Source organism: Phalacrocorax aristotelis, chromosome 8 (genome assembly GCF_949628215.1).
Source record: "Phalacrocorax aristotelis chromosome 8, bGulAri2.1, whole genome shotgun sequence".
Lineage (NCBI taxonomy): Eukaryota > Metazoa > Chordata > Aves > Suliformes > Phalacrocoracidae > Phalacrocorax > Phalacrocorax aristotelis.
The window spans coordinates 46,613,794-46,831,882 of NC_134283.1; the positions used below are offsets into that span (position 1 = coordinate 46,613,794).

Consider the following 218,089-nt stretch of genomic DNA (forward strand, 5'->3'; position numbering starts at 1 on the left):
TAAGGCAAGTTTTAAGAATCTGGTTTGTCTTGGCTTTGTTTTCTCACTTAAGATGTTGCCTTTCAGTTAGGTTGTGTCCACTTCCCAGCTATTAACTGAGGACTTGGATTCATATCACAACTGTATTTAAGTGGCCTTTTCATTCCTGCAGGTCCAGATCACTGTGGAATCAAATACTATTACTGTTATGCATCCAGGAGACCTACCTAAATTGCAACTGCAAGTAACTTCTGGGGAGGACAGAGGGTGGAAAGAATTTATATGTGCAAAGTTAGAGAATGAGTATCTGTTTCTGTGTGCATGTGCAGAAGCACAAATATTTAGTCAATACTACATAGCTACTATACCTAGGTATGAAATATTAGATGGGTGAAGAAATAATTGCAGCCTTGCAGGGCAGGTGGCAAGAACTCAGCTTACTTACTGAGAAGCCTGTGGTGTAGACAGCAGATGCAAAGGGTGTGTCAGATTATGAGGAAAAAAAATAGGCTGTGAGAAGAATTCTCTGTGGTTATCATCAACAGTTGGTCCTCCACAGGCCCTGCTAGTGAGTAAAGTGGGTAGTCAGTGCTAGCAGTTGTAGTGACTGGGATAAGAGAGGAATGCAGCTAGCGGGATTCTACTGGCATTGCTTGGCTTGTTGTTTTGGGTAGTACTGAGGTCTCAAGCTGATGGGCTGTGGTCTCCAGCTGGAACTTAATAACAGAAGTAATGGACTGAGTCGCTGGTTTTGATTGAGTTGCAATCCTTTCTGACTTTGAAATTCAGCCTAGGTTTTGGTTCTTTTTTCTCTCTTCCCCGCCTTCCCCACCCCCACCCCCACCCCCGGTACAGTGTTCCTTTGGGACTCTCACGTAGGTGGAGGATTTCTCTTTTGTCCCCTTGCTGTCAGTTTTTCCTGCCAATGCTATGAATGTCAAACCTGCCAGCCTTCCACCTCCGTGGATGTCCTTATGAAGGAGGTAGATTTGCTGCTGCTTCTGTTTCAGCCAGCTCAGAGTTGACATTCCCAACCCCAGCAGTCAGAAGCTGAAATGTTTATGCAGTAAATAGAAGGTGTTTGTCTGTATTTCTGGGCATATGCAAAAAATATTATGTGGTTATTTTGCTCTCTGTATATGTCTGTGACATTTTGTATCCCCACTTTTCCCAGAGGACAAGTGTGTATTCACGTATTTGTTGTACACTCAAAATATGGTTCAAGAGCACTTGACCTATGCAGAGTGATTACAGGAGCAGTTAATGAGTTGCACAGGTTTGGACCTTGAGTTTGCCTGTTTGTTAGAACACTGGAAACTATTGAATTTCAACCTCTTCTCCTCTTGGGCTAGCAGCCTCAGGTATAAAGTACCACTGAATTTGTGAGTTGAAGGTAATTGGTTAGAGATGATTGGCAAACAGCTGAGTCTGCTAGCACAGGAATGGAAGTAATCCTTTTGGATCTTAGAGATTATTATCAGGTCAGGATCATTCGTCCCTGTTTATGATGTTGACTCACTAGACCTGTCATGATTTAATAATGTGGATAACCATGAGACTTTGGAACCGTTCTGTGCATTCACTAGGAAATCTGTGCAATTTTCATCAGCCTGACTTCCCATGGAATGAGAGTAAAATTTCCTGTCCTGAGCTGGCATGATTTTCTTTCTACCAGTTGGAGGAGGGTTGCTTTGTGTTCTTCCCAGCATATAGAAACCATTAGAATTGTTTCTAAATCATAAATGTCATTTGGCTACATAAGACAGGGCTCAAAATGAAAACAAGCATACAAAGCAATGAAGTGTCTTCAGTGTGATGTCTTTGTGCTTCTGCCTTTTATTTGACATGTGAAACCGGGCCTCACGTTCTTTCTAATGGACCATGCTACACGTGTTGATCAGCGAAACGCTGAGCTTCATTTTAGAGCCTCTTAGTCTACCGGCTCCAAGCAGTAGTATCGGGTACAACAGTATATCCATGGTGTTCTGGTTTTAGCCTTAAAAATGCATATTAGTTGTTATCTTTTGTATACTTGTGCCCAGCCATTTGGCTGCTTTTTATCTAATCTGTTTTGGTTTGCTTGTGTGTACTTTATAAAAAGCTTTTCTTGGACAGTGTTAAGTGGGTAAAGACCCTTTTGAAATGGGTATATATGAAGAAAAGGATCAGAGATTCTACAAAAGAAATGAAGAATTATTTCAGGGAATCTCTGTTTAAACCCTCCAGACGGCTTTTGCATGTGTTTGTATATTAGTGAATTACAGGTAAAGGAAGGTTCCAATTCCTTAGCACCAAATAAGTATTGTCACTCTAAACTCCAAGGAAGCTGGAACAGTGAAACCTGGGCTAACTATGGACAGATAACCACAGCTTTTTAGTTAAAACTTTTGTTTCTTAATCAGAATAAATTCTTCCGCACACAACCTAAATAACTGTGATTATACATATCAGAACAGTTTTCCTGATAGACGGTACAGAAACAATGTGGTTCCGGTAGGAATACAAACATGCTGTTGCTATGGAGCTTCTGCCATCATCATAGTAAAAGACACTGCCAATGCTGCCATACTCAGCTTGTGGGAAAGGCAGTCATAACCTTAACTGATTTTTACAGAACTCAATTATATATTCTAGCAATGAAATAGGAGAAACAGTCCTACCAAAGTAATCTGGATTCTTTTCAGAAAGTGAGATAACTCATGTGCCAGGATTTATGGTAAATTTCCATGCAACAAGAAAGCAAAAGCCAGAAGCAGGGAAAGAAGACCGTATCAATCAGTATGTAGGTGCAACAAAGTCAGTGACCAAGAGGAACATACATCAGTTGGACGAAGTTACTGTACACAGATGTACACATCTGTGGTAGAAGAAAACACCCGTCCTGAAGAAGCAACTCGAAGGAAAATGTTAAACACAAACAATTAGAACTATGAAGTCTGGGAATCCTGGCCTGTTTAGAACTACTCAAAGAAGAAATTGAATACGTTGTTTAGTTTAAGTTAGTAATTTAATCCTAATTTGACACTATCATCGCTATAGTGCATGCATCTCAACCATGCCTCTCAGTTGGATTTGTGGACATAGAAGATGGTATTTTACTAAACTTTACATACCTAAACCTTTAAATGCTGTCTCATAAAATACACCCTGATTTGAATTCTGTGCATTTTGCGTGAGTCCTTTTTTGTGCAGAAGTGTTCAGTAATGAACATAGACTCCTTAAAAGTTGAATGACCTCTGCACATGTGAGGTTATGCAAATGAAAAATGCGTACAGTGATCTTTTCTTGCTACCTAATATATATCAAATATTGATCCAGCGATTTCTTACTGTTCAGTACATCTTGTTTTCTAGTGTTCTTTCCAGGTGATTTAAAGACATTGTGTCTTCTTGAAAGACAGTCCTTTCAAGTTGCTTCTTAACTTTTTCTTTTTTTGTTTAATTCATTTATTGCCTTTACTTTCATTTAACCCTCTAATGATGTCATCCTGTACCCCTGAAATCAAAAGGAACTTAGCTGTTAGATATTGTAGATTCCTTTTGGTTTTCATATCTATGTTCAACAGCTTTTACAATGCATTTTAGCTTGCATTATTTGTGGATTTAATATATGACTTACTAATGAGACTGAAGTGTATTGGGTTTTAAAGTATTCTCCTGGGTTCCTTTTCAACAACACTTCCGTTATCTTTGTAGGTCTTTCTCAACATAATTGTTATCTCAGAAAATTAAAAATCTGGATATATAATTAAATGCAGTAAAAGTTCTTAATAAAATTGCTCTGTTCCTTTCCTTCTGAAATTGCCTGTGAGGGAGCTTAAAGTATATAATTTCATGTCGTATATAATATGCATACAGTGCGCTTATCCCAGCATTCCCAGAAATAATTTTCTTTCATGTAGCGGGTGCTTAGTTTGTGACTAAAGCTTTAAAGTCAATCCTGTGTCTTCCTCAGTGTCTGCGAGGGCGCTACTGGCCTCTCATGCAGTAAATTCTGCCAAGTTGTTGTTGTTTGCCTATATTGAATGCAGAGGGCTTTGATTCCCCCGCTCTAGTTACTTTCATAACTATGTTTAAAATATGTTAACAAAGAAATAGCTTGTGTGGGAAGAATGTTTGTAAGGTCCTTGGCTGCTGCTTACCAGTGGATCCCATGATTGTTTTTTGTCTTTGCCCCCGTTCTATTTTACTCTGAATCAAAGGATGACTTATAGCAGAATTGCTTACAGGACCCAGGTTGGTACATTCCTCCTGTCTGTAGGCCTGGGGGGACAGTTGCTGGATTTTGAGAAGTATGAGGAGGCATTCATTTTCTTGAAATGAATCTTTTCCATTGAATACCATTTAATTTGTGGTGAGGCTAGTCTCTAAACTCTGCAGTGTTGTGAAAACCAAAATTAGTCTGTGGTTTTATACTTGTTCTGAGACTTCCAGTTCTTTCACATGTCTTTTGCCAGTTACTAGCCCTGTTCTAAACACAGCTCTTTCCTTGATCTGTTTGATGAAACTATGACAAGCAAGGAACAAACCTCATCAAACTGGCCCTAGAGAGATCTTAATTGCATGCTCCGTTAGTCTGAGTGTTACTCACTATGCACCTTAAAATATGGCATTATTTTTTTTCGAACTGCAGAAAAAAAAAAAAATTAAACATGGGAGATTCTTTTCATGCTGCTTTTGAAAATGCAGCTTCCTCTTTCCAGTGAGCTGCCTAGTACATTGTGCTGTGAAATTTCCATCCTTCCCGTCGTTATTGCACACAAAGCAATTATTTTCAGTTTAGCTTGACAGGCTGGTAAAAGGAAGCCATTTGAGAAGTGAGGAGGGCTGAAGTTTCGTAGAAATTCCAAGCAGCTCTGCACTGAATCATCAGTCCCAAGAGCACGGAGACATTCCATAGAAATGTCACACAGACCTTCTGGCATATTAATCAGGAGGCAGCAGTGAGCTCTCAGGTTGATTTTAGAGTTCTTCCTCAGCTTGGGATAAAAACTCTTAGCATGCAGTAATAGAACAGTTCAAGCAAGCCCAAGATCAAGATAAGGATACAGTCCAGACTTGGGCTATTTTAGTCATGAGGCGGAGGGGAACCTTGCCTCTAGTGACATGTTCGTATTGTGTTTTAGTTGTATTGCAATCACACTTCTTTCCTCAGCTTTTACAAGCTGGACTTAATAAAACCTGTAAGTCTACCACTATTCTAAGTACTGTAAGGCTTTTTTTATCAGGAGGTGGTGATTTTTTAACTTACTGTATACATAATCATTGGTTTACCTTTTCATATTCTAAAGTAATTTTTGCCTTCAAATTTTCTTTGAAGTAAGACTTGTGCTTTATTTTGGAATTTTAGACACAGATCAACCTTGAGAAATAACCAAAAGGTAAATAATAGACATTCAGGAACAATAACCTGGTGAGAGGTCAGGCAGGAGATTAACTAGGTGAAATATCTGTAACATTTATTTTTCAAAGAACTTAAAATATTATTGAATGCAGTGGAAAAAAAAACAGCAACAAACAACCACCAAAAAAAACCCCAACCTCCTGTTCACGTACCATTGAAGCTGAGTATCTAAAAATGAAAGTCAGGAAATGCAAACGGAAGATTAACAGAGCGAGTGCAATATAGCCCCATTGTATTTCCTCCTGTTCTACTACCTAAAAAGTACAAGAGGAGGTATTGTTAAACTCTTACATAACATGAAAATTAATTCCTTGGGCTTACTCTGGGAATAAGAAAAAAGTGATTTTAGCTCCTTTCATTGTAACAACCTAAAGTTTCTCTCTCATACATGGAAGTTTTTAACGCTATAGTTGTTAACTTGTGGAATTCCTTGCTGCAACACATCTAAAATTAAGGGGGTAACCAGATTTCAATTAAAATATCAGATTTGTTTTATTTATAGCATACATGATAATTCAAAGTAAAATATTATGGTAAATGGTAAAGCAAAAAAAATCCCAGGACCCAACAACTACTGTTCTTCCCTCCCCCACCCAGCTGCAAGAATTGTAGAAACAACGTTACTCAGACTAGAGCACAGGCCAGGCCCAGTGTGCACTTTGTGCTCTGCAGATGCATAACTGCATATTTATACTCTAGAAATACATAACCCAACATTTTCCCCAAAGCACTTATCATAGAAGGATTTAGGTTGGAAGGGACCTTTAAAGATCCTCAAGTCCAAACCCCCCACCTCTGCCATAGACAGGGACATCTTTCACTAGACCAGGTTGCTCAAAGCCTTATCCCACCTGACCTTCCAACACTTGCAGGGTTGGGGCATCCACAACTTCTCTGGGCAACCTGTTCCAGTGTCTCACCAGCCTCATTGTAAAAAAAATTATTTCTCTCGTCCAATCTAAACCTACCCTCTCAGTTTAGAACCGTTGCTCCTTGTCCTGTCATTACAGGCCCTGGTAAAAGGTCTCTCTCTGTCTTTCTCACAATCCCCCTTTATATATATAGAAAGGCCACAATAAGGTCTCCCTGAAGCCTTCTCTTCTCCTGGCTGAACAAGCCCAACTGCCTCAGCCTTTCTTCATAGGAGAGGTGTTCCAGCCCTTTCATCATTTTCATGACCCTCCTCTGGACCCTGTCCATCAGGGCCATGCCTGTCTTGTGATGGGCACCCCAGGGCTGGACGCAGGACTCCAGGTGGGGTGGGGTAGGGTAGAGGGGGAGAATCACCTCCCTTGACCTGCTGACCACGCTTCTGTTTATGTAGCCCAGGATATGGTACGGCTTTCTGGGCTGCAAGTGCACATTACTGGCTCATATCTAAATTTTCACCTACCAGTGTCCCCAAGTCCTTTTCCACTGGGCTGCTCTCAATGCCTTCATCCCTCCATCTGTATTGATCTTAGGGATTGTCCCAACCCAGGTGTGGGACCTGGCCTTGTTGAACTTCATGAGGGTCATGTGGGCCCACTCCTTAGGCCTGCCACGGTCCCGCTAGGTGGCATCCCTTCCCTCTAGCATATCAGCTGCTAGAGACACCTCAGCTTGGTCCCATCCGCTGAGGGTGCACTCAATCCCACTGTCTACATTTATTAATAAAGATTCTGGAGAGTACTGGTCCCAGTAAGGACCCTTGAGGGGTACCGCTTGTTACTGATTTCCACTTGGACATAGAGCCGTTGACTAACTCTTTGGATGCAGCCATCCAGCCAGTTCTTTATCCATTGAATAGTCCATCCATCAAATCCTTATCCCTCCACTTCAGAGACAAGGATGTTATGTGGGACTGTGTCAAAGGTATCAAGCAGGAGCAAGTGCAGTAAAATTGTGAGGTCGCCACCATTATGAGCAGAATGACTGTTTTCTGAAGACTTTTGCAGAGAGCCGAGTAATGTTTTCTACCCATTTGCCACCCAGGAACCAGAAATAACACAGTGTTAACCGAGGTGAATGGGAGATCTGAGGGCAGATATTTAAGATGGTTTTGATATGGTTTAGATACAGCTACAGTGTAATAGGCCATGAACTATTCTGGCCTCAGAGGACGCCAACTTGCTAATCAAAAGCATGAGAAAGACTTCTTCTGTAGCAGATTATTCCATAATGAAAGAGTGCCTTGAATCTTCCTTTCGCCAGCATTGCGATTGCTGTGGACAAGGACAGAATTATCCTGGCCTTATTTAAAAAAAAAAAAAAGCCCAAATCTAACTTCAGTCAAAAATTAAACTCTGTACTTACTGCTTGCTATCCAAGCTGCATAGCTACAATTTCATTGTTGCTTTGATGTCTGGATCTCTGGATTGTCTAGTTTTGGCCTCGTCCTTTAATTGTGGGAGAAACTGAAGCTGAGCCAAAGGAACAATGTACATTAATAGAAGAGACCTCCTAGTTACCTTTTTTTCAAGGTAACTTGCCATGTAGGACTTGGAAAGAAGTGCAAAGCTGCTCTGTTTTTATTTGTGTATGGCTTACTAGAAAACAAACTCTGATGTCAAATGTAAGCTTGAACAAGACTCAATGGTAAGAGAAAGAAGAATTTATTTTTCCCCATCTGTCTTCCTGCACACTAAGAAAATTACCCTTTTTGTTAGGAATTAGGTCTTGTAATTTATTTTATTTTTCATACAGCATAACTGTTCAAATCTAATTTCCTTTTTACAGTGACACCAAGTGTAGGCTCTAGCTCTTTGAACATAAATAAATATAATGATCTCTTTTTACTAAGAAAATAAGTCTGTTTATTTGGTGTTTTGAGTGTGTGTCAACACTAAATTAATTTGGAACTCTCAGGGCAAATCAATCCATTGGCCTATACTATGATTTGTGTATGTAATATGAAACTTTAACTGCAAGATCATATCAGTCTAATAAAGCACTGGGTAATATAATAAATCCTCTACACTACTGAGAAGTATAGACATGAACTCTTTCTGTACATCTTAAAAACTTAGCAGTAGGCAACAATAGGCACATCATTATATATTGGAGACAGATGTTGCATCTGTTCTTCTCCGAAGGTTACCGAAGCGGTTAGCAGATTAATTTAAAAGTCCTGTGCTATCCAAGAGTAATATGCTGCTATCTGAAGAGACAAGAAAGCTTATATGAACGCTTATATGTTAATCCCTTAGAATTCCTTTCATTCAACCATACTGAATGTAAAGTCAAGCATATCTGATTAGCAAGAAACAGCTTTTGGAATATTTAGCAAGTTATTTTTTTAAAAAGTAAAATATCTGGAGAATTTAGAATACGCTAGAATCAGAAGGGCACTGATAGCCTCTGGAAACTAGCAATAACATTTAGGACTGCTGCAGGTTCAAATCTAACTCAAAGCAGCTGTGCTTGAACGTAGTTACCCAGTTTTTGAACCTGAGAAGTGAGCTAGAGCTAACTGACCAAGTGTTTACATTGCCAAGTGCAAATACACTAAGACAGGTATATTTTAAAGATGTGCAAGAAAAACTGGAAAAATAAATGTCAGTTAAATGTCACATATAAATATCACTTATAATTAAATATATTAAATCATTGCTAAAGGTATTTTTAAATCTTTCTGAAAGACAGGAAACCATTATTTTGCCCATGACTTTGTGGCATTGTTTTTGTTAATTGTATTCTTGTGCTCCATTATTCTCTTTTGTATAGATCAGCTGCATCTTCACGAGGCAAAACTTTGCCAAACTGAAAATAACAGCAGTATAGAAAGACCTGAAAGGGCAAGGCAGGGGCCTGACTGCTTCCCTGTAGCAGGGGAGGAGAAATGTGCTGCATTTCCAGTTTCAGTCGCTGAGTATCAATGCACTTCTATATCCTCTAAGTCCTGTAGTTTAAATATTTTTCTCAATAAGAAAGCTGAAATGGAAGCTGTTGATCTTTAGCTGGGTGGGTTTTGTTTTGGTTTGTGGTGGGGTTTTTTTTGCATTCACAGTTCATTCTGTGAAAGGATGGATGGAGTAAGCTTTTCGGTCTAACAAAAGTAGGAAAATACTGGTACATATATTCTGAAACAGTCATTGTATCCTATTCTTATTTATAAAGGAAATCTGAGGACCTACTCCAAACTTGACAGGCTTAATTGTATTACTGGTATTAGCTCTAACAAAACTATTGTAAGAAACCAGAGCTGACCTGTTCTGGACTTCCTTCTCTAAGGGGCTGCACCATTCCCTGCCTTAGCAGAAACTTCTATTCCAAAACAAATAATTCCCCATGCAAAAATTCGCCCCTCATTCCCCATCTCCAATACATTAAACTCTGATTAAATTGCCCTTCAGGAAAGCCACAAAAGCAGAAACAGAGATAGTGTGCTTCACAGACTGGAAAAATGTGATTTTTCTCACTTCAGTGGCTTTTGTGGAGTTGTGCAGTGGAGAAAACGTGTTTACAAGCAGAGGAAAATTAGTAGCACTCTTCTTGCTGCTTTTGGGAGATCCTGAATTATTTTGGGTCCTTTCCCCACTGTAGGTCCCAAAGATTCTTTCTGAAACTCACGCAAAATTCTGAGAAGAGTAGATGTTTGATTCTTCAGATAAAGAGGATGAGTATGAGACTAAGAAATGCCTGCCAAAATAACATCTCATTTGCTAAAGTTAGGGGAAAAACCAAGATAATTAATAACATTGAGACTTAGGTTTTAGCTGCTAGATTAGTGGCTGAGGAATCATTGGTTCTCCTGTCCCTTTTCAGACGTTGCTTCCTTTGGTGCAGCATTTTCACTCACAACATTGCAAATATAGAGAGAAACAAGCTGCGGGGCAGGGGGAGGAGCAGGGTGGAAGCTGTCTGCAGTGATACAGAGAAAATGTCGAATAGCATTGGTAGAACTGCTACATTACACCTTGCTACACCAAAACATTTCCAAGCAAAGGCAAATTATTGTCCTGTGTGTCTGGGTAGAAGCTGCTAAAAGGCTGCAGAGAAGTAAAAAATGAAAGCCTACAGAGGCGAAACAGGACGAGGCAGGTTGAAGCATAAAGATTGTTTATAAAAGATCTGAAGGGCAGAAGGAACTTCACTGATAACATTATCTGACCTACCAGATAAATACAGGTAAATAGAGCACCTGAATAGTGCCTGGATTTGAACTGGTGCATACCTTTTTGAGAAGCAGTAAATTTTGTCATCTTAAGGGCAGCAAAGAAAGGAAAATGAACGTAGAAACGAGGGGGTTCGGCAATACCTAATTTACATACAAGAACTGTAACTGCTTGTGGGAAACAAGCCCAGCAGAATGCTGTGTATAATATGTAGCAGCAGTAAGAATTTCTTGTTAGCATTTCAGCTTTGAAGATAGTGGTTTGAAATTTCTGTCATAATGGAACAGGATTGTCTTTTTCGCTTCTTCTTAAGGCCCTTATATAAAAATGATTGATTAAATTACCCTTTGATCTGAAATACACAAAATTTACATTTCCTGTTGTTCCTGTGGCAAACTTTAAGCCCTTCCCAAAACAACTCAGGACACAACTGCAGAATTACCTCAGATATCTGGTCTAGCCAACCCAGGTTGATATCTCCAGTGGTACTAAGTGATTCATAGGTAGATGATGGCAAGGAACGTTAGCTGTCTTGACCTGGTTAATGGTGTTTCTGTTTACTAGTTACCAAGCTTTAATTTGGATTATGCTATGAAGGAGCAGTGATGGTGGGAGGGGGAAGAGTCTCTCTTTAAAATAAATCCAGGTTGAAACAAGTTGTTAAACAGATGTAGTGCTCGATGTGTTCTGCATCTGCTGAATGTATGCCTCTGTGGTATTTCATGACAGCTCCATGGGTTCGGTACTGTGCAAAAATGTATTTCCTTTTTGTTTTGTGGCATTCCTACTCTTATATTCTAAGACATTATATATTTAGCCCTCTTTTTTTTCTTTATAGTTGTGTTGCATCTTAACTGTTCCTTTTGTAAAAGCAAGATTTTTGACATTTTTGAGATTTTTTTTTAGATTTTTCCTGTACTTTATTGAGCTTTGCTTTTGCAAAAACTGACAGATCAGGTCTCCTTAACCCATCTGATTTTTGGCTATGCTTTTCCAATAGTGGGTGCTGATAATATATAATAAACAAAGCAAGCACAGAGTGATTTTTCTTTCTCCTGCCCCCATTGTCCAATAGACCAGAAAGTGATTCCTGAGACAGAGGCTGCTTCTCAACTTTACGTTTAATAGCCACCAGTAGATCTATCCTTCATTAGTCTGTGTAGTCCATTTTGTAATTGCTCATACTTATGGCCTGTGCAGCATCATCCAGTATTGAGTTCCATTGTGTATTACTACAGAAAAGTGCTTTTGCTTGTTTGTTCTAGACTTGCTGCCTCATTGCTTCATTGTGTTCACCCTCTCATTCTAAGCTTACATCAAATTTTATTTACTAGCTTCACCTTTTTTCAAGGTTCTTTTTGAAGTCTAAGTAGCCCAAACTGAGTGAAGAAAGACAGAAGAGGTTGTATAATGAATTTGTCTTATTTTCATTATGGTTTCTGTCAGCACTGTTTTAGAGTAAAACAACTGGTATTCTTACTGCAGCTGAACATAAAGCAGGTGTTTTCACTGAAGTGTTTCTTCATTCCAGGCTTTTAGACTCACAGCACCTGGTGGTCTTTACTGATGGGAGGAGAAAGAGGAAGGAAGTACAAGTGAGTTGGTGTTTTTACAGTGGGAGAAGAGGAACATAGAGGAGGTCTAGCTTTGCTATGGGTGGGAAGTAGGTGCTTGCCTACTAATTTCTCTTTTCCCTGGAAGTCTGCGTTTGGCTAACTCTTATCTCTGACAGCATTTGGCTCCCTAGCTGCCTGAAGAGTCTCATTCTGGGAAATTGCAGCCTGGGATTGAAGAGTGGTTAATCACAGGTGGTGTTCTCAGTCCCGGTGGTGAGTAGCAATGTAACACAACATGAAATTTCTAAATCCAGCTAGAAGGAAAAATTATTTCCCTTAAAAATACTGATGTCCTTGTACTCCAGTATGGTCTTTCACTGGCCTATGGCATTTCTTTGTCCTCCTAAGTATTTGTCTAATGTGACTTAAGTTGTAACTAAGTCAGCTCAAAATGTTACTTCTGCTTTTCCCCTGCCTACCTTTACCAGTCAGAGAAAAGAGTGCTGCTTAGCTTTGTCCATGAATCCAAAACTATCCTGCAGTAAGGATATGCAGCTTTTGCAGCAACTGGGATTACAGCTTGAGACCAATCAGTTTCTTCTCATAGACTGTCAATGTTTGAGATGTAACAGAGCAACACAGCATAACTTCTGGGATCTAATCCAAAGACTGTATGATCGGTCTATGATAACATCCCTGCCATCTTTCCTGCAATAATGTTCCTTGAACAGTCCACATCTGTGGGAGGGACTGTATCTCAGTAGTGCAACCTAGAGATGGAGAGGGACAATTGACTGAAGGATACCGGCTGACATAAGAAATTGCCATTTCCTGGCTCACACACAAAATATGTAAGACTCCGAACAAAAATCCCCTGTGTACAGGACGCTAAATGTCAGCTCAAGCAGCATCTCTGGTGTTTAATGAGATCCAGTTCCTCAGATAGTAGTGAGATCCTTTGCTGACATGATGATGTAGTTGTCATGGTTACAAAAGGACCAGATGCTAAATACAAAGTACCAGACAGATGAAAACAGAGAAAATCAATGTCCAAGCAGAAAAGATGGAGAGTAGTTAAGATGATTTGGAGGTCAGGGAGAAATAAAGGGAATGGGGACAGCAACTAGGGAATTGAGCAGGAAATAAAAGCAAGAGGAAAGAAAGTTCAAAGGTAGATATCTAGAGATGGGAGATCCAAGAGTAGACCCTGTGGGAACTTAACATGCTTATGTTTGTAATTAATTAAAAACCTTCAAAGAAAAGTCTGGAAACAATATTCCCTAGCAGAAGTCCCCTTTGGCTTATTGTCTTTGAAGCTTTGCACATTATATCCTAGGTCAGAATGAACCGTGGAAGAGGAAGGTATGTTCATCTGCTGAAGAATGGATAGTGACTTTCTCCCCCCAGATAATCCAGCTAGCTGCATAGGTAAAAAAATAGAGATTAGTATATGGCGCGGGAAAGGGGATTTTCATAGATCACTCCCAACTGCGTGCCATCTCCTGTTGTTGTCATTTTGGCCAAGCTCCATTTGAAATCACTGTTTTCCAAGATGTAGCCTCTATGTGCTGTGCCCTAATTTTGAGGAGGTAAAGATTTAGATGGCCTTTTTTTGTTCAGTTGGTGAAAGCTAATTCAACCTTTTGTTCTGACAATAAGTAAAGAAAAGAGTACCTGAGACAATAAAGTGAGACTGATAGCCTGATGTAAATTAATATTGTAGTGATTCCCTGAGCAAGTGGGTTGGAATCTTCAATTAATTCCTGCAGCAGGATGGGAAAACAGGTTTCCATGGATACTGAGCCAGAAGGAGCACTGACACTTACAGGAAATGCAAGCTTAGTTTTGTTACAGCTTGCTTCCTAAGGAGGGTTCTCTCGCACTTTCTCTCTCTCCCCCTTCTCTCGCCTCCTCCAGCCCTCTCTATTCTGTATTTTTAAAGGAAAAGAGGCACACGGGCATTTGAAGAATGGGTGGAGAAAAAAACACTGTCCCCTTACCTAGAAAATTGTGTACAAGAAATGAAAGGGATTTGCACAATTTTAAGCTACAATTAGGAATAAAACAAAGCACACTAAAACTAGGGGAGGAAAAAGGCTGTAGCCTACTGAGCTTCTGACAATCGCTGAGGATGCCAGCAAGGCCTCTGGAAGCACAGATTTATAAGCAAGGATGTAGTAAGAGTAGAGTACCTATTCTAGTGCAGGGCTGAAGGTGGTTTCAACATAGCTGTTGTTCACCCAGCTGATTGCAGCAATGTGTGTATTAGCACTCATGAAGGCAAACTGGGAAAAAAAGTGTTATATCAGCCAATTAAAAATATAATACAGAAAAGCCAAATTATAATTCTTACTTAGAAGTTAATTGCCAGACATAGTGACAGGTGGTGGACTCTCATTAAAAACACGTGAGAGGAAGAAAGGTGTTTGGCAATTATGTGCATTTTTAAATCTCTCTTGATTCAAAGTAGAATCTAGCACTGTGTTTTTAATAGAAATCTGGGAAGACTCACCACCTTATTTACTCCAGGTACCAGTCCATCAAATACAGGATGAACACTGATAACATCCACAAAGAAAGGCAGTATAACTGGGCACATTTCTGAACAATATAGTCTTCAATACTTGATCTGTGACCTGTTGCTCCTACTCAAGAAATCTGTAAAATGTGTATTCATATCGATTTTCATTTAAACTCCACTTTAACCTCTCATACTGACTTATTTAAAATGGTCTTTATACATCCTGACCAGCTCCATAGGCAAACACGGAAACATAAAGACCACATTTGCTTTAGCAAGAGGCAAAAAATTAAGGAAAAAATGCTATTTTCAGGAATTGAGAGCAACTATTCTCTAAGTGACAGAGGTGCACATTAGTAAATGCATCCAGGAACTCTAAATGGATTAAGAAATCATTCCTCCTCTTCACTTTTTAGATATTACAAATAAAACCATAGTACTGCTGTATGGTTAAGACAATTATTAGCTGGGTCGTGCCTTGGCACAGCTCCATGACTTTCCACACCTCTGAGTTAGCTTGCTCCTCAGAGTGTTCCTGTGGGTCCAAGCACAGTTCGGGTGAGTCAAGCAGCCCAGGGACTGGTCTCTGTAACAGTCTGGACAAATCCATCTTGTTTTGTTTTAGAGGGAGAACAGAGGGCGGAGGTGGAAGAAGCATGTACGCATACCAAATGCCATGCCACTCACTCTCCAGAGAGAAGAGGGGCCTTGGCCTACTTTATTTGCCAGGGTGACTGGGGCCATTGCGGTAACTGCATGGTGTTCTGCAGTTTTCTGCTGCCTTTTGCCACCACAGACTGAGTAGGTTGGATATCTGCCTGTGAATTGTTCATGTGCTTTGGCTATGTTTAGTCAATTAAATATATATGTAGTGATATACTGTGGTCTATGTACATGTGTGCATGATTATACCTACAACACTCGAGCCTGTGCTAGCCTGAGATAGGAAGCTGACTAATGGAAAAGATACGACACCTGTGCACAAGTACAAGAGACCATTTTCAAACCGAAGTGTGTGTGGGAGGGTACTGTGTCTGTGGCTGGGGGGTGTTGCTGTTATGAAGTGGAAGCCAATTAATTGTCTCTGCAGAAGGAGGTAGAATCTCCCTTCAGTACTATGATTTGGTTATCAGCCAATGTCACCCAAGAAGAAACTCCCACCTCCTGAATTATTGCTACAGGCTGGAGAGAATATGAGATAGATTGCTGTAATAACACAATCATTTTTTCAAGCTACTTCCTATCCAGCACTGTGGGGGGGGGGAGATGGGGCAGGGACAGGACACAATGACACACACCAAACAAACCCATGGGGTTTGAGAATTATAAGACAAATCATCAGAACAATAAGCCACTATCCTTGCTACAACACCCTGAGCATGCAGCAGCAGATTGGTTTTGTTCTGTTAGTGAATGATCATAGCAAGTGGGAGAGTATTCTGCGTAGATATTCCAGGTTAAGCAGAAAAGCATGATACTTAAGAGCGTATAGGTAATTCCATTATGAACTCCTAGTGTTTTGGTGTCAAACTCCCAATCCTTTTGCTGTCAGGCTGGTTTGCCTCTGTATTCTTGTGATATCTTGTAAATAAACACAACTTGTAGCACTGTGTGTGCTACAGAAAGTAGGAAATGTAATTTAAAACTGCATCGTCAAATCACTAAATTTCACAGCTGGAGTACTGAAGCCCATGGAAGAACAAGATTAGGCATGCTTTTCTTTTGTTGTCCCTTTCACTTCAGGCTACAAATTCTTATTGCCCATGTGCTGCCAGTTCGCTGAGACACTTGCTTTAGTGCAGAAGAGAGAAACAGTCCACAGATAGCACTTAGTTAAAACCACCAAGTGAAGTAGGGTCTTACGTTAATTAAGTCCTTTCTAAGCAATGTAAGTAGTGAGGTCTTCTCTCTCACAGCTTTGTGTCTTAGCTGAATCACAGGACTTCAATATTTGCATGACAGATAGTAACTGTCGTCATGCAAGTCCCCTTTGCCTTTCTGTTATGTTATTTAAAAATAAAGGCTGCAAACTTGCCTTGTACAGGCTATAGTTTAGATTATACTTCAGTTTAATATGAATTGATATATTATTAGCCCATACCCTGAAGAAATCAGAATGCAAAAAACCCAGTATGACTAATATCTAAAAGCGCACACATCCAAGGACCCTGCTGTATTAGGATCCCACTTTCTAAATGTGGCAACACAAGGCAGGATTTTTGAAAAGAACATTTAATTAGGTAGGCTTATAACAGTGCTTGGCTACATAACAATGCAGCTGAGATACAATTAAGCTCATCTGCCTTTGGACAGAGGCAATCTAGGTGTATAACCTGAACTGTTCATCAGGGCCTTGCTCACAGTGACAGATAGGTTCCACTGGGGGCAATTCAGCCCCCTGGTAATAGCGGGTACCTGCACCTAGCAGCATTTCAAACTATTTCTTACTCAGCTATTCATAAAGTTGCTAAAAGTTCAGTTATAACCAGCTGGCAAAATAATTACATCTTCACCTTTGCTGCTTACAGCCGAATTTAGGAATAAGTAAGGCCATGTTTTCTTGTTTGTCTAATCATTTAGTGAAATGTTCATGCCTTTTTTTTTCATGCCAACCCATTTTTAATAGGTGCTTAGACTATTATGTTTTGATTACAGCCTTAATATGAAGGATCACCATTTTTCCCATCTACCTAATAAAGAGGTTTGTAAAGCTGTTTGACTGTAGCTCTTTCCTGGAGGGTGGCCATAGCCTACTGCTTGCTTTTAGTCATTTTAGGTCTTTATTGAGCTTGTTAGCTTTATGTTAAGTCAGATAAAAGCAATGTCTTTTGCAAATAACTCCTGGAAAGGACCTGTAAGTTGCATTGGCTATGTATCTCAAAGAGGGGGTGGGGGAAAGAAATACAGCCATTGTGAGGTGAAGTTGCAAATTTAAAATACTTATTCACTTCAAACATTCTGCTGTGGTCTACTGCACTTGCTCCAAAAGCTGACTGTTCAAAAGGACTTGTAAAAATCATCCTCATTATTTCATTTATTTGTAGTAGACTAGTATCAAGAAGCCATTGAACGCAAAAGGCTTTCTGCATATCTTAAGATATTCAGCTATTGAATGTAACTATTAATGTGAAGGAACTGACTTGAGAGGGAAACGATAAAGGTGATTCTTAGGATGACCAGGCTCCTACCCTACACGTTTATCACAGCCTGTTACTACCCAACACTTCATTTTGTTGGTGTTCATCAGTACAACAGTAACAGCAACGATGTAACCATAAGGTGGTTTTCAGTGCCTCAAAGGTGGTTTCTGCTCTGAGAAACACGCAACTAAGAAATTACCAGCAGCGTCTAGTGACCATTGTGGCATTTTATTAATGATACTACTAAGAAGTCTGGAGAGAAAATACCCTAGATTTTATTTTAAGTAACTTAAAACATCTTGAGAGAAAATAAGTTCTTTGTGCCTGAAGTTTCATAAAAGCTCATATAGTTGTGTTTCATTTATCCAAATCATAATACAAGTTCTACTTGTTTAACTGTAAAATCTTTTAAGTTCCTCCACCATGACCACTGAAAAATAAGATTTTTTGTAAACTTCTAATATTTTATGGATTTGGAACTTAGTATGAGTTAATTAAATGAACTTGAATGAAAGAGTGGGTTTCCCAAGTTTAAAAATCTTCCAATTTACAAATTAAAAGTGCAACTTAACTTAATGATGCAGTGCTGATCTGTCAAAGCAGCAAGTTTTGAGGCCGAATAAATCACCCAACTGAATGAAATACCTCATGTCATTTTTTAAAATAACTCGCTTAGGAGAAATTGTCTAAACTTTACCGTGTTTGGTACTAGTGGCAGCTGCACTACTGGGGAAGGCCATGTTTAAAATAGGCATCAGTTGACTAGCCAATGCCATCGTTATGGAAACAAATGTATTTCTTTATTCTTTAAGTAGGGGACTAGAAAAAAAAAAATCAGAAGGTGGGCTTAATTCTGTATGCAGAATTAATGAGCTTGTGGTGGGATTGTGTGTTGAGTTTTAGGCTCCAAACTTCAAAATAGGTGCTGAAAAATTGGAAAGGACATGGAGAAAAGCTGTGAGGTTGATTCACAGACAAGATAACCTGCTGTATTTTAAGCTGCTTATGTAGGTATAGCTAAGGAATGGTCTGTAAGGCACCTCTAAGGTACTTCTAAAGGAAAGAGGACTTTGGGAACAGATGGTTTATTACTCCAGCAAAAGATGTAATGATACTGATTAGTTGAAAGCTGACTCTAGAACTATTTAGACTACTGAAGCACTGAAAAGTTTTAATATTGAGACTGTTTGTTGAGAGAAGAGTTGTATTCTCCAGCATTAGAAGTCTTGGAGTCAGGAATCGCTATTCTTCTGAAATATATGCTGTTGTTTGAATGGCCTTTGTGGGCTTCACAGCTGACCTTGCTTGGTGATATTCTTTGCCTTTCGTTATGAGGAGCAGAAAGGGGAGGGGTGTGTAGTGTCAGAAGAGATGACAATAGAGTGATCCTTCTGACCTTTAGTGGCGTGACCCAGAACTTAACTTTACGTGATTGAGCTTACTTCTTTATCATTTAAGATGCTCTGACTCAGCCAGATAAGCAGAGACACACAACCGTTTTCTCTGGGACTTCCCACACTTTTCTAAATATTTTTAAAGCACTATTAATAGCTATGAGTATCAGGAGATTAATTATTTTGTTGCCCCTCTTCTAATCTGGAAAACCACTCGGACTTCTACTCTGGGCCATAAACCTACTCATCATTGAGGTTTAGTGAAATATCTCCCTAAACATGCACATTCACTTATAATTGCCTAGTATGAGGAGGATCTTGTTCAAATCCCACTTGCCCAAAAAATAAAAGAGGAAAAAAAAAAAAAAAGATAAATAAACCTGCAAAAAGAGGCGAGATCCTAAAACAGGTAACTTGACAGTGGAAGCAACTGCAACAGGCCTGGCTGTAATTTATAGACTGGGAAACATTCAGGATACAGTGCAGCAGAGTTACCAGGCACTGCTCCAACAGTAGGTGTTGCAGGATCTCTCAGTACCAGTACGTTGCTTGAGGGTGTGCTGAGGATGTGTGTTCGTTGCCGAACTGGACAGCATGTGTCTCTAAGTCACTGTAACTTTGCAAATCTATATCTGTGCAGTCACACACTTTCAGGGACTGCTGTATGCATCAGTGAGCACAACCCCATGGATTAGTAAGTGAAAAAGGGAAACAGATTGTCAGTACTGTCATTGTGAAGCCACAGTATAGTCTAGTGCTGTAGCAAAACAGGGCTGTCAGAAGTTCCAGCTATCTTCTGTATACACTTGTGTGTGTGGTGATGTGTGGTTTGGTGCTGCTGAAGGCTGAGATGCCACTGCTAGCTCCTCACTCTTTCATACTTTGAAGCGCACTCTTCCTTTGATGGCCACCTCCTGCTCTGGTCAGCTATGATTGGGTGTTCCAGCAGGCATCTCCTCTACTCATTTTGTTGACACACGCATCTCCTCACATCCCCTTATCCCTACACAAAGCTTTTCTTTCAGCTAAGAGTTCTTCACTTAATCTTTTGTTGCCTCCCCAGAAGGTGTTTCTACACTTCAGTAACTGTTTCTTTCCAAGCAGCATTTCGGGCCTGGATGCTACCACAGAGTTGTCCAGAATACCATGTTTGGGAACCCCAGGGCCGCAGCTATCCAAGAAAGTGCTTGCAGCCCTTCTGTTCCAGTGCATCTGTATCTGACTTCATATATGGCAGCCCAAGAAGGAAAGAACTATTAGATTCCTGTTGGAAACAAGGGTTGAAATTACTTGTAAGAGGACCAAACAAGATGACAAATAAGAAAAATGGCTAACAAAAGCCTTGTTTCTACAGTGATCGATTGTGATGCTCTTTATCTTATGTTCTCTCTGTTGGGCTGAGCATGCTAAGCCTTTATATCCTTCTAACTTACAGAAAATGTGACAGAAATATTTCCTGTGCTGTACTGGCTGAGATACAAGAAGCAGCCACAATACTTATTTTTGGTAGTGAAATGACAAAATAGAAAAAAAAATTGTTGCAAAGAGCAAATTCTGTAAGAAAAAAAAATTGCAATAATCTCAACTGCATTTACAGATATAGCTGAATGGGTGTTCTTTTGTACATGCAGGTGCCTTACTTAGCCTGTAAAGTCAGCACTAGCGTTCTGTGTGTAGCAAGGAGAAGCAGATGTTCAGAAGTTGCAGTTCAGATGTAATCTTAGGGAGATTTATGTACTTATTCTGAGCCTTGTAGAAAGGCAGAGAAGCACTGTGGTGTACACTTGTTGACTCTGTGGACAAGTAGGAGCACATTCAGATCCAGCATCACTGGGCACAGGTTCTATTTTAATCATATGAGCATCATACATACTCTCTGCGTGGCAAGTTTCCTTGTAAGAATAGTCAATATTTACAGAATCACACATTGCTTAGGTTGGAAGGGACCATTTGAGATCATCTAGTCCAACTTCCCTGCCGTGCATAAGCAGGGTCAGCCACAGCAGGTTGCCCAGGACCACATCCAGCTAGGCTTTGGGAAGACTCCACAAACTCTCTGGGCAACCAGTTCGTGTTTGACCACCCTCACACTAAAAGCAGTGTTTTCGTGTGTTCAAGTTGAACTTTCTGGTTTTTAATTTGTGCCCATTGCCTCTTGTCCTGTCAGTGGGCACTGCTGAGAAGAGTCTGCCTTCCTCTTCCTCATTCCCTCTCATCAGGTATTTATACACATTGACAGGATCTCCTCCCCGCACTTCCCCAAGCCTTCTCTTCTCTAGGCTGAACAGTCCCAGCTCGCCCAGCCTCTCTTCATGTGACAGATGCTCCAGTCCCTTAATCATCTTTGTGGCCCTTCTCTGGACTCACTCCAGTAAGTCCACATCCTTCTCATACTGGGGAGCCCGGAACTGGAGACAGTACTCCAGGTGTAGCCTCTACCAGTGCAGAGGGGAAGGAGCGCTTCCTTGACCTGCTGACAACACTCTTCCTAACGCAGCCCAGGATGCCGCTGCCCTTTGCAGCGAGGACGCATTCTTGGCTCATAGTCACCTCCTTGGCCACTAGGAGCCCAAGGTCCTTCCAGGCAAAGCTACTTTCCAGCTGGCTGACCCCCAGCATGTACTGCTGCAGGGTGTTATTCCTCCTGAGGTGCAGGACTTTACGTTTTCCCTTGCTGAACATCATGACATTCCTCTTGGTCCAACTCTCCAGCCTGTCCAGGTCCCTCTGAATAGCAGCACAACCATCTGGCGTATCAGCCATTCCTCCCAGTTTCGCATTGTCTGTAAACTTGCTGAGAGCGCAGTCTAAGCTATTAATGAAGAGGTTACCTTACTGAAGTAAAGGTAAACAACATCAACTGCTCTCCCCTCATCCATCAAGCTAGTTACCTAATTATAAAAGGCTAGCAGGTTGGTTAAGCATGATTTTCCCGTCATAAATCCACCACAGACTACTCTCAACCTTCTGCTCCTTCATGTGTTTGAAAATGCTTTACAAGAGGATTTTCCCCATCACTTTCTCAGGGTTTGAGGTGAAGTTGACTTGCCTGTAGTTCCCCAGCTCTTCCTTCTTGCCCTTCTTGAAGATAGAATTGACATTTGCTCTCTTCCATTCTTCAGAAAACTCTCCTGATTGCCGTCACCTAAACAAGAATGGCCTTACAGTGACATCAGCCAGCTCCCTCAGTACCCACAGGTGCAGCCCATCAGGCCCTATCGTCTTATGTACGTCCAGTTTAAGTGCTCTCTAACCTGATGCTTATCCACCACAGGTAAGTCTTCCTTGTTCCAGACTTTCCCTCTACTCTCAAGGTTCCAACAAATAGCTCAGAGCAAATAGTTCCCTATTCAGATTAGGTTTTTAATAAACAAAGCCTGGTTTAGAAAAAAAATATGAGAGAAGCTCCTTGTGCCAGTGATTGTGGCCAACATCAGTGTGAATGAGTTTACACTGCTGCCAGAAACCCTTGGCTGTCTTTGTTCTCCAGAAGAATCCTGGACAGGCCTCTTGCGCTTTGCTTTGCTGTACAGGTATTCACCCTTTTCTTACAGAAAATGCCTCTGGAAGGCTGCCAAGCAGTCCTCCTTTATTTTTCACTTGCATATACATGTTGCCAGAAGCAATGGGAAGCCACCAAGAACAGACACAGAGGGGCAGAGGACTTCCAGCTCATTGTCAAAGTACTTAAGGCAGCAGAATGGCTTTTTCTGGAGCATATTTTTTGTCTTAACATATTTACAACCTGTCTGTCTCACTCTACTCCACAGAAAATGAGGTGAGGCAGTTTGGGCTGAACAGCGGCCCCCTGATCATAGCACAGGAGCATGCACATGGCTTCTAGGAATCACCACTTTCCCAAGCATTGGCAGATGGCTTGTTACACAGTCCATACCTCCTGCCCCACTAGGCAGACCATCTGCAATGGGAGGACTTTCAAAATGGTACAGTATTTATATTTGGAGTACAAACTTTTTGTGGAGTCTTAGAAACATGGTAGGCATGATTCCTATTGTTTTTTCTTCCGTGACAAGAGGGAACCTTTACTTCCTCTTGCTGTCCCAACCCATACCTGGTTCTCCCCTGTGTTGTATCCCTTGATTCTGTCCCTTTTGCTAAAGTCGCTGATTTGCTAAGTCACAGGGATACTGCATTCCACCCACATCCCTCATTCCTCTGTCTGTTGGAAGTATGCACTCTCAGCACTAGTCGAACTCAACTCTGTGGTTTTACAATCCATAGCTAGCTCATTTGCAGGAAATGCTCTACTAAGCAGTGAATCTAGACTATGTATCTACATAAAAGTGTGAAATGTGCTGTTAGAGTCCAGATGTCTTAGCAGGCTGAGTCTGACCAATAGTTACGTATCTTCAGTTACATATATTCTGTTACATATCTTGAGACACTGCCAGATCTTCAGTTGCTTAGGATTTTTATTTCTGGGCTCTACAGCGTCATCTGAGGGAGAGCCCTATATCCTGGCTGTTACCAACACTTATGCCTTGATCAGTACTTCATCTGCCAGCCTGCAGCAAGGTGAAGATGCTATGAGTAAGTGTAAAATTTAGAAAAAGAAAAGAGGACCTCCTATGTAAACACAGGAGTGTGGCGCAGTGTATCCAAGCTATTTTGAAAAGGGAGAATTAGCATTCACCAAGGGTTTACAGGGCCTGTAGATAGTTTGGACCCTTGCCTACAAGCATCTGCCATCATGGCATGTATTTCAGGAGCACAGGAGGCGCTCTGAAGAGCCACTCAGTATCTCCTGCCAAACAAACTTGAGCCACAGTAGCAAGGTGGAGTTGCACTGCTGAATTCAAAAGGGGTCACTGGGGCACATAGAGGCAAACATGACATGTATGGACAGAGATGCTGTATCAGGTTTGAGTTAACCGAGGCAGTATCAGCTTGAGCTCTGCCACATGCATCAGGCCACAGTTCAAAGTACACAGGCATCGTATGAAAAATTAATTGCCAATGAAGTAGAGAGCTGTGTGATGTTAAGCACCTGGGTGCAAAGAAGGTGCAACATGGCTGTGCAGGTATCTGCTGTCTTGATAGCTTGGAGATAGCAGTGTTGTCACAGGAATAGTTTGTCTAAAGGGGTATGTGGCAGCTCCACAATGCTGAATATGTTTTTGCCAAAAAAAGTTTTTGGGGATAATAGACAATAAAATTTTGTGTTGTGCGCAACACGAAAAGGTCAGTCTATGTAATTTCATGGTCTTTTCTAGTACTGTGGTACAAACATAGAACAAAATTGCTCTTTCACAACTCTTTTTTTTCTGTCACTAGCACCAGCCCAGCTTCCCCTGCACAAGGCCTACATCAGAGGCTACAGGTTCATCTGGGCAGTAGTTGTTAATGACAAAGTGCTGGGGTACGGTAACCTAGACAACCCATCGAACTGAGCTAATCCAGAATAGCTCAGATTCAAGTAGGACTTCCTGTCTATTGGTCTCCCTGAAAATCAGTCTCCTTTGTCATTAAAGCTATGAGGTGTTTAAGTGTCACATGCCTTGATATTAGCTATCCTCGCTGATATCTTGATGCAGACAACAAATCTTGAGAGAAGGCACAATGCTCTTGCTTATTTTCTTGATCCCTTCCTTCCAAAGAACATATCCAGTCGTTTTTTACATCCCTTAAACTGCATTCAGTTAATCTTTATAGTGCAGTTCATATCAGTGTATAAAGTTTACATTTCTTTTGTAACTCCTGGATAAAGATTGCTAGCTTCTGGCTCGCAAGGGTCTGATTACAGAATCATAACAGTCTGTCCAATCTGGCTTTGAAATCAGTGTTGGTGGTTGGGTTTTTTTTTTTTTATTTTTCCACACTAAGTCAAACTACATAGGCAGGATTTGTTCAGAAAGTAACTGTAATGTCTTGGAAAGTAAGTTGTTTATAGTCCTCCTGAGTAATAACCCCCCCATGGTCTTTTATTTCATGTGAATAGCGATTCCACATATATGTTCATCCAGGGTGCTATGGTACAGATGTTGATGGTCTTGCTAGGCCTCAGTCATCTTTGGCAAGACAATATCTGCTTATAATTTATATTTCCTTTTTTTTTTTTTTCTCCAAAAAAACCTGAAATGTTAGTCTAATGTCAGAAGCTTTCCTTAGCTTTAGTGCACTGAGTCTGAGTAGCATCTTAACCCTTCATCTCTAAAGACACATACATATACAGTAGATGGCATCAGTGATATTTGTCCTGAAGAAGAATGTGAACACGTGAAATTATTACCGCTGATGGAGGAAAATGAGTGCTTGTGTCACAGTAGCAGTGAGATCCCAGCACTGGTAGAGGCATCTGTCGTCTTTGTTCACTGATGACACCTGTTGAACGCTCACAACTGTTACCTGCTTTGCCTTTCTTCCACTACTTACCTCTGCCTTTCTAATATTTCTTGTCTAATAATTCTGCAAGGACAATAGAGAACAGCCTTATATATGGTTAATTGTCTTATCCTGATACCGTAGGAGACCTAATACCATTTGTCACAGGGCTAACAATGGATCCAGGTAAGCACTGTCTCTTAGCAACCACAGCCCAATTATCTAAACTGGAGATGAGAGTTCATCAGAGCAGAGGTGCTCTTAGGCACCAGGGGAAATGTTTGAATACTTCAAGCAGTGCTTCAAGTAGTGTATAGCAACTTTTTTCTGTGATGACACAACCTTTACAGGCTTTTGAAGTCTAAAGTCATGCATCCCAAATGAACTATTTTTAAAGGATTTGTTTAAATCATAGCATGAAAGCCTGAGGCAAAAACCCTCGGCTGCTTTTTATTTCTGAGGAAAATCGGTGACATCACCTTTCTGCTCATCTACAATGTCTGAGATCAAGAAAAAGACAAGCAAGCAACCTGATTCTTACACAACCCATGCTCTATTTAATCTTTGTAGACCACGCCCAGCTCCTGCAGTAATCCCAGGGAAGAGTTCCCTCTCGCGGTTAGACAGTACCGCTGCAGACGGCGTGTGTAACGCCTTTCGGGCCTTTTACAGAAGGAAGGGAGTCACGTACCGGAATGGGTAAGAATTTTGCAGCAAACACCAGGACGTCCATCTCAGACATCAGCGCGAAGCCATGCATTCAAAAAGTGCTGATAGAAATCTGTTTCTCGCTCCTCATAGGACTGAAAAGGCCGCTTTAAATTTAAGTATTTCTTCTCTTTGAATTATAAGTGCATTTATATTTGTTCCCTCTGTGCCTCCATCTACAAGCAATAGACTTATATTGTAATGAACGTAACTGCACAGAAAGAAAAATTAATGATAAGTAAGTTTAAAATATCTGCAGAATGCCCTACAGTACAATACATAAAAATGTCACAGCTTTTTAAATCAGATGACTTGGTGCTGGGGGGTGAGAGGGAAGAAACAACTCTACAGCATTTCTTTAAAAATCTGGAATACCCCCTCTTTTTTTTAACTCTTCAGCCTTATAGAATAATACAGTATAATGGAGAATGATAAAATTAGAGAATAATAAACCTTTTTAAAAAGATATCTCTGTAAACTTGTTTTACAGTCTGAAATATTAAAAACGGTACCCAGGGGAAATACAGTAGGGAACAGAATGAGGTAATTGGAGGTTTGGGATAAAGACAATCGAAGGCATGTGTATTTGAACAACTAGCGAGAGACCTAGAGAAATTATGATTGCTGCTGTTGTTACTACATATCCAGGCAAAGCCACCATCTCTGAAAGAAAATTACTGGATTTTGCCAAAAAGTCAATAGGCATTCCAGACACAGGGAAACTCTGTTTGTGGATAAAGTGAAATGTCCATCTAATTTAAAAAAATTGATATTAGAACACTAGGCAAATTACAAATACAGGAAAGTCGGTTAACTTTTCTTGCATTCAGAGCTGAACTCAGTTATATCCGGTGCCAACAGTAACAGCGGCTACTTTTAGTCACAGTATAGGTTGGCAAGACCTGGAAGTAAGCTGCAGTCATGAAAGCAGCAGTTGAACTGAGAGACGAAGCTGCAACTGTGTGGAAGTATATTTTGTAAAGGCATTATGATGTTTTTACTAGCACAATAACACAACAAATCAGTTTGAATGAAAAAACAGTTAAAAAAATTAAACACTGAAAATTACACTAGAGCTGAATATAAAATAGTTTGTATCAGCTTCTACTAAGACAGCAAGCAAAACAAAACTCAGGATTCATCTCAGCTAATTTTTAACCATCAAAAAGATTACATATGGATGCAGAAAAAAATATGCAGAATCTTTCTGTAGCTATCTGTGAGACACGTCTGCAGAGAGGGATGCAGCTCATTCAGGGCAGGTATATAAATGAGGTAGGATTAATTGGCTTCTGCAGGTCCTGCCTTGCCCCACTGACAATAGTGAGAACCTCAAATATTGCCTTATTCATGATGTCTAAATATCAGCCAAACTCAGACCATGTGATGCCCGCACACACTTTCTCTTCACCTTCTAGTAGAATAAACAGGCTGCTTCCCCCCCCACACACACCTTCAGTCAGGCGTAAGATGAACCAATGTTGACATTCTTTAATAACAGAGCTGACTAAAGAACAGCTATCTACTGAACTCTAATTTTCTTCCTAATTTCAGTTCTGTATACTACTTTTAATGGAAATGTTTGCCCTGTATCTTAAGAATGCTAAACTGATGAGTACCACTCATTCAGGAAGAGCAATGTAGATAAAAGAGCTGGATCTCAACGTGTTCAGCCTATCAGAGAAAATAAGTGCTACCAGTTACTTGTTGTAGCATGACTGGTGGCTGATGTGAATGATCTTGAACGTCTGTGGATTAGTGTGGTACCCAGTAAAGACTCGGGCAAGGTAACAACAGTGTGCAAGGTCTACTAAGGCAACTGTCAAACAAACAAAAAGGAATAAATTGTTCTTTAATCTCATACCTGTAGTGAATGGAATTTTGTGTAAGCATGGACAGGTACAGCTCTGATCTGAACACGGGGCTGTGCAGTCATGTAGGCGCTGCGCATCATACTGCAACGGGCATTTTGCCTGAGGTGGTGCCTGTAGACAGAAAGGTCAGAGCTCATTTGATCTCTCTGCTAAAGCTGCATCTGGAGTTATCATTGAGCCCAATTCAGGAAGTCTCATGCTGCCAGTACTTAAAACTACTAAAATTTAAAGGTGTCACTGTTTGTTTGTTTCTTTGTTTTTAAGATAAAAGACAATGTACTCCACAGGTGAATGGCCTTGTTGTGCCGAGGGGAGACAAGAACTTCACCTGCAGGAGCTGGACTTCCATGGTTACTTAGGGATCGTGACCAGATTACAGTTAGTATGAGCAAGCAGAAATCAGACTTATTCAGCAACATGACTGGTGCCTCAAAAACCAGGAATTATTTCCTGGCACTGAAGAAAATAGTTTGTAGAATTTAAGAGGAAGGCAAAGTTTAGACACAGAAAAGTGAATGCAAATTGAAAGTTATCTCAAAAAAAGGTGACCAGATAGCAAAAAGTAATGATATAAAAGGACTACTGTGGCTAAAACCTCATCCTATTTAAGAAAATAAATAAAATCACTATTAAAAATAACAATAAAAAGAGAAAAGCAGTTAAATGTGTTGGCCGGCTTTCAATTATTTTTTATGTTAGAAGAAAAAAAAAATTACAACTAGACAAACAAACTCTGTGGCTGGAGAGTAACTTAGGAAGACACATTTAAATGCACCAATACAAAAGACATTCTAATCATGGTATGGGTCCATCACTAGCTGAAGCTAATAAATTATTAATACAATGCAGAAAAGGCATAAAAGCCCAATGAATATGTTTGCTGTGAATTTGCAAAGAAGCAGGTTGAAGTTGTTTCTGAAAGCATGATGTAGTGCTTTCTAGACTATTAGGAGGTGAGAAAGATGATAGAAAACATCTATTATGAATAGGTAGTTTTAAACAAACTGTCATAAGTAACTTGCATGCAAGAATCTTAAAACGATTGGCTACTGCATATGCTGATATGATACATATTAGAGCAAAAGAGAGAAAACGTGCTTGAACAAATAGGCAGGAAAAAAATGAGCCTTGCAATAACTTTTATTATTAACTGGGGAATTTTAATCTGTCAGATTGGCTGATAGCACTGCCATAGCAGTATTCATGTAACTATATTAGCAATAATTTCTTGTTTAAGTGCAGAAATGAAATGTTGCTGAAAAAAGTTATCTAAGAATCAGAAAATAGAAGAGAACACTAGTACTCATTCCATCAAATAATAATAATAAAAAGATAAATCTACTAGTGTAGATTTTTTGTACTGTTCTGTAAACTTGAAGCAGAGACTGGCGTTTTCTGGTGAGATGGGTGGTTTATTCATGAAGCTTAATACCCCGTTCTCTCTTCTCTTTCTCTCACCCCATAGCATTCTTCACTTATCACTGGACACTTCACTGTCCTTGGAATACAAGGAACTTAAATGTATTAAGAGACAATAAGTACATTTGATGACGATGGACTTCCAGGGAGACTCAGAGTTTCACACGTATTTATTAATTAGACAATCATAACTGAAATTATTAAACTTTCAAATAAAATTGCGACTGATCCAGTGGCAGTGTCTTACATTACACTTCTGTGCTTTCACTAGGAGCAGTAAGTGAAGTGTTACAAATTTGTTATCATATTTCCTTTTTGCAAAGATACTATTTTAAAATACTGATCTATAGTAGCAAATTCTTTGGACATTCAAATTATGCTACATAGAAAACAAAACACAGATGTTACCTTATTCTAATAACTTGAGGCTCCACTTCACTACCAAAGCTTTCATTCACAGCTTCCAGTCTGACCACAACATCCCTCAGGCCAACAAATGGCTGGCTGAACTGAACAGATCTTGGATTTTCAGCAGTTAACAGTCTAACTCTTTTAATATAGTTCCTACAGACCTAATGTTGAATTCAGAAAAGGAAAATTAAACACAGAACATGAGTTCAGAAAACTAGCAAGTGTTGCCTGTCCCAGTGCATGAATGACAACAGGTGATTTCCTAGCTCAGTGTCCAGGTTGTAACTCATCTGTGTACATTGGTGCCTCCCCAGCACTTCACAGAAGCCAGGAAGCCTCACCAGAATGGCGGAGGATGTGTTGCCAAACAGTCTTTATTACTCTATATGCAGCGCAAGTTAGTTGCAACTGCAACTCGAAGTCTATTGCTTTCTCTTATATGAATTGTTAAATTAGAATTATGTTGATAAAAATTAAGGTAATGGAAAAGAAAGCAAGCAATAGATTTTTCTGTCTCCTTGTGATTTCAGATTTTGGAGGGGAAAAAAAGCATTTTTTCTGAATTATTTATGTACTTCAGTTAAAAAGAAATATTGGTACTAACGTATGCAGGGTGTATGAGTGAAATTCTCTGGGAATCAGGCACTAGTTGAAATAAAGTTCCTTCTGGCCTTGAAAGAGAAGGGAAAAGAGGAAAAGGAGGGTGGAATGGCATCTGCCATGTCAGTAAGATGCTCAGGAGCCAAAAGGAACTACGGTGTTTGTAGAAAAAGTCTGGTTCTGCTACTTTGCCCTTTCTAACAGGCCTCTGAACTTTGACAGGCTGGTGAAAATCAGGAACTAGCTGTAATCATAATGTATGGGACTTTCTCAAAACCTGCAGCAGATATTTGAATTTGTTAAAAAACGAAAAGCATCGAATTGCATTTTCAAAATACAGCTTTGGCCTAGTGCACTGACATTTGAAAAGCAGTATGATTTCTCTCCATAAATACCAAAGAACAGACGTATATTAGCTGCCATTGACTAACAAAGGCTGCACATACGCTGGAGCTTTCTACATTTTTCCTGGAGTCATTGTGTGGGTGCAACCCGTAACTGATTTTAGGGTGGAAATGGAGCGGTGCAGGAGGCGCTGCACAGTGCTACCGACAAGACACGGCCCTAAATATAGCAAGTCAGTTAAAACAATACACATGACAGAGGCTTAAATCTATAAAAGTGGGCAGACCAAGCCCTGCTGTTGCTCGCAACTCGAATACGAAACACAAAGGCGGCTGAGCGTAGTACTGTCATTTATACAGCTGCCTTCCCACGGCAGAAGAGGACTGCCCAGCACCCGAGGATTTCTGCGGATTAAGGCCAGCTCTGAAGCCGACTGCGAGGCGCGGAAGCTGCGGGCAGGGCTGCGTGCCTCTGCCCAGACGCGGGCAGTGGCCTGAGCGAACGGCTGCGAGCGGGGCCGGCCAGAAGACCGCGCCGTAAACAGGAACGAAGGCGCCCGTTGTTCCCTTCCACCGCTGCGGCGCGGGGAGCGCCGTCCGCGGCAGAGCACGGAGGCGCGGGCCGCCGCCACTCCGTCAAGCTCCGCGCCGCAGCCGAGTAGGGGCGGCCGTGCGCCGCGGGGCTCCGGGCCCGGCTCAAGCAGATCAGGCCCGCCGGTACACGTGGCCGCAGAGGCCCCGGCGGAGCCCCGGCACGGCCCACGCAGGGCGCCCCCGCCAGCGTCGCGCAGTCGTACGTCACGGCGGCCCCGGGCCGCGGCGGGGCCTACGGCTCCTGCTCCCGGCACCGCCCACGGAGCCCCGCGCACTGCGGGGGAAGCCCTCGCCGCGGCGGCCGCGCACGCGCACTGCGGCCGCACTGCGTCGCCGGTGCTGTCTGGCCCGGCGCCAGGGGAGCCCCGCGCCGCGGCGCGCCGGCAGTGGGGCCGTCCGGGCGGGGCGGGGCGGTGGCTGCGTCGAGCGCCTATTTATAGCGCGGGAGGCTCCCCCCTGGCCCGGGAGGTGCTCTCCCGCGGCTCCGGGCTGTGCGTGCTCCCTCGGCCGGCCGGGGCTCCCGGCCCTTCCGCGCACAGCCCTCGGTTCTGTGCGGAGCCGATGCTGAGAGCATCCCGCATCTGTGGGGAGGGTAGGCAGGCAGGAGGTGCGGCTGCGTCAAGGGACAGTCCTAAGGGCGCGGGAGCAGAGCCCCGGGGCACTGCCACTTTCCGGCGTGCCGAGGTCAATGGCGGCGCGGCCGTGCGGTACCCGCGGCTCTGGTTTAGCAGTGCCCCGTTCTCCGCTGCGTGAGGGAGGCGCGCAGGGCCTGGGTCTGACCCGGTCTGGCGCTGCGGGCAGCGGTCCTCTGCTCTCGGCGGGAGCGGGCGGAGCAGGGCGCTCCCGGCAGACCTCCGGAGTCCCAGAGATTCCCCTGTTCCGGGAGGAGGCAGCCCCCGCCCGGGGCGCGCTGCCAGCGCCCAGAAAACAACTGCGCAGCGAGGCCGCCGAGCGCGCGGCGCCGCTGACCGCGAGCCGCCGGCGCGCGGCCCCTCCTCGGAGGCAGGGGGATGCGAGTAGCGCAAGCCAAGCAAACGTGTGTGTAAAGTGGGAGCTCTGCCCGCGAGACCGCGGCGGCAGCGTTGGGGGGGGGGGGGTCTGCCGGGCCCTCCGCGACCCCCGTGTCGCCTGCACGGGCAGCAGCCTCGCGCTCCCCTGGCCAAGGGCCTCCGCGCGCTCCCGCAGCCCGGGGGCGGGCGCGCGGCCCGGCGGCAACCTGGCTCCCGCGCCCGGGCTCCCCGCGCCCCCCCAACCCGGGGCCGGAATCGCCATATAAGGAGCGGGAAGCCTCCGCCGGAACCGAGACTTATAAGGTTGTTTCCTAATATGGAATGTGCGGCGGGGGCTTCCGGCGGGCTGACCGGGGCGGGCGGGGGCTGGGGACCCCGCGTCCCGCGGCCGGCGACGCTGCGGCAGCGCTGCCCATGGCGGGGGGCAGGCCCGCAACGGGCGCGGGGCTCCCAGCCCGGGGCGGGCGGGGACCCCGCGGCCCGGCTTTCCTCGGTGCCAGGCGCTGACGCCAGGCGGGGTCCTCCAGTCCGCATCCATATTAGGGCTTCCTGCTTTCCATATATGGCCATGTACGTCAGGGCCGGGGCGGGCCGCCGCCGGTGGGACCCGATATATAGAGGCGGCTCCGAGGCGGGCGGGGAGCCGAGCGCTACCAGCGGGCAGAGCCGGGGGGAGCCCCGGGCGGGCGGGCGGGGAGCCGAGCACTTTCAGCGGGCAGCGCCGGGGCGGCCGCGGCGCAGGGCACGCAGCAGGCGACGGCCGCCTCGCCGCAGCCGGCCCGTCCGCCGGGCCCGCGGCGGCGGCGCCACCACCCGTCAGAGCCCGAGCCCGGCGCCCTCATGGCCGCGGCCAAGGCAGAGATGCAGCTCCTGCCCCCGCTGCAGATCTCCGATCCCTTCGGCACCTTCCCGCACTCGCCCCCCGCCATGGACACTCACTATCCTAAGCTGGAGGAGATGATGCTGCTCAGCGGCGGGGGCCCGCAGTTCCTTGCCCCACCCGGGGCGCCCGAAAGCGCGGGCTTCGGCGCCGCCGGGGAGCCCGGGGAGCAGCACTTCGAGCACCTCGCGGCAGGTAAGCGCGCTGGCGTCCCCCGCCCGGGCGGGCGGGGAGTCCCGGTCCGCCGCGGGGGCAGCGGCGCTTGCGGGGCTCCGCGCTGCAGCGGCGCCCCTGTCCCGGCGGCTGCGCGGGGGATTCTCCTGTGTGCGTCAGCGGCTCCGGGCTAGCTGCTGTTGGAGACCTGCCAGCGGCGCTGCGATATGTTACGCTCAATTATTAATTAACCAGAAGCAAGGATCTGGGGCTGCGCTGTGTGGGGATGGCTCGCGAAGCACTGGCAGCAGCTGCAGTGACTGCTGTAGTAATCGCTCTTCCTCTCTTTCCAGACACTTTTCCTGAGATCTCCCTGAACAACGAGAAAACCCTGCCAGAAACTAGCTATCCCAACCAAACAACGCGACTGCCACCGATAACCTACACGGGGCGCTTCTCCCTAGAGCCAGCCCCCAACAGTAGCAACACCTTATGGCCAGAGCCCCTCTTCAGCCTGGTCAGTGGGTTGGTGGGCATGGCTAATGCACCTCCCACCTCTACGCCTTCGTCATCATCACCATCCTCCTCCTCGCAGAGCCCCCCCCTGAGCTGTTCTGTCCAAGCCAGTGAGAACAGTCCAATTTATTCAGCTGCACCAACTTTTCCCAACTCCAGCTCTGATATTTTCCCTGAACCGCAGAGCCAGTCCTTTCCCAACCCCTCCGGAGCCCCCATCCAGTATCCACCTCCAGCTTATCCTACTGCTAAGACCAACTTTCAGGTGCCAATGATCCCGGATTACCTGTTCCCTCAGCAACAGGGTGAGCTCAGTCTTGTTCCAGCTGATCAAAAGCCCTTCCCAGCTCTTGAGACCAGAGCACAGCAGCCTTCCCTCACGCCGCTGTCCACTATTAAGGCGTTTGCTACTCAGACTGGCTCCCAAGAGTTGAAGACCCTCAACACTAACTATCAGTCCCAGCTGATCAAGCCCAGCAGGATGAGGAAATACCCAAACCGTCCCAGCAAGACCCCTCCTCATGAGCGACCCTATGCCTGCCCAGTGGAGTCCTGTGACCGGCGGTTTTCACGGTCCGACGAGCTAACGCGGCACATCCGCATCCACACAGGACAGAAACCTTTCCAGTGTCGCATTTGCATGCGGAACTTCAGCAGGAGCGACCACTTGACTACACACATCCGTACACACACAGGAGAGAAGCCATTTGCCTGTGACATTTGTGGCAGAAAGTTTGCCAGAAGTGATGAGAGGAAGAGACACACTAAAATCCACCTTAGGCAGAAGGATAAGAAAGTGGAAAAGGCAGCTCCAGTCTCAACTGCTTCCCCAATTCCTGCATACTCATCCTCTGTGACTACATCTTACCCTTCCTCCATTGCCACCACTTATCCCTCGCCAGTGCGCACAGTGTACTCCTCCCCTGCTCCCTCTTCCTACCCCTCCCCTGCACACACCACATTCCCATCTCCTTCTATAGCAACGACTTACCCCTCTGGCAGTGCCACTTTTCAGACGCAAGTGGCCACCTCCTTCTCATCGCCAGGGGTCACCAACAATTTCAGCTCACAGGTGACCTCAGCACTTTCAGACATGACATCAGCCTTTTCTCCAAGGACAATTGAGATTTGCTGAGATTACCTTCTGGAACAGGAGAATTCACCTTTTCCATTGGTACTAGCAGACATGGAGTCTCCAATTACTCCCCTGACACCATATGTTGCAAGGCTATTTAACTTTTCTTTAAACTTCAGCTGCCTGAAACAACTGCCGTTTAAGTTTTCCACCTCTGTTGAATGACTTAATTTGCATGGACTGTGGATATAAGTTCAGTATAATTTTCCCCGTAAACAATAGTCTTTTAATAGGAAGAAAGGACTTTTGATTAAGTATGTAGCTGATGTAAATTGTACATGTGCCATGGTTTTGCTTTCCTTTAGGTACTATTGATGTGAAAAACCTTTGCATACCCATATTGTATTATTTGGCGTTTGCAGGGCCATATTTTGTAAATGTTAATTCTATTTCAGTGACAATGCTGTAATGAGTTTCAAACTTCTTTGGGAACAGCACTTACTGTGTTTGAGCATGTTAGAGTGATGCTATGTAAATATCACCTGATGAGACACTCACATGTGGCAGAAGTTTTGTTTTTAAAGTTAAAAGTCTTGGTGCCTTTTTTGTGAAGCCTTGCTGACATCATTCGTTTGTGTGAATGGATGCTTTGCATCTTGCCTTAAAGTGAAAAGGATGTTACTCAAAGAATGTAAGGGAGAGCAGGGAATGGGTGGGGCGGGGAGCACAAGAAAGCCCTGGGGGACAGAATGTAAGCAAAAAAAACCCCCCACACCTCTCAAAGTCTATTTTTGTTACAAAAATGTAAATTTATATATGTGTGTGTATATATTCAGGAGTTGGAATGTTGTAGTTACCTACTGAGTAGGCAGCAATTTTTGTATGTTATGAACATGCTGTTCATTATTTTGTGGTTTATTTTTACTTTGTAATTGTGTTAAAATGAAAGTGGCTGTCAGGCTTCTAAACACATCGAATGCGCTTTCCTGCCAATGGGATATTTGGTGTACAATACCCTTCAGAAAAAAATAAATAAAATATCAAATTGTGTGGACTTCCACATTTCCTTAAGTTGCTACATAGGAAGATGGGAACCCTGACTCCTTGAGTGGCTGAGAAGTAACAAGTGCTGCTCGTCTCCTGGAGAAATACCTGCTTAAAGGAAGGAGGGAAGACCAACCATGCCTAAGGCCAGTTGCTCGCAAAAGCATGGATGCAGCATGCACATCCTTGCATTAGGTGTATCACTTGCTCTCTTGAAGTAACGATGATTCCTATTTTCTGCCTTCTCCAGAAGCAGGTGAGCTCATCTTAGGAAGAAAAACAATTCTCTCAGTGCTGGAAATGAGGTTTGAAAATTAGAATCTCAACCATGTGTTTAGAGTTAGACAGAAATCTTACTGCATGGCAAGATAATAGAGCAGTTTCTAGGCTGGAAATACAACAAGCTCAGTCCAAATGGCTGGTTGAGGGAAGGTAGCCCTGCTCAGCTGAGGGCTGGCATAAGTTTCTCCTTGACACAACATAGGGCATATAAGTGTGTGGGCCTGACAGCCTTTAGTACAGATGTTTCAGCATTTATAGGAGGAAAGCAATTCCTTACATGGTGGTTTGAAATACATCTTAGTGGGTATGTAAACTCTCTACAGCGTGAATTCAGAGGAGTTTGCATCTGTGAAAACCGGTGGTGCAGGAACAGAGGAGAGTTCTGGTGTCAGTCCTTTCAGGTGGGCTTTCTACAAATCAGTAATGTTTAGGGTTGTGACGAGCTGGGATGCAGATATAGGCCTTGATGAATGCACCTGGCACAGTGTAAACTGGCAAGCAGTCTCTGTTGGATGCAGGATGCCCTACTTACTGCTTGCCAAAATTGACTGGGTAGGAAGGGCAACCTGCTGAAGCCCCCGGGCAAGTTCTTGGGAATGCAGCCCACCCTGGCAAATGACAGCAATTCTGGAAGATACCTAAGAGCTGGGTAAATCCCAGCCTGTTGTCTCTCAGGCAGGACTGGCCTCAGTGGGTTGGGACAAGCTGTGGGGAAGGCCCTGTGCTGCTTTTTCTCTGTGCTGGTTTGTGCCTGCAGTGCCAGGTGTGGTCTGCAAGCTGCTAACAGTGACTTTACAGCTGGGCCTGCTGGGCCTTTTCAGAGACAAGCACTTGCTCTTTTCAACCTGAGGGGCTCCAGCCTCCAGCCAAGGCAGATTGACGTGAGCAAGCTGAATATGTGTGGCTTCACACTGTCTGAGCTTGTAACCCGTGTCAGAAGGCACACAAATCCATGTATGGGAGATGAGACAACGAAGAAGGGCCTTCAAATGTGATGCTTCAAAGAAGGAAGCAAATAACGTTATGTAAAGATAATCACAAATTATTTTCCCACCTCAGGTTCCCAAAGTCAACAGCACAATAAGAGCTGGAGTCAGCCCAAGCCCATTCTGATCTGTGGGCACTGCTCTGTTCACTGATCAAAAGTTAAAGTATGCTATTAAGGGCATTATCCAAATGCCTCTTAAACGGTGAGAGTCATGGGGCACTGACCTCCTCTCTGGGAAGCCCATTTTATTTGACCACCTTCTTGGTTAAAGAAGTATTTCCTAATGTCAAGTCCGAACATCCCTGATGCAGCTTTGACCCATTCCTGCATATCCTGTCCTGTCATTGGATACCAGGGAGAACGGATCATCATCCCCCCCTCCTTTACACTTCCCCTCCTCAGGAAGCCATAGCTGTTGCTGTCTTTTCAAGCTAGTCCCTGCTAACTCCTGGTCTAGCCTTCTGGCATTGTGATTGTGCTAAACATTGCCCAAATGGGCTCTCAAGCAATGCCTGATGAGCCTGAGGGTTCTCCAGAGCACTTTGTACAGCAATGAGCAGTGATGGTAATTGCCACATGTAAAGAGGCAGCAAAGACAGGTGCTCTTTGGTGCATCGTGTGCGAAGTGGACTGAGCCAGGTGGTGTTGCAGGGCTATACAGGAATGAAGATCAATGCACCCTTTCTAGCAGCAGGACATGTCTCTGAGGTCTGGCTAGCCACCTCTGCACACAAGACTGGCCTGTGGGTGCCAAGGCAGCAGTGCAAGGGAGATGATGGGATCTGCAAGGCCTCTCTAGGTCAAAGAAATGCTGGTCCTGCTTGTCCCATGTTTTTTCCCTTTGTGATGGTAGATCCTTTCAACTTGTGAAGGCCTCCAGAAGTCCACCCTAACCCTCTCAGTCACCTCCTTAGGTATTCTCTCAAGGGTGCTGCCGTCTCCCTTTAGATGGTCAAACTCTGGCCTCCCACAACTGTGGGCATTGGTCACAGGCACGCCACAGGTAGCAGTGTCCAACTGCAGGGCTGTTCAGAGGCACTGAACCAGATGTATAGGGTTACCATTGGCCCCATGTTAACCCTGACTCAAAAAGCAGTATAGCGGAGTAGTACAAGCTAGCAGTCTTCTGAGGGAAGGGTTCAGTATCTGTGCACTGTATCTTGCTTGTAATGGCCTGTAAGCTGGCAAATGACACTTCTTGTCCAGCTGGGAAGTCACTTGTCTGAATTGCATCTCATTGCAGGAAGCTCCCCAGTACCATGGAGCCTCTGGTTTGGGGGAAAAAACAAAATATTGTACCTGTTGGCATATGCCAGCCAGGGTCACTTTCATGCAGATACCCTTTGGTGTAACCTCCTAGAAAGTACTTATAATTTAAGCTTTGGCATTTGGTCTACATTGCAGCGGCTCAAGCTCTGCATTTGTCATCCCTGTTTATAACACTAAGGAAAGAAACTGCATGGGATGTTTTGCTCCTCCTCTTTCCGTGGCCTTCATCCCATAAAATGAAAGTGTATTTCAGGGTTGAGAAAGCATTGACTGTACATTTTCTGCAAGATCTTTTTGTTCACTGTTGGTCTGAAGAAGACAAAATTTCTGATTCTTTGAAATTTGCTCCTAGTCTAATTGGGAGGGTAAGTCAGTCTCAGGGAGGCTGTTCCCAGGGAATCAGCGGGTGTTGCCACGGGCTGGGGAAACCCCTCGCCTTCCGAGCAGTTAAAGGCCCGAAGCCGAGCAGGAAGTGCAGCCGGTGGGGGGGGGGGGGCGGGGGAGAGGAGAAGGAGAGGAGAGAGCGAGAGCGAGAGTGGGAAGGAAGGGTAGGTCTCTCGCTTTTCCAATCACTGGCAGAAAAATCCATTTGCCTGAATTAAACCTCAGCTGTTTGTGATTTAAAGCCTAGCTTCGGACATGACCACTAGCAACAGGAAAGGCCGTGCGTCACCGCTGGCGGGAGCCCAACTGGTCTCGGGGCGGGGGGGCACCGCGGAGACACGCCGCCGCGGCTCGGAGAGCGCCCGCGGGGCCGCGCGGCACCGCGCCAACGCCGGGAGCGCGCCGGCGGGCGGGGCCCCGTCACGCGGCCGCGGGGCGGCCAAGGCCGAACGGAAACTCCGCTCCCGCGGTGGCCGGAACCGTGCTGACCAAATTTGGAGTTTCCTCCGCGCCTTTTATGGCACTTCCGCGGCCCAAAAAAGTCGTTTCCTGCGCACGCCTTCCTGAGGCAGCGCCGCGGAGCTGCTGGGAGCCCGGTGCAGGGCTGCACCACCCCGCCCCCCCCCCGCTCTCTCTGGAGTGCCCTGGCGGGCCCCTCACTAGCCACGGGCGGGCCCGGTTGGCGCCTCCGGCCAAGGGAAGCCTCCGCGCCTCCGGCACCCGCTCGAAGCGTGGCCCCGGGCCGCCGCGGCTGGGCACTGCCGTCTGAGTGCCCGCGCCCCAGGGGCTGTTGGGGGGGCACGCAGGCCGCCAGCGTTTCCTCGCTGCTGGTTGACGGGGCGATTTCTTTCCTAGGGACTGAGTCGCTCCGTCTACGCGCCTGCGAAATAGGTAGGATGGAGTTTAATCTGGGGAATGCTGATCAGGCCAGTGCCCTCGTCCTCTGTAGAGCCTTTCTCTAAGCTGCTGTTCACGTGGGAAGGTGGGGACGCTCCTTGCCTTGGTGGCTGTTTTGTGCTTTAATTACGGTAGAAAACTGATTCTTTGTTTTTCTTTCCCTTTAGAAGTAAGGAGATAAAAATTAGCTCGAACACACTCAGAGCCTGGTATCCCCTGTGGTGTGCTGTGTGTCCTGCTGTATTCTGGAAATGCTATCGGAGAATCCTTATGAAACTGGTGAAATGCAACCGTTAAAGCTATTACTCTTGCAACTCTGAATTGCTGTTACCAAGTGGGTCATGGGCACTGGCTGACTGAAGAGATGAGACTTAACAGGGAGAATAGAGAGCTGTAGGCAGACTTTGGAGTGAAGAGGTATGTGATCATGGGTCCTTCTTTCCTCTGGGGCTTTCACTGGTACATGTCTGGACCACAGGAACTGATTTTGTGTGTCTGAGCAAGACCTCAAGTAACCCCAAGAACAATAACTGGTGGCTGGGGACAGAAGGTGATCTTAGCTGCAGTAGGTGCCCTTAGAAGAGTTGTCCCCAACCTCATGCTCACCCTTGTCGAGTCTGAGTAAAGCTGGGTGGCGTGTTTGAAGGCTGGCTCATGAAGAATGTCTTTGACCCCTTCTAAAGTAAGCTGCTAACTAGGGCTAGGGTATTTGTTGACCTTTTTGGTATAAGTGGCTGTTCTCTTCAAAATTTTTCTGTTTGTGAAAAACATTCCATGTTTTTACCTGTGTACATTACCTGAACGTAGCCCTAAGAAGTACTAGTAGACCTAAAAGGAATGTTACATGTTTTAAAGTGCATTGAGACTCTAGGATGAAATATGAGCGATAGCTAAAGAACAAGAACTTTTAAAATAGTTCAGTTGTTCAGCTATAGTCAGAGTGACTTTGTTCTTAAAAATCCAACCTTGACTGATAGACTTTAATGATTTATGGTCTTGACTCGATTAATAAAACTCCTCCTAAATAACAGGCTGATGCTTATACATAGTGTCTAGCACTTTGCGGGCTTCAATTTCCAATTATTCTTTGGCACTGCCATAATGAAAATTACAGATGGTTAGCCAGCAGTATTTTCAACATGTGCATTTCAATTCCTTACCTATGAAAAGCATTATTAAAGCATGCTGCTTGAACTTTTTTAAAATTAGCATATAGGCTTTTTTTTTGGTGGGCTTTTCATGCTACTTTTTTGTATCTGTAAACACAAATGGTAATACACAATGACACTACCAGTAAAAATGTCAATAGCTAAAAGTTCTGCTATCCAGTGTCCTCTGTAAGTTTGACCTGAGTAACATGACCTGACTTCTGTTATCCCAACTACTGTGATAGTGGGCTTACCCAGTAAAACTATTGATCACGGATAGACTTGTGAACATCAGAGTTGGAGGAGCAGGGAGACAGAAGTTTGATCTGACCTTTAAAATGTGGCAAATGGCTTCAGCCTCTTGCAAAGATGCAGTTAAAACTTTTAAGTAGACTGAGCATTGCTTGTTACCTGACGGTGGCTATTCTTCAATCTGACAAGTTTCCAGTCCTGGAAAATGAACACTCTGGAGTAAATGAGTTTAAGTTTTACCACTTTTAATACCTTTGACAATGTTTGTTTTTGAAATATCTGAAAGAACACTGGAGCATAAGGAAATGAAGGGACTGACTTGATGAGTAAATCTTAATGCAAATTTCCTAGAACAAAATGTTAACAGTAGTTCTTAGAATACTGTCTAAAAGGTTTCTTCCTGACTAGCTGGAGAACTGGGCTTGGAAATATCTTTACATACAGTTGGAAATTGAACACAAAGCTGAAGGGAATGTACAGCAGCATCATTTTGATCTGGAGATACTTGTGATTGAAGGTCTTGGCCATGAATCTTCTGTTTGTGTAAATAAGCTTGAGAATGACAAGAAACTCCAGATGGATTCAAATGATCTGGAAAGCAGCTGCGAGGCATTGAATTTAATGGAGAAGCTGTCTCCACATAGCTCGTGTTTTTCCTCAAGGAGGGCCTTTTGTGGATAAAACCAGGCAGTCTGAGGTGGTGTAACTGTGGTTGTAATATGTCAGAGATCGCTGGGGTCATAAAGTGAACACGTGATGATTTTTCTTAGAAAACATGCCTACGGTAAAATACAGTAGTTAATAAACAAGGAAGCATTAATGATGTTTATTAAAGGAACGGTCATACTTAACCAAAAGAAGTTCAATCTCTGGTCCGTTGTCTGAGGTAGCCCTGGAATATTCGTGTGGTGATTTCACCCATGGCTGATACATTTCATATGTTAGAGCCTGTGTCTTTGCATGTTTCATCTAACTTTGTCCAAGTGATGTTTATTAAGCTATAGAAAGTTTTAGCATTTACAGTCTGACAGAAATGTGAATTCCAGGTGCTGCATGAAGAGAGTGAGTGGTGTGTGTTTAAACTTGCCACTTCATAACTTCATTTGACACCTCTTAAGACTTCTGTAATAGAAGGTGGTAAATAACTTCCACAATAGCTTTGGAAATCTGTCTTGCCTTTCCCAGTTTGTTCTTTTTCTGCTTGAAAAAGCAGAGTCTGTTTTATACAGGAGATGATTTGTATCTCATATCATCCTTTTATGTACCTTTTGTCTTACCCTCTCTTGTTTTGAGAGGTAGAGGCCTGCACCGTGTACCCTAATCAAGATGGAGGAATTATGTGGATTGATTGTGATGTAAATTTCCGTCCGTCCGTCCCCCCCCCGCCCTGTGTTTTCTCTTCTTTTCCAAGAATTTCCAAACCTTCTATCTGGCTTTTGAGCAATGAGCTTTTAAACCTGTTAATTATCAAGGTCTTCTTTTGGTCATAACAGTTTTTTGAGACCATCATACAATGTATAATGTTCAAACTTTGAACCCCCATCCCCTGTGCCTGTTTGGTTTTGGGTTTCGTTTTGTTTCTTTTTTTTTTTTTTGCATTATCCACACTGAAATTCAACTACAGCTTTGCTCTCTGTTCCCACAATATTGTTAGCCCCTGTAGCAACTCTGTAGGGGCTTTTTTTAAATTTTAACTACGCAGAGGACATTGTTAGAAATCTCTGTTGCCTCACTATTCACCTGCCCATTTTTAATCCTCTGTAAGTATGGTTTCCTAGGGCTAAGCAGAGATCTCTGCACGAGTCTGCTGGCAGTTTTTGCCTGACTATGAACTGGTCATTTATTCCAGTTCTCTCAGCCTTTTAATGAGTTACTTCTATGGGGGAGAGCTGCTCCTGCGCTCCTATGCAACATATACTAAGAGCCTTTGGCTCTTAACTGAACAGTTCCAGAAACTGAACAGTTTCTGGAAATCTAAATACAGTACATCGGGTGAAGTTCTCATGTCCACATGCTCATTCATTATTCCAAATAATTCTGAAGGATTTGTCAGGCATGAATTTCCTTCACAAAAACTGTGCTGATTTTTTTAATCTACATTTACTATTTACTCATGTACCCACTAATTCTAGCTAGCTTCTAATAGCATGCTTGGAATGGACATAGGGATTTATAAGCCTGAAGTTTTCTGAAACCTTTATAAAAAATCATGTTATATATGGTAGCATCCAGGCCCTGGTACCAAGGTAGAACAGCACAGCTATTATGCTTGTTATTTCATCCTCAAGTCGAGTATTTGAAGGGATACCGTATGGTGTAATGACTTGTTGTTATGCATTTTGATGGTTTAATCCCTTCTGTAATCTATCCTACAGACTCTTCAGTTTAAAATATTCTGTAATGCAACTCCTGTAAAGGAAATTTTTGGTGCGGGAACTTTTCCAAGTTTGTCTGAAACAAAATGGGTACAAAAATCACTTTTGGTGCCCTCCTTATGTTTTGACCATCAGATGGGCTTATGAACTCTCAGATAGTCTCAGTCCCCAATACGGCTGAGAAAGGAGCCATTGGTTCTCCTGTCTTAAAGTTATTTTCCCCAAGCCATATTTCTGACCTGCCATACTGTGTTTTAAAATGCCAGTTTGTGACCATGTCTATTTTCTGCATTTCAGCATAACTTCCACTTTTTGAGGGAATATTTATTTTGGATTGTTTCTTAGCCTTTCCTAACAGGCAACAAAGCACAATTGCTGATACCATGTATTTAAACAGTTTTCCTGTCACTAGAAAATACTTTTACTTTTCTAGCTGCACTGCTACTTTCTCTTTATTTAAAAATGAAGTTTGTTAACTTCCTTTTTGAAGCTATGCCCCACTGTAGCAGATATCTGGATTTAATTGCTCTTGCAAGGACATTGGACTGTTGTGTTTTGATGAATGCTGTTCTATGACTTACTTAGGAAAATACAAAGGTTTGTGCATATCACCTCAAACCATGTGTTTTTTTAACACTTGTTGGCTTTTCCGTGATTCTTCGGTTAAACTCTCCCATGCTGTTTTTGGTTTTTTTTTTTTTCTAAATGTCAGCATCCTGACTGCATGTGGCTTATGATGAAGGGCATGGCTCCTTTATTGGGTCTTTCTGTTTTTAAAGATTCCCACAGTTCCTAGTGATTCTGAATCCCCCTTCCTCACTTCATTTTTCTAGCCATGCGTGGTCACTCTGCATTTCTGGTCCTGCGTTTGGTACTGAGAGCATTAAAAAAAAAAAAAAACAAAACCCAAAGAGAAACTGTCAGGGAAGCCTCAGCCAAAATGTGAAATTGAAGACTAAGGCCTCTCTGACAGTTTGGTGGGGCTTTCTGTTGTTGGTTGGTTGGTTTTTGTAACAGACTAAGCTTTCCTTCTAGAAACTCGCCCCTTTTTATCCACCTGTTTGTATCTACACAAATAGAGACCCGTATAGCTTTCCCAGCATTTCCAAAAAGCCTGTCCAAACTCACCCTCAGTTCCTCTTTTCTGCACTTGGCTGACAAGTCATAATCTTAGGTAGTCATATGGCTGATAATCACACTACATGTCACTACAGCCTACCTCTGTCTCCCTATGATAGCATCCCTGCTCTCAGGTGGTATCCTCAGCAACGAAGGATCTGCCCCAGAATTGTTCCCTGTCCACTTGCACTTTCTTACCTCAAGACTTTCTTCCTTTTTCACAGTACAGGTGTTTCCAGCTTAAGTTGCTGTCACCGAAGGTGTTATTGAGCAGTCTCCTGGTGCTCCTTGGCCTCCAGGTCCAGACTTTTTCCATGAGGATCCTGCACTGCCTGTGTCCTGTGCCACTGGGGCTGGTAATTGAACAACCATTGCCGTAATGGATTTGGAATCCATTTGCTTGATGTGGTGGTGGTGATACTGGGAGTTGTAATAACCATTTATTTCCCCATTGCACGGGTGTCTGTCGTGCATCAAATAATTTAGATGGTCAAGCTGTGATAACAGAATTTTGTCAGCACAGCTAAGGTTTTGCCAATAGTCATCAAAGAAGGTGGATGGTTTTATAAAATTATATATATATAAAAATAATTTTAAAATATTTTTTTAACAGAAATCAGCTCCAGAAGAGAACAGAACTGGCTCTACCTGAAATGAGTACAGTAAGATAGAAGATATATTCAAAACTGAATGCTTCGTCCAATCAGCTAGCTACACATTTTGCCATTTTGTTTCTTGATCTACCAGAGGATGTTCTTTTGCCTAAACAGAATTTGACAGCATATAAATGCAGCTAGGTTCCATTAGACATATCAAACCACACGGTATTCTTGCAAGTTGGGTTTTATAAGCTCTTTTGTCTGAAGGAGACAAATGCTCAGAAGCAGGGAACGTGCTTCCTTTTCTGAAGCAGGAATGCTAGACAGAAAGAAAGGTGTTCCATGGGGTTTTTCTTAGGGCTACATTTTATGCCTTTTCTAGTAGGGGCTGATGCAATTCTAAGAGAGGAGAAGGAAAGTTGCTCTACCTGACTGCAGTGACTGGCAGGAGAGGAAGTGACAGGGGTTTTGCAGTTTTCCTTGAGGACAGTGGTAGCGTACGATTGCTTTTGAGGGCAGGCATAGCCAAGTGGTAGTAGATGAAAGAATTATGCTCAAAGTTCTTTTGTGCAGGCTTTAGAGAGTTCTAATAATGTCTCAACTTTAGAGAGAGCAGCATGTGTCATGCTCCTGTAACCCAGCAGTTTGGCTTTCTCAGAGATGGTGCTAATAGGTGTAGAGACTAGTGTCTGTATGCTGCCACCGTTACGTTTAGAAACAAAACCAACTTGGATGTTCTCACTAGGAAGTACCTGTGTTAAAGATGCTTAAGTGACATTGTAACTAGGTCTAGTCTTGAGTATGAAAACAATCATGTCAAGTTATGCAGTTTGGGTTCCTCTGCTTTCCTTTAGGAATCTGAGACTAAGGCTCCTGGTTGTTTTTTGGGTTTGTTTGAGGTTTTTTTTGTCATCCCCTCTTCCCCTGACCCTGGGTGCCTGGAGACAAGTGTTGGAATGCATATCTTTGGAGTGTAACGTAAAAGAGCACGACTTAAATCTAGAAGTTTATTACTTCTATTTCTTGACACTGCTTTTCATGGTTCATTCCTGCTGTCAGTTGGCAACAGCCAGAAGAGCCAAGAATGCTCTGTGAGGCACTGTGCAAACTCCATGCTTCTAGATTCTTGTTTTAAGGAGTACTAGCCAAGCTGCTTCCAGTATCTGGGAAAGGCACAAAGCAACACTAAAAAACCTTCACTGTGCATTGGAGTCTGTGATACCCATCTATCTCTAATGGGGCTAGGTAGGACAAAAAGGGCTTTTATTGTCCCTTCATCTGCACACTTGTGTGCACCAGCTGGGTGCATCTGAGAGTCAAAATTGCTCAGTGCCTTTTGGAACACACTTGGCATTATATAGGTCTTTTCAACACCTGAAAGAAGTCCAGTGGAAGAAACTTGGATTGGAAAGGCTATCTTTAAACAAGAGTCTGCCTTCTGGCAGCAGTGAGGATATGTGAACAGACCTGGCTATCTCTATGTATTTGAAAGCATAATGAAAAATTGGCTGCTGAATTCCCATATGGTTTCTGAAAGGTGACAATCTAAGCCTTAGCTAGGTTTCTAAGTGCAGTGTGAAGGACAAAACTGGAAAAAAGAGTGTGCGAGTTAAACAAAACTGTGATTGCAGGTGGTCCCTCTGCAGTGGAGGCATTTCCCCCCCCCCCTTTTAAATTGCTCCAGATATGAAGTGCTGTATGATCTTACCACATTTGCTACAACTTCCTGTGATGTGTTGCCAGATGTTCTAGCTGTCCTGTAATGAAAGCTTACCCTGAATGATGGAATCCATTTTGGGGTAAAGGAAGACAAGCCTGCACAGGGTTTATGCACCACCTAAACTGTTACAAAGTAAAATAGGGCTGCTGTTATTGTAGGGTATGAATTTAATCTGTAGCACTTAAGAATTTACCTGGATTTCTCTGAATTCCTTCTGCTAGATGATTTAAACATTTGTAATGGACGAACTAATAACTGGTTCTATTTCAGGCAGAACTGCTGAGTGGTGAACTGTATACATATGTGCTTACTGCACATGGACAATGCTAAATATTAGTCCAGTTTCTGTAAAGAAAAATTGTATTCAGAGTCTTGATTTTTAGGTGAAAGCTGTGAATTTTAATCCTAGAAAATGGAAAAGGGAATGAAAACTTCAGATTTTTCTTTAATTTCTTCATTTTGTGCAGGGTACTAGATCTCAGTGCATTAAGCATGTTCTTATCATGCAGTGGAGAAAACATGAGGGCATTCATAGAAGCTTTTCTCGATGTTGAACTGCATATATACATAACGATAGCTCTGCATATAATGATAAAGATTTGCTACCAGGTGAAAATTAGTAGGAAGACCAGGATTTTTTTAATCATATTTTAATTTGATATGACAGGTTATCTATGTGTTTTTAAAGTTTGAGTTTTCAGCAATTTATAGCAAAATGATCTAGTAATTCAAAATGTGGTATTGCTGTTTGTCTTCCCCAAGCCAGCCATGGTGCTTTAGAGCCCTGTCATAAGACTTCCAAACCGAGGAGCTAATATTGCTGACAGTGGTGCTACAACAAGTCCTCCTGTAGTAGCAGGGCGCAAAGTTAGAGAAAGGGGTGGGGGGAAGGTTAAAAATAAACTGTTTTACTCTATTTTGCAGGTAGTGTCTGTGAAGGGAACAGCTCTTGAAGAGGTAACAGCTCTGTATAGAGCCCTGGTTCTGTGCTTAGAAGCTTTGGTAGTGCTATGGTGTATGGAAGCCCTAACTGTGACACAGAACACCACTGTACAAGGTGTTGTATGGAAACATTATTTTTAAAAAAGGTTGGGTACAGGCAGTAAACTTTCATCCTCCTGTTTTCACTGACAAATCTGTAGCATGGCTGGGGAAGGAGGAAAACAATTTGTGTTTTTTCGAATGCCAAAGAACTTTGGTGATGCCTGTTGACATTTGGAAGTAGTTCAAAACAATGAATTATCACTTGTGAGCACCTTTTCCAAACAAATAAATGATGTTAGCATCATCATTTGGTGGCTGTTTACTGTTTGGTCTGCTGTCAGTTACAATCATAAAATCATAGAATAGTTTGGGTTGGGAGGGACCTTTAGAGGCCATCTCGTCCAACACCCCTGCAGTGAGCAGGGACATCTTCAACTAGATCAGGTTGCTCAGAGCCCCATCCAACCTGACCTGGGATGTTTCTAGGGATGGGGCATCCACAACCTCTCTGGGCAGCCTGTGCCAGTGTTTCACTGCACTCAATGTAAAAAATGTCTTTGTTATATCTAGTCTGAATCTGCCCTCTTTTAGTTTAAAACCATTACCCCTTGTCCTGTTGCGACAGGCCCTACTAACAAGTTCGTCCCCATCTTTCTTATAAGCCCCCTTTAAGTACTGAAAGGCTGCAGTAAGGTCTCCCTGGAGCCGCCTTTTCTCCAGGCTGAACAACCCCAGCTGCCTCAGCCTTTCTTCATAGGAGAGGTGTTCCAGCCCTCAGATCATTTTTGCGGCCTCCCCTGGACCCTCTCCAATAGGTCCATGTCTTTCTGGTGCTTCCCAGGTTGAATTATTCTATGCATTTCTCAATCAGCTTCATTCTTCAAAGCATAATTAGCATATGAATTTTTAATAATGTATTCTTTTTAGGAAGTAGTTCAAAACAATGAATTAACACTTGTGAGCACCTTTTCCAAACAAATAAAACACGAAATGAATGTATGGTGCCTGGTGGCAGGTCTGTCCCTAAATTGCTGCTTTTGGGGCACGTGGAATTTTTTTCTGCATGCTTAGTGATGGAGCATGTGTGCACACAACAGTTAACAACAACAAGTTAACAGCCACCCTGACAAACACAGCAGTTTTGAATGTCCTGATGTATGTGTACAGAAATAACTTCTACTGAGCCACATAATGCTGCTATAGGAGTCCAGAGAAAGGTGAGGCGGTAAACTTCTAATGCTGGCACAATTTGGCATGATGAGGACACTTTTTGTTCTAAGTGCTCAGTTGGGATGGCCATCACTTTTGGTTAACATGTTACATGTAGTATCTATATAAAACCATTGCCTCACTAGAACAGTCTCAATGGCACTGAGGTGCAAGATTTCAGCAGTCCTTTTATGCAGCAGGGTGTCCTGCGATGTGCTCTGCATGTGTGCTTTCTCATAATGAGTTGGCCATGTAACACTGGGCTGTCATTTCTTCTAAGCAGAAGAAAAAAATCTGACCTTGCTTACCAGGGCAGGGAACCAGTGTAGGGATCAATGACTCTGAGGGAGAGAGAAGGTGCCAGGAAGTTGGTAAGAGTGCTGGCCAAAATCAGAACACAAAGATGTATGCAGGTGTATGTGCTGGAGGTGGCTGAAGGTAAGGGAGTGGAGCACTGGGTAGGCCATCAGGGAATCAGGGTGAGAACAAGACCCCTGTGCAGCTAAGGATGAGGAGTGTAGACAGATTTGGTGGAAAGGGGAGCCTATGACCTTGCAGCAGGTGTTGACTGTGCCTCAGTACTGAATTCGTGAGGTAGCTTTGGATCTGTAAATGGATTCTACTTATGTGCTTTAAACTATGTTTAAAAACAGAAGGTTCAGTATTTTTCACTTACAGTTTGTTTGTGAAGGCTTCTCACTCAGGAGTGGTGGCTTATTACTTTATTTTGTGGGGCTCATTATTTACCAGTCAGGGTTTGCAGTTTACTCATTTACTGATCTGGGCGCAGGTTTTAAAATCTAACCTCACCTGTAAACTTCAAATCCCCATTGACCAGTGAGTTCCAAGGTTTGATACAGTGGAAGTGCGACCTCTTCAGTTAGACTGCTGGAATGGCAGGTGACTAAGCTGTGAAAGTTTCTTGCAGGGCTCTAGCCTTAGGGGTGGGGCAGAAGCAGACATGTGAGAGCAGACTTTTCCTCTCAAACAAAAGATCTGAATCCCATTCCTGAAGGAAAAAGCAGAGGGAGGCTGGCAGCTTCTCAGTGACTTGCTATTTTAAGGGCAGCAGCAGGAGTCAGCGCTTTCCCACTGGATTAATGAATGCTGGTCTGGTAATGACTCTTAAGGTCTTACAAGAGAAGAGGGCGTGTATTAACATTGAGCCCCACTGTAGACTTGCTGCCAGGTGGCTTTTCTTATGTGCATTAAATAATAAACAATTGCATTTTTCTTTGGACTCTTGGCTGTGGTTCCTGCAGTCCCTTTAGACTTGATGGGAACTGTCTTCTGACACTTTCTAAGAGAAGGAGGTATCCATTGCGTCTGAAGGGGTGGGAGCTGATGCCTAGGTCTCTTGGACCTGTTTGAGGTCCCTGGGGATTCCTAGAGAGCCCCAGTGCCATTCACACGGTTGTGGGGGATTTTCTTTGCATTGCCATGACTGCTCAGGGCTCCTGGTGGTATTTCCCATCACTGTGGGGTAACCAGGGACCCTCCAGGCCTGTAGACCCTGTGAGGTCTGTAGGCTGTCCTTGTGTTGTGGCAACCTGAGATGACCCCAGTGTGCCTGGAGCTCTAAGGCCTATGTGTGTGGCACTGAGAGAGGTGGGTTTCTATGGGGACAGGGTTGCGTCTGCTCTCAGCTTCCTATCAGCCATGTAGATCCTTGCAGCATGCTTTATTTCCCTTTTGGTGTTCTCTAGAGCCTCCGAAGCCCTCAATCTGCATTTTGGGTTGCCCCCAAGGCCACTGTGTGCTTTTCTATGTGCCCTTGGGCCATAGGTTTGTCTTGCAGTATGCCACAAAGCTTTCCATTCAGCTTTCTCCCATCTCAGGAGTTTTCCAGGTGCTTTTTGGTGTGCCCCAGAGAGCCTAGCACACCTCAGCTACCTAGGTAGCCCCAGCTGGCCCCAGTGGGCCTAATGGCAGTGGCTCTGATTCCCATGGGCTACAGCTGCAGGTGACATGGCAGGTGGGAGGTGTTGTGGCTGAGGGTGGAAGGCTATGCTGCTCACGGAGGGTCTGCTGGAGGGGCCTGTGGAGCCTCCTCTGCTGAGCATCACTGACCAGAACTGAGACTGTGGCTGGAGTTGTGGAGAAGGTCAGTGGGGAATGGCGGAGGTCTGTGCGTAGGGCTGCAGGCCCTGCACATGCCCGGGCATCCCACCAGGGTGATGCTCGAGGACAGGAGAGATGCATCTGGTTGGTGGGTGGCTCGGAGCTGCGGTGGGGGAAGGTGGCGCACTGGGGCCATGCGGATGCTGCTCCCAGGCATGCAGGGCTGCCCAGGCAGAGGGTGTCGAGGGGCTGTAGTAGTGCTGCAGAGCAATTCGTGTCAGATTGTGGACGTGCCGTGGTGGGTGAATCCCTGGAGAAAGGTAGCCCTAGGGTGGTGTCCAGATAGGGTTAAAGCTCCCAGAACGCTGTGGCCCCCTGCTGGGAAGCGAAGTCTTCTGTCACTCAACTTCCAGGCAGACATATCCGCAGGGCGTGCTGGGACCCGTAGTCTTCTGGCACTGAGTCGCCATAAGGCCCTCTTGTTTTGCCAGGCTTCATGGGAGTTGTGTTTTTCCGTCCCTGGGCTGCTGGCTAGTTGTGCCTTGCAACGTGGCAGGAGTTGTAGTTTTCTGCTAGCAGAGTGCAGGTGGGCTCTCTTGTACTTTCCAGCAAGGGAAGTGGGAAAAATCCCTGGCCAGTATAAGCATCACTTCGCACCACTTAGCGCCTACGTAGCAACAATGAAAACATCAGTGTACCATCCGCACCATTCTCACACTAAATCCAAAACACACCACACTAGCTACACTGAAGAAAACTAACTCCCTCCCAGCCAAAACCATGACAAGTGGAAATGGCAATACCAGCTCTTTTACTACATCTATTGCATCAGCAACGTGACTGGGTAGGGAATTAAACTTCATTTTTCTGGGATGTAGTAGAAAAAGATAGATGTCCTACTAAGTGTGGTAGGAAAGCAGCTTATTAAATGCAGTAACAGTATTACTACCCAAAATTATGTGCTTTACTTTCCTATTAAAAAAAAAAACAAACAAACCACAAAAAAAAACCCCAAAACGAATGCTGTGGGGTTACACTTAATTTCTAGCAAGACCACCCATGCTACCTAATTTTGACTAGAGCTACATTCAGGATAGGACTGAATGACAAAGCAGAATTATATCCCATAAGAACCCCTTCTCAAAAATATCTCTGGTTGCAAAATCAAATTATTTACTGTGAATCACAGATGGTTCAAAGTCACCTCGGCAGCCTCTCCAACTGAATCCCCTTAACAGAGCTAGCTGAGTCCCAATGGACAGAAAGCATGAAAAAAACCATGGAAATACAGGAAATATATTGGAAGCTGAATGAACCAGCCAAATTAAACACCTAAGTAGCTAAAACAAAAATAAATTGCAAAGCACAACAAAAACCACACAGAGAGTTTTGCAGGTAAAAATAGATGAAGGCTTTTGCACCTTTCCCGGTCACCTGCAGAGTACTGTGTTGTCCCTAGAACCTTTACAGCTGTGGCAGGCCACTCATGGATTACAGCATCAGGATGTCAGTTATCTTGTGGGCCTGTAGCAGAGCCTGGAGACTGTGGGAAGCTGGAAGACAGGAGGTGCCCTCAGAATGCAGGACACAGCTCAGAAGGGCAGCTCCCGAGGAGTGGCAGAGTCAGGGGCTCCAGGCCTACCAGTACAGGGCAGGAACTGTTGGGAAGGGCTGGGGTTCCTTCCGTGACCATTCAGGAGAAGAGAAGGGGTTTCTAAAGTTTTCAGACCGCAGGATGGTTGGGAAAGGGAGGGGGCTCCTCAGTCTTTCTCAGAGGGGTTTTTGCCCTTGGATTTGGGTGTCGGTGAGGCCTATTCTGTTTTGGTCTCTCGGCAGCCAGCGTGAGGTCATGATAAAGTCATGAGAGTCGTGGCGTAAACTGTCCAGCCTCCGCACTGCAATGTGCAGGGCTGAGTGTCAGATGAGTCTCATCTCAGGATGCATGAGGTATGTTAAAGTACATTAAAATGTATGCTCCGGAACTCTGAGGCCTCCGCTCTTTTGTGCCTTTTGTGTGCTTCATTCCTTGACTTAATTTTTGCATCCATCTCTTCATGGTCCATCTGGGTTTCACAGTCGTTGTCACTTAAAGGCATTGACTAGTCAGTTGTTTCCAGTGCAGGCTTGTGTCGCTGTCTTCCCTGGAACTTGTTGGAGAAGGGGATGTGTGTTCTTTGTGCTCGTGACAATCTCCAGCCAGGTGTCTGTCTCTTATTGCAGTCCCAGGTGCACATGCTTTTTCTGCGATTCCCTTTTTGCCTTTTCCCTTAAGTCTCCAGTGAGGTTTACGCTAGTATCGGTGATGGCAGTTATATTCTCTTGTTCATCTATTGTGTGTTTAGCTCCAGTTTCTGTAGTCATAAGGTGTCCATTTTAGATGTCTTGAGTCGCTGTGATACGTGGTCATGGTTTTTCCATCGGCCGAGGTCCGCTGTAATTGTCTAAGGGGCTTTGTTAGTGATTTGGATGCAAGGTAATGAAGTAGAGTCCTTATGAGTTGTGTTTGATTTTCATTGAGGGGTCAGGGAGGGGCTGGGACATGCAAAACATGGTCCCAGGCAGGGGAGGTGTCTATGATGTGGGAGGCCGTGAGAGAGATCACAGAAACTGGACAAGCATTAGAACCAGGTGCTCAGGTTGGACCGACCTGGCAGAACCATCCCACTATCTGAAGTAATGCATGCTCCTGTACTGAGATTTTAATAGTTCCCCCCGCATCACCTTTGGCTTTTCCTCATCAGGCTTGTATTTTGGCAAGAAGCATCTCTCATCAAGCGTTTGGGTCTGAGGGGTGTCCATGACACTATGATGTGCCTGTCTCCATGAGCTTTTGTGACCATCAGGTGATATTCACCATCCATCTGTACTCAGGTCTCCTGTAACTACTCTGCAGTTTTGGCTTAAGACTTTATAATGCAGCGTTAGCTAAGAGTAGTATTCTGTATGCAAGCAGGTTCCGGCAGGCCAGTCTCACGTCCTGTTTATGTTGGCACTCCTGTTTGAGCTGGCTGTCTACCAAGGTGTTCTCCATGCTGCAGTTCATGAAGTCATTTAGGGAGTTATTTATCCATAAAGGAACAGTCTGTCGTTACACCAGCCAAGGTCATTTGCTACCCGTACCTCTTTTGGAGTTTGCTGGCCTGACTTTTTGAGCTCTGTTGGTCTCTGCCTGTATTTGAGTCGTCTGGCAGTAACTAATTTTTGTGTGTCAGTGGGTAGTTTGACTTATTCTTACAGTTCAAGTAAATAGGTCTAGGCTAAGCAGGACAGTCAAGTGAGGCATGACAGCAAAGGTGAGCGGATGGCATTGTGGGCTCTGATGGCTCATTTGGGTTTTTTGCTTTTGGGGTCTCTGTTGCCCAGTTAACTCAGACAAAGGGAGTTGTTAGTCTGTTTTGCATGGTGGGCTCTCTCTTTTAGGAGGAGTATTATTATAACATCTGTGCCTCTCCACATTTTCCCGAGGTGGGCCTGGCAGTGAAGGTTATGGTTCCTGTGACATCAGAGGTGGACTGAGTATACAAGCAGGCACTCGATGCATCTGCTGACCCCAGAGCTGCGGCAAGGGAGGTGAGCAGAGCCATGTTAGCCTGCTGGGGGAAAGAGCGAGTCTGGGATGTGGCTATTGGGATGGGGGGAAGGACAGGTGTGTACTTAAGGGTACTACTTTTTTTTTTTCTATTTTGTGAACTTGCTGATGTAGCTGACTTAGCATGGCGTATCAGAGTGTGACGCACAGATCGACAAGGGTAGTGGAGCGAAGAAGTCAGAATGGGGACAGTTTACTGTTTGTTAGGGTATTTGTCAGTATCTGGTTGACTTAGCTTTTATTTTGTTGCTGCGGGTGCACAGCAGGGAGTTGACACTGAAGGAAGATGGCGAGTGGAGCACCTGAAGAAGGTCGGTCGGCACCCAACAATGGAGGGAACAGTTAACATTGTGTTCTGAAGGTGCAAAACAACTCAGGAAATCACATGCATAGCAGGGTGTCCATCCCCGAGTGTTGGGGCAAGGTGCAACACCAGATGGTAGCGGTGGTTATTTTTGAGCCATCAAGTTGTTTGTGAGCAGGTGACCGCTTTGATGCACAATGGTCACTTTGTCTCTGGTTTTCTAGGTGCCACAGGTGATGCTGGCCACTACATCTAGTGTTAGACTGGGGGCGAGCGAGCGGAACATCACTTGTTCTGTATTGCTTTTGCTGCCCCCTTGTCAAATGATAACTGTTTTTTGGAGATAGATAATCCAATAGTGTGCATTAATATCCGTGCAAGTTAAATTAATGCAAAAGAAAAATCAAACACTTGTATAGCATCTTTACTGGATATGTACAAACATGCACACCTTTTTAGCGTAAAGTGAACTACTGAGATTTGTTCTTTATATGTTATTTTACTCTTGAAAGTTTGACACTTCACTTTCAGTTTTATTGCGGAAGCAAGATGTGCAGCAGCAGCACTGCAAAGGCTGTAGCTGTAGTAGTAGATCTATAAGTGTAGATTCTGATTACAGTGCAACTTTGCCCTGCAGCCTCACGGGGTTATCTCCCCGCAGCAGCGCTGTAAGGAAGGGATGAGACATTTTCCAACACCAGCAAGAGTGTTTACTCTTATGCAAAGAATCAGTTCAAAATCATATTAATTAGTCCTAATACAGATTTTAACTGCTGAAATCAGGCTAGCTTTTAAAGGATGTGTTGTATTTTGAGACGACCCACTTACCTAGAATCCACCTATGGCTCAACTACTACACTATCCTTTATTCTGACTGAATTCCTCCATTTTCTTCTGTACTATTTTTTTAATATGCTGAAATATAGTTTGGGATTTTTGTGTTTTAGATGTCTTGTTGTTAGTGTCACTGTGGGGCCAATGATGCAGTGGAGAAGCAGGTGAGTGGGGGAGTCACAGGGGGGTTCCCCCCCAAAATGGGAGGTCACAGCCTAAAAATGCATGAAAATTCATGAGGGGGTTAAAAAATATTACAGACTGTAAATAGGGGTGTAAGGCATAGAAATAGAGAAAAATCTCTTTACATATATAAAAAATAATATTAATTTAGAAATAAAAGGACTTCAAAATAAAACCTATATCTACTATATCATGTAAAGCATTTTAGAATATGAAAGAAATCTCAATAGAGATAGGTAGGGTTTTAAAAAACAAAAAGAACTTGTATAGATATAAATTAAAAAATTAAAGGAGTTTAAAATTTAAAAAAGATTATATATATGAAGGAATTTAAAATAGAAAAAAGTCAGATGAGATAAAGCTATCTACACTTACTGTGTTCCATAGTAAGTCTAAGCAGATATTATGTACGAGTGTAAATATACCTAATATCTGCTTAGACATATAAGTGTAAATAGGTAATATATAAAAAACATATGTATTCCCTATATATGTGTGTGTAAGCAGATACATAATTGTAAATCTCTCTGCTATATACAGTTTTTAAAATGCAAAGGAACCCAATTTATAGAAAGGATTGAAAAACTCTCACACCCCCAAGCTCTACTGAGGATAGAAAAGCACTTTCAAAAGCTGCCCCTTCCCCCTTCTTTTCCCATCCTGATTTGGGTCCTGTTTCCCCCACATGGGGACTCCAGAGTGGAAGCAGCTGCCACAGCAGAAAAATACCCCAACCCCACTGATTCTGGGTCTGGGGGGGGGGGAGGGGGAGATTTGGGAGGAAGAAAAGAATTTGGAGCTCTTAGGAAAGGTAAATCCACCTGGATTTGTGGAGCTGGAAATAAATAAAAAAAAACCCACCCAACCCAACCCAAAACTCCAAACTCCTTATCAAACAACAAAAAACCCAACAAAAACCCACCAACCATTTTCCGGCACAAAACCAACACCAAAAATCACCAGTTTTTATGTGGTGGAAAAACACCAAAACACCCCAGAATTGACTACTTTGGAAAAGCAAAAACCCCCAATTTTTATATTGTGGAAAAGCACAACAGATAAACAAACAAGCAAAACCCCTCAAACCAACAAACCCCAACGTGGGCAAAATGTGGCATGAAGCACTAGGGGTTAGCTGGAGTGGATTACCTTAAGTGGGTCAGTTACCCAGAGTGGATCATCTGCTGCAGATTATCCCAGGTGGGATATCTGCTATAGATGATCCTGGGTGCACCCCCTGGTGTCAGTCGTGCCCAGGCACATCTGCCCAAACATGCCCCCTGTCCACCATGTCTGTATCCTCCCCACCGTCCCTCTGTGCGTGTCTATGCCCTCTGAAATCCTTTCCATCAAAATATCTCCCTGCATGAGGTTTTCTCTTGTGAGTTTTTTCCTGGTGACATGCCCCCACTTCCCCTGCTCTCCCGTTTTGTGCTCGCTGAAGCCTTGTGCATGTGCAGGATGAGCAGAGCAGTGTCCTGATAGTGCAGAGGCGAGGCGAGGTGCTGACAACCCAGCAAAGCCCAAGGATCAGCAGTGTAAAACTCCTTTGCAGGTCAGCCACTGGCACCTGGTCTGCGTGGCTGCCCTGTGTCCTGACACACAGATGCCTCTGTCACCCCAAGCAGCCTGCCTTGAGGAGGCCAACTAGGTTGCCTTGTGTGTTCTTTCCTGCCATTAGCGACAGGCCCCGCCACCTGGTGATGGTTCCGGGGGGTGGTGCCAGCTCCCCTCTCTTAGTGACAGGCCCTGCCGCCTGTTGATGGCCTGTGGGGGCATTGCAGGTGCCCCCTGGCCTCACCCCCTTAGCGACAGGCCCCTGTGACAGTTCTGGTGGGTGGGTCTGGTGCCCCTCTGGCCGCACCTCTCAGCAACAGGCCCCGCTCCCAGTGACAGCTCAAGATGGGCAGTGCTGGTGCCATCTTGCCCCTCCCACCTCAGCGACAGGCCCTGCCCGTGGTGATAACCTTAGGGGGGCAGTGCTGACTCCCTCCCCTTAGCGATGGGCCTGCCCCATGGTGATGGCCTAGGGAGGGTGGTGCTGTGCCTCATGCCCCCCACCGATTAGTGACAGGCCCCGCCCCCTGGCGATGGCTCGGCGGGGCGGTGCTGGCATAACCCCCTAATCACAGGCCCCGGCCCTGGTCATGGCCTGGGGGGTGTTGCTGGCATACCTTTGGCCACACCTCCCTTAGCAACAGGCCCCTCCTCCTGTCGATGAACTGGGGGGCGGTGCCACATGCCACTGTCCCACCCATTAGCAACAAGCCCTCCCCCCTGCTGATGGCCTGCAGAGGTGTTGCTGGTGCCACCTACCCCACCCACCGTAGCAACAGGCCCCGCCCTTGGAGATGACTCAGGGAGGGTGGTGCGATGTCCCACACCCAGCCCTTAGTGACAGACCCCACCCCATGGTGAAGCCCTGGGGAGGGCGGTGCTTGTACCTCTAATCCTCCCCTTAGTGATAGGCCCCACCCCTGCCAACAGACCCGCGGAGGCAGTGCTGGCTCCCTTTGGCCCCCCCAGTGACAAGCACTGTCCCCTCGTGACAGGCTCGGGGGGCAGTGTCGGACCGCCTTGGCCCCACCCTTAGCGACAGGCTCCTCCACTGCAAAGCCCCAGGTAGGCAGTGCCAGCGCCACCCCTTAGAGACAGTACCCGCCCCCTGGCGACATTTCCAGGGGGTGTTGCTGGTGCCCCTCTGGCCACAGCTCTCCTAGCAACAGGCCCCGCCCCCGGCGACGGTTCCAGGGGGAGGTGCCGGTGCCCCTCTGGCCACACCTCTGGCCCCTGCACCAGATGGCAGAGCTGGTATTCCAAACCCCCTCCCTTAGCACTGGTCTCTCCCATTACTGACAGGCCGTGAGACCTGGCAATGACCCCGGAGGGAGCGGTGCCATGCGCTGCTGGTCGTGTGTCATTTCCCCCCCACCCCACCCGCGGTTAGCAACCGGACTTGCCCCCTGGAGTCGACCTGGGGAAGGCAAGGATGTACCTCATGCTAACACCGGAGCGACAGGCCACGCCCCCTGGCAACAGCCCAAGCCTTTGTTTCTTCGCTTGGGGTGCTTGGTTTGGGTGTTTTCTCTCCCCACTCCCTTCCATGCCGTGGCCTTCACGTAGCTCTCGTACAACTCCCGGCAACTCTTCCGGCCACCTTCACCCCTCGGGGGGCTCGGCCCGCCCCTTTCGCGGGGCGCTGTGGGAAGGGCGGGGGCCGAGCCGGGGGGTGTGGAAGAGCCGCAGCCTGGGCTCGGGCAGCTCTTGCTGCCCCTGGGCTTCTCTGGCGTCGGTGCTGCCGTGTTCCCTCGGGCGGTCGCAGCTTTGGGGCTGTCTCAGCTCCCCGGGCAGGCGTGCTCTGGCGTTTAGAGAAGCGGAGGCGTTGCCTGAGGTAAGGATTTCAGAGCTTGGCACTCTTTGGCAGCATCTGTACTTGAAAGTTCCCTTGTGTCCTGCTTTTCTTTTATTCTCATGGGATGTTGTTTTGGGCGCTTAGGAGGTGGTAAGACAGTTTAATGGTATGGTGTTCTGTTTAGGGTTTGATTTTTTTGCTGGTTTTTTTTTTTTCCTTGTAAGTGCATTTTATTGTGTTGGAACTCCTGTTGTTACTGAAGCTGGAACCTTGGGGTTTTTCACTAGTTGCGCTGTTTACTGTTTCAGGTGTTGACTTGGCCTCTCAACAGGCCTGCTGGTGAGATGCTATGGTAGGGGCTAGGGTGAGTATGTTGCTTGCGTCTGGGTATGGATCTTTAGTGTTTCTCAGGAGAGTAGGTGGGATGTCAGGCACAGTGTCTCTCAGGGTAGAGAGCAGCTCCTGGCTTTTGTTTATTGCCCACAGGTTTTGGTGTTGTCCCTAGAACCTTTGCAGCTGCGGGAGGCCCCTCGCAGGTGATGAGTATCAGGGCGTCCCTTATTTTGTGGGCCTGTAGCGCAGCCTGGTGCCTATGAGAAGATGGAAGAGAGGAGTTGCTCGCAGAAGGCAGGGCAGACCTTGGAAGAACAGTAACAGAGCCAGGGGCTGCAGGCCTGCCAGTACAGGGCAGGAGCTGTCGGAAAGGGCTGGGGTTCCTTCCCTGACCGCTCAGGAGAAGAGAAGAGGTTTCTAAAGTTTTCAGACCACAGGATGGTTGGGAAAGAGAGGTGGGTTCTGCAGTCTTTCTCAGAGAGGTTTTTTGCCCTTGGATTTGGGTGTCAGTGAGGCCTATTCTGTTTTGGTCTCTCAGCAGCCAGCGTGAGGTCGTGAGGGTGTTGTGGGTTGTGGTGGAGGAGGACGGTTGGTCATTTTGTTTTAGTGTTTTTTGGGGTATCTGTGTTGCAGAATGCACACATGTGACTAGTTAATGCTCTGTTTTGAAGGTGCGAAGGGACTCCCACAACTACATGCAAAGCACGATGTCTGCCCTGGGCTTGTCAGGCAAGGTGAGCGATGAACAGCAAACCATAGCAGCAGTTATTTTCGAGGTGTGGAATTGTTTGTGAGCAGGCGACTGCTTCTAGGCGCAATGGTCACTTTGTCTGTCTGGTTCTTTAGGCACCATAGGTGGCGGTGGCCATGACATCCAGCTGTAAGAGTGGCAGCAAGTGGATGTTCACGGTGCTCCCAAGGAGGGTGTCATTGCGGAAGAGGCCAGTGTTCAGTGGTGTGACACCGACTGATGGCGCTCCATGTTTGGAGATGATGAAGAGTATCCGTGTGACCGCAGCCCCATCCTACGTAGCCTGTGTGGCCTTTTTAAAGGATGGCTTTTGAGCCCCTGGATTTTGAAAGGGAAGTCGAGGGGCCGATGCGGTCTTTGTGCAGGTGGCTGGTTGGCTGGGGGGAAGTGCAGGTGGGGCAGGCAGGGACTGTAAAAACAGCGTAACAGAGTGATCAGAGATCTACCCGAGAGAGCTTATAGGGTCCTTTCTACAAATCATGAGTGTCTGCTGGGCAGGGTGGTCTCAGGCTTAGACTGTGCTACCGTGTGGTTTTGTAGTTTGTCTTCTGCGTCCCTTACCGTACCTTACTCAGGTCTCGATGTCTCTATTGTTTGACCTGTCTGTCAGGTACACTGGTAGCAATATTGAGGGTCTCGTGAGCCTTGGCTCATCAGCGTAACGCTAACTGAGAGCTTCCTTGCCTGCATTATTTGTCTAATGCACAGATCTGTCTTGTGTGTCTATAATATTAGAACTTTATAGATGGTCATCTTTTTGTGGTGGTGATTAAGGCAGCCTCAGCATTGCTGCAGAAGAGCAGTCTGATTACCCGGAGCCCGTTTCTGGGATGTGTTCCCTGCGTCTTCATGTTCTTAGGTCCTTAAGCCTGGCTTGTTGTGCATCCATCTGTCTTCCCAGTTTTGGACTTGCTGTTTACTCACAGGCGATTATGTGCAACTTCTCTGTGGATGCTGTAGATTCTTCATCGCGGCCCCATTGATCTTCTCACCTGATGGCATCTCCAGCGGTCAGTCTTCTTGGGGACAGTTTTTTTAGGTCTCTGGGTTACAAGGTTTGTAGTTTGTTTGCAGTGTTGGGCTGTGCACATCTGTGTCGGAGGTGCTCCAGGTGGGGGTGGTAGCAATGCTAGAGTGCGGGTAAGAAATAGCAATAAGAGCGTATGGCTAATGTTAATATGCATAGACTGTTTCGGCAAAGCCCGTATAACCCTTCTTGGACCGAGTAGCCATTGGTGGTGGGTGAGGGCAGTGATTTCCGGAGCGTTTTGTGGGTGCCGAGGGGATGACCGTAGCTGTCTGGGAGAGGCAGCTAGAGTGCTAGCTGAGCAGAGTGCATCTCACAGCTGTTCTAGCTTGTATGTGCATAGGGCTTAACATTTGATTTAATGTATTTCCTTTAACGGCAGGCTGTAGCTGGGCTCTAGATGGTACCCCTACATGGAAGCAAGACCTGTGGAATGGTTAAGCTGTTGCTGTGCCTCCAGGTGACTTGTTCAGTAACACTATTTTTCCAGGTGCAGATGGATGAGCTGTGCAGGGCAACGGAGGAGAGCCTAGGGGAGCGCTGTAAGAAGGTGAGTCTGCATGTGGTACTGGAGGGAAGAAGTGACTGATGGCTATATGACTCCAGTATGGGTTTTAGGGTTTTTTTTTGATTTGAGGGTAGTAAGTGATGAGCCGAGCGTGATCTGCACCCTGGAGGTGAGTCAGGCAAGGTGTGCAGTGATTGGTGGGCTGGAGTAGGGGTTGTTTCTCAGGTGTGGCATTGTTGGTAATGTTATAAGCAACCCATGTTATTTGGGTCTTATAGCTGGTATGCAAGCCTGAAGTCAGCAAGCTGAACTGACGGGGGGCTGGGTGGGCGAGGTGTTGAGGGAAAGGAGTGTGAGATGGGGATGGGTGTGGGTAACTTGAGACTTCTGGAATACGTCAGCGTGTGCCTTTTTGCTTCGGTTTTTGCAGGTGCCGCACCAGACTTGCAGGGGTGGTGCCGCACCAGACTTGCAGGGGTGGTGCCGCACGGTGATGAGAGATTGGAGGATGTGAGGCAGTTGTGGTCCAGCCTGTTGTTTAATAGCAAGGTGTGACAGGGCAACTCAGTTGAAGCATTTCTCTTTGGTTTTGCAGATTCTGTCCCGCTGCCTTTGGAACTGGATGAGTGTTTGTAGTGAGCTGTGTCGCAGAGAGGAGGCGTGTGGAGGTGATAATTTCTTGCATGCGCAATGGTCATTCTGTGTCTCTTGGTATCCTACGTAGGCGCCCCAAGCAACGACAAGAATGGTGGCCGATTCTGGAATTGTTGTGGAGTACGGCGAGGAACGCTGTGGTGTGTGTGAGGTGGGGAATGTTGCGGGAAGTGTCTGCAATGTGATGCTGACTGACAGTTCTCTTCAGCGTTGTTTTAGGTTGTGTGCGTGTTTTTTTTTCCTGGATGATGAAGAGGCACCTGGGAACTGCAGGGTTTATTTGTTGGACTGACTGTGCTTATTTTTGTTGAGGATGGATTGAGACTTCTGGCCCTCTGAAAGCTAAGTTGAGGCAGGGGTGCTGGGGGAGGGTTTGGGGGGGGGGAGGGAGGGGACAAGGTTGGCCATGGCAGGAAGGGGTTTTAAAGATAGCCTAGGGAAGAGGGCTGTCCAGGAACTAGTCCCCTTTGGGCAGGTAAAGGGAGCGGGTTCCTCTTGAGCGTAAGGCTAGTTTGTGTCAGGAAGGGCGGTTCCAGACTGTGTGTGTTGTTGTGTAGTTTGTGTGTTCTGTCTTGTGTGTCTTAGACCTTTCTCAGGTCACGATGTTCTCTTTGCTCTCAAGGAGCACAGCATGCGCCTCCAGCACAATCCCTCGGCCTGGAACAGCTGTACTCGTTGCACAGTGCCCACTGGCTTCCTCTTTTTCTGCATTAGAAGCTTAAAGTGTGGATTGCTCTGATGTCTCAGATGTTTCCCGATAGTCGTCTTGTGCAGTGTTGTTCCTGGCTGTGTGAGCAGCTGTGCTCTGTAGCTGTCCATTTTCAGGGAGCAGGAATCCTTACGTTCTTAGGTCTTGAAGCTGGGCTTCTTGTGCATCCATCTCCTCTATTTGGAGAGGAATTTTTTGTTACGGGCTGTGACACTCTGCAATTTTTCTGGGGTTGCCTTAGGGTCTCCTTGCATCACCATCAGGGTCCTGCAGGTGGTCTTGCTGGACGGGGTTTTCATCTGGGTGTCGTTGTTCTTGTTGAGATTTTTCTGTTGTAGTTGAGGTGCATTGTTTGCAGTGTTCTGTGTAGTGTTGACCTCTGTGTGTTTGGTTTGGAGCCACCCTGCCCGGGGGTGTAGAGTCAGGGGTAAGTGCCATAGTGATGAGAGTGTATGGCTGAATTGTTGATATGCCTAGGTTCTTGAGGCAAAGTGTGTGCAGTCATTTTGGATCGAGTAGGTGTACGCAGTGGGAGAGGACAGTCATTTCCGTAGTATTTTGGGGGTTTGAGGGGATGATCAGAGCCGTCTGGGAGAGGCAGGTAGAGTGCTAGCTGAGCAGAGTGCATCTCAAAGCTGTTCAAGCTGGTATGTGTGTAGGGCTTAATGTTTCATTGTACTTCTTTTAATGGAGAGCCCTAGTTGGGCTCTAGATGGTATTTGTAAATGGGAAGAAGACCTGTGGAATTTGTTACGCTGTCTATGTGTCTACATTTAGGTGACTTGTTTGATCGTACTGTTTTTGCAGATGCCGCAGGATGAGCTGTGTGGGCTGTCAGAGCAGAGCCGAGTAGAGCACTGTAAAAAGGTGAGTTGTTGTGTGTTGTGTATATAGAGGGAAGATGTGACTGATGGCTCTGTCTCCATTATCGTATTTTTATTTGAGGGTGCCATGTGATGAGCCAAGCATGATCTGGGCACCAGAAGAGAGTCAGGCAAGGTGAGCGGTGATGGGTGGGCTGAAGCAGTGGCTCTTTCTGAGGTATTGCGCTGCTGGTGAAGTTATGAGCAACCCATGCTTGGGTCTTGCAGGTGGTGGGCAAGGCTTAACATGGCAGTCGGAGCTGATGGAGGCCAGGCAGGTGAGCTGTCGGGGTAAAGTTATGTGAGATGGGGATCAGTGCGGATATTCTGAGAGTTCTGCGGTATCTCAGCAGGTGCCTTTTCGCTTGGGTTTTTGTAGGTGCTCTGCAGAGGCTTCAGAGGGGAGATGTGGCATGCCTCAGAGGTCTGAGAAGGTGAGGCAGTTGTGGGCCAGGCGGTTGTTTATAACAAGGTTGTATATGACAATTCCGTTGAAGCGTTTCTCTTTGGTTTTGCAGGTTGTGTGCAGGTTGCTTTTGGAATTGCATTAGCGTTTGTGGTGAGCTGGGTCATGGAGAGAAGGATGGTGCTGGCAATTTCTCAGAAGTGCAATGGTAGTTTTCTGGTTTTTGGTATCCTTGTGCCACAAGTGATGATGGCTGCAGTGTGTGATGCTGGAATCTGTGCAGAGCAGGTGAGCAGAGCCCTTGTCCTTTTTGATGAGGGAGGTTTTGTGGAAGAGGTCTGTGTTGACCCAAGTGGTACTTATTCCTGCACTGTGTTTTTTTGCAGATGCTTAAGAGGAACCTGGGAACTGCAGGAATATCCTGGTTAGCTGTTTTTTATTGTGAAAGGATTCAGAACCTGAGCTGTTTGAAAAGCACCACAGTGTGTAACTGTGACTTTGGTTAGAAAGAGATTTTGAAAAATTGAGATATTTTTTATTCAAGGAAGTTGCATTCTATGAACTTACCATCAGAGTGGAGCTTTGGAGATGATGTCTTTGGCAGTAGAATTGATCACCACAAGACTTAAATTTTTTTTTTTGTTCAAGTTAAAAAGTAAAGTTCCTTGCAGAGACCCAAGCACAGCATATATTCCAAATGATGGCATTGGTAGTGTTTGGGTTCTCAGTTGTAACAGTCGTGATACCATAAAATGGTGGTCCTCTGCATGCTTCATACAATCAAATGCATTGGCGTATCTGCCAGTCCTTTTTGTTACCCTTATGTATTGCAACACTGGGGATTTGATCCCCCGCTCCCCCAAATAAAACCATATGGGGGATCCTTAACTCACTGATTCTTCTATCATAAATGCAACTTTTAAAAAAGCTAACATTGTATGATTTACAAACTGACTTGCGTTGTTTAAACTGTAACTGCCAAGTAGATGTAGTGTATGATTTATTAGGTGTATTTAGGAGTTCGTTATTTCTTGTAAATCTTTTGACAGGAGAGGCAACTGAATGTTTTGGGGTTTTTCCCACTGATATTTTGAGAGAGTGGTCTTTATTTTATTTCTATCTCGCTTTTGATGTGCATTTCCCTGGCAGTTCAGCAGCATCTCTTGGGCAGGGCAGCTGGGCGGCTGTCCCCCCCGACTCCATAACATGCAAAAACCCCCTAGTCAGATCACTACTGTGTATTTTGGAGATAGATAATCTAATTGTGTGCATGAAGAGCTGTGCAAGTTACATTAACGCAGAAGGAAAATTGAATGATTTTATAGCCTAGACATTCGTATTGGATGTGCATAAACACACACACACCTTTTCAGCGTAAAGTGAAATACTGAGATTTATTCTTAAATTTTTATTTTACTCTTTGAAGTTTTCTTTAATTTTACTCTTTAAAGGCTTCATTGATCAAGCAAGAAAGACGTGCAGTGGCAGGGCGAGGGCTGTAGCTGTTGTAGTGGATCTGTAAGCAGAGGTTCTGGTTACGGTACAACTTTGCCCCACAGCCTCACGGGGTTATCTCCCCGCAGCGGTGCCTTAAGGAAGGGATGAGATGTTTTCCAACACCAGCCAGAGCATTCAGTGTTACACGAAGAATCTGTTCAAAATGGTATTGGTTAGTCTTAATACTGTTTTCAAGTGTTCCAATCACTCTAGCTTTTAAAGGATGTGTTGTGTTTTGACATGACCCGTTTACGTAGAATCTTGCTGTGGCTCAGTTTACTTCCTATCCCTTATGCTGACTGAGTTCCTCCATTTTCTTCTGTGCTATTTTTTTAATATGCTGAAATATAGTTTGGGATTTCTGTTTTTCAGAAGTCTTCTAAGTGTCTCGTGATGCTCAAGGGATGCCGCCCGGCCCAGGTTTGCCTGCCGGTCGTTAAGCGCGGTGAAGGTAAGGGGCCATCCCTCTGCCTGGAGGCTCCTGGCTCTGACTCCAGCGGGTGACCCGCAGGTGCGGCCGCGAGGGCTGCCTGGTGGGGAGAATCGGGGCCCCCAGGGACCGGGGCTGTTTGTCGCCCCGGGGATCCCGTCCCAGAGCGGGAACAGAGTGGGAGCATGGCCGAGCAGAGCCTGAGAGAGATGTGACACTGTCCTCTGGCACGCTCCCGCTCCGCCGTGGGGCGGCCGCCAGCCTGCGGACAGGGGTTGGGGGGGCTGCAGCTGTCTGGGGGCTGCTCCACCTTTTAGTTTTTAGCAGAGCTCCCCTTTTTTTGGGGGGTGGGGTGGGAGGGGTGGGGGTGTGCGTACCTTTCTAAATGACACTATTAAAGCAATGAGCTGCAGGTTGAAGCAGATTCTCTTGTTTAGTGCCCTCCTTTGGGGTGAATAAAACTGGGGGAGTCCTGGGGGGGTGTGATGATGTCATCTGGGGCACCCTGTTGTCACTGGGGGAGCTGATAATGCATCAGAGCAGCGGGTGAGTGTGTGTGGGTCATCTAGGGGTTCCCCCCCAAAAAGGGGGGTTGCAGCCCCAAAATGCCTGAAAATTCAGGGGGCTATTATGAAAAATATTTTAAGAAGTAAACATGGGTGTGAGGCACTGAATTAGAGAAAACCTCTTATTTTATATATATTGAAATATAATATTACTTTATAGATGTATAAAGGGATTTTAAAATAAGAACTTATCTCTCCTATATTATGTAATGATTTTCAGGATAGAAAGAATTCTACATTGAGGTACAGAATTTAAAATACAAAAGTAACTCGACTGTCTACATATATCTAAAATAAAAAATAAATGAGTTTAAAATGAAGAAAAAGGATAGATGAAGGAATTCAAAATAGAAGGAAGTCTGACTAGAGCGAGCATCTACACTTAGTCTGTGTTACATAGTCTAAGTAGATGTGTAATCTAAATAGAGGTTATATAGAGTGAAATAAATACGTCTAGATATAATTGTAAGTAGATGTTTAAATAGAGAAGTTGAAAAAGATGAAAGTGTCAAAAAAGTATAAGTAAGCAGATAGCTAGTCTAAATAGGTGTTCTATATATGTATTGATATGTAAGTCTAAACAGGTATGTGTAAATAGATATTCTGTTTAAGTGTAAATAGTCTAAATAGATGTAAGTGTAAATATAATACCTAAGTCTAAACGTATCTAAATATATGTAAAATATATATGTATTCCATAAGCATATGTATGTGTAAGTAGACACATTAGTGTAAATGTCTATGCTATATAAGGTTTTTAACATGCAAAGAAACCCGATTTATACACAGGATTTATAAATTGGACAACCCCCCCTCAACTCCCCCCATCAACTGAAGTTACAAATGTGCTTTCAAATGATCCCTCTCTCGCCTTCTCCTTTTCCTATCCCAGTGTGGGGCTGATTCCCCCAAATAGGGACTTTCCCCTATGGGGCCGCATATGCGGAGTGGGAGCTGCTGCCAGGGTACAAAAGAACCCCAAACCTTTTGAGTCTGGGTCTGCAGTGGTGGGGGGTGGGGGAACCAAAACAGAAAAAACTAAACAAAAACCCAAACAGTTTTGGGGGAAAGAAAACTGGAAGAGTCAACTCCAGGTGGATTTGTGCAGCTGGAAAGCAAGAAAATGGCTGGGGGGTATGAAAGGGGGAAGGGGCTTTTAAGATGCAAAACCAGAAGTTAACTGTTCTATCTCTGAATGCTTATCCAGCTGAAAGTTAATTGTTGCAGAACGCTTGTCTAGCTGCTGTGTAAAATAATTAGCAAGGAGGCCTGGAATCCACTTGCGAAGGACAAATTCCTGATAAGGATAGAAAATTGTCTAAAGAACCAGCTAAAACAGTAGTTTGGACAAGTGTCAAGAGAAGTGAGTCTGCGCAAAACCAAAAGGTTACTCGCGGTGATGAAGAGGAGCCAGCAGCCTTCATCTTTACTACCCCCGATCACCACCACGAGGAGGCACTGTGCAAGCTCAGTTGGGAAAGATTTATGGAAACTACTTTTTTGGCTAATTTTAATATGACGTGGGGAAAGGTCATTCATATCTATAGGCGTATTGGGAAATTGTATGTATATGTAATGCTTTACTATATAAATGGAAGACAAACTATCACACAGGCGCGCATGACTTTGGTGGGACTACCCCCCGTGCTGCCCAGCGCTGAATAAACATACCTACTTCACAATCTTACAGATTGTGGAGTCCGCTTTCCGCACATCAGGTAGGGGGCCTGGGGAGTGACAAAACAAACACGCACCACCAAAAATACTACAAAAAAAACTCCAAATGAAGAAACCCATGGACCAGCCACTCTCATCCACAAAACATAAACTGTAAATCACCAATTTTTGTGGTTCAAAAATGCAAAACCCCCCACTTTTTCCAAAATATTGTATAAACAACCCCGATTTTTTTATTATGGAAAACAAAAAAAGGACCCCAAACCCAAAAAACAAATCCCCAAGAAACCCAGCAAAATGGAAAACCAACACAACCGAAAGACAACAAAAAACCCCAAAACCCCAAAGCAATAATTGACCAACCCAACCCTATAAAAAAAAAACCACCATGAAAATCCTAATTTGGGGATTACTAGGTGTGAAACACCTGCAGTTTGAAGGGTGTTACTGAGGCTTGTCTGGAATGTATTTTCTGCAGTGGGTCAGTTATCTGGAGCAAATCATCTGCTGCAGGTTATCCCAGGTGAGTTGCCTGTTGTGGATTATCCTGGGGGACCCCTTGGTGTCAGTCATCCCCGTGCATGTTCCCTGTGGCGTGTCTGCCCAGACATTTCCCTGTCCATCAGTGTCTGTTTCCTCCCCCACCCTCCCTCTGTGTGTGTCTGTGCCCTCCCTTCCACTGAAATGGGCCTCCTGCATAAGGTTTTTCTCCTGTGTGGTTTTTTTCTTGGTGATGTGCCCTCACCCTGGCATCCTGTTCTGTGCTCGCTGAAGCCTTGTGCTTATGCAGGATGAGCAGAGCAGGGTCCTGTCAGTGCAGAGGCAAGGCGCTGACAAGCCAACGAAGCCCAAGGCTCAGCAGTGCACAACTCCTTTGCAGGTCAGCCACTGGCATCTGGTCTGCCTGGCTGCCCTGTGCCCTGACGCACAGCTGCCCCTGTCACCCCAGGCAGCCTGCCTTCAGAAGGGCAGCTGTGTTCCCTTGATTTATTTTCTTCTTTAACTGTCCAGCACCTGTTGACTTGCTGCTCTCCCTGTCACAACCCTGATGCCACATGCCTACAGCAACTGATGGGGGTTACTCCGGGCGGGTGGGGAAGGGGACCTTGTTCCCCAGGGTGTTTGTGCTGCTTGTCCTCCCTAGGGTGTGGGGCGGGGGTGAGTGGGGCAGGGGTGTGGACAGCAACAAACGTCTTAACTTGTACTGACTCCCCCTTCTTCCCCCAGCTGCGTGTGCTGAGCATGATGTCAAATGGTATGGAATATCCCTTTGGTCAGTTAGCTGGGAAAGCTTTCCCTGCCTACTTGCTGGTGGGGCACTGAGAGAACCAGAAGAGGCCCTGACTGTGGAAGCAGTGCTCGGCAAGAACCAAAACATCTCTACATTATTAACGGTGTTTTGAGCATAAATCCAAAACGTATCCCTTCCTAGCTACTGTGGAGAAAATGAGCACTATCCCAGCCAACACCAGCTCCGTGCGGCTGCGGCAACGGCGGCCGAGGTGGCCTTGGGGCAGGGGGAGCGTTGGGGACCCTGAGCCACGAATGGCTCCTGGGACTTGTTACATGCGCGCCTGCACAAACACCTGCCCTCTCCTTTGCCCTCAGGGCTGCGTTTGCGCTCCCTTTGCGTGGGGCAATAGGGCTGTGATGGAGCCCAGGGGAGGAGGTGGTGCACTGTTGGGGTGAGGGGAGGGGGCCCCCCGTTGCTGCTGCGCCTCAGCTGTGGGCGGGGTCTGGATGGAGGAGCCCCAGGTGCGGGCAGTGGGGCTGACGGTGCCGGCTCCTCCCTGGAAAAGGGGCGGTGCCCTGCTCCGGGGGGCCAGTGTGAGCCGAGGGCGGAGCGGAGCGGAGCTGTGGCCGAGCGTCAGCGGGCTGCGACTGTAGCGAGGGAGGAGGTGAGCGGGGGCTGGGTGGTGGAGCGCTGCGTCGCGGGTAAAGCCCCGAGAAGGGCTGGGCGGACCCAAGCCGTGGGTCTGTGCTGGGTCAGAGCCAGGCGGCGGGGGCTGCCGGGAGCCGGGCGGTGCGGCTGCGCCCGGCGGGGGCTGCCAGCAGCTGGGTGGTGGCGAGAGTGAGGTTGTGCTGAGGGCTCGGTAGGGGTTCCGGGTGCGTGGACAGGGAGAACGGTGCCCCGCAGAGTTCGACAGCGGGAAGGCTGCTTCTCACGGCATGCTGGGAGCAGTAGTCGTGGGGTAACGGGCTGCCGGCCTGCGATGTTGTTCCCCAGAGCTTACCGGGAGGCGTAGTGTTCCGGCACTCGGTGGTCGGCTGGCCACGCTGTGCGTGTGACACTGCATGTTGGGAGCTGTAGTTCTTTGCAGACTCGGGTTCCAGAAGCCGTGTTTATTTCGGGCGCGTGTGTGTGGTGCAGTTTTTGCTATTGGTTCAGCCCCCGCGGCGGGGCACGAGGTGTGTTTTTATTGCTGGGTTCGTGTGGATTTCTGGGGGCTTGCAGGTGTGGCCATTCCTTCATAATTGGTGAGTTACTCAAGAGCTGATAGAAGGGAAGAGGGAAAGGAGGAGCAGTCGTTCTACCTCTGCCCAGGACACTGATGGTGGCCGCCTCCCCAGCTCACCGGAGCTCCCGCTCAGCCTCCCCTGGCCCCCCCTTGCCCCGTGCGCCTGCCCCCAGCCCCGGCACCTCCCCTGAAGCGTGCTGCGTAGCCCTTGGCCGCCCCCAGGCCCTGTCGTGAAGGCAGCGAGCCGGCCCTCAAGCGCACTGGATTCCCCCTCGGCGCAGGGGCCCTTAGCAGTAGCGCGGGGAAGGGGCGGTGTGTCCAGAAGCCCCTGCGCAAGGAGAGGCTTTGGTCAGGGTCGATCGACGGTAATGACGGTCGCTGTTTCTTCTTTCCCTCTCCCAGAGACCGTGCTGAGGACGTGGTTGTCTGTCCTTCCCCCGGGGATGCCGTTGACTGCGGCCGGCTCAGGCTTGTGTGGCTTCTCTCTGCCCGGCTTTGCCATCCTCGCAGCGCTGGGGCGAAAAGGGACACACGGAGCCCTTCCCGGCTGTGGACAGGAGCTGCCTCGGCTGAAGCTGGAGACGCCAACGAAAGGTAAAGCAGAAGAAACTGAAGGCGCTCTGGCTGCCAGCTGCCTTCCTGCTGCAGGCAAGAGAGAGCCTGTCCCTGCAGGTGAGGGAGGAAGGATCCCCCTTCATAGCCCGCAGCGGGCCAGGCCACCAACGTGTACCGCAGGGTCCGTACGCGTAACCCGGAGTTGGGTACGGGCGTGTAGTGCACGAGTGAGCTAGGCTACGTGCCTAGGAAGCCTCATCTCGTAAGAGCGGTAAGACACCCATGTATTCTCTTTAGGTGGAAGACAGCCAAGTGACTGGTGTTGCAGAAGAGGAAGGGGGGGAGGAGAGAAGGGAAGAGAAGCATTTGAACCGCTAAATTCTCCTAGTGGCACTGAGAGCGAGAGTCGCAGTGAGTCCTGGGCCATCAGGCTCTCCCTTCCCTTTTCCTGGCTCCCTCTTGTTCCAATGCTGTTAAGTTTTTTTTTGTACTCCCCTGTACCTCTTTTCTCTTGACTCTTCTGTTGTGCTATGTTGTCTTCTCTCCCTTTATTCCTCTTGTTCTATCATTCCCTTTTCTTTTTCTCTCTGTGTTTTTGTCTTGCTTCCTCTTCCTCCGTTTTTTTTCATCCTTCATCTCTGTTTCACCCAGGGCTGTTTTTTTGTTTTCTATCTCTGTCATGAACTGATTCCATCTTTTTTCCCCACAATTTCTCTGGCCTGTTTCCTGGTGTCGTTTACGTCTCTATGTCTGTGTGTGCTGCTCCCTGTTGCGGCCTTCCTATATCTACTTTTCCCTCCTTCCTTTTCTGTTTTTCTCTATCACGTTGTCTTGGTCGCTGTTGCTGTTTTTTGGTTTTTTGTTTTTTTTTTTTTCATTCTGTATCTCACTGTTCTTGTCCTTAGTCCTGTTTATCTTGTACTCCCTGTATTCCTTTGCACTGGTCTGTCTCCCTATTATTTATTGTTTCATCTCTTTGAACATATTTATTCCCAAGGTTTTCCTGTGATGGGAGCGGCAGAGCAGGGAGCAGAGCGTTGGGGCATCCGTGGAGGGAGCATCGGGCACCCTCCTGTGTTTGCAGGGTGACCCTGAGGAAGCGTTATCTGTGGGTCAATTGCGTGACTATATTTTGTGGGTGTGCTAATCTCTTTCAGAGTATGTCTGAGGGTAAGGATATCGTTGTGTTCACTGTAAATGTTGTTCCATTTGGTGGATTTGTCAGAGATGCAAGTTTAGTGTGGGGGGAAGCCAGCTCTCTGACTGCATTGAGGATAAGGTGGGCTATACGTGTTTGTAGGTCGTATCTTACCTGCGAGATGTTTTGAAGTAGTTGTATCTGGTTTTCTTAGCGACTCACAAAGGGGTTTGGGGCTCCCCGGTGGCGGGTGCTTTGGCCAAAAGAAAAAGCAGGGTCGTAGTGAAGCGTTCCATTTACAGGGCTGGCCTCGGCCATCTCCTGCACAAACTTCTGTTACGTAGCGATCGGGATTCGATCTCCTGAAGGAGGAGAGGATGATGGAGCTTGTTATAAGAGCATAACAATTTTGTCTTGCCCCTGCATCGCCTTTGGCTTTTCCTCGTTGAGCTTGTATTTTGGCGAGAAGCGTCTCTCGTTAGGCATTTGGGTCTGAGGGGTGTCCATAAGGCTACCTGGTGGCCATCCCCCTGAGATTTTGTGACCATCAAGTGATGTTCAGCATCCATCTTATGCCCGTCTCCTGTAACTACTCTGCAGTTTTCGCTTAAGGCTTGATAGCGCAGCGTTAGCTGATGGCGGCATTTCCCCCGCTGGCCCCTCCACGCCAACGACGTTTCCCCTGCCGGCCGCTGTCCGTTCCCTGTAACTGTGACTCTTGTCCTGGCTTCGGCAAAGTCTCTGACACCTTTGTGCTCCACAGCAGTCTGTTTTCTGTCTCGAGTATGTTTCTTTTCGGTATCGGATACCCCAAAGCTGTGTACCGTTGGCTCATGTCTCTTCTTGAGCTTCTGCGAGAAGAGAGAGCCTTCATCTGTGTTTATCGATGCGTCTCCTGGGGTGTTTTTTTGTTGTCCTTTGCAATTTAGTTTTGTCCCAGCTGCTTCATACGGTTCCTGATACGCTTGTGTATTTCCAGGTTTCTTTTCATGTTTTTTGTCCTTTGAGACTGATGAAGTTCCATTAAGGGACTGAGCGAGAGAGAGCGTTGAGGTGACTCTGAATGGTTGATGATTTTATAGTAAATGATTTACTTTGCAACCAGAGATATTTTTGAGAAGGGGTTCTTAAAATATTTGAATCTGCTGGGACATTCAGTCTTACCCAGAATGTAGTTCTCAGAGATGTTCGGTAGCGTGGGCGGTCTTGCTAGAAATTAAGAATCACCCCATAGCATTTTGAGTTTATTGTAACTGGGAAGTAAAGCCCGTAGTTTTTGATAATAATACTGTTATTGCATTTAATGAGCTGCTTTCCTATGTAGTTTAATATGACATCTATCTTTGTCTCTCTGTGTGCCAGAAAAATGAAGTTTAAATCTCTACGTGGTCACGTTGCTGATGCAAAAGATGTAGTTGTAGCAGAAGAGCTGGTATCGTCATATCCAGGAAGGCTTTCTGTGTGTGTTCGGCACTTGGCATGCTGTAAAGGTCAGGCAGTTGAGAAAACTCCCTGCTCTTCCTATTTGGGCCACCTTTACACCCTGTGTGGGCTTGGCCTGCCCCTTTCCAGGGGTTTGTGGGAAGGGTGGGGCAGGACCAGGGGTAGATGAGCCCCAGCCTTTTTTCAGGAGGCTCGTTGTGTAACCTGGGCTTCTCTGGTACTGTTCCTTGAGTTGGTTGCAGCTTTTCAGCTGTATAAGCTCTTTGGTAGGTGTGTTTTGACATTTAGGGAGGGGGAGGTTTCTGGTTAAGGTAAGAGATTAAGGAGCAGTCAGGGTTGAGCAGCATATGTATTAGAAAGGACACTTGTGTGCAGCTTTTTTTTCCTCGGGTCACTAACTTTGTGTTGGGTGTTCAGGAGTAGCAAGGTGGTTTAATAGTGTGTTTTGATTGTTTGATCGTTGTTGTTTTTGGTTGTTTCTGTTTGTTTTATTATCCAGGACTTTACTGAAGGTAGAAGTGTACAACGGTGTACAACATCTGTGTGCCTCCCTGTATTTTCCTGGAAGTGGGCCCTGGATTGAAGGTGACGGTTCCGGAGCCATCGAAGACGGACTGAGTATACGCGCAGGCGCCTGACGCATCCACTGACCCAGGAGGCACGTAGCGGGAGGTGAGGGGACTCCTGTTAGGGGAAAGGATGTGTCTGGAATATGGCTGTTGGGGTACGGGGAAGAAGAGGGCAGGGTGTTACTGTTTGTCGTTTTTTTGAAGTCTCTGTTGCTGGCTCAGCATGGCAGATGAGAGTGAAAAGTATGGATCGGCAAGGTTTGCGGAGCAGAGAAGGGAGAATGGGGAAGGTTTGTTGTTAGTTAAGGTTTTGTCAGCATCCTATTGATCTTGTTTTCTTGTTCCTGCAGATGCACAGTAGGGAGCTGGATGCGGAAGAGAGGAGGCGAACAGAGCATCATGAGAAGGTAGGTCAGTACGTGATGACAGAGGGGTCGTGCCAGTGTGAGCAGCTATGTGACTAGTTAATGCTCCGTTTTGAAGGTGTAAAGCAACTCACAAAATCATAAGTGAAGCAGGATGTCGGCCTCGAGCTTGTCGGGCAATGTGAGCGATGAACAGCAAACCATAGCGGTAGTAATTTTTGAGGTGTGGAGTTGTTTGAGCGGGCAACGGCTTCCAGGCACAACAGTCACCTTGTCTCTCTGGTTCTCTAGGCGCCATAAGTGGAGGTGGCCACCGCATCCAGGCTTACTAGAGTGGAGCCAGTGGAAGTTCACGGCGCTTCCGAGGAGGGTGTAGTTGCAGAAGAAGTCAGCATTGAGTGTTGTGACGCTGACTGATGGAGCTCTGTGTTCGGAGATGATGAAGAGGATCTGTGTGATTACAGCAGCATACTAGGTAGCCTGTGTGTTATTTTCTAAAGGCCTCTTTCTGAGCATCTGCCACGCAGAGCGGCTCCAGCTTGTGTCTGTGTTGTGTGGATTTTGTAAACCGTCATCATCCTGTACCACACTTAGGTCTCGATGTCTCTATCGTTGTCTGTGCTCAGCACGTGCACAGGTAGCAATATTGAGGGTTTCATGAGCCTCGGCTTGTCGGCGTAATGGTAACTGAGAGTTTCCTTTCTCAAATTTTAAGTCTAATGTGCGGATCTGTCTTGTGTATCTCAAATATTAGAACCTCACAGATGGTCATCTTTTTGCGGCGGTGATTTAGGCAGCCTCAGTACTGCTGCTGAAGAGCAGTCTGCTTACCCAGAGCCCTTTTCTGGGACCTGTTCCCTCCACCTTAACGTTCCGAGGTCTTTAAGAGTGGCTTGTCGCTCGTGCATCGTCCTAGTTGTGGGCGTATGGCTTTATCACAGGTGATGGTGCGTGACTTCTCTGCAGGTACTCTAGCTTCTTCCTTGCTGCCGTATAGATCTTCTCGCCTGGTGGCATCTCTGGGCAGGAAGTCCTTCGTCTTGGTGAGAATTTTCTTAGGTCTCTCGATCACGTCGCTTGTAGTATTTGTGAGCAGTGTCAGTCCGTGCACGTTGATGCCTGTGTCAGAGCTGCTCTGCCTGGGGGTGTAGCAATGGTAGAGCGGAGGAAAGAATAACAATAAGAATATATGGTTAATGTTAATATGCATAGACTGTTTTGGGAACGCTCATGCAACCTTCGTCGGAGCAAGTGGCCGTTGGCAGCGGACAAGGACGGTAATTTCCGGGGCGTTTTGTGGGTGCCGAGGGCATGACCGTAGCTGTCTGGGAGAGGCAGCTAGAGTGCTAGCTGAGCAGAGCGCACCTCACAGCTGTTCAAGGTTGTATGTGCATGGGGCTTAAAGTTTGATTGAAGGTATTTCCTTTAATGGCATGCAGTAGTTGGGCTCTAGATGGTATTCCTACGTGGAAGCAAGACCTGTGGAATGGTTAAGCCGTTGCTGTGCCTCCAGGTGACTTGTTCTGTCATGCTGTTCTTGCAGAGGATGAAGATGGAGCTGTGCAGGGTGATAGAGCAGAGCTGAGTAGAGCACAACTAAGGTGGCGGGTCCGTGTGCAGGATTAAAGAGAAGATGTGACTGAAGGCTATTTGAGGAGCATTTCAGGCGAGCTGGGTCACAGCGAGGAGGCACATGGGGCTGGTGATTTCTTCCAAGGAGAGCGGTGATTTTGTGTCTTCTGGTATCTCTAGGGGCTGCAAGTGATGATGACCGTCTTAGTCTGGAAGGGGCACGGAGCAGGTGAGGGGAGTGCCAGGTGGCATCTGTGATGATGGATGTTGCAGAAAAGGTCTGTGTTGACTGATGCGATGCTAACTGGTAAGACTGTTCTCTGTGGGTTGTGTGTTGGTTTGGGGTTTTTTTCAGGTAATGAATAGGCATCTGTCAACTGCAGGATGGATCTAGTGGGCTGGTGGTGCTCTTCCTTGTTGAGGATGGATTGAGCTTCTAGCTCTCTGAAAACTAAGTTGAAGCAGTGGTTGTGGAGGAGGGGTCAGGGGAGTAGAGGGCGCAAGCTTGGTTGTTGCAGGAAGCGGTTAACCTTTGGGGAGGTTAAAAGGTAGGATTCGTCTTCAGCGTGATGCTAGGTTGTGGAGGGCTGGGCAGTTCAGGCTGTGTGTGGTGCTGTGTAGTTTGTGTGGTCTGTGTTCCGTGTCTTAGACCTTCCTAAGGTTTTTATGTTCTTTTTGCTCCCGGGAGCAGCAAGACTCGTGCCTCAGGAACTATCTTTAGGGCCTGGCTAGGCTCTAATTGTTGGCCCTGCGCCCATCGGGCACTTCTTTCTTTGCCTTATGAGTTTCAAGCGTGGATCTTTTTGGAGCCTCAGAAGTTTCTGGGCGGTCATCTTGTGCAGTGTCATTCCAAGGTGCACGAGGATATCTGCTTATGAGCTGTCCATTTTCAGGGAGCGGTCGGGGGAGGGTGGGGACACGGTCGGCCGTGGGAGGAAGGGGTTTTAAAGGTGGCGTAGTGGCGAGGGCTGCCCAGGAAGCGGTCGCCATTGGGCAGGTAAGGGGAGCGGGTTCCTCTTCAGCGTGATGCTAGCTTGCGCTGGGCAGGGCGGTTCTGGGCTGCGGGTGTTGTCGTGTAGTTTGTGCGGTGCGTGTTCGGCATCTTGGACCTTCGTCCTGTCTCGATGGTCTCCTTGCTCTCTCGGAGCGAGGCCCGTGCTTCGGGCGCCGTCCCTAGGGCCTGGCAAGGCTCTAAGGGGGGACGCGGCACCCATCGGGCGCTTTCTTTTTTTTGGCGTCCCATGTTTAAAGCATGGATCGTTCTGTTGTCGCGGGAGTCTCTGCGCAGTCGTCTTGTGCATCGTTGTTCCTTGCTGCGCGAGCAGCTCTGCTCTGTAGCTGTCCGTTTTCGGGGAGCGGTAGCTCTTGCCTGCATCGTTACGTTCTTAGGTCTTGAAGCCGGGCTTCTTGCGTGTCCATCTCGTCACGGTTGAGCGGATGTTCTTGTTGCGGGCCGTGACGGCCTGCTATTTTTCTGGAGTAGCCTCAGGGCCTCCTCACGGCGACATGAGGGTCCCATGGGTGTCTCTTCTGTCCGGCTGTTGTCGTTCTTGCCGAGAGATTTTTCTCGTCTTGGAGTTGCGTCGTTTGTAGCGTTCTGCATAGCGTGGGTGTGTGCTGTGGGCGTTTGGCTAGGATCCACGCTGGCCTGGGGTGTAGAGGTAGCGGTGGGGGGGGGCTAGTGGCGATAGCTTGCGGTTCGTCTGTTGCTGTGCCCAGGCTCTTGTGGGAAAGGTCGGATCGAGTGGCCGTAGCCAGCGGGCGAGGACAGTCACTTCCATAGCGTTTTGTGGGCTTGGAGGGGATGACGGGAGCTGTCCGGGAGAAGGGCGCTAGGGTTCTATCTGGGCGGATTGCCTCCGAAGGGCGTTCGAGGTTTCGTACATGCATAGGGCTGAACGTGTGATTTCCCGTCTTGCTTTCAAGAACAGGGTGTAATGGGGCTCCAGATGGGATCGCCACGTGGGAACAAGACCTGTGGAATGGTAAAGCTCTATTGTGGTGCATCCAGGTGACTGGCTCGATGTTGTTTTTTAGATGCCAGGGGAGGAGTCGTGCAGGGCGACAGAGGAGAGCCGACGACTGCTCTGCAAGCCGGTGAGTTGGTGCATGGTGTATCTAGAGGGAAGATGCGAGTGATGGCTCTATGATTCTGTTGTGTTTTAATTATTCAGCTGCGATTTCGTTTTGGTGTGTCTTTGGTTTTTTTTTTTCCTTCAATTTGAAGCCTGTAAAGCAAGGAGCAATGGGCGCTTTGGGCACCGGAGGCGAGTCGGGCAAGGCGAGTGGCGATCGGTGGGCTGAAGCAGCGGTTCTTTTTGACACGGAGCGTCGCTGGTGAAGGTAAAAGGAGCTCATGTTGTTTGGGTGTTATGGGCAGCGGGCGAGCCCACCACAGCAACTGGAAGTGACGGAGGCCGGGCGGGCGAGCCGTCGAGGTGGAGGAGCGCGCGGTGGCGGTCGGTCCGTGTCGGCCACGTTTTCGGGCGGTATTTCGGCAGGTGCCTTTTAGGTTGCTTTTTTTCCAGGCGTTCCACGGAGGCTTGGAGCAGCGCTGTTGCGTGCCTGTGGGAGGTCTGAGAGGGTGAGGCAGCGGTCGGCATCTAAGGTCGGAGGTTGCTGCAGTCCATCGTTAAGCCTGTAAGTTTTGCAGGCAGTGTCTGGGCAGTCTTTGGAATGGCGTCACGAGTGTTTGAAGCGAGCCAGGTAGCGACGGAGAAGTCCACGGGGCTGGTGGTTTATCACGAGTGTTAATGGTAGCTTGGTGTGTTTCGGTATATCGGGGGCCAGAAGCGATGACGGGTGCGGCGCGTGATGCCAGCATCGGTGCAGAGCAGGTGAGCCGATGGACGTTGCCCTTTTGAGGAGGGTGACGTTCTGGAAGAGATGTGCATTGACCCGCGCGATACTTACGGCTGGCGCTGTGTTTTTCCTTTTTTCAGAAGCTGGAGAGGCACCTGGGACCTGCAGGATCGATCCAGTGGGCCGCCTGTTTTCCTTTTACAGGCCGGATTGAGACTTCTAGCCCTATGGAAGCTAAGTCGAGGCAGGGGTGCCGGAGGAGGGGTCGGGGGAGGGTGGGGACGCAGTCGGCCGTGGGAGGAAGGGGTTTTAAAGGTGGTGTAGCGGCGAGGGCTGCCCAGGAAGCGGTCGCCTTTGGGCAGGTAAGGGGAGCGGGTTCCTCTTCAGCGTGATGCTAGCTTGCGCCGGGCAGGTGCAAACTCCCAGCTTCTCCCCTGAAAGTATAACCATATGGGTGATATCTTACCTCTATGATTTTTCTATTATCAATGATACTTAAAAAAAAAAACAACCCTAAAATTGTATGATTTATTGACTTGTTTTGTTTAAACTCTAAGTGCCAAATAGCTATAGCTTCAGATTTATTAGGCGTATTTAAGCAGGTAGGTATTTGTTGGAAATGTTTATTAAGAGAGGCAACTGCATGTTCTGGCTTTTTTCACTTGGTATTTTGAGGGAGTGTTACAAACCACTTAATTTCCCCTTTGTTTTCAAGGGCACTTCTCAATGGCAGTTAAGCAGTAAGTCTCTAAGGCAGTGCAGCTGGCTACATGTCCCTCCTAATTCCATAACACACAAAACCCTCCCAGTCAAATTTTTACTGTGTATTTTGGAGATAGAGTATTGACACCATTACATTAACAAACGTGGAAGAGTAACGCAGAAGGAAAATGGAACGCTTTTATAGCATAAGTATTTTTACTGGATTTGTAGGAACACACTCACACCTTCTTAGCATCAAGTGAATTATTGAGATTTGTTCTTTGTGTTTTATTTTACTCTCTTAGGTTTGATACTTTTGGCTTCACTGAGTAAGTGCAATGTGCAGCAGCAACCGTGGAAGAGCTGTAGCGGTGAATTGGTAACCATAGATTATTGTTAAGCTATAGCATTGCCCTGCAGTCCCATAGGGTTATCTCCCTGCAGCAGTGCTGTACGGAAGGGATGAGACTTTTTCCGACACCGGCAAGAATGTTTAGTCTGATACCATTTTGATCAAATTTTTAATATAAATAGCTGTTAATAGTGTTTTTAAGTGTTCTTCTCACTCAAACTTTAAAGGATGTGTTGTGTTTCAAGCTGTTCCATTTACTTAGAAACCTTCTTTGACTGAACTGATACACTATGCCTTAGGCTGAGAACAGTTTGTATTTTCATCTGCTGTAATTTTTTTAATATGCTGAAATACAGTTACAGGTTTTTTTGTTCTTCCAACATTTTGATGACAGCATCTTGGTATGTTCAGTAAATACCTCCCCACCTATGCTTGGTTCCTGTTACTTGGGGCACGCTAATGTCACTTTGTGTGGGGGCAGTGATGCAGCAGAGGAGCAGGTGAAGGGTTTTAGATGATGGTCTGTGTAGGGCCACCGTGGAAAAATTACAAGCTGCACACAGCTGTGAGAACACAACCTCAAAGAAGGGAATAGGGACAATTGTTATTGAACAATGTCATTGCAATCCCAGAACTGCTGTTAGCTGGCAGAGCACATACCCGGCAAGCCTTTTTGCGTGTGGTAACGCCTAGGCGGTACTTCTTGAATCAGCTGAGGGTATAAAAAGCGGCGGCTCAAAGCAGAGAGAGAGGGGAGACAGAGGACGCTCTGTGAACCACCGGGGCCATCATGAAGGGGCCGCGCCTACCTCCCTTCTCTGCGAGGACCCCCGTCACGGTCACCATACTGCTTGGCGGTGTCTCAGCCATAGTCGGGTTGGTAAGACTCTGACGAGGGGAAAACAACATGCTAGTAACTGCTTATGCGAGGCTATAACCTGCTACATAAATTGGCAACAAGGATGGAATTCCTGCAGTACAGATGACCCAGGGAGCGGAGAGGGCTCCATCAGCAGAGCTAGAGCTGCACCGAGAGTAAGGTGTCCTCCCTACGGGGGGGGGCAAGGAGCCCTCAGCCTTTGGAGTTTGGAGTCTCCGTGATAGAGATTGTGTCTCCTTTGTGTTGGTGTTGTCATGCTTTTGTTACTGCTCAGCGGTGTTGGCGTGGCCATAAGCTCAGTCCAGCTGATCTATCTTTTGGTTATAGTTCTGTATTCTGGTGCGTGCAGTGTCACAGGTTGATGCTGTTGGAAAAATTGATACATCCAGTTTGGTCTTGTTGCCGTGTTAGGTGCCGTGACATTGGTGGATGTGACTGGACGAGGTCCCCTTTGTCTCAGCACCGCGACTCCCCAGAATCCGTTCACAATGTGCTCGGTGGGAGCACCCCTCACGGATAAGTGAGTTCAATGATACAGGTAACCACGTGCTGCCTGGAGTGCTGCGCAAAGGTGTACCCGTAGAACAGTGGGACAGCTGGCTGCCACATCTGGGTAAATGACCCGCATTACCCCCACAAGAACTTCAAAAATTGGGAACATTGAACACAGACTATTGAAATGGGTACAATTATAGTAGTCGAAAGAATGATAAGGTTTGGTGGTGAGTAAATGCTATATTGCATTGGTATTGCAACCATACCCAATGGGGCAGTTCTAGGGGAACAGACATTAGTACCACCTATAATACATACGTGACTCTACCACCTGGACTCGTTTTGATATGTGGGGTCCATGTAGGGCCAGGACTCCCCAAAGCCATAAAGAGTGGGCCTTGCACCCTAAGATGACCAACGTTTTTCACAGCCAACATTCCCGTAGTGGTACGGTCGCAATAAAATTGGTCACATTGCTGAGCCACCCCCGACATCTGTGCATTTTCTCCCAAGTGTAAGGAGACGGTGGAAATCTGGGACTTGGCAACAACCATCGCTGTATCTTTTTTGGCTCTGGGTGGTGCCAGCACGCAAGCCATGACACCACTAAGCTGTTTTGGATGCTGGTTAACAAAATTTAGTAATGATACCGGTAGAGGTCTTTCTGATTTGTTACTTCATGTAGATAGTATATGCCACGCTACACTTAAAAATCACGCCGCTATTGACTTTTTACTGTAAGCTCATGGAGATGCATGTGAAGACTCTTACGATTCACGGTGCATGAACCTGAGTGACCAAAGTTCATCTGTGCACAATTGCAAGAGAGACACTGATATAAACCAGCAATTAGCGGAAGCAACCCGTTTGCTGTATGGACCTAGGGGCAGGTTTGGTTAAAATAGTTATTATCAATCTTGTGCCTAGGTGGCATTTGTTTGCTATGCCTGGTTTGCTGTATATGACGTCTAGTCGGTATCATTTGTACTATTGTCGATACAGCTTTACATGGCACAATGGTACGGGTTGTGGAATACCACCGTATTCCAACTACAGAATACGCAGTGGCACGTGTGAGGGATTTTAGGTGGCTGTCCATGTAGGGCTGCTGTGGAAAAATTACAAGCTGAACTCAGCTGTGAGAACACAACCGTGAAGAAGGGAACCTGGAGGATTGTTATTGAACAATATGTTGTTGCAATCCCAGAACTGCAGTTAGCTGGCAGGCCACATACCCGGCAGGCCTCAGTGCATGCGCCAGCCACGCATGCAGCAACGCCTAGTCAGTACTTTTCCATTGAATCTGCTGCAGGTGTAAAAAGCAGCAGCTCAAAGCAGAGAGAGAGGGGAGACAGAGCACGCTCTGTGAACCACGGGACGCCCTGAAGATGCTACGATGACCGCACTCACAGTCACCCTCCCGCTTAGCCATGTCTCGGGTGTAGCAGGGTTGGTAAGACTCTCTAGAGGGGAAAACAATACACTAGTAACTGCTAATGCAAGGCTATAACAGGGCAATAAATACTGCTGTTCTTTTTAAGTATCACGTGTTGGGTGTATTTTGTGCATAGGAATCCTGCTAATCTGTTACAGATGGGGCTGTAATGGGGGGGTGCCTCCCCTAAGAGTCACGGTGGGATTATTAAATCTTATAAACTATAAGTCTGGGTGTGTGGTATTAAGATAGAGGAATGGTGTTTTTTTTCTATTTTGAATTCCTTCCTCTAGATAGAGTTTAAAAAGCACAAAAATTTATTTTATGTCTATACATTGTTTATATTTTAAGAACCTGTACCTGTTTCTACTCAGAATATAAAAATTTCAAGTTCTTTATACTATACAGTAGGTAAAAGGTTTATTTTAAAGGTGGGGTTTTTTTTTTTACTTATAAGTTAATAGTGGTTTTCAAAATACATAAAAAGAAGTTGGACCGGATCAAGCTATCTGAATTTAGTGTGTGTTCTATAACAAGCCTACCACAGGGTCACAGGTTGGAAGGTTCTCGGGGATCATCTAGTCCAGGCCTTGTGGTAGATGTTCTATGTAATCTAAATAAAGATAATAAATTAAGTGTAAACAGATGAAGATATCTACTTATATCTAAGTCTAAATAGAGAAGTGTAAAAAGATGGGTGTCAAAATAGTTAAGTTTAAACGGATAGTTAATCTGAATAGAAGTTCTGATAGAAGTGTTAATCGGTATGTCTAAATAGATGTGAAATTTTCTATGGACGTATATAGCTATAGTCACAATAGATAGTGTAAATAGATATTAAGTTATAAAACATCTATATATATAAGTAGATACCTAAGTGAAAATACCTCCACTGTATAGGGTTTTTATAGCAATAAGAAAACCACTATTTGCAGCAAGGTTTCTCAAGCTCAACCCCTCCTTTCATATCTACCAAAGTTGTAAAAGCGCTTTCTAAAGCTGCCCCTTATCCCTTTTCCTCTCCCAAGCCAGGGCCCATTTTCCCAATTGGTGACTTGCTCCCACAGGGCTGTGGTTGCAGAGCAGGAGCTGCTGCCACAGCACTAATACACCCCCAAAACCCCGATTCTGGTCCACCTACGTCTCTAGCACCCCAAAAGTTGTTGCTGTTTTGCCAGTTCTGCCCTGTACGCTTCACCCTCTTCCTCTCTTGTTCCCGTGTCCCTTGTTCTGGCTCTTTTCTCTTCCTCACTATTTGTTTTTTTCCTCACCGCCTCAATTTCTGATGTGTGTGGAGGAATGAGGCTTTGCTGCTTCCTGTGCGTTCCCGGATGTGTTTGCAGCCCCTGGGCTTCGGGGTGAGTGGCTACAGTTGGGTCCAAGGGAGATGATGATGTGCTGTGGAGTGCAGCCAGTGAGGCTGAGGACACAGGGCTGGCTGAGGAGAGGGCTGCCTGGACACTCCTGCCTGCAGGAGCTGGCTGAGGAGTGAAAGGAAGGGGGTTCCACAGGCAGCTGCCTGCAGCAGGTAACAGCCTGTTGTTGAGCCAGAAAGGATCCGCCCCAGACAGAGAACAACACCAGCAGAAGGTATCGGGATATCGGTACCTCTGTTAGCTGTATGCGTCAGCCCCCATGCGTCCAGGAAACATCACTGGAGAGGAGCGTCGGGGCACCCGCCGCCTGCTCCTGGCGGGGCACGGTTTGGGCAGCCAGCGCTGCAGAAGAGGAAGGGGCAGAGGTAGACAGAGAAACCTCAGGGCTGTGAAGGTGTCCTGCCCACAACAGGAGCTGCAGTGAGTCATATGGCTCCTCCCATGCATCTGGGACCATACCCGCTATGCTCTTCCCAGTCTCTGCCTGCCTCCTTGCCTGTCCCTGCCTCTGTCTCCTTCTCGGGCTGCCCAGCTCACCAAAGCTTTTTGGCCTTCTGCCAACATCTCCCTGCACCCCATCGCCTTCAACACTTCCTTTTTATGCCCGTCCTTTTCTGGCTCCACACCCGCTATTATTTCTTTTTTCCCATGCTGCCTTCTTCCCCAATAGTTGTGAAAATTGCATTTCTAGGTCTGCCTCTATCCAGCAAGCTATCTCCATTTTCAGCAAGTCCCCCTGCTCTGCACCGGGTTGCTCTTCCTACATCCTTTCTCTGCAGCCATCTTTCTATCTCCCTCTTTTGATATTTACCTTCTTACCCACGTGGCCAGAATGCTGTTGATTTTTACATTTGGTCTATTTGTCTACTTTTATCCAGTTCCGCACCCACGTTTGTTTCTTCCTGCCTGTCCTCAGCCAAATCACTTTTTCAATTTTGTTTCTACGCCTTCATCGATTTAGGTAGAGGACCCTATTTCTTATTTTTTCTCATCTGTCCCTTACCCCATCAGTTCAAATTCTCTTTCTAGGTCTAGTTTTACAAAGCTGCCAATCCCTCTTTTTAAGGGTTATGTTGGTCGCATACCCTGTTGCTTTCCAAATATTTTATCAGTGTCCTGTTTGTATTTTTCCATACAATCAATCAGGTTTGAAGAGACCTCTGAGCTCATGGAGTCCAATCGTCAACCCAATGCTACCACGCCTCCTAAAGTGCCACATCTAGACGTCTTTTGAATGCCTCCAGAGAGGGTGACAGCACCACCTCTCTGGGCAGCCTGTTCCAATGCTTGACAACTCTCTTGGTAAAGAAGTTTTTTCCTATTATCCTACCTGAACATCCCCGACGCAACTTGATGCCATTTCCTCTCATCCAATCCCTAGCTCACTGGGAGAAGGAACTTACACCCAGTTCACTCCAACCTCCTTTGAGCCTCCTCCAGAATAAAAAAAGGTGAGGGCCCACTTTGGCCTCTTCAAAGACCTGCTAGGAGGAATCCCATGGGCTAGGGCGCTGGAAGGCAGGAGGGTCCAAAAGAGCCGGACAGTATTCAAAGACCACTTTCTCCGAGCTCAAGATAGGTTCGTCCCCAGGAGGGAGAAGTCAGGCAGAAGAGCTGGGATGCCCGCATGGATAAGCAAAGAGCTTCTAGAGAAACTCAAATGGAAGGACGTGGTTCACAGTATGTGAAAAAAGGGACCGGTCACTTGGGAGGAATATAGGAATGTTGTCGGGGTATGCAGAGATGCAGTAAGGAAGGCCAAGGCCTGCTTGGAGTTCAATCTGGCAATGCACATCCAAGATCATGAGAAGGGCTTTTTAAAATATATCAGCAGTGCAAGGAAGACTGGGGATACAGTGGGCCCGCTGCTGAACAAGGAAGGGGCCCCGGTAACGCAAGATGCAGAGAAGGCGGAGTTAACGAATGCCTTCTTTGCCTCAGTCTTTACTGCTAAGGGTGGCCATCAGGCATCCCCGCCCCCAGAGGAGAGAGGATAAATCAGGAGAAAGGAAGAGTCACCGTCAGTTGAGAAGGATTGGGTCAGAGATCTCCTATGCAAACTGGATCATCACAAATTCACAGGCCCCCATGGGATGCACCTGCAAGTGCCGAGGGAGCTGGTGGCTGTTCTTGCCGAGTCGCTCTCCATCTTTGAAAGGTCGCGGAGGACAGGAGAGGTGCCCAAGGCCTGAAGGAAAGCAAATGTCCCTGCAATCTTCAAAAAGGGCAAGGAGGACCACCTGGGGAACTATAGGCCAGTCAGCCTCACCACCGTCGCCGGAAAGGTGATGGAGCAGTTCATCCTGGAGGTCATTTAGAGGCATGTAGAGTACAAGAAGGTTATCAGAAGTAGTCAATGTGCATTCACCAAGGGGAGATCATGCCTGGCCAACATGATGGCCTTCTATACTGGCTGGGTTGACAAAGGGAAAGCAGTGACTGTTGTCTATCTTGATTTCAGTAAGGCATTTGACACTGTCTCCCATAGCATCCTCATAGACAGGATAAGGAAGCGTGGGCTGGATGAGCGGACAGCGAAGTGGATAAAGAACTGGCTCAACAACAGAACTGAGAGGGTCGTGATCAACAGAGCAGGGTCTGGTTGGAGGCCTGTAACTAGAGGTGTTCCCCAGGGGTCGGTGCTGTGTTCAGTGCTGCTCAACATATTCATCAGTGACCTGGACGATGGGATAGAGTGTATCCTCAGCAAGTTCATTGATGGTACCAGGCTGGGAGGAGTGGCTGATACACCAGAAGGCCGTGGTGCCATCCAGTGAGACCTGGACAGGCTGCAGAGCTGGGCCAAGGGAAACCTGATCAAATTCAACAAGAGCAAGTGCGAGGTCCCGCACCTGGGGAGGAACAACCGCAAGCACCAGTACAGGCTGGGGGCTGAACTACCGGAAAGTGGCTCTGTTGAGAAGCACCTGGGAGTGCCGGTGGACAACAAGGTGACCACGAGCCGGCAACGTGCCCTTGTGGCCAAGCAGGGCAACGCTATCCTGGGATGCATTAAAAGGAGCACGGCCAGCAGATCGAGAGCGGTTATCCTCCCCCTCTACTCAGCCCTAATGAGAACGTATTGGGATTACTGTGTCCAGTTTTGGGCCCCCCCAGTTTAAGAAGGATCTGGATCTGCCTAAGCAAGTCTAGTAGAGAGCTACCAAGGTGAGCAGGGGACTGGACCGTCTCCCTTGTGAGGAAAGGCTGAGTGACCTGGGTTCGTTCAGCCTGGAGAAGACTGAGGGGGGATTTCATCAATGCCTGTAAATATCTAGAGGGTGGGTGTCAGGACAATGGGGCCAGGCTCTTTTCAATAGTGCCCAATGACAGGACAGGGGGCAGTGGGCACAAGTTGGAACACAGGAACTTCCACTTAAATATGAGGAAAAAAACCTCTTTGCTGTGAGGGTGATAGAGCAGCAGAACAGGCTGCCCAGGGAGGTTGTCGAGTCTCCTTCCCCGGAGACAGTCAAAACCCACCTGGATGCATTCCCATGCCCCTGCTCTAGCCGGGGGGGGTGTGGGGGGGTGGACAAGATGATCTCCAGAGGTCCCTTCCAACCCATATCATTCTGTTAAAAAAAAAAACAAAAATCAAAAACACTCCAGCTTTGCTGCCTTTCTCTGGACATGATCCAACCACTCAACATCTCTTTTGTACTGAGGGGCCTGAAAGGGAACATGATACTGGTGTGGCCTCGCTTGTGCCAAGTATGGGGGTGCGATCCCTTCCCTACTCCTGCTGGCCACGCTATTCCTGATACAGGTCAGTATGCCATCGGCTTTCTCGGTGACCCAGGCACACCGCCTGCTCACGTTCAGCCGTCTATCTTCCCCAGGCCGGTAGCATCACGTGGGGTCGTTGTGACCCGAGCACAGGACCCAGCCCTTGACCTTGTTAAGTCTCATAGAGTTGACGTCAGGCCATGGGTCCAGCCTGTCCAGATCCCTCTGCAGAGCCTTCCTACCCTCAAGCAGATCAACAGTCCCATCCAACTTGGTGTCATCTGCAAACTTACTGAAGGTACACTGTCTCCTCGTTCAGATCATTGATAAAGATATGGAACAAGACTGGTCCCAAAACTGTCCCCTGGGGAACAGTGCTTATGACCAGCCACAAATTGGATTTAACTCCTGTCACCGCAACTCTTTGGGCTCGGCCATCCAGCCAGTTTTGTAGCCGGCAAAGCGTACACCTGTCCAAGCTAGGAACCGCCAGCGTCTCCAGGAGAATACTGTGGGAGACGGCGTCAAAGGCTTTACTGAAGTACAGGTAGATAAAATCCACAGTTTTTCCCTTATGCACTAGGTCAGTCACCCGGTCGCAGAAGGAGACTGCATCGGTCAGGCAGAACCTGACTTACAGGAACCTGTGGTATCCAGCCCTGATCCCTTGGTCATCCCACACATGCCTGGTGAGCACACTGAAGGTGAACCATTGTTACCCTGGCAAGAAACAGCCTGACTACTAGAGACTGAGGTCAAGAAGGCATCAAGTACATCACCTTTTCCTCAGTAGCAGCAGCGTTCCCCCCGCAATAGAGGACGGGGTTTCTCCTTGGTTCTCTTTCTGCTGTTAGCATATTTGTAAAAGCATGTTTTATCTCTAACAACAGTGGCGAGTTGAGTTCTAGCTGGGTTTTTGCCTTCCTGGTTTGCTCTGATTGGCCTAAGAAGCTCTGTGTTCTGTTCTTGACTTGCCTACCTGTTCTGAAAAAGCTGTAAACTCTCCTTCACCCCTGCCCCCGCCCCGAGCCACACCAAAAGCTTCCTGTTCAGCCAGGCCTGTCATCTTGCCTGCCTGTTTCTTGTACTGCACACGGGGACAACCTCATCCTGCACCTTCCAGATTTCCTTCCTGAAGGATGTCCCACCTTCCAGGACTCCTTAGCCCCTCAGGACTTCCTCCCAAGGAACTCTTTCAACCAGCGTCCTGAAGAGTCCAAAGCCTGCCCTCCGCAAGTCCACGGTAAAGATTTTGCTGGCCCCCTTCCTTAATTTGGAAAGCCTTGGGAAGTCCATCACATTTCAGTCGCTAAGTGCAAGAGGGCTTCCAACCTCCGCATCTCCCACCGGTCCTTCTCTGTAACCAGGTCAGTTGAGGCATCTCCCCTGGTAGGCTCATTTACTAGCTGCATCAGGAAGTTACCTTCCAAGCGCTCCACAAATCTCCTAGACAGTTTCCTCTCTGCTGCTTTTTTTCCCAGCAGACATCTGGTAAGTGCAAATCCCCTGTGGGAATAACGGGTAGCGATAGCGAGAGTTCTACCAGCTGCCTGTAGAATTCTTCATCTACCTCTTCATTGCAGTTGGGTGGCCTACCACAGACCCCCAGCTGGATATCTGCCTCGTTGGCCTTTCTCCTCATCCTTACCTATAAGCCATCAACTTCATCCTCCGAATCACTGAGCTCTCTACAACCAAAACACTACCTAACATACAGACCACCCCCCCCACCTCCTTCCTTGCCTAACCCTTCGTAAGAGATTATATCCATCCATCGCAGCACTTGAATTGTACGAGGCATCTCACCACATCTGGAGGGAAACCGTACGGTGAAAAAGAGTATTAAACAGTGCTAAAGTCACTTGGTTCATTAAGCATAGAGAAAGGGAGATCTCATCTCAGTATACAGCTTCCTCACAATGGGTGGAGGAGGCAGAGGCGCCGATCATTTTTCTCCCAGTGACCAACGATAGGACCCAAGGGAACGGCAGGAAGATGGGCCAGGGGAGGTTTAGGTTGGACATTAGGAAAAGGTCCTTCACCCAGAGGGCAACAGAACACCGGAACACGCTCCCCCAGGGAGGGAGTCACAGCCCCAAGCCCGATGATATTCAAGAAACACTAGGACAACGCCCTCAAAGACACGGTGTGATTTTGGGATTGTCCTGTGCAGGGAAAGGAGTTGGACTCTAAGCCTCGTGGGTCCCTTTTGACCCAGGATGTTCTATGATTCCATGATGTCTGCGACGGCAACGAAGTCACAGCTATCCCACTGCACAACAGCTTCTATCTCCTGCCCTACGGCATCTGTGCCGCATGCATCGGCGCAGACACGCTCAAGCTGGGATATCGATTTCACCCGAGCTTGGCATGCCACCCTAGGCTTCTCTTTAGCGAGCCTGGCTATATCCCTTCCCCTTCAAATCTCCCTTAAAGCCCTCTCCATGAACCCCACAAACTCACAAGGAAGAACCCTTTCCCCTTTTGAGATAGCTGAACTCCTTATTCAATCACTCGTAATTTTTTTTCCCCTCGTTATCCTAACCACTGATGCTTTTATCGTGTTCTTTTTGTCGACTATTATCACCTTTACTGGGCTAATAGTAATCCTTAATAGTTTCCTTAACACCACCGCTTTTTAGATTTTATGTCTGTGTTTTAATTCCCCATTACTATTTTTTAGTTATTATTGTCTCTTAATCCCTTGGCTTTTAAAGTTTGCCACTTTTGTCTCGTACACCAGTGTTACTTCTCAACTTTTTTCTTTTTCATAGCCGTCTTGCTTTTTACATTTCCTTTTCATGTCTGTTTCAGATTGCTGGCCTTATTTCATAACATTGCCTTTATTTCCTCATACTCGCCGCCACCTAAGCGTTCTTTCTACCGCAACTTCAATTCCCTTTGTTGTTTTTGTGAAATTATTTTTTATCTCTTTAGCACCCTCGCTTTTACCATTTTCTTTCTACCTCCCTTATAGGTTGCTGTCGCTACGTTGTATTTTTTCCTTTTATTTCTCTATAATCCCTCCCTTTTTAAAATGTTATTTCCAAGGTAATTTTTAAAAAACATTCAAAGGAATGAAAGTTATTTCCTCTATTTCACTAACTACCTTGCTTTTCCACTTTCTTCTAATTTCCTTTTTACCCCATCTTTCCTATTTTTAACACTTTTTCCTCTCGTTTCCTTCATCCCATTTGCCTCTAAAATTTTGTTTACTCTAATTTTATTTGCCATCTTTATGTTTTAGAGTTATTTCTTGGCTTTAGTAGCAGTACCTTTGCTTTTCTAATAGTCCTCTATTTTACCATCCCTATTATTAATACTGTGCTCTCGTTTTTCCTAATACCTGTCGGTTTTTTTAGATTTCTTCCTTTAGCCCATTTGCTGTGTTTATTTTGCTGTGTTTTCTTTCAAGCACATGTATGTCTTCCTCTAACACCATCGCTTTACAGATTTTCTTTCTCCATCTGTTTGCTGTCCCTATGTGTTAATTTTTACCTTCATATCCATAATCCCCCTTGTTTTTGAAACTTTGTCAGTTTTTACTCCTTTTGCTGTCTTTTTGATTTTTTTGTTCTCTTCCCTTAGCGTCACAGCTTTTAAAATTTCCTTTCTCTTTTAGATTGCTGTCCCTATTTATTTTTGCCCTTCCTTTTCTTAGTATCTCATGGTTTATGTCTACTTTTATTCCCTTTGCTGTTTCTTAGAATTTTTTCTTGCCCTTCATTACTACCGCTGCATTTAAATTTTCTTTCTGCTCCCGTTTCAGTATGCTGTCCCTGTCTTCTCGTTTCACCCTTCAGTTTTCTAGCATCCCTCAGTTTTCAAATTTGTTTCTACGTCTCCGATTTAGCTGGCATTTGGTATTTATGTTTTCCCTATTCCTTTATTGGCTAGCCATTTTAAAATTTTCTGCCTAATTTTATCCATTGGCTGCATTAACATTTTAATTATTTCTCATCTTTCCTTAGCATCACAGCTTTTAAAATTTATTCTTTTATGTCATTGGCCTTTTACTTCACAGTCTTACACGTTCCCCGACAGCACATTTTTGTCGCCATCGCACCTCTCTGGAGACATCTCTTCCTGAAAAAGAGCATTCTTTTTCTTTTCTGCGCCAGATAGGATGCCTCCCGAGACCTTCCTTGTGCTCTGCAGCATTGTGGTACTATTTCGTCTCCTTCTTAATCCCTTATCCCCCCGAGCCTTTCACGACCCCTCTGCTCCCAGTCGGCGTGTATCCCGAGAGCCCCTTTCCGTCCCACAACCCTGTTTTAGCTCAGTAGTGGATTTTGGTCTTCCCTTGTTATCTGTGAACCCAGTCGTCAGGCTTGCTTGTGCCTCAGAACGCTCTTAGCATACTGTCTGCTCACTACGGTACCTCCATCCAGTCCCCGGCGTCCCGAGGAGATCTGTAACCTGGTGACACCCCTCCAGAATTTAATATTGTGTCCCTGAGCATTCTTTTGTCTCTGCGCCTCATTCAGGACCTCTCTCAGGGTGCCGCAACACCTGTCTCTCCCTTTGAGGTCGCAATCTGCGCACTTTTACCTTTACCGTGGAACTCGCACCCCTCTCTCACCATCTGAAGATGTCCTGAGTCTGTAGATGCTGCACACAGCAGTCATTCTGTCCTTCTGTTTGTGCCTCTATTTGCTCCCTGGCTTTCTGGCATTGCGTTTACTGAGCTCAGATCCCCTTTGGATTTTATTGTCACATCCCCAAATATTTTTCTGTCTCTCTGCATTCCTCGGGACATCTTTTATCCTAGTCACAGTCCTTTCTGACACTTTCCTCAGGCTCCACATCCACCTTGTAGCGCCTTTGTCACAGAGCGCTCATTTGTTCCTCTATGCTATGTAGGAATCTTCTGTTCAGTCCTTGGCCGCCTGAGACCATCTGTACTCTGCTCAGATGATCTCCCAAGTTCCTTCTTCTTGTCCAAAGCTGGTTTTCATCTGCTACCCCACCCCCACCCCCTACCCCCATCCTCAGGGTCACAACATAACTCAGGAGCCCAATCGGAATGAGAAAGCAAGTGCCACGAGATTAACAATTACGCAATACCAGCAACTTATTTGTGCAGCTTCTTATCTCCCTTACCTTCTTTACCGTTACATCAGAGCGTCCCATACCTTTGTTACGCAGCACTCCTTTCTCTCCTTCTCTGCCATCTCTGTTTGGTACTTTTGTCACTCAGTTGTCTGTAGTTTGCCTACATGCCCTCCTGAGATTCCAAGGGCCAGGCTGTGTCTCCAAGCATTCGTTTAGTAGCCTGCCTCTTTTTAATTCCTCTAGTCTCTATAAGTGTCATCTGAGCCATTTCTTGTACTCCATGGCACTCTTGTAGCGCTTTAGGTCCCTTTGTGGGGATTTTTGCTGGTGCTTTTCACAGCGCTCTTATCTTACTCTTTGCCATTTAGGATACCTTCGTTCAGCCCCCAGCCCCCTAATAGCATCTGTACTGTGCTGAAATACTTTTGGATCTCCTAATTTTTATCTCCAAGGCTTCTTTGGTGTCTCAGGCTCCCTCGGGCTTTCTCTGCTCCTTTTGCTGAGTTCCCGTGAGACATCCCCTATGGCCCAGGACTCTGTTCTAGCTCAGAAGGGCACTTTGCACCCCTCTTTACCCTTCAGCTCTCTTCCTGAGTTGGTATCTGTTACCCCGATCAATTTTTTTTCTCAACTCTGTGCCTTTCCCCCTCCCCCGAGGATATCTGTTAGTTTGTTCAAGACCCTTTTGAGCTTCTTGCATTCTCACCACTGCTTTAGCTTCTTTGGTCCCTTAGATACCATTCCTATCTGTGCTATCCCTGAGACAAAGGCTCTCGTTCAGTCAGAACCTTGCCTAAAGCCATCTTTGCACTCTGCCGTAATTACTCTGTCTTATAGTATGTTTCTATTTGGTATCTGGTACCCCAAAAAAGTCTATAGTTGGCTCAGATCTTGAGATTCCTGGAGAGTTGATAGCATTGATCTATTGATATCAACACATGTCTCAATGAGTTTTAGTTGCACTTCCCCATTTATTCTTAATTTAGCTACTTAGATATTATATATAGTTATATATTATATATACTGCTTATATATTAATTAAGATGCTTCTTATAACATCTGAGACAATTACTGTATTTCCCTTTCTATTTTTTTGTCCTTTGAGACTGGTATCAGTCTCTTAAGGAAATGAGGTTGAGAGTGTCAAAGTTACTTCAAATTAGTAATAAATTACAATAAATAATTTAATTTGAACCAGAGATTTAAATCTGCTTTGTCATTCAGTGCTATCTAGGCTATAGCTCTGCTAGTACATAGGTAGTACGCGTGCTTTTGCTAGAAAGAAACCATAACTCTAGGGTGGGCTTTTTTTCCCTTCTTTTAGAGCAAAGTAAAACACACAATTATCAGTCATAACAATGTTGTTGTATTCAAGGAGCTGCTCTTCTAAGAAAAACCAGCACGACATGTTTTTTTCCTATGTACATCCTAGCAAAATGAAGTTCAGTTTCCTACCTGGTCACATTGCTGATACAATATACATAGTTAGAGAAAAAGAAATAGTACTGCAATTGCAGTAAACCCTACTATCTTTATCTTCTTCCATGCCATAAACATAAAGCACTTGAGAAAACTCCCTGCCATTCCTTTAGCTGCCTTTATACTCTGCAGTGGTTCACCCCTCCCCTTTCCCAGGTGATTGTGGGAAGGATGGTGGGCGGGGGCCGGGGTATAAGAGCCACAGCCCCTAGGCAGAGAGCTCACTTCTCTCCTGGGCTTCTCTGATATTACTTTACTTAATTGTAATTTTTAAGATGTATAATTTTTTTTTGATAGGTGTGTTTTGCTATTTAAAGAAATGTAGGTGTTTTTCAGAGGTAAGGATTTTAAAACTTGGTAAGGTTTGGTGGCATTTAAATTTGAAATATCATTAGTGTCTAAACTTACTATTTTTTTTGGTCATCTAATAGTGTATTGGAGCGGTAAGATGGCTTAATAATGTGTTGTTGTGGGTCTTTTTGCCTTTTTTCTTAATTGTAAGCTTATTTATTTTACTGTTGGAGTTTCTTATTTTATCAAAGAATAAATCTTGGGGTTATAATCATAAGCTTTCTTGTATAATCTAGAAGGTGTTGACATTAACTCTTAATGGTATTAGTAATAAGATGATGTAGTGGGGTTAGGGTGAACATTCTGTATGCGTTTATATATGGGAATTGATACATGCTGTTTCTTTGTGCAAAGAGTAATACAAGTATATAGTTAATATCCATAGACTTTTGTAAAATCCTGTGTAGCCTTTTGTAGAGCCAATAGCTAAAGGCAATGTGAACGGACAGTAACTTCTATAGTATTTTGTAGATATTAAGGGGGTGACTGTAGCTGGCAGCTAGAGTGCTAGCCAAGATTACACCTTAAAGGTCCTCAGGTTTGTCCATGCATAGGGTTTAATAGTCGATTTACTGTATTTGTTCTAATGGCAGGCAGTAGTTGAGCTCTAGATGGTGTTCCTACATGAGAACGAGACCCAGGGATTGGTTAAGCTATTGCGGTGCATTCAGGTGACTTCTACCATGTTCTATTTTCCACGTGCAGAGGTGGAGTTGTGCAGAGTGACAGAAGAAAACAAGGGAAATGCTATAAGAAGGTAGGCCAGTATGTGGTATATAGAGGGTAGATGTAACTGATAGCTGAATGACTCTCTGGTTTTTTAAGAGGGTTTGAAGGCAGTAAAGAATAAGCCAAGTGCGATCTGGACATGGGAGGGGAGTCGGGGAAGGTGAGAGGCGATTGGTGCACTGAAGTAGGGGCTCTTTTTGAGGTGTTGTATTGATGGTGAAGTTAAAAGTGACCCGAGTTACTTGTACGTTGCAGGTGGTGGGTGAGCCTCAAGGTGACAGGTGGAACTACAAAGCCCGGGCAGGCAAGCTGTAAAAGAAAATGAGTGTGAGAATGGGACTCAGTGTGGGTAGGTTGCTGTTCTGGCCAGTATTTCAGCATGTAATTTCTTCCTTAGGTCCTTACATGCACTCCATGTAGGCTTCGTGAGGGAGATAGATATGCTGTGGTGAGGAGACATTGGAGAGGGTGAGGCAGTTGAAGGCCGGATGTTTAATAGCAAAGCCTTATCTGGCAACTCAATTGAAGCATTTGTCTCTGGTTGTTGGTTGTGTGCAGGCTGCCTTTGGGACTGGATGTCTTTCAGGTGGGCTGGGTCACAGAGAGGAGGGGCGTGGAGCCGGTGACCTTTCTTGGAACCGCAACGGTAACTTTGTGTATCCTGTGGTATCTCTAGGGGCCGCAAGGGATGGCATTTGTCCAGGTCCGGAATGGGCACGGAGCAGCTGGGTGCGTGTGAGGTGGATGATGTTGCGGGGTAGGTCCTTTGAAAGTGATGGGATGCTGACAGCACTGCTGCGTGTGGATTTTTGTTGTTTTTGTTTAGATGATGAAAAGGCACCTGGCACCTGGAGGACCAATGCAGTGGGCTGAATGTGCGCTTGTCCTTCAGAAGGATGGATGGACCGAGACTCTCGCCCCCCTGAAAGCTAAGTTGAGGCAACGGTGCTGGGGAAGGGGTCGGGGGAGGGAGGGGTTTGAAAGATGGCACGGTGGAGCAGGCTGTCTGGGAAGCGGTCCCCTTTGAGCAGGGAAAAGGAGCGGGTTACTAGTCAGCATGACAGGAACATGCGCCGGGCAGGGCGGTTCCAGGCAGTGTGTGTTATTGTGCAGTGTGTGTTTAGTGTTGGGTGTCTGCGACCTTCCTCGGGTCTTGGTTGTTCTCTTTGTTCCGTAGGAGCCAGGCAGGTGCCTCAGCAGCGTTCCCAGGGCCCGGTGAGGCCCTAATCGTGGGCTTGGCGCCCATTGGGCGCTTCTCTTTTGGCGTCGCAAGCTTCAGGCGTCGATCGTTCTGGCGTCTCGGACGGTCGTCTTGCGCGGCGTCGTTCCCGGCTGCGTGAGCAGCGCCGCTCTGTCGCTGTGAGTTTTTTGGGACTGGCATTTCTTCCTCGTATCCTTAAGCGGTTAGGTCTTGAAGCCGGGCTGGTTGCGCATCTGTTGTCTCGGTTGTGAGAGGAAGCGCTTGTCACGGGCCATGAAGCTGTTGTCATTTTCTGGTGTTGCCGTAGGGCCTGCCGATGTCACTGTCTGGGTCCCGCAGGTGGTCTTGCCGGACGGGGGTTTCTGTCTGGGTGTCGTCGTTCTCTCCGAGAGCTCCCTCTCATCTTTTGGGGCGCTTTGCTTGTAGCGTTCTGTGTAGCATTGTTCTGTGTTTGTCTTGGAGCCGCCCTGCCCGGGGGTGTAGGGTCTGGGCTAGGTGGCCTGGTGCTGGGAGCCTATGGTTCAGGTGTAGATGCCCCCAGGCTCTTGGGCGGGGGGGAGGTTTTGCAGCCATCCTAGTTCGAGTGGCTGTTGTCGGTGGGTGAGGGAAGTAATTCCTGTTGGGTTTTGTGGGCCCCCAGGGAACAACCGTAGGTGTCTCAGAGAGGGAGCTAGTGTTCTAGCTGAGCAGATAGCATGTCAAGGGTGTTCTGGCTTGTCTGTGCACTGGGCTTGATGTTTCATTTATTGTGCTCAGCTTTAAGAGCAGCCCTAGGTGGGCTATCAAAGGGTGTTCCTACACAGAACAAGACCTGTGTTGTGGTTCAGCTGTAGCTGTGCATGCAGGTGACGTGTTTGGTATTGGTTTGGCAGATGCCAAGGGAGGAGTCGTGCAGGGGGATGGAGGATGGCGCTGTAAGCAGGTCAGTTGGTGTGTAATGTATCCAGAGGGAAGATGTGGCGGTTGGCTCTACGAGCCCATTACGGTATTTTTTCTTTGAGGGTGCATGCGAGGAGCCGAGCGGGATCTGGGCACCGGAGAGGAATTCCACAGGGTGAGCGGTGACGGGTGGGCTGAAGTGTAGCAATATGTCCTGAGGTGTCGCCTTGCAGGCGGTCGAGAGCAACATGTGTTTGGGTTGTGCAGGTGGTGGGTGAGCCTCAAGATGGCAACGGGATCTGATGGAGTCCAGGCAGGTGAGCTGTCGAGGACCAGGTGTGTGTCTGAGAAGGGGGGGTTTGTGTGGGTATCCTGAGACTCCCGCAGCACCTGAGCGGGTCCTTTTTTGCTTGGGTTCTTGCAGGTGCCGCACGCAGGCTTCAGAGGGGAGACGCCGCATGCCGACGAGAGGTCCGAGAGGTGAGGGGCTTGAAGGCCAGGCTGTTGTCTGAGAGCAAGGCATCGTATGGCCACTCAGTTGAAGCGTTTGTCTTTGGGTTTGCAGGCTGTGCCCTGGCTGCCTTTGGGACTGGATTCACGTTTGAGGTGAGCTGGGTCGCAGGGAGGAGGGGCGTGGGGCTGGTGGTGTTTGCTCTTCCTTTTTTGGAAGAGTGATGGTAACTTTGTGTATCCTGTGGTATCTCTAGGGGCCGCAAGGGATGGCATTCGTCCATGTCCGGAATGGGCATGGAGCAGCCGGGTGCACGTGAGGTGGATGATGTTGCAGGGTAGGTCCTTTGAAAGTGATGGGATGCTGACAGCACTGCTGCGTGTGGATTTTTGTTGTTTTTGTTTAGATGATGAAAAGGCACCTGGCACCTGGAGGACCAATGCAGTGGGCTGACTGTGCGCTTGCCCTTCAGGAGGATGGGTGGACTGAGACTCTCGGCCCCTTGAAAGCTAAGTTGAGGCAACGGTGCTGGGGAAGGGGTTGGGGGAGCGAGGGGGGCACGGTTGGCTGTGGCAGGAAGGGGGTTTTAAAGAGAGCGTAGGGGAGAGGTTTGTCTAGGGAGCGGTTCCCTTTGAGCAGGGGAATGGAGCGGGTTCCTCTCAAATATGATGGCAGTGTGCCCTGGGCAGGGCGGTTCCAGGCTGTGCGTGTCGTTGTGTAGCGCGTCTGTGTGTTTGGTGTTGGGTGTCTGTGACCTTCCTCGGGTCTCGGTTGTTCTTTGTTCCGTAGGATCGAGGCGTGTGCCTCGGCAGCGTTACTAGGGCCCGGCGAGGCCCTAATCATGGAATCGGCGCCCATCGGGCGCTTCTCTTTTGGTGTCACAAGCTTCCAGCGTGGATCGTTTTGGCGTCTCGGGTGGTTGTGGCCGGTGGTCTTGTGCCACGTCGTTCCCGGCCGCGTGAGTGGCTCTGCTCGCTAGCTGTCGCTTTTAGGGACTGGCACGTCTTCCTTGCGTCTTCAGGGGCTGAGGTCTTGATGGCGGGCTGCTTGTGCATCCATCTTCTCAGTTTTGAGAGGAAGCGCTTGTCCTGGCCCACGAAGGTCTCATCGTTTTCTGGTGTGGCGCTATGAGCCCGCTAGGGTTCTGCGCGTGCTCTTACCGGATGGAGGTTTTCTGTATGTGCGCCGTTGCTCTCACCGAGCGACTTGGCTTGTTTTTTGAGGCGTGTTGTTGTTGGCGTTCTGTGTAGGGTTCGTCTGTGGTTGTGGTGTCTTGGCTTGGAGCTGCCCTGCCCAGGGGTGTAGAGTCAGGGCAAGGTGGCACAGGAGCATTTGAGGTGAGCTGGGTTGCAGAGAAGAGGGGTGTGAAGCTGGTGATTTTTTTTTAGGAATTGCAATGGCAACTCTATGTGCTTTTATCTCTAGGGGCCGCAAAGGATGGTGACTGTCCAAGTCCAGCACGGGTAAGGAGCAGGTGAGTGGAGAAGCCAGGTGCATGTGAGGTGGGGGATGTTGCGGGGTAGGTCCTTGTGCAGCGATGTGATGGTGACAACGCTATTGAGTGTGGATTGTTGTGGGGTTTTTTTTAGGTGAAGGAATGTATGTTCCTCCCTCTGGTAACCATCATCTTTGGGTGACTGCACGCTACTAAATTTCCTCCGACACTTGTACGGTTGAATGCACGTACTGTTGTATTGGTGTATGTATATGCCTGCACAGATTCCTCCGTCTCTTGTTTGGTGGAACATATCTATGTAGTTTCTATTGTGCAGTTCTTTATTGTTGTGTATCTGTATAGCTGTCCTGTGTGACTCGTGTGGCTGAGTGTGTGTACCTAGGCAGTTACCTCCGCTGTCTTGTACGGTTGCACATATGTAGTGCTTGTTGTACCCTGTTTGCCTGTTGTAGTTGAGTGAATGTCTATAGTTAATCTACCACTGCGGCGTGGTGGAAGTATCCGCCCGTGTACATCATTGCTGCGTGTGATCGATTAGAGCTGGTGTGGTATAGTTGGATGTACATGCACACATCCTTGCGTAGTGAGGTTGAGTGAATGCAGAAGTCAATGTTGGCTGCCTGTGTTCTTTGGGTGAATGTAGTCTGAAACGAACCAGGGACACAATTAGTTACATGTATTTTGTAGAAACTGTCTTTGATAGGGTTGTGCAGTGTGGGGTGTTCACGGTGTTTTGAGGGTTGGGTTTGGTGATGGTAACTAACAGCAAGCTTTTTCCACAGGATTAAAACCAAAAATTAGAATAAAAAAACCCCAGCTGGGGGATTTTTTTTTTTTCTCCCCCGGCTGGGGTTTTTTTCCCCCGGTCCCGGCCGCTCTGCGAGGCGACGTTCATCGCCAATGTTTGGGTGGAGGTCAGGCTCTGGGACGGGGTTTTTGCAGGCAGGGCAATCTTTTGAGGCGCCTGGGAGCGGAGTTCCCAGGGAGCGCCGGAGGAGCAGGGTGACAGGTGGTGGACCGGCTCGGTGGAGAGGAAGGGGTGCTGGACCCGGTGGGTGGATGAGCGAGCAGTCTGTTGGGCACCTTTGAGAGGTTGTCGGGTTGAATGTGTGTGTCAGTAGAGGTCTGATGTTTGGTGGTGTGGGGTGTTGTTGGAGATGTTCTTGTGGGGCTGAGATGCAGTCTTTGAAGAGGCTGTGAGATGGGGGATTTCAGAATCTGGGTTTTGCCTTCCATGGCTGGTGCTGGTTTCCTGAAGTGTTTGTAGGCATTCTGCAGCCAGTGTGTCAGGCAATGTGTAATAGGCATGTTTGGGTGGCTGTCCCGCTAGGCATAGCGTTTTGTGTGCTGTCTGGGTATATGGCATTGAAGGGTTGATGTTGGGATGTATGATATGGTAGGTCTGGCTCGGTGTTGATGAAATTGCGTATGGTGGGTGTTGGGTATGGGGAGTTGGAGTAGGTGGCCATTGTTTAGGCGGGGCAGCTTGAGAATGATGTGGGTTTATGGTCATTGTGTATGCCTAGGGTGTAGGGAAGTACCTTTGGTGGCGTTAGCAAATGTTATAAGGATGCTGGTTTGTCTGTTGTCATAGGGGTGTCGAAGTCTAAGGTCTGCAGAGATGCGAGGAGGCATGTTGTCAGACGATCGGTAGTATGCATCACAGAGGCAGTGTGGATTGGAAGAGGAAAAGGTATATTAGCAGAGCAGTAAGTGGACTACATAATGAGAGTGAGCTTTGTGACTAAGGTAACAGGGTCTGAGGCTTGGGTGGTAAGCGCTTGCTAGGAGCCTAAAGGAGTTACAGTTCTAGTACAATTAGAGGACTAGTGAGTAAGAGGTGACCCAATTGGTAGGGATGGGAAGTGTTGGACCTAGGGAGGTAATGTTATCCTTGCAGGAGAAGTGAATTATGGCAATGAGAGGAGACAGGTACTGCTCGGTAGATGAATGAACGGTGGAAATGGATTTATCCAGGGAGGAAAAGGGGTTTAAGCGTAGGAGATGTTGTCTAGTACGGTGATTGTATTAGGCCCGTGCAGTTATTTGCTGTTACTAAGTGCTACCACTTGGCCTCAGAGCAAGGACGAGATTGAAGTGTGGATGTGGAGATGTGTACAAGCGTGTAGAGGTGTTGCTGTGGAGCTAGGTAAGGAATGACTCGATGCATAAGGGTAATGATGAAGCTGGTATTGGAGGGAGAGGAGTGAGGCAGGCTGAGTAAATGTAGTTGTGTGAGGAGGAAAAGAAATGTTGCAGTAGTAGGTATTGTAAGTTGTGGAAACACATACGTTGTTTACATGCAGTGAGGGGGGTTAGGTGTGGGGAGGCAGGGCACTTTGAAGTTTTCCCATGCTAATGATACGGTAACAATGTGGTGTAGTAACAGAAATGAAGGCTGTTAGGATTTGTGTGTATCATGCCTCTCTTACATCTGTTGCCTCTGATCCACAGCAAAGCGATGCCCCAGGCAGCAGCACGTATTGGCGCGGACCGCAGTTTCACCCACCTGTTTTACTGCACTGGTCCTTTCCCACGGCCGATGCCACAGATGTGGCGCGGCCCACCCCCAAACCTCTTTACGAGGGTTCCCTGGGCTCTGCAAATAGCCTGCTGGACGTGTTGCTGATTCAGGCACGGGCAAAGTCTGCTTCTTTGCTGGCCTCGGGCCAGGGCAGCCCCGTACTCGAGGGAAACGGAGAATATCTCCAGCGAGATCTCACCGGGAGGCTGGGACCTCGTCAGCAGGGGAGAAAGCCAAGTGACTGACGCTGAAAGTGAGCTCTTTGCTAGGCTGTAGATCGTAAAGGTTAAAAAGGCAGGTTTGTTTTCTTTTTTAAAATGCCCTATTTTGAGTCTGCCACATTTGATCCAGATTTTTAAAATTGCAGGGTATATCTCCTACAAGCCTCATGCAAAGGGAAGTGAGTACTTCTGGCTGTCAGGGCAAGGGGGTCCCTAAGGAGCCCAGGTGCTCACGCCAGCTGGCATCTGGCATAGCACAGGGCGGGAGCTTTGGCAGTAGTATGTGAGCTGAGAATGAGAGTCAGGCAGCACTGCACGCTTCTTCTGTGAGCCGCTGAGTCTCGCGCGCTGTACCTTCCACGAATAAAAGGCCAGAAGAGTCAGCATTTCTGCTAGTTCCAGCCTCATCCGTACCCTCGTCGGTGTAACTGTAAGCAAGCATCCCGTAGCGACTGGGAGCGTGGCAGCTGGGCTTCCTGTGCTGCCTTAGGTTGTGCCCTTGGAAAGGCCTTTCTCTGAGCCCCGGGGTGGGTGGGCTGAGGTGCTGTTCAACACTGAATAGGCACGAAGGCCTGTAAACAAAATGTATTTATATTGCACCCATACCTGGCAGTCAACCGCCGCTTTATTTAAGTATTCTGCACCTCCTGCCCACACTTTTAAACTTAGCCGATATTGCTGCGGTTTTCACTGACAGGGCAGGGGACTGCCACGCTGCAGGGGGAGTTTCTGGGTGTCTCCCACGGACACAGACATCCTCAGCTGGGTAGGGACAGGGTGAGAGCTGGAACAACTCTGCTGACATGTAAGGGCCAACCCAGGGCAAGGCTCCTGGGTCTGGGGGCTGAAAGGCAAGCTGCGCTGGGTGGTTGGTGTGGGAGTTGTGGAGCAAGTAGGGGAAAAAAAAAAAAACCGAGAAAAAACCATCCAAATGTTTCACAGCAGGTAGAAAGCAAACTGAATGCTGTAAAGCCGAAAGCCGGCTATGGTACCGCAGCAGTAATGGGCCAGAGCGTGCAAGTGCCTTTGGCAGGATCGGTAACGGCCGGGGCACGGCCGAACGGCCAGCCCACCTTCCGCACAAGGAAAACACCATTCCCCTAGAACGCCACGCAGATCCAGGACGGGTAAGGCGGAGGCCGAGCCCAGGCGCCCTCATTGCCAAGGACCACCTTGGCCTTGCAGCATCTCACGCTTCGGGGTGTTTTGCAGGCCGTGGCTAAGCTCAGGCCCCCTGCTCGTAGCTGCCCCCGGCGCCGGTCGGGCCGCAGCCCCCAGCGCGGTGCGGCGCAGGGCAGTGACCCAGCAGGGCCGTCCCACGGGCCCCAGCCCCCCCACCGCCTGCGGCCAGGGCCCCGCGGCCACCGGCCCCTTCCTCCTCTGCTCGCTCCCGTCGCGGACGGCTCGGCATGTGTCACGAGCGGCAGCCCCGTTCAGCAGCTCTCGGAGGGCGCGCGGCTCTGCCCGGCCGTGACCGGGGCCCGCAGGGGTTTCCCGCTCGCTCGCTCGCCCCGATAAGGAGCTGGCCCCGAGCCGGCGCCCTCGCGAGCTGAGCGCGGCCCGGCCAGCAGGGGGCGCTGGCGCTCACCGGCTGGGCGCGGGGGCGGTCCTTCCGGCCGCCCTTTAAGGGCCGCCCCGCGGGGCTTGGGCTTCCGGTGGCGCGGCGCGGCGGAGGGGGGGCGGGAGCGGTGCGTGTGGAGGCCGAAGCGCCGATGCGTGGGGCGGCCGGGTCGTGAGGCGTCCCTTTGCGGTACTGGGGCCCCTCTGCGGCCCGGCGTGGGAAGCCCGCGGCCGGCGGAGCCTGCTCGGCGCTGGGCGGGGAGCGCCGCGGTTGTCCGGCAGCCATCCCCTGCGGTGGCCGCCAGCTCCTCGGGACGCCTGGAGGCCTGGCGGTGCCCGAGCCTCGCCTGCGGCAGCCGCCTGGGAGAGCAGCGCAGCCGTGGCCAGGGGCCGGAGAGCGCTGGTGGGTGAGTTTGGGCAGCGGGGGGGGGCTCCGTGCGGGGCGGGCCCGGAGCCGGGTCCGGGCCGTGGAGCTTCGTGCCCCGCAGAGAAGCCCCGGTCGGGCATCATTCGCTTCCCCACAATGCAGGTCTGTCCCTGGTTATTTTCTGTGTACAGTGTTTCAGGCCATCTGAAACCCTTTGGCCGGGTATGTTTGGTGGGGGGAGATGGCAGGTCTGGAGCCTGAAAGATCTCGGGTGGGGGGCGGGGGAGGTATTTCTTGCCTTAAAACTCTGAGCCCACCTCGTGTGTCATGTCGTGTTATCATGTCGTGAGTCTCGTGACTGTGGCAAATGGCTCAGTCGGGCGTTTTCTGATAACTAACTTCTGAACGTGTGCGTGTGTAGGCACGGGGAGACTTGTGCAGGGTGACAGAGCGCCGTGTGCTTCTGTGCTAATGTCTACCTGTTCTGGACCTCCAGTGTTGGAAAGCCTTTGTTTAGTGCCTAGCTGTGCCTACATAACAAATGTTTTAGCTGCTGATGTGTTATACCTCTGCTGTGAACTTCTTCCTGGGTGGCTTGATTGTTTCTGGTTGTCCGTGTAAATCTAGGCAGATATTTTCTGCCCGGTGGTGAAGCCTACCGCTTTGGATAACAAAGGGCAGGAGAGCAATAAAGAAAAAGGTGATCCGTCTGCTGCAGCTCCTTGGAAACAATTTGTTCCTTATTTTCTGCCCTTGGGCAGGCGTTGTGCTTTCCAGATAATGCAGCCTCTCCTGTGCCTGTCCACGCCGTGCATTTTTGTCCTGCCCTTGCTTGAAAAGGCTCTCCTTGCCTTCCTCCTCTCTGCTGCAGTTGGCTTAATCTCTCACTGCTGCTGGAAGAGGGATAAAGGGAGTGTTGTCGATTGGTTTGTTAAAAGCTTTTTCGCGGGCTGTAACGCGTGGGAAAGGGGGGCCGGGGGGGGCAACTCAGTACGGGGAGGGGGAGGATCAGGCTGCGGGGAAAATGGGAAACCAACATCACCTTCTCCTCCTACGGCGTCAGCCCCCTACCCAGCGCAGCCCGGCCGCACGGCTCCCCGGGGATGCCCCTGCCCGCGGGTGTACCGTGTGTGCACCCCCCGCGTGGGGCGGGGGACGACGACACACACCCCCCCACACCGTCGGCGTCACTGGGGCAGCCCCTGCCCCAGGGCTCCGCGCTCGTACCCGGCTCTCCCCTTTCCGGCACGGCACGGGGCTGGACGCACCGAGGAGACCCCGGGGTGGCTTCTCGCGGCTGGGCGAGAACAGGGCCTGGCCCCGAGCAGCAGAGCGGGCACCGCCGGTAGCTCGGAGGAGCGGGGCCGGCTGGGCTCGAGGCGTCAGAGCGAAAAGGGACGAGAACCGGCCCGGAGCGAGCGTCCGGCGGGAGGAAGGACGAGCTCGGGGGCGGGTGGGGGGGTGGCGGACGGTCCGGTGGCCGGGTTCGGAGCCGCGTGGCCGGGCGCGCTGTGGGACGGATGTTTTCAGCTGTGGGGTCTCCCGGTCCGCGGAGCCGCCGGAGGGGGGCGGGGGACGGGCAGCAGCGGCCCTGGGCCGAGCGCTGTCGTGGGTCGGTGATTGGGTTTTGGGGTCGATCCCGTGCCCGGCCCCGGGGAGCAGGGGCAGCCCCACCTGGCTCTCGGCTGCTCCTCGTCGGGGTCGGGCGGCGGCGGCGACCCCGGTGGGGGCTCCTGCGGTGCCGGGCGGGTCCCCCCTTGCCCGCCAGGCAGGCAAGGACCCCGGCTGCTGCCGCCGCGGTTTGCTGGAGGCGGTCTAGGCCCGGCCCCCTGTGGGGTTGGGGTGCTAGCCCGGCGATGCCGGGGAAACGAGGCCTGCGAGAGCAGGAAGAAAGCGCTGCCGGGCCGGCGCTGGGCTGCCCCGCCGGGGTGCGGGGCCGGGCCCTCGCAGTTCAGTTCCCAAGGCCTCCCGACAGTGCCCGTGTGGGCCGTGGGGGTGCAGGGCTGCGGGGTGGCTGCGCTCTCCGCGCCCCTGAGGGTTGCCCGTGGGGACTGCGGAGGGGGCCGGGATGCAGCCAGGGTCAGCTGGTTTGGTCCCTGAATGGGGAGAGCACAGCTCTTCTGTTCCTGGGCCTTGAGACCAGGCTCCTGTGGCTGACGCCGGGGCCCTGAAACAGATCGAGTCGTGCGTTTTGAGGGCCTGACCGAGGGGACTAAGTCGTGTGGTTTTGGGCTGAGGAGCAGAGGTCAAGTGCTGCATTTTTGGGACTTGAGAACAGGCTCAGCAGCTGGGCTTTTTGGCTCAGAAACGGTCGCAAAGTGAGCTGGTTTGGGGGCCAAAAGCAGAAGCCGGTTTGGCTGTTTGTGCAGGCTGGGGGGTGGGGATGGGGTGGGGGCATTGGGGGCTGCAGGGGAAAGCAGGGTTGGGTAGGGTACGAGGACCCTCCCCGGAGGTGGGGGTCTGGTCACATTGGACCCCGAAGTTCGGGAGGCCGGCATGCACCAGAGCGAACTTGCCACCTGAGGCGGGTCTCTGGAGGAAGGGTGCTTTTTGGGTCCAGCGCAGCGCACCCTGTTTGGGTCCAGCTCTTCTTTCTGTGCTGCTTAGGATAGTTATTAACCAATTAATTCATCATACAAACTAAGTCACAACAGCTCTATCGGCTCCATCGTGGTTCGGAGCTCTGAATCAGTTTCATTTGGTGTCTTAACACGTTTTTTCCCCAAGGAGAGGCTACGTTTCAAAGTGAATTAGTTTTCTCACAAGTGTGTCAGTCGATAAAATTGAGTTACGATTATTAAAACCACAAAGGTGACAGGAGTCTCACAGATCTGTTCTATTTCTGAAAATGTATTCATCCCAGGCAAATGTCATCGGGATACAGATCGTCTGCACTTCATGCTCTGACAAGACAAGATGCTGAGACAGGGATGAGCTCCAAAAGGACTACTGAAAAGGAAAAAAAAAAAAAACACGCACTCCACGAAGTCATGGGGTTTTTTTGTTTGCATTTGGGGGGGCGGGGTGGTTTTAACAAAAGAGTGCAGTGTTGGCTGGCAGCAGCCTGCAGAGTGTTTTTGCTGCCTGATCTCTCCTTTTCTTCTCTTCCGCTCCTCTTTCGGGGCTGTAATTGTTATTTGGATAGTTTTAGAAGAGCAGTTAAGTTCCTCGCCTGTGTCTCAATGTGCTGGTAATACCAGGAAGGTGAATGCTTGAACCGGTCGGGTGGGTGGGAATAACTTGGCTGCAGGTAGAAATTCTGAGGGAAGACCAGCTGAAACCAGGAAGCAAATAGCAAGTTCCCCACAAATGTGTGGGTGTCAAACACACACAAGTTTTATTGCCGAATGTTTTTGGCAGTATGTTCCAAATGGCTATTTTTGGTAAACATAAATTTTCAGGAGATTCAGGGTTGTGTGTGGCAAAACATGTCCCTCTGTTTTTGTGTCCTGCCGCATAAACGGCCGGCGGCAGGGCTCTTGTTCCCTGCTCTCGATATTGCCACAGCAGGGCTGCAATATTGAGACCTAAGGGATGGGTTTAGGAATGGAAGGAGAGAGAATGCCTGTGTTCTGTAAGGGCTATGAATGCTGACCCTTTGTCCCCGTCTGCTGCTTTTCCTGTGCGGGTGATGAAGCCGTTTTACTTTTCTCTGTTGTTCCTGGTCTAAATAGCTGCGAAGCTGTCGCCGCTGTGGGTGTGCAATTTGTGTTGCTGTGTTTCTGTGGAGTTCTAGCTACGGCTCGCTTCTAGTGTGGCCAAGCGTCAAGGTATGGCTTTCAGTTTAAAGCTTCAGAAGCGCTGCGCGCTGAAATGAGTGTAGGTGAAACTGCTGTTGCGCCTGCAGCTGTGCTCGCAGGGATGCTGGGTGGCTCCGCATCAAACCGGCGAGGTGCGCGTGGACCTCCGTCGGGCTGCGCCCTGGGTGCGCGAGCGTGCCGTGTTTTTGCTGTTCCGGCTTGTATGTGCGAGAGCTTAACGTTTGATTTAATGCATTTCCTTTAACGGCAGGCTGTAGTTGGGCAGTAGATGGCATTCCTACGTGGGCGCAAGAGCTGTGGAATGGTTAAGCAGTTGCTGTGCCTCCGGGTGACTTGTTCAGTAACACTGTTTTTCCAGGTGCAGATGGATGAGTCGTGCAGGCCCACGGAGGAGAGCCCAGGGGAGTGCTGTAAGAAGGTGAGTCTGTGTGTAGTACTGGAGGGAAGATGTGACTGATGGCTATAGGGCTCCATTATGGGTTTTACTCTTTTTTTTTTTTTTTGTGATCTGAGGGCGCTAAGCGATGAGCCGAGCGTGATCTGGGCCCTGGAGGTGAGTCAGGCAAGGTGACCGGTGCTTGGTGGGCTGGAGTAGGTGTTCTTTTTCAGGTTATTCAGGGTTTTTTCTCCTTCTCTTCACTTTCCCATCCCAATTTGGGGCCAATTCCCTCAAATGGGGACTTCCCTCTGCGGGGCTGCATATGCAGCCTTGGAGCTGCTCCCTGGGCACAAAAATACCCCAAACGCCCTGACTCTGGGTCTGCAATGGGGGGGTGAAAAAACCCAGACAATCTGGTAGAAAGAAAACAACTTGGGGCTTCTGGGAAAGCCAACTTCAGCTGGATTTGTGCAGCTGGAAAGGAAAAAAAAGGGTAGTGGTGGTGAAGGAACGACAACCTAAAAGCACCCACCAACCATTCTCGTGCACAAAACCAAAAGTGAAAATGACCATTTAGGGCAAAAGCACAAAAAATCCCCACAGAACTCAGTATTTTGGAAAAGCAACCCCAATTATTACATTATGGAAAGCAGGCGGGGAAAAAAAAGAAAAGCAAAACAAAACCCTATCGCAACCCTGATGCCACATGCCTACAAGCAATTCCTGGGGCTTATTCTGTAAGGGTGGGGAACCCAGCCTTGTTCCCCAGGTTTGTTGTGCTGCTTCTCCTCCCTCGGGCATGGGGGGGGGGGGCGCAGTGGCATGGACAGTAGCAAGCACCAGATTTTTTTAAGCAGTCGAGAGGAAAGGACTGAAATGCTCGAGGCACTTGGCTGTTTGGTGCAGAAGCAATGAACGGTGCTGCTGAGGCTGCGAGGGGGAAGGGTGCAGAGGAGTAGAAGCTCTGTGCATGCAGCCGAGTTACAGTCTCCGGATGGTATTAATGGAGAGAGTAATTCAGATAATGCTGCTGCCCAGTGACCAGAATTGGGTACTGAGCCGGGGAGCTGCGCACGCGCGGTGGCATCCCTGTGATCCACATTGCTCTCTCCACAGGCTAACAGCCCTGCGATGCTGCAGTGCTCGTTGCTGCTTCCCGGTAAGGAAAGGCCTCGTCCGCTCCTGCTGCAGCGTGGTGGTGTGTCGGACACGATTCCCTGTGTCGGGTGAGGCCTAGGGCCGCCAGTGAGGTGAGCGAGCACCTTTGGTGGGTGCAGGGGTGTCTCCTTGTGTGCCTGCACTACTGGGGCTGGTGGGATGGGAAGCTTCAAACCACCTGCCGAGGCAGGCTTCAGGTATGCTAAAGGCGAGTGGGTGAGGGCAGCCCCAGGAGTTACCTGGGAGCTGATAGAAGGGAAGAGGGGGAGGAGGATGATGACCTTTTCCCCCTGACCAGGGCGCAGAAGATGGCCAACTCCCCAGCTCACCAGAGCTCCCCCTCAGCCTCCCCTGGCCCCCCTTGCGCCGTGTGCCTGCCCCCAGCTCCAGCACGAGTGAGCTAGGCTTCGTGCCTAGGAAGCCTCATCTCGTAAGAGCTGTAAGACACCCTTGTATTCTCTTTAGGTGGAGGACGGCCTCGAGTCTGGAGCTGCAGAAGAGGCAGGGAGGAGAGGAGGGGAAAGAAGCATCTGAACGGCTAAATCGTGCCAGCAGCGCTGAGAGTGAGAGTTGCAGTGAGTCCTGGGCCACTGGGGCCCTGTTGCCTCTCTTGTGCATCCTGGGCCCTCCCTGTCTCTCCCCTGGCCCCCTCTCTTTCCTTACCTGCTGCAAAATTATTATTTTTTTTTTTTGCGCCCCCCACCCCCCCGCCCCTTCTTTTTCCATCTCGCTCTGAGTGGCTCCCTGCCTCCCCGTCTTTTCAGTCCTCCCTCTCTCTGTCCTGTAGCCTGTGGCTACTTGTTCTTTCTCCACCTCTGTCTGCCTGCACTGGATTCCTCCTCAGTGCAGGGGCCCTTAGCAGTAGCACGGGGAAGGGGCGGTGTGTCCAGAAGCCCCTGCGCAAGGAGAGGCTTTGGTCAGGGTCGATCTGCGGTAATAATGGTTGCTGTTTCCTCTTTCCCTCTCCCAGAGGCTGTGCTCAGGATGGGGTTGTCTGTCCTTCCTGTTCATCTCTTCCTCTCTCTATTCCTTTGCACTGGTCCCTCTCCCTATTGTTTATTGTTTTGCTTCTCTGAAGCTTTTTTTTATTCCAGGCGTTTTCCCATGACAGGATCGGCAAAGAAGGGAGCGGAGCGTCGGGGTATCCGTGGAGGGAGCATCGGGCGTCCTCCTGTCTTTGCAGGGCTGAATCTGAGGAATTATGGTATGTGGGTCGATAGCATGAATATATATATTTTCTGGGTGCACAAATCCTTTTCAGAGTGTCAGAGGGTAAGGGTTTTGTTCTGTTCAGTGTAAACATTGTTCTGTTTGGTGTATTTGTCGAAGACGAGAGTTTAGTGGGGGAGGAAGTCAGCTCTCTGGATGGTTTGAGGTGGGCTATACGTGTTTGTTGGTCATCTCTCACCTGCCAGATGTTTGGAACTAGTTGTATCTGGTTTTCCTAGGGAGTCACAAAGGGGTTTGGGGCTCCCCGGTGGTGGGTGCTGTGGCCAAAAGAAAAAGCAGGGTCACAGAGTGCTTCATTTACGGGGCTGGCCTCGGCCATCTCCTGCACAAACTTCTGTTATGTAGCGATCGGGATTCAATTTCCTGAAGAAGGAGAGGATGATGGAGCTCGTTATAAGAGCATAATCATTTTCTCTTCCTTTGGCAGTACGGGCACCCAAGGGCCAGCCTGCTTTTGAGGAACAGCATGAGGATGTCGGTGTCGATGCTCAGCAGTGGAAGGAAGCTTCTTTTGGAGGCCAAGAAGATGAAGTGGAGTGCTTATTTGTTGTGTTTGATTTTCATTGTGGGGATGGGGAGCGGTGGGACATGGAAAATGCGGTCCCGGGCAGGGGAGGTGTCTATGACGTGGGAGGCCGTGAGAGAGATCATGGATGCTGCTGGACAGGCATTAGAACCCGTTGCTCAGGTTGGACGGACCCGGCAGAACCACCGCACCATCTTAAGTAATGCCTGCTCACCTAATGAGATATTGGTAGTTGCCCCCACATCACCGTTGGCTTTTCCTTGTCGAGCTTGTATTTTGGCAAGAAGCGTCTCTTGTTAAGCATTTGGGTTAAGGGGTGTCCACAAGGCTACGTGGTGCCCATCTCCATGAGATTTTGTGACCAAGTGATATTCAGCATCCATCTTACGCCCGTCTCCTGTAACTACTCTGCAGTTTTCACTTAAGGCTTGATAGCGCAGCGTTAGCTGATGGCGGCATTTCCCCCGCTGGCCCCTCCACGCCAACGACGTTTCCCCGGCCGGCTGCTGTCCGTTCCCTGTAACTGTGACTCTTGTCCTGTCAGAGCCTTTGCCGAAGCCACCTTTGTGCTCCACAGCAGTCTGTTTTCTGTCTCGAGTATGTTTCTTTTCGGTATCGGATACCCCAAAGCTGTGTACCGTTGGCTCAGGTCTCTTCTTGAGCTTCTGCGAGAAGAGAGAGCCTTCATCTGTGTTTATCGATGCGTTTCCTGGGGTGTTTTTTTGTTGTCCTTTGCAATTTAGTTTTGTCCCAGCTACTGAGGTGTTAATATAGCTGCTTCGTATGGTTCCCGATATGCTTGTGTATTTCCACGTTTCTTTTCATGTTTTTTGTCCTTTGAGACTGATCCAGTTCTGTTAAGGGACTGAGCGAGAGAGAGCGTTGAGGTGACTCCAAATGGTTGATGGTTTTACAGTAAATGATTGACTTTATAACCAGAGATATTTTTTGAGAAGGGGTTCTTAAAAGATTTCATTCTGCTTTGCCATTCCGCTGGCGTAGATGAGCCGCAGCCTTTTTTCGGGAGGCTCATTCTGCTCCTGGGCTTCTCTGGTACTGTTCCTTGAGTTGGTTGCAGGTTTTGAGCTGTCTAAGCTCTTTGGGTAGGTGTGTTTTGACATTTAGAGAGGGGGAGGTTTCTGGCTGAGGTAAGAGATTAAGGAGCAGTCAAAGTTGAGCAGCAGATATATATTAGGAAGTACACTTGTACGCAGCTTTTGTTTTTCCTTGGGTCAGTAAGTTTGTGTTGGCTGTTCAGGGGTAGCAAGATGGTCTAATAGTGTGTTTTGGATTATTTGGTTTTGTCTGGGTTTTTTTGTTTGTGGTTTTTTGTTTTTTTTTGTGTGTGTGGTAGGTTTTTTTGTTTGGTTGTTTTGTTTTCCAGGAATTTTATGACTTGACCAAAGGTAGAAGCTTATATTTTTCCCACCAGTTTTGCCTGTGTGTTGTGCAAGTTGTTGACGTTCTCTCTCAATAGAACTGATGGTGAGATGCTGCGATAGGGGTTAGGGTGAGCGTGTTGTACGCGTCTGTATATGGAGCTCTAGCCTTCCTTCAGAAAGCAGCAGGGACGTAACGCATAGTGTGTGTTGGGGTACGGAACTGCTCGTCGCCTTTCCCAATCGCCCGCAGAGTACCACGTTGTCCCGAGAACCTTTGCAGCTTGTGGCAGGTCCCTCGTAGATTATAAGCATCAGGGCTTCCGTTATTTTGTGGGCCTGTAGAGAGCACGGAGTCTGCGGGAAGCCGGAAGGTGGGAGGTGCTCGCAGAACGCGGGGCAGAGGTGGGAAGGGCAGCTCCCGAGGAGCGGCTGACAGAGGGGCTTTAGGGGTGCAAATACAGGGCAGGAGCTGTCGGGAAGGAGTGAGGTTCCTTTCCTGACAGTTCAGGAGGAGAGGAGGGGTTTTTGAAGTCTTGGTACCGGGGGATGGTTGGGAAAGGGGTGTTTAAGTGTTAGCTAATGGTTGCGTTCTGTGTGCAAGCAGCCTCCGGTAGCCCAGTCTCCTTCCCCGTATGTGTCAGCATGGCCACTCGAGCGTGCTGTCTGCCGAGAGGTTCTCCACGCAGCTGTTCGTGGAGTCGCTCAGGAGCGAGTTACCTACAAAGGGAGTGTGTGTCACTACACCAGCCACACCCGTTTGCTTCCCGTACTGCTTTTGGCGTTTGGCCTATCGGTGTCCGCCTGTGCTTGAGTCATCTGACACGAACTGTAATTTTTGTGTGTTGCGTGGTTTGACTTTTTCTTGCAGTTTAAGTAATAGGTCTAGGATTAAGCAGGACAGTCGAGCGAGGCGTGACGGCAAAGGCGAGCAGATGGTGTCGTGTGCTGTGACAGGGCGGGCTGTGAGGTCACTCGTCTGGGATTTCTGCCTTTGGGGTCTCTGTGTTGCCAAACAAGTCAGTCAAAAGGATTTGTTAGTTTGTTTTGCACGGTGAGCTCTTGCTTTTGGAAAGCAGTGTCCAACATCTGTGTGCCTCTCCGTATTTCCCCAGAAGTGGGCCCAGCATTGAAGGCGACGGTTCCCCACCCATTGGGGACGGACCGAGTATGCGAGCAGGCGCCTGACGCGGCCACTGACCCGGGAGGCATGGATCGGGAGGTGAGCAGAGCCGTGTTGGCACGGTAGGGGAAAGGATGAGTCTGGAACGTGGCTGTTGGTACAGATGCACGGTAGGGAGCTGGACACGGAAGGGAGGGGGCGAAGAGAGCATTGTGAGAAGGTAGGTCAGCACGTGACAACGGAGGGGTCGTGCAGTGTGAGCACCTATGTGACTAGTTAATGAAGGGACTCACAAAACTACATGCAAAGCGGGATGTCTGCCCCGAGCTCGTCGGGCAATGTGAGCGATGAACAGGAAACTGTAGCAGCGGTTATTTTTGAGGTGTGGAATTGTTTGTGAGTGGGCGGCCGCTTCCAGGCGCAGTGGTCACCTTGTCTCTCTGGTTCTCTAGGCGCCGTAGGTGGCGGCGGCCACGACATCCAGCCTCATTAGAGCGTGGGCAAGCGGAAGTTCATGGCGCTTCGGAGGAGGCTGTTGTTGCGGAAGTGGTCGGCGTTGAGTGGTGCGATGCTGAGTGATGGCACCGCATGTTGGAGATGATGAAGAGTATCCGTGTGACCGCAGGCCCATCCTATGTAGCCTGTGTGGCCTTTTTAAAGGATGGCTTTTGAGCCCCCGGATTTGGAAGGGGAGTCGAGGGGCGGTCTTTCTGCGGGTGGCCGGTCAGGTGGGGGAAGCGCAGGTGGGGCAGGCAGGGGTTGTAAAATCAGTGGAGGGTACCGTTCAGAGACTGGACACGTTTGGGCCGAGAGAGGTTGTAGTGTCCTTTCTGCAAAACAGAAGCATCTGCCAGGCAGGGGAGTTCCTGCCTGTGCCTGTGTTGTTGTGTGGATTTTGTAGTCTGTCTTTGTTCCTTACTGTACTCGGGTCTCGATGTGTCTGTTGTTCTCTGTGCTGAGCAGGCACCTAGGTAGCAATATTGAGGGTTTTGCAAGCCCTGGCTCATCGGCATAATGGTAACCGAGAGCTTCCATTCTCGCATTTTAAGTCTACTGCATAGATTTGTCTTGTGTCTTAAATATTAGACCTTTATAGAAGGTCATCTTTTTGCGGCGGTGATTAAGGCGGCCTCAGTACTGCTGCTGAAGAGCAGTCTGAATACCCAGAGCCCTTTTCTGGGACCTGTTCCCTGCACCTGAACGTTCTGATGTCTTTAAGAGTGGCTTGTCGCTCGTGCATCGTCCTAGTTGTGGGTATATGGTTTTATCGCAGGTGATGATGGTACGTGACTTCTCTGCGGATGCTATAGCTTCTTCCTCGCTGCTGTATAGATCTTCTTGCCTGGTGGCATCTCTGGGCAGGAAGTCCTTCGTCTTGGTGAGAATTTTCTGAGGTGCCTCAATCACGTCACTTGTAGTATTTGTGAGCAGTGTCAGTCCGTGCACGTCGATGCCTGTGTCAGAGCTGCTCTGCCTGGGGGTGTAGCAATGGTAGAGTGGGGGAAAGAATAGCAGTAAGAGTATATGGTTAATGTTAATATGCATAGACTGTTTTGGGAACGCCCGTACAACCCTCGTCGGAGCGAGTGGCCGTTGGCAGCGGACAAGGACGGTAATTTCCGGGGTGTTTTGTGGGTGCCGAGGGGATGACCGTAGCTGTCTGGGAGAGGCAGCTAGAGTGCTAGCTGAGCAGAGCGCACCTCACAGCTGTTCAAGGTTGTATGTGCATGGGGCTTAAAGTTTGATTGAAGGTATTTCCTTTAACGCATGCAGTAGTTGGGCTCTAGATGGTATTCCTACGTGGAAGCAAGACCTGTAGAATGGTTAAGCTGTTGCTGTGCATCCAGGTGACTTGTTCTGTCATGCTGTTCTTGCAGAGGATGAAGATGGAGCTGTGCAGGGTGATAGAGCAGAGCTGAGTAGAGCACACTAAGGCGGCAGGTCCGTGTGCAGGATTAAAGAGAAGATGTGACTGAAGGCTATTTGAGGAGCATTTCAGGCGAGCTGGGTCACAGCGAGGAGGCGCATGGGGCTGGTGACTTTGTTCTCTCTGCTCTCAGGAGCACAGCGCTATCCCTAGGGGCTGGCAAGGTTCTAATTGTGGGGCTGGCGCCCCTCGGGTGCTTCTTTTTTTCCGTTACAGTTTAAAGTGTGGATCGCTCTAGTGTTTGAGGAGTTCCTGGGCAGTTGTTGTCTGCAGCGTCGTTCCCAGATGCATGAACAGCTCTGCTCTGTCGCTGTCTGTTTTCAGGGAGCGTCATTTCTTTCCTGCATCCTTACATTCTTAGGTCTTGTAGCTGGGCTTCTTGTGCATCCTCCCTCCCTCTCAGTTTTGAGAGGAACTTCTTGTCACAGGCCCTGACGCTCTTCTAATCTTTTTGGATCGCGTTAGGGCCTCCTTGCGTCACTGTCAGGGTTCCGCAGGTCTTGTTGCTGGATGAGCTCTTCCGTCCAGTTGTCTCTGTGTTTGCCAAGAGCGTTCTCTCATCTCGGAGGCGCACAGTTTGTAGTGTTTCTCATAGCGTTGGTGTGTGCGTTTGTGAGTTTGGCTCAGAGCTGCCTTGCTGGCCGTGTAGAGTCAGGTAGGTGGCACAGCGATGAGAGCTTAGGGTTCATCTGTTGCTATGCCAAGGCTGTTGGGGGAAAGGTTGTACCGTCATCTCAGATTGAGTGGCCCTCCTCAGTGGGCGAGGACCGTAATCACCGTGACATTTTGTGGGCTCGGAGGCCGTGACCGTAGCTATCTGGGAGAGGCAGCTAGAGTTCAGCTGAGCAGATTACATCTGCAGGGTGTTCAAGCTTGTACGTGCGTAGGGCTTCATGTTTGATGTCATAATGTTTGTTTTAATGGCAGGTTGTAGTCGGTCTTCAGGAACCGTTAAGGTACTGCTGTGCAACCAGGCGACTTGTTTGGTATTGGTTTTGGAGATGCCGAGGGACGAGTCGTGCAGGGCGACGGAGGGGAACTGAGGGGACCGATGTAAGCGGGTCAGTTGGTGCGTGGCGTATATAGAGGGAAGATGTGACCGATGGCTCTATGACTCTGTTGCTCCTTGCGTTTGTCTTTTGTTTTGGGTTTGAAGTAGCGTAGCAATGAGCAAAGGAGGCAAGTCAAGCAAGGCAAGTGGTGATTGGTGGGCTGAAGTAGCAGCTCTTTTCTGAGGTGTTGTGTTGCTGGTGAAGTTACAAGCAACGCGTGTCGTTCGGGTGTTACGGACGGCGGGCAAGCTGAACACGGCACCTGGAAGTGACGTAGGGCGGGTGGGAGGCTGTCGAGGGAAAGGAGTGTGAGACAGGGATCGTTGTGGGCAGGCTGTGGCATCAGGCAGCATCTCAGGAGGTGCCTTTTCGTTTGGCTTTTTGCAGGTGCCGCTGGCAGGCTTGGAGTGGTGCTGCCGCATGCCTATGAGAGGTCTGAGAAGGTGGGGCAGCAGCCAGCATCTAAGCTCAGAGAATGCTGTGGTCCGTCATCGAGCTCTTCAGTTTTGTAGGTAGCACGTGGGCCGTCTTTGGAATGGCGTGTGAGCTTGGGTAGTAATGAGGAAGTCACAGGGCGGTGATTTCTCACGAGCGTAACAGTAGTTTACTGTGTGTTGATACATTTGGTGCCACAAGCGATGACGGAAGTGGGGTGTGATGCTGGAATCTGTGCAGAGCAGGTGAGCCGATGGGCATGTTCGTTTTGATGAGGGTGGTGCTCTGGAAGAGATCTGTGTTGACCCGTGTGATACTTATTGCTGGCCCTGGTGTGTTTTTGTTTTGTGTGTTTTTTTTTTTTTTTGTCCACATGATGAAGAGGCACCTGGCCACTGCAAGAATATCCTGGTTAGCTGGTGTGTTTCTTGTTGTGAAAGGATTCATAATCTGGCCCATCTGAAAGCCCCACAGTGACTTTTGTTAGGAAGAGATCTTGAAAAATTGAGATATTTCTTATTCAGTGAGGTTGCATTCTATGAACTTACCATCAGAGTGCATCTTAGAGACGATGTCTTTGTCAGTAGAACTCATCAGCACAAGACTTGCAAAGTATTGCTTTTTTTTAAAGATGGTCCTTGCGGAGATCCAAGCACAGCACATACTCCAAAGGTTGATGGCATTGGTAGTGCTTGGGTTCTCAGTTGTAACAGTCGAGATACCATAAAATACGGTTCCCCTGCACACTTCGGTACAGCCAAACGCATTAGCATATCTGCCGGTCCGTCTTGGTAGCCCCATGTATTGCAACACTAGGGATTTGATTTGCGTGGTTTTTTGTTGTGGTATTTTTTTTTCCCCAAAAAAAGTAAAACCGTATCAGGGATCTCTTCACTCACCGATTCTTCTGTCATAAATGAAAGTTTAAAAAAAGCTAACAGCGTCTGATTTATGATGTGACTTGCGCTGTTTCAGCTGTAACTGCCAAGCAGATGTAGGGTACGATTTGTTAGGTGTACTTAAGCAGGTAGGTATTTGTTGTAAATATTTAATGAGAGGCAACTGAATGTTGTGGGGGAGGGGTTTCCTGCCGGTATTTTGAGGGAGCGCTCTTAAGTATTTTATTTCAGTCTCACTTTCGATGCGTGTTTCCCTGGCAGTTCAGCAGCATCTCTTGGGCAGGGCAGCTGGGTGGATGTCCCTCCCGACTCTATAACATGCCAAAACCCCCTAGTCATGTTGCTGCTGTGTATTTTGGAGAGAGATAATGGAATGGCGTGTGTGAACTGCTGTGCGAGTTGAATGAACACAGAAGGAAAATGGAAAGCTTTTATAGCCTAGATGCTCATATTGGATGTGCGTAAACACACGCACGCCTTCTCAGCACAAAGTGAATGACTGAGATTACGTTACTCTTTCAAGTTTGACACGCTTCACTTCAGGCTTCATTGAGCCAGGCAGCTAGACGTGCGGCGGCAGGGCGAGGGCTGTAGCTGCTGCGGTGGACCTGTAAGCGGAGGTTCTGGTTACGGTACAACTTTGCCCCGCAGCCTCACGGGGTTATCTCCCCGCAGCGGTGCCGTAAGGAAGGGATGAGATGTTTTCTAACACCAGCCAGAGCGTTCAGTGTTACACAAAGAATCTGTTCAAAATGGTATTGGTTAGTCTTAATACCGTTTTCAAGTGTTCCAATCACTCTAGCTTTTAAAGGATGTGCTGTGTTTTGACATGACCCGTTTACCTAGAATCTTGCTGTAGCTCAGTTTCCTTCCTATCCCTTATGCTGACTGAGCTCCTCCATTTTCTTCTGTGCTATTTTATTCACGTGCTGAAATATAGTTTGGGATTTCTGTTTTTCAGATGTCTTCTAAGTGTCTCGTGATGCTCAAGAGATGCCCCCCGGCCCAGGTTTGCCTGCCGGTCGTTAAGCGCGGTGAAGGTAAGGGGCCATCCCTCTGCCTGGAGGCTCCTGGCTCTGACTCCAGCGGGTGACCCGCAGGTGCGGCCGCGAGGGCTGCCTGGTGGGGAGAATCGGGGCCCCCAGGGACCGGGGCTGTTTGTCGCCCCCGGGAGCCCGTCCCAGCGCGGGAACAGAGCGGGAGCATGGCCGAGCAGAGCCTGAGAGAGATGTGACACTGTCCTCTGGCACGCTCCTGCTCTGCTGCGGGGCGGCCGCCAGCCTGCGGACAGGGGCTGGGGGGCTGCAGCTGTCTGGGGGCTGCTCTACGTTTTAGTTTTTAGCAGAGCTCCCCTTTTTTTGGGGGGTGGGGTGGGAGGGGTGGGGGTGTGTGTACCTTTGTAAATGACACTATTAAAGCAATGAGCTGCAGGTTGAAGCAGATTCTCTTGTTTAGTGCCCTCCTTTGGGGTGAATAAAATTGGGGGAGTCCTGGGGGGGTGTGATGATGTCATCTGGGGCACCCTGTTGTCACTGGGGGAGCTGATAATGCGTCAGAGGAACAGGTGAGTGGGGCGTCATGTAGGGGTTCCCCCCCAAAAAGGGGGGTTGCAGCCCCAAAATGCCTGAAAATTCAGGGGGGCTATTACAAAAACCTCTTATTTTATATATATTGAAGTGTAATATTAAATTTATAGATGTATAAAGGGATTTTAAAATAAGAACTTATCTCTCCTATATTATATAACGGATTTCAGGATACAAAAATTCTACATCAAGATACAGGGTTTTAAAACACAAAAGTAACTCTACTGTCTGTATATCTAGATGAAAAAATAAAGGAGTTTAAAATGAAGAAAAAGGATAGATGAAGGAATTCAAAACAGAAGAAAGTCTGACTAGAGCGAGCATCTACGCTTAGTGTGTGTTACATAGTCTAAGTAGATGTGTAATCTAAATAGAGGTTATATAGAGTGAAATAAGCCCAGGTATAACTCTAAGTAGATGTTTAAATAGAGAAGTCGAAAAAGATTGAAGTGTCAAAGTGTAAGTAAGCAGATAGCTAGTCTAAATAGGTGGTTTTTATACATGTTAATATGGAAGTCTAAACAGGTATGTGTAAATAGATATTCTGTGTAAGTGTAAATATAGCTAAGTCTAAACAGGTATTGTATGTAAATGTAAAATAGATAGTATATATAAAATATAGATGTACTCTGTAAGGATGTGTAAGTAGACACATAAGTGCAAATGTCTATGCTATATAAGGTTTTAAAATGCAAAGAAACCATGCTGATAGAGATGTTTATAGAGAGGATTTAAAAATTAGACACACACCGCACCCCCACCCCCCAATCAACTGAAGGCACAAAAGCACTTTCAAATGCTGCCCCTTCCCCGTTCTCCTTCTCCCATCCCGATCTGGGGCCGATTCCCCCAAATGGGGACTTCCCCCTCTGGGGCTGTGTAGGCAGCCTGGGAGCTGCTGCCAGGGCAGACAAACACCCCCAAAGCCCCTGAGTCTGGGTCTGCAGTGGGGGGTGAAAAACCCCAAACAGACAAAACACGCAAACAGTTTTGGGGGAAAGAAAACAATTTGGGGCTCCTGGGAAAGCCCACTCCTGCTGGGTTTGTGCAGCTGGAAAGGAGGGGGAAAAAAAAAGCGGGGGTGGGGGGGGGGTGGAACCCCGCTAACCATTCTCATGCACAAAACCAGGAGCAAAAATCACCGATTTCTGTGTTGTGGAAAGGGCCAAAGAGACCCAGAAGTGAACCGGTTGGAAAAGCAATCTCAACTTTTACCTTATGGAAAAGCAAAAAAAGCCAAAGGAACAAACCCCAAAAAACCCCAAAAACAAAAAAAGCCAAGCCATCCAAACAGAAATCACCAACACCAAGCGAACACCCCAAAAACCCCAAATTGGGGAAAATTTGGGGTGAAACACTGGCAGTTCGAGGGGCATTGCTGGGGCTTATCTGGAATGGATTCTCCGCAGTGGGTCAGTTATCTGGAGCGGATCATCTGCTGCAGGTTAGCCCAGGTGAGTTGCCTGTTGTGGATTATCCTGGGGGGACCCCCTGGTGTCAGTCATCCCCATGCATGTTCCCCATGGTGTGTCTGCCCAGACATGCCCCTGTCCGGCAGTGTCCACCTCCTCCGCCGCCCTCCCTCTGCGTGTGTCTGTGCCCTCCCAAATGCTGTCCCCTGAAATGGCCCCCCTGCATGACCTTTTTCCCCGGTGACATCCTCCCCCCTCCCCCGCTTTCCCTGGCCTCCTGTTCTGTGCTCACTGAAGCCTTGTGCTTACGCAGGATGAGCAGAGCAGGGTCCTGGCAGTGCAGAGGTGAGGCGCTGCCAAGCGAACGAAGCTCAAGGCTCAGCAGTGCACAACTCCTTTGCAGGTCAGCCACTGGCATCTGGTCTGCCTGGCTGCCCCGTGCCCTGACGCACAGCTGCCCCCCTCACCCCAGGCAGCCTACCTTCAGAAGGGCAGCTGTGTTCCCTTGATTTATTTTCTTCTTTAACTGTCTAGCACCTGTTGACTTGCTGCTCTCCCTGTCACAACCCTGATGCCGCAGGCCTACAGCAACTGCTGGGGCTTACTCTGGGGGGGTGGGGGGTGGGGGGTGGGAAAGGGGACCTTTCTCCCCAGGTTGTTTGTGCTGCTTGTCCTCCCTAGAGCGTGGGGTGGGGGTGAGTGGGGCAGGAAGGAGGACAGTAATGGCCACCTGATTTTTAAAGCGGTCGAGACAGAAGGACTAAAATGCTCGAGGCACTTTGGTGCTGGGTGGTGCAGAGGCAACGACTGACACTGCTGGGGCTGCGTGAGTGGGAAAGCTGCAGAGAAACAGGAGCTCTGCGCACGCAGTAACAGTTCCATTATCCCGACTAACGTGACCCAGAGATGGTGCGGGTCTTGCCCCAGAGAAGAGTCATGGAGATCATGCCGCTGCCACCGTGCTCTGCTACTGCAGCCGGGAATCGCGCATGCGCAGTGGCGATGGTTTGTCCCTGCTGCCACCGTGCGATCATACTGCGGTACTGCACCCGGAACAGACGCATGCGCAGTGGCGACGCTGTGTCCCTGCTCCCTGAAGCCACCGAGCGACCGAACCGCGGAACAGCAGGCGGGAGCTGCGCTACCCTGGTAGAGTTCCCCCCAGCTTGCGGCAGTCACCGATCGAGCATTATCGGGCACTGCAGATGGGGAGCCACCCGTTCCCCAGGGTGAGTTTTCGCTGGTCGCCGCTGCCACGGTGCAAGCAGATTCCGGTCCTGCAGCCGGGCAGTTCCGTATGCGCGGTGGCGCTTTATTTTCTGCCCCCTACTTCCACCGAGCGCCCAAACCCTCGTACTGCAAGTGGGCAGCCGCACATGCGCGGTGCCGCCTTTTCTGCTCTCTGCTGCCACCGTGCGATCAAACTACGGTACTGCAGGCGGGCAGCCGGGCATGCGCAGTGCCGCCTTTTCTGCTCGGCTGCCACCGTGCGATCAAACCGCGGTACTGCAGGTGGGCAGCCGCGCATGCGCAGTGGCGCCTTTTATGCTCTGCTGCCACCGTGCGATCAAGCCGCGGTACTGCAGGTGGACAGCCGCGCATGGGCAGTGGCGCCTTTTATGCTCTCTGCTGCCACCGTGCGATCAAGCCGCGGTACTGCATGTGGACAGCTGCGCATGTGCAGTGGCGCCTTTTCTGCTCTCTGCTGCCACCGTGCGATCAAACTACGGTACTGCAGGCGGGCAGTCGCGCATGCGCAGTGGCCACCTTTTTTATTCTGCTCGCTGCTGCCACCGAGCGACTGAACCCTGGGACTGCAGGCGGGAGCTGCGCTACCCTGGTAGAGATTTCCACCCGCCCCTTACCCGATCGCGGCAGTCACCGGTCGAGCAAAAACTGCAGACCGGAAGCCGCCCGTTCCCGAGGGTGAAGTTTTCCTCCGGTCGCTGCCGCCACCGTGCAAGCAGATTCCGGTACTGCAGCCAGGCAGTTCCGTATGCGCGGTGGCGCTTTATTTTCTGCCCCCTACTTACACCGAGCGCCCAAGCCCTCGTACTGCATGTGGGCAGCCGCGCATGCGCAGTAGCGCCTTTTTGCTCTCTGCTGCCACCGTGCGATCAAACCGCGGTACTGCAGGTGGGCAGCCGCGCATGCGCAGTGGCGCCTTTTATGCGCTCTGCTGCCACCGTGCGATCAAGCCGCGGTACTGCAGGTGGGCAGCCGCGCATGCGCAGTGGCGCCTTTTGTGCTCTCTGCTGCCACCGTGCGATCAAACTACGGTACTGCAGGCGGGCAGTCGCGCATGCGCAGTGGCCACCTTTTTTATTCTGCTCGCTGCTGCCACCGAGCGACTGAACCCTGGGACTGCAGGCGGGAGCTGCGCTACCCTGGTAGAGATTTCCACCCGCCCCTTACCCGATCGCGGCAGTCACCAGTCGAGCAAAACCGGGTACTGCAGACGGGAAGCCGCCCGTTCCCGAGTGTGAAGTTTTCCTCTGGTCGCGGCTGCCACCGTGCAAGCAGATTCCGGTACTGCAGCCAGGCAGCTCCGTATGCGCGGTGGCGCTTTATTCTCTGCCCCCTACTTCCACCGAGCACCCAAACCCTCGTAGTGCATGTGGGCAGCCGCGCATGCGCAGTGGCGATGTTCTTTCCCTGCTCTCTACTGCCACCGTGCGACCAAACTGCCGTACTGCAGCCAGCAGCCGTGCACGGGCTGTAGCGACATTTTGCCGTGCTCACTTCTCCACGCCACTTAGTGACACCGCCCCCCCCGCTACCTGGTGATGGCACCGTGGGGGCCGGAACCGTGTAGGCACAGCCCTTAGCGACAGGTCCTGACCCCTTGCGATAGCCCGGTGACGGTGGTGCTCATACCCCTAGCCACGCTTTTAGCAACGGGCCCCGCCCCCAGCGATCGGCAGGCGGGCTGATGTCTGACCCTCCTGGCCCCACCCACCTTTGCAACAGGCCCCGCCCCCTGGCGAGAGCCTGGGGGGGCGGGGTCGTGCTCCTGAGCTCCCCAGCACCCCCAGTTAGCAACAGGTCCCACCCCCTGGTGACAGCCTGGGGGTGTTGCTGGTGCTGCCTGGCCCCACCCTCCGTAGCAACAGGCCCTGCCCGCGGTGATGGTTCATGGGGCATTGCCAGTGTCCCTTTGGACACACCCCCTTAGCGACAGGCCCCACCCCTGGCAACGGCCCAGGGGGCGGTGCCAGCTCTCTCCCCTTAGCGACAGGCCCCGCCCCCCCAGCAACAGCCCAAACAGCTTTGTTTGCTTTGCTTGGGGTGCTCGGTTTGGGTGTTTTCTCTCCCCCCTCCCTCCCGTGCCGGGAACTTCAGGCAGCTCTCGTACAAGTCCCGGGGCCTTCACCCCTCGGGGGGCTCAGCCCGCCCCTTTCGCGGGGCACTGTGGGAAGGGTGGGGGCGGGGCCCGGGGGTCGAAGACCCCCAGCCTGGGCTCAGGCAGCTCTTGCTGCTCCTGGGCTTCTCTGGCGTTGGTGCTCTCGTGTTCCCTCGGGCGGTCGCAGCTTTGGGGCTGTCTCAGCCCCCTGGGCAGGCGTGCTCTGGCGTTTAGCGAAGCGGAGGCGTTGCCTGAGGTAAGGATTCCAGAGCTTGGCACTCTTTGGCAGTATCTGTACTAGAAAGGTCCCTTGTGGCCTGCTTTGCTTTTTTCCTCCCGGGATGTTGTTTTGGGTGCTTAGGGGGTGGTGAGATGGTTTAGTGGTATGCTGTTCTGTTTGGGGTTTGTTTTTTGCTTTGCTGGTTTTTTTTCCCCTTGTGAGATCATTTTATTGTGCTGCTGCAATTCCTGTCTTTACTGAACCCGGAACCTTGGGGGTTTTCACTAGTTGTGCCGTTCACTGTTTCAGGTGTTGACTTGGCCTCTCAACAGCCGTGGCACAACCTACAGCGATGCTGCCTCTCCAGGCCCCCGCAAGCCCCGCTTTCTTGTCCAGCCAGGCGGGAAAGCGTGGTTGTTGCAGAAACAGCTACCCCCTGCGACTCCTCCTCAGGTTGTTGGCTCGGCCCCAACAGCGTACAGGCTGCTGAGGTCACTGTGTCCGCACGGGACGCAGGCGGCCCGGAGAGCTTTACCCCGTGCCGTTTCCGTCCCCTTTGGGCAGCAGCAGATCCGCCGCCACTTCAGGCGGCCACTTTCTCAAGGGCGAGGAGCTGGGACAACAACGGGCTGCTGCAGACTCTGGTCAGGGTAAGAGGCTGTTCCCTGGGGAGCCGGCGCAGGGAAAGCGGAGGTACGCACGGGCACTTGTCGGTGCCCCTGAGCAGTAAAGCGAAGGTTAAATTGTTAGAGTGCAAATAAATACATATTATTTAGGGACAAGTCGTGACTAAATTTAATCGCAGCTATTACTGAACAATCCAGGCAGTCATTATTCCTAATCTGTAATTAAAAAAAAATAAAGGCAGTCCTTTTTTATGCCATAAATAGAGTTGCGAGTCATTACTAGCTCAATCTAAATACAGCCGTTATTAAATCAACTGCAGGTATTAATGACTCCTGATAAGAAACAAAATAAGGAAATTTTAGAATCTACAATGAAAATCGACCTGGAAAGCTAAATTGGGAGTGGGTAATACTGAAATTGTAACAGGGCTGTTAGAAAGTTTAGAGGCAGCGACAGCTCCTGCTTCCAACCCAAGCGGTAAATGAAGCTTTAGATTCTTAAATGAAGAGAAATAAAGGTGAGCTGTTAAACAGTGGCTGGGTTCAAGCGTAGGTATTAAGAAATTTGCAGGTGCGGGTGATTCCTGACCAGAACTAACAATTCCAGAAGATTTAGATTTAAAACTACAAAGCTAATGGAGTGCCACAACCGCCTGGATGTAACTGCAGCCGCTTTGGGGGAATGCCCCAGCCCCCCCAGCCACCGCTATTAATTACTGCCAAGGAGAGCGAAACTGAAAGTAGAAGCAGTGCAGGTGAAATGCGAGCAGTATGCTTTTTCCTAAGTCATCTCTTTGTGTCAGGAGAGGAAAGAAAATAGAAAGAAGATGTTTGCAGGGTGTCTGTGCTGGGTTACCTGCGCGTCTCTTCCGTGCATCCTTGAGGAGACATTTAGCTCCTGTTGGGCGCTCGCAGGTGGAGACAGGGCGAGCTGGAGGCAGGATTGGTGCCGGCACTGATAAAGGGATGGGCAACGAGCTGAGAGAAGAGGGGGCAAGGGCTGAAAAAGGGTCACCAGTTCTGCAGGGAAGGCAGCAGGATGTGACTCAGCAACCGCTCTGATGAGTGCAGGGTCATTCGCTGCGATGAAGTCAGGGTCTGTGGCTGGCCCGGAGAGGCAGCAGAAATCCCAAACTCTTTGCAGGGGTACCGGCCAGATTAGGGCAACACCTGAACAGTAAAACCATTTAGGGGAAGCAAAGCTGGGCTGCACCGCATGGCCAACCTCCCTCTTCTCCGTGAGTCCCAAAGGGGCAGCTCCAAGAATGTGCTGAGAATTCATCCCTTGCGCTAAAAATGAGACGTAAGTAGCACCCACCCGTGAATTTTATTTTCTCTCTCGCTCTGCGGCTCCTGCCTGCTTGTCTCTCCTCAGTGCTCACCTGCACCTGTGCTCGGATGGGGCAGCTGAGGGAAGGTGCTGCCATCTCCCCAGCCCTGACAGACCACCCCTCAGCTCTGTCCTCTGTCAGGGAGCGTCGTCATCTCTCCTGCCTCCCAGAGTCTGTAGTGGCAGACGCGCGGGCTTTTCCCTGCACGCGCATATGGGAAGGGAAGGGAAGCACAGTGAGAGCTGGGCTTGTCAAAGAGTAATGGGGGTGGTGGGAAGCGTAGCTAGAACCAGAGATCTACAACGCAAAAGCAAAGCAGACGGGACACAAAAGTAAAATGGTGCACAGGAATGCTGAGGAGAGAACTTCCGCAGCACACAGGAAGTCAGTGTCAGAATCTGTTTTCTTCTGACTGCCAAATTAAAAATACTGGCACGCTTTGCAATGCTAAGCTCGCTCTAATCGTCTGAACTGTTTGTTTCCAACCCCCCACCGCTCCCAGCACACCGTTCAATCTCCTCAGCCTGAAATGCCTTGTTTTCCTTCTTTTTTTTATGACAGGGCAACTTCTGTTTCCGAGGTGGTGCCTACAGTACAGCTATCTCTTCAAAGACACTTTGGTTTAGGTCAGAGAATGTTTAGCCTGGACTGAAACAAACTCTAGTTCTATTTCTGGAAATCATTGGTCCTGTGCATAAAGCCCGGAAAAAAGGAAATATGAACCAAAGAACATGGGGCCTGCAGGGCTAGGAAAATATTTGAGAAGAGGTTCAGTGGGGAAATGATTGTTTGTCTGTGGGGTGTCCAGGCAAGCAACCCAGCTGCTAGAAAGTGGCTCTGTCCCCAGGATGGCCTTGGCGGTCCCGTCGGAGTCGGGGGAACAAGGACAAGGCAGGGTGAAGAATCTGGCCTGCTGTGTGGAACGTGATTGTACAAAGCACGTGTGATGCACTGCAAGTTTATTTGTTTAAACTGTGAGTTAAAGAAGGTGTGCAGTTGCTTTGTAAACAGCTGACACTCTAAAGCTACACCCATCTAATTGCTAGCTATATTAAATCTATCGTATTGCTGTTTCTGCATTAAAAAAAAAACAAACACACCTATGTAAGCACTTCTAAGTACAATGGAAAACCACTGTTTAATGTGTGGCATGTGTGGGTTGTTTTTTTGGGGTGGGGGGTGGGGTGTATGACAAAAACCTGCGAGAGAGACACACGCACATACGCACATGTAATGTTTAGCGCTCACCTAAAACCAAAAAAGAAAATCCACTCTTTATTTTGCAGCATTAGCATTAGCTTCCAGTGCACAGCCTGAGCGTGCCTCTGCTCTCACCGTCTTCTCCCTCTTCAACTGTGTGTGGCTGTCATCAGCTTGCACAGGCTTTGCTCGTGCAAGTTTCCGTGATGGCTTACGAGAAGGCAGGGAAACAAACCCAGCAAGACGCGTAGTGCCTTCCTCTATGGGCTCCGTCCAGCCTTTGTTAAAATGAACAGGAAAAAAATCTGCTGCTGCCTTTACTCTGACTGACTCTTACAGAGAGCATCTGACTTGACCCGCAGCAAAGCGATGCCCCAGGCAGCAGCACGTATTGGCGTCGACCGTGGTTTCACCCACCTGTTTTACTGCGCCGGTCCTTTCCCACGGCCGATGCCACAGATGTGGCGCGGCCCACCCCCAAACCTCTTTACGAGGGTTCCCTGGGCTCTGCAAGTTGCCTGCTGGACATGTTGCTGATTCAGGCACGGGCAAAGTCTGCTTCTTTGCTGGCCTCAGGCCAGGGCAGCCCTGTACTCGAGGGAAACTGAGAATATCTCCAGCGAGATCTCACCGGGAGGCTGGGACCTCGTCAGTAGGGGAGAAAGCCAAGCGACTTACACTGAAAGTGAGCTCTTTGCTAGGCTGTAGATCATAAAGTTAAAAAAGAAAACAAACCTGCCTTTTTAAAAATGCCCCCTTTTGAGTCTGCCACATTTGATCCAGATTTTTAAAATTGCAGGGTATATCTCCTACAGGCCTCATGCAAAGGGAAGTGAGTACTTCTGGCTGTCAGGGCAAGGGGGTCCCTCAGGAGCCCAGGTGCTCACGCCAGCTGGCATCTGGCATAGCACAGGGCAGGAGCTTTGGCAGTAGTATGTGAGCTGAGAATAAGAGTCAGGCAGCACTGCACGCTTCTCCTGTGAGCCGCTGAGTCTCGCGCGCTGTACTTTCCACGAATAAAAGGCCAGAAGAGTCAGCATTTCTGCTAGTTCCAGCCTCATCCGTACCCTCGTCGGTGTAACTGTAAGCAAGCGTCCCGTAGCGACTGGGAGAATGGCAGCTGGGCTTCCTGCGCTGTCTTAGGTTGTGCCCTTGGAAAGACCCTTCTCTGAGCCCCGTGAGCCCTGGGGTGGGTGGGCTGAGGTGCTGTTCAATGCTGAATAGGCACGAAGGCCTGTAAACAAAATGTGTTTATATTGCACCCATACCTGGCAGCCAACCGCCGCTTTCTTTACGTATTCTGCACCTCCTGCCGACGCTTTTAAACTTAGCCGATATTGCCGGAGTTTTCACTAACGGGGCAGGGGACTGCCACGCTGCAGGGGGAGTTTCTGGGTGTCTCCCACGGACACAGACGTCCTCAGCTGGGTAGGGACAGGGTGAGAGCTGGAACAACTCTGCTGACATGTAAAGGCCATCCCAGGGCAAGGCTCCTCGGTCTGGGGGCTGAAAGGCGAGCTGCGCTGGGTGGTTGGTGTGGGAGTTGTGGAGCAAGTAGGGGAAAAAAAAAACAAAAGAGAAAAAACCATCCAAATGTTTCACAGCAGGTAGAAAGCTTGGCAGAAAGCAAACTGAATGCTGTAAAGACAAAAGCCGAAAGCCAGCTATGGACTGTACAAAGAGAGTCAGTGCCACGGACAGAGGTTATTTCTTCAACTGACCATAGGAGGCTTTTTGTAAGAAAACACAACACCTCTTCTTCCTGCTACAGCGCGGTACCGCAGCAGTAATCGGCCAGAGCGTCCAAACGCCTTTGGCAGTATCGGTAATGGCTGGGGCACGGCCGAAGGGCCAGCCCACCTTCCGCACAAGGAAAACACCATTCCCCTAGAACGCCACGCAGATCCAGGACGGGTAAGGCGGAGGCCGAGCCCAGGCGCCCTCATTGCCAAGGAACACCTTGGCCTTGCAGCGTCTCACGCTTCGGGGTGTTTTGCAGGCCGTGGCTAAGCTCAGGCCCCCTGCTCGTGGCTGCCCCCGGTCCCCCGGCGCCGGTCGGGCCGCAGCCCCCAGCGCAGTGCGGCGCAGGGCAGTGACCCAGCAGGGCCGTCCCACGGGCCCCAGCCCACCCCCGCCTGTGGCCAGGGCCCCGCGGCCGCAGGCCCCTTCCTCCTCTGCTCGCTCCCGTCGCGGACGGCTCGGCATGTGTCACGAGCGGCAGCCCCGTTCAGCAGCTCTCGGAGGGCGCGCGGCTCTGCCCGGCCGTGACCGGGGCCCGCAGGGGTTTCCCGCTCGCTCGCTCGCCCCGATAAGGAGCTGGCCCCGAGCCGGCGCGTCCCGCCCCGCCCGGCCCACGGCGCCCTCGCGAGCTGAGCGCGGCCCGGCCAGCAGGGGGCGCTGGCGCTCAACGGCTGGGCACGGAGGCGGTCTGGCGCGGGGGCGGGGCCGGTGGGGGCCGTTCCTTCCGGCCGCCCTTTAAGGGCCGCCCCGCGGAGCTTGGGCTTCCGGTGGCGCGGCGCGGCGGAGGGGGGGGCGGGAGCGGTGGGTGTGGAGGCCGAAGCGCCGGTGCGTGGGCGGCCGGGTCGCGAGGCGTCCCTTTGCGGTGCCGGGGCCTCTCTGCGGCCCGGCTTGGGAAGCCCGTGGCCGGCGGAGCTTGCTCGGCGCTGGGCGGGGAGCGCCGCGGCAGTCCGGCTGCCGGCAGCCATCCCCTGCGGTGGCCGGCAGCCCTTCGGGACGCCTGGAGGCCTGGCGGTGCCCGAGCCTCGCCTGCGGCAGCCGCCTGGGAGAGTAGCGCGGCCGTTGCCAGGGGCCGGAGAGCGCTGGTGGGTGAGTTCGGGCAGCGGTGGAGGCTCCGTGCGGGCCGCGGGGGTGCTCCGTGCGGGGCGGGCCGGGGCCCGGGCCCGGGCCGCGGGGGTGCTCCGTGCGGGGCGGGCCGGGGCCCGGGCCCCGGCCGCGGGGGTGCTCCGTGCGGGGCGGGCCGGGGCCCGGGCCCGGGCCCCGCAGAGAAGCCCTGGTCGGGCGTTGTTCGCTTCTCCACAATGTAGGGCTTTTCCCGGTTATTTCCTGTGTACTGTGTTTTGGGCCACCTGAAACCCTTTGGCCGGGTATGTTTGGTGGGGGGAGATGGCAGGTCTGGAGCCTGAAAGATCTCGGGTGGGGGGGCGGGGGAGGTATTTCTTGCCTTAAAACTCTGAGCCCACCTCGTGTGGCATGTCGTGTTATCATGTCGTGAGTCTCGTGACTGTGGCAAATGGCTCAGTCGGGCGTTTTCTGATAACTAACTTCTGAACGTGTGCGTGTGTAGGCACGGGGAGACTTGTGCAGGGTGACAGAGCGCCGTGTGCTTCTGTGCTAATGTCTACCTGTTCTGGACCTCCAGTGTTGGAAACCCTTTGTTTAGTGCCTAGCTGTGCCTGCGTAACAAATGTTTTAGCTGCTGACGTGTTATACCTCTGCTGCGAACGTCTTCCTGGGTGGCTTGATTGTTTCTGGTTGTCCGTGTAAATCTAGGCAGATATTTTCTGCCCGGTGGTGAAGCCTACCGCTTTGGATAACAAAGGGCAGGAGAGCAATAAAGAAAAAGGTGATCTGTCTGCTGCAGCTCCTTGGAAACAATTTGTTCCTTATTTTCTGCCCTTGGGCAGGCGTTGTGCTTTCCAGATAATGCAGCCTCTCCTGTGCCTGTCCACGCCGTGCGTTTTTGTCCTGCCCTTGCTTGAAAAGGCTCTCCTTGCCTTCCTCCTCTCTGCTGCAGTTGGCTTAATCTCTCACTGCTGCTGGAAGAGGGATAAAGGGAGTGTTGTCGATTGGTTTGTTAAAAGCTTTTTCGCGGGCTGTAACGCGTGGGAAAGGGGGGCCGGGGGGGGCAACTCAGTACGGGGAGGGGGAGGATCAGGCTGCGGGGAAAATGGGAAACCAACATCACCTTTCCCTCCTGCGGCGCAGCCGGGCCGCACGGCTCCCCGGGGATGCCCCTGCCCGCGGGTGTACCGTGTGTGCACCCCCCGCGTGGGGCGGGGGACGACGACACACACCCCCCCACACCGTCGGCGTCACTGGGGCAGCCCCTGCCCCAGGGCTCCGCGCTCGTACCCGGCTCTCCCCTTTCCAGCACAGCACGGGGCTGGACGCACCGAGGAGACCCCGGGGTGGCTTCTCGCGGCTGGGCAAGAACAGGGCCTGGCCCCGAGCAGCAGAGCGGGCACCGCCGGTAGCTCGGAGGAGCGGGGCCGGCTGGGCTCGAGGCGTCAGAGCGAAAAGGGACGAGAACCGGCCCGGAGCGTCCGGGGGGGGGGTGGGGGGTGGGGGCGGCGGACGGTCCCGTGGCCGGGTTCGGCTCCGTGCCGGGCTGTGGGGCAGCTGGAGCCGCGCCGGGGCAGGTGAGGAGCCGCATGGCCGGGTGCGCTGTGGGTCGGCGGGTTTCGGCTGTGGGGTCTCCTGGTCCGCGGAGCCGCCGGAGGGGGGCGGGGGGCGGGCAGCAGCGGCCCCGGGCCGAGCGCTGTCGTGGGTCGGTGATTGGGTTTTGGGGTCGATCCCGTGCCCGGCCGCGGGGAAGTAGGGGCAGCCCCACCTGGCTCTCGGCTGCTCCTCGTCGGGGTCGGGCGGCGGCGGCGACCCCGGCGGGGGCTCCTGCGGTGCCGGGCGGATCCCCCCTTGCCCGCCAGGCAGGCAAGGACCCCGGCTGCTGCCGCCGCGGTTTGCTGGAGGCGGTCTAGGCCCGGCCCCCTGTGGGGTTGGGGTGCTAGCCCGGCGATGCCGGGGAAACGAGGCCTGCGAGAGCAGGAAGAAAGCGCTGCCGGGCCGGCGCTGGGCTGCCCCGCCGGGGTGCGGGGCCGGGCCCTCGCAGTTCAGTTCCCAAGGCCTCCCGACAGTGCCCGTGTGGGCCGTGGGGGTGCAGGGCTGCGGGGTGGCTGCGCTCTCCGCGCCCCTGAGGGTTGCCCGTGGGGACTGCGGAGGGGGCCGGGATGCAGCCAGGGTCAGCTGGTTTGGTCCCTGAATGGGGAGAGCACAGCTCTTCTGTTCCTGGGCCTTGAGACCAGGTTCCTGTGGCTGACGCCGGGGCCCTGAAACAGATCGAGTCGTGCGTTTTGAGGGCCTGACCAAGGGGACTAAGTCGTGTGGTTTTGGGCTGAGGAGCAGAGGTCAAGTGCTGCATTTTTGGGACTTGAGAACAGGCTCAGCAGCTGGGCTTTTTGGCTCAGAAACGGTCGCAAAGTGAGCTGGTTTGGGGGCCAAAAGCAGAAGCCGGTTTGGCTGTTTGTGCAGGCTGGGGGGTGGGGATGGGGTGGGGGCATTGGGGGCTGCAGGGGAAAGCAGGGTTGGGTAGGGTACGAGGACCCTCCCCGGAGGTGGGGGTCTGGTCACATTGGACCCCGAAGTTCGGGAGGCCGGCATGCACCAGAGCGAACTTGCCACCTGAGGCGGGTCTCTGGAGGAAGGGTGCTTTTTGGGTCCAGCGCAGCGCACCCTGTTTGGGTCCAGCTCTTCTTTCTGTGCTGCTTAGGATAGTTATTAACCAATTAATTCATCATACAAACTAAGTCACAACAGCTCTATCGGCTCCATCGTGGTTCGGAGCTCTGAATCAGTTTCATTTGGTGTCTTAACACGTTTTTTCCCCAAGGAGAGGCTACGTTTCAAAGTGAATTAGTTTTCTCACAAGTGTGTCAGTCGATAAAATTGAGTTACGATTATTAAAACCACAAAGGTGACAGGAGTCTCACAGATCTGTTCTATTTCTGAAAATGTATTCATCCCAGGCAAATGTCATCGGGATACAGATCGTCTGCACTTCATGCTCTGACAAGACAAGATGCTGAGACAGGGATGAGCTCCAAAAGGACTACTGAAAAGGAAAAAAAAAAAAACACGCACTCCACGAAGTCATGGGGTTTTTTTGTTTGCATTTGGGGGGGCGGGGTGGTTTTAACAAAAGAGTGCAGTGTTGGCCGGCAGCAGCCTGCAGAGTGTTTTTGCTGCCTGATCTCTCCTTTTCTTCTCTTCAGCTCCTCTTTCGGGGCTGTAATTGTTATTTGGATAGTTTTAGAAGAGCAGTTAAGTTCCTCGCCTGTGTCTCAATGTGCTGGTAATACCAGGAAGGTGAATGCTTGAACCGGTCGGGTGGGTGGGAATAACTTGGCTGCAGGTAGAAATTCTGAGGGAAGACCAGCTGAAACCAGGAAGCAAATAGCAAGTTCCCCACAAATGTGTGGGTGTCAAACACACACAAGTTTTATTGCCGAATGTTTTTGGCAGTATGTTCCAAATGGCTATTTTTGGTAAACATAAATTTTCAGGAGATTCAGGGTTGTGTGTGGCAAAACATGTCCCTCTGTTTTTGTGTCCTGCCGCATAAACGGCCGGCGGCAGGGCTCTTGTTCCCTGCTCTCGATATTGCCACAGCAGGGCTGCAATATTGAGACCTAAGGGATGGGTTTAGGAATGGAAGGAGAGAGAATGCCTGTGTTCTGTAAGGGCTATGAATGCTGACCCTTTGTCCCCGTCTGCTGCTTTTCCTGTGCGGGTGATGAAGCCGTTTTACTTTTCTCTGTTGTTCCTGGTCTAAATAGCTGCGAAGCTGTCGCCGCTGTGGGTGTGCAATTTGTGTTGCTGTGTTTCTGTGGAGTTCTAGCTACGGCTCGCTTCTAGTGTGGCCAAGCGTCAAGGTATGGCTTTCAGTTTAAAGCTTCAGAAGCGCTGCGCGCTGAAATGAGTGTAGGTGAAACTGCTGTTGCGCCTGCAGCTGTGCTCGCAGGGATGCTGGGTGGCTCCGCATCAAACCGGCGAGGTGCGCGTGGACCTCCGTCGGGCTGCGCCCTGGGTGCGCGAGCGTGCCGTGTTTTTGCTGTTCCGGCTTGTATGTGCGAGAGCTTAACGTTTGATTTAATGCATTTCCTTTAACGGCAGGCTGTAGTTGGGCAGTAGATGGCATTCCTACGTGGGCGCAAGAGCTGTGGAATGGTTAAGCAGTTGCTGTGCCTCCGGGTGACTTGTTCAGTAACACTGTTTTTCCAGGTGCAGATGGATGAGTCGTGCAGGCCCACGGAGGAGAGCCCAGGGGAGTGCTGTAAGAAGGTGAGTCTGTGTGTAGTACTGGAGGGAAGATGTGACTGATGGCTATAGGGCTCCATTATGGGTTTTACTCTTTTTTTTTTTTTGTGATCTGAGGGCGCTAAGCGATGAGCCGAGCGTGATCTGGGCCCTGGAGGTGAGTCAGGCAAGGTGACCGGTGCTTGGTGGGCTGGAGTAGGTGTTCTTTTTCAGGTTATTCAGGGTTTTTTCTCCTTCTCTTCACTTTCCCATCCCAATTTGGGGCCAATTCCCTCAAATGGGGACTTCCCTCTGCGGGGCTGCATATGCAGCCTTGGAGCTGCTCCCTGGGCACAAAAATACCCCAAACGCCCTGACTCTGGGTCTGCAATGGGGGGGTGAAAAAACCCAGACAATCTGGTAGAAAGAAAACAACTTGGGGCTTCTGGGAAAGCCAACTTCAGCTGGATTTGTGCAGCTGGAAAGGAGAAAAAAGGGTAGTGGTGGTGAAGGAACGACAACCTAAAAGCACCCACCAACCATTCTCGTGCACAAAACCAAAAGTGAAAATGACCATTTAGGGCAAAAGCACAAAAAATCCCCACAGAACTCAGTATTTTGGAAAAGCAACCCCAATTATTACATTATGGAAAGCAGGCGGGGAAAAAAAAAAGCAAAACAAAACCCTATCGCAACCCTGATGCCACATGCCTACAAGCAATTCCTGGGGCTTATTCTGTAAGGGTGGGGAACCCAGCCTTGTTCCCCAGGTTTGTTGTGCTGCTTCTCCTCCCTCGGGCATGGGGGGGGGGGGCGCAGTGGCATGGACAGTAGCAAGCACCAGATTTTTTTAAGCAGTCGAGAGGAAAGGACTGAAATGCTCGAGGCACTTGGCTGTTTGGTGCAGAAGCAATGAACGGTGCTGCTGAGGCTGCGAGGGGGAAGGGTGCAGAGGAGTAGAAGCTCTGTGCATGCAGCCGAGTTACAGTCTCCGGATGGTATTAATGGAGAGAGTAATTCAGATAATGCTGCTGCCCAGTGACCAGAATTGGGTACTGAGCCGGGGAGCTGCGCACGCGCGGTGGCATCCCTGTGATCCACATTGCTCTCTCCACAGGCTAACAGCCCTGCGATGCTGCAGTGCCTGCGAGGTGATGCCGCCGTGCTCGTTGCTGCTTCCCGGTAAGGAAAGGCCTCGTCCGCTCCTGCTGCAGCGTGGTGGTGTGTCGGACACGATTCCCTGTGTCGGGTGAGGCCTAGGGCCGCCAGTGAGGTGACCTTTGGTGGGTGCAGGGGTGTCTCCTTGTGTGCCTGCACTACTGGGGCTGGTGGGATGGGAAGCTTCAAACCACCTGCCGAGGCAGGCTTCAGGTATGCTAAAGGCGAGTGGGTGAGGGCAGCCCCAGGAGTTACCTGGGAGCTGATAGAAGGGAAGAGGGGGAGGAGGATGATGACCTTTTCCCCCTGACCAGGGCGCAGAAGATGGCCGACTCCCCAGCTCACCAGAGCTCCCCCTCAGCCTCCCCTGGCCCCCCTTGCGCCGTGTGCCTGCCCCCAGCTCCAGCACGAGTGAGCTAGGCTTCGTGCCTAGGAAGCCTCATCTCGTAAGAGCTGTAAGACACCCTTGTATTCTCTTTAGGTGGAGGACGGCCTCGAGTCTGGAGCTGCAGAAGAGGCAGGGAGGAGAGGAGGGGAAAGAAGCATCTGAACGGCTAAATCGTGCCAGCAGCGCTGAGAGTGAGAGTTGCAGTGAGTCCTGGGCCACTGGGGCCCCGTTGCCTCTCTTGTGCATCCTGGGCCCTCCCTGTCTCTCCCCTGGCCCCCTCTCTTTCCTTACCTGCTGCAAAATTATTTTTTTTTTTGCGCCCCCCACCCCCCCGCCCCTTCTTTCTCCATCTCGCTCTGAGTGGCTCCCTGCCTCCCCGTCTTTTCAGTCCTCCCTCTCTCTGTCCTGTAGCCGGTGGCTACTTGTTCTTTCTCCACCTCTCTCTGCCTGGCTCTGGGTCCGTTTTTATTTTTTTCATTCCTCCTGCTCTGTCCTGTAGCCTGTCAGTATTTTGTCTTTCTCTGGCCCTCTTGGTCTGACTCCCTGTGTTACCGAAAGACGTGGTAAAATCGGAAACAACTCCTCAACACCAATTTAGTATTAAGGAGCAGGCATTCTTTATTCACGGCGCCAGATGCATGGGGGATCGCTCGTCTCGGCGTGCGTACCTCACACCTTTCCTGTAGAATCTATAGAAGAAAATTTTACGTATTCATACATATTCATTATTGTCCTGTCGACTGATCGGTACAAACTTGCTCGTTCCGTATGTAAGTTACTGCGCAGGCTCGGTGGTGGTCCGTGAGTCGGTGGTCGCGACCTCCCCCTGCCAGAATTGCCTTTTACCTTCTTGGCTCTTAATCTTGGCAGTCTTGGCTAGTTTTCTCAGTCCGCTGCACGAAACCGCGTTTTGTCATCCTTTTCTGACAGAAGCACGTTGTCTGTTGTTCTGTTGACATTAACGATCGCCTGGTGACTAAAATGCAGATTGACAGATACACTGATTCGTACGCTCCGTGTTCCCATAATGTAACACCATCTCTGGTTGGTTGATTTCATCGCTTTGGTTACACCTGTTCCTGTTGTTCAGTTTCTTCTTTTTTGGCTTTGTTTGATTCTCTCTGTGATTCTGTTTTTCTCTGCCTCTCGCTTGTCCCAGCTCCCCGTCCCTCACTTTGAATGCCCGTTATCCTTCACCAGCTCACTCTCCCTTGGTTGCCATCCCCATTTCTGAATTCCTCCTGCTTTGCCACGTAGCCCGTGACGTTTTTCTTAATCTCTCTCTGTCTGCCTCAACGCTGCCGCCGCGCTTTTTAATTCGTCTGCTCTGCTCTGTACCCTGCTACTGTTGTTGCCTTTGTGAGTTCTTCTCTATCCGGCTCCCTTTCCCTATTCATGAATTCCTGTTCTTCCTGCAGCCACCGCTGTTCCCTGTGATCTCCGTCTCTCTCTGTCCAGCTCCCTGTCCCTAGGTTTTAATTCCTGCCTCTGCCCACTGTAGCCCGTCTAGATGTTTCTCTCGGTCCCTCTCTCTGTCCGGCTCCCTCCCGCTGTGTTCTAATTCCACGTTCTCTGTCAGTAGACCCGTGCTATTTGTTTGTCCTCATCTCTCTCTGTCCAGCTCCTTGCTGCTATGTTTTATTTCCTCCCTCTCTGTCTTTGTAGCCCATTGCTGTTGTTGGTTTTTTTTTCACTTGTTTCTTCATTTGTCTCTGTCTGCCTCCCAGTGCCTGATCTTTAATTCCTCCTTCCCTGTTAGGCCGCTGTTCCTTTTTTCCATTCTACATTGTGTTCTCTTTGGTCTCCTGTTCTTATTCATCGATTCCCTCCTTGCTGCCCTGTGGCTTGTCCCCATTTTATTGTTGCCTCGCTCTCTCCCTCTCTCTGGCTTCTTGCCCCTGTTTTTCAAATTCCTCCCTCTCTTCTCTCTTCCCTGTTGGCCGTGTGATCTTCAGCCTTTCTCCATCTCTTTCTGCCCAGCTCTCTGTGTCTATTCATTAATTCTTCCCTCTCTGCCCTGTAGCCTGTAGCTTTTGTCCTTTCTCCATTTTGCTGTCTGTGGCTTCCCCGTGACCCTATTCTAGAGTTGTTTCTCTCTTCTTTCTGTACGCATTGCGATTCCTTTTGCTCCCCATCTCCCTTTGTTTTGGGTGGTTTTTTTTTGTGGCTCCCTGTCCCTAATTCTTAATTCTCTGCCTTCTCATGCTCTGTACCACGTAGCCCCATGGTTTGTTTTGTGGTGTTCCCTCCCCGGCCCCTTCCCTCCGTCGTTGGCTGTCTCGGCTCCCTGTCCCCGCGGCTTCATTCTTCTGTCTCTGCCCTGTTCTTGTCGCTTTTCTTGTCTTTCCCCATCTCGCTCGGTCCAGCTTCCTGCCCCTATTCTTCTTTCCTCCCTTGCTGTCGTGCTGCCTGCCCCAGGTTCTTTGTGCATCTCCAGCCTGCTCCTCATCCTTCTTTGTTGGTCTGTGTCCTGCTCTTCCCTCTTTGTGCTGCCTCTCTTCCCCTCTCTCTGCTGCTTTTATCTCCACCTCCGTCAGGCTCCCTGTCCTTCTCTGGCCGTCCTGTTCCCTGCCTCATGCCTTCTCACTACACGCACACACGCCCCCCCCCGCCCCCGTCCAGCCGGGTGCCGCTCTTCTCTCCTCTCCTCCTACTGTCCTGTGCCCTGCTCCTCACCTTTGGTGGCCTCCCCCTCTGCCCAGCAGCCCGTCGCTCCAGGAGCCAGGCAACGCACGGTCTGTTCCCTGCCAAACCAGGACAAGCGCGTGCCGTGGTTTAGCCCCAGCTGGCAACTCTGCACCAGGGAGCTACTTGCTCGCTCCACCCTCAGTGGGCTGGGGGAGAGAGCTGGAAGGGTAAGAGTGAGAAAAATCCTGGGTTGAGATCAAGACTGTTTAATAGGTAAAGCAAAAGCTGTGCGTGGAAGCAAAGCAAGGAATTAATTCGCTCCTCCTTTTCGGCGGGCAGGTGTTGAGCCACCTCTGGGAAAGCAGGGCTCTGTCATGTGTAACGGTTACTTAGGGAGAGAAATGCCGTAGCCCCTCCCCCCCCACCCCCCCCCCAAGGACTCCCCCTTCTTGCCCCAGCTGCGTGTGCTGAGCATGTGTCATGGTTTCAGCTTGGATAGAGTTAATTTTCTTCACTCTAGCTGGTATAGTGCTGTGCTTTGAAATTAGCAGGGAAAAAAAAATCCTGTTGAGATAACACACAGATGTTTCGGCTGCTGCTGGGTAGCGCTTATACTAGTCAAGGACATGTCCAGCCTCCCATGCTCTGCTGGGTGCACAAGAAGCTGGGAGGGGAGGGGGCACAGCTAAGAGAGCGGATTCAAACTGACCAAAGGGATATTCCATATCATGTAATGTCATGCCCAGTATGCTACCTGGGAGGGGCTGGCCGGGGGAGGGAGGGAGGAATCGCGTCTCGGGGAGGGGGCAGCGTCGGTCGGCGGGTGGTGAGCGGCTGTATCGTTCGTGTTTGTGTTTTTTTCCTGTTTTCCCTTTCCTTCCTTTTCCCTTATATTATATTAACATTATTGTCATTATTATCATAATCATTTATCATCATCATTTTATTGTAATCATTAAACTGTGCTTATCTCAACCCACAAGTTCTTTTGCTCGTCCGATTCTCTTCCCCATCCCACAGGGGTCGGGGGGGATGTGAGCGAACGGCTGCGTGGTGTTCAGTTGCCAGCTGAGGCTGAACCACGACAGTCTATTTTTGGCGCCCAACGTGGGGCACAAAGGGTTTGAGATAATAACAGTTGCTGGTCACAGCATTGATTCATCTGCTCGCAGTATTAGTTTGTCCAGTCTTTACCATGCTGATTGTAAAGTACATGTTAAAACTTGCTGTTGGTTTTGTCAGTTTGCTGTGCTCCACAGTGATTAGAGATGTTTTGCCTAGGAGACTTGTTATTAAAACACTGGGCTTGACTGTTATCGGTTATTTAGGTTTTGCATGGAAGCCGTTACTGTACTACAGCTACCACCTCATGGAGGCAATTAGCAATTATACCTCCTCCTCTGAGGAGTTTTTTATGGAGGAAATACAGAATGGCACCGTAGTTACTATCTTATGTAATGCCTCCTCCTTCATTACAACAACTTTTCAGTATCTTGAACATCCTTGTGTAGTTAAGATACATCTGTTGATATTGCTTTGGCAGGTGGAGCTCCTGAACACCTACAATACATTGATGACATCATTGTGTGGGGCAATACAGCAGAAGAAGTTTTTGAGAAAGGAAATAGTTCAAATCCTCCTGAAAGCTGGTTTTGCCATAAAACAAAGTAAAGTTAAGGGACCTGCACGAGAAATCCAGTTCTTGGGGAAAAAAATGGCAAGATGGTCGTCGTCAGATCCCCATGGATGTGATCAACAAAATAACAGCCATGTCTCCACCAACTAGCAAAAAGGAAACACAAGCTTTCTTGGGCGTTGTGGGTTTTTGGAGAATGCATATTCCACACTACAGTCTGATCGTGAGCCCTCTCTATCAAGTGACCCGGAAAAAGAATGATTTCAAATGGGGCCCTGAACAACAACAAGCCTTTGAACAGATTAAATGAGAAATAGTTCATGCAGTAGCTCTTGGGCCAGTCCGGGCAGGACAAGATATAAGAAACGTGCTCTACACCGCAGCTGGGGAGAATGGCCCTACCTGGAGCCTCTGGCAGAAAGCGCATGGGGAGACCCGAGGTCGACCCCTAGGGTTTTGGAGTCGGGGATACAGAGGGTCTGAAGCCCGCTATACTCCAACTGAAAAAGAGATATTGGCAGCATATGAAGGGGTCCGAGCTGCTTCAGAAGTGGTTGGTACTGAGGCACAGTTGCTCCTGGCACCCCGACTGCCAGTGCTGGGCTGGATGTTCAGAGGGAATGTCCCCTCCACACACCATGCAACTGATGCTACGTGGAGTAAATGGGTTGTACTGATCACCCAGCGGGCTCGAGTAGGAAACCCCAGTTGCCCAGGAATCTTGGAAGTGATTATCGACTGGCCAGAAGGCAAAGACTTTGGAATATCACCAGAGGAGGAGGTGACACGTGCTGAAGAAGCCCCACTGTATAACACACTGCCAGAAAAGGAGAAGCAGTATGCCCTGTTTACTGATGGGTCCTGTCGCCTTGTGGGAAAGCACCGGAGATGGAAGGCTGCTGTATGGAGTCCTACACGACAAGTAGCAGAAACTGCTGAAGGAGAAGGTGAATCGAGCCAGTTTGCAGAGGTAAAGGCCATCCAGCTGGCCTTAGACATTGCTGAACGGGAAAAGTGGCCAGTGCTCTATCTCTATACTGACTCCTGGATGGTGGCAAATGCCTTGTGGGGCTGGCTGCAGCAATGGAAGCAAAGCAACTGGCAGCGCAGAGGCAAACCCATCTGGGCTGCCACATTGTGGCAAGATATTGCTGCCCGGGTAGAGAACCTGGTTGTAAAGGTACGGCATGTGGATGCTCACGTCCCCAAGAGTCGAGCCACTGAAGAGCATCGAAACAACCAGCAGGTAGATGAGGCTGCCAAGATTGAAGTGGCTGAGGTGGATCTGGACTGGCGACATAAGGGTGAACTATTTCTAGCTCGATGGGCCCATGACACCTCAGGCCATCAAGGGAGAGATGCAACATACAGGTGGGCTCGTGATCGAGGGGTGGACTTGACCATGGACGTTATTGCGCAGGTTATCCACGAATGTGAAACATGTGCTGCAATCAAGCAAGCGAAGCGGGTAAAGCCTCTGTGGTATGGGGGACGATGGCTGAAATATAAATATGGGGAGGCCTGGCAAATTGACTATATCACACTCCCACAGACCCGCCAAGGCAAGCGCCATGTTCTCACCATGGTAGAAGCAACCACTGGCTGGCTGGAAACATATCCTGTCCCCCACGCCACTGCCCGGAACACTATCCTGGGTCTCGAAAAACAAGTGCTGTGGTGACATGGCACCCCAGAGAGAACTGAGTCAGACAATGGGACTCATTTCCCAAATAACCTCATAGACACCTGGGCCAAAGAGCACGGCATTGAGTGGGTGTATCACATCCCCTATCACGCACCAGCCTCTGGGAAAATCGAAAGATACAATGGACTATTAAAGATGACACTGAGAGCAATGGGGGGTGGAACATTTAAACACTGGGATACACATTTAGCAAAAGCCACCTGGTTAGTCAACACGAGGGGATCTGCCAGGCGAGCTGGCCCTGCCCAATCAGAATCCTTACGTACTGTGGAAGGGGATAGAGTCCCTGTAGTGCACATAAAAATATGCTGGGCAAGACAGTCTGGGTTATTCCTGCTTCCAGCAGAGGCAAACCCACTCGTGGGATTGCGTTTGCTCGAGGACCTGGGCGCACTTGGTGGGTGATGCGGGAGGATGGAGGAGTCCGGTGTGTACCTCGGGGATTTAATTTTGGGTGAAAACAGCCAATGAACTGAATAATATGCTGTTAATTGCTATATGATATTGTATGTCATCACTACTATGGTTGCATCAATGGAATGTTATCATGGTGGGAATCTCCCAATTAATAATAATAGCGAATGAACCTTCAATGGAACCAGGCAAAGTGCAGCAGTGAGAGAACAAGAACTACCAGTGCAGCGGTGATGGAACAAGGACTGACATGAACATGTAACAACCTGACCCCACGCACACCGCCTCTCTGAAGGACCCTTACAAGAGATGAAATCCAAAGTCATGGACTAAATGAACTCAATGGGACATTCCACAGGCATTCTACAGGGGTGTTCCATAGACTAGTGGAATGATAAATGAAAATCTGTATAGAGATATATATATATTGTTAAAGGATGAGAAGATGGATAGGGATTATTGAATTTGTACTGAATAGTATGGGACCTGAGCATGATGTCAATGATATGGAATAAGGGGTGGATACTGTCATGGTTTCAGCTGGGATAGAGTTAATTTTCTTCACTCTAGCTGGTATAGTGCTGTGCTTTGAAATTAGCAGGGAAAAAAAAATCCTGTTGAGATAACACACAGATGTTTCGGCTGCCACTGGGTAGCGCTTATACTAGTCAAGGACATGTCCAGCCTCCCATGCTCTGCTGGGTGCACAAGAAGCTGGGAGGGGAGGGGGCACAGCTAAGAGAGCGGATTCAAACTGACCAAAGGGATATTCCATATCATGTAACGTCATGCCCAGTATGCTACCTGGGAGGGGCTGGCCAGGGGAGGGAGGGAGCAGCGTCGGTCGGCGGGTGGTGAGCAGCTGTATCGTTCGTGTTTCTGTGTTTTTTTTCCTGTTTTCCCTTTCCTTCCTTTTCCCTTATATTATATTAACATTATTGTCATTATTATCATAATCATTTATCATCATCATTTCATTGTAATCATTAAACTGTGCTTATGTCAACCCACAAGTTCTTTTGCTCGTCCGATTCTCTTCCCCATCCCACAGGGGTGGGGGGGGATGTGAGCGAACGGCTGCGTGGTGTTCAGTTGCCAGCTGAGGCTGAACCACGACAGCATGATGTCAAATGGTATGGAATATCCCTTTGGTCAGTTAGCTGGGAAAGCTTTCCCAGCCTACTTGCTGGTGGGGCACTGAGAGAACCAGAAGAGGCCCTGACTGTGGAAGCAGTGCTCGGCAAGAACCAAAACATCTCTACATTATTAACGGTGTTTTGAGCATAAATCCAAAACGTATCCCTTCCTAGCTACTGTGGAGAAAATGAGCACTATCCCAGCCAACACCAGCTCTGTGCGGCTGCGGCAACGGCGGCCGAGGTGGCCTTGGGGCAGGGGGAGCGTTGGGGACCCTGAGCCACGAATGGCTCCTGGGACTTGTTACGTGCGCGCCTGCACAAACACCTGCCCTCTCCTTTGCCCTCAGGGCTGCGTTTGCGCTCCCTTTGCGTGGGGCAATAGGGCTGTGATGGAGCCCAGGGGAGGAGGTGGTGCACTGTGGGGGTGAGGGGAGGGGGCCCCCCGTTGCTGCTGCGCCTCAGCTGTGGGCGGGGTCTGGATGGAGGAGCCCCAGGTGCGGGCAGTGGGGCTGACGGTGCCGGCTCCTCCCTGGAAAAGGGGCGGTGCCCTGCTCCGGGGGGCCAGTGTGAGCCGAGAGCGGAGCGGAGCGGAGCTGTGGCCGAGCGTCAGCGGGCTGCGACTGTAGCGAGAGAGGGGGTGAGCGGGGGCTGGGTGGTGGAGCGCTGCGTCGCGGGTAACGCCCCGAGGAGGGCTGCGGCGGGGCAGCGCCGGGTCGGAGCGGGCGGTGGGGAGAGCGAGGCTGTGCTGAGGGCTCGGTGGGGCTTCCGGGTGCATCGGCGGGAGCGGACGGTGCCCCGCAGGGTCCGAGAGCGGGGAGGGCGGGCTGGCGGTGTGCCGGGAGCTGTGGTGGTGTGTGTGCCGGCTGGCCGTGCGGGCGTGTTGTGCCGCAGAGCATGCCGGGAGCTGTAGTCCTTGCGGCGCGCGGCTGCCGGGCGGCCGTGTTGTGCCGCAGAGCTTGCCGGGAGCTGTAGTCCTGGCGCCGTGGCTGCCGGCCCTGTCACGTGGTTCGCCGGGGCGTGGCGGGAGGCGCGGTCTTCCGGCGCTCGGGTGCCGGGCGGCCGTGCCGCGTACGGTGCGCGCGGTGTATTTTTGGGGTTGGCTTCGTGTTGATTTCTGGGGGCTTCCAGGTGCGGCCGCTCCCCGAGAAGCGGTGAGTTCCCCGGGAGCTGACAGAAGGGAAGAGGGAAAGGAGGAGGACCTTTTCCCCCTGCCCAGGGCGCAGATGATGGCCGCCTCCCCGGCTCACCGGAGCTCCCGCTCAGCCTCCCCTGGCCCCCCCTTGCCCCGTGCGCCTGCCCCCAGCCCCGGCACCTCCCCTGAAGCGTGCTGCGTAGCCCTTGGCCGCCCCCAGGCCCTGTCGTGAAGGCAGCGAGCCGGCCCTCAAGCGCACTGGATTCCCCCTCGGCGCAGGGGCCCTTAGCAGTAGCGCGGGGAAGGGGCGGTGTGTCCAGAAGCCCCTGCGCAAGGAGAGGCTTTGGTCAGGGTCGATCGACGGTAATGACGGTCGCTGTTTCTTCTTTCCCTCTCCCAGAGACCGTGCTGAGGACGTGGTTGCCTGTCCTTCCCCCGGGGATGCCGTTGCCTGCGGCCGTCTCAGGCTTGCGTGGCTTCTCTCTGCCCGGCTTTGCCATCCTCGCAGCGCCGGGGCGAAAAGGGACACACGGAGCCCTTCCCGGCTGTGGACAGGGGCTGCCTCGGCTGAAGCTGGAGACGCCAACGAAAGGTGAAGAAGAAGAAACTGAAGGCTCCCTGGCTGCCAGCTGCCTTCCTGCTGCAGGCAAGAGAGAGCCTGTCCCTGCAGGTGGGGGAGGAAGGATCCCCCTTCATAGCCCGCAGCGGGCCAGGCCACCAACGTGCACCGCAGGGTCTGTACGTGTAACCCGGAGCTGGGTACGGGCGTGTAGTGCACGAGCGAGCTAGGCTACGTGCCTAGGAAGCCTCATCTCGTAAGAGCGGTAAGACACCCATGTATCCTCTTTAGGTGGAGGACGGCCTCGAGTCTGGAGCTGCAGAAGAGGCAGGGAGGAGAGGAGGGGAAAGAAGCATCTGAACGGCTAAACTGTGCCATCAGCGCTGAGAGCGAGAGTCGCGGTGAGTCCTGGGCCACTGGGGCCCCGTTGCCTCTCTTGTGCGTCCTGGGCCCTCCCTGTCTCTCCCCTGGCCCCCTCTCCTTCCTTACCTGCTGCAAAATTTTTTTTTTTTTTTTTTTTTTTTGCGCCCCCCCCCGCCCCTTCTTTCTCCATCTCGCTCTGAGTGGCTCCCTGCCTCCCCGTCTTTTCAGTCCTCCCTCTCTCTGTCCTGTAGCCGGTGGCTACTTTTCCTTTCTCCGCCTCTCTCTGCCTGGCTCTGGCTCCGTTTTTATTTTTTTTATTCCTCCTGCTCTGTCCTGTAGCCTGTCGGTATTTTGTCTTTCTCTGGCCCTCTTGGTCTGACTCCCTGTGTTACCGAAAGACGCGTTAAAATCGGAAACAACTCCTCAACGCCAATTTAGTATTAAGGAGCAGGCGTTCTTTACTCACGGCGCCAGACGCACGGGGGATCGCTCCTCCTGGCGTGTGTACCTCACACACCTTTCCCGTACAACTTACAGATCAAAATTTTACGTATTCATACATATTGATTATTGTCCTGTCGACTGATCGGTACAAACCTGCTCGTTCCGTATGTAAGTTACTGCGCAGGCTCGGTGGTGGTCCGTGAGTCGGTGGTCGCGACCTCCCCCTGCCAGAATTGCCTTCTACCTTCTTGGCTCTTAATCTTGGCAGTCTTGGCTAGTTTTCTCAGTCCGCTGCACGAAACCGCGTTTTGTCATCCTTTTCTGACAGAAGCACGTTGTCTGTTGTTCTGTTGACATTAACGATCGCCTGGTGACTAAAATGCAGATTGACAGATACACTGATTCGTACGCTCCATGTTCCCGTAATGTAGCACCGTCTCTGGTTGGTTGATTTCATCGCTTTGGTTACACCTGTTCCTGTTGTTCAGTTTCTTCTTTTTTGGCTTTGTTTGATTCTCTCTGTGATTCTGTTTTTCTCTGCCTCTCGCTTGTCCCAGCTCCCCGTCCCTCACTTTGAATGCCCGTTATCCTTCACCAGCTCACTCTCCCTTGGTTGCCATCCCCGTTTCTGAATTCTTCCTGCTTTGCCACGTAGCCCGTGACGTTTTTCTTAATCTCTCTCTGTCTGCCTCAACGCTCCCCCCGCGCTTTTTAATTCGTCTGCTCTGCTCTGTACCCTGCTACCGTTCTTGCCTTTGTGAGCTCTTCTCTGTCCAGCTCCCTTTCCCTATTCATGAATTCCTGTTCTTCCTGCAGCCACCGCTGTTCCCTGTGATCTCCGTCTCTCTCTGTCCAGCTCCCTGTCCCTAGGTTTTAATTCCTGCCTCTGCCCGCTGTAGCCCGTCTAGATTTTTCTCTCGGCCTCTCTCTCTGTCCGGCTCCCCCTCTCTGTGTTCTAATTCCACGTTCTCTGTCACGTAGACCCGTGCTATTTGTTTGTCCTCATCTCTCTCTGTCCAGCTCCTTGCTGCTATGTTTTATTTCTTCCCTCTCTGTCTGTCTTTGTAGCCCATTGTTGTTGTTGTGTTTTTTGTGGGTTTTTTTTTTTTTTTTACTTGTTTCTTCATTTGTCTCTGTCTGCCTCCCAGTGCCTGATCTTTAATTCCTCCTTCCCTGTTAGGCCGCTGTTCCTTTTTTCCATTCTACATTGTGTTCTCTTTGGTCTCCTGTTCTTATTCATCGATTCCCTCCTCGCCGCCCTGTGGCTTGTCCCCATTTTATTGTTGCGTCTCTCTCTCCCTCTCTCTGGCTTCTTGCCCCTGTTTTTCAAATTCCTCCCTCTCTTCTCTCTTCCCTGTTGGCCGTGTGATCTTCAGCCTTTCTCCATCTCTTTCTGCCCAGCTCTCTGTGTCTATTCATTAATTCTTCCCTCTCTGCCCTGTAGCCTGTAGCTTTTGTCCTTTCTCCATCTTGCTGTCTCTGGCTTCCCCATGACCCTGTTTTAGAATTGTTTCTCTCTTCTTTCTGTACGCATTGCGATTCCTTTTGCTCCCCATCTCCCTTTGTTTTGGGTGTTTTTTTTGTTGTTGTTTTTTCTGGCTCCCTGTCCCTAATTCTTAATTCTCTGCCTTCTCATGCTCTGTGTACCACGTAGCCCCGTGGTTTGTTTTGTGGTGTTCCCTCCCCGGCCCCTTCCCTCCGTCGTTGGCTGTCTCGGCTCCCTGTCCCCGTGGCTTCATTCTTCCCTTTCTGCCCTGTTCTTGTCGCTTATCTTGTCTTTCTCCATCGCGCTCGGTCCAGCTTCCTGCCCCTATTCTTCTTTCCTCCCTCGCTGTCGTGCTGCCTGCCCCAGGTTCTTTGTGCGTCTCCAGCCTGCTCCTCTTCCTTCTTTGTTGGTCTGTGTCCTGCTCTTCCCTCTTTGTGCTGCCTCTCTTCCCCTCTCTCTGCTGCTTTTATCTCCACCTCCGTCAGGCTCCCTGTCCTTCTCTGGCCGTCCTGTTCCCTGCCTCGTGCCTTCTCACTACACGCACACACGCCCCCCCCCGCCCCCGTCCAGCCGGGTGCCGCTCTTCTCTTCTCTCCTCTCTTCCTACTGTCCTGTGCCCTGCTCCTCACCTTTGGTGGCCTCCCCCTCTGCCCAGCAGCCCGTCGCTCCAGGAGCCAGGCGACGGACGGTCCGTTCCCTGCCAAACCAGGACAAGCGCGTGCCGTGGTTTAGCCCCAGCTGGCAACTCTGCACCAGGGAGCTGCTTGCTCGCTCCACCCTCAGTGGGCTGGGGGAGAGAGCTGGAAGGGTAAGAGTGAGAAAAATCCTGGGTTGAGATCAAGACTGTTTAATAGGTAAAGCAAAAGCTGTGCGTGGAAGCAAAGCAAGGAATTAATTCGCTCCTCCTTTTCGGCGGGCAGGTGTTGAGCCACCTCTGGGAAAGCAGGGCTCTGTCATGTGTAACGGTTACTTAGGGAGAGAAATGCCGTAGCCCCCCCCCCCCCCCCCCAAGGACTCCCCCTTCTTCCCCCAGCTGCGTGTGCTGAGCATGATGTCAAATGGTATGGAATATCCCTTTGGTCAGTTAGCTGGGAAAGCTTTCCCTGCCTACTTGCTGGTGGGGCACTGAGAGAACCAGAAGAGGCCCTGACTGTGGAAGCAGTGCTCGGCAAGAACCAAAACATCTCTACATTATTAACGGTGTTTTGAGCATAAATCCAAAACGTATCCCTTCCTAGCTACTGTGGAGAAAATGAGCACTATCCCAGCCAACACCAGCTCCGTGCGGCTGCGGCAACGGCGGCCGAGGTGGCCTTGGGGCAGGGGGAGCGTTGGGGACCCTGAGCCACGAATGGCTCCTGGGACTTGTTACGTGCGCGCCTGCACAAACACCTGCCCTCTCCTTTGCCCTCGGGGCTGCGTTTGCGCTCCCTTTGCGTGGGGCAATAGGGCTGTGATGGAGCCCAGGGGAGGAGGTGGTGCACTGTGGGGGTGAGGGGAGGGGGCCCCCCGTTGCTGCTGCGCCTCAGCTGTGGGCGGGGTCTGGATGGAGGAGCCCCAGGTGCGGGCAGTGGGGCTGACGGTGCCGGCTCCTCCCTGGAAAAGGGGCGGTGCCCTGCTCCGGGGGGCCAGTGTGAGCCGAGGGCGGAGCGGAGCGGAGCTGTGGCCGAGCGTCAGCGGGCTGCGACTGTAGCGAGGGGGGGGGTGAGCGGGGGCTGGGTGGTGGAGCGCTGCGTCGCGGGTAACGCCCCGAGGAGGGCTGCGGCGGGGCAGCGCCGGGTCGGAGCGGGCGGTGGGGAGAGCGAGGCTGTGCTGAGGGCTCGGTGGGGCTTCCGGGTGCATCGGCGGGAGCGGGCGGTGCCCCGCAGGGTCCGAGAGCGGGGAGGGCGGGCTGGCGGCGTGCCGGGAGCTGTGGTGGTGTGTGTGCCGGCTGGCCGTGCGGGCGTGTTGTGCCGCAGAGCATGCCGGGAGCTGTAGTCCTTGCGGCGCGCGGCTGCCGGGCGGCCGTGTTGTGCCGCAGAGCTTGCCGGGAGCTGTAGTCCTGGCGCCGTGGCTGCCGGCCCTGTCACGTGGTTCGCCGGGGCGTGGCGGGAGGCGCGGTCTTCCGGCGCTCGGGTGCCGGGCGGCCGTGCCGCGTACGGTGCGCGCGGTGTATTTTTGGGGTTGGCTTCGTGTTGATTTCTGGGGGCTTCCAGGTGCGGCCGCTCCCCGAGAAGCGGTGAGTTCCCCGGGAGCTGACAGAAGGGAAGAGGGAAAGGAGGAGGACCTTTTCCCCCTGCCCAGGGCGCAGATGATGGCCGCCTCCCCGGCTCACCGGAGCTCCCGCTCAGCCTCCCCTGGCCCCCCCTTGCCCCGTGCGCCTGCCCCCAGCCCCGGCACCTCCCCTGAAGCGTGCTGCGTAGCCCTTGGCCGCCCCCAGGCCCTGTCGTGAAGGCAGCGAGCCGGCCCTCAAGCGCACTGGATTCCCCCTCGGCGCAGGGGCCCTTAGCAGTAGCGCGGGGAAGGGGCGGTGTGTCCAGAAGCCCCTGCGCAAGGAGAGGCTTTGGTCAGGGTCGATCGACGGTAATGACGGTCGCTGTTTCTTCTTTCCCTCTCCCAGAGACCGTGCTGAGGACGTGGTTGCCTGTCCTTCCCCCGGGGATGCCGTTGCCTGCGGCCGTCTCAGGCTTGCGTGGCTTCTCTCTGCCCGGCTTTGCCATCCTCGCAGCGCCGGGGCGAAAAGGGACACACGGAGCCCTTCCCGGCTGTGGACAGGGGCTGCCTCGGCTGAAGCTGGAGACGCCAACGAAAGGTGAAGAAGAAGAAACTGAAGGCTCCCTGGCTGCCAGCTGCCTTCCTGCTGCAGGCAAGAGAGAGCCTGTCCCTGCAGGTGGGGGAGGAAGGATCCCCCTTCATAGCCCGCAGCGGGCCAGGCCACCAACGTGCACCGCAGGGTCTGTACGCGTAACCCGGAGTTGGGTACGGGCGTGTAGTGCACGAGCGAGCTAGGCTACGTGCCTAGGAAGCCTCATCTCGTAAGAGCGCTAAGACACCCATGTATCCTCTTTAGGTGGAGGACGGCCTCGAGTCTGGAGCTGCAGAAGAGGCAGGGAGGAGAGGAGGGGAAAGAAGCATCTGAACGGCTAAACTGTGCCATCAGCGCTGAGAGCGAGAGTCGCGGTGAGTCCTGGGCCACTGGGGCCCCGTTGCCTCTCTTGTGCGTCCTGGGCCCTCCCTGTCTCTCCCCTGGCCCCCTCTCCTTCCTTACCTGCTGCAAAATTTATTTTTTTTTTTTTTTTTTTGCGCCCCCCCCCGCCCCTTCTTTCTCCATCTCGCTCTGAGTGGCTCCCTGCCTCCCCGTCTTTTCAGTCCTCCCTCTCTCTGTCCTGTAGCCGGTGGCTACTTTTCCTTTCTCCGCCTCTCTCTGCCTGGCTCTGGCTCCGTTTTTATTTTTTTTATTCCTCCTGCTCTGTCCTGTAGCCTGTCGGTATTTTGTCTTTCTCTGGCCCTCTTGGTCTGACTCCCTGTGTTACCGAAAGACGCGTTAAAATCGGAAACAACTCCTCAACGCCAATTTAGTATTAAGGAGCAGGCGTTCTTTACTCACGGCGCCAGACGCACGGGGGATCGCTCCTCCTGGCGTGCGTACCTCACACACCTTTCCCGTACAACTTACAGATCAAAATTTTACGTATTCATACATATTGATTATTGTCCTGTCGACTGATCGGTACAAACCTGCTCGTTCCGTATGTAAGTTACTGCGCAGGCTCGGTGGTGGTCCGTGAGTCGGTGGTCGCGACCTCCCCCTGCCAGAATTGCCTTCTACCTTCTTGGCTCTTAATCTTGGCAGTCTTGGCTAGTTTTCTCAGTCCGCTGCACGAAACCGCGTTTTGTCATCCTTTTCTGACAGAAGCACGTTGTCTGTTGTTCTGTTGACATTAACGATCGCCTGGTGACTAAAATGCAGATTGACAGATACACTGATTCGTACGCTCCATGTTCCCGTAATGTAGCACCGTCTCTGGTTGGTTGATTTCATCGCTTTGGTTACACCTGTTCCTGTTGTTCAGTTTCTTCTTTTTTGGCTTTGTTTGATTCTCTCTGTGATTCTGTTTTTCTCTGCCTCTCGCTTGTCCCAGCTCCCCGTCCCTCACTTTGAATGCCCGTTATCCTTCACCAGCTCACTCTCCCTTGGTTGCCATCCCCGTTTCTGAATTCTTCCTGCTTTGCCACGTAGCCCGTGACGTTTTTCTTAATCTCTCTCTGTCTGCCTCAACGCTCCCCCCGCGCTTTTTAATTCGTCTGCTCTGCTCTGTACCCTGCTACCGTTCTTGCCTTTGTGAGCTCTTCTCTGTCCAGCTCCCTTTCCCTATTCATGAATTCCTGTTCTTCCTGCAGCCACCGCTGTTCCCTGTGATCTCCGTCTCTCTCTGTCCAGCTCCCTGTCCCTAGGTTTTAATTCCTGCCTCTGCCCGCTGTAGCCCGTCTAGATTTTTCTCTCGGCCTCTCTCTCTGTCCGGCTCCCTCCCGCTGTGTTCTAATTCCACGTTCTCTGTCACGTAGACCCGTGCTATTTGTTTGTCCTCATCTCTCTCTGTCCAGCTCCTTGCTGCTATGTTTTATTTCTTCCCTCTCTGTCTGTCTTTGTAGCCCATTGTTGCTGTTGTGTTTTTTGTGGGGTTTTTTGTTTTTTTTTTTTCACTTGTTTCTTCATTTGTCTCTGTCTGCCTCCCGGTGCCTGATCTTTAATTCCTCCTTCCCTGTTAGGCCGCTGTTCCTTTTTTCCATTCTACATTGTGTTCTCTTTGGTCTCCTGTTCTTATTCATCGATTCCCTCCTCGCCGCCCTGTGGCTTGTCCCCATTTTATTGTTGCCTCTCTCTCTCCCTCTCTCTGGCTTCTTGCCCCTGTTTTTAAAATTCCTCCCTCTCTTCTGTCTTCCCTGTTGGCCGTGTGATCTTCAGCCTTTCTCCATCTCTTTCTGCCCAGCTCTCTGTGTCTATTCATTAATTCTTCCCTCTCTGCCCTGTAGCCTGTAGCTTTTGTCCTTTCTCCATCTTGCTGTCTCTGGCTTCCCCATGACCCTGTTTTAGAATTGTTTCTCTCTTCTTTCTGTACGCATTGCGATTCCTTTTGCTCCCCATCTCCCTTTGTTTTGGGTGTTTTTTTTGTTGTTGTTTTTTCTGGCTCCCTGTCCCTAATTCTTAATTCTCTGCCTTCTCATGCTCTGTGTACCACGTAGCCCCGTGGTTTGTTTTGTGGTGTTCCCTCCCCGGCCCCTTCCCTCCGTCGTTGGCTGTCTCGGCTCCCTGTCCCCGTGGCTTCATTCTTCCCTTTCTGCCCTGTTCTTGTCGCTTATCTTGTCTTTCTCCATCGCGCTCGGTCCAGCTTCCTGCCCCTATTCTTCTTTCCTCCCTCGCTGTCGTGCTGCCTGCCCCAGGTTCTTTGTGCGTCTCCAGCCTGCTCCTCTTCCTTCTTTGTTGGTCTGTGTCCTGCTCTTCCCTCTTTGTGCTGCCTCTCTTCCCCTCTCTCTGCTGCTTTTATCTCCACCTCCGTCAGGCTCCCTGTCCTTCTCTGGCCGTCCTGTTCCCTGCCTCGTGCCTTCTCACTACACGCACACACGCCCCCCCCCGCCCCCGTCCAGCCGGGTGCCGCTCTTCTCTTCTCTCCTCTCTTCCTACTGTCCTGTGCCCTGCTCCTCACCTTTGGTGGCCTCCCCCTCTGCCCAGCAGCCCGTCGCTCCAGGAGCCAGGCGACGGACGGTCCGTTCCCTGCCAAACCAGGACAAGCGCGTGCCGTGGTTTAGCCCCAGCTGGCAACTCTGCACCAGGGAGCTGCTTGCTCGCTCCACCCTCAGTGGGCTGGGGGAGAGAGCTGGAAGGGTAAGAGTGAGAAAAATCCTGGGTTGAGATCAAGACTGTTTAATAGGTAAAGCAAAAGCTGTGCGTGGAAGCAAAGCAAGGAATTAATTCGCTCCTCCTTTTCGGCGGGCAGGTGTTGAGCCACCTCTGGGAGAGCAGGGCTCTGTCATGTGTAACGGTTACTTAGGGAGAGAAATGCCGTAGCCCCCCCCCCCCCCCCCAAGGACTCCCCCTTCTTCCCCCAGCTGCGTGTGCTGAGCATGATGTCAAATGGTATGGAATATCCCTTTGGTCAGTTAGCTGGGAAAGCTTTCCCTGCCTACTTGCTGGTGGGGCACTGAGAGAACCAGAAGAGGCCCTGACTGTGGAAGCAGTGCTCGGCAAGAACCAAAACATCTCTACATTATTAACGGTGTTTTGAGCATAAATCCAAAACGTATCCCTTCCTAGCTACTGTGGAGAAAATGAGCACTATCCCAGCCAACACCAGCTCCGTGCGGCTGCGGCAACGGCGGCCGAGGTGGCCTTGGGGCAGGGGGAGCGTTGGGGACCCTGAGCCACGAATGGCTCCTGGGACTTGTTACGTGCGCGCCTGCACAAACACCTGCCCTCTCCTTTGCCCTCAGGGCTGCGTTTGCGCTTCCTTTGCGTGGGGCAATAGGGCTGTGATGGAGCCCAGGGGAGGAGGTGGTGCACTGTGGGGGTGAGGGGAGGGGGCCCCCCGTTGCTGCTGCGCCTCAGCTGTGGGCGGGGTCTGGATGGAGGAGCCCCAGGTGCGGGCAGTGGGGCTGACGGTGCCGGCTCCTCCCTGGAAAAGGGGCGGTGCCCTGCTCCGGGGGGCCAGTGTGAGCCGAGGGCGGAGCGGAGCGGAGCTGTGGCCGAGCGTCAGCGGGCTGCGACTGTAGCGAGGGGGGGGGTGAGCGGGGGCTGGGTGGTGGAGCGCTGCGTCGCGGGTAAAGCCCCGCGGAGGGCTGCGGCGGGGCAGCGCCGGGTCGGAGCGGGCGGTGGGGAGAGCGAGGCTGTGCTGAGGGCTCGGTGGGGCTTCCGGGTGCATCGGCGGGAGCGGACGGTGCCCCGCAGGGTCCGAGAGCGGGGAGGGCGGGCTGGCGGCGTGCCGGGAGCTGTGGTGGTGTGTGTGCCGGCTGGCCGTGCGGGCGTGTTGTGCCGCAGAGCATGCCGGGAGCTGTAGTCCTTGCGGCGCGCGGCTGCCGGGCGGCCGTGTTGTGCCGCAGAGCTTGCCGGGAGCTGTAGTCCTGGCGCCGTGGCTGCCGGCCCTGTCACGTGGTTCGCCGGGGCGTGGCGGGAGGCGCGGTCTTCCGGCGCTCGGGTGCCGGGCGGCCGTGCCGCGTACGGTGCGCGCGGTGTATTTTTGGGGTTGGCTTCGTGTTGATTTCTGGGGGCTTCCAGGTGCGGCCGCTCCCCGAGAAGCGGTGAGTTCCCCGGGAGCTGACAGAAGGGAAGAGGGAAAGGAGGAGGACCTTTTCCCCCTGCCCAGGGCGCAGATGATGGCCGCCTCCCCGGCTCACCGGAGCTCCCGCTCAGCCTCCCCTGGCCCCCCCTTGCCCCGTGCGCCTGCCCCCAGCCCCGGCACCTCCCCTGAAGCGTGCTGCGTAGCCCTTGGCCGCCCCCAGGCCCTGTCGTGAAGGCAGCGAGCCGGCCCTCAAGCGCACTGGATTCCCCCTCGGCGCAGGGGCCCTTAGCAGTAGCGCGGGGAAGGGGCGGTGTGTCCAGAAGCCCCTGCGCAAGGAGAGGCTTTGGTCAGGGTCGATCGACGGTAATGACGGTCGCTGTTTCTTCTTTCCCTCTCCCAGAGACCGTGCTGAGGACGTGGTTGCCTGTCCTTCCCCCGGGGATGCCGTTGCCTGCGGCCGTCTCAGGCTTGCGTGGCTTCTCTCTGCCCGGCTTTGCCATCCTCGCAGCGCCGGGGCGAAAAGGGACACACGGAGCCCTTCCCGGCTGTGGACAGGGGCTGCCTCGGCTGAAGCTGGAGACGCCAACGAAAGGTGAAGAAGAAGAAACTGAAGGCTCCCTGGCTGCCAGCTGCCTTCCTGCTGCAGGCAAGAGAGAGCCTGTCCCTGCAGGTGGGGGAGGAAGGATCCCCCTTCATAGCCCGCAGCGGGCCAGGCCACCAACGTGCACCGCAGGGTCTGTACGCGTAACCCGGAGTTGGGTACGGGCGTGTAGTGCACGAGCGAGCTAGGCTACGTGCCTAGGAAGCCTCATCTCGTAAGAGCGGTAAGACACCCATGTATCCTCTTTAGGTGGAGGACGGCCTCGAGTCTGGAGCTGCAGAAGAGGCAGGGAGGAGAGGAGGGGAAAGAAGCATCTGAACGGCTAAACTGTGCCATCAGCGCTGAGAGCGAGAGTCGCGGTGAGTCCTGGGCCACTGGGGCCCCGTTGCCTCTCTTGTGCGTCCTGGGCCCTCCCTGTCTCTCCCCTGGCCCCCTCTCCTTCCTTACCTGCTGCAAAATTTATTTATTTTTTTTTTTTTTTTGCGCCCCCCCCCGCCCCTTCTTTCTCCATCTCGCTCTGAGTGGCTCCCTGCCTCCCCGTCTTTTCAGTCCTCCCTCTCTCTGTCCTGTAGCCGGTGGCTACTTTTCCTTTCTCCGCCTCTCTCTGCCTGGCTCTGGCTCCGTTTTTATTTTTTTTATTCCTCCTGCTCTGTCCTGTAGCCTGTCGGTATTTTGTCTTTCTCTGGCCCTCTTGGTCTGACTCCCTGTGTTACCGAAAGACGCGTTAAAATCGGAAACAACTCCTCAACGCCAATTTAGTATTAAGGAGCAGGCGTTCTTTACTCACGGCGCCAGACGCACGGGGGATCGCTCCTCCTGGCGTGCGTACCTCACACACCTTTCCCGTACAACTTACAGATCAAAATTTTACGTATTCATACATATTGATTATTGTCCTGTCGACTGATCGGTACAAACCTGCTCGTTCCGTATGTAAGTTACTGCGCAGGCTCGGTGGTGGTCCGTGAGTCGGTGGTCGCGACCTCCCCCTGCCAGAATTGCCTTCTACCTTCTTGGCTCTTAATCTTGGCAGTCTTGGCTAGTTTTCTCAGTCCGCTGCACGAAACCGTGTTTTGTCATCCTTTTCTGACAGAAGCACGTTGTCTGTTGTTCTGTTGACATTAACGATCGCCTGGTGACTAAAATGCAGATTGACAGATACACTGATTCGTACGCTCCATGTTCCCGTAATGTAGCACCGTCTCTGGTTGGTTGATTTCATCGCTTTGGTTACACCTGTTCCTGTTGTTCAGTTTCTTCTTTTTTGGCTTTGTTTGATTCTCTCTGTGATTCTGTTTTTCTCTGCCTCTCGCTTGTCCCAGCTCCCCGTCCCTCACTTTGAATGCCCGTTATCCTTCACCAGCTCACTCTCCCTTGGTTGCCATCCCCGTTTCTGAATTCTTCCTGCTTTGCCACGTAGCCCGTGACGTTTTTCTTAATCTCTCTCTGTCTGCCTCAACGCTCCCCCCGCGGTTTTTAATTCGTCTGCTCTGCTCTGTACCCTGCTACCGTTCTTGCCTTTGTGAGCTCTTCTCTGTCCAGCTCCCTTTCCCTATTCATGAATTCCTGTTCTTCCTGCAGCCACCGCTGTTCCCTGTGATCTCCGTCTCTCTCTGTCCAGCTCCCTGTCCCTAGGTTTTAATTCCTGCCTCTGCCCGCTGTAGCCCGTCTAGATTTTTCTCTCGGCCTCTCTCTCTGTCCGGCTCCCTCCCGCTGTGTTCTAATTCCACGTTCTCTGTCACGTAGACCCGTGCTATTTGTTTGTCCTCATCTCTCTCTGTCCAGCTCCTTGCTGCTATGTTTTATTTCTTCCCTCTCTGTCTGTCTTTGTAGCCCATTGTTGCTGTTGTGTTTTTTGTGGGGTTTTTTGTTTTTTTTTTTTCACTTGTTTCTTCATTTGTCTCTGTCTGCCTCCCGGTGCCTGATCTTTAATTCCTCCTTCCCTGTTAGGCCGCTGTTCCTTTTTTCCATTCTACATTGTGTTCTCTTTGGTCTCCTGTTCTTATTCATCGATTCCCTCCTCGCCGCCCTGTGGCTTGTCCCCATTTTATTGTTGCCTCTCTCTCTCCCTCTCTCTGGCTTCTTGCCCCTGTTTTTAAAATTCCTCCCTCTCTTCTGTCTTCCCTGTTGGCCGTGTGATCTTCAGCCTTTCTCCATCTCTTTCTGCCCAGCTCTCTGTGTCTATTCATTAATTCTTCCCTCTCTGCCCTGTAGCCTGTAGCTTTTGTCCTTTCTCCATCTTGCTGTCTCTGGCTTCCCCATGACCCTGTTTTAGAATTGTTTCTCTCTTCTTTCTGTACGCATTGCGATTCCTTTTGCTCCCCATCTCCCTTTGTTTTGGGTGTTTTTTTTGTTGTTGTTTTTTCTGGCTCCCTGTCCCTAATTCTTAATTCTCTGCCTTCTCATGCTCTGTGTACCACGTAGCCCCGTGGTTTGTTTTGTGGTGTTCCCTCCCCGGCCCCTTCCCTCCGTCGTTGGCTGTCTCGGCTCCCTGTCCCCGTGGCTTCATTCTTCCCTTTCTGCCCTGTTCTTGTCGCTTATCTTGTCTTTCTCCATCGTGCTCGGTCCAGCTTCCTGCCCCTATTCTTCTTTCCTCCCTCGCTGTCGTGCTGCCTGCCCCAGGTTCTTTGTGCGTCTCCAGCCTGCTCCTCTTCCTTCTTTGTTGGTCTGTGTCCTGCTCTTCCCTCTTTGTGCTGCCTCTCTTCCCCTCTCTCTGCTGCTTTTATCTCCACCTCCGTCAGGCTCCCTGTCCTTCTCTGGCCGTCCTGTTCCCTGCCTCGTGCCTTCTCACTACACGCACACACGCCCCCCCCCGCCCCCGTCCAGCCGGGTGCCGCTCTTCTCTTCTCTTCTCTCTTCCTACTGTCCTGTGCCCTGCTCCTCACCTTTGGTGGCCTCCCCCTCTGCCCAGCAGCCCGTCGCTCCAGGAGCCAGGCGACGGACGGTCCGTTCCCTGCCAAACCAGGACAAGCGCGTGCCGTGGTTTAGCCCCAGCTGGCAACTCTGCACCAGGGAGCTGCTTGCTCGCTCCACCCTCAGTGGGCTGGGGGAGAGAGCTGGAAGGGTAAGAGTGAGAAAAATCCTGGGTTGAGATCAAGACTGTTTAATAGGTAAAGCAAAAGCTGTGCGTGGAAGCAAAGCAAGGAATTAATTCGCTCCTCCTTTTCGGCGGGCAGGTGTTGAGCCACCTCTGGGAGAGCAGGGCTCTGTCATGTGTAACGGTTACTTAGGGAGAGAAATGCCGTAGCCCCCCCCCCCCCCCCCCCAAGGACTCCCCCTTCTTCCCCCAGCTGCGTGTGCTGAGCATGATGTCAAATGGTATGGAATATCCCTTTGGTCAGTTAGCTGGGAAAGCTTTCCCTGCCTACTTGCTGGTGGGGCACTGAGAGAACCAGAAGAGGCCCTGACTGTGGAAGCAGTGCTCGGCAAGAACCAAAACATCTCTACATTATTAACGGTGTTTTGAGCATAAATCCAAAACGTATCCCTTCCTAGCTACTGTGGAGAAAATGAGCACTATCCCAGCCAACACCAGCTCCGTGCGGCTGCGGCAACGGCGGCCGAGGTGGCCTTGGGGCAGGGGGAGCGTTGGGGACCCTGAGCCACGAATGGCTCCTGGGACTTGTTACGTGCGCGCCTGCACAAACACCTGCCCTCTCCTTTGCCCTCAGGGCTGCGTTTGCGCTTCCTTTGCGTGGGGCAATAGGGCTGTGATGGAGCCCAGGGGAGGAGGTGGTGCACTGTGGGGGTGAGGGGAGGGGGCCCCCCGTTGCTGCTGCGCCTCAGCTGTGGGCGGGGTCTGGATGGAGGAGCCCCAGGTGCGGGCAGTGGGGCTGACGGTGCCGGCTCCTCCCTGGAAAAGGGGCGGTGCCCTGCTCCGGGGGGCCAGTGTGAGCCGAGGGCGGAGCGGAGCGGAGCTGTGGCCGAGCGTCAGCGGGCTGCGACTGTAGCGAGGGGGGGGGTGAGCGGGGGCTGGGTGGTGGAGCGCTGCGTCGCGGGTAAAGCCCCGCGGAGGGCTGCGGCGGGGCAGCGCCGGGTCGGAGCGGGCGGTGGGGAGAGCGAGGCTGTGCTGAGGGCTCGGTGGGGCTTCCGGGTGCATCGGCGGGAGCGGACGGTGCCCCGCAGGGTCCGAGAGCGGGGAGGGCGGGCTGGCGGCGTGCCGGGAGCTGTGGTGGTGTGTGTGCCGGCTGGCCGTGCGGGCGTGTTGTGCCGCAGAGCATGCCGGGAGCTGTAGTCCTTGCGGCGCGCGGCTGCCGGGCGGCCGTGTTGTGCCGCAGAGCTTGCCGGGAGCTGTAGTCCTGGCGCCGTGGCTGCCGGCCCTGTCACGTGGTTCGCCGGGGCGTGGCGGGAGGCGCGGTCTTCCGGCGCTCGGGTGCCGGGCGGCCGTGCCGCGTACGGTGCGCGCGGTGTATTTTTGGGGTTGGCTTCGTGTTGATTTCTGGGGGCTTCCAGGTGCGGCCGCTCCCCGAGAAGCGGTGAGTTCCCCGGGAGCTGACAGAAGGGAAGAGGGAAAGGAGGAGGACCTTTTCCCCCTGCCCAGGGCGCAGATGATGGCCGCCTCCCCGGCTCACCGGAGCTCCCGCTCAGCCTCCCCTGGCCCCCCCTTGCCCCGTGCGCCTGCCCCCAGCCCCGGCACCTCCCCTGAAGCGTGCTGCGTAGCCCTTGGCCGCCCCCAGGCCCTGTCGTGAAGGCAGCGAGCCGGCCCTCAAGCGCACTGGATTCCCCCTCGGCGCAGGGGCCCTTAGCAGTAGCGCGGGGAAGGGGCGGTGTGTCCAGAAGCCCCTGCGCAAGGAGAGGCTTTGGTCAGGGTCGATCGACGGTAATGACGGTCGCTGTTTCTTCTTTCCCTCTCCCAGAGACCGTGCTGAGGACGTGGTTGCCTGTCCTTCCCCCGGGGATGCCGTTGCCTGCGGCCGTCTCAGGCTTGCGTGGCTTCTCTCTGCCCGGCTTTGCCATCCTCGCAGCGCCGGGGCGAAAAGGGACACACGGAGCCCTTCCCGGCTGTGGACAGGGGCTGCCTCGGCTGAAGCTGGAGACGCCAACGAAAGGTGAAGAAGAAGAAACTGAAGGCTCCCTGGCTGCCAGCTGCCTTCCTGCTGCAGGCAAGAGAGAGCCTGTCCCTGCAGGTGGGGGAGGAAGGATCCCCCTTCATAGCCCGCAGCGGGCCAGGCCACCAACGTGCACCGCAGGGTCTGTACGCGTAACCCGGAGTTGGGTACGGGCGTGTAGTGCACGAGCGAGCTAGGCTACGTGCCTAGGAAGCCTCATCTCGTAAGAGCGGTAAGACACCCATGTATCCTCTTTAGGTGGAGGACGGCCTCGAGTCTGGAGCTGCAGAAGAGGCAGGGAGGAGAGGAGGGGAAAGAAGCATCTGAACGGCTAAACTGTGCCATCAGCGCTGAGAGCGAGAGTCGCGGTGAGTCCTGGGCCACTGGGGCCCCGTTGCCTCTCTTGTGCGTCCTGGGCCCTCCCTGTCTCTCCCCTGGCCCCCTCTCCTTCCTTACCTGCTGCAAAATTTTTTTTTTTTTTTTTTTTTTTGCGCCCCCCCCCGCCCCTTCTTTCTCCATCTCGCTCTGAGTGGCTCCCTGCCTCCCTGTCTTTTCAGTCCTCCCTCTCTCTGTCCTGTAGCCGGTGGCTACTTTTCCTTTCTCCGCCTCTCTCTGCCTGGCTCTGGCTCCGTTTTTATTTTTTTTATTCCTCCTGCTCTGTCCTGTAGCCTGTCGGTATTTTGTCTTTCTCTGGCCCTCTTGGTCTGACTCCCTGTGTTACCGAAAGACGCGTTAAAATCGGAAACAACTCCTCAACGCCAATTTAGTATTAAGGAGCAGGCGTTCTTTACTCACGGCGCCAGACGCACGGGGGATCGCTCCTCCTGGCGTGTGTACCTCACACACCTTTCCCGTACAACTTACAGATCAAAATTTTACGTATTCATACATATTGATTATTGTCCTGTCGACTGATCGGTACAAACCTGCTCGTTCCGTATGTAAGTTACTGCGCAGGCTCGGTGGTGGTCCGTGAGTCGGTGGTCGCGACCTCCCCCTGCCAGAATTGCCTTCTACCTTCTTGGCTCTTAATCTTGGCAGTCTTGGCTAGTTTTCTCAGTCTGCTGCACGAAACCGCGTTTTGTCATCCTTTTCTGACAGAAGCACGTTGTCTGTTGTTCTGTTGACATTAACGATCGCCTGGTGACTAAAATGCAGATTGACAGATACACTGATTCGTACGCTCCATGTTCCCGTAATGTAGCACCGTCTCTGGTTGGTTGATTTCATCGCTTTGGTTACACCTGTTCCTGTTGTTCAGTTTCTTCTTTTTTGGCTTTGTTTGATTCTCTCTGTGATTCTGTTTTTCTCTGCCTCTCGCTTGTCCCAGCTCCCCGTCCCTCACTTTGAATGCCCGTTATCCTTCACCAGCTCACTCTCCCTTGGTTGCCATCCCCGTTTCTGAATTCTTCCTGCTTTGCCACGTAGCCCGTGACGTTTTTCTTAATCTCTCTCTGTCTGCCTCAACGCTCCCCCCGCGCTTTTTAATTCGTCTGCTCTGCTCTGTACCCTGCTACCGTTCTTGCCTTTGTGAGCTCTTCTCTGTCCAGCTCCCTTTCCCTATTCATGAATTCCTGTTCTTCCTGCAGCCACCGCTGTTCCCTGTGATCTCCGTCTCTCTCTGTCCAGCTCCCTGTCCCTAGGTTTTAATTCCTGCCTCTGCCCGCTGTAGCCCGTCTAGATTTTTCTCTCGGCCTCTCTCTCTGTCCGGCTCCCTCCCGCTGTGTTCTAATTCCACGTTCTCTGTCACGTAGACCCGTGCTATTTGTTTGTCCTCATCTCTCTCTGTCCAGCTCCTTGCTGCTATGTTTTATTTCTTCCCTCTCTGTCTGTCTTTGTAGCCCATTGTTGCTGTTGTGTTTTTTGTGGGGTTTTTTGTTTTTTTTTTTTTCACTTGTTTCTTCATTTGTCTCTGTCTGCCTCCCGGTGCCTGATCTTTAATTCCTCCTTCCCTGTTAGGCCGCTGTTCCTTTTTTCCATTCTACATTGTGTTCTCTTTGGTCTCCTGTTCTTATTCATCGATTCCCTCCTCGCCGCCCTGTGGCTTGTCCCCATTTTATTGTTGCCTCTCTCTCTCCCTCTCTCTGGCTTCTTGCCCCTGTTTTTCAAATTCCTCCCTCTCTTCTCTCTTCCCTGTTGGCCGTGTGATCTTCAGCCTTTCTCCATCTCTTTCTGCCCAGCTCTCTGTGTCTATTCATTAATTCTTCCCTCTCTGCCCTGTAGCCTGTAGCTTTTGTCCTTTCTCCATCTTGCTGTCTCTGGCTTCCCCATGACCCTGTTTTAGAATTGTTTCTCTCTTCTTTCTGTACGCATTGCGATTCCTTTTGCTCCCCATCTCCCTTTGTTTTGGGTGTTTTTTTTGTTGTTGTTTTTTCTGGCTCCCTGTCCCTAATTCTTAATTCTCTGCCTTCTCATGCTCTGTGTACCACGTAGCCCCGTGGTTTGTTTTGTGGTGTTCCCTCCCCGGCCCCTTCCCTCCGTCGTTGGCTGTCTCGGCTCCCTGTCCCCGTGGCTTCATTCTTCCCTTTCTGCCCTGTTCTTGTCGCTTATCTTGTCTTTCTCCATCGCGCTCGGTCCAGCTTCCTGCCCCTATTCTTCTTTCCTCCCTCGCTGTCGTGCTGCCTGCCCCAGGTTCTTTGTGCGTCTCCAGCCTGCTCCTCTTCCTTCTTTGTTGGTCTGTGTCCTGCTCTTCCCTCTTTGTGCTGCCTCTCTTCCCCTCTCTCTGCTGCTTTTATCTCCACCTCCGTCAGGCTCCCTGTCCTTCTCTGGCCGTCCTGTTCCCTGCCTCGTGCCTTCTCACTACACGCACACACGCCCCCCCCCGCCCCCGTCCAGCCGGGTGCCGCTCTTCTCTTCTCTTCTCTCTTCCTACTGTCCTGTGCCCTGCTCCTCACCTTTGGTGGCCTCCCCCTCTGCCCAGCAGCCCGTCGCTCCAGGAGCCAGGCGACGGACGGTCCGTTCCCTGCCAAACCAGGACAAGCGTGTGCCGTGGTTTAGCCCCAGCTGGCAACTCTGCACCAGGGAGCTGCTTGCTCGCTCCACCCTCAGTGGGCTGGGGGAGAGAGCTGGAAGGGTAAGAGTGAGAAAAATCCTGGGTTGAGATCAAGACTGTTTAATAGGTAAAGCAAAAGCTGTGCGTGGAAGCAAAGCAAGGAATTAATTCGCTCCTCCTTTTCGGCGGGCAGGTGTTGAGCCACCTCTGGGAGAGCAGGGCTCTGTCATGTGTAACGGTTACTTAGGGAGAGAAATGCCGTAGCCCCCCCCCCCCCCCCCCCAAGGACTCCCCCTTCTTCCCCCAGCTGCGTGTGCTGAGCATGATGTCAAATGGTATGGAATATCCCTTTGGTCAGTTAGCTGGGAAAGCTTTCCCTGCCTACTTGCTGGTGGGGCACTGAGAGAACCAGAAGAGGCCCTGACTGTGGAAGCAGTGCTCGGCAAGAACCAAAACATCTCTACATTATTAACGGTGTTTTGAGCATAAATCCAAAACGTATCCCTTCCTAGCTACTGTGGAGAAAATGAGCACTATCCCAGCCAACACCAGCTCCGTGCGGCTGCGGCAACGGCGGCCGAGGTGGCCTTGGGGCAGGGGGAGCGTTGGGGACCCTGAGCCACGAATGGCTCCTGGGACTTGTTACGTGCGCGCCTGCACAAACACCTGCCCTCTCCTTTGCCCTCAGGGCTGCGTTTGCGCTTCCTTTGCGTGGGGCAATAGGGCTGTGATGGAGCCCAGGGGAGGAGGTGGTGCACTGTGGGGGTGAGGGGAGGGGGCCCCCCGTTGCTGCTGCGCCTCAGCTGTGGGCGGGGTCTGGATGGAGGAGCCCCAGGTGCGGGCAGTGGGGCTGACGGTGCCGGCTCCTCCCTGGAAAAGGGGCGGTGCCCTGCTCCGGGGGGCCAGTGTGAGCCGAGGGCGGAGCGGAGCGGAGCTGTGGCCGAGCGTCAGCGGGCTGCGACTGTAGCGAGGGGGGGGGGTGAGCGGGGGCTGGGTGGTGGAGCGCTGCGTCGCGGGTAAAGCCCCGCGGAGGGCTGCGGCGGGGCAGCGCCGGGTCGGAGCGGGCGGTGGGGAGAGCGAGGCTGTGCTGAGGGCTCGGTGGGGCTTCCGGGTGCATCGGCGGGAGCGGACGGTGCCCCGCAGGGTCCGAGAGCGGGGAGGGCGGGCTGGCGGCGTGCCGGGAGCTGTGGTGGTGTGTGTGCCGGCTGGCCGTGCGGGCGTGTTGTGCCGCAGAGCATGCCGGGAGCTGTAGTCCTTGCGGCGCGCGGCTGCCGGGCGGCCGTGTTGTGCCGCAGAGCTTGCCGGGAGCTGTAGTCCTGGCGCCGTGGCTGCCGGCCCTGTCACGTGGTTCGCCGGGGCGTGGCGGGAGGCGCGGTCTTCCGGCGCTCGGGTGCCGGGCGGCCGTGCCGCGTACGGTGCGCGCGGTGTATTTTTGGGGTTGGCTTCGTGTTGATTTCTGGGGGCTTCCAGGTGCGGCCGCTCCCCGAGAAGCGGTGAGTTCCCCGGGAGCTGACAGAAGGGAAGAGGGAAAGGAGGAGGACCTTTTCCCCCTGCCCAGGGCGCAGATGATGGCCGCCTCCCCGGCTCACCGGAGCTCCCGCTCAGCCTCCCCTGGCCCCCCCTTGCCCCGTGCGCCTGCCCCCAGCCCCGGCACCTCCCCTGAAGCGTGCTGCGTAGCCCTTGGCCGCCCCCAGGCCCTGTCGTGAAGGCAGCGAGCCGGCCCTCAAGCGCACTGGATTCCCCCTCGGCGCAGGGGCCCTTAGCAGTAGCGCGGGGAAGGGGCGGTGTGTCCAGAAGCCCCTGCGCAAGGAGAGGCTTTGGTCAGGGTCGATCGACGGTAATGACGGTCGCTGTTTCTTCTTTCCCTCTCCCAGAGACCGTGCTGAGGACGTGGTTGCCTGTCCTTCCCCCGGGGATGCCGTTGCCTGCGGCCGTCTCAGGCTTGCGTGGCTTCTCTCTGCCCGGCTTTGCCATCCTCGCAGCGCCGGGGCGAAAAGGGACACACGGAGCCCTTCCCGGCTGTGGACAGGGGCTGCCTCGGCTGAAGCTGGAGACGCCAACGAAAGGTGAAGAAGAAGAAACTGAAGGCTCCCTGGCTGCCAGCTGCCTTCCTGCTGCAGGCAAGAGAGAGCCTGTCCCTGCAGGTGGGGGAGGAAGGATCCCCCTTCATAGCCCGCAGCGGGCCAGGCCACCAACGTGCACCGCAGGGTCTGTACGCGTAACCCGGAGTTGGGTACGGGCGTGTAGTGCACGAGCGAGCTAGGCTACGTGCCTAGGAAGCCTCATCTCGTAAGAGCGGTAAGACACCCATGTATCCTCTTTAGGTGGAGGACGGCCTCGAGTCTGGAGCTGCAGAAGAGGCAGGGAGGAGAGGAGGGGAAAGAAGCATCTGAACGGCTAAACTGTGCCATCAGCGCTGAGAGCGAGAGTCGCGGTGAGTCCTGGGCCACTGGGGCCCCGTTGCCTCTCTTGTGCGTCCTGGGCCCTCCCTGTCTCTCCCCTGGCCCCCTCTCCTTCCTTACCTGCTGCAAAATTTATTTATTTTTTTTTTTTTTTTGCGCCCCCCCCCGCCCCTTCTTTCTCCATCTCGCTCTGAGTGGCTCCCTGCCTCCCCGTCTTTTCAGTCCTCCCTCTCTCTGTCCTGTAGCCGGTGGCTACTTTTCCTTTCTCCGCCTCTCTCTGCCTGGCTCTGGCTCCGTTTTTATTTTTTTTATTCCTCCTGCTCTGTCCTGTAGCCTGTCGGTATTTTGTCTTTCTCTGGCCCTCTTGGTCTGACTCCCTGTGTTACCGAAAGACGCGTTAAAATCGGAAACAACTCCTCAACGCCAATTTAGTATTAAGGAGCAGGCGTTCTTTACTCACGGCGCCAGACGCACGGGGGATCGCTCCTCCTGGCGTGTGTACCTCACACACCTTTCCCGTACAACTTACAGATCAAAATTTTACGTATTCATACATATTGATTATTGTCCTGTCGACTGATCGGTACAAACCTGCTCGTTCCGTATGTAAGTTACTGCGCAGGCTCGGTGGTGGTCCGTGAGTCGGTGGTCGCGACCTCCCCCTGCCAGAATTGCCTTCTACCTTCTTGGCTCTTAATCTTGGCAGTCTTGGCTAGTTTTCTCAGTCCGCTGCACGAAACCGTGTTTTGTCATCCTTTTCTGACAGAAGCACGTTGTCTGTTGTTCTGTTGACATTAACGATCGCCTGGTGACTAAAATGCAGATTGACAGATACACTGATTCGTACGCTCCATGTTCCCGTAATGTAGCACCGTCTCTGGTTGGTTGATTTCATCGCTTTGGTTACACCTGTTCCTGTTGTTCAGTTTCTTCTTTTTTGGCTTTGTTTGATTCTCTCTGTGATTCTGTTTTTCTCTGCCTCTCGCTTGTCCCAGCTCCCCGTCCCTCACTTTGAATGCCCGTTATCCTTCACCAGCTCACTCTCCCTTGGTTGCCATCCCCGTTTCTGAATTCTTCCTGCTTTGCCACGTAGCCCGTGACGTTTTTCTTAATCTCTCTCTGTCTGCCTCAACGCTCCCCCCGCGCTTTTTAATTCGTCTGCTCTGCTCTGTACCCTGCTACCGTTCTTGCCTTTGTGAGCTCTTCTCTGTCCAGCTCCCTTTCCCTATTCATGAATTCCTGTTCTTCCTGCAGCCACCGCTGTTCCCTGTGATCTCCGTCTCTCTCTGTCCAGCTCCCTGTCCCTAGGTTTTAATTCCTGCCTCTGCCCGCTGTAGCCCGTCTAGATTTTTCTCTCGGCCTCTCTCTCTGTCCGGCTCCCTCCCGCTGTGTTCTAATTCCACGTTCTCTGTCACGTAGACCCGTGCTATTTGTTTGTCCTCATCTCTCTCTGTCCAGCTCCTTGCTGCTATGTTTTATTTCTTCCCTCTCTGTCTGTCTTTGTAGCCCATTGTTGCTGTTGTGTTTTTTGTGGGGTTTTTTGTTTTTTTTTTTTCACTTGTTTCTTCATTTGTCTCTGTCTGCCTCCCGGTGCCTGATCTTTAATTCCTCCTTCCCTGTTAGGCCGCTGTTCCTTTTTTCCATTCTACATTGTGTTCTCTTTGGTCTCCTGTTCTTATTCATCGATTCCCTCCTCGCCGCCCTGTGGCTTGTCCCCATTTTATTGTTGCCTCTCTCTCTCCCTCTCTCTGGCTTCTTGCCCCTGTTTTTAAAATTCCTCCCTCTCTTCTGTCTTCCCTGTTGGCCGTGTGATCTTCAGCCTTTCTCCATCTCTTTCTGCCCAGCTCTCTGTGTCTATTCATTAATTCTTCCCTCTCTGCCCTGTAGCCTGTAGCTTTTGTCCTTTCTCCATCTTGCTGTCTCTGGCTTCCCCATGACCCTGTTTTAGAATTGTTTCTCTCTTCTTTCTGTACGCATTGCGATTCCTTTTGCTCCCCATCTCCCTTTGTTTTGGGTGTTTTTTTTGTTGTTGTTTTTTCTGGCTCCCTGTCCCTAATTCTTAATTCTCTGCCTTCTCATGCTCTGTGTACCACGTAGCCCCGTGGTTTGTTTTGTGGTGTTCCCTCCCCGGCCCCTTCCCTCCGTCGTTGGCTGTCTCGGCTCCCTGTCCCCGTGGCTTCATTCTTCCCTTTCTGCCCTGTTCTTGTCGCTTATCTTGTCTTTCTCCATCGCGCTCGGTCCAGCTTCCTGCCCCTATTCTTCTTTCCTCCCTCGCTGTCGTGCTGCCTGCCCCAGGTTCTTTGTGCGTCTCCAGCCTGCTCCTCTTCCTTCTTTGTTGGTCTGTGTCCTGCTCTTCCCTCTTTGTGCTGCCTCTCTTCCCCTCTCTCTGCTGCTTTTATCTCCACCTCCGTCAGGCTCCCTGTCCTTCTCTGGCCGTCCTGTTCCCTGCCTCGTGCCTTCTCACTACACGCACACACGCCCCCCCCCGCCCCCGTCCAGCCGGGTGCCGCTCTTCTCTTCTCTTCTCTCTTCCTACTGTCCTGTGCCCTGCTCCTCACCTTTGGTGGCCTCCCCCTCTGCCCAGCAGCCCGTCGCTCCAGGAGCCAGGCGACGGACGGTCCGTTCCCTGCCAAACCAGGACAAGCGTGTGCCGTGGTTTAGCCCCAGCTGGCAACTCTGCACCAGGGAGCTGCTTGCTCGCTCCACCCTCAGTGGGCTGGGGGAGAGAGCTGGAAGGGTAAGAGTGAGAAAAATCCTGGGTTGAGATCAAGACTGTTTAATAGGTAAAGCAAAAGCTGTGCGTGGAAGCAAAGCAAGGAATTAATTCGCTCCTCCTTTTCGGCGGGCAGGTGTTGAGCCACCTCTGGGAGAGCAGGGCTCTGTCATGTGTAACGGTTACTTAGGGAGAGAAATGCCGTAGCCCCCCCCCCCCCCCCCCCAAGGACTCCCCCTTCTTCCCCCAGCTGCGTGTGCTGAGCATGATGTCAAATGGTATGGAATATCCCTTTGGTCAGTTAGCTGGGAAAGCTTTCCCTGCCTACTTGCTGGTGGGGCACTGAGAGAACCAGAAGAGGCCCTGACTGTGGAAGCAGTGCTCGGCAAGAACCAAAACATCTCTACATTATTAACGGTGTTTTGAGCATAAATCCAAAACGTATCCCTTCCTAGCTACTGTGGAGAAAATGAGCACTATCCCAGCCAACACCAGCTCCGTGCGGCTGCGGCAACGGCGGCCGAGGTGGCCTTGGGGCAGGGGGAGCGTTGGGGACCCTGAGCCACGAATGGCTCCTGGGACTTGTTACGTGCGCGCCTGCACAAACACCTGCCCTCTCCTTTGCCCTCAGGGCTGCGTTTGCGCTTCCTTTGCGTGGGGCAATAGGGCTGTGATGGAGCCCAGGGGAGGAGGTGGTGCACTGTGGGGGTGAGGGGAGGGGGCCCCCCGTTGCTGCTGCGCCTCAGCTGTGGGCGGGGTCTGGATGGAGGAGCCCCAGGTGCGGGCAGTGGGGCTGACGGTGCCGGCTCCTCCCTGGAAAAGGGGCGGTGCCCTGCTCCGGGGGGCCAGTGTGAGCCGAGGGCGGAGCGGAGCGGAGCTGTGGCCGAGCGTCAGCGGGCTGCGACTGTAGCGAGGGGGGGGGTGAGCGGGGGCTGGGTGGTGGAGCGCTGCGTCGCGGGTAAAGCCCCGCGGAGGGCTGCGGCGGGGCAGCGCCGGGTCGGAGCGGGCGGTGGGGAGAGCGAGGCTGTGCTGAGGGCTCGGTGGGGCTTCCGGGTGCATCGGCGGGAGCGGACGGTGCCCCGCAGGGTCCGAGAGCGGGGAGGGCGGGCTGGCGGCGTGCCGGGAGCTGTGGTGGTGTGTGTGCCGGCTGGCCGTGCGGGCGTGTTGTGCCGCAGAGCATGCCGGGAGCTGTAGTCCTTGCGGCGCGCGGCTGCCGGGCGGCCGTGTTGTGCCGCAGAGCTTGCCGGGAGCTGTAGTCCTGGCGCCGTGGCTGCCGGCCCTGTCACGTGGTTCGCCGGGGCGTGGCGGGAGGCGCGGTCTTCCGGCGCTCGGGTGCCGGGCGGCCGTGCCGCGTACGGTGCGCGCGGTGTATTTTTGGGGTTGGCTTCGTGTTGATTTCTGGGGGCTTCCAGGTGCGGCCGCTCCCCGAGAAGCGGTGAGTTCCCCGGGAGCTGACAGAAGGGAAGAGGGAAAGGAGGAGGACCTTTTCCCCCTGCCCAGGGCGCAGATGATGGCCGCCTCCCCGGCTCACCGGAGCTCCCGCTCAGCCTCCCCTGGCCCCCCCTTGCCCCGTGCGCCTGCCCCCAGCCCCGGCACCTCCCCTGAAGCGTGCTGCGTAGCCCTTGGCCGCCCCCAGGCCCTGTCGTGAAGGCAGCGAGCCGGCCCTCAAGCGCACTGGATTCCCCCTCGGCGCAGGGGCCCTTAGCAGTAGCGCGGGGAAGGGGCGGTGTGTCCAGAAGCCCCTGCGCAAGGAGAGGCTTTGGTCAGGGTCGATCGACGGTAATGACGGTCGCTGTTTCTTCTTTCCCTCTCCCAGAGACCGTGCTGAGGACGTGGTTGCCTGTCCTTCCCCCGGGGATGCCGTTGCCTGCGGCCGTCTCAGGCTTGCGTGGCTTCTCTCTGCCCGGCTTTGCCATCCTCGCAGCGCCGGGGCGAAAAGGGACACACGGAGCCCTTCCCGGCTGTGGACAGGGGCTGCCTCGGCTGAAGCTGGAGACGCCAACGAAAGGTGAAGAAGAAGAAACTGAAGGCTCCCTGGCTGCCAGCTGCCTTCCTGCTGCAGGCAAGAGAGAGCCTGTCCCTGCAGGTGGGGGAGGAAGGATCCCCCTTCATAGCCCGCAGCGGGCCAGGCCACCAACGTGCACCGCAGGGTCTGTACGCGTAACCCGGAGCTGGGTACGGGCGTGTAGTGCACGAGCGAGCTAGGCTACGTGCCTAGGAAGCCTCATCTCGTAAGAGCGGTAAGACACCCATGTATCCTCTTTAGGTGGAGGACGGCCTCGAGTCTGGAGCTGCAGAAGAGGCAGGGAGGAGAGGAGGGGAAAGAAGCATCTGAACGGCTAAACTGTGCCATCAGCGCTGAGAGCGAGAGTCGCGGTGAGTCCTGGGCCACTGGGGCCCCGTTGCCTCTCTTGTGCGTCCTGGGCCCTCCCTGTCTCTCCCCTGGCCCCCTCTCCTTCCTTACCTGCTGCAAAATTTTTTTTTTTTTTTTTTTTTTTTGCGCCCCCCCCGCCCCTTCTTTCTCCATCTCGCTCTGAGTGGCTCCCTGCCTCCCCGTCTTTTCAGTCCTCCCTCTCTCTGTCCTGTAGCCGGTGGCTACTTTTCCTTTCTCCGCCTCTCTCTGCCTGGCTCTGGCTCCGTTTTTATTTTTTTTATTCCTCCTGCTCTGTCCTGTAGCCTGTCGGTATTTTGTCTTTCTCTGGCCCTCTTGGTCTGACTCCCTGTGTTACGGAAAGACGCGTTAAAATCGGAAACAACTCCTCAACGCCAATTTAGTATTAAGGAGCAGGCGTTCTTTACTCACGGCGCCAGACGCACGGGGGATCGCTCCTCCTGGCGTGCGTACCTCACACACCTTTCCCGTACAACTTACAGATCAAAATTTTACGTATTCATACATATTGATTATTGTCCTGTCGACTGATCGGTACAAACCTGCTCGTTCCGTATGTAAGTTACTGCGCAGGCTCGGTGGTGGTCCGTGAGTCGGTGGTCGCGACCTCCCCCTGCCAGAATTGCCTTCTACCTTCTTGGCTCTTAATCTTGGCAGTCTTGGCTAGTTTTCTCAGTCCGCTGCACGAAACCGCGTTTTGTCATCCTTTTCTGACAGAAGCACGTTGTCTGTTGTTCTGTTGACATTAACGATCGCCTGGTGGGTAAAATGCAGATCGACAGATACACTGATTCGTACGCTCCATGTTCCCGTAATGTAGCACCGTCTCTGGTTGGTTGATTTCATCGCTTTGGTTACACCTGTTCCTGTTGTTCAGTTTCTTCTTTTTTGGCTTTGTTTGATTCTCTCTGTGATTCTGTTTTTCTCTGCCTCTCGCTTGTCCCAGCTCCCCGTCCCTCACTTTGAATGCCCGTTATCCTTCACCAGCTCACTCTCCCTTGGTTGCCATCCCCGTTTCTGAATTCTTCCTGCTTTGCCACGTAGCCCGTGACGTTTTTCTTAATCTCTCTCTGTCTGCCTCAACGCTCCCCCCGCGCTTTTTAATTCGTCTGCTCTGCTCTGTACCCTGCTACCGTTCTTGCCTTTGTGAGCTCTTCTCTGTCCAGCTCCCTTTCCCTATTCATGAATTCCTGTTCTTCCTGCAGCCACCGCTGTTCCCTGTGATCTCCGTCTCTCTCTGTCCAGCTCCCTGTCCCTAGGTTTTAATTCCTGCCTCTGCCCGCTGTAGCCCGTCTAGATTTTTCTCTCGGCCTCTCTCTCTGTCCGGCTCCCTCCCGCTGTGTTCTAATTCCACGTTCTCTGTCACGTAGACCCGTGCTATTTGTTTGTCCTCATCTCTCTCTGTCCAGCTCCTTGCTGCTATGTTTTATTTCTTCCCTCTCTGTCTGTCTTTGTAGCCCATTGTTGCTGTTGTGTTTTTTGTGGGTTTTTTTTTTTTTTTTTCACTTGTTTCTTCATTTGTCTCTGTCTGCCTCCCGGTGCCTGATCTTTAATTCCTCCTTCCCTGTTAGGCCGCTGTTCCTTTTTTCCATTCTACATTGTGTTCTCTTTGGTCTCCTGTTCTTATTCATCGATTCCCTCCTCGCCGCCCTGTGGCTTGTCCCCATTTTATTGTTGCCTCTCTCTCTCCTTCTCTCTGGCTTCTTGCCCCTGTTTTTAAAATTCCTCCCTCTCTTCTCTCTTCCCTGTTGGCCGTGTGATCTTCAGCCTTTCTCCATCTCTTTCTGCCCAGCTCTCTGTGTCTATTCATTAATTCTTCCCTCTCTGCCCTGTAGCCTGTAGCTTTTGTCCTTTCTCCATCTTGCTGTCTCTGGCTTCCCCGTGACCCTGTTTTAGAATTGTTTCTCTCTTCTTTCTGTACGCATTGCGATTCCTTTTGCTCCCCATCTCCCTTTGTTTTGGGTGTTTTTTTTGTTGTTGTTTTTTCTGGCTCCCTGTCCCTAATTCTTAATTCTCTGCCTTCTCATGCTCTGTGTACCACGTAGCCCCGTGGTTTGTTTTGTGGTGTTCCCTCCCCGGCCCCTTCCCTCCGTCGTTGGCTGTCTCGGCTCCCTGTCCCCGTGGCTTCATTCTTCCCTTTCTGCCCTGTTCTTGTCGCTTATCTTGTCTTTCTCCATCGCGCTCGGTCCAGCTTCCTGCCCCTATTCTTCTTTCCTCCCTCGCTGTCGTGCTGCCTGCCCCAGGTTCTTTGTGCGTCTCCAGCCTGCTCCTCTTCCTTCTTTGTTGGTCTGTGTCCTGCTCTTCCCTCTTTGTGCTGCCTCTCTTCCCCTCTCTCTGCTGCTTTTATCTCCACCTCCGTCAGGCTCCCTGTCCTTCTCTGGCCGTCCTGTTCCCTGCCTCGTGCCTTCTCACTACACGCACACACGCCCCCCCCCGCCCCCGTCCAGCCGGGTGCCGCTCTTCTCTTCTCTTCTCTCTTCCTACTGTCCTGTGCCCTGCTCCTCACCTTTGGTGGCCTCCCCCTCTGCCCAGCAGCCCGTCGCTCCAGGAGCCAGGCGACGGACGGTCCGTTCCCTGCCAAACCAGGACAAGCGCGTGCCGTGGTTTAGCCCCAGCTGGCAACTCTGCACCAGGGAGCTGCTTGCTCGCTCCACCCTCAGTGGGCTGGGGGAGAGAGCTGGAAGGGTAAGAGTGAGAAAAATCCTGGGTTGAGATCAAGACTGTTTAATAGGTAAAGCAAAAGCTGTGCGTGGAAGCAAAGCAAGGAATTAATTCGCTCCTCCTTTTCGGCGGGCAGGTGTTGAGCCACCTCTGGGAAAGCAGGGCTCTGTCATGTGTAACGGTTACTTAGGGAGAGAAATGCCGTAGCCCCACCCCCCCCCCCAAGGACTCCCCCTTCTTCCCCCAGCTGCGTGTGCTGAGCATGATGTCAAATGGTATGGAATATCCCTTTGGTCAGTTAGCTGGGAAAGCTTTCCCTGCCTACTTGCTGGTGGGGCACTGAGAGAACCAGAAGAGGCCCTGACTGTGGAAGTAGTGCTCGGCAAGAAACAAAACATCTCTACATTATTAACGGTGTTTTGAGCATAAATCCAAAACGTATCCCTTCCTAGCTACTGTGGAGAAAATGAGCACTATCCCAGCCAACACCAGCTCCGTGCGGCTGCGGCAACGGCGGCCGAGGTGGCCTTGGGGCAGGGGGAGCGTTGGGGACCCTGAGCCACGAATGGCTCCTGGGACTTGTTACGTGCGCGCCTGCACAAACACCTGCCCTCTCCTTTGCCCTCGGGGCTGCGTTTGCGCTCCCTTTGCGTGGGGCAATAGGGCTGTGATGGAGCCCAGGGGAGGAGGTGGTGCACTGTGGGGGTGAGGGGAGGGGGCCCCCCGTTGCTGCTGCGCCTCAGCTGTGGGCGGGGTCTGGATGGAGGAGCCCCAGGTGCGGGCAGTGGGGCTGACGGTGCCGGCTCCTCCCTGGAAAAGGGGCGGTGCCCTGCTCCGGGGGGCCAGTGTGAGCCGAGGGCGGAGCGGAGCGGAGCTGTGGCCGAGCGTCAGCGGGCTGCGACTGTAGCGAGGGGGGGGGTGAGCGGGGGCTGGGTGGTGGAGCGCTGCGTCGCGGGTAACGCCCCGAGGAGGGCTGCGGCGGGGCAGCGCCGGGTCGGAGCGGGCGGTGGGGAGAGCGAGGCTGTGCTGAGGGCTCGGTGGGGCTTCCGGGTGCATCGGCGGGAGCGGACGGTGCCCCGCAGGGTCCGAGAGCGGGGAGGGCGGGCTGGCGGCGTGCCGGGAGCTGTGGTGGTGTGTGTGCCGGCTGGCCGTGCGGGCGTGTTGTGCCGCAGAGCATGCCGGGAGCTGTAGTCCTTGCGGCGCGCGGCTGCCGGGCGGCCGTGTTGTGCCGCAGAGCTTGCCGGGAGCTGTAGTCCTGGCGCCGTGGCTGCCGGCCCTGTCACGTGGTTCGCCGGGGCGTGGCGGGAGGCGCGGTCTTCCGGCGCTCGGGTGCCGGGCGGCCGTGCCGCGTACGGTGCGCGCGGTGTATTTTTGGGGTTGGCTTCGTGTTGATTTCTGGGGGCTTCCAGGTGCGGCCGCTCCCCGAGAAGCGGTGAGTTCCCCGGGAGCTGACAGAAGGGAAGAGGGAAAGGAGGAGGACCTTTTCCCCCTGCCCAGGGCGCAGATGATGGCCGCCTCCCCGGCTCACCGGAGCTCCCGCTCAGCCTCCCCTGGCCCCCCCTTGCCCCGTGCGCCTGCCCCCAGCCCCGGCACCTCCCCTGAAGCGTGCTGCGTAGCCCTTGGCCGCCCCCAGGCCCTGTCGTGAAGGCAGCGAGCCGGCCCTCAAGCGCACTGGATTCCCCCTCGGCGCAGGGGCCCTTAGCAGTAGCGCGGGGAAGGGGCGGTGTGTCCAGAAGCCCCTGCGCAAGGAGAGGCTTTGGTCAGGGTCGATCGACGGTAATGACGGTCGCTGTTTCTTCTTTCCCTCTCCCAGAGACCGTGCTGAGGACGTGGTTGCCTGTCCTTCCCCCGGGGATGCCGTTGCCTGCGGCCGTCTCAGGCTTGCGTGGCTTCTCTCTGCCCGGCTTTGCCATCCTCGCAGCGCCGGGGCGAAAAGGGACACACGGAGCCCTTCCCGGCTGTGGACAGGGGCTGCCTCGGCTGAAGCTGGAGACGCCAACGAAAGGTGAAGAAGAAGAAACTGAAGGCTCCCTGGCTGCCAGCTGCCTTCCTGCTGCAGGCAAGAGAGAGCCTGTCCCTGCAGGTGGGGGAGGAAGGATCCCCCTTCATAGCCCGCAGCGGGCCAGGCCACCAACGTGCACCGCAGGGTCTGTACGCGTAACCCGGAGTTGGGTACGGGCGTGTAGTGCACGAGCGAGCTAGGCTACGTGCCTAGGAAGCCTCATCTCGTAAGAGCGGTAAGACACCCATGTATCCTCTTTAGGTGGAGGACGGCCTCGAGTCTGGAGCTGCAGAAGAGGCAGGGAGGAGAGGAGGGGAAAGAAGCATCTGAACGGCTAAACTGTGCCAGCAGCGCTGAGAGCGAGAGTCGCGGTGAGTCCTGGGCCACTGGGGCCCCGTTGCCTCTCTTGTGCGTCCTGGGCCCTCCCTGTCTCTCCCCTGGCCCCCTCTCCTTCCTTACCTGCTGCAAAATTTTTTTTTTTTTTTTTTTTTTTTTGCGCCCCCCCCCGCCCCTTCTTTCTCCATCTCGCTCTGAGTGGCTCCCTGCCTCCCCGTCTTTTCAGTCCTCCCTCTCTCTGTCCTGTAGCCGCTGGCTACTTTTCCTTTCTCCGCCTCTCTCTGCCTGGCTCTGGCTCCGTTTTTATTTTTTTTATTCCTCCTGCTCTGTCCTGTAGCCTGTCGGTATTTTGTCTTTCTCTGGCCCTCTTGGTCTGACTCCCTGTGTTACCGAAAGACGCGTTAAAATCGGAAACAACTCCTCAACGCCAATTTAGTATTAAGGAGCAGGCGTTCTTTACTCACGGCGCCAGACGCACGGCGGATCGCTCCTCCTGGCGTGCGTACCTCACACACCTTTCCCGTACAACTTACAGATCAAAATTTTACGTATTCATACATATTGATTATTGTCCTGTCGACTGATCGGTACAAACCTGCTCGTTCCGTATGTAAGTTACTGCGCAGGCTCGGTGGTGGTCCGTGAGTCGGTGGTCGCGACCTCCCCCTGCCAGAATTGCCTTCTACCTTCTTGGCTCTTAATCTTGGCAGTCTTGGCTAGTTTTCTCAGTCCGCTGCACGAAACCGCGTTTTGTCATCCTTTTCTGACAGAAGCACGTTGTCTGTTGTTCTGTTGACATTAACGATCGCCTGGTGGGTAAAATGCAGATCGACAGATACACTGATTCGTACGCTCCATGTTCCCGTAATGTAGCACCGTCTCTGGTTGGTTGATTTCATCGCTTTGGTTACACCTGTTCCTGTTGTTCAGTTTCTTCTTTTTTGGCTTTGTTTGATTCTCTCTGTGATTCTGTTTTTCTCTGCCTCTCGCTTGTCCCAGCTCCCCGTCCCTCACTTTGAATGCCCGTTATCCTTCACCAGCTCACTCTCCCTTGGTTGCCATCCCCGTTTCTGAATTCTTCCTGCTTTGCCACGTAGCCCGTGACGTTTTTCTTAATCTCTCTCTGTCTGCCTCAACGCTCCCCCCGCGCTTTTTAATTCGTCTGCTCTGCTCTGTACCCTGCTACCGTTCTTGCCTTTGTGAGCTCTTCTCTGTCCAGCTCCCTTTCCCTATTCATGAATTCCTGTTCTTCCTGCAGCCACCGCTGTTCCCTGTGATCTCCGTCTCTCTCTGTCCAGCTCCCTGTCCCTAGGTTTTAATTCCTGCCTCTGCCCGCTGTAGCCCGTCTAGATTTTTCTCTCGGCCTCTCTCTCTGTCCGGCTCCCCCTCTCTGTGTTCTACTTCCACGTTCTCTGTCACGTAGACCCGTGCTATTTGTTTGTCCTCATCTCTCTCTGTCCAGCTCCTTGCTGCTATGTTTTATTTCTTCCCTCTCTGTCTGTCTTTGTAGCCCGTTGTTGTTGTGTTTTTTGTGGTTTTTTTTTTTTTTTTTTCACTTGTTTCTTCATTTGTCTCTGTCTGCCTCCCGGTGCCTGATCTTTAATTCCTCCTTCCCTGTTAGGCCGCTGTTCCTTTTTTCCATTCTACATTGTGTTCTCTTTGGTCTCCTGTTCTTATTCATCGATTCCCTCCTCGCCGCCCTGTGGCTTGTCCCCATTTTATTGTTGCCTCTCTCTCTCCCTCTCTCTGGCTTCTTGCCCCTGTTTTTCAAATTCCTCCCTCTCTTCTCTCTTCCCTGTTGGCCGTGTGATCTTCAGCCTTTCTCCATCTCTTTCTGCCCAGCTCTCTGTGTCTATTCATTAATTCTTCCCTCTCTGCCCTGTAGCCTGTAGCTTTTGTCCTTTCTCCATCTTGCTGTCTCTGGCTTCCCCATGACCCTGTTTTAGAATTGTTTCTCTCTTCTTTCTGTACGCATTGCGATTCCTTTTGCTCCCCATCTCCCTTTGTTTTGGGTGTTTTTTTTGTTGTTGTTTTTTCTGGCTCCCTGTCCCTAATTCTTAATTCTCTGCCTTCTCATGCTCTGTGTACCACGTAGCCCCGTGGTTTGTTTTGTGGTGTTCCCTCCCCGGCCCCTTCCCTCCGTCGTTGGCTGTCTCGGCTCCCTGTCCCCGTGGCTTCATTCTTCCCTTTCTGCCCTGTTCTTGTCGCTTATCTTGTCTTTCTCCATCGCGCTCGGTCCAGCTTCCTGCCCCTATTCTTCTTTCCTCCCTCGCTGTCGCGCTGCCTGCCCCAGGTTCTTTGTGCGTCTCCAGCCTGCTCCTCTTCCTTCTTTGTTGGTCTGTGTCCTGCTCTTCCCTCTTTGTGCTGCCTCTCTTCCCCTCTCTCTGCTGCTTTTATCTCCACCTCCGTCAGGCTCCCTGTCCTTCTCTGGCCGTCCTGTTCCCTGCCTCGTGCCTTCTCACTACACGCACACACGCCCCCCCCCGCCCTGTTCAGCCGGATGCTGCTTTTCTCTCCTCCTACTGTCCTGTGCTCGCCCTGGGCCCTGCTATTTTCCTCCTTTTCTTGCTTTTCGTCCTCATCTGCCCGCCCTTGGGCTCCTCCTCGTCGTCATCGGCCCACCCTCTGGCCCCTCCCGTTCCTCCTCAGCCCGCCCTCGGGCCTGCTCTTGGGCCCTCTATCTTCCTCATCGGGCCCCTCCTCCTCCTCCTCTGCCTGCCCTTGGGCCCCTGCTCGTTGTCTTCCTCCTCCTCCTCCTCTGGCCCTCCCTTTGGTCTGACCTGTGCAGTGTGATAGAGCAGAGCTGAGTAGAGCACACTAAGGCAGCAGGTCCCTGTGCAGGATTAAAGGGAAGATGCAACTGAAGGGTATTTGAGGAGCATTTCAGGTGAGCTGGGTTGCAGTGAGGAGGAGCATGGGGCTGGTGACTTCTTGCAAGGAGAGTGGTGATTTTGTGTCTTACGGTATCTCTAGGGGCTGCAAGTGATGACAACTGTCTAAGTCTGGAAGGGGCACAGAGCAGCTGAGCGGAACCCCGGGCTACATGTGAGGTGGGGATGATATGGGAAAGGTCCGTGTTGACTGATGTGTTGCTGACTGAAAGCACGGTTTGTTGTCTGTGGGTTGGGAGTTTGGTGGTTTTTTTTTTTCTGATAATGAAGAAGCACCTGGCAACTGCAGGATTGATCTAGTGGGCTGCTGGTGTTTTTCTTGTTGAGGATGGATTGAGTGTCCCGGCCCTCTAAAAGCAGTGGTGGCCTTTTCTGGACTTGCTGTAGAGTAAGGAGGGGAATGCTGTGGGAAGTGTCTGTGATGTGATGCTGATTGACAGCACTCTCCAGCCTTTTTTTTGGTTGTGTGTGGGGTTTTTTTTTTTGGACGATGAAGAGGCACCTGGGAACTGCAGGACAAATCCAGTGGTCTGACTGTGCTCTTCCTTCTTGAGGATGGATTGAGCTTCCTGGCCCTCTGAAAGCTAAGTTGAGGCAGGGGTGCTGGGGAAGGGGTCGGGGTAGGGTGGGGACAAGGTTGGCCACGGCAGGAAGGGGTTTTAAAGGTAGCCTAGGGGCGAGGGCTGTCCAGGAAGCAGTCCCCTTTGGGCAGGTAAGGGGAGCGAGTTCCTCTTCAGCATGGTGCTAGTTTGTGCTGGGCAGGGCTGTTCCGGGCTGCGTGTGTTGTGTAGTTTGTGTGGTGTGTGTTCGGCGTCTTAGACCTTTCTCGGGTCATGATGTTCTCTTTACTCTCAGGAGCACAGCACTATCCCTAGGGGCTGGCAAGGTTCTAACTGTGGGGCCGGCGCCCTTCGGGTGCTTCTTTTTTTGCGTTACAGTTTAAAGTGTGGATCGCTCTGTTGTTTGAGGAGTTTCTGGGCAGTTGTTGTCTGCGACATCGTTCCCAGATGCGTGAACAGCTCTGCTCTGTCGCTGTCCGTTTTCAAGGAGTGTAATTTCTTCCCTGCATCCTTACGTTCTTAGGTCTTGTAGCCGGGCTTCTTGTGCACCCTTCGTCTCAGTTTTGAGAGGAACTTCTTGTCACGGGCCCTGACGCTCTTCTAATCTTTTTGGATCGCGTTAGGGCCTCCTTGTGTCACTGTCAGGGTTCCGCAGTTCTTGTTGCTGGATGAGCTCTTCCGTCCAGTTGTCTCTGTGTTTGCCGAGAGCATTCTCTCGTCTCAGAGGCGCACAGTTTGTAGTGTTTCTCATAGCGTTGGTGTGTGTGTTTTGTGAGTTTGGCTCGGAGCTGCCTTGCTGGCCGCGTAGAGTCGGGTAGGTGGCACAGCGATGAGAGCTTAGGGTTCATCTGTTGCTATGCTAAGGCTGTTGGGGGAAAGGTTGTACCGTCATCTCGGATTGAGTGGCCCTCCTCAGCGGGCGAGGACCGTAATCACCGTGACATTTTGTGGGCTCGGAGGCTGTGACCGTAGCTATCTGGGAGAGGCAGCTAGAGTTCAGCTGAGCAGATTACATCTGCAGGGTGTTCAAGCTTGTATGTGCGTAGGGCTTCATGTTTGATGTCATATGTTTGTTTTAATGGCAGGTTATGGTTGGTCTTTAGGAACAGTTAAGGTACTGCTATGCAACCAGGTGACTTGTTCGGTGTTGGTTTTGGAGATGTCGAGGGATGAGTCATGCAGGGCGACGGAGGGGAACTGAGGGGACCAATGTAAGCGGGTGAGGTGGTGCGTGGTGTATATAGAGGGAAGATGTGACCGATGCCTCTATGACTCTGTTGCTCCTTGCGTTTCTTTTGTTTTGGGTTTGAAGTAGCGTAGCAATGAGCAAAGTCTGATCGGGGCACCAGAGGCAAGTCGAGCAAGGCACGTGGTGATTGGTGGGCTGAAGTAGCAGTTCTTTTCTGAGGTGTTGTGTTGCTGGTGAAGTTATAAGCAACGCGTGTCGTTTGGGTGTTACGGACAGCGGGCAAGCTGAACACGGCACCTGGAAGTGATGTAGGCCGGGTGGGAGGCTGTCGAGGGAAAGGAGTGCAAGACGGGGATTGGTGCGGGCAGGCTGTGGCATCAGGCAGCATCTCAGGAGGTGCCTTTTCACTTGGCTTTTTGCAGGTGCCGCATGCCTATGAGAGGTCTGAGAAGGTGGGGCAGTAGCCAGCATCTAAGATCAGAGAATGCTGTGGTCCATTGTTGAGCTCTTCAGTTTTGTAGGTAACACGTGGGCTCTCTTTGGAACGGCGTATGAGCATTAGAAGTGAGCTGGGTAGTAATGAGGAAGTCACGGGGCGGTGATTTCTCACGAGCGTAACGGTAGTTTACTGTGTGTTGATACATTTGGTGCCACAAGCGATGACAGAAGCGGGGGGTGATGCAGGAATCTGTGCAGAGGAGGTGAGCCGATGGGCATGTTCGTTTTGATGAGGGGGGTGCTCTGGAAGAGATCTGTGTTGACCCGTGTGATACTTATTGCTGGCTCTGGGTTTTTTTCTTTTTTACATGATGAAGAGGCACCTGGCCACTGCAAGAATATCCTGGTTAGCTGGTGTGTTTCTTGTTGTGAAAGGATTCATAATCTGACCCATCTGAAAGCCCCACAGTGTGACTTTTGTTAGGAAGAGATTTTGAAAAATTGAGATATTTCTTATTCAGTGAGGTTGCATTCTATGAACTTGCCATCAGAGTGCACCTTAGAGACAGTGTCTTTGTCAGTAGAACTCATCAGCACAAGACTTGCAAAGTATTGCTTTTTTTTTTTAAGAAAAAAAAATCAATGGTCCTTGTGGAGATCCAAGCACAGCACATACTCCAAATGTTGATGGCATTGGTAGTGCTTGGGTTCTCAGTTGTAACAGTCGAGATACCATAAAAATACGGTTCCCCTGTATGCTTCAGTACAGCCAAATGCATTAGCATATCTGCCGGTCCTTCTTGGTAGCCCTATGTATTGCAACACTGGGGATTTGATTTGTGTGGTTTTTTGTTGTGGTATTATTTTTTTCCCCAAAAAAGTAAAGCTGTATCGGGGATCTCTTCACTCACTGATTCTTCTATCATAAATGAAAGTCTAAAAAAAGCTAACATTGTCTGATTTACGACGTGACTTGCGCTGTTTCAGCTGTAACTGCCAAGCAGATGTAGCGTACGATTTATTAGGTGTACTTAAGCAGGTAGGTATTTGTTGTAAATATTTAATGAGGGGTGACTGAATGTTGCGGGGGGGTGTGTGTGTGTGCGTGTGTGTTTCTTGCCGGTATTTTGAGGGAGCGCTCTTAAGTATTTTATTTCAGTCTCGCTTTCGATGCGCGTTTCCCTGGCAGTTCAGCGGCATCTCTTGGGCAGGGCAGCTGGGTGGATGTCCCTCCTGACTCCATAACACGCCAAAACCCCCTAGTCACGTTACTACTGTGTATTTTGGAGATAGATAATGGAATGGCGCGCGTGAACTGCTGTGCGAGTTGAATGAACGCAGAAGGAAAATGAAAAGCTTTTATAGCGTAGACGTTCATATTGGATGTGCATAAACACGCGCCCGCCTTCTCAGCACAAAGTGAATTACTGAGACTTATTCTTAATTTTTTACGTTACTCTTTCAAGTTTGACACGCTTCACTTCAGGCTTCATTGAGCCAGGCAGCAAGACGTGCGGCGGCAGGGCGAGGGCTGTAGCTGCTGCGGTGGATCTGTAAGCGGAGGTTCTGGTTACGGTACAACTTTGCCCCGCAGCCTCACGGGGTTATCTCCCCGCAGCGGTGCCATAAGGAAGGGATGAGACATTTTCCAACACCAGCCAGAGCGTTCAGTGTTACGCGAAGAATCTGTTCAAAATGGTATCGGTTAGTCTTAATACTGTTTTCAAGTGTTCCAATCACTCTAGCTTTTAAAGGATGTGTTGTGTTTTGACATGACCCGTTTACCTAGAATCTTGCTGCGGCTCAATTTCCTTCCTATCCCTTATGTTGACTGAGCTCCTCCATTTTCTTCTGTGCTACTTTATTAACGTGCTGAAATATAGTTTGGGATTTCTGTTTTTCAGATGTCTTCTAAGTGTCTCGTGATGCTCAAGAGATGCCCCCCGGCCCGGGTTTGCCTGCCCGTCATTAAGCGTGGTGACGGTAAGGGGCCATCCCTCTGCCTGGAGGCTCCTGGCTCTGTCTCCAGCGGGTGCCCCGCAGGTGCGGCCGCGAGGGCTGCCTGGTGGGGAGAGTCAGGGCCCCCAGGGACCGGGGCTGTTTGTCGCCCCGGGGATCCCGTCCCAGAGCGGGAGCATGGCCGAGCAGAGCCTGAGAGAGATGTGACACTGTCCTCTGGCACGCTCCTGCTTTGCCGTGGGGTGGCCGCTAGCCTGCGGACAGGGGCTGGGGGGGCTGCCCAACCTTTTAGATTTTAGCAGAGCTCCCCTTTTTTTGGGGGGTGGGTGTGTGTACCTTTGTAAATTACACTATTAATGAGCTGCAGGTTGGAGCAGATTCCCTTGTTTAGTGCCCTTCTTGGGGGTGAATCACAGAATCTCAGGTTGGAAGGGACCTCAGGGATCACCTAGTCCAACCTTACTATAATAAAATAGGGGGAGTCCTGGGGGGGTGATGATGTCATGCAGGGCACCCCAGTGTCACTGGGGGAGCTGATAATGCATCAGAGGAGCAGGTCAGTGTGTGTGTGGGTCATCTAGGGGTTCCCCCCCTCAAAAAGGGCGGTTGCAGCCCAAAAATGCCTGAAAATTCAGGGGGCTAATAAGAAAAATATTTTAAGCTAACGTGGGTGTGAGGCACTGAATTAGAGAAAACCTCTTATTTTATATATGTTGAAAAGTATTATTACTTTATAGATGTATAAACGGATTTTAGGATAGAAAGAATTCTACATTGAGATACAGGATTTTAAAATACAAAAGTAACTCGCCTGTCTACATATATTTAAAATAAAAAATGAAGGAGTTTAAAATGAAGAAAGGATTTATGAAGGAATTAAAAATAGAAGGAAGTCTGACTAGAGTGAGCATCTACACTTACTGTGTGTTACATAGTCTAAGTAGATGTCTAATCTAAATAGAGATTATATATAGAGTGAAATAAATAAGTCTAAATACATGTAATTGTAAGTAGATGTCTAAATAGAGAAGTTGAAAAAGATGAAAGTGTCAGAAAAGTATAAGTAAGCAGATAGCTAGTCTAAATAGGTGTTCTATATATGTATTGATATGTAAGTCTAAACAGGTATGTGTAAATAGCTATTCTGTGTAAGTGTAAATATAGCCAAGTCTAAACATATCTAAATAGATATGTGTAAAATTTATGTATTCCATAAGCATATGGATGTGTAAGTAGACCACATAAGTGTAAATGTCTATGCTATATAAGGTTTTTAAAATGCAAAGAAACACTATTTATACACAGGATTTATAAATTTGACAACCCCCCTCAACTCCCCCCATCAATTGAAGATACAAATGCGCTTTCAAATGTTGCCCCTCTCGCCCTCTCCTTTTCCTATCCCAGTGTGGGCCTGATTCCCCCAAATGGGGATTTTCCCCTATGGGGCCGCATATGCAGAGTGGGCGCTGCTGCCAGGGTACAAAAGAACCCCAAACCTTTTGAGTCTGGGTCTGCAGTGGTGGGGGGTGGTGGAACCAAAGCAAACAGAAAAAACTAAACAAAAACCCAAACAGTTTTGGGGGAAAGAAAACTGGAAGAGTCAACTCCAGGTGGATTTGTGCAGCTGGAAAGAAAGAAAATGGCTGGGGGGTATGAAAGGGGGAAGGGGCTCCTAAGATGCAAAACCAGAAGTTAACTATCCTATCTCTGAATGCTTATCCAGCTGAAAGTTAATTGTTGCGGAACACTTATCTAGCCGCTGTGTAAAATAATTAGCAAGGAGGCCTGGAATCCACTTGCGAAGGACAAATTCCTGATAAGGATAGAAAATTGTCTAAAGAACCAGGTAAAACAGTAGTTTGGACAAGTGTCAAGAGATAACTGAGTCTGCGCAAAACCAAAAGGTTACTAGCGGTGATGAAGAGGAGCCAGCAGCCTTCATCTTTACTACCCCCGATCACCACCACGAGGAGGCACTGTGCAAGCTCAGTTGGGAAAGATTTATGGAAACTACTTTTTTGGCTAATTTTAATACGACGTGGGGAAAGGTCATGCATATCTATAGGCGTATTGGGAAATTATGTATATGTAATGCTTTACTACATAAATGGAAGACAAACTACCACACAGGCGCGCATGACTTTGGTGGGACTACCCCCCGTGCTGAATAAACATACCTACTTCACAATCTTACAGATTGTGGAGTCCGCTTTCCGCACATCAGGTAGGTGGGCTGGGGAGTGACAAAACAAACACACACCACAAAAAAAACCTACAAAAAACTCCAAATGAAGAAACCCATGGACCAGCCACTCTCATCCACAAAACAAACTGAAAATCACCAATTTTTGTGGTTCAAAAACACACACACACCCACTTTGTACAATATTTTTGAAGAACAACCCCAAGTTTTATATTATGGGGAAAAAAAAAGGACCCAAAACACAAATTCCCAAGAAACCCAGCAAAATGGGAAACAACACAACCCAAAGATAACAAAAAAAAACAAAAACCCAAAGCAATAATTGACCAACCCAACCCTATAAAAAAAAAAACACCATGAAAATCCTAATTTGGGGATTACTAGGTATGAAACACCTGCATTTGGAAGGGCATTTCTGGGGCTTGTCTGGAATGGGTTTCCTGCAGTGCATCAGTTATCTGGAGCAGATCATCATCTGCAGGTTATCCCAGGTGAGTTGCCTGTTGTGGATTATCCTGGGGGGGGACCCCCTGGTCAGTCATCCCCATGCGCGTTCCCCATGGCATGTCTGCCCAGACATGCCCCGGTCCAGCAGTGTCTGTCTCCTCCCCCACCCTTCCTCTGCATGTGTCTGTGCCCTCCCACTGAAATGGGCCTACTGCGTGAGGTTTTCTCCTGTGGGTTTTTTCTTGGTGACATGCCCTCACTTACCCTGCTCTCCTGTTGTGTGCTCGGTGAAGCCTTGTGCTTACGCAGGATGAGCAGAGCAGGGTCCTGGCAGTGCAGAGGCGAGGTGCTGACAAGCCAACGAAGCCCAAGGATCAGCAGCGTAAAACTCCTTTGCAGGTCAGCCACGGGCATCTGGTCTGCCTGGCTGCCCTGTGCCCTGACGCACAGCTGCCCCCCTCACCCCAGGCGGCCTGCCTTCAGAAGGGCAGCTGTGTTCCCCTGATTTTATTCCTTTAGGTTTGACACTTTGGGCTTCATTGAGTAAGCATGATGTGCAGCTGTAGCTGTGGTGGTGAATTGGTAAGCATAGATTCTTGTTACACTATAGCATTGCCCTGCAGTCTCATAGGGTTATCTCCCTGCAGCAGTGCCATAAGGAAGGGATGAGGCTTTTTCTAACACCAGCAAGAATGTTTAGTGTGGTACCATTTTGATCAGATTTTTAGTATAAATAGCTGTTAATAGTGTTTTAAGTGTTCTACTCACTTAAGCTGTAAAGGATATGTTGTGTTTCAAGTTGATCCATTTACTTAGAAACCTCCTTTGACTGAACTGATATACTATGCCTTAGGCTGACAACAGTTTGTATTTTCATCTGCTCCAATTTTTTTAATATGGTGACATATAGTTAGATTTTTGGTTTTCCAACATCTTGATGAAAGCATCTCGGTATGCTCAGTAAATACGTCCCCACCCATACTTGCTTCCTGTTACTCGGGGCACACTAATGTCACCTATGTGTGGGGGAAATGCTGCAGCAGAGGAGCAGGTGAGGGGGGATGGTGCGTGAGGGATTTTAGATGGTGGTCAGTGTAGGGCCACAGTGGAAGAATCACAAGCTGAACACAGCTGTGAGAACACAACCTCGAAGGGGGGAAGTGGGAGGATTGTCATTGCACAATATGTTGTTGCAACCCCAGAACCGCCGTTAGCTGGCAGAGCACGTACCCGGCAGGTCTTGTTGCATGTGCCGGCCACGCGTACGGCAACGTCTAGGCAGTACTTTTGCCTTGAATCCGCTGAGGGTATAAAAAGGGGCAGCTCAAAGCAGAGAGAGGGGGGGAGACAGAGCACACTCTGGGAACCACAGGGGACACCCTGAAGGTGCCACGCCTACCTCCCTTCTCCATGATGACCTTGCTCACGGTCACCCTCCTGCTCGGCGGTGTCTCGGGCATAGTCGGGTTGGTCAGGGTCTGATGAGGGGAAAACAATATGCTACTAACTGCTTCTGCAAGGCTCTAACAGAGCAATAAATACTGTTGTGCTTTTGAAATATCGTATGTTGGGTGAATTTTGTGCATAGGAATCCTGCTCACCTGTTACAGATGGGGGTGTAATGGGGGGGTCCCTCCCCAAAGAGTAGTGGGGGGATTATTAAATATTATAAACTATAAGTATGGGTGTGTGACATTGCAATAAAGGAAAAGGTTTTTTTTTTCCTATTTTGAATTCCTTCCTCTATATAGAGTTTAAAATGCACAAAAATATTTTATGTCTATACAAGTTTTTTATATTTTAAGAGCCTGTACATGTTTCTAATTGGAATATAAAAAATTTAAAGTTCTTTGTACTATACAGTAGGTAAAAAGTTTTTTTTAAAGTTTTTTCTTATAAGTTAATATTGGTTTTCAAAATATATAAGAAGTCGTCTGCCTGGATAAAGCTATCTGAATTTAGTGTGTGTTCTATAATAAGCCTACTGCAGGGTCACAGGTTGGAAGGTTCTCAGGCATCATCTAGTCCAACCCTTCTGTTAGATATCCTATGTAATCTAAATAAAGATAATAAAATAAGCATAAACAGGTATAGAGATAAGTAGATATCTCAGTCTAAATAGAGAAGTGTAAAATGAGTGACAATATATGTAAGTTTAAACAGATAGCTAAATAGAAGTTCTGATAAAAGTGTTGATCGGTATGTCTAAATAGATGCATAAATATTCTATAGATGTATATAGATATAGTCACAATAGATAGTGTAAACAGATATTAAGTTATAAAACATCTATGTATTCCCTAAATATACATATATTTAAGTAGATACTTCAGTGTAAATATCTCTGCTATATAGGGTTTTTACAACACTAAGAAAAACACTATTTATAGAACGGTTTCAGAAGCTCAACCCCCCCCTTCATACGTACTGAAGTTATAAAAGCGCTTTCTAAAGCTGCCCCTTATCCCTTTTCCTTTTCCTCTCCAAGTCAGGGCCCATCCTCCCAGTTGGTGACTTGCTCCTGCAGGGCTGCGCTCGCAGAGCGAGAGCTGCTGCCACAGCACTAATACACCCCCAAATCCCTGATTCTGGTCCACCTACCTCTCTGGTGCCCCAAAAGTTGTTGCTCTTTTGCCAATTCTGCCCTGTACACTTCACCTCTTTGTTTCTTGTTCCCATGTGCCTTGTTCCAGCTCCTTCCTCTGTCCTTCCTCCCTATTTATTCTTTTTCCTCTGTCACACTGCTTTTGGGTGCTGACCCTGGTAGCCAGCTCACTGCAACCATATCTGACGCGCGTGAAGGGACAAGGCTTCGCTGCTTCCTGCGCATTCCCAGATGCGTTTGCAGCCCCTGGGCTTCGGGGTGAGTGGCTGCAGCTGGATCCAAGGGAGAAGATGATGTGCTGTTGGATGCAGCCAGTGAGTCCGAGGACAGGGCTGGCCCTGCTGTGCCAAGGGGCTCTAGCTGGGGAGAGGGCTGCCTGGACACTCCTGCCTGCAGGAGCTGGCTGAGGAGTGAAAGGAAGGGTGTTGCACAGGCAGGTGCCTCCAGCAAGGAACAGCGTGTCATTGAGCAAGGAAGGATCCATCCCGGCCAGAGCACCCCACCAGCACAAGGTAACAGGATATCGGCAGCTCTGTTGGCTATGTGCATTGGCCCCCGTGTGTCCAGGAAACATGGTTGGAGAGGAGTGTCAGGGCACCCGCCTCCTGCTCCGGGAGGGGCATGGTTTGGGCAGCCAGCACTGTGGAGGGGGAAGGGGCAGAGGGAGAGAGAGAAACCTCAGGGCTGTGAAGGTGTCCTGCCCACAACAGGAGCTGCAGTGAGTCGCACAGCTCCTCCCATGCATCTGGGCCTATCCCTGCTATGCTTTTCCCAGTGTCTGTCTGCCTCCTTGCCTGTCCCTGCCTCTGTCTCCTTCTCAGGCTGCACAGCGCACCAAAGCTTTTTGGTCTTCTGCCAACACTGCCCTGCACCCCATCACCTTCTATGTGTCCTTTCTATACCTCTCCTTTTCTGGCTCCACACCTGCTATTATTTCTTTCTTCCCTATTACTTGTAAAAATTGCATATCTAGGTCTGCCTCTACCCAGCGACCTATCTCCATTTCAGTGACTCCCTCTGCTCTGCCCCGGCTTGCTCTTCCTACATCCTTTCTCTGTGGCCATCTATCTGTCTCCCTCTCTTGATATTTAACTTCTACCCACATGGCCAGAACCCCGTTGATTTTTACATTTGCGCTGTCTGTCTACGTTCAGTTCCCCATCCACGTTTGTTTCTTCCTGCCTGTCCTCTACTAAATCACTTTTTCAATTTTTGTTTGTCTTCATTGATTTAGTTTGCGGTCCCTATTTCTTACTTTTTCCTGTCTGACCCTTACTCCATTGCTTTTAAAATTCTCTTTCTAGGTTTAGTTTTACGAAGCTGCCAATCCCTAATTTTAAGGGTTATTTGTTGGTCATGCACCCCATTGCTTTTAAAATATTTTATCAAGGTGACTGTTTTTTTTTTAATAGAGTTAATAAGGTTGGAAAAGGCCTGTGGTATCATTGAGTGCAATCATCAACCCAACGCTACCGTGCCTCCTAAAGCGCTACGTATACGCATCTTTTGAACGCCTCCAGGGAGGGCAACTGCCCCACCTCTCTGGACAGCCTGTTCCACTACCTGACGACTCTTCGGGTAAAGAAATTTTTCCTAATACCCTATCTGATCATTCCCTGATGGAACTCGTCACCATTTCCTCTTGTTCAATCGCTAGCTCTTTGGGAAAAGGAACCTACACCCCATTTACTACAACCTCCTCTGAGCCTCCTCTTCTGCAGACTTAAACAACCCCAGTTCCCTCAGCCGCTCTTCATAAGACTTGTTTTCCAGACCCTTCCCCAAGCTTTGTTGCCCTTCTCTGGACATACTCCAACTACTCAATGTCCTTTTTGTACTGAAGGGCCCGAAAGGGAACACGATACTCAAGGTGCGGCCTCACCAGTGCCAAGTTGGGGGTACGATCACTTCCTTACTCCTGCTGGCCACGCTATTTCTGATACAAGGCAGGACCCCAGCGGCCTCCTTGCCAACCCAGGCAGACCACCGCGTCACGTTCAGCCGGCTGTCAACCAGCACCCCCGGGTCCTTTGCCGCACAGTTTTCCAGTCGCTCTTCCCCAAGCCTGTAGCATTGCATGGGGTCGTTGTGACCCGAGCACAGGACCCGGCACTCAGCCTTGTTAATTCTCATAGAGTTGACGTCAGGCCATGGGTCCAGCCTGTCCAGATCCCTCTGCAGAGCCTTCCTACCCTCAAGCAGATGAACACTCCCGCCCAACTTGGTATCATCTGCAAACTTACTGAAGGCACACTGTCCCCTCATTCAGATCATTGATATAGACATGGAACAAGACTAGTCCTAAAGTTGACCCCTGGGGAACAGCGCTCATGACCAGCCACAAATTTGGTTTAACCTCTGTCACCACTACTCTTTGGGCTCAGCCATCCAGCTAGTTTTGTACTCAAGGAGTACACCTGTCCAAGCTAGGAACCACCAGCTTCTCCAGGAGAATGCTGTGGGAGACAGTGTCAAAGGCTTTACTGAAGTACAGGTAGATAACATCCACGGCCCTTCCCTCATCCACTAGGTGGGTCACCTGGTTATAGAAGGAGACTGGGTTGGTCAGGCAGAACCTGCAGTGTCTGGGCCTGATCCCCTGGTCATCCTGTACATGCCTGGTGAGCACACTGAAGGTGAACCATTACTACCCTGGTGATAAACAGCCAGTCTACTAGAGACTGAGGCCAAGAAGGCATCAAGTACCTCAGTCTAGTCCTCAGTGGCAGCATTCCCCACCCCGGCCCCCAGTAGAGGCTGGAGATTCTCTTTGGCTCTCTTTCTGTTAGCATATATGTAAAAGCATGTTTTGTCATCTGTAACAACAGTGGCCAGTTGAGTTCTAGCTGGGCTTTTGCCTTCCTGGTTTGCATAACAAGCTCTGTGTTCTGTTCCTGACTTGCCTACCCATTCTTAAAAAGCAGTAAACTCTCCTTTCCCCGCCCCCCCGAGCCACCGCAGAAGCTCTCTGTTCAGCCAGGCCTGTCATCTTCCTGCCCGTTTGTCTTACTGCACACAGGGACAACCTGGTTCTGCACCTTCCAGATTTCCTTCTTCAGCATCCAGCCTTCCAGGACCCCTTAGCCCTTCAGGACTTCCTCCCAAGGAACCCTTTCAACCAGTGTCCCGAAGAGTCCAAAGCCTGCCCTCCGCAAGTCCACAGTGTAGATTTTGCCAGCCCCCCCTTCCTTATTTTGCCAGGCATCAGGAATTCTATCAGGGTGCAGTCGCTAGGCGCAAAATGGCTTCCAACCCCCACATCTCCCACCAGTCCTTCTGTTTCTAAAGAGCAGGTCAGTCAAGGCACCTCCCCAGTAGGCTCATTTACCAGCTGCATCAGGAAGTTACCTTCCAAGCGCTCCACAAATCTCCTAGACCGTTTCCTCTGCTGCGTTTTCTTTCCAGCAGACATCTGGTAAGTTCAAGTGCCCCATGAGAATAAGGGGTAGCAACTGGGAGAGTTCTGCCAGCTGCCTGTAGAATTCTTCAGCTACTTCTTCATTGCAGTCAGGTGGTCTACAGCAGACCCCCAGCTGGATATCTGCCTCATTGGCCTTTCCCCTCATCCTTACCCATAAGCCGTCAACCTCATCCTCCCAATCATTGAGCTCTCTACAACCAAAACACTACCTAACGTACAGAGCCACCCCACCACATCTCCTTCCTTGCCTAACCCTTCGTAAGAGATTAGAGCCATCCATCGCAGCACTCGAATTGTACGAGGCATCCCACCGCATCTGGTGAGAAACCGTACTAGGAGCAGCTAAAGTCACTTGGTTTATTAAGCCTAGAGACAGGGAGACCTCATCTCCCTCTGCAGCTTCCTCACAAGGGGTGGAGGAGGCACAGGTGCCGATCATTTTTCTCCAGTGACCAACAATAGGACCTGAGGGAACAGCAGGAGGATGGTCCAGGGGAGGTTTAGGGTGGGTATTAGGAAAAGTTTTTTCACTCAGAGGGCCATGGAACAGGCTCCCCAGGGAAGCAGGCACAGCGCCAAGCCTGACAATAATCAAGTAGCACTAGGGCAACACCATCAGAGGCATGGGGTGAATTTGGGGTTGTCCTGTGCAGGGAAAGGAGTTGGACTCTAATCCTCGTGGGTCCCTTCTGACCCGGAACATTCTGCGATGTCTGCGACGGCAAGAAAATCAAAGCTATCCCGCTGCACAACAGCTTCTATCTCCTGCCTTACGGCATCTATGCTGCGTGCATCGGGGTAGACCTGCTCAAGGTGGGATATTGATTTCACCCTCGAGCTCGGCACGCCGCCCCTAGGCTCTTCTTTAGCGAGCCTGGCTATATCCCTTCCCCTCCAAGTCTCCCTTAAAGCCGCCTCCCCGAGCCCTGCAAATTCCCAAGGAAGAATGCTTTTCCCCCTTTGAGATAGCTGAACTCCTTATTCAATCCCTTTTAATTTTTTTCCAGTGGTACCCTAACCACCCTTGCGTTTATCGTGTTCTTTTTGTGTACTATTATCACCTTTACTGTGGTCATTTGTTCATTTTCAGCTCTTTCCTTAGCACCATCGCTTTTAAAATTTTATGTCTGTGTTTTATTTCTATTATTATTTTTTAGTTGTTATTGTCTCTTAATCCCTTGGCTTTTAAACTTTCCTACTTTTGTCTCGTTCGCCGGTGTTACTTCTCAATTATTTTTCATAGCGCTCTCGCTTTTTACATTTCCTTTTCACGTCTGTTTTGGGTCACTGTCCTTATTGCATAAGATTGTCTTTATTTCCTAATACGCACTGCTGGCTAGGCTTTCTTTCTACAGCAACCTCAGTTCTCTTTGCTGTCTTTGCAAAATTATTTCTCATCTCTCTTTAGCGCCCTCGCTTTTTCCATTTCCTTTCTACCTCCCTTCTAGGTTACCGTCTCTGTTTTAATTTTTTCTTTTATTTCCCTATAAGTCCTTCCTTTTTAAATGTTATTTATAAGTTAACTCTCATTCCTTTGGAAGTTCAAAAAAAGTTATTTCTTCTATTTCACTAATGACCTTGCTTTTTCCACTTACTTTCTACATTTCCATTTTACTTGACCGTTGCTATTTTTAATTTTTTCCCTCATTTCTTGAATCGTATTTTCCTCTAAAATTTTGTACAATTTTATCTGGTGTCTTTGTTTTAGTTATTTCTTGTCCTTAGTAGCAGTACCTTTGCTTTTATAATATTTTTCTATTTTCCATCCCTATTATTAATAGTTTGCTCTAGGTTTCCCTAATCCCTGTCACTTTTTAGATTTCTTCCTTTAGCCCGTTTCCTGTGCTTATTTTGCTCTGTTTTCTTTCAAGTATATGTCTTCCCTTAACACCATCACTTCACCAGTTTTCTTCATCCATCTGTTTGCTGTCCCTATGTTTTAAATTTTATCTTTAGTTCCATAATCCCCCTTGCTTTTTAAACCTTTTCTATGCCAATTTTTCTCCCTTTGATGTCTTTTTAAAATTATTTCTTCTCTTCCTTTAGCGTCACAGCTTTTAAAATTTGCTGTCTCTTTTAGCTGGCTGTCCCTATCTATTTTTGCCCTTCCTTTTCCTAATCTCTTGCTTCCTAAATGTTCTGTCTACTTTTATTCCCTTTGCTGTTTCTCAGAATTATTTCTTGTCTTTCATTAGTACTGCTGCATTTTAACTTTCTTTCCGCTCCCGTTTCAGTTTCCTGTCCGTCTTTTCATTTTTCTCTTTGTTTTTCTAACATCCCGCACTTGATTTTTTTTTTCCCCCTACACCTCCAAGTCACTTGGCCTTTGGTGTTTTATGTTTTTCCCTATTTCTTTACTATCAGTTTTTAACTCCTCTACCTAATGTTATCCATTGGCTGTATTAACACTTGAATAATTTCTTGTCTTTTGTTAGTGTCGCAGCTTTTAAAATGTCGTCTTTTACCTCATCGGCCTTTTACCTCACCGTCTTAGACGTTCCCCAGCAGCACATTGTTGTCGCAATCGCACCTCTCCAAGACATCTGTTCCCAAAAAAGAGCAATCTTTTTCTTTTCTATGCCATCTAGGATGCCTCCCGAGACCTTCCCTGTGCTCCACAGCATTTTGGTAGCATTTACTCTCCTTTTCAATCTCTTATCCCGTGAGCCTTTCGTGACCCCTCCGCTCCCAGTCACCGTGTGTCCAGAGAGCCCCTTTTCATCCCACAACCCTGTTTTAGCTCAGTAGCAGACTTTGGTCTTCCCTTGTTATCTCTGAACCCAGTCGTCGGGTTTGCTTGTGCCTCGGAGCACTCTTAGCATACCGTCTGCTGACTACGGTACCTCCAGCCGGTCCCCGGCTCCTGAGGAGATCTGTAATCTGGTCACACCCCTCCAGACTGTATCCTCGTTTCCCAGAGCATTCTTTTGTCTCTGCGCCTCATCCAGGACCCCTCAGGGCGCCGCAACACCTACCGGCCCCTTTGAGGTCGCATTCTGCGCGCTTTTAGCTTTGCCGTGGCACTCACACCCCTCTCTCACCATCTGAAGATTTCCTGAGTCTGTATATGCTGCGCACAGCAGTCATTCTGTCCTTTCTTCCTTCTGTTTGTGCCTCTATTTGTTCCCTGGCTTTCTCATGTTGCGTTTACTGAACTCAGATGCCCTCTGGATGTAATTGTCACATCCCCAAATACTTTTCTGTCTCTCTGCCTTCCTCAGGACATCTTCTATCCTAGTCACAGTCCTTTCCTAGACTCTCCTCATGCTCCAGCTCCAAGGCTGCTTTGGTGTCTTGGGCTCCCTCGTGACTCCTCTGCTCCGTTTGCAGAGTTCCCACGAGACATCCCCTCATAGAGATAGCCCAGGACCCTGTTCTAGCTCAGAAGGGCACTTTTCACCCCTCTTTACCCTCCAGCTCTATTCCTGAGGCGGTATCTGTTACCCCGATCACTTTTTTCTTTCCTCAATTCTTTGCCGCCCCCCGTTCCAGCTCCCCCGAGAATATCTGTTAGTTTGGTCAATTCCCTTTTGAGCTTCCTGCATTCTCACCACTGCTTTAGTTTCTCTGGTCCATTAGAAACTATTCCTATCCCTGTGACAACGCCTCTTGTTCTGCCAGAACCTTTCCTAAAGCCATCTTTGTACTCCGCAGTAATTAATTTGTTTTCTGTCTTATAGTATGTTTCTCTTTGGTATCTGGTACCCCAAAAATGTCTACGGGTGGCTCTGATCTTCTCTTGAGATTCTTGGAGAATCAATAGCCTGGATCTATTTTTAGCAACACACATCTCAATGAGTTTTTATTGCAATTCCCCATTTAATCTTTATTTAGCTGCCTATATGCTCATTAGGACACTTCATATAACTTTTGATACCATTCCTGTATTTCCCTTTTGTAATTTTTGTCCTTTGAGACTGCTATCAGTCTCTTAAGGAAATCAGAGTGTCAAAATTACTCTGACTTATCAGTGATTTATAGAAAATAATTTCATTTGAACTAGAGATTTAATTCACTTTGCCATTCAGTCATATCTAGACTATAGCTCTGCTAGTATGTAGATAGTATGTGTGGTTTTGCTAGAAATGAACCATAATTGTATAACTCTTCTGTTTTACAGAAAAGTAAAACATACAACTAATGGTCATAATAGTGCTATTATAATCCAGGAGCTGCTCTTCTATATAAATTAGTAAGACATGGTTTTTCCCTGTATACATCCCAGGAAAATGAAGTTTAATTTCTTACCTGGCCACATTGCTGATGCAATACATGTAGGTGAAGAAAAACAAATAGTAGTACAATTACAGTAAGAACCACTCTTTTTGTCTTCTTCTGTGTGTTAATATAAAGCACTTGAGAATACACCCTGCTGTTCCTTCAGCTGCCTTTATACCCTGTGGTGGTTCACCCCTCCCCTTTCCCAGGTGATTGTGGGAAGGGTGGTGGGCAGGGCCCGGGGTATATGAGCCACAGCCTCTAATGAGGGAGCTCACTTCCCTCCTGGGTTTCTCCAGTGTGGGTGCTTTGGTGTTCCTGTACTTAATTGTAAGTTTTGAGCTGTTTAAATATTTTTGGATAGGTATGTTTTGATATTTAAAGACATGCAGATGCTTGTGAGAGGTAAGGCTTTTTGAACTCAATAAGGGTTGGTGGCATTTAAATTTGAAAGATCATTTGTGTCTAAACTTATATGTTTTTCCTTATCTAATACTGCATTGGAGGTTCAGGTGTGGTAAGATGGCTTGATAGTATGTTGTTCTGTTATTTTTTTCTTTTTAGTTTTGAGTATGTTTCTTTTTATTATTGGAATTCTCAACTTTATTGAATCTTAAAATTATTTTTATAAACTCTCTTGTGTAATCTAGAAGGTGTTGACATTAACTGTTAAGGGTATTGATAAGATGTGGTAGGGGTTAGGGTGAGTGTTCTGTATGCATTTATGTATGGGAATTTATATATGCTGTTTCTTTAAGAAAAGAAGAGCAATACAAGTGTATAGTTAATATCAATAGACTTCTGTAAAACCCTGTGTAGGCTTGTGTAGAGTCAATAGCCAAAAGCAATGGGAAAGGTCAGTAACTTTAGTAGTATTTTGTAGATGATAAGAAGATGACTGTAGCTGGCAGCTAGAGTGCTAGCTGAGAGTACATCCTAACGGTCTTCAGGTTTGTACGTGTATAGGGTGTAATGCTTGAGTTAATGTATGTCCTTTAATGGCAGGTGGTAGTTGGGCTCTACATGGTATTCCTACATGGGAGCAAGACCTATGGATCGTTTAAGCTATTGCTGTGCATCCGGGTGACTTCTACCATGTCCTTTCTTTCCAGAGGCAGAGGAGGAGTTGTTCAGGGTGACATAGGAAAGCCGGGGAAATCCTGTAAGAAGGTAGGACGGTGTGTGGTATATAGAAGGAAGATGTGACTGATGGCTGAATGACTCTGCAGTGTGTTTTTGGGGGGTTAGAAGGCAGTAAGGAATGAGCCAAGTGTGAGCTGGACACAGGAGGGGAGTTGAGCTAGGTGATTGGCGTGCTGAAGTAGCGGTTCTTTCTGAGGTGTTGTGTTGATAGCGAAGGTAAAAGTGACCTCTGTTACTTGTAACATGTTACTTGTTACATCTGTTACTTGTGTGTTACAGATGATGGGTGAGCCTCAAAGTGCTAGCTGGAACTGACAGGCTGGGCAGGCAAGCTGTCAAAGAAAAGATGTGTGAGAATGGGATTCGGCGTGGGTAGCTTGCTGTTCTGGGTAATATCGTAGCATGTATCTTCTTCCTTAAGGGTTTGCACATGTTCCATGTAGGCTTTGCGGGAGAGACACAGTGTGGTGATGAGACTTCAGAGAAGGCTATGGTGAGCGGTGACGGGTGGGCTGAAGTGTAGCGATTCGTCCTGAGGTGTCGCGTTGCAGGTGGTTGTGAGCAACATGCGTTTGGCTCTTGCAGGTGGTGGGCGAGCCGCAAGATGGCAACCGTATCTGATGGAGGCCAGGCAGGTGAGCTGTCGAGGAAAAGGTGCGTGTCTGAGAAGGGGGGGTTTGTGCGGGTATCCTGAGACTCCCGCAGCACCTGAGCGGGTCCTTTTTTGCTTGGGTTCTTGCAGGCGCCGCACGCAGGCGTCAGAGGGGAGACGCCGCATGCCGACGAGAGGTCCGAGAGGTGAGGGGCTTGAAGGCCGGGCTGTTGTTTGAGAGCAAGGCGTCGTACGGCCACTCAATTGAAGCGTTTGTGTTTGGTGTTGCAGGCCGTGCGCCGGCTGCCTTTGGGCCTGGATGCGCGTTTGAGGTGAGCTGGGTCGCAGAGGGGAGGGGCGTGGGGCCGGTGTGGTTCGTTCTTCCTTTTTTGGCGGAGCGACGGTACCTTTGTGTATCCTGTGGTATCTCTAGGGGCCGCAGGGGATGGCGTTCGTCCTCGTCCGGAATGGGCACGGAGGAGCCGGGTGAGCGGAGCAGCCGGGTGCGCGTGAGGTGGGGGACGTTGCGGGGGTAGGTCCTTGTTGAGTGATGGGATGCTGACTGACAGGGCGGTGTGTGTATTTTTGTTGTTTTTGTTTAGATGATGAAAAGGCACCTGGCACTTGGAGGACCGATGCTGTGGGCTGACTGTGCGCTTGTCCTTCTGAAGGATGGGTGGACTGAGACTCTCGGCCCCTTGAAAGCTAAGTTGAGGCAACGGTGCCGAGGGAGGGGTTTTAAGGATGGTGCAGCGGAGCGGGCTGTCTGGGAAGCGGTCCCCTTTGAGAGCAGGGAAAAGGAGCAGGTTCCTCTTCCATGTGACAGGAACGTGTGCCGGGCAGGGCGGTTCCAGGCTGTGTGCGTTATTGTGCAGTGTGTGTGTTTTGTGTTGGGTGTCTCCGACCTTCCTCGGATCTCGGTTGCCCTCTTTGTTCTTTAGGAGCCAGGCAGGTGCCTCGGCAGCGTTAGTAGGGCCCGGCGAGGCCCTAGTCGTGGGCTCGGCGCCCATCGGGCGCTTCTCTTTTGGCGTCGCAAGCTCCAGGCGTGGATCGTTTTGGCGTCTCGGACGGTCGTCTTGGGCGTCGTTGTTCCCGGCCGCGTGAGCAGCGCCGCTCTGTCGCTGTGAGTTTTTTGGGACTGGCATTTCTTCCTCGCATCCTTAGGCGGTTAGGTCTTGAAGCTGGGCTGGTTGCGCGTCTGTCGTCTCAGTTGTGAAGAGGAAGCGCTTGTCACGGGCCACGAAGCTGTTGGTGTTCTCTGGCGTTGCCGTAGGGCCTGCCGACGTCGCCGTCGGGGTCCCGCAGGCGGTCTTGCCGGACGCGGGTTTCCGTCTGGGTGTCGTCGTTCTCTCCGAGAGCTGCCCCTCATCCTTCGGGGCGCATTGCTTGTAGCGTTCTGTGTAGGGTTGTTCTGTGTTTGTCTTGGAGCCGCCCTGCCCGGGGATGTAGAGTCAGGGCAAGGTGGGCGGTGCTGGCATCTAGGGATGCGCCCAGGCGTTGGGGGGGGGGGGAAGGAATTTTGCAGCCGTCTTGGATCGACTGGCTGTTGTCGGTGGGTGAGGGAAGTAATTCCTGTTGGGTTTTGTGGGCCCCCAGGGAACAACCGTAGGTGTCTGGGGGAGGGAGCTAGAGTCTTAGCTGAGCAGGTAGCATGTCAAGGGTGTTCTGGCTTGTCTGTGTGCTGGGCTTAATGTTTGATGTATTGTGCTCATGTTTAAGGGCCGCCCTAGTTGGGCTCTCGAGGGGTGTTCCTACATGCGATCGAGACCTGAGTCGTGGTTCAGCTGTCGCTGTGCATGCAGGTGACTTGTTTGGCATCGGTTTGGCAGATGCCGAGGGAGGAGTCGTGCAGGGTGATGGAGGACGGCGCTGTAAGCAGGTGAGTTGGTGTGTGGTGTATCTAGAGGGAAGATGTGGCTGTTGGCTGTACGAGCCCATTGTGGTAATTTTTCTTTGTGGACGCGTGCGAGGAGCCGAGCGGGACCTGGGCACCGGAGAGGAATCGCACAGGGTGAGCGGTGACGGGTGGGCTGAAGTGTAGCGATTCGTCCTGAGGTGTCGCGTTGCAGATAGTAGCGAGCAACATGCGTTTGGCTCTTGCAGGTGGTGGGCGGGCCGCAAGATGGCAACCGTATCTGATGGAGGCCAGGCAGGTGAGCTGTCGAGGAAAAGGTGCGTGTCTGAGAAGGGGGGGTTTGTGCGGGTATCCTGAGACTCCCGCAGCACCTGAGCGGGTCCTTTTTTGCTTGGGTTCTTGCAGGCGCCGCACGCAGGCGTCAGAGGGGAGACGCCGCATGCCGACGAGAGGTCCGAGAGGTGAGGGGCTTGAAGGCCGGGCTGTTGTTTGAGAGCAAGGCGTCGTACGGCCACTCAATTGAAGCGTTTGTGTTTGGTGTTGCAGGCCGTGCGCCGGCTGCCTTTGGGCCTGGATGCGCGTTTGAGGTGAGCTGGGTCGCAGAGGGGAGGGGCGTGGGGCCGGTGTGGTTCGTTCTTCCTTTTTTGGCGGAGCGACGGTACCTTTGTGTATCCTGTGGTATCTCTAGGGGCCGCAGGGGATGGCGTTCGTCCTCGTCCGGAATGGGCACGGAGGAGCCGGGTGAGCGGAGCAGCCGGGTGCGCGTGAGGTGGGGGACGTTGCGGGGGTAGGTCCTTGTTGAGTGATGGGATGCTGACTGACAGGGCGGTGTGTGTATTTTTGTTGTTTTTGTTTAGATGATGAAAAGGCACCTGGCACTTGGAGGACCGATGCTGTGGGCTGACTGTGCGCTTGTCCTTCTGAAGGATGGGTGGACTGAGACTCTCGGCCCCTTGAAAGCTAAGTTGAGGCAACGGTGCCGAGGGAGGGGTTTTAAGGATGGTGCAGCGGAGCGGGCTGTCTGGGAAGCGGTCCCCTTTGAGAGCAGGGAAAAGGAGCAGGTTCCTCTTCCATGTGACAGGAACGTGTGCCGGGCAGGGCGGTTCCAGGCTGTGTGCGTTATTGTGCAGTGTGTGTGTTTTGTGTTGGGTGTCTCCGACCTTCCTCGGATCTCGGTTGCCCTCTTTGTTCTTTAGGAGCCAGGCAGGTGCCTCGGCAGCGTTAGTAGGGCCCGGCGAGGCCCTAGTCGTGGGCTCGGCGCCCATCGGGCGCTTCTCTTTTGGCGTCGCAAGCTCCAGGCGTGGATCGTTTTGGCGTCTCGGACGGTCGTCTTGGGCGTCGTCGTTCCCGGCCGCGTGACCAGCGCCGCTCTGTCGCTGTGAGTTTTTTGGGACTGGCATTTCTTCCTCGCATCCTTAGGCGGTTAGGTCTTGAAGCTGGGCTGGTTGCGCGTCTGTCGTCTCAGTTGTGAAGAGGAAGCGCTTGTCACGGGCCACGAAGCTGTTGGTGTTCTCTGGCGTTGCCGTAGGGCCTGCCGACGTCGCCGTCGGGGTCCCGCAGGCGGTCTTGCCGGACGCGGGTTTCCGTCTGGGTGTCGTCGTTCTCTCCGAGAGCTGCCCCTCATCCTTCGGGGCGCATTGCTTGTAGCGTTCTGTGTAGGGTTGTTCTGTGTTTGTCTTGGAGCCGCCCTGCCCGGGGATGTAGAGTCAGGGCAAGGTGGGCGGTGCTGGCATCTAGGGATGCGCCCAGGCTTTGGGGGGGGGGGGGAAGGAATTTTGCAGCCGTCTTGGATCGACTGGCTGTTGTCGGTGGGTGAGGGAAGTAATTCCTGTTGGGTTTTGTGGGCCCCCAGGGAACAACCGTAGGTGTCTGGGGGAGGGAGCTAGAGTCTTAGCTGAGCAGGTAGCATGTCAAGGGTGTTCTGGCTTGTCTGTGTGCTGGGCTTAATGTTTGATGTATTGTGCTCATGTTTAAGGGCCGCCCTAGTTGGGCTCTCGAGGGGTGTTCCTACATGCGATCGAGACCTGAGTCGTGGTTCAGCTGTCGCTGTGCATGCAGGTGACTTGTTTGGCATCGGTTTGGCAGATGCCGAGGGAGGAGTCGTGCAGGGTGATGGAGGACGGCGCTGTAAGCAGGTGAGTTGGTGTGTGGTGTATCTAGAGGGAAGATGTGGCTGTTGGCTGTACGAGCCCATTGTGGTAATTTTTCTTTGTGGACGCGTGCGAGGAGCCGAGCGGGACCTGGGCACCGGAGAGGAATCGCACAGGGTGAGCGGTGACGGGTGGGCTGAAGTGTAGCGATTCGTCCTGAGGTGTCGCGTTGCAGATAGTAGCGAGCAACATGCGTTTGGCTCTTGCAGGTGGTGGGCGGGCCGCAAGATGGCAACCGTATCTGATGGAGGCCAGGCAGGTGAGCTGTCGAGGAAAAGGTGCGTGTCTGAGAAGGGGGGGTTTGTGCGGGTATCCTGAGACTCCCGCAGCACCTGAGCGGGTCCTTTTTTGCTTGGGTTCTTGCAGGCGCCGCACGCAGGCGTCAGAGGGGAGACGCCGCATGCCGACGAGAGGTCCGAGAGGTGAGGGGCTTGAAGGCCGGGCTGTTGTTTGAGAGCAAGGCGTCGTACGGCCACTCAATTGAAGCGTTTGTGTTTGGTGTTGCAGGCCGTGCGCCGGCTGCCTTTGGGCCTGGATGCGCGTTTGAGGTGAGCTGGGTCGCAGAGGGGAGGGGCGTGGGGCCGGTGTGGTTCGTTCTTCCTTTTTTGGCGGAGCGACGGTACCTTTGTGTATCCTGTGGTATCTCTAGGGGCCGCAGGGGATGGCGTTCGTCCTCGTCCGGAATGGGCACGGAGGAGCCGGGTGAGCGGAGCAGCCGGGTGCGCGTGAGGTGGGGGACGTTGCGGGGGTAGGTCCTTGTTGAGTGATGGGATGCTGACTGACAGGGCGGTGTGTGTATTTTTGTTGTTTTTGTTTAGATGATGAAAAGGCACCTGGCACTTGGAGGACCGATGCAGTGGGCTGACTGTGCGCTTGTCCTTCTGAAGGATGGGTGGACTGAGACTCTCGGCCCCTTGAAAGCTAAGTTGAGGCAACGGTGCCGAGGGAGGGGTTTTAAGGATGGTGCAGCGGAGCGGGCTGTCTGGGAAGCGGTCCCCTTTGAGAGCAGGGAAAAGGAGCAGGTTCCTCTTCAATGTGACAGGAACGTGTGCCGGGCAGGGCGGTTCCAGGCTGTGTGCGTTATTGTGCAGTGTGTGTGTTTTGTGTTGGGTGTCTCCGACCTTCCTCGGATCTCGGTTGCCCTCTTTGTTCTTTAGGAGCCAGGCAGGTGCCTCGGCAGCGTTAGTAGGGCCCGGCGAGGCCCTAGTCGTGGGCTCGGCGCCCATCGGGCGCTTCTCTTTTGGCGTCGCAAGCTCCAGGCGTGGATCGTTTTGGCGTCTCGGACGGTCGTCTTGGGCGTCGTCGTTCCCGGCCGCGTGAGCAGCGCCGCTCTGTCGCTGTGAGTTTTTTGGGACTGGCATTTCTTCCTCGCATCCTTAGGCGGTTAGGTCTTGAAGCTGGGCTGGTTGCGCGTCTGTCGTCTCAGTTGTGAAGAGGAAGCGCTTGTCACGGGCCACGAAGCTGTTGGTGTTCTCTGGCGTTGCCGTAGGGCCTGCCGACGTCGCCGTCGGGGTCCCGCAGGCGGTCTTGCCGGACGCGGGTTTCCGTCTGGGTGTCGTCGTTCTCTCCGAGAGCTGCCCCTCATCCTTCGGGGCGCATTGCTTGTAGCGTTCTGTGTAGGGTTGTTCTGTGTTTGTCTTGGAGCCGCCCTGCCCGGGGATGTAGAGTCAGGGCAAGGTGGGCGGTGCTGGCATCTAGGGATGCGCCCAGGCTTTGGGGGGGGGGGGGGAAGGAATTTTGCAGCCGTCTTGGATCGACTGGCTGTTGTCGGTGGGTGAGGGAAGTAATTCCTGTTGGGTTTTGTGGGCCCCCAGGGAACAACCGTAGGTGTCTGGGGGAGGGAGCTAGAGTCTTAGCTGAGCAGGTAGCATGTCAAGGGTGTTCTGGCTTGTCTGTGTGCTGGGCTTAATGTTTGATGTATTGTGCTCATGTTTAAGGGCCGCCCTAGTTGGGCTCTCGAGGGGTGTTCCTACATGCGATCGAGACCTGAGTCGTGGTTCAGCTGTCGCTGTGCATGCAGGTGACTTGTTTGGCATCGGTTTGGCAGATGCCGAGGGAGGAGTCGTGCAGGGTGATGGAGGACGCTGCTGTAAGCAGGTGAGTTGGTGTGTGGTGTATCTAGAGGGAAGATGTGGCTGTTGGCTGTACGAGCCCATTGTGGTAATTTTTCTTTGTGGACGCGTGCGAGGAGCCGAGCGGGACCTGGGCACCGGAGAGGAATCGCACAGGGTGAGCGGTGACGGGTGGGCTGAAGTGTAGCGATTCGTCCTGAGGTGTCGCGTTGCAGATAGTAGCGAGCAACATGCGTTTGGCTCTTGCAGGTGGTGGGCGGGCCGCAAGATGGCAACCGTATCTGATGGAGGCCAGGCAGGTGAGCTGTCGAGGAAAAGGTGCGTGTCTGAGAAGGGGGGGTTTGTGCGGGTATCCTGAGACTCCCGCAGCACCTGAGCGGGTCCTTTTTTGCTTGGGTTCTTGCAGGCGCCGCACGCAGGCGTCAGAGGGGAGACGCCGCATGCCGACGAGAGGTCCGAGAGGTGAGGGGCTTGAAGGCCGGGCTGTTGTTTGAGAGCAAGGCGTCGTACGGCCACTCAATTGAAGCGTTTGTGTTTGGTGTTGCAGGCCGTGCGCCGGCTGCCTTTGGGCCTGGATGCGCGTTTGAGGTGAGCTGGGTCGCAGAGGGGAGGGGCGTGGGGCCGGTGTGGTTCGTTCTTCCTTTTTTGGCGGAGCGACGGTACCTTTGTGTATCCTGTGGTATCTCTAGGGGCCGCAGGGGATGGCGTTCGTCCTCGTCCGGAATGGGCACGGAGGAGCCGGGTGAGCGGAGCAGCCGGGTGCGCGTGAGGTGGGGGACGTTGCGGGGGTAGGTCCTTGTTGAGTGATGGGATGCTGACTGACAGGGCGGTGTGTGTATTTTTGTTGTTTTTGTTTAGATGATGAAAAGGCACCTGGCACTTGGAGGACCGATGCAGTGGGCTGACTGTGCGCTTGTCCTTCTGAAGGATGGGTGGACTGAGACTCTCGGCCCCTTGAAAGCTAAGTTGAGGCAACGGTGCCGAGGGAGGGGTTTTAAGGATGGTGCAGCGGAGCGGGCTGTCTGGGAAGCGGTCCCCTTTGAGAGCAGGGAAAAGGAGCAGGTTCCTCTTCAATGTGACAGGAACGTGTGCCGGGCAGGGCGGTTCCAGGCTGTGTGCGTTATTGTGCAGTGTGTGTGTTTTGTGTTGGGTGTCTCCGACCTTCCTCGGATCTCGGTTGCCCTCTTTGTTCTTTAGGAGCCAGGCAGGTGCCTCGGCAGCGTTAGTAGGGCCCGGCGAGGCCCTAGTCGTGGGCTCGGCGCCCATCGGGCGCTTCTCTTTTGGCGTCGCAAGCTCCAGGCGTGGATCGTTTTGGCGTCTCGGACGGTCGTCTTGGGCGTCGTCGTTCCCGGCCGCGTGAGCAGCGCCGCTCTGTCGCTGTGAGTTTTTTGGGACTGGCATTTCTTCCCCGCATCCTTAGGCGGTTAGGTCTTGAAGCTGGGCTGGTTGCGCGTCTGTCGTCTCAGTTGTGAAGAGGAAGCGCTTGTCACGGGCCACGAAGCTGTTGGTGTTCTCTGGCGTTGCCGTAGGGCCTGCCGACGTCGCCGTCGGGGTCCCGCAGGCGGTCTTGCCGGACGCGGGTTTCCGTCTGGGTGTCGTCGTTCTCTCCGAGAGCTGCCCCTCATCCTTCGGGGCGCATTGCTTGTAGCGTTCTGTGTAGGGTTGTTCTGTGTTTGTCTTGGAGCCGCCCTGCCCGGGGATGTAGAGTCAGGGCAAGGTGGGCGGTGCTGGCATCTAGGGATGCGCCCAGGCTTTGGGGGGGGGGGGGAAGGAATTTTGCAGCCGTCTTGGATCGACTGGCTGTTGTCGGTGGGTGAGGGAAGTAATTCCTGTTGGGTTTTGTGGGCCCCCAGGGAACAACCGTAGGTGTCTGGGGGAGGGAGCTAGAGTCTTAGCTGAGCAGGTAGCATGTCAAGGGTGTTCTGGCTTGTCTGTGTGCTGGGCTTAATGTTTGATGTATTGTGCTCATGTTTAAGGGCCGCCCTAGTTGGGCTCTCGAGGGGTGTTCCTACATGCGATCGAGACCTGAGTCGTGGTTCAGCTGTCGCTGTGCATGCAGGTGACTTGTTTGGCATCGGTTTGGCAGATGCCGAGGGAGGAGTCGTGCAGGGTGATGGAGGACGGCGCTGTAAGCAGGTGAGTTGGTGTGTGGTGTATCTAGAGGGAAGATGTGGCTGTTTGGCTGTACGAGCCCATTGTGGTAATTTTTCTTTGTGGACGCGTGCGAGGAGCCGAGCGGGACCTGGGCACCGGAGAGGAATCGCACAGGGTGAGCGGTGACGGGTGGGCTGAAGTGTAGCGATTCGTCCTGAGGTGTCGCGTTGCAGATAGTAGCGAGCAACATGCGTTTGGCTCTTGCAGGTGGTGGGCGGGCCGCAAGATGGCAACCGTATCTGATGGAGGCCAGGCAGGTGAGCTGTCGAGGAAAAGGTGCGTGTCTGAGAAGGGGGGGTTTGTGCGGGTATCCTGAGACTCCCGCAGCACCTGAGCGGGTCCTTTTTTGCTTGGGTTCTTGCAGGCGCCGCACGCAGGCGTCAGAGGGGAGACGCCGCATGCCGACGAGAGGTCCGAGAGGTGAGGGGCTTGAAGGCCGGGCTGTTGTTTGAGAGCAAGGCGTCGTACGGCCACTCAATTGAAGCGTTTGTGTTTGGTGTTGCAGGCCGTGCGCCGGCTGCCTTTGGGCCTGGATGCGCGTTTGAGGTGAGCTGGGTCGCAGAGGGGAGGGGCGTGGGGCCGGTGTGGTTCGTTCTTCCTTTTTTGGCGGAGCGACGGTACCTTTGTGTATCCTGTGGTATCTCTAGGGGCCGCAGGGGATGGCGTTCGTCCTCGTCCGGAATGGGCACGGAGGAGCCGGGTGAGCGGAGCAGCCGGGTGCGCGTGAGGTGGGGGACGTTGCGGGGGTAGGTCCTTGTTGAGTGATGGGATGCTGACTGACAGGGCGGTGTGTGTATTTTTGTTGTTTTTGTTTAGATGATGAAAAGGCACCTGGCACTTGGAGGACCGATGCAGTGGGCTGACTGTGCGCTTGTCCTTCTGAAGGATGGGTGGACTGAGACTCTCGGCCCCTTGAAAGCTAAGTTGAGGCAACGGTGCCGAGGGAGGGGTTTTAAGGATGGTGCAGCGGAGCGGGCTGTCTGGGAAGCGGTCCCCTTTGAGAGCAGGGAAAAGGAGCAGGTTCCTCTTCAATGTGACAGGAACGTGTGCCGGGCAGGGCGGTTCCAGGCTGTGTGCGTTATTGTGCAGTGTGTGTGTTTTGTGTTGGGTGTCTCCGACCTTCCTCGGATCTCGGTTGCCCTCTTTGTTCTTTAGGAGCCAGGCAGGTGCCTCGGCAGCGTTAGTAGGGCCCGGCGAGGCCCTAGTCGTGGGCTCGGCGCCCATCGGGCGCTTCTCTTTTGGCGTCGCAAGCTTCAGGCGTGGATCGTTTTGGCGTCTCGGGTGGTTCTGTCTGGTGATCTTGTGCTGCGCTGTTCCCGGCCACGTGAGCGGCTCTGCTCGCTAGCTGTCACTTTTAGGGACTGGCACTTCTTCCTTGCGTCTTCAGGGGCTGAGGTCTTGAAGGCGGGCTGCTTGTGCATCCATCCTCTCAGTTTTGAGAGGAAGCGCTTGTCCTGGCCCACGAAGGTCCTGTCATTTTCTGGTGTGGCGCTATGAGCCCGCTAGGGTTCTGCGCGTGCTCTTCCCGGATGGAGGTTTTCTGTACGTGCGTCGTTGGTCTCACCGAGCGACTTGGCTTGTTTTTTGAGGCGTGTTGTTGTTGGCGTTCTGTGTAGGGTTCGTCTGTGGTTGTGGTGTCTTGGCTTGGAGCCGCCCTGCCCGGGGGTGTAGAGTCAGGGCAAGGTGGCACAGGAGCATTTGAGGTGAGCTGGGTTGCAGAGAAGAGGGGTGTGAAGCTGGTGATTTTTTTTAGGAATTGCAGTGGCAACTCTATGTGCTTTTATCTCTAGGGGCCGCAAAGGATGGTGACCGTCCAAGTCCAGCACGGGTAAGGAGCAGGTGAGTGGAGAAGCCAGGTGCATGTGAGGTGGGGGATGTTGCGGGGTAGGTCCTTGTGCAACGATGTGATGGTGACAACGCTATTGAGTGTGGGTTGTTGTGGGGGTTTTTTTTAGGTGACGGAATATATGTTCCTCCCTCTGGTAACCATCATCTTTGGGTGACTGCACGCTACTAAATTTCCTCCGACACTTGTACGGTTGAATGCACGTACTGTTGTATTGGTGTATGTATATGCCTGCACAGATTCCTCCGTCTCTTGTTTGGTGGAACATATCTATGTAGTTTCTATTGTGCAGTTCTTTATTGTTGTGTATCTGTATAGCTGTCCTGTGTGACTCGTGTGGCTGAGTGTGTGTACCTAGGCAGTTACCTCCGCTGTCTTGTACGGTTGCACATATGTAGTGCTTGTTGTACCCTGTTTGCCTGTTGTAGTTGAGTGAATGTCTATAGTTAATCTACCACTGCGGCGTGGTGGAAGTATCCGCCCGTGTACATCATTGCTGCGTGTGATCGATTAGAGCTGGCGTGGTATAGTTGGATGTACATGCACACATCCTTGCGTAGTGAGGTTGAGTGAATGCAGAAGTCAATGTTGGCTGCCTGTGTTCTATGGGTGAATGTAGTTTGAAACGAACCAGGGACACGGGTAGTGACATATATTTTGTAGAAACTGGCTTTGATAAGGTTGTGTGGCATGGGGTGTTCACGGTGTTTTGAGGGGTGGGTTTGGTGGTGGTAACTAACAGCAAACTATTTCCACAGGATTAAAAATAAAAATAGAATAAAAAAACCCCAGCTGGGGGATTTTTTTTTTTCTCCCCCGGCTGGGGTTTTTTTTCCCCGGTCCCGGCCGCTCTGCGAGGCGACGTTCATCGCCAATGTTTGGGTGGAGGTCAGGCTCTGGGACGGGGTTTTTGCAGGCAGGGCAATCTTTTGAGGCGCCTGGGAGCGGAGTTCCCAGGGAGCACCAGAGGAGCAGGGTGACAGGCGGTGGACCGGCTCAGTGGAGAGGAAGGAGCTATAGACACGGTGGGCGGATGAGCGGTCTGTTGGAAACCTTTGTGAGGTTGTCGGGTTGAATGCGTGCTTTGGTTAGGGTTGTGAGGCTCGGCGGTATGGGGTTTTTGCAGGCAGGGCCCTTTTTTGAGGCCCTGGGTTGTGTGGGTGAATGTAGGTATGGGACTACATGTGTCCCTGGTATGTTGCAGTCCTTTGCATCTATCTCCTTTGGTAGGGTTGTGTGGCATGGGGTGTTCACGGTGTTTTGAGGGTTGGGTTTGGTGATGGTTACTAACAGCCAACTATTTCCACAGGATTAAAAATAAAATTAGAATAAAAAAACCCCAGCTGGGGGATTTTTTTTTTTTCTCCCCCGGCTGGGGTTTTTTTCCCCCGGTCCCGGCCGCTCTGCGAGGCGACGTTCATCGCCAATGTTTGGGTGGAGGTCAGGCTCTGGGACGGGGTTTTTGCAGGCAGGGCAATCTTTTGAGGCGCCTGGGAGCGGAGTTCCCAGGGAGCGCCGGAGGAGCAGGGTGACAGGTGGTGGACCGGCTCGGTGGAGAGGAAGGGGTGCTGGACCCGGTGGGTGGATGAGCGAGCAGTCTGTTGGGCACCTTTGAGAGGTTGTCGGGTTGAATGTGTGTGTCAGTAGAGGTCTGATGTTTGGTGGTGTGGGGTGTTGTTGGAGATGTTCTTGTGGGGCTGAGATGCAGTCTTTGAAGAGGCTGTGAGATGGGGGATTTCAGAATCTGGGTTTTGCCTTCCATGGCTGGTGCTGGTTTCCTGAAGTGTTTGTAGGCATTCTGCAGCCAGTGTGTCAGGCAATGTGTAATAGGCATGTTTGGGTGGCTGTCCCGCTAGGCATAGCGTTTTGTGTGCTGTCTGGGTATATGGCATTGAAGGGTTGATGTTGGGATGTATGATATGGTAGGTCTGGCTCGGTGTTGATGAAATTGCGTATGGTGGGTGTTGGGTATGGGGAGTTGGAGTAGGTGGCCATTGTTTAGGCGGGGCAGCTTGAGAATGATGTGGGTTTATGGTCATTGTGTATGCCTAGGGTGTAGGGAAGTACCTTTGGTGGCGTTAGCAAATGTTATAAGGATGCTGGTTTGTCTGTTGTCATAGGGGTGTCGAAGTCTAAGGTCTGCAGAGATGCGAGGAGGCATGTTGTCAGACGATCGGTAGTATGCATCACAGAGGCAGTGTGGATTGGAAGAGGAAAAGGTATATTAGCAGAGCAGTAAGTGGACTACATAATGAGAGTGAGCTTTGTGACTAAGGTAACAGGGTCTGAGGCTTGGGTGGTAAGCGCTTGCTAGGAGCCTAAAGGAGTTACAGTTCTAGTACAATTAGAGGACTAGTGAGTAAGAGGTGACCCAATTGGTAGGGATGGGAAGTGTTGGACCTAGGGAGGTAATGTTATCCTTGCAGGAGAAGTGAATTATGGCAATGAGAGGAGACAGGTACTGCTCGGTAGATGAATGAACGGTGGAAATGGATTTATCCAGGGAGGAAAAGGGGTTTAAGCGTAGGAGATGTTGTCTAGTACGGTGATTGTATTAGGCCCGTGCAGTTATTTGCTGTTACTAAGTGCTACCACTTGGCCTCAGAGCAAGGACGAGATTGAAGTGTGGATGTGGAGATGTGTACAAGCGTGTAGAGGTGTTGCTGTGGAGCTAGGTAAGGAATGACTCGATGCATAAGGGTAATGATGAAGCTGGTATTGGAGGGAGAGGAGTGAGGCAGGCTGAGTAAATGTAGTTGTGTGAGGAGGAAAAGAAATGTTGCAGTAGTAGGTATTGTAAGTTGTGGAAACACATACGTTGTTTACATGCAGTGAGGGGGGTTAGGTGTGGGGAGGCAGGGCACTTTGAAGTTTTCCCATGCTAATGATACGGTAACAATGTGGTGTAGTAACAGAAATGAAGGCTGTTAGGATTTGTGTGTATCATGCCTCTCTTACATTGCAGGTGGAGAGGTCCTAGAGGAATGCGACAGGTGGAAAAGCACGCTTTATGTCTGGTGTTTCCCAAAACTGGAGGCATAATAAAGGAGCATTACTAATACAATAATAAAGTAAATGAAAACCTGTGTCTCATTGTTTTCTTCAGGCCTCCTGTGTGTTATTGGTGGGTGGGGTGTAAGTTCCAGTGGGTGGGATTTAATCACAGGGCTCTATGTAGCCCTTAATCTCTAGGGGAGGTAATTAAAGGGAAAAAAGCAGCAGTAGGCAATGGCTTTTGGCTCTTTGAGTAAATAAAAGAAAACCTAAAATTTATTATTGAAAAGGAAAAAATTTACTCCCAGAGCCAAAAGCCATTGCCTACTGCTGCACCACTCTTATTATTTTTAATTTTTTTTTTTTTCTCTGAGCAGACTACCGTCAAATAAAAAATAAACCCCATATGACCTGCAACACAAATGAACACCTGACACAACACACAACAACAGGAAAAGCAAAAACACACATACAAATCCAAAACCACCCACCAGGGACACAGTAAATAAAAAAATTCACATGAACACACAAATTACCATTCAAACACAAAAATCACAACACAAAACCAAAACCCCATCACCACACAACACAATCACAACCCACCAGAAGCAGCCCCACAACACAGAACACAACAATCACCAATAAACAGCCTTCACAAATAACGCCCCCTACCAGAACTGTACCAGAGGCACCTGTAGGTGCTGCACACACAACCAGAAGTAACCACACAGACCCCATTATCTCTCACTCCAGACCTACCCAGCAGAAGACCACAACACACTCTACCAGAAAGACATAACGCACCGGAAACTAATTACAACACACAAAACAGCCAACACGCAAACCAACCCACCACTAAAATACCCACCACCTACAAACCACAGTACAGGCTACAGTTTCCACTTACACTCTTACGGGGTTAGGGGTTAGGGTTCGGGGTTCGGGTTTAGGGTTCGGGTTCGGGTTAGGGTTCGGGGTTAGGGTTCGGGTTCGGGTTCGGGTTCGGGTTCGGGGTTAGGGTTAGGGTTAGGGTTAGGGTTAGGGTTAGGGTTAGGGTTAGGGTTAGGGTTAGGGTTAGGGTTAGGGTTAGGGTTAGGGTTAGGGTTAGGGTTAGGGTTAGGGTTAGGGTTAGGGTTAGGGTTAGGGTTAGGGTTAGGGTTAGGGTTAGGGTTAGGGTTAGGGTTAGGGTTAGGGTTAGGGTTAGGGTTAGGGTTAGGGTTAGGGTTTAGGGTTAGGGTTAGGGTTAGGGTTAGGGTTAGGGTTAGGGTTAGGGTTAGGGTTAGGGTTAGGGTTAGGGTTAGGGTTAGGGTTAGGGTTAGGGTTAGGGTTAGGGTTAGGGTTAGGGTTAGGGTTAGGGTTAGGGTTAGGGTTAGGGTTAGGGTTAGGGTTAGGGTTAGGGTTAGGGTTAGGGTTAGGGTTAGGGTTAGGGTTAGGGTTAGGGTTAGGGTTAGGGTTAGGGTTAGGGTTAGGGTTAGGGTTAGGGTTAGGGTTAGGGTTAGGGTTAGGGTTAGGGTTAGGGTTAGGGTTAGGGTTAGGGTTAGGGTTAGGGTTAGGGTTAGGGTTAGGGTTAGGGTTAGGGTTAGGGTTAGGGTTAGGGTTAGGGTTAGGGTTAGGGTTAGGGTTAGGGTTAGGGTTAGGGTTAGGGTTAGGGTTAGGGTTAGGGTTAGGGTTAGGGTTAGGGTTAGGGTTAGGGTTAGGGTTAGGGTTAGGGTTAGGGTTAGGGTTAGGGTTAGGGTTAGGGTTAGGGTTAGGGTTAGGGTTAGGGTTAGGGTTAGGGTTAGGGTTAGGGTTAGGGTTAGGGTTAGGGTTAGGGTTAGGGTTAGGGTTAGGGTTAGGGTTAGGGTTAGGGTTAGGGTTAGGGTTAGGGTTAGGGTTAGGGTTAGGGTTAGGGTTAGGGTTAGGGTTAGGGTTAGGGTTAGGGTTAGGGTTAGGGTTAGGGTTAGGGTTAGGGTTAGGGTTAGGGTTAGGGTTAGGGTTAGGGTTAGGGTTAGGGTTAGGGTTAGGGTTAGGGTTAGGGTTAGGGTTAGGGTTAGGGTTAGGGTTAGGGTTAGGGTTAGGGTTAGGGTTAGGGTTAGGGTTAGGGTTAGGGTTAGGGTTAGGGTTAGGGTTAGGGTTAGGGTTAGGGTTAGGGTTAGGGTTAGGGTTAGGGTTAGGGTTAGGGTTAGGGTTAGGGTTAGGGTTAGGGTTAGGGTTAGGGTTAGGGTTAGGGTTAGGGTTAGGGTTAGGGTTAGGGTTAGGGTTAGGGTTAGGGTTAGGGTTAGGGTTAGGGTTAGGGTTAGGGTTAGGGTTAGGGTTAGGGTTAGGGTTAGGGTTAGGGTTAGGGTTAGGGTTAGGGTTAGGGTTAGGGTTAGGGTTAGGGTTAGGGTTAGGGTTAGGGTTAGGGTTAGGGTTAGGGTTAGGGTTAGGGTTAGGGTTAGGGTTAGGGTTAGGGTTAGGGTTAGGGTTAGGGTTAGGGTTAGGGTTAGGGTTAGGGTTAGGGTTAGGGTTAGGGTTAGGGTTAGGGTTAGGGTTAGGGTTAGGGTTAGGGTTAGGGTTAGGGTTAGGGTTAGGGTTAGGGTTAGGGTTAGGGTTAGGGTTAGGGTTAGGGTTAGGGTTAGGGTTAGGGTTAGGGTTAGGGTTAGGGTTAGGGTTAGGGTTAGGGTTAGGGTTAGGGTTAGGGTTAGGGTTAGGGTTAGGGTTAGGGTTAGGGTTAGGGTTAGGGTTAGGGTTAGGGTTAGGGTTAGGGTTAGGGTTAGGGTTAGGGTTAGGGTTAGGGTTAGGGTTAGGGTTAGGGTTAGGGTTAGGGTTAGGGTTAGGGTTAGGGTTAGGGTTAGGGTTAGGGTTAGGGTTAGGGTTAGGGTTAGGGTTAGGGTTAGGGTTAGGGTTAGGGTTAGGGTTAGGGTTAGGGTTAGGGTTAGGGTTAGGGTTAGGGTTAGGGTTAGGGTTAGGGTTAGGGTTAGGGTTAGGGTTAGGGTTAGGGTTAGGGTTAGGGTTAGGGTTAGGGTTAGGGTTAGGGTTAGGGTTAGGGTTAGGGTTAGGGTTAGGGTTAGGGTTAGGGTTAGGGTTAGGGTTAGGGTTAGGGTTAGGGTTAGGGTTAGGGTTAGGGTTAGGGTTAGGGTTAGGGTTAGGGTTAGGGTTAGGGTTAGGGTTAGGGTTAGGGTTAGGGTTAGGGTTAGGGTTAGGGTTAGGGTTAGGGTTAGGGTTAGGGTTAGGGTTAGGGTTAGGGTTAGGGTTAGGGTTAGGGTTAGGGTTAGGGTTAGGGTTAGGGTTAGGGTTAGGGTTAGGGTTAGGGTTAGGGTTAGGGTTAGGGTTAGGGTTAGGGTTAGGGTTAGGGTTAGGGTTAGGGTTAGGGTTAGGGTTAGGGTTAGGGTTAGGGTTAGGGTTAGGGTTAGGGTTAGGGTTAGGGTTAGGGTTAGGGTTAGGGTTAGGGTTAGGGTTAGGGTTAGGGTTAGGGTTAGGGTTAGGGTTAGGGTTAGGGTTAGGGTTAGGGTTAGGGTTAGGGTTAGGGTTAGGGTTAGGGTTAGGGTTAGGGTTAGGGTTAGGGTTAGGGTTAGGGTTAGGGTTAGGGTTAGGGTTAGGGTTAGGGTTAGGGTTAGGGTTAGGGTTAGGGTTAGGGTTAGGGTTAGGGTTAGGGTTAGGGTTAGGGTTAGGGTTAGGGTTAGGGTTAGGGTTAGGGTTAGGGTTAGGGTTAGGGTTAGGGTTAGGGTTAGGGTTAGGGTTAGGGTTAGGGTTAGGGTTAGGGTTAGGGTTAGGGTTAGGGTTAGGGTTAGGGTTAGGGTTAGGGTTAGGGTTAGGGTTAGGGTTAGGGTTAGGGTTAGGGTTAGGGTTAGGGTTAGGGTTAGGGTTAGGGTTAGGGTTAGGGTTAGGGTTAGGGTTAGGGTTAGGGTTAGGGTTAGGGTTAGGGTTAGGGTTAGGGTTAGGGTTAGGGTTAGGGTTAGGGTTAGGGTTAGGGTTAGGGTTAGGGTTAGGGTTAGGGTTAGGGTTAGGGTTAGGGTTAGGGTTAGGGTTAGGGTTAGGGTTAGGGTTAGGGTTAGGGTTAGGGTTAGGGTTAGGGTTAGGGTTAGGGTTAGGGTTAGGGTTAGGGTTAGGGTTAGGGTTAGGGTTAGGGTTAGGGTTAGGGTTAGGGTTAGGGTTAGGGTTAGGGTTAGGGTTAGGGTTAGGGTTAGGGTTAGGGTTAGGGTTAGGGTTAGGGTTAGGGTTAGGGTTAGGGTTAGGGTTAGGGTTAGGGTTAGGGTTAGGGTTAGGGTTAGGGTTAGGGTTAGGGTTAGGGTTAGGGTTAGGGTTAGGGTTAGGGTTAGGGTTAGGGTTAGGGTTAGGGTTAGGGTTAGGGTTAGGGTTAGGGTTAGGGTTAGGGTTAGGGTTAGGGTTAGGGTTAGGGTTAGGGTTAGGGTTAGGGTTAGGGTTAGGGTTAGGGTTAGGGTTAGGGTTAGGGTTAGGGTTAGGGTTAGGGTTAGGGTTAGGGTTAGGGTTAGGGTTAGGGTTAGGGTTAGGGTTAGGGTTAGGGTTAGGGTTAGGGTTAGGGTTAGGGTTAGGGTTAGGGTTAGGGTTAGGGTTAGGGTTAGGGTTAGGGTTAGGGTTAGGGTTAGGGTTAGGGTTAGGGTTAGGGTTAGGGTTAGGGTTAGGGTTAGGGTTAGGGTTAGGGTTAGGGTTAGGGTTAGGGTTAGGGTTAGGGTTAGGGTTAGGGTTAGGGTTAGGGTTAGGGTTAGGGTTAGGGTTAGGGTTAGGGTTAGGGTTAGGGTTAGGGTTAGGGTTAGGGTTAGGGTTAGGGTTAGGGTTAGGGTTAGGGTTAGGGTTAGGGTTAGGGTTAGGGTTAGGGTTAGGGTTAGGGTTAGGGTTAGGGTTAGGGTTAGGGTTAGGGTTAGGGTTAGGGTTAGGGTTAGGGTTAGGGTTAGGGTTAGGGTTAGGGTTAGGGTTAGGGTTAGGGTTAGGGTTAGGGTTAGGGTTAGGGTTAGGGTTAGGGTTAGGGTTAGGGTTAGGGTTAGGGTTAGGGTTAGGGTTAGGGTTAGGGTTAGGGTTAGGGTTAGGGTTAGGGTTAGGGTTAGGGTTAGGGTTAGGGTTAGGGTTAGGGTTAGGGTTAGGGTTAGGGTTAGGGTTAGGGTTAGGGTTAGGGTTAGGGTTAGGGTTAGGGTTAGGGTTAGGGTTAGGGTTAGGGTTAGGGTTAGGGTTAGGGTTAGGGTTAGGGTTAGGGTTAGGGTTAGGGTTAGGGTTAGGGTTAGGGTTAGGGTTAGGGTTAGGGTTAGGGTTAGGGTTAGGGTTAGGGTTAGGGTTAGGGTTAGGGTTAGGGTTAGGGTTAGGGTTAGGGTTAGGGTTAGGGTTAGGGTTAGGGTTAGGGTTAGGGTTAGGGTTAGGGTTAGGGTTAGGGTTAGGGTTAGGGTTAGGGTTAGGGTTAGGGTTAGGGTTAGGGTTAGGGTTAGGGTTAGGGTTAGGGTTAGGGTTAGGGTTAGGGTTAGGGTTAGGGTTAGGGTTAGGGTTAGGGTTAGGGTTAGGGTTAGGGTTAGGGTTAGGGTTAGGGTTAGGGTTAGGGTTAGGGTTAGGGTTAGGGTTAGGGTTAGGGTTAGGGTTAGGGTTAGGGTTAGGGTTAGGGTTAGGGTTAGGGTTAGGGTTAGGGTTAGGGTTAGGGTTAGGGTTAGGGTTAGGGTTAGGGTTAGGGTTAGGGTTAGGGTTAGGGTTAGGGTTAGGGTTAGGGTTAGGGTTAGGGTTAGGGTTAGGGTTAGGGTTAGGGTTAGGGTTAGGGTTAGGGTTAGGGTTAGGGTTAGGGTTAGGGTTAGGGTTAGGGTTAGGGTTAGGGTTAGGGTTAGGGTTAGGGTTAGGGTTAGGGTTAGGGTTAGGGTTAGGGTTAGGGTTAGGGTTAGGGTTAGGGTTAGGGTTAGGGTTAGGGTTAGGGTTAGGGTTAGGGTTAGGGTTAGGGTTAGGGTTAGGGTTAGGGTTAGGGTTAGGGTTAGGGTTAGGGTTAGGGTTAGGGTTAGGGTTAGGGTTAGGGTTAGGGTTAGGGTTAGGGTTAGGGTTAGGGTTAGGGTTAGGGTTAGGGTTAGGGTTAGGGTTAGGGTTAGGGTTAGGGTTAGGGTTAGGGTTAGGGTTAGGGTTAGGGTTAGGGTTAGGGTTAGGGTTAGGGTTAGGGTTAGGGTTA

At 50.7% G+C, this 218,089-nt stretch overlaps 2 protein-coding genes and 4 long non-coding RNA genes across 10 annotated transcripts; all 6 read left to right on the forward strand.

Annotated features, from left to right (window-relative positions):
* The first annotated feature begins 33,034 nt into the window (after positions 1-33,034).
* EGR1 (early growth response 1) lies at positions 33,035-36,064 on the forward strand. The gene is made up of 2 exons (XM_075103071.1): positions 33,035-33,467; positions 33,779-36,064. The coding sequence occupies exons 1-2, from the start codon at positions 33,233-33,235 to the stop codon at positions 35,074-35,076; spliced, it is 1,533 nt and encodes a 510-aa protein (XP_074959172.1). The 5' UTR covers positions 33,035-33,232; the 3' UTR covers positions 35,077-36,064.
* A 34,991-nt stretch (positions 36,065-71,055) lies between these two features.
* On the forward strand, positions 71,056-188,793 carry LOC142061676 (uncharacterized). The gene is made up of 25 exons (XM_075103075.1): positions 71,056-72,083; positions 72,162-72,225; positions 137,431-137,540; positions 146,392-146,583; positions 146,662-146,725; positions 146,842-146,951; positions 151,443-151,634; positions 151,713-151,776; positions 151,893-152,002; positions 156,497-156,688; positions 156,767-156,830; positions 156,947-157,056; positions 161,554-161,745; positions 161,824-161,887; positions 162,004-162,113; positions 166,612-166,803; positions 166,882-166,945; positions 167,062-167,171; positions 171,669-171,860; positions 171,939-172,002; positions 172,119-172,228; positions 176,719-176,910; positions 176,989-177,052; positions 177,169-177,278; positions 184,226-188,793. The coding sequence occupies exons 1-25, from the start codon at positions 71,858-71,860 to the stop codon at positions 184,234-184,236; spliced, it is 2,973 nt and encodes a 990-aa protein (XP_074959176.1). The 5' UTR covers positions 71,056-71,857; the 3' UTR covers positions 184,237-188,793.
* Positions 72,232-120,391, forward strand: LOC142061677 (uncharacterized). Of its 5 annotated transcripts, none has more exons than XR_012662199.1 (5): positions 72,232-72,455; positions 73,042-74,672; positions 75,125-75,297; positions 75,545-75,601; positions 120,006-120,391. It is a non-coding gene; the product is annotated as an uncharacterized LOC142061677 (long non-coding RNA). The 5 variants fall into 5 exon arrangements; XR_012662200.1 differs by lacking the exon at positions 72,232-72,455 and having other exon boundaries at positions 72,468-73,165; positions 74,545-74,672; XR_012662201.1 differs by lacking the exon at positions 73,042-74,672 and having other exon boundaries at positions 72,237-72,455.
* Positions 78,160-84,703, forward strand: LOC142061679 (uncharacterized). The gene is made up of 3 exons (XR_012662204.1): positions 78,160-79,228; positions 79,359-79,474; positions 79,660-84,703. It is a non-coding gene; the product is annotated as an uncharacterized LOC142061679 (long non-coding RNA).
* On the forward strand, positions 125,323-128,654 carry LOC142061678 (uncharacterized). Its single transcript, XR_012662203.1, has 3 exons — positions 125,323-125,641; positions 125,915-126,255; positions 128,124-128,654. It is a non-coding gene; the product is annotated as an uncharacterized LOC142061678 (long non-coding RNA).
* Positions 188,794-197,283: 8,490 nt separating the features above from the next.
* On the forward strand, positions 197,284-198,806 carry LOC142060778 (uncharacterized). The gene is made up of 4 exons (XR_012661916.1): positions 197,284-198,127; positions 198,290-198,347; positions 198,600-198,670; positions 198,764-198,806. It is a non-coding gene; the product is annotated as an uncharacterized LOC142060778 (long non-coding RNA).
* Positions 198,807-218,089: the final 19,283 nt, after the last annotated feature.

Bases quoted from the DNA above. Each gene is read 5' to 3' on its own strand.
- LOC142061676 (XM_075103075.1), top strand. From the start codon at position 71,858: ATGACGGTCGCTGTTTCTTCTTTCCCTCTCCCAGAGACCGTGCTGAGG. The intron at 72,084-72,161 runs GTAAAGCAGAAG...CTGTCCCTGCAG, and splicing joins GCTGGAGACGCCAACGAAAG to GTGAGGGAGGAAGGATCCCC. The intron at 156,689-156,766 runs GTGAAGAAGAAG...CTGTCCCTGCAG, and splicing joins GCTGGAGACGCCAACGAAAG to GTGGGGGAGGAAGGATCCCC.
- EGR1 (XM_075103071.1), top strand. From the start codon at position 33,233: ATGGCCGCGGCCAAGGCAGAGATGCAGCTCCTGCCCCCGCTGCAGATC. The intron at 33,468-33,778 runs GTAAGCGCGCTG...CTCTCTTTCCAG, and splicing joins CTTCGAGCACCTCGCGGCAG to ACACTTTTCCTGAGATCTCC.